This window comes from Somniosus microcephalus, chromosome 10, assembly GCF_052327205.1.
Source record: "Somniosus microcephalus isolate GS21.2 chromosome 10, FLI_Smic_1.0, whole genome shotgun sequence".
Classification (NCBI taxonomy): domain Eukaryota; kingdom Metazoa; phylum Chordata; class Chondrichthyes; order Squaliformes; family Somniosidae; genus Somniosus; species Somniosus microcephalus.
In genome coordinates, this window is record NC_140996.1 from 9,147,412 (window position 1) to 9,435,769 (window position 288,358).

Here is a 288,358-nt window from a genome sequence, read left to right on the forward strand (position 1 = left end):
AAGACTCGAGATGTTTGTTGTAAACACCGACAAGGCTTGCACAAACATTTACAGTTCACAGCTACCGAAATTCAGTTGTCGACACTCTGCCTTTGCCTAATCAGTACAGTTGTCCAAACAGTTTTACTTTTGCAGCTGCAAACCACACATTTTATCAGAGATGCCGATGATCACCGTTACAGCCCCCACTTCCCACTATTGGTTCTGCAGTCTTGTTTTCTCAAGCAATTAACACTAATGAATTGTACAAAATTGCATGGATCATATATGTCAAATCACAGTGCAATCGGCAGTGCTCACCTGGTTTTTTCGGAACTATTCTGTTGAGGTTCAAAGCATTTTTTTTTATATATGTGACCAGTTTTTAAAAAAAACTAGAAGAGTTTACTCCGGAAAGTGAATGACGAAGCATTTTCTCCCACAAAAATGTAAAGTCACTTCAAGAGGCACTTAATCCCATCATCTACACTGACAATTGCCTTGAAGCATCAATCAAACAGAATCAGAACCCAGATGAAGCACCGCTATGTCGTGTAATTAAAAGCAATTCAGGTAGTTGTGCCTTTGGGCACTTTTCACATACGAATACATACAGTAGCTCAACGGGGATCTTAAATACTGTAGTGTTAAAAAAAGAAGTCAGTGACAATATCTCTGAGCAAAGGGGAGGAATAAGAAAGGGGAGGAATAAACATGGCTTTGCATTATATGGATTGTAAAACAGCCAAAAGGGGAGGCGCATCTGCTCTCCAAGGACAAAACAAAAACCCTACAGCTACTGTATTGATCAGGAACAAAAACCAAAATCAGAAACAAGGGGAGGGGGAGGGGGAGAGAAACAGAGGTTGCAAATCTTGAGAATGCAAGTGAAAGGGTGGCGTGGGAGGTACAAAGTGCTCCATATTAACTATAAAGACAACGCCAATGCAAAAAGCAGAAATTAATGAAGTGTCGTTAGCCAGGAAGAGAGTTTAAAGGAGAGATGAAATCATTGAAATATTATTGGAACAAGCCGTTATCTATGCTTGTGTGGTGCAATGGCAGATGGTTACAAACAGTTCACTTAACACAGTACCATGCATTAACAGGTCTGAACAAAACACTGCACTCAATTTCTAGAAATTCAAAGAGAAAATCATAAAATACAGGGTTCTGCACAATAGATTTCTATATAGTGCTTCACCAGACTACCTTCAAGGAGATCCATGTGACCCAGTTCTTGTCTTCTGCAGAGTACAAAAAGACTTGCATTTCTATAGCGCCTTTCACAACCACAGGACGTCCCAAAGCATTTCACAGCCAATGAAGTACTTTCGATGTTGTAATGTAGGAAACGCGGTAGTCAATTTGCGCACAACAAGATCCCACTAACAGTAATGTGTTAAATGACCAGATAATCTGTTTATAGTGATGTTGGTTGAGGGATAAATATTGGCCCAGGACTTCAGGGAGAACTCCCCTGCTCTTCTTCCAATAGTGTCATGGGTTCTTTTACGTGTGTACTGCACAATGAAATGTTGAAAGCAAGCAAGAACTTTCATTTATTTAGCACCTCAGGACGTCCCAATGTGCTTCATAGCCAATGCAGTACTTTTTCCAATTCTGGTTACTGTTGTAAAGTAGGGAAATGCACACAGCAAGTTCTCACAAACAGCAGTGAGATGCACTCTCTCAGAATTGCACTGAAGCATCAGCTAGATTTTGTGCTCAAGTCTCTGGAGTGGGGCTTGAACGCATGACCTTGTAACTTAGAGGTGAGAGTGCTGCCCACCGAGACAGGGCTAAAGGTATAGTTTCAATTTCTGTTCATTTATACCCCATTTTTAAAAATCTCATTGTTGTTTGTGGGATCTTGCTGTGCGCAAATTGGCTGCCGCGTTTCCTACATTCCAACAATGATTACACTTCAAAAAGTACTTCATTGGCTATACAGGGCTTTGGGATGTCCTGAGGTCATGAAAGGTGCTTTAGAAATGCAAGTCCTTCCTGTCGATGTTAACTGCGTAGACGGGGATCCCTTTAAATAGCGCTTGTGTAGGCGGCCTCATGACCGCTCCTGCCGTGATTTACTAGGCGGGCTTAAGAGCTGACAAATCGGGGCTGGCACAAACCAATTTCCCAAACGGTGCAAGGGCCCACATTATAATATTTTAATTGGCTCCAGGCTTAATTTAGGCAGGTGCCTGGGATGCTGACATCAATATGGCATCCGCTGCATTCCCGGTGCGTTTCAGTTAGGCGCGATCTACCGTACAAACCTGTACCCTGGGGACCCGCTTTGCGCCCGGAAAATGGGCTAAGAGAGGTTGAATTTCATCCCGAATTAGCTACATTGCCTCCTTTTGTGCTGTCCACCTCTTTGGTTTGATTACAACAAAGGTTAGAAATATTACAAACGGCTGAACAGGCTGGAAAAGAGAAGGCTGAGGAGCGACATAAGTATAAGAGAGTCACCAAGAAATCCAATATGGCATTCAGGAGAAACTTCTTTACCCAGAGAGTGGTGAGAATGTGGAACTCAACAACAACAAGTAGTATTTATATAGCGCCTTTAACGTAGTAAAATGTCCGAAGGCGCTGCACAGGAGTATTAAAAGTCAAAAAAATTTAACACCGAGCCACATAAGGAGAAATTAGAGCAGGTGACCAAAAGCTTGGTCAAAGAGGTAGGTTTTAAGGAGCGTCTTAAAGGAGGAGAGAGAGGTAGCGAGGCGGAGAGGTTTAGGGAGGGAATTCCAGAGCTTAGGGCCTAGGCAACAGAAGGCACGGCCACCAATGGTGGAGCGATTATAATCAGGGATGCTCAAGAGGGCAGAATTAGAGGAGCGCAGATATCTTAGGGGTTGTAGAGCTGGAGGAGATTACAGAGATAGGGAGGGGCGATGCCATGGAGGGATTTGAAAACAAGGATGAGAATTTTGAAACTCGCTACCACAAGGAATGGCTGAAGCGAATAGCAGAGATGCATTTAAGGGGAAGCTAGCTAAGCATATGAGGGAGAAAGGAATAGAAGGATATGCTGATAGGGTGAGATGAAGAGGAGAGGGAGGAGGCTGGTGTGGAGCATAAACACTGAAATGGACCAGTCGGGCTGAATGGCCTGTTTCTGTGCTGTAGATTCTATGTAATTCTATGCAATGTGTGCAGTCGCCTTCTGTTATCTCACCCAAATGGCTATTAGTCATGTGTCAACCACGACAATAATTGTCAGCTGGCTATTTGACTGTTGAGGCATCACTACCAATGTTAATCCTGTCCTTAAACAACATGCACACACATACACTTCCAGCAGGGTTCACTGGACAGTGCTTTGGAGCAGGAACCCTCTCCAACTTTCACTGCCCTAAGCTACCGATCCCAAGGCTAACTATTGTATCTTGACTTGTGCCCAGTTGAGATTAGCTACTTAGCAAAGACTGGTGATGAAACCTGGGACTTCTCTGATCTGCATGGCTCACTGAGATATCGGGGAGGCTTTTCAATCTTTTCTATAATCGTACTTGAACTATTTTTGTAATCCTCACTTGTATTTAAGATTCCAAAACACTTTTCAAACCACCAAAAGTCAAACATGTTACTGCAGCTACTGAAATTTATTTTCCGTGATATATTTTCAGGTTACCTTACCATATGGTCTGGGTTATTGCCAGCTATCCGAGAGGATACAAAATTAGTTTGGATAAGAGTTCAGCATACAGGAAAACATTAAGGAAATGAGCTTGGGGAGGGGGGGCACTAATGGTTCATAAAATACAAAGCTTCATAAAGTCAAAGGTCAAATAATTACGTAGCAAAATACAGCATCCGTCTTTCGGGTGAGACGTTGAACCGAGGCCCCGTCTGCCCTCTCAGGTGGACTTAAAAGATTCCATGGCTACTATTTTGAAGAAGAGCAGGGGAGTTCTCCCCCGGTGTCCTGGGCCAACATTTATCCCTCGTTCAACATCACTAAAAAACAGATTATCTGGTCATGATCACACGACTGTTTGTGGGAGCTATCTGTGCGCAATTTGGCTGTCGCATTTACTACATTACAACGGTGACCAATATTCCCGATAAATTATTATTTTTTTTTTGCGCACGGTACCTTTAAATTTGCTGCGTGGTATCTTAGAGGGAACAGCTCGTGAGCGGCCTGTGCGGTAACTTTCCCGATTGCTGTGCGGCCACGCACATCTTAGAGGGAACACTGACAGTAACTACACTTCAAAAGTGTTTCATTGGCTGTAAAGCGCTTTGGGACGTCCTGAGGTCATGAAAGGTGCTATCTAAATGCAAGTTCTTTCTTTTTATTTATGAATAGAAACAGTAGTGTACATCATTTTGCCTCAAAGCATTTGGTTTCTAAAAATATTATCTGAAGAATGACGCTAAAATAATTATGTGATGAAATATGTCATTCATCAGACTCTGTATTTAACTACACATATTGTATTGCCTGCTCCGGTGTTTTACCTTGTATTGTATATAGTGCACCGCCCCCTTTCTCCCCATTGGATGTGTCGGCTCCGCCCATACCTGGCCCTACTTAAGACAAGCCCAGGCTTGCCTTACAGCAGAACGCTAGGTGAAGACACAGGCATCTTTCTTTGCTAATAAAAGCCTTGTTTTATTCAGTTAACTTTGAGTCTTGAAGTTATTGAGGCGCATCAAATTATGCAGACAATATGGAAAGACATAGGTTGCTGGAAATGAGTATTTCAGTCACTGACCCAAAAACATTGACTCTCCACTAGGACAATCATAAACGGTGGCAGAACAAAAGTGACTGTGCTATTTTTGTCAAATGGAAGAACAAAATGCTGATGGGTGTGTTGTGAAAGAATAGCTGCTCGAGAGAAAAACTAAACTCCTCTGCAAATTTCTAACAAGACAGAAAATGAAAAGGAGTATTCAAAGGGGAGGTTATCAGGCAGTGTATGGGAATCTTCCAATGTTGTAGTTATGCTTACGTTCAAATCCCTCCATGACTTACCTAGCTCAAATCCCTCTTGGCCTCGCCGCTTCCCTATCCCTGTAACCTCCTCCAGCCATACAACCAATGTCCCCTGCAAGCTGAGCAGCCACATAGCGCTCCAGGCAACCTGTGCAGCCAGCTTTTCAATGTAAAAACCACACATACGCGGTATGATGAATGGCCCGTGCTGCCCCTTCAAGGGGCCACGCAGGGCCCACAAAAATTACAGGGAACACTGCCTATAACCCCACCCGAGATCTTTGCGCTCCTCCAATTCTGGCTTTTTGCGCATTCCCTATTTTCATCGCTCCACCTTTGGCAGCCATGCCTTCAGCTACCTAGACCCTGAACACTGGAATTCCCTCCATAATCCTCTCTGTCTCCCTCACCTCCTTTAAAAGGTTCCTTAAAACCTACCTCTTTGGTCACCTGTCCTAATATCTCCTTATGTGGCATTGTCAAATTTTAGCCAGCTCAGTAGCAAAATGATGATAACTTGTTTCGGTGCCCTGAGCTGGGGCAAAGGAAGAAAATAATATCAGCCAAGGGTTCCTGCTCCCAGCTTCAGTCCACTGACAATGCTTGCTGGGAAGAACCTGCATGTGGATATGAAAAATTGCATTTATGAAGTTCTAGAAGTGTGTCAATGCTCATGGAACTAGAGCCCAACATCAATCACACTTTCAGGTAAGGAAAAAAAGTTAGACTTGCATTTATATAGCGCCTTTCACGACCTCAGGGCATCCCAAGCCAATTAAGTACTTTTTAGGTGTAGTCACTGTTTTAATGTAGGAAATTCGGCAGCTAATTTGTGCACAGCAAGCTCCCACACACAGCAATGTGATAATGACCAGATAATCTGTTTTAGTGATGTTGGTTGAGGGATAAATATTGGCCCCAGGACACCGGGGAGAACTCCCCTGCTCCTCTTTGAAATAGTGCCTTGGGATCCTTTATGTCCATCTGAGAGGGCAGACGGGGCCTCGGTTTAACATCTCATCCGAAAGACGGCACCTCTGACAGTGCAGCACTCCCTCAGTACTGAACTGGGAGTGCCAGCCTGGATTTTTGTGTCCAAGTCTCTGGAGTGGGGCTTGAACCTACAACCTTCTGACTCGGAGATGAGGGTGTGACCCACGAGCCACGGCTGACATACAGGAAGGACGAAAATAGAGTGAAAAGTTGGGGGCGAAGAGGAACAAACACTTAAAGCACGGTCTTGCTTTCCAAAACCAGAGACAGAACTACTATCAGAAATGTACAATAATTAACAATTTCAAAAAAAAATCTTTTATCTATCAAGTAAGACAGAGAGATGAAGTGACCCGTTGATACACATCTGTATCAATAAATGTATCATACTAACTGTGACTTGAGTACTGAAGATTATAATTTAATACTGTAATTGCACTACTGTAGGGGATTCTAAATGACTAAAATTATTGTGATGTGAATTAATTGCACAATTTGGATCAGAAGTTCATTATGATTATAAACCATAGCACTATAGAAATTATAACACTGCAAAACGTGTAGATTGTAAACTCGCAAAACAATTAACACAAAAATTGAAATGGTCTCAAAATAGTTTTTATGATTCAATTTTGAGTTGTTCTTTTAAGCGACTATGTATTTTAGGACATTTTGTTCGCGACACTCCCTAAAGCCCTAACTCAAGAGAGCAAACTAGTGCAATAAAAGTTAATACCCAGTGTGAAACAGCAAGTCATTAAAAGCAAAGAATCACCAAAGTAATGCATTCACAATGGAAGGACAGACCAAAAATTTACTGAAATTATCTGGAGCACAAAAGAATGGCGTAGGAACTAATCAAAGTGTTCTCCCCAACACAAGGCCCGATTCAATGTCCCTGTCTTCATTAAATGGGATAAACCAGTGGCAAGTGGTTTCAATAACCCATCTCAAGAGCTATCCAAGTGCCACTTGTGCCTGTTTATTCCTTATGACCTCATTAGCAAGGATTTTCTGTCTGAGTCCAAATAGTTAAGTGTTAGTTGTGTTAAGTACAACTTCTCTTAAGAGATGGACAATCTATAAACCAAACACAAGCAATCAGAGACAAAACAATTAAGGAAAAAATAACTTTCACCTGAAACATGACATATGGCCAAATGTGAGAAATCATTATAGATGGTAAACTAGGCAGGGGCTGTTAACTTAGCATTTTTATTGACTTTGAGATACAGAATAACCTGGCATATTATAGTGTGCATTCTGCAGCAGACATTCAGTCCCTTTGGTCCCTATTGTACTACTTTGAAGGGAATAAAAAGAAACCCCACTGTTTGAAATCCAGCAGAACATCCCCACAACACAGCACAACTGTTCCCTCATGCATGAATGGGAGAGAGATAAAAGAAAAAATGGACTTCTGAGGTACCGGAAAAAACAAAGGCAACAAAAGTGCTGATCATGAGGGAATGACACAACCCGTTGCTGGGGAAAGGGAGACAGAAAGAAGTTCAAACAATAGCACGGACAGCTAAGTGACATGTAGAAAAACTGTAAAAAAAAAATACACAGAAGAAATGCTTCTTTTATTGTGGTATAACTTAATGGGGAGCAATGCATGTCAAACGCCGTCAGTTTTGAAAAAAAAGTCAAATTTGTAACTACAGTACCGACATAATAGTGTGCGGACATGCCTACAGCAAGCACAGTTCAAAAAGCTCTAAGCAAATCTTGCTGTACTAATCTGCAATATTCCATGAACCCAATTTAGAATGATTCAACCACAAAACCAGTTCCCAATGGATGGTACGAGCTGCCCAACGGAGATCTCTTCGGCACGGAATACAGTAGTAAGCACTCAAGCTGCAAACACATTTTGCTCTTTCACTGCTTCTTAATCACTCGCTTCCATAAAAGGTAGTCTAATTAATGTTTATTCTAAAAACATAGGCGCATTAAAGCGTTGGTATGTTCATTCTGATGAAAGGTCATCGACCTGAAACGTTAACTCTGTTTCTCTCTCTCCGCAGATGCTGCCCGAGTGTTTCCAGCATATTTCAGATTTCCAGCATCCGCAGTATTTTGCTATTGTTACTGTATATCTTTAGATGGTCCATACAGACCAGAAGGTCCTCAACAATTCCTGGTATGTGTTGAGTTAGTTGATCTCAGCTGGGCTGGCAGTAAGAAAGACTTGCATTTACACAGCGCCTTTCACAACCTCAGAATATCCAAAGCACTCTACAGCCAATGAAGCACTTTTTAGTTGTAGTCACTGTTGTAATGTAGGAAACGCGGCAGCCAATTTGCACACAGAAAGCTCCCATAAACAGCAGTGTGATAATGGCCAGATAATCTGTTTTAGTGATTTTGATTGAGGGATAAATATTGGCCAGGTCACCGGAGCGAACACTCCTGCTCTTCGAAATAATGCCATGAGATCTTCTATGTCCATCTGAGAGGGCAGATTAACGTCAGTTTAACATCTCATCTGAAAGACTGCACCCTCTGACAGTGCAGCACTCCCTCAGTACTGGCACTGTGCTCAAATCTCTGGACTGGGACTTGAACCTATCTTTTCTTGTCTCCTATTGCCTTCTCTTTCTCATTCTTTTTCTGTTTTCAAAATTCTCATCCTTGTTTTCAAATCCCTCCATGGCCTCGCCCCTTCTTGTCTCTGTAATCTCCTTCAGCCCCACAACCCCCCAAGATATCTGCGCTCCTCTAATTCTGCCCTCTTGAGCATCCCTGATTATAATCGCTCAACCTTTGGTGGCCGTGCCTTCTGTTGCCTGGGCCCTAAGCTCTGGAATTCCCTGCCTAAACCTCTCCGCCTCACTACCTCTCTTTCCTCCTTTAAGACGCTCCTTAAAACCTACCTTTTGGACCAAGCTTTTGGTCACCTGCCCTAATTTATCCTTATGTGGCTCGGTGTCAAATTTTTAGTTTTGAAATACTCCTGTGCAGCGCCGTGGGATGTTTTACTATGTTAAAGGCGCTATATAAATACAAGTTGTTGTTCTATTTTTCTTGCTTCTGTAGAACTTTTCCTCTAAAACAATAACTCTAAAACCTTGTGTTCACCTTGCTTTTCCTTCTGACTGCCACCGTTCATTTCGGAGGTAGGAGTAGCTCCCAAAAACTGGGCGTTTGTTGACTGAATCTGCATGCAAAAGCCACTTAACCTCTACGATATAAGGACATTTCAGATCAGAAAGAGCTGCTGTATACTAATTGACCGTTCACTGAAGATTACAATCAGATAAATAAACAGAGGATTAAAATCAGAGTATGAATAGCTACCCAAAGGCATTCCGATGAGAAAATAACTGAGATATTATTTACTACTTTTGTAGGATTTTGCGTTTTCTTTTATTCACTCACGGTTCGTGGGTGTCACCGGCAAGGCCAGCATTTATTGCCTGTTCCTAATTGCCCTCAAGAAGGTGGTGGTGAGCCGCCGCCTTGAATAAGTGGCTTGTTAGGCCATTTCAGAGGGCAGTTAAAGAGTCAACCACTTTGCTGTGGGTCTGGAGTCACATATAGGCCAGGCTGGGTAAAGGCGGCAGATTTCCTTCCCTAAACGACATTAGTGAACCAGATGGGTTTTTACGACAATCCGGTAGTTTCATGGTCACCATCACTGACACTAGCTTTTTATTCCAGATTTATTTAATTAACTGGATTTAAATTCCCCAGCTACTGTGGTGGGATTTGAACTCATGTCTCTGGATCATTAGCCCAGGCCTCTGGATTACTAGTCCAGTAAAACAGGTTATTTTTTATAGTGGTTAGCACTGTTGACTCACAGCGCCAGGGACCCGGGTTCAAATCCGGCCTCGGGTGACTGTCTGTGTGGAGTTTGCACATTCTCCCCGTGTTTGCGTGGGTTTCCTCCGGGTGCTCCGGTTTCCTCTCACAGTCCAAAGATGTGCGGGTTAGGTTGATTGGCCATGATAAAAATTGGCCCTTAGTGTTAGGGGGGATTAAATATGTGGGGTTATGGGGATAGGGCTTGGGTGGGATGGCTGTCGGTGTAGGGACCGGGTGCTAGGGTTTGGATGATCAGCCATGATCTCGTTGAATGGCGGAGCAGGCTCGAAGGGCCGAATGGCCTACTCCTGCTCCTAGTTTCTATTTCACAACTTATTTCTCCCTCTATAGGCTCTCCCAATGCCATTCCCTGACTACAAGTAGGCAGCTGATCTGATCCCCGACCTCTAGCCATGTGTCATTCTGAACCACAGACTAAGGTTCACTCACCCTTCAACTCTCCTTGCTGCGATGACGCATCTCACCTTTCCCAGATGATCTGAGTTTTAGAACTATTTATGAGGAGTCACAGCTGTAAACCGACACAGAAATTACAGCAGAGAATCAGTTTGTTCAATTGTGCTAGTTGAAGGTTATCCTCCAAATGAACAGTAGTCCTAACCTCGCTTAGTTTCCAAATCCCTTTATTCCCCCATCCTTCAATCACTTATCCAACCTATTCTTAAATGTCGACATGGTCCTTCATCCCTGGTATCATCCTAGTAAATCTCCTCTGCACCCTCTCCAAGGAGTTAACATCCTTCCTAAAGTGTGGTGCCCAGAATTGGACACAATAGTCCAGCTGATGCCTAACCCAGTGATTTATAAAGGTTTCTCATAAACTACCTATCTAACCTATTCTTAAATGTTGAAACAGTCTCTGCCTCAACCACTAACCTATGTTCCCTGTCATTTTTTGGGGCTATCAAAATACCACGCATGCGTGGTTTTTACATTGAAATGCTGGCAAGCCGGCTGCGCGGGATCCCTGGAGCAGTGCGCGGCCACCTTACAGGGAACACTGCCACTAACTCTGGGAATGAATTCCACAGCCTCACAACTCTGTGTAAAAAAGGTTTCTCCTGCTCTCTGTCCTAAATCCCTTTAATCTTCTATCTATGTCCCCTTATTCTGTACCCCTCAATCACTGCGAGTCTTTTCAATCCACTCCGTCCCATCCGTTAAAGTCTTTCTTTGTAGTTGCGGAGCCCAAAACTGCACACAGTACTCCAACTGTGGTCGTACTAAGGTTTTATATACATTCACCATTATATCTCACCTTTAATATTCCATATCCGCTGTCATAAAACCAATTATTCCATTAGCTTTCTTCATGGCCTTATCGCACTTGATTTTAGAAACCCCAAATCCCTCTGCTCCTCCACTTCCCCTCATTCAAAGTAGAATTATTAATTTTTTTAATTTAATGACATCTGTCCTTTTCTTTGCCCATTTCAGCATCTTATCAATATCTCCTTGCAGCTTCTTTTCGTCCTATAAATTATTTACAATGCGTCCTGTTCTAGAACCATTTGGACACCAGTCCTTCTAGCCCTTTATCCAAATCATTGATGTACACAGTGGACAGAAGCGATCTCAGAGCAGAACCCCGTGGGACACCACTACCCACTTCCAACCACACTGCGAAACTACCCTTAACTCCTACTCTCTGTTTCCTCCCGTCTAAATAATGTTTAATCCAATTTTCCACCATCCCCCTAACTCCATGCCATTTAATCTTCTCCAATATTCTCCTGTATGGTGTCTTAGCGAAGGCTTTCTGAAAGACCACAGTGCCATATATCCTGCATTCCCCCCATTCACCATTCCTGTCACCTCCTCAAAGGTCTCGATCAGGTTTTTCAACAACACTCTTTCTCTCTAATATTTGTCTTTGCCGCTTCTATTTTTTTCTTTTCCTCTTTATATTTAGTCATTTCATCTTTAATTTAAGATTCCAATATTTTCCCCTACCACAGATGTTAAACTAACTGGCCTGCAGTTACCCGAGTTAGATCTGTCTCCCTTCTTACGCTGGCCACTCCCCAGTTCCCTGGTACATATCCACTCTCCTACCACTACATGGCACAAGGCTTTAATATATCAATGCACTTCATTACACAGCTGCCTATTGGAATTACGTGCTAGATATCGAGGCCCCGTCTACCCTCTAAGGTGCACATAAAAGATCCCACGGCACCATTTCAAAGAAGAGCAGGGCAGTTCTCGCCGGTGTTCTGGCCAATTCTTGTCTCTCCGCCAACACCTAAAAACAGATTTTCTGGTCATTATCACATTGCTGGCTTATAATATGGTCAGCCAAATCATCAATAGATTGTTCAGATATCCCCCCACCCCCCATTACCTCCCACATTTGTGGGAACTTGCTGTGCTCAAATTGGCAGTCGCGTTTCCTACATTACAACAGTGGCCACACTTCAAAAAGTACTTCATTGGCTGTGAAGTGCTTTGGGACGGCCTGAGGTCGTGAAAGGCGCAATAAAAATGCAAGTTTGTTCTCTTTTAGATGTAAGATTATGTTAATATATATGTAACATACACAACACATGCACACAAAACAGTGAATTATCCAGTAAGATCCATAATTGAACACACTTTCACCTATCAGAGGATCAACGTTCATGCATTTCTTTACATCACCAAGTGCTACAATAAAGACCCATCAGTGCTGCTCTACAGGGGAGGGAGCGAGAGAGGGAGGGAGAGTCGAGTCACGATGCTCCATCCATCATGAGGTATGGGGCAGGCTTGATGGACCAGCTGGTCTTTTCCTACCCCTCAATTTCATATGTTCAATGAGAAGTCACAAGAAAGATATTATATCAGCATGACCACATTCAGAGTGTGCCCATCAGTCCTGTGCTCGCTGACCTACATTGGCTCCCGGTCCGGCAACGCCTTAATTTAAAAATTCTGTGATCCTTGTTTTGAAATCCTTCCATGGCCTTGCCCCTCCCTATCTCTTTAACCTTCTCCAGCCCTACAACCCTCCGAGGTCTCTGCGCTCCTCCAATTCTGGCATCTTGCGTATTCCCATTTTAATCACTCCACCATTAGCGGCCGTGCCTTCAGCTGTCTTGGCCCTAAGCTCTGGAATTCCCTCGCTAAACTTCGCCGCCTCTCTACCGCTCTGTCCTCCTTTAAGATGCTGCTTAAAATCTACCTCTCTGTGTCCTGATAGCTCCTTCTGTGGCTCAATGTCAAATTTTGATTGATAGCGCTCGTGTGAAGGGCCTTGGGATGTTTTGGTACGTTAAAGGCGCTGTATAAATGCAAGTTGTTGTTGTAGATTCATGGGTGTCTCTTTCAAAGCATCCAGGAGATGGCCAAATATTAATCCCAGGGGAGCATCACCTGCCTATTAACCTTCGCACTAGCACTGCATAAAGACTACTTGTTGACTTTGAAGAGAATAAGAAATAGGAGCAGTAGTAGGCCGTATAGCTCCTCGAGACTGTTCCACCATTCAATAAGATTATGGCTGATAGAAACACAGAAACATAGAAACTAGGAGCAGGAGTAGGCCATTCGGCCCTTCGAGCCTGCTCCGCCATTCAACGAGATCATGGCTGATCATCCAAACCCTAGCACCCGGTCCCTACACCGACAGCCATCCCACCCAAGCCCTATCCCCGTAACCCCACATATTTAATCCCCCCTAACACTAAGGGCCAATTTTTATCATGGCCAATCAACCTAACCCGCACATCTTTGGACTGTGGGAGGAAAACGGAGCACTCGGAGGAAACCCACGCAAACACGGGGAGAATGTGCAAACTCCACACAGACAGTCACCCGAGGCCGGATTTGAACCCGGGTCCCTGGCGCTGTGAGGCAACAGTGCTAACCACTATGCCACCGTGCTGCCCGATCTTCTATCTCAACTCCACTTTCCCGCCCTATTCCCTCAGTGCCCAAAAATCCATCGATCTCAGTCTTGAATATACTCCATGACTGAGCCTCCACAGCCCTCTGGGGTAGAGAATTCCAAAGGTTCACCACCCTCCGAGTGAAGAAATTTCTCCTCATCTCAGTCCTAAATGGCCAAGCCCTTATCCTGAGACTGTGACCCCTGGTTCTAGGCTCCCCAGCCAGGGGAGAAACAGCCTCTCAGCATCTATCCTGTCAAGCCCTCTACGAATTTTATATGTTTCAATGAGATCACCACTCATTCCTCAAAACTTTAGAGAAGATAGGACCATTCTACTCAATTTTCAGCTATTCTTAAAAGAATGAACTTGCATTTCTACAGCGCCTTTCGCAACCTCAGGACGTCCCAAAGCGCTTTACAGCCAATGAAGTACTTTTTGAAGTGTAGTCACTGTTGTAATGTAGGAAACGCAGCAGCCAATTTGCGCACAGCAAGCTCCCACAAACAGCAATGTGATAATGACCAGATAATCTGTTTTAGTGATGCTGGTTGGGGGATAAATTTTGGCCCAGGACACCAACACATGTAACCACTATTGTAATGTAGGGCAGCAGGAAAAAATCCACAATTTCAACTGTTCTTCACTAGAAATGTCGAACAGACTCCAATCATGTGATGCCGTACCAATGCATCATTGCCACAAAGATGCCAACTTGTTTCCTATCACCACTACAATCCATGAAAAGTCACAGTTCTCCATAGCACACCCTCACTGTTAGAGGTCATTAACATTCTCATCCTCCATGGCCTCGCCCCTCCCTATCTCTGTAACCTTCTCCAGCCCTACAACCCTCCGAGATTTCTGCACTCCTCCAATTCTGGCCTCTTGTGCATCCCCGATTTTCATCGCTCCACCAGTGGCGGCCGTACCTTCAGCTGACTAGGTCCCAAGCTCTGTAATTCCCTCCCGAAACCTCTCCGCCCCTCTCTCCTCCTTTAAGCCGCTCCTTAAAACCTACCTCTTTGCCCAAGCATTAGGTCACCTGTCCGAATATCTCCTTCTGTGACTCGGTGTCAAATTTTGTCTGTTAACGCTCCTGCGGAGCGCCTTGGGATGTTTTGCTACGTTAAATAGCGCTAAATAAATTCAAGTTGTTGTTGAGTTCAACTCTAGAGGAAACCAGTGGATAGTGGTTGCATGGACCCACAGATTATGATGAATGAGTTCAAGAAATGCTGCACACCTAACGCCATCTATGGGATTGAAAATGGGAGAGATAGATGAGACACAGCTTGACCACATAGAAGATGATGATGATGGCAATCACTTATAATCCGAACACTGAGCACAACTTAGACAACACCAAATTACATGCTCTTCACAATTAATCAACTGATTCTGGATTTCTGGGTTTCCAAAACATAGTTCATTCCACCATTATTGTTACGTTTCCATCATTTTTTGCGTTTCCTTTTGTTGGTATACTGGTTTAATTCACGTATTGCACTTGAAGCAGTTCAGTAAAGGTTGGTTTTAACCATTCTTTAGTCTCTTGAAAATAGTTTTCATTTTAGGATCTGGGCATAGTATTCAACCCCTCCTAAATCTGGAGGGAGAGGAGAGAAAGTGGACAGTAGACACAAAGCTTTACAGTAAATGCATTATTAGGCAAATGACATTGCACTCAGGGTGATGCACTGAATCTGAAGAAAGCCACGCATATAAATGAAAGAGCTTGGTCACAACAGAAAGTTGGTCACAACAATAGAAATGAAGAGGGAAATCTGTACATAGATCACAATGGCTTTGGGGAGATTTAATTGAAGTGTATAAAATTATGCAGGGCCTAGATAAAGTGGATAGGAAGGACCTATTTCCCTTAGCAGAGAGGTCAATAACCAGGGGGCAGAGATTTAAAGTAATTGGTAGAAGGATTAGAGGGGAGTTGAGGAGAACTTTTTTCACCCAGAGGGTGGTGGGGGTCTGGAACTCACTGCCTGAAAGGGTGGTAGAGGCAGAAACCCTCATCGCACTTAAAAAGTACAGGTACTTGGATATGCATTTGAAGTGCGGTAACCTGCAGGGCTACGGACCAAGAACTGGAAAGTGGGCTTAGGCTGGAGAGCTCTTTGTCGGCCAACACAGACATGATGGGCCGAATGGCCTCCTTATGTGCTGTAAACTTCTATGATTCTTAAAAGGAGCTGGAAGAGAAATACTGAGTGATACTAATGAAAAGATGGTGAAACTTTTTGCAATGTCAGTAAATGGAGGTATATGAAGATTCCACTATCACACAACACAGTTACAAAATACTGTAAAATAAAGATGGATAGTTGCAATGTAATCAGGGAATCTAATAACATTTCAGTCTCCTGTTTACAAAGATCTAATGGTCAGAATCTGGAGACTGTAGAGTTTGTAATGTTACCAGACAACAGCTGCACAAAATATATCTATATACTTGAAAAGCTTGTGTGCAGTCAAAGGGCAAGTAGAAGCATCTGTTACACTTCAAAGTTTCTTTCTCATTTGCACTTGATTGGGTCAAATATTAAACAAAAGAAAGAACTTGCATTTACACAGCGCCTTTCATGACCTCAGGATGCCCCAAAGCGCTTTACAGCCAATGAAGTACTTTTGAAGTGTAGTCACTGCTGTAATGTAGGAAACGCGACAGTCAATTTGTGCACAGCAAGCTCCCACAATCAGCAATGTGATAATGACCAGATAATCTGTTTTAGTGATGTTGGTTGAGGGATAAATATTGGCCCCAGGACACCGGGGCGAACTCTCCTGCTATTCTTCAAAATAGTGCCCGTGGGACATTTTATGTCCATCTGAGAGCGCAGACGGGGCCTCGGTTTAACGTCTCATCTGAAAAACAAAGAACAAATTAACAACTTGCATTTAATGCAGCTCCTTTGATGCAGAAAAATGTCCCAAAGTGCTTCACAGAGGTGTAATCAAAAAAATGGATATTAGGGGGAAGGTGACCAAAGACTAGGGCAAAAAGGTAGATTTTAAGGAGGAACTTAAAGGAGGGAGAGGCAGGTGAAGGGGCGGAGCGGTTTAGGGAGGGACCTCCAGAGCTTGGGGCCTCGGTCGCTGAAGGCACGGCCGCCAATGCTGGGGAGAAGGGAAGGGGAATGCGCAAGAATCAGAATTTGGAGGGGATACAGAAATAGGGAGGGGTGAGGCAATGAAGGGATTTAAACACAAGGATGAGAATTTTAATTTTGAGACACTGGGAGACCGGGAACCAATGTAGGGCAGCAGGGGTGATGGAGAATTGGGGCTGTAACCATAACAACTTGCAAATAGAATCATAGAACCTTACAGCACAGAATCATAGAATGGTTACAGCATGGAGGAAGGCCATTCGGCCCTTGGGCCCGTGCCAGCTCTCTGCAAGAGCACCTCAGCTAGTCCCACTCCCCCGCCCTTTCCCCCCATCCCTGGCATTCAGTGAGCACTAGCAGCCCTCCAGCACTGTACTATTATCCATGTTTTCAGGCAGTAGCCTTAATTTAACTTGGGTGGCGGGGGGGGGGGGTACGGTGGTTAGGGGGGCTGGGGGAGACATAGAAAGTTACTATTGAATCTGCTTCCACCACCCTATCATGCAATGCATTCCAGAACGTAATAAATCATGATTGGGGAGGGGGAGGGAGACCTGATTGGGAGGGAAATCCCAGTGGGGTGGGTGGAATCTTGATTTGGGGGGAGGGAATTCTGGTGTGTTGGGGGGGGGGGGGGGGTAAATTTGGGGGGAATCCAGATTGGGGGTGGCGGGGGGGACCCTTCTCTGCTCTAAGGAGAAGAACCCCAGCTTCTCCAGTCTCTCCACATAACTGAAGTCCCCCATCCCTGGTACCATTCTAGTAAATCTCCTCTGCACCCTCTCCAAGACCTTGACATCCTTCCCGAGGTGTGGTGCCCAGAATTGAGCATAATATTCCAGCTGAGGCCTAGCCAGTGTTTTATAAAGGTTTAGAATAACTTGCAGGGCTGTTCGCTGCAGTGACAGTAAGATCTTTAATTACTGGAGACGCCAAGGCAATCCTGGAGTGTTGGTAACCTTATGTTCCCCACCACCTCCTACCAATTCTCTCTTCTAAATGCAATAACATAATGCTGGTGTATGACTACGCAGGCACAGGCAGCCCCAACCCCCCATTACCCTATACTCAGTATCTTTCATTCTTTGTGTGTGAGCCTAGGTGATAAGCATTGACAGGGAACTACAACAACATTTTGCATTTATATAGCGCCTTTAACATAGTAAAACGTCCCAGGGTGTTTCACAGGAGCGATTATCAGACAAAATTTGACAGCGAATCCCATAAGGAGATATTAGGACAGGTGGCCAAAAGCTTGGTCAAAGAGGTAGCTTTTAAGGAGCATCTTAAAGGAGGCGAGAGAGGCGGAGAGGTTTAGGGAGGGAATTTCAGAGCTAGGGGCCCAGGCAGCTGAAGGCACGGCCACCAATGGGGGAGCGATGAAAATCAGGAATACACAAGAGGCCAGAATTGGAGGAGTGCAGAAATCTCAGAGGCTTGTAGGGCTGGAGGAGGTTACAGAGATAGGGAGGGGGCGAGTCCATGGAGGGATTTGAAAACAAGGATTGAGAATTTTAAAATCGAGGCTTTGCCGGACTGGGAGCCAATGTATGTCAGCTATTGCAAACATGGCAGGCCGGGTTCTTATATTCACCACTTTTAAGGAAATTCTACAGATATTCTAAAAGGGCGTTAGAAAGAGTGGTCAGAGAACATCTTCACATCGGGTTTATGGTATTGCCAGTACACAAGGATCAGAGGGAATCTTGAGCCCAGCCAACCTGAAAAGAAAACTGCGGTTGAATATTACTTTCCCCAGCCCGGGGAATGAAAGAAAAAAAAGAATGAAGTTGCACTTTTATTGCTTTTAACTGCTCAAACCTGCGACTTTCTGATCGGTTTGTCTTAGTGCAGCACTGAACCATCGGGGGATGGTACCGCAACACACTGCAAACCAGCTAGTAGTGTAGTGCCCATCCATTTGATTTAAACCAGGTATTAATGGACCCTAAAGGTTTGGGCTTCTAATTAGTCTAACCAGAACGATTCCTAGTCTGTGCTGTGAGCTGATCTCAGCACAGCAACATCATTAAAATGACTTTTATTTACACAGCGCCTTTGACGACCTTAGGACGTCCCCCTGTGCTTTACAGCCAATGAAGTACTCTTTTAAAGTGTAGTCACTGTTGTGATGTACGAAACGAGGCAGCCAATTTAGGATCATAGGAACAGGAGTTGGCCATTCAGCCCCTCGAGCCTGTTCCTCCATTCAATGAGATCATGGCTGAGCTGCGACCTAACTCCACATACCCGCCTTTATGCCTTTGGTTAACAAAAATCTATCAATCTCAGATTTAACATTAACAACTGATCAATTACCATTTGCGGAAAAGAATTCCAAACTTCTACCACCCTTTGTGTGTAGAAGTGTTTCCTAATTTCACTCCTGAAAGGTCTGGCTCTAATTTTTAGACTCTGCCCCCTAGTCCTAGAATCCCCAACCAGCGGAAATAGTTTCTCTCTCTCTACCCTATCTGTTCCCCTTAATATCTTGAAAACTTTGAGCAAATCACCACTTAACCTTCTAAATTCTAGTGAATACAACCCTAATTTGTGTAATCTCTCCTTGTAACTTAACCCTTGGAGTCCGGGTATCATTCTGGTAAACCTACGCTGCCCTCCCTCCAAGGCCAATCTATCCTTCCTAAGGTGTGGTGCCCAGAACTGCTCCCAGTGCTCCAGGTGTGGTCTAACCAGGGTTTTGTACAGCTGCAGCATAACTTCTACCCCCTTGCATTCTAGTCCTCTAGATATAAAGGCCAGCATTCCATTAGCCTTTTTGATTATTTTCTGTACCTGTTCATGACATTTTAATGATCTACGTACATGGACCCCCAAGTCTCTTTGGACCTCCACTGTTTCTAGCTTTTCACCATTTAGAAAGTACCCTGTTCGATCCTTTTTAGGTCCAACGTGGATGACCTCACATTTGCTTACATTGAAATCCATGTGCCACAGTTTTGCCCATTCGCTTAATCTATCAATATCTCTTTGTAACTTTATGCTTCCATCTACACTGCTTACAATGCCACCTATCTTTGTTTTGTGTGGAGATGCCGGTGTTGGACTGGGGTGGACAAATGTAAGAAATCACACAACACCAGGTTATAGTCCAACAGCTTTATTTGAAATCACAAGCTTTCGGAGCGCTGCTCCTTCACCTGACGAAGGAGCAGTGCTCCGAAAGCTTGTGATTTCAAATAAAGCTGTTGGACTATAACCTGGTGTTGTGTGATTTCTTACACCTATCTTTGTGTCATGGGCAAATTTGGAAATGTGGCTTTTTATCCCATCATAAGTCGTTAGTAAATATGGTGAATAGTTGAGGCCCCAACACAGATCCTTGCGGGACCCCATTAGTCATATCCTGCTAATTTGAGTATCTGCCCATTATCCCTATGCTCTGTCTCCTGCCGCTCAGCCAATTTCTTAACCAGGTCAATAATTTGCCTTCAATTCAATTTTAGCCAACAATCTCTTTGGAGGGACGTTATCAAATGCACAGCAAGCTCCCACAAATAGTGATGTTGGTTGAGGGAAAATATTGATCAGGACACCGGGGAGAACTCACCTGCTCTTCTTCGAAGTAGTGCCATGGGATCTTTTACGTCCACCTGAGAAGGCAGACGGGGCCTCGGTTTAACGTCCCACCTGAAAGACGGCACCTCCGACAGTGCAGCGCTCCCTCAGTACTGCACTGGGAGTGCCAGTCTGGATTTTTTGCTCAAGTCTCTGGAGTGGGGCTTGAACCCACATCCTTCAAACTCATAGACGAGGGTGCTTCCCACTGAGCTAGATAAGTACATGTGGGAGAAAGGAATAGGAGGATAGTGAATTAGAGTGGTAGGAATCTCGTGTGCAGCATAAACACCGGTCCAGACCAGTTGGGCCAAATTAACTGTTTCTGTGCTGTAAAATTCGATGTAATTCCGTTCCCTCATACCTCCCGAGTTAAATTAAGGCTACTGTCTGAAAACATGGATAATGGGCCCTTTCGATTCAGTACTGGAGGGCTGCTAGTGCTCACGGAATGCTAGTGAGTCATCATCTTAGGAGATGATCAGAGGGGAAAAAAAATAACAAAAAAAAACAAGTGTTTACAAAAGAAAATGATGAACAGTAATTTCAAATTTCATATGGGATCCTGGGCTTTAAAATAGAGTACAAAAGCACAGAGGTTATGCCAAACCTTTATAAATCACTGGTTAGGCCTCAGCTGGAGTATTGTGTCCAATTCTGGGCACCGCACTTCGGGAAGGATGTCAAGGCCCTGCAGAGGGTGCAGAGGAGATTTACTGGAATGGTACAGGGCAGCACGGTGGCATAGTGGTTAGCACTGTTGCCTCACAGCGCCAGGGACCCGGGTTCGAATCCGGCCTCGGGTGACTGTCTGTGTGGAGTTTGCACATTCTCCCCGTGTTTGCGTGGGTTTTCTCCGGGTGCTCCGGTTTCCTCCCACAGTCCAAAGATGTGCAGGTTAGGATGATTGGCCATGATAAATTGACCCTTAGTGTTAGGGGGATTAAATACGTGGGGTTACGGGGATAGGGTGGGATATGTGTCGGTGCAGGCTCGATGGGCTGAAATGGCCTCTATCTGCACTGTGTGATTTCTGTGTACCAGGGATGAGGGACTTCAGTGACGTGGAGAGACTGGAGAAGCTGGGGTTGTTCTCCTCAGAGCAGAGAAGGTTAAGGGGAGATTTAAGAGAGATGCTCAAAATGATGGGTTTTGATGAGTAAAGAAGGAGAAATTGTTTCCACTGGCAGGAGGGTCGGTAACCAGAGGACACAGATTTAAGGTAATTGGCAAAAGAACCAGAGGGGAGATGAGGAGAATTTTTTTAACGCAGCGAGTTGTTGTGATCTGGAACGCGCTGCCTGAAAGGGCGGTGGAAGCAGATTCAATAGTAACTTTGAAAAAGGAATTGGATAAATACTTGAAAAGGAAACATTTGCAGGGCTATGGGGAAAGAGCAGAGGGAGGGGGACTAATTGGAGAGTTCGTTCAAAGAGCCGGCACAGGCTCGATGGGCTGTATCATTCTATAAAATTGCAGCAGAATACAATATATAGAACATGTGCTTACATGGCATAAAGTATGATAGCAAAATACTGCAGATGTTGGAAATCCGAAATAACAACAGAAAATGCTGGAAAAACTCAGCAGGTCAGGCAACATCCGTGGAGAGAAATGTCAACTCAAATTTCTCTCCACGGATGTTGCCTGACCTGCTGAGTTTTTCCAGCATTTTCTGTTGGCATAAAGTATACTAGGTTTAACTTTAAACAACTTCTTTAATGACATTTAATCCATTACATTTTATAGCAAAGTGCAATGATAATGTGTGGGTCAAGGGGGAAAAAAATGACACAACTTAGTACAGAAAGAAGTAAGAAATCTGCTGAAACTTTAATGCTTGTATTGCACCCTGCAATGGGTTGAGTCGTAACTAAAGAGCTATTATTAGGCTTATGAAAGCCTGCCACAAAGCCTGATTAATGGATAAATGCTGTAATTGATTAGCAGAGGAGTGGAAATTAAAACCGAGTTCAGCATCAATAATGATTGCTTGACAAAGGTAGGTGACATAAAATGTAAAATGATAGCCTGCAGCCATAATGCCATCAAAGACCAAAACAGTTCAAATAAGGAGACTGCCCGGTCTCCTGTGCTCTGCATTTCTTGTCTTTTATTTTGCTAATGTTGTGTGTTAAACTGACAGGAACCATTATGGAGGCTGCTCCTCAATTCACCTTCATACATCAAGTCGTAAAATTGCAACAGAAGAGAGCTAAATAGCTCCATTATATTCCATCCTCTTAATCAATGCAGAGGTGTTTTTTTTCTCCTCGTCATTTTAAACCTACCTTTCTCTTAGGGGGAAAAATTCGGTGTCGCCCCTTTTGGGGGCTAATTTTAGTGCTCCACCCCTGCCTGAAATTCAGTTGTAGCGCCCCAAGCAGGAGGCGGGAGCGCTACTGGAAGCACTCCACCACCTTCATGGGGCGCTACAACTAAAGATCGCGGCGCTACGTGCAACAGCGCCACGCCCGTCGTCACGTAGCGCCGTGTCATTGCAGGCCTCCTCCTCTGATTAAAGGGGAGGGGCCTAGCATTGCGCGCACCAGGGCCCTGCGAGGAAAAAAGGGGAAGGGGGCAGCTGCTGGCAGAGCGCCCCCCAAAAAAATGGCCGCCCAACACCTGCCCCTTTTACTACCGCCGCCGCAACTGCAAAAACGCCCCCGACCCTGTCGGACCTATTGTCCGGCGATAGGTCAGGGGGCGCAACCGAAGTTTGTGGCCGGGGCGCAAGTGGGACGCTGGACATGGCGATGATGTGATTGGCGGTGGCGCAGCGCCGCAGGGCGCTACCGGCTACCACCGCCGCTAACCTCCCGCTGAATTTTGCGGGAGGCATTAGTGGCGCCCGGGCGCTAGGGGATTTGTGTCCCGTTAGCGCCCCCCGGGGACACTAACGAGAGGCGTAAATCAACCCAAATTTTCCCCCTTAGTATCTTATATTGTTCCTAAATCAAAACCCTCTGGCTCACTATTAACTCTTTGAAATTAAATCTTTCAAAATACAAGATTCCTTCATCTGCAACCAGCACAGATTAATATTACAATGCGGTGTTAGAAAAAATAAATTAGGAAACTTTAAATAAGTTTATGTTTAAGCTTCCACCAAGAGTTGCATAATGACATTGAAGCTTAACAGTTTTTCTTTAACAAAATGAGGGTTTAATATTAATTGGTCTAAGATACATACATCACCAGTTAAGTTAGCGAGCCATTAAATTTTTCAAGAAATATGTCAATCATTTTCACAGCAATATTGGCACTCTTATAAAAATCATACAGCACAGAAAGGGGCCATCAAAATTAAGAGAGAGGAGGCGTTCCACTAATAAAAATGATTGTGTGGCTTTAAGTATAAACAGCAGAAAGGACAGCTGCTCTTTGTCTGGCTCTTTAATGTAAAATTTAAGCGATTTAATTCTGCAGTGGACAACAGTTAAAATGTCAATGTTACCCGAAGGAAAAAAAGATTACAATTTTTTCTCCAGTGACTTTTGGAATCATTTGGGGAAAAAAAAGTCAGGGATTTTCTCACAAGATAAACAGCGTTTCAGTTGCAGTGAGAAAGTCCGAATACTGTGTGGTGGGAAATTGCGAACACCTCACACGCTCAGACAGTGTCACCTCCCTGAAGCTAACTTAATGATATCTGTGGGTTAAAAATATCAACTTTAAGCCCAGATTTGTGTGACTGGCTGAAGCCTTAGAATCATAGAATGATACAGCACAGGAGGCCATTTGGCCCATCGTGCCTGTGCCGGCTCTTTGAAAGAGCTCTCCAATTAGTCCCACTCCCCCTGCCCTTTCCCCGTAGCCCCGCAACTTTTTCCTTTACAAGTATTTATCAAATTCCCTTTTGAAAGTTACTGTTGAATCTGCTTCCACCGCCCTTTCAGGCAGCGCATTCCAGATCACAACAACTTACTGCGTAAATTTTTTTTTTCTCATCTCCCCTCTGGTTCTTTTGCCAATTATCTTAAATCTGTGTCCTGTAAATAAAAGTATTTTGAGAAGTAATGTAATACAAGTACACTATCCCTTATCCGAAAGCCTTGGGACCAGCTGAGTTTCGGTTTTCGGATTTCAGAAGGTATTATTCTAAGACTGGGAAATTTGTATTTAATATAAATTTTAAAAGTTCAGGCTACCTCTTGCGACTGTTCCGTGTCTCATTCCCCTTCCTGCTTCTCTGGAAAGGCGGATATCGGCTGACTCCTACTAAGCTGGCCCGCAAATCAGGTCGAATGGGGGGGGGGGGGGGGGGAGAAAAGAATATCGGACGGGCCGCGGTTCAGGTTGGGGGGGCCGCGATTCAGGTCGGGGGGGGGGGGGCCGCGGTTCAGGTCGGGGGGGGGGGAGCCGTGGTTCAGGTCGGGGGGGGGCGCAGTTCAGGTCGGGGGGGGGGGCGCAGTTCAGGTCGGTGGGGGGGGCCGCGGTTCAGGTCGGGGGGGGTCCGGGGGTTGGGTCCGGGGGGGGGGGGGGGGGGGGGAAAGAATATTGGACGGGCCGCGGGTCGGGAGAAAAGAATATCGGACGGGCCGCGGTTCGGGAGAAAAGAATATCGGACGGGCCACGGTTCGGTTCGAGAAAAGAATATCGGACGGGCCGTTGCAGCTATCGGACCGGCCGCTGTATTGTTGGGTTCACTCTCCCGGTACCTCCTTCTCACTGCCCGGCTCGGCCTGCAATCTCCTACCCAGGAGGGAACTCTGTGACCCTCTGCCCTGCTCAGCGTAAGTCGTGTGCCACTCTGGTCATGTCGTGCGCACGACTTACGCTGAACGAAAAAACTTTCGGTTTTTAGAGGTTTTCGGAAGTTCGGATAAAGGATAGTCTACCTGTAGTAACAGTTTCAGGCAGAAGATCTTTCAGTCCATCTAGCCTACCTAACCACAGCTCCCTTGCTGCAGTTCTAAAAACCCTGAATCCCATTTAATTCCTTCTTGAAACCCATTAAGATTTCTTGTTCCACCACATGTACCAGCAGTCTGTTCTATATACTAACCCCCTTACAGCTCAGTGCGTAGCAGTCTCGGTTTAATGACACATCCAACAGACGGTGGTTTCTCTGACAGTGCAGCGCTCCCTCAGTACTGCACTGCAGTGTTAGCCTGGATTGTGTGCTCAAGTCCCTGGAGTGGGACTTGAACCCGCCACTTTCTGACTCAGAGGTGAAAGTGCTACCCACTGAGCCATGGCTGTGGCATGGGGCAAGCCCACAAGAAGGGGCCTCTTATCTCGTGGTATTTCTCCGATTCACTGTACAGCCCATAAATTAAACCACGCTGAGTAGCGTCTTCTTGATTCCAGGAATGATGTCTGTGTGAAATTCTGAGTGGTAGGGGTTCCTTGCCATGTGGTAGCAGCTCGAGGGTGCGTGGGCTCTAGTCCAGTGAGATGGTTCGCCTGCATTGCTCCGGTGGGCTTGAGAGTGGGACAAGACCAGAATGTGAGCTTGAGCGTACCCTTGTGGTTACAGTTCCATGAGCACTCATCTCCCCAGTGCCATGCCTTCCATTTTTGAGTAGTTGAAGCTATAGCTCTGTCTGGCATAGGGTTGCAAAGGGGTGGAAAGTTTCCGGTAAATTTCCGGAAATTTTCCACAGGAAGTTTAGCTTGGGAATTTTGCCCAAAAAAGCACATGCTAGCATAATATTGTTTTTTTTGTATTTCTTTCTTTTTTTTTTCCACAGGTCCTCTCTTAAAATTACTAACAGAGATGGAATCGTAATTATTAAGGAATTTCTTAATCAATATATGTTTATTATCTTACTTGGCTTGTTTTAATAATTACAAGTTTTGTGTGTGACTGTGAACAAATGTGTCCTGATTGGTTGGATGAGTGGATGAGCGATTAGCTCCCTCTATTTGTAATATTTGCATATCGAATTGTGATTGGCCTGCAGGCATCTGTAAGACTGCCATAGTTTTTTTAAGATCCAGGTTAGGGGTCCTGAGGAAAGTCATTCTGTTTTCTGCTGATGTTGTGATGATGCAGTAAGTAAATCAGACTTTATACCAAATAAACCAGTTACTTGTTGAACTCTGTTGTCCTTCAATTTAAAATATACAAAATAATACACTATTGGTGATGTAGCGTCGTGTGTGTACAGGTCATGCTTCCATCACATGGAGCATCAGCAAAAATGTACTCACCCTGTTGCAATCGTGCTGATCGACCGCAGTTCGACACAGAGATGAATGCCCTTTATTTCTCTGCATAGAACAATGCCACGTTTACCGTCGGATGTGTGGAAGCATTTTACCCCAGGCATTAAAGATGGAAAGACTGTGTACATGTGCAAACACTGTAGAAAGCCATATGTAAAGAATGCCACAAAGATGCAGCAGCATTTATCCAAATGCAACAACTTCACTCAAAGCTCACAGCAGTCAGCCCAGAGTTCCTCTGCTTCCATTCAAGAAGATGATGGTTCTCATTCAGCATCAGGCTCCTTATCATCAGCAACTCCTGGCCCACTTGGAAGGTTCTTTGATACAATGGATAACCATAGCCAGAAGAATGCAGATGAGTGCCTTGCTCGAGCTGTATATGCAACAGGCTCACCCCTCATGCTCACAGCCAATGTGTACTGGAAGAGATTTTTCAATGTTATTCGCCCTGCATACTGTCCTCCCACCAGACATGCTTTGTCTACTTATTTGCTGGAGGCTGAGTATAACAGAGTCCAAGGAAAGCTCAAAGAAACGATAGCGATGGCAGACTGTGTTGCAGTTATCTCAGATGGGTGGTCAAATTTACAAGGGGAGGGCATCATAAACTACATCGTCTCCACTCCTCTCCCAGTGTTCTTCAAGAGCACAGACACGAAGGAGAACAGACACACAGGCACATACGTTGCTGATGAGCTGAAAGCGGTCATCAACGATCTTGGATCACAAAAGGTCTTTGCAGTAGTTACTGACAATGCTACGAATATGAAGGCTGCTTGGGCTCAAGTGGAGGAGGCCTACCCTCATATTACGTCTATTGGGTGCGCAGCTCATGGGCTTAACCTGCTCCTCAAGGACATCATGGGTTTGAGAACCATGGAAGCACTGTACAAGAGAGCCAAGCAAGTTGTTAAGTATGTCAGGGGAAAACAGGTAGTTGCAGCAACCTACAACTCCAAGCAAATGACAAAGAACAAGAACACCACACTGAAGCTGCCCAACAACACTAGATGGGGTGGTGTTGTCATAATGTACAACAGCCTTCTGGAGGGTAAGGAGTCGCTGCAAGAAATGGCAATATCCCAGTCTGGGGATATGGAAACCACCATCAAGAAAATACTGCTGGATGATGTGTTTTGGGAGAGAGTGGTTAGCAGCCTTAAATTACTCTCACCAGTAGCATCTGCAATTGCTCAGATTGAAGGAGATGACGCTGTCTTGTCAGATGTTCTCAGGCTTTTTACTGATTTAAAAGAACAAATCAGCATTGCCCTACCCACATCCCTGCTGCTCAAAGCAGAGGAGAAGGCAATTGTTCAATTCATACAGACGCGTCAAGAATTTTGTGTCAAGCCGATTCATGCTGCAGCATACATGCTGGACCCAAAGCATGTTGGGAGACCAATACTTTCTGGAGAACAGATCAACAGCGCTTACAGTGTGATTTCTACCCTCTCACACCATCTCAATCTGGATGTGGGCAAAGTTCTGGGAAGTCTGGCAAAGTTCTCTACCAAGCAAGGTCTTTGGAATGGGGATGGGATATGGGAATCATGCAAGCATATCAGTGCACATACCTGGTGGAAGGGACTTTGTGCATCTGAGGCCCTGTCACCTATTGCATCGGTGATACTCCAAATCCCACCTTCATCAGCGGCCTCTGAACGAAACTGGTCACTTTTTGGGAATACGCATACAAAGGTGCACAACAGGCTGACTAACAAGAGAGTGGAGAAACTGGTGGCTATCCGGGCGAACCTACAACTTATTGAGCCAGATACAGAAGTGTCCACCACACAGCTAGACACTGACACAGAGGAGGAAATGGACACGTCAGAGCCAGAGTCAGAGAATCAGGAGGAGCAATGGGGAGTAGAAGACTCATGAGTAGAAGACGCAAAGGGACAAAATAAGGACAAATTACAGGCTAAATAAGCTGACGCTCTTTTTATTTTATTTTAGATGGGTCTTTTTTGTGGGGGTTCAATAAAGTTCAAAATTATAACCTAAATAAAGTTTTGAAAGCCTGTTTTTATTTGTATGGAACAGTATGTCTATTTTGACGACAAAGATAATATAAGGGTCAGAGACAAAAACCATCAGTGTGCAAAAAAACTCTAAATTCCCATAAATTCCCATGGAAAGTTTCCTCTTTTAAAAATTCCCAGAATTTTGCAACCCTAGTCTGGCAACACCTTGATTTAAAAATTCTCAATCCTTGTGTTCAAATCCCTCCCTATCTCTGTAACCTCCTCCAGCCCTCTGAGATCTCTGTGCTCTTCCAATTCTGGCCTCTTGCGCATCCCTGATTTCCTTCGCTCCACCATTGGCGGCCATGCTTTCAGCTGCCTGGGCCCTAACCTTTGGAATTCCCTCCCTAAACCTCTCCGCCTCTCTCTTATATTGAGTTTGAAAGTGACTTGGTTAAATCCAAAATGAGGGTCTTAAATCTAAACAAAGCAAACTACTGTACATGGGTATGAGGGGCGAGTTGGCTAAGGTAGATTGGGAAACTACATTAAAAGGTATTCCAGTGGACAAGCAATGGCTCGCATTTAAAGAATTAATGCATAATTTACAACAAATTTACATTCCTTTAAGACACAAAAAACCCACAGGAAAAGAGTTCCAACCGTGGGTAACAAGAGAATCAAAGGAAGAGGCTTATAATGCTGCCAAAAAGAGTAAACCTGAGGATTGGGAGGATTTTAGAATTCAACAAAGGAGGACCAAGAAATTGATAAAGACAGGGAAAATAGAATATGAGAGTAAACTAGCAAGAGACATAAAAACAGACTGTAAAAGCTTCTACAGGTATGTAAAAAGGAAAAGATTAGTGAAAGTAAATGTGGGTCCCTTACAGGCTGAGACAGGAGAAATTATAATGGGGAATAAGGAAATGGCAGAGAAATTAAACAAATACTTTGTGACTGTCTTCATGGAAGAAGACGCAAAAAACTTCCTGGGAATAGTGGACAACCAAGGGTCTAGCGAGAATGAGGAACTGAAAGATATTAGTGTTAGTAAAAAAGTAGTACTGGAGAAATTAATGGGACTGAAAGCCAATAAATCCCCTGGACCTGATGGCCTACATCCTAGGGTCTTGAAAGAGTTGGCTATAGAGATAGAGGATGCATTGGTTGTCATTTTACAAAATTCCATAGATTCTAGAACGGTTCCCGTGGATTGGAAGGTAGCAAATGTAACCCCACTATTCAAGAAAGGAGGGAAAGAGAAAACGGGGAACTACAGACCAGTTAGCCTGATATTAGTAGTAGGGAAAATGCTAGAATATATTATTAAAAACGTGGTAACAGGGCACTTAGAAAATAATAATAGGATTGGGCAGAGTCAATACGGATTTATGAAAGGGAAATCGTGTTTGATAAATCTGTTAAGAGTTTTTTGAGGTTGTAACTAGCAGAAAAGATAAGGGGGGACCAGTGGATGTGGTGTATTTGGATTTTCAGAAGGCATTCGATAAGGTGCCACACAAAAGGTTATTAAACAAAATTTGGGCTCATGGGATTGGGGGTAATATACTAGCATGGATTGAGGATTGGTTAATGGATAGAAAACAGAGAGTAGGAATGAACGGGTCATTTTCGGGTTGGCAGGCTGTAACTAGTGGGGTACCGCAAGGATCAGTGCTTGGGCCTCAGCTATTCCCAATCTACATCAATGATTTGGATGAGGGGACCAAATGTAATACAGTACAGTATATCCAAGTTTGCTAATGATACAAAGCGAATGCAAGTTGTGAGGAGGGTGCAAGGAGGCTTCAAGGGGATATAGATAGGCTAAGTGAGTGGGCAAGAACATGGCAAATGGATTATAATGTGGAGAAATATGAAGTTATCCACTTTGGCAGAAAAAACAGAAAAGCAGAGTATTTTTTAAATGGTGAGAGATTGGGAAATGTTGGTGTTCAGAGGGACCTGGGTGTCCTTGTACACGAATCACTGAAAGTTAATATGCAGGTACAGCAAGCAATTAGGAAAGCAAATGGTATGTTGGCCTTTATTACAAGTGGATTGGAGTATAAGAGTAAAGATGTCTTACTGCAATTATATAGGGCCCTGGTGAGACCACACCTGGAGTATTGTGCAGTTTTGGTCTCCTTACCTAAGGAAGGATATACTTGCCATAGAGGGAGTGCAACGAAGGTTCACCAGACTGGTTCCTGGGATGGGGGGATTGTCCTATGAGGACAGATTGAGTAGACTAGGCCTATATTCTCTAGAGTTTAGAAGAATGAGAGGTGATCTCATTGAAACATACAAAATTCTTACGGGGCTTGACAGGGTAGATGCAGGGAGGATGTTTCTCCTGGCTGGGGAGTCTAGAACCAGAGGTCACAGTCTCAGAATAAGGGGTCGGCCATTTAGGACTGAGATGAGGAGGAATTTCTTCACTCAGAGGGTGGTGAATCTTTGGAATTCTCTACCCCAGAGGGCTGTGGAGGCTCAGTCGTTGAGTATATTCAAGGCTGAGATCGATAGATTTTTGAATATTAAGGGAATCAAGGGATATGGGGATAGTGCAGGAAAGTGGAGATGAGGCAGATCAGCCATGATCGTATTGAATGGCGGAGCAGGCGCGAAGGGCCAAATGGCCGACTCCTGCTCCTATTTCTTATGTTCTTCCTTTAAGTTGCTCCTTAAAACCTCACCTCTCCCATTATCTCCTTATGTGGCTCAGTGTCAAATTTTGTTTGATAACACTCCTGCGAAGCGCCGCGGGACGTTTTACAATGTTTAAGGTGCTATATAAATGGAAGTTGTTCTTCTTGTTGTTGATGATCAGTGCAAAGAGAAATGGGATTGAAGATAACCTTGTCTGGTCCCTCAATGGAATGGGAATGCAGGTGAGGTGTAGCCATTAGCCTCTTATAATGAGGGGTGGGAGCAGAAGATTTAGATTTATCTTCTAGACATAATTTCAACGACCACTCGCTTAAGCAGGAGTAGGAATCTTCACTCAAACCTCTGGTGGGGGGTGTCCAGAACAAGGAAGCATAATCTTAAAATTAGAGCCAGGCCGTTCAGGGGTGATGTCAGGAAGCACTTCTTCACACAAAGGGGCAGCACGGTGGCATAGTGGTTAGCACTGTTGCCTCACAGCGCCAGGGACCCAGGTTCAAATCCGGCCTCGGGTGACTGTCTGTGTGGAGTTTGCACATTCTCCCCGTGTTTGCGTGGGTTTCCACCGGGTGCTCCGGTTTCCTCCCACAGTCCAAAGATGTGCGGGTTAGGTTGATTGGCCATGATAAAAAATTGGCCCTTAGTGTTAGGGGGGATTAAATACGTGGGGTTACAGGGATAGGGCTTGGGTGGGATGGCTGTCGGTGTAGGGGCCGGGTGCTAGGGTTTGGATGATCAGCCATGATCTCATTGAATGGCGGAGCAGGCTCGAAGGGCCGGATGGCCTACTCCTGCTCCTATCTTCTATGTTTCTATGTAATTCTGGAACTCTCCCCAAAAACCTGTTGAGGCTGGGGGGTCAATTGAAAATTTCAAACTGAGATTGATAGATTTTTGTTAGTTAAGGGTATTAAGGGTTACGGAACCAAGGCGGGTAGATGGAGTTAAGAAAGAGATCCACCATGATCCAATTGAAGGGTGGAACAGGCTTGAGGGGCTGAACGGCCTCCTCCTATTCCTAAACCGATGAAAGGTCTTATCTGCATCTAGGGATGGCAGCAGGGTGAGTATGTTTGTGCAGTTGCAGTGATGCAGAATATTTAACAATAAGAGATGAATTTAGTTTGGTCTTAGTGTACTTGTCCAGAGACTGTACAAAGAAGAATGATATCATGAATATTTCTTGAAACAATTAAAATTAAAGGAAAAATTAGGCGAGGGTAAGTGTCTGTCTTTAAACAGCTGTAGGTATGGGGGAGGCTCTCAATTGTTAAGTCCTGTAAATCATTAACCCTCCTTGCTAAGATAAGTTATTACGCTACGCTAGGTTCCCTACTTACGCTTATTTATATATTTTGCTTTTCCCACCAATATTCACACTCCTCCTTCTGCTCTCAAAATGTTGGCTCCATTCTCTGGTACAGTTCCAAGTGTCTCAGTTGCCCATTGGCATCTCACCCAAGTTGCCATTATTCATGACATTATTGAGGGCAAGTCTCACTAAAGAAAAGCAAAGGTTTTGCATTATATAGCACCTTTCACAACCACAGGACGTCCCAGAGCGCTTTACAGCCATTGAAGAACTTTTGAAGTGTGCTCACTGTTGTAGGAAAAGCGGCAGCCATCTTGCACACAGTAAGGTCCCAAAAACAGCAATAAGATACATAACCAGATAATCTGTCTTTTACTGATGGTGGTTGAAGGATAAATATTGGCCAGGATACTGGGAAGAACTCCCTTGCTCTTCTTTGACTAGTGCCATGGGATCTTTTATGTCCACCTGAGAGGGCAGAGGGGCATACATACAAATCAGGAGCATAACACTGGATCATTTCCCTAACCCAGTGAGTCCCTTCCATGACCTCCAGCATGATCCCACCACCAAACACATCCCCTCACCTTTCAGCATTCCGAAGGGACCGCACCCTCCGTGACACCCTGGTCCGCTCCTCAATCACCCCCAACACCGCATCCCCTTCCCACGGCACCTTCCCGTGCAAGCGCAGGAGATGCAACACCTGCCCTTTGTCCAGGGCTCCAAACACTCCTTTCCAGGTGAAACAGCAATTTACTTGTAGCTCTTACAATTTAGTATACTGTATTCGCTGCTCACGATGCGGTCTCCTCTACATTGGGGAGACCAAACGCAGATTGGGTGACCACTTTGTGGAACGCCTCCGTTCAGTCCGTAAGCGTGACCCCGAGCTTCCGGTCGCCTGTCACTTTAATTCTCCGCTCCACTCCCACTCTGACCTCGGCCTCTTACACTGTTCCAACGAAGTTCAACGTAAGCTCGAGGAACAGCACCTCATCTTTCGAATAGGCACTTCACAGCCTTCTGGACTGAACATCGAGTTCAGCAATTTCAGACCATACCCTCTGCCCCTATTTTTTCACATGGCAGCTGTTGATGATTCTGCCATTCCCATTTACACCTCCTCTAGACCCATCCTGTGTTTCTTTCCTTGTCCCATCACCATCTCCTTTTGCCTCGCATCATCTTACCTTTTGTCATTTAATCTCTCCTGCCTTCCACCCTATCACAGACCTTCCCTGTAGTTCTTTCCTCCCCTCCCCCCTTTCCCTGCCCCGCACTTGCTTAAAATCTGTTACATCTCTAACTTTTTCCAATTCTGACGATAGATCATCGACCTGAAATGTTAACTCTGTTTCTTTCTCCACAGATTCTGCCTGACCTGCTGAGTGTTTCCAGCATTTTCTGTTTTTATTTCAGAGTCCCTAATCCCATCTGGGTTTAGTTCAGATGACTCGGCACTGTACCAGGGATTGAGCCAAGGACTCTCCATCATCAGTATGACTTAGCCACTCACAGGATGAACATACTAAGTCATTGGGAGTGCTCCCAGGCTGCATACTCACAAAAGAGTTTGACTTACCACAAAGTAAGCTTTATAAAATGTAACTCCCCCCCACCCTTCCCTCACTGTACAGATTGGAGAGTGGAAGGTTAAAATGACAGCTATAAAGCAATACCGTAGGACATTTCAATAGCTTGTGTCAGCTGTGGCTCAGTGGGTAGCACCCTCGCTTCTGAGTCAGAAGGTTGTGGGTTCAAGTCCCACTCCAGAGACTTGAGCGTAAATTCTAGGTTGACACTCCCAGTGCAGTGCTGAGGGAGTGCTGCACTGTCGGATGTGCCATCTTTTGGATGAGAAGTTAAATTGAGGCCCCGTCTGCTCTCTCAGGTTGCCGTAAAAGATCCGATGGCACTATTTTGAAGAAGAGCAGGGGAGTTCTCCCCGGTGTCCTGGCCAATATTTATCCCTCAACTAATAACTAAAAACAGATTATCTGGTCATTATCACATTGCTGCTTGTGGGAGCTTGCTGTGCGCAATTTGGCTGCTAGATTTCCTACATTACAACAGTGACTATACTTCAAAAAGCACTTAATTGGCTTTGCGACGTCCTGAGGACGTGAAAGGCGCTATATAAATGCAAGTCTTTCTTATTCCCTCTCCTTTGAGATGGAAAAACTGAAATGACCATTTGCACCCTCAAGAAATGTTTAGTCCTGTTGACCATTCTTCAGAGCACAACTGTAGCTGTGGAATGATGTCAGCAGTCTTGGGCTAGGTGACATCAGTCAGAGATGGGTTTTGTTGCTATGGTGACTGGATGTAAACTTTTCCCCCACGTATTATTGTAAAGGGACAGAAGATTGCAGTTTCACATTCAGCTGAGGAGGCACGGGTGAATGTCAAAATATAAAGTTGAAAAAAAGTAAGCCTTTATAATTGAAGCACTTTGTTTATCCCAAAGTTAGTATAGTTCATAGGGGTAGTGCCCCGAAAAAGTTAGCGCCCCTGCAGCTGATTTTCCCAGGTAACGCCACGAGAGGGACACTGTGTGCCAATATTGCGGCGTTATGTGCGCACGTCGTGCTGCGGTAGTGCAGGCCTTCCTCCCCTTATTAAAGGGGAGGGGCCTGGCTCAGCGCATCCCGGCGCCCAGCTGGGCCACCAAGGATCGGGAGTGCCGGCAAACGAGCCCGACACTGAAGAGGAGTGTTGGGCTCACGGAGAGCAGCCAGCACCCCGCGGGGGGGCTTCACAGGGGCCGGGGACAGCAATGGGGGCAGGTGCTGGCAGGTAGCCAGCAACAAAAATGGCAGTCCGCCACCTCCACTTTAACTAGTGCCGCCCCGGCCACAGGTAGCCCCCCTGACCCCGGCGGACATAGCGTCCGGCATTAAGTTGGGGGGGGCGCCACCCAATATTACAGCCGGGGCGCTGCGCACGACGATGACGTCGGTGCAGTGCCACGCGCGCTAACGGTTAGCGCCGCCACTAACCTCCTGCTGAATTTCGCGGGAGGCGTTAGCAGTGCTGCGCCCAGGCGCTAGTTGATTTACGCCCTGTTAGCGCCCAAATCAACCAAATTTAGATCCCATAGTCTCCTTTAATTGTCCTCAATTCCTGTCAGGATGTGTTGAATCAACAGCACCTTGCAGTTATATAGCAGGTTAACGTAGTAAAGCATCCCAAGGCGCTTCACAGGAGTGTTGTCAAACAAAATTTGACACTGAGTCATATAAGAAAATATTAGGAAAATCGGAGATGTGCAAGAGGCCAGAATTGGAGGAGCGCAGAGACCTCGGAGGGATGTAGAACTGGAGGATGTCACAGAGATAAGGAGGGACGAGCCCCTGGAGGGGGATTTGAAAACAAGGAGGAGAATTTGAAAATTGAGGCGTTGCCGGACCAGGAGCCAATGTAGGTCAGCGAGCACAGGGGTGATGAGTGAACGGGACTTGGTACGAGTTAGGATACGGACAGCCGAGTTTTGGATGAGCTCCAGTTTATGGAGGGTGGAACATGGGAGGCCAGCCAGGAGTGCATTGAAACAGTCGAGTCTAGAGGTAACAAAGACATGGATAAGGGTTTCAGCAGCCGATGAGCTGAGGCAGGAGCGGAGACGGACAATGTTACTGAGGTGGAAGTAGGCGGTCTTGGAGATGGACTGAATATAGGTCAGATTCAATCCTATCTAGTCCTACACACCTCTCCTCAAAAAAACAACCTTTGATCCCTCCATCCTTGCAAACTACCATCCCATCTCCAACCTCCCGTTCCTCTCCAAAGTCCTTGAACGTGTTGTCGCCTCTCAAATCCATGCCCATCTTTCCCGCAATTCCATATTTGAATCCCTCCAATCAGGTTTCCGCCCTTGCCACAGTCCCGAAATGGCTCTCATCAAAGTCACAAATGACATCCTTTGTGACTGTGACAAAGGTAAACTATCCCTCCTCATCCTTCTTGACTTGTCTGCAGCCTTTGACAAGGTTGACCACTCCATCCTTCTCCAACGCCTCTCCACCGTCGTCCAGCTGGGTGGGACTGCACTGGCCTGGTTCCATTCTTATCTATCTAATCGTAACCAGAGAATCGCCTGCAATGGCTTCTCTTCCCACTCCCGCAAAATTACCTCTGGTGTCCACCAAGGATCTATCCTTGGCCCCCTCCTATTTCTCATCTACATGCTGCATCTTGGCGACATCATTGCTACCAGTGCCACGTGCTAGTCAGAGTAGAAATAGAAGGATATTTCAGATGAATACGTGGCTAGAGGAATGGTGCAAGGGGGAGGGATTCAAGTTCCTGGGACATTGGAACCGGTTCTGGGGGAGGTGGGACCAGTTCAAACCGGACGGTCTGGAACCGATGTCCTAGGGGGAGTGTTTGCTAGTGCTCTGTGGGGAGGGTTTAAACTAAAATGGCAGGGGGTTGGGAACCTGAGCAGGGAGACAGAGGAAAGGGAAACAAGGATAAAAGCAAAAGATAGGAAGGAGAAAAACAAAAGTGGCAGTCAGAGAAATCAGCGGTTTAAATCAAAAGTGGCCACAATAAACAATAATTCTAATAGGTCTAAGAGCGTTAAAAAACAAGCCTGAAGGCTTTGCGTCTTAATGCGAAGAGCATTCGTAATAAGGTGGATGAATTGGCTGCGCAAATGGAGGTAAACGAATATGATTTGGTTGGGATTACGGATACGTGGCTCAAGGATGGCCAAGGCTGGGAACTCAACATCCAGGGGTATTCGATATTCAGGAAAGATAGGCAAAAAGGAAAGGGAGGTGGGGTAGCATTACTGGTTAAAGGAGGGATTAACACAATTGTAATGAAGGATATTAGCTCTGATGATGTGGAGTCTGTATGGGTAGAATTTAGAAATACTAAGGGGAAGAAAACGTTAGTGGGAGTGGTAATATAGACCTCCAAACAGTAAGGCGGAGGTTGGGGATGGCATTAAAAGGGAAATTAAAGAAGCGTGCAATAAGGGCACAGCAGTCATCATGGGTGACTTTAATCTACATATAGATTGGGCTAACCAAATTAGTAACAATACTGTGGAGGAGGAATTCCTGGAGTGTTTACGGGATGGTTTCCTGGACCAATATGTCGAGGAACCAACCAGAGATCAGGCCATCTTAGACTGGGTATTATGTAACGAGAAAGGATTAATTAGCAATCTTGTTGTACGAGGCCCCTTGGGTTAGAGCGAACATAATATGATCGAATTCTTCATTAAGATGGAGAATGAAGTAGTTGACTCAGAGACTAGAGTCCTCAATTTAAATAAAGGAAACTACAATGGTCTGAGGAGCGAGTTGGGTAGGATTGATTGGGGAATGTCACTCAAAGGGTTGACAGTGGATAGGCAATGGCAAACATTCAAAGACCGAATGGATGAACTACAGGATTTGTTCATCCCAGTTTGGCATAAAAATAAAACAAAGAAGGTGACTCAACCGTGGCTAACAAGGGAAATTAGGGATAGCATAAGATCCAAGGAGAGGACATATAAATTGGCCAGAAAAAGCAATAATCCTGAGGATTGGGAGCAGTTTAGGATTCAAAGGAGGACAAAGGGATTAATTAAGAAAGGGAAAATAGAATATGAGAGTAAGCTTGCAGGGAACATAAAAACTGACTGTAAAAGCTTTTATAGATATGTGAAGAGAAGAAGATTGGTAAAGTCAAGCGTAGGTCCCTTGCAGTCAGAATCAGGGGAATTTATAATGGGAAACAAAGAAATGGCAAACCAACTAAATTCATACTTTGGTTCTGTCTTCACAAAGGAGGACACAAATAACGTCCCAGAAATACCGGGGAACATAGGGTCTGATGAAAGGGTGGAACTGAAAGAAATCAGTATTTGTAGGGAAATGGTGTTAGGAAAATTGATGGGACTGAGGGCCAATAAATCCCCAGGGCCTGATGGTCTACATCCTAGGGTACTTAAGGAAGTGGCCCTAGAAATAGTAGATGCATTGCTGGTCATCTTCCAGAACTCGACAGATTCTGGAACAGTACCCATGGATTGGAGGGTAGCTAATGTTACCCCACTATTCAAAAAAGGTGGTAGAGGAAAAAGCGGGGAATTATAGGCCGGTAAGCCTAACATCGGTAGTGGGGAAAATGCTAGAGTCCATTATAAAAGATGTAATAGCAGAGCACTTGGAAAGCAGTGACAGGATCGGACAAAGTCAACATGGATTTACAAAAGGTAAATCATGCTTGACTAATCTACTGGAATTTTTTGAGGATGTAACTGGTAAAATAGATAAGGGAGAACCAGTGGATGTGGTATATTTGGACTTTCAGAAGGCTTTCGATAAGGTCCCACATAAGAGATTAGCGTGCAAAGTTAAGGCACATGGTATTGGGGGCAAGGTATTGACTTGGATAGAGAACTGGTTGGCGGACAGAAAGCAAAGAGTTGGAATAAACGGGTCGTTTACCGAGTGGCAGGCAGTGACTCGTGGGGTACCGCAAGGATCGGTCCTAGGACCCCAGCTGTTCACAATATATATTAATGATCTGGACGAGGGAATTGGATGTAATATCTCCAAATTTGCAGACGACACAAAGCTGGGTGGGAGGGTATGTTGTGAGGAGGATGTCATGAAACTCCAGTACGATTTGGACAGGTTGGGTGATTGGGCAGAAACATGGCAAATGCACTATAATGTGGATAAATGCGAGGTTATCCACTTTGGTGGCAAAAACAGGAAGGCAGATTATTTTTTGAATGGCAATAGATTGGGAGAAGGGGAAGTGCAAAGAGACCTGGGTGTTCTTGTGCACCAGTCGCTGAAGGTAAGCATGCAGGTGCAGCAGGCGGTTAAGAAGGCAAATGGTATGTTGGCCTTCGTAGCAAGAGGGTTCGAGTGCAGGAACAAGGATGTCTTGCTGCAGTTGTACAGGGCCTTGGTGAGACCGCACCTTGAGTATTGTGTGCAGTTTTTGTCGCCTTATCTGAGGAAGGACGTTCTTGCCATGGAAGGAGTGCAGCGAAGATTCACCAGGCTGATACCTGGGATGGCAGGAATGACGTATGAGGAGAGATTGTGTCGATTGGGCTTATACTCACTGGAGTTTAGAAGATTGAGAGGGGATCTCATCGAAACCTATAAAATTCTGTCAGGCCTGGACAGACTAGATGCAGGAAGGATGTTTCTGATGGTCGGGGAGTCCAGAACCAGGGGTCATAGTCTAAGGATAAGGGGTAAGCCATTTAGGACTGAAATGAGGAGGAATTTCTTCACCCAGAGAGTGGTGAACCTGTGGAATTCTCGGCCACAGAGGGCGGTGGAGGCCAGTTCATTAAATATATTCAAGAAGGAGTTGGATATATTTCTTAAGGCTTTAGGGGTCAAGGGATATGGGGAGAAGGCAGGGACAGGGTACTGAATTTGGATGATCAGCCATGATCTCATTGAATGGCGGAGCAGGCTCGAGGGGCTGAATGGCCTACTCCTGCTCCTATCTTCTATGTTTCTATCCGAAAACACAGCATCACTTTCCACATGTACGCTTACGACACCCAGCTTTACCTCACTACCTCTTCTCTCGACCCCTCTATGGTCTCTAAATTGTCAGACTGCTTGTCCGACATACAGTTCTGGATAAGCAAAAATTTTCTCCAATTAAATATTGGGAAAACCGAAGCCACAAACTCCGTTCTCTAGCCACTGACTCCATCCCTCTCCCTAACATCTGTCTACGGCTGAACCACACTGTTCGCAACCTTGGTGTCGTATTTGACCCTGAAATGAGCTTCCGATCACAAGACCCCCTACTTCAACCTCCGTAACATCGCCCGTCTCCGCCCTTGCCTCAGCTCATCCGCTGCTGAAACCCTCATCCATGCCTTTGTTACCTCTAGACTTGACTATTCCAACGCACTCCTGGCTGGCCTCCCACATTCCACCCTACGTAAACTTGAGGTCATCCAAAACTCGGCTGCCCGTGTCCTAACTCGCACCAAGGCCCGTTCGCCCATCACCCCTGTGCTCGCTGACCTACATTGGCTCCAGGTTAAGCAGCGCCTCGATTTCAAAATTCTCATCCTTGTTTTCAAATCCCTCCATGGTCTCGCCCCTCCCTATCTCTGTAATCTCCTCCAGCCCCACAACCCACCCCCCCGCCCCCGAGATATCTGCGCTCCTCTAATTCTGCCCTCTTGAGGATCCCTGATTATAATCGCTCAATCTTTGGTGGCCGTGCCTTCTGTTGCCTGGGCCCTAAGCGCTGGAATTCCCTCCCTAAACCTCTCCACCTCCCTTTCCTCCTTTAAGACGCTCCTTAAAACCTACCTCTTTAACCAAGCTTTTTGGTCACCTGCACTAATTTATCCTTATGTGGATCAGTGTCAAATTTTTTGTCTTAAAATACTCCTGTGCAGCGCCTTGGGACGTTTTACTACATTAAAGGCGCTATATAAATAGAAATTGTTGCTGTTACACAGAGCCAACATGCCTCTGTACTAGAGTTTAAGGATTGACTGGTTCTATATCTTCCATGGGCTCTGTTGTCAAGGAAATCTTGGAAAGTAGAGTACCTGGCCTGTCTGGTTGCTGTTGGTCTGCATCTTCCTTAGCCTACGTACCAAACCATGACCTCCGCACCTCTGATTTGTTTCCCCATCTGCTGTCCTCCACCTTGGGAGGCTAATTTAAATATTGACTCCAGCAAGAGCTGGATCTGAAGTGCCAAACTTGAAGTCCCTGTCGTGTGCAGCCCACCAGAAACTGTTCTAACAGCAGAACCAATGGAACAGAATTTAGTTCTCTTTGCTGCCATGATGGTAAGCAGTAGCAAACACCCTGGAACCCTCAATGGACTTGGGTAACCTGTATAGATTGTCAGAGCTATCATTCGTACGATAGCAAAATACTGTAGATGCTGGAAATCCGAAATAACAACAGAAAATGCTGGAAAAACTCAGGCGGCCAGGCAACATCCGTGGAGAGAAATTAGAGTCAACGTTTTGGGTCAAAACCCTTTATCAAGACTAAAGAGGCACAGGGAATGAAATAGATTAAGAGGCCAGGCTGGGAGAGAACAAAAGAGAAGAGACATTAAGAGGTATTCAAAACCAGACGAGATGGTGATAGGACTAGTGGAAACAAAAGGCTCTAGATTAGGTGTGAAATGCGCTGGCAGAATGAGAGACAGCTGCCATGTGGGAGAGAAAAAAAAGGAAAGGGGGGTGGGAAAAACCAAAACAAAGGTGTGGATAAAACATATAAGTAAAAATGTAATAGGGGCCGAGGTTATGATCTGAAATTGTTGAACTCGATATTGAGTCCGGAAGGCTGTAAAGTGCCTAATCGGAAGATGAGGTGCTGTTCCTCATCCTATCATTTGTATCCTGGCTCCTAATATTCATCCATTAGGCTAAGTTGGACTGGTCGTCTCCCAGGATATGTTTGAAATATGATACACCTTATTCTGGAGATTGGACCACAGCTTCAAAGGCAAAGGGAAATTTCAGAAATAACACATTAGGAGCCAAAGGCTTTTTCATGGATAGCATTTTTTTTTGGCATCCTGGATGATGTTCCCCTTCTCTAGCCCAGCAGCACTAAGGTTAGTTGTAGCACATTTACTATTACACTACCAGAGTTATGATGATCTGGAATGCGCTGCCTGAAAGGGCGGTGAAAGCAGATTCAACAGTAACTTTCAAAAGGGAATTGGATAAATACTTGAAAAGGGAATATTTGCAGGGCAGGTGTGAGTGGGACTAATTGGACAGATCTTTCAAAGAGCCGGCACAGGCATGATGAGCCAAATGGCCTCCTTCTGCGCAGTATGGTTTTATACCCCAGCAAGAGTCAGTGCCTTCAAGAGAGAAGGACAGCAGTAAGTCAGTGATTGCGTATATACACATCTCGTATCAAAGCATAAAGCCACAAAGGGAGTTTAAGGAAAGTCTTACACTACAAGACAAATAGAAATTGTTTTTTGCCATTAATTCATTAAGCAGTCTTTAAAAGTGGCACCTGAACAATAGCACTCATACAAAGAGCAGCAGGGTTAGTCGCAGGATGGCACATTCCAAAGATTTAATCAGTGTTATGAATATACGTGTCGAGACACTGCATTCCAATGTTGTTAAATGTAAACCAGGTCAACAACAGTGAGAGACGGCAACACGATAGGGAAATAAGACTCTCGCATTTACGCTAACGCTTGGTCCAATCTTTGAAGCTGGCAGACTAAATTTCAATTTAATTAAGGAAAAAAATTTAGAATAGAGGGGAAAAAAAGGGTCCGTTAACTTGCTAAAATGAACTAATGTAATGGACACAGATAGGAAACCGAATTAAATTATTTAGTGCCTTGTACGAGGGTATGCTGCATACTTAAGTGTTTGACAATGTGTTACACGCACACACACATCTTGAAAGTTTTAGCAACAAGTGTTTATATATGTGCTTTATAATATAGTGCTTTACATTCAAGACCACACACATGTTGGCATACAGGTCCTAGTAGCTCTCCGCTAGATCTCCCACATGACCTTTCTGTGTCCATTATAGATTGCAAGCTTTGGTAGGTTACTCAACTTTGGGTGGGTGAAGAGATGACCTTAATTCTGTTCTGAACTGACATGCATGGATGCATATTTTCCAGCAGGGATCACTAGGTTAGAGAGGTGAGGAATGGGAAGCCTAGCTGATTTTGCTCCTGCCCAGTCCAGAGTACAGAGGAAAACGATAGCATCCCATCAACAACAACTTGCATTTATATAGCACCTTTTAATGTAGTAAAAATGTCCCAGGGTGCTTCACAGGAGCTTCATCAGACAACATTTGACACCATGCTTCATAAGGAGACATGAGGATAGGTGACCAAAAGCCTGGTCAAAGAGGTAGGTTTTGATGAGCGTCTTTACGGAGGGGAGAGAGGCGGAGAGGTTTAGGCAGGGAATTCCAGAGCTTGGGGCCTAGACAGCTGAAGGCACGGCCGCCAATGGTGGAGTGAAGGAAATCGGGAATGCGCAAGAGGCCAGAATTGGAGGAGTGCAGAGATCTCGGAGTGTTGTAGGGCTGGAGAAGGTTACAGCGATATGGAGGGGCAAGGCCATGAAGGGAATTGAAAACAAGGATGAGACCATCAATTTTAGAATAAAGGGTCGCCCTTTTAGAACTGAGATGAGGAGGAATTTCTTCTCTGAGGGTCGTAAATCTGTGCAATTCTCTGCCCCAGAGAGCTGTGGAGGCTGGGTCATTAAATACATTTAAGGTGGAGATAGACAGATTTTTGCAAGATAAGGGAGTGAAGGGTTATGGGGAGTGGGTGGGGAAGTGGCTCTGAGCCCAAGATCAGCCATGATCTTATTGAATGGCAGAGCAGGCTCGAGGGGCCAAGTGGCCTATTCCTGCTCCTATTTCTTATGTTCTTATGAATGTGCAGAAACCATGGAGCTAGTCAGTATAGGGAAAATGACCTACATTGGCTCCCGATCCAACAATACCTTGATTTTAAAATGCTCATCCTTGTTTTCAAATCCCTCCATGGCCTCAACCCTCCCTATCTCTGTAACCTTCTAGTCTAGTGAACCTTCATTGCACTCCCTCTAAGGGGCAAGTATATCCTTCCTTAGGTAAGACCAAAACTGTACACAGTACTAGAGGTGTGGTCTCACCAAGGCCCTATATAATAGCAGTAAGACGTCTTTACTCTTATACTCCAATCCTTTTGTAATAAAGGCCAACATACTATTTGCTTTCCTAATTGCTTGCTGTACCTGCATGTTAACTTTCAGTGATTCGTGTACAGGGACACCCAGGTCCCTCTGAATACCAACATTTCCCAATCTCTCACCATTTAAAAAATATTCTGCTTTTCTATTTTTCCTACCAAAGTGGGTAACTTCACACTTCTCCACATTATATTCCATTTGCCATGTTCTTGCCCACTCACTTAATCTGTCTATACCCCCTTGCAGCCTCTTTGCATCCTCCTCACAACTTACTTTCCCACCTAGCTTTGTACCATTAGCAAACTTGGATACATTACACTCGGTCCCCTCATCTAAGTTATTAATATAGATTGTAAATAGCTGAGGCCCCAGCACTGATCCTTGCGATACCCCACTAGTTACAGCCTGCCATCCCGAAAATGACCCGTTTATTCCTACTCTCTGTTTTCTGTCCGTTAACCAATCCTCAATCCATATTACCCACAATCCCATGAGCCCTAATTTTGTGTAATAACCTCGTGTGGCACCTTTCCGAATACTTTTTGAAAATCCAAATACACCACATACCCTGCTACTGTAGTTACAACCTCAAAAAACTCTAACAGGTTTGTCAAACACGATTTCCCTTTCATAAATCCGTGCTGACTCTGCCCAATCACATTATGATTTTCTAAGTGCCCTGTTACCACGACCCTAATAATAGATTCTAGCATTTCCCTACTAACTGGTCTATAGTTCCATGTTTTCTCTCTCTCTCCTTTCTTGAATAGCGGGGTTACATTTGCTATCTTCCAATCCCCGGGGACCGTTCTAGAATCTAAGGCATTCGGGAAGATCAAAATCAATGCATCCACCATCTCTGTAGCCTCCTCTTTTAGAATCCTAGGATGCAGGCCATCAGGTCCAGGTGATTTGTTGGCTTTTAGTCCAAGTAATTTCTCCAGTACTATTTCTTTACGAATACTAATTTCTTAAAGTTCCTCATTACATTAGACCATTGGTTCCCCACTATTTCAGGAATGTTTTTGTGTCTTCTTCCGTGAAGACAGATACAATGTATTTGTTTAATGTCGTTGCCATTTCCTTATTCCCCATTATAATTTCTCCTGTCTCTGCCTGTAAAGGACCCACGTTTACTTTTGTAATCTCTTCCTTTTTAAATACCTATAGAAACTTTTACAATATGTTTTCATGTCTCTTGCTAGTTTACTCTCATATTCTTTTCTCTCTCTTTATCAATATCCTTTGCTGAATTCTAAAATCCTCCCAATCCACAGGCTTACTACTCTTTTTGGCAACATTATAGGCCTCTTCCTTTGATCTCATACTATCTTTAACTCCTTAAGGGAATGTATATTCGTTGCAAATTATGAATTGTTTCTTTAAATGTTTGGCATTGCTTATGTACTATCATATCTTTTAATATAGTTTCTCAATCTGCTTTAACCAACTCGCCTCTCATACCTACATAGTTTGCTTTGTTCGGATTTAAGACCCTAGTTTTGGACTTAACTAAATCAGTCTCAAACTCAATATACAATTCTATCATATTATGATCACTCTTCCCCAGAGGCTCCTTTACAACAAGGTTCCTTTACAACCGGCACCCGGCTACCGACCATAGAACATATATATCAGAAACGCTGCCTACGGAGGGCACGGTCCATCATCAAAGACCCTACCCACCCCAGCCACAGTCTGTTCGCCCTCCTACCATCTGGAAGACGCTACAGGTGCATTCGCACCCGTACGACCAGATTTAGGAACAGCTTCTTTCCCAGGGCTGTCATCCTACTGAACTCCACAAATAAACACTAAAGCCTGCACACCTGCCGATGCACTTTATTATGGTCATATTTATGCTAATATATATGTACAAATGTATGTTGAAATGCTTAAGTGTCCTAATCCAAATTGTACACTCTCGGGAGCCGCAAGCCTACATTTCGTTGTACTGCACTTGTGCACTAACAATGACAATAAAAGTTGATTTGATTTGATTAATTACCGTCTCATTGCTCAATACTAGATCTGAAATAGCCTGTTGCCTAGTTGGTTCCTTGACATACCGATCTAGAAAACTATCTTGAATGCATTCCATGAACTCGTCCTCCGCACTATTACCACAAATTTGGTCTGCCCAGTTTATATGTAGATTAAAGACCCCATGATCACTGTATTACCCTTGTTACATGTACCTCTAATTTACTGATTTATACTGTGCCCAACACTACAACTACTGTTAGGGGGCCTATAAACTACTCCCACCAGTGTGTTCTGCCCTTGTTGTTTCTTAGCTCCACTCAAACTGATTCTACTTCTTGGTTTTCGGAGCTAAGATCCTTTCTCTCTACTGTCTTTATCCCATCCTTTATTATCAGGGCTACCCCCGCCCCTCCTTTTCCATTTTTCCCATCCCTTCTAAAAGTCAAGTATCCTGGAATATTTAGTTCCCAACCTTGGTCAACCACATCTCCATAATGGCTATTAGATCAAGCCCATTTACAGGAAACTTTGAGTTATCTGGAGGCGAACTATCTGGCAAGCTCGAGCCACCAGCAAAAATCGGGAGCCGTTTTTTATTGTTTTCATTTCTTTTCTTTTCCCAGTCAAGCACTGCAAGGTCTGTAGCTATAGCAACAGCTTCAGCTACAGATGCTTGCAGCTGCAGCCAAGTGTTTAGAAGCTGTTGCTAAGCAACAGTGTTTGTTGTCAGATACGGAGATGAAAATCTCCGTATCTTTCAACATTAACTCTGGAGTGTCCGGCAGTTTTGAGGGAACGGCAGCAGCTCGGTCCCGTCGGTGCCGGATAGCACAAAGTTTCCTGTATTTCTATCTGTGCTATTAATTCATCTATTTTGTTGCGAATGCTTTGCGCATTCAGATACAGTGCCTTTAGCTTTTATTTTTTTCCCTGATGTCACCTTAGTTACTAATGCCCTATTACCTTTGTCAAGCTCTCTGTCCCTTCCTGACCCACTCTGCTTATTTTTACCCAAATCACTACTCGAGCGGAACTAGCTGAGTTTGAAACATAGAATATACTGCAGAGTAAAATCCTCTCCACCTTGCTACCCAGTGTCATTATAGGACTGGACAAGGCTTAGTATAGAATATGACTGGGTTGATACCTTTTGATCTTTACGTGACATGCAATGTTTAACACTGATTTAGTACCTTCATGTAACATTACCCAAATGAACAGTCCATGAACTGGGAGTCAAGCAGGTTTCATTATACAGCGTGAGTCTTGGTAATACATCACCTGCTGAAGAAACTGCCCAAAATATCAGGAACAAGAGACATTTTCCATTTTCCTTTGCTAAACACGTGCTTTTCTTTCCTACGTGTAATACCTTTTGTCGCTGTGTAAGTGATACTTTCAATTCTATTTCCCACAGGTATTTAGAAAAGGTTCGGGAGTCCTGCTGAAAATGATACCAAAAATGGTGGCATGGATTTGAACTGGAAAAGCAAGATTTCAGAATCTAACTTGGCAAGGGTGCAACACTGACATATACAAGAGAACTCAGTTGGAAATGTCACTTCAAGAAACAAAGTATAGCACATTGTGCTCTTTAAACTCTTGGAAGGAAATTCTCATTGATTTTTAAATTCTCATCCGGTTTTCAAACCACTCCACGGCCGCGCCCCTCCCTATCTCTGTAATCTCCTCCAGCCCCACAACTCCCCCCCCGCCCCCAACCAAGATATCTGCACTCCTCCAATTCTGGCCTCTTGAGCATCCCCAATTTCAATCGCTCCACCACTGGCAGCCGTGCCTTCAGCTGTCCGGGCCCTAAGCCCCGGAATTCCCTCCCTAAACCTTTCCGCCTCTCTACCAACGTTCCCTATAAGGTGCGCTTCTCTACCGGTCCCATGCAGCCTGGGACCGGCTTTTTCAATTTAAAGTTTTGCGCATGTGTGAAATGGTGAATGATCTGCGCACCCAAAATAAATAAGAGGAACCTTGCTCTCTGCCTCTCTTTCCTCCTTTAAGACACTCCTTAAAACCTACCTCTTTGGCCAAGCTTTTGGTCATCTGTGCTACTATCTCCTTACGTAGCTCGGTGTCAAATTTTGTTTGATAACGTTCCCGTGAAGCGTCTTGGGACGTTTCACTACATTAAAGGCGCTATAAATGCAAGTTGTTGTTGCAATAAAAATATTATCTTTCTTACATACATGGGAAAAAGTCAAATTAAACGTGATGAAATTTTCTTGGAATATACCATTCAATGTTTGATGAGACTACCCTTTCCTTTACTACAAATTTATTAAGTAAATTTATCCCCTTAAATGTATTTGTCTACCAACATGCTTTTGAGTAGCCAAAGCAAACACTTCACTCACTGATTACACTGTGTCATGTAAGGTCACCTGAAGGATAAGGTGGATTATATATAGTCTGTGGAATTTGGTGGTTTGAATGGAGATTTCTTATAATATACACACCAGTCAATCTCCCAGTGCACTGCATACAGGGAGCCAATACCAAGTGTCGTTTTTGGAAGTGTAGGATTTAGAGAAAAGACTTACATTTCTATAGCGCCTTTCACGACCACTGGACGTCTCAAAGCGCTTTACAGCCAATGAAGTACTTTTTTTTGGAGAGCAGTCACTGTTGTAATGTGGGAAATGTGGCAGCCAATTTGCGCACAGCAAGCTCCCACAAACAGCAATGTGATAATGACCAGATAATCTGTTTTTGTTATGTTGATTGAGGAATAAATATTGGCCCAGGACACCGGGGAGAACTCCCCCTGCTCTTCTTCGAAATAGTGCCATGGGATCTTTTACATCCACCTGAGAGCACAGGCGGGGCCTCGGTTTAACGTCTCATCCGAAAGACGGCACCTCCGACAGTGCAGCACTCCCTCAGCACTGCACTGGAGCGTCAGCCTAGATTTGTGTGCTTGAGTCCCTGAGGGGGCTAACTGGAAGAGAGGGAGGAGGAGGAGGAGATGCTATTTTGTACCGGGAGTTGGAATAGCTCGAGACTGATTTCTGCAGCAGCAGGTAAGTTAAAATCGGGCCAAAGACACTTGTCACATTTAAATCTTGCTATTTTTAGCTCTACTTCTTCTGCTGAACTCTGACTGGCTCAAATGTATTTATAAACGTATAATAAACAATATATAAATGTGTCCAAACTTCTAGCAGTTGATTGGTCAATAACAAATTGTTTCTCACCTCAATCATAATTCCTTCCAACTAACCGATCAATTCATTCCACCTCCTGCAAATATCTTCTAACTAACTGGAGACAGAAAAATTTATTCATTGAGGTTCACTCATATTATTGGATGAGCAAAAAACTCATCAAACAAACCAATTAATAATTGCTCCAAAATTCCAACTCCTTTTGTCCGCCATTTTTCTCTCAGTAATCAGGAGTTGTAACATCTAAAATAAAGTTTTAAAACAAATGCATCTAAAAGTATAATTTCACAGAACGACTTATCCCTTAAATTGTTTTTTCTTAATACCTTCATTAACGTTTTTACTTCACTTGTTAGGCCCAGGCTGGAGTATTGCGTCCAATTCTGCGCACTTCAGGAAGGATGTCAAGACCCTGGAGAGGGTGCAAAGAAGGTTTACTAGAATGGTGCCAGGGACGAGGAACTTCAGTTATGTGGAGAGACTGGAGAAGCTGGGGTTGTTCTCCTTAGAGCAGAGAAGGTTATGGTGAGATTTAATAGAAGTGTTCAAAATCATAAAGGGTTTTGATAGAGTAAATAAGGAGAAACTGTTTCCACTGGCAAGAGGGTCAGTAACCAGAGGACACAGATTGAAGGTCATTGGCAGAAGAAGCTGAGGTGAGATGAGGAGAATTTTTAGTTGTTGTGATCTGGAATGCGCTACCTGAAAGGGCGGTGGAAGCAGATTCAATGGTAACTTTCAAAAGGGAATTGGATAAATACTTCAAGGAGTAAAATTTGCAGGGCTACGGGGAAAGAGCAGGGGGAGTGGGACTAATTGGAGAGCTCTTTCAAAGAGCCAGCACAGGCAAACGGGCCGAATGGCCTCTTTCTGCGTTGCATCATTTTATGATTCTAAGGCTTCACCCAGTTACAAAAACTTGGGCTTAAAGTTGATATAGATGTCCCACAGATATCATTAAGTTAGCTTCAGGGAGGTGACACAGTCTGAGCGTGTGAGGTGTTCGCAATTTCCCACCACGCATTATTAGGACTTTCTCACTGCAACTGAAACACTGTTTATCTTGTGAGAGAATCTCTGACTTTCTTTTCCAAATGATTCCAAAAAACACTGGAGAAAAAAATGCAATTAGTGGAAAGCCCCTCTCTCTTCATTATGAGTTCACATAAAAGAAAGATTTGCATTTATATAGCGCCTTTCACTACCTCAGGACGTCCCAAAGCGCTTTACAGCCAATGAAGTACTTTTGAAGTGCAGTCACTGTTGTAATGTAGGAAACGCGGCAGCCAATTTGTGCACAGCAAGCTCCCACAGACAGCATTGTGATAATAACCGGATAATCTGTTTTAGTGATGTTGGTTGAGGGATAAATATTGGCCCGGACACTGGGGAGAACTCCCCTGCTCTTCTTCGAAATAGTGCCATAGGATCTTTTACATCCACCTTAGAGGGCATACGGAGCCTCGGTTTAATGCCTCATCCGAAAGGCGGTACCTCCCACAGTGCAGCACTCCCTCATTAGTACTACACTGGGAAGGTCAGCCTAGATTTTGTGCTCAAGTCTCTGGAGTGGGGCTTGAACCCACAACCTTCTGACACTGAGGCAAGCGTGTGACCCACTGAGCGACGGCTGACACTTAACATGTGACACATATAGGAAATAATTTTTTCTTTTTCAGTCAAATAACTCACAGTTTTAGCAGTGTTGGAGTTGAGGCAAGGATGGAGGGATGAATGTTTTGAAGGTGGAGGTAGGGAATCCTCCTGATGCACCAGATGGTTTGAGTGGCCTTCCATCCTCCACCCTCTATAAACCAGCCCAAAACCCTATCCTGCAACAAGTCCCGTTCACACATCACCCCCTGTGCTCGCTGACCTACACTGGCTCCCAGTCCCCCCTTCTTGGCCTTGCCCCTCCCTATCTCTGTAACCTCCTCCAGCCTGACAACCTGCATTCCTCCAACTCTGGCCCCTGTACTTCCCCATCGTCTTTCGCCCCACCTTTGGCAGCTGCGCCTTCAGCTGCCTGGGCCCTAAGCTCTGGAATTCCCTCCCTAAACCTCTCCACCTCCTTTAAGATGCTCCTTAAAACCCACCTCTTTCACCAAGCTTTTAGTCACCCCTCCTAATATCTCCTTTATTATGTCCGTGTATAATTGAGACACGGACTGCAGGAGTTGATTATAACAAGTCTTTACTGAATGGAGACAACCTGGAAACTGAAACTACAGAAGCCTGCTAGGGCCTTTTATACAGGGGTGGTCACTGCCGGTACTGCAGTCTGAGACCAGTTATTCCCTTAAAGGGACATACACAACAATTCCTCCCCTTTTAGATAAACAGTACATAACATTCATTTAACAACTAAATAAAAACTAATTACAATTACAATTGCTAGATACATTGGTTGAAGTTAAGCAATTATAAGTTCAGTCTTTGAGGAGGCTTCCTGATTCTGTCTGGATAACGCCTCTTTGGGATATCAGGTTCTTCTGGCAAGGTTGAGTCGGGATCAATGTCGTTGTTTGGTTCGTCTGCTTCCAATATCACCGATTCTGCGGTAGATGCAATTGGTACTTCGGTTTCATCGCCAGGTATATCAGATCGTGGTGTGGAGTTGATGTTTTCCAGTGACTCTAGAATCTGGTCAGCATGGCATCTTACAATGCTCTCTCCAACGTCCACGGTATACATTAGAGGTCCTAGCCGTGTACAGATCGTTCCTGGCTGCCATTTCTCAGTGCGGTAGTCCCGGGCCAAAACTGGTTGACCTATCTTAAAACTCCTGGTCGGCCTTTCATTCATATTCTGAAACTGCCTGTTCTCCACATCTCTTCTGATGTTTGGCTTAACCAAATCCAAGCGGCATCGTAGTCTTCGATTGAAGAACATCATGGCTGGAGTTTGGTTGGTAACCGCATGTGTTATCCACCTTGTGTTGTAGGGGTATATCTTCATTACACATTGCCTTGATAGCCTTCTTGAATGTTTGAACAAACCTCTCGGCCAATCCATTAGTGGCTGGATGATATGGGGCGGATGTGTAATGCTCAACACCATTGTTCTTTAAGAACCTCCGGAACTCTTCAGACACAAACTGTGGTCCATTGTCAGAGCAAATCTGTTCAGGCAGCCCATTCCTGGCGAATATGGTTCGTAAGACTGTGATAGTTTTATCTGTGGTGGTTGAGGACATTTTTATTACCTCTGGCCACTTTGAATGCGCATCCACCGCAACTAAAAACATCGAGTCCATAAAGGGACCAGCAAAATCAATGTGCACCCTTTGCCATGGAGATGAGGGCCACTCCCATGGATGTAGAGGGGCTTGTGGTGGGGCGTTTTGGACCTTCTGGCATCCTGTACAGCTCTTGGTCATCACTTCGATTTCTCTATCGATTCCCGGCCACCACACAAACGCTCTGGCTAAGTTCTTCATTTTTACCCCTCCCAGATGACCCTCATGAAGCTCATTGAGCACTCTATCCTTCAATTTGGGTGGAATTACTACTCTGGATCCACACATCAAGGTTCCTCTGCACACTGACAGCTGTTCTCTTCTCGGCGAGAATGCTGGCAGCAGTGGTTCGCCATGTGCTGGCCATCCCTTCACCGTTAAATCATAGACCCAGGAGAGTGTCGGGTCATTTTGTGTTTCCTTTTCTATGTTTGCATTCGTCACAGGGAGACATTCGACAATAGTCCAGTGGAATAACTCCACTGGATCCACTGCCAGTTCTTCTTACACCGTCGGCAACGGTAGGCGCGACAATCCATCAGCATTCCCATGCTGTTTAGTTCCTTTGTACTCGATGTCATATTGGTGTGCCCCTAGGAAAAGGGACCACCTCTGTAGCCGTTGTGCCGTCATTATCGGTACGCCCTTCTGAGGGTTGAAAATGGAGACAAGAGGTTGATGATGTTAGTAGAGTAAATTTCTGACCGTGCAGGTAGTGATTGAACTTCTTCACCCCCCACACCAGGCTGAGGGCCTCTCTGTCAATCTGGGCGTAGTTACGCTCGGCTGAAATTAACGAGCGTGACGCAAAAGCTATTGGCCTCTCTGAACCATCAAGGAATTTATGTGACAGTACCGCCCCAATGCCGTAGGGAGACGCATCACACGCCAGTCTTATCGGTAGTGATGGGTTGTAGTGAGCCAATACTTCTCTTGAAGTGATTAGGTCCTTACTCTTCTGAAAGGCCCGCTTACATTCATCGCTCCATTTCCATGCTACTCCCGTTCGTAGTAGGGCGTTCAGTGGATGCAGAATTGTGGACAAATTCGGCAAAAGCTTATGGTAGTAATTCACCAATCCGAGGAATGACCTCAGTTGCGACACATTTTCAGGCGCTGGAGCCTTAACTACTGCTTCAATTTTGTCAGGGGACTTATGCAACCCCTCTTCATCAATCACGTGGCCACAATACGATATCTGTTTCTTAAAAAACTCGCACTTGGGGCGATTGGCTCGTAGCCCATGTCCACGTAGTCTAGTGAGCACCTGCTCTAGGTTGGCAAGGTGTTCACTGTCATCTTCACCTGTCACTAGGATGTCGTCCAAGTAACACTGAGTGCCCGGAATTCCTTGCAGGACTTGTTCCATCGCTCTTTGCCATATCGCCGGAGCTGATGCTACTCCGAATACCAGTCGATTATACTGGTAAAGACCTTTGTGAGTGTTTATCGTGAGATACTTCCTAGAGGATTCTTCAACCTCCATCTGCAAATATGCTTGTGCTAGGTCAATTTTTGTAAAACGCTTCCCTCCAGATAGTGAGGCGAAGATATCTTCTCTCCTTGGAAGAGGATATTGTACTGTGTGAAGGACTGGGTTCACCGTCACCTTGAAGTCCCCACAGATGCGAACCTTCCTTGGCTCCTCAGACTTATTGTTTAACGTTTTCTTCATGACAGGAACGATGGGTGTCGCCCACTCGCTCCAGTCTACCTTAGATAACACGCCTGCATTCTCCAGATTCTCCAGCTCTGCCTCGACGGCTGGGCAAATTGCATATGGTACCGGTCTTGCTTTGAAAAACTTGGGAATTGCATTCTCCTCTATTTTTATCGAGGCGGTTATGCCTTTAAGAGTGCCCAGTTCTTGTTGAAATACCTCTTTGGCGTCAGCTAAGATTGTTGACAATCGTCCAGGAGCGACGTCGTCATCCTTTTTACCAGCCAGAGTCAGTGCCTGAATGGAGTGCCAGTCTAAACTTATCTTTCTGATCCATTCACGTCCCAATAACGGTGGTCCACCATCTTGCAGAATGTAGAGATACAATTTCCGTATTTTCTTGCCGTTGTATTCGACAGGCACCCTTATTTTTCCTCTGGGGTATACTTTTTGCCCCGTATACGTCCTCAAGACAATGGATGTCTCTCTCAAGGGTATGTGTGAGAATAGCCGCTCGTAGTCTCGTCGATTCATGACGGTTAGAGCTGATCCTGTATCCAATTCCATTTTGACTTGGGACCCTGCTATCGTGAGGGTGACCCAAATGGTTCGGTGATCCTCTTTTGCGATTACGTTGTGAAGTTTGAGACAGCTTAGTCTCTTGTTCCCGGATTCACTATCGCTCATCTGGTCTTCGGAACTACTGTCCGTCATCTTTTGTACTTTCCTGTACGGTTCCTTAGTAGCCTTTTTGTTGTCGTTGGTCTTCTTCCCAGACCTGCAAACTCGTGCAATGTGTCCCATCTTTCCGCATTGCCTGCATATTTTGTCCTTGGACCAGCAGTCCTTCTGGTCATGGTTTGTTCTGCCGCAGTGATAACATTTTGCAAATCCCCGTGTCATTTCGTGGGTGCCGTATTCCTGTGGCTTTTGTTGTATTTCCGCAGCTCCCCTTGCTGCTGCTTCGTACGATACTGCCACGCTGAAAGCCTTATCTAGCGTCAGCTCTTTCTCTGAGAGTAACCTCTTCTGGGTTCCTTCACTCAGGAGTCCACAGACAAATTTGTCCCGTAAGGTATCTGCCAGTCCTGCTCCGAACTGGCAGTGCTTTGATAGCTTGCGTAGTTCCGTAAGGTAATCAGCATTGCTCTCATTTTTATGCTGATTTCTCCTGTGGAATTTAAATCTTTCTGCTATCAGCAGCGGTGTAGGATTTAGGTGTTCCTGTAGGATAGCAACAATTTCGTTAAAACTCTTCGCCTTCGGTTTGGCTGGAGTAATCAGATCCCGCAATAGGCCGTACGTTCTTGTGCCCATTAAATTTAGCAATACCGATGCCTTTTTCTCATCGGCTATTTCGTTTGCCTCGCAATATACCTCGACTCTTTCCACATACGTGGTCCAGTCTTCTATTGCATTATCGAAGGCAGTGATATCGCCAGTCTTTGGCACCTTGAAAATCTAAGATGGCGCCTCCCGCGCTTTGCCTTCGTCCCCGACGGATCAAAATGGTGCCTCCCGTGCTTTTCCTTCTTCCCCGCCGAGTTAAGATGGCGCCTCCCGCGCTTTCCCGCTGCTGCCGCCAACGCTGTTGCTGGCGATTATATTTATTTTACTATCCTGTAATGGCGACGCCCTATGGTCTTCGCGCCTCCCCGATCGCTGCTGCCAACGCCGCTCTCCGCGGTATTTTTATTTTTCTATCGCGCTTCAATATTTGCTCCGTTAATTGAAGAACCGTTCCCGTCGTGGAGCGGACCCTCTGGGACATTTCCCTCCCTCTTCTTAGGTCCGAACGCTGCCCGGCTTCGAAGCACTGGCCGCGCCCTGTGTGCTCCACCCTCTCTCTCTCTCTTTGCTTCCCGACTCGCTGCCCGGCCCCGTTGCAGAGCCACCCGATCGAGCTCTAGCCCGCCGCAGCCCAGGAAGGATCAGTGCACTACCTGCCACCAGCCCGATTAGCTGGGAAACCACAGACTGGAGAACCAAGCCTGGCTCTCGACAGTCTTTCCTGCACTTTTCAATTCGATGATTTGGAGGGCGGTTGCCCACGGTCGACGCCCGTTTCTCGAGTTTCTTTGGATTATTTTTTTTTTTTCTTCTGGCTTCGACCTTCAATAGCGTCGTCTGAGGTGCTGCCGAGTTGCAGGTAAGTTCGTTTCTTACTCATCGCCAGTATTATGTCCGTGTATAATTGGGACACGGACTGCAGGAGTTGATTATAACAAGTCTTTACTGAATGGAGACAACCTGGAAACTGAAACTACAGAAGCCTGCTAGGGCCTTTTATACAGGGGTGGTCACTGCCGGTACTGCAGTCTGAGACCAGTTATTCCCTTAAAGGTACATACACAACATCCTTCTTTGGCTTAGGATTGATTTCTGTCTGACTGAACTTCTGTGAAGCACTTTGGAACGTTGTTCAACAACAACAACTTACATTAAAACGTCCTACAGTAAAAATAACTATACTGTAGTAGAATAAATTGCAATTCAAATAATTACTTCTGGCTGATATATATTCCTCTTTTCTATAAATGGTTGTAATGTTACTGATGATCACTGATGCCATTTACTCACTCACTAATCACTCTTTTTTTCCAGTCCAGAGGAAGGAAGACATAAAACAAATTTCCAAAGAAGGAAAAAAAAAAGAATGGACTGATGTATGTATTTCAATGCGAACAGTAAAAGAAAAACACATTGGTCAAAGAAAAGGTAGGAAGTAGCTGTTTGAGATTTGCCAGACTAGATTTAGTTACTTGGCTTTCGGACTGTGGGAATGAAGGGAATACAACACCCCAGAGACCTGTCAACAAGTGGCTAGGTGGCAGTCTGATGCCTCCCCTCCCCTCCAGCCAGGAAAAAACCGGCGAGCCCCTCCTGCAGGATATGTCAAACAGGAAGGAAGAAGAAGGCAGAGACCGAACACTGTTTCATAAGCCCAGGCTGTTACTGATGAACGTCAAACTGTCAATTCAGCGCATACCAACAACATGTCGTTAAAGTTTTTTTTCTGTTCTCTCTCTTTCTCTTGGGGGGCGGGGGGGGGGGGAAGAGAAGTTACAGCTGTTTATTTTATTATTGAAGTAAAAAACAAATATACGTTTATTCCTTTTCTATATAGATGCAAGTCTTTTCTTTCTAATTTTCAACGGCCCCATTTCAAAAATACTTAAACGGCCATTTCAAGAGATCAAATGTCTGTAACAAGTAGGCTCCTTCTAGCTGTATAAGATGTACTGTATTTTCTAATTATCACCTTTTAAGGGTCCAGCTGGGCTCCATTGTTCACCAACAGGGGGCAATTCCATTTGCATTGCTCCTAGACTTAGTCATGATCAAGCAGTCTGGTGGTGAAGTTCATTAGACATAAGGGCCACACTATTACAGCTAACAACAATACTAATACAATATACACTGTATCTGCTACCCAGCTGCTAGCAGCGGAGCAGATAGGCAGGATATGTTCTCCTTCTCGCAGTCTTAAGCGACTTTTCAATTCCTACTTTATCCGAGTCCCCACCCCCCCAAAAAAATTAACTGATAAGAGTAAAAGAAAACCCACAATAAGGATTTGTGTCAACTGGGATCATTTGATTAGAAAGAGGCATTACAAAGTGTTAAAATCATTTGTTGCCCTCATCTCAGGAAAGTCAAATCAATGCATAATGAGTTGTTTACTGGTGCAAATTCGTCCACAACATCTAATAGGTGTTAATTACATTAGAAGTAAAATTCTTTCATCCTGGCCGTTTGATCTGATGTCATTTTCCCATGAGAACCCTACAGCTTCCTGTATTCATTAGAATTTGGCATTTGCAAGTCCAAATGCTTAAAGCAAGATGAAAATATTTATTACAGTCGGGTTTTCAATAAAATGGAAGCATCTAAAGGTCCGTTGGCTCTGAGAGTTCATTCCGGTGTCAACAATGCAATAGAAACAACAGCAACTTGCATTTATATAGCGCCTTTAACGTAGTAAAATGCCCCAAGGTGCTTCACAGGAGCGTTATGAAACAAAATTTGACATACATAAGGAGGTAGTAGGACAGGTGGCCAAAAGCTTGGTCAAAGAGGTAGGTTTTAAGGAGCGTCTTAAAGGAGGAGAGAGAGGCGGAGAGGTTTAGGGAGGGAATTCCAGAGCTTAGGGCCCAGGCAGCTGAAGGCACGGCCGCCAATGGTGGAGCAAAGAAAATCGGGGGACGCGCAAGAGGCCAGAATTGGAGGAGCGCAGAGATCTCAGAGGGTTGTAGGGCTGGAGGAGGTTACAGAGAATAGAGAGGGGTGAGGTTATGGAGGGATTTGAAATCAAGGATTGAGAATTTTAAAATCGAGGCGTTGCTGGACCGGGAGCCAGTGTAATCTGACAGCAGAGGCAGTCGAGGTATTGCGAGAGGTAGTGGAAAGGGAGATCTCAGTGTCGCTAGCACGTGTGGAAGCTAACTTCATGTTGTCACCAAGGGGCAGTGTACAGATGAAGAAAAGGAGTGGGCCAAGCACGGGTCCTTGGGGCGGGGGTGTGGGGACTTCCAAAGTGACGGTGCAAGGGGGGAAAGAAGGTGCTACTAATGTCCCCCTCCCAGTATGGAATCCACCTCAGGATTGAAGGCACTACCGATGGTAAACATGGCAACCGTTCTGTTTTGGCTGCCAGTGCTGATCTGCATGGACAGTCACCTGACACACAGGGGAGATTTACTAGAATGGTTCCTGCAATGAGGGATCTGAGTTACGTGGAGAGACTGGAGAAGTTGGGGTTGTTCCCCTTCGAGCAGAGAAGGTTACAGGGAGATTTCATGGAGGTGTCCAAAATTATGAAGGGTTTTGATAGAGTAAATAAGGAGAAACTGTTTCCACTGGCAGGAGGGTCAGTCACCAGAGGACACAGAATTAAGGTAATTGGCAAAAGAACCAGAGGGGAGATGAGGAGAATTTTTTTAATCAATGAGTTACTATGATCTGGAATGCGCTGCCTGAAAGGGCGGTGGAAGCAGATTGAATAGTAACTTTCAAAAGGGAATTGGATAAATACTTGAAAAGGAAAAATGTGCAGGGCTGTGGGGAAAGAGCAGGGGGAGTGGGACTAATTGAGAGCTCTTTCAAAGAGCCGGCACAGGCTCGATGGGCTGAATGGCCTCCTCCTGTGCTGTGAAATTCATGACATCAGGAAAAGTCTGTGACCAAAAACAAACAATTAGTTTTGATTCTGTTTAAGATGGTTGGCCAGAATAATTCAATTACCACACACAAAAAGCCTCTTCAGCCCCAAACAGTCTGTGTTAGTGTTTATCCTGTACCTCAGCTGTAGTCCTACTCATGTGTGCCCAGTCAGATCCCTTCAACTATAGAATCATACAGCAGAGAAGGAGCCCATTGTGCCTGTGCCGGCCCCTCCCAAACTCTTCCAGCCCTACAACCCTCCGAGTTCTCTGCGCTCCTCCAATTTGGCCTCTAGTGAATCCCCAATTTTCATCGTTCCACCACTGGTGGCCGTGAGCTGTCTAGACCCTAAGCTCTCTACTTCTCTCTCCTGCTTTAAGACACTCCATAAAACCTTGTGGACCAATGGTCACCTGTCCTAAACATACAATTACAGAATCATAGAATAGCACAGCACAGAAGGAGGCCGTGGGATCTCTTACCTCCACTCTACAGGGCAGACGTTGGTTTAACGCCTCATCTGAAAGACAGCATCTCCGACAGTGCAGCGCTCCCTCAGCACTGCACTGGAGTGTCAGCCTGGATTTGGTGCTCAAGTCTCTGGAGTGGGACTTGAACCCACAACCTTCTGACTCAGAGGCGAGAGTGCTGCCCACTGAGCCACGGATAGCACCATTATTATGTGATAAATTTGATTTTATGAATATAAATTGGGCAAGTGAGGAATTGTCACAGCAGCTCAAAAAGATTAATCTTTTTATTGATGGAGCTGACCGCTTGTTTTTACGGTAGCACTCTCGCCTTTGAGTCAGAAGGTCGTGGGTTCAAGCCCCACTCCAGAGATTTGACTGCATAATCTAGGCAATCGACATACTAAAACAGATTATCTACTCATTTATCTCATTGCTGATTGTGGGAACTTGCTGTGCAAAAATTAGCTGCTGCGTTTCCTACATTACAACAGTAACTACGCTTTGAAAGTACTTCATTGGCTGTAAAGCGCTTTGGGATGTCCTGAGGTCGTGAAAGGCGCTATAGAAATTAAAGCTCTTTATTTTTATATAATCAGAATAAGTTGAGCAATTGCAATATTTAAATGAATGCCAACTGAGACAGTAATTTCTGCAATCTACCATACTGTATCCTCCATATTGGGCAGACCAAACACAGATTAGGCAACAGCTTTTCCAAACAACTCCATTCTGTCCTCAAAAGTGGCCGCAAACTTGCTGTCGCTTGCCACTTCAATTCCATGTTCCACTCCCACTCTGACAAGTTTGAGGAATGGCGCCTTTTCTTACTAGTAGGCACTTTGTAGCCCTTTTGGTCTTCATACTGACTTTAATAACTTCAGACCTTAACTAAAGCTCCCACTTTCTCTATGGCAATAAGCAGTAGTGATGTGGGACAGATGTTCTAATATTTCCAGGGCGGAGAGAGGGGGGCCTGGGTGCGGGGTTGGGAGGCTGAGGGACAGGTTGGTGCTTGGGGTGGGAGCCCTCCATCGGAACATTATCCAATCGGGTTGGCCTTCACTCATGGTGGTGACCTGCTTTTTCCGTTCTCCCAGACTTCTGGATCACTGGAGTTTGCTGCACTTTGTCAGGTTTTCGTGCTTCCATTTCTGCCCACCTTATACCTCACCCTCCTCACCTATCCACACATTGTATAGGAAACTTTGTGATATCCGGCACCGACGGGACCGAGCTGTTGCCGTCCCATCAAAACTGCCGGACAAACCAGCGCTAATGTTAAAACACACAGAAGCTTTTGAGCTCCGTATCTAGCAATAAACCCTGTGCTTCTAAACAGTCGGCCATAGCTTGCAAGCGTCTCTGTAGCTAAGCAACAGCTTTAGCTAGACCTTGCAGAGCCTGACTGGTGAAAAAAAAGCAATGAAAAGAAAAAAAAACTTACTGAACCGACTCCTGAATTTTGCCGGTGGCTCCGGATAAACCAAAGTTTCCTGTATGTGTGTGTCTCGTAAATATCTTTCATTTCACTGATTTCTCATTGAATCATACAGCACAGAAAGAGGCCATTCGGCCCATCGTGCCTGTGCCTGCTCTTTGAAAGAGCTCTCCAATTTGTCCCACTCCGTCTGCTCTTTCCCCATAGCCCAGCAAACTTTTCCCTTTCAAATATATATGCAAGTCCCTTTTGAAAGGGAATTTCATATAATGCCCCTATTGTTGCACTAATATGACTTGTGCTGTTTAACCATCTCTTGTTTTCCACTTAAGTACTTCGAAGTTATTGTATTTATTCCCTTGTGTGTGTGTTTTTTCTCTTGTCTTGATCCCATTATTCTGTTCCCTTTTTTCCTGCTGTTTGCCTGCAATATCTTCCAGTTCTGATGTAGGATTACCGAAAGTATTAACTTGTCTGTTTCTCTCCACAGATGCTGACTCACCTGTGGAGTTTCCAGCATCTTCCAGAACCCCAGCTCATTTCTTTACCTCCCTAGCCCAAACATATTTAGGTCAATTGTAAAGCCCCTATCATCACAACAGCTGTGATCAGCTAACATGCATCAAACTTGGGATCGTCCTGATTTGTATGGCTCAGTTTGATATATGGCAGTGTATCTGCAAATCAGGGTAAGAAAGTCTTGTATTTATATAGCACCTTACATCACCTCAGGATGTCCCAAAGTGCTTTACAGCCAATGAAGTACTTTTGAAGTGTAGGAAACACGGCAACCAATTTGCGCACAGCAAGCTCCCACAAACAGCAATGTGGTAATGACCAGATCATCTGTTTTTTAGTGATGTTGGTTGAGGGATAAATATTGGTTCAGGACACCGGGAATAACTCCCCTGCTCTTCTTCGAAATAGTGGCCATGGGATCTTTTACATCCAACTGAGAGAGCAGACGGGGTCTTGGTTTAGCGTCTCATCCGAAAGACAGAACTGGTGCTAGATTTTTTTAAAATTACCGGCAAACTATGAAAGTTATTTTTTTTTAAATTACATTTCGAATCTTGAAATTGGGAATTTTCTGTATTTGTATTGTCCAAAAAGAAGAATATTTTCAATGATATTACTGCACAATAAAGCTAAGCCACACAGGATCGCATTACTCTCAACATACCAGATGGCACAATAATCACACTTTTGACATCTCAGCCCATTGGACAGATCCAGTTTCAAAAAGCACAACAATTGATATGACCGTAAACAGCTATTAATACATTGAAGGTACAGAAACCTGCTGGGAAAGAGGCAGAATGGTGCAGCAATAACATTTTCTGTTCGAAAACCAGGGCAACGAGCATAGAGATCGCTGTTCAATGCAGCCGAACCACAGCAATTTGTTGTAAAAAGTTCAGGATTCAACCGCTAATAAAAAAGATAACTTGTGTTGCAGCAGCAGGGGGGTTAACTGGAAATGTTCACAGTGGCGACACCAGAAATAACTGCCGTGTAGTTTGGTGTACCCATGGTAACAGGAAAACGTTCCCTTCACATTCAATACTGTGGCTGTAAAATAAGTCATACAGCTACAATTCTACTCAATTTCTGCATAATTTATATGTAGAAGCGTATCTTTCTCATGATTAAAAAGTCGTATATAATATATCATTAAAGCATCTGATTTTTTTTATATTATAGGACCACTTCTGAATTACTGGAAGGGCGGTGGAAGCAGATTCAATAGTGACTTTCAAAGGGGAATCAGGGAAATACTTCAAAAGACGAACTGGCTCGGCTACGGGGAAAGAGCATCTTTCGGCCGCGCTGTCTGACCTTGTAGACGTAACCCTCCCTTGCCGAGTGTGTTTTCAGGCCAAAGTCTTGATCCTGAGCCGGTCATATCCTTCTCGTATTTCCATCTTCCCTCTCTCCCTCCCACCCACTCCACTGGATCACTGCCATCTCCTTTCCGCGTCCTCCGCCTCTCTCCCCTCCCTCCCTCCCTTTACCCCAGCTCTCTCTCTTCTCCCTTTTGTCTCACCAGCTTCCTCTCTCCATCTCATGCCTTTTTTCTGCTCTCTACCTCTCTCTCCCCCTTCCTTCTTCTCCCCCCCCTCCCAACTGCCTCCTTCCCCTTGCCTTTTGTCTGCTTTCCCTCTCCTTATCCCTCTTCTCTCTCCCAACCGCCTCCTCCCGTGCCTCGGTCCAGTTAACCGCTGCCTTCTAACTCTGCTGGACCCAAATCCTACACTTGATCTTGAATATCACAGGAGATTGACGAGTAGATTTTAAAATGTAATTATATTTGAATTACCTGGGAAATATCAAAATCTGTTCTGTACTGAAATTATATTGATCAAACATTCCTTATTGTGCATGTATGAAACTGTTACCTGGCAAAAAATCAAGGCTGGGAGATGAGGAGAATGTTTTTTACGCAGCGAGTTGTTGTGATCTGGAATGCGCTGCCTGAAAGGGCGGTGGAAGCAGATTCAATAGTAACTTTCAAAAGGGAATTGGATAAATTCTTAAAGGGTAAAATGTCCATGGCTATGGGGAAAGAGCAAAGGGGAGCAGGACTAATTGGAGTTGGCACAGTCACGATGGGCCGAATGGCCTCCTTCTGCGCTGTGTGAGTCTACTTGATGTGGTTCAGGGCGGAGCAATCTGCCCAGTTTACATTGCAGGGTGAATTCCAGAGCACCCGTGTCAACAAGCAACTCTACACCTGCAATGAATTGCTTAAAAATTGTTCATGGACTTTGGAACTGTATCCACTCAGCTGCTGGGCAATTACTTGATCCTCAAAGCTCAGCTAGCTGAGATAGGGAAGCAACAAGTGCATACTTGGGTTAGGGAGGTGCAAATTGTCCAGGTTCCCACTCCCGCTGGAAGTACATGTAAGTCTATGTCAGGTTCAGGCATTATAGGTCTTGAGTGTGAACCCCCCTTGGAGTCAAATCGCTTGCCAATACTTGCTGTTGGGGTTATACATGGTCACTTGGGTGAGGTACCTACCAGAAAACACCCAGCACTCTGTGGAACTGTAACCCAGCAAGTAAGTTGATGCCTTCAGGAGAGGTGGAAAAGCAAGAATAGCTGCAAAAAAGGTGCAAATCACAGGTTTCATTTCTGGCTACTGAATCTTTCTCTGGTGGCTGGAGAAGACTTGTTTAGGCCAGTGATATGAAAACCTGCACTGAGAATAAGATGGCACCACCAAAGGCAACTGGTTACATCGACACTCCCACACTGCTGCCTGCAGAGCTACCTGGGAAAACCATTTCTTCTGGTGGGTCTTTTGCACCTCGTGAGAAAATGGCATTACTATATGTTAACCTTAGAGCTGACTGACTGAATGACTTGAGTGACAGACAGAAAGAAAGAGAAAGAAAATGAAAGACTTGCATTTATATAGCGCCTTTCAGTACGCCCCAAAGCACTGTACACCCAATTAAGTACTTTTGTGTAGTCACTGTTTTAACGTAGAAAACGTGGCAGCCAATTTGCGCACAGCAAGCTCACACAAACAGCAATGTGATAATGACCAGATAGTCTGTTTTAGTGATGTTGATTGAGGGATAAATATTGGCCCCAGGACACCGGGGAGAACTCCCCCTGCTCTTCTTCAAAATAGTGCTATGGGATCTTTTACGTCCAGCTGAGAGAGCAGACGGGCCCTCGGTTTAACTTCTCATCCGAAAGACGGCACCTCCGACAGTGCAGCACTCCCTCAGCACTGCACTGGGAGTGTCAGCCTAGATTTTTGTGCTCAAATCTCTGGAGTGGGACTTGAACCCACAACCTTCTGACTCAGAAGTGAGAGTGCTGCCCACTGAGCCACAGCTGACACCTAAATACTAACATCAGGGCTGCTACCCGTGGCAGGATAAATGCAATACCTGTACTGGAGAAACTGATATTTCACAATCAGTTTATTTTATTTACTGTTTACAAACTGTAACCGAATCATGTGTGTGGGGTATGGCCTCTCACCAATAGTGATCATTTATTGAGCTTGCATTCAGAAATATTTGAAAGACACTTAAAAAAAAACAATAATTTGCATTTATATAGCACCTTTAACATAGCAAAACGTCCCAAGGTGCTTAAACAGCACGGAAATCTAGGGGGAATGCTTTCAATTCAACGTATTCCCTTTATATAGAAGAAAATATTAACAGCAATAGAATTTCAACTGATCTTTCTATTTTGAAACATCAATTTTCTTCACAGAATCACACAGAAACCCCACAGTGCAGATAGAGGCCATTTCGGCCCATCGAGCCTGCACCGACACATCTCCCACCCGATCCCCGTAACCCCTACGCCAACACATATCCCACTCTATCCCCGTAACCCCACGTATTTAATCCCCTAACACTAAGGGTCAATTTATCATAGCCAATCAACCTAACCCGCACATCTTTGGACTGTGGGAGGAAACCGGAGCACCCGGAGAAAACCCACGCAAACACGGGGAGAATGTGCAAACTCCACACAGACAGTCACCCGAGGCCAGATTCGAACCCGGGTCCCTGGCGCTGTGAGGCAACAGTGCTAACCACTATGCCACCGTGCTGCCCTTGGCTTGGCCTGGAGCCCCTCAGACAATGTCTCTCTCCCTCTGCTGACGTCACCAATGAGGAGTGGCCTGATTTCCCATCCTTTCGTATGGTTTGCCAGTGTCAGACCTGCGTGAACCTCTGCTGGGATGATGCCCTCCAACAATGGTATAGTGTGAAGAGCAGGGAAGTTCTCCCCTGGGTCAATATTTATCCCTCAACCAACATCACTAAAAAAAAACAGATTATCTGGTCATTATCATAGTGCTGATTGTGGGAGCTTGCTGTGCACAAATTGGCTGCCGCGTTTCCTATGTTACAGAAGTGACTACACTCCAAAAAGTACTTCATTGGCTGTAAAGTACTTTGGGGCATCCTGAGGTTGTGAAAGGCGCTATAGAAATGCAAGTCAATCTTTCCTTTCTTTCAATATAAACAAGCAAGACCCTACTCAAGTCAAAGAAAGAGAGAAATGATATTTAGCACTTTGAAAAGTATTTGTTTTATCAAAAGTTACAGTGTATGACAATATTCGATGGTCTGAATGCTAATTGGGAAGCGGTAAAATATAGCCATTGCACAAGTGTATTTTTTTTAACCTGTCACTGTTGCTTATCATTTTGCCATGGAAATTTGCTACATAGAAACTGTAACAACCATCAATGTAAGTGTGCAACTAATTGGATATGAAAGAAATATATGCTGGTCCTAAACCTATACATGTGGCAGAAACGGTGCTGTATACAGTTGGTTAGCTAGCTTTCAATGACAGCTTTGCAATCCATCTGCTGCTAATAAGGTGACTGAGCTCGGACCTTCCTTTTTAATACCCAACTGCATAATTGTGTTGGGACAGCAAAACCTACGAGTAAAAATGAAAATTAAAACAGTACACCACGAGTGCTTTAAAAGTTTGTACATCAATGGAAAAACTTTGGACCGCAGCCGTAACCTAATAGGAAAACAATTCATCCATCAGATGGCGGAAGTTCCTGTATTACACCCTAAAGTCCAATTAAGCATGTCAAGAGATTTTTTTTTTGAAAATTAAAAATGTACACTGTTTTGCCCATATCATTGGAAAGAAATGTTCATGCAATAACACTGATGTTTTCCCACATTGTGGATGAATGCCAAGTGACTGCCTTTTAATATTTTTGTCAGCTATTTCGAAACTCGCAGGAAAATAACAGAAAAAATAATCAGTATGACTTTTATTGCTTTACCTACCCTCTTAACCCTCGAGTTTCCAGGAAATCCATTCTTAAAACTGGACCTAATGTTTGCTTGTAGTTCATTTACAAACGCGCCATCCAGATTTATAACAGATCATTAAGTAAAATGCTGATTCCATTTTAAAATGAAAATGTAATAATATGACAAACCACAAGATACTGAACCACTCTTAGTCTGCGGCTACAGTTCTGAGAAATTGGGAATAAAATGGGGCTCCCAAGGGATTGCACAGGGCAAGTTACAGTCAGTAAGTTACCAAGGGATGTTCTTTATACCTGAAATAAATATAGTTGGCTCACCAGATTAAGGCACAGGCACAAGGGGACGAATGGCCTCCTTCTGTGCTATATCATTCTATGATCTGTTCCATGAGTAACTGAGCCAGGCACAATGAGAAAGGCCCAAGTTCCATATCCAGACTCTGCTCAATGAGCAGGTCTCAGCTAGGAAGGGTAGGAGTGCTACAACTGGCCTCAGTCTCCCTGGGTTACGGAGGGAATCAAAAATACCGGCCAGAGTTCCTGCTCTTAGCTGGTACCCCGTAATAGGGGAGTCACTTGCCACAGAATACCCAGCATCTGACTAGCTCTTGTAGCTACATCACTGATCTGGCTGGTCCAGTTAAGTTCCTGGTCAATGGTGACGCCCAGGAAGTTGATGGTGGGTGATTCAACGATAGTAATGACATTGAATGACAAGAGGTGGTGATAGACTCACTCTTGTTGACAGTGATCATTGCATGGTACTAGTGTGGTGCGAATGTTACTTTCCACTCATTAGCACAAGCCTGGATGTCGTCCAGGTCTTGCTGCATGTGGCCGTGAACTGCTTCATTATCTGAGAAATTGAGAATGGTACTGAACACTGCAATCATCACTGAACATCCCCACTTCTGACCTTAAGATGGAGGGAAGGTCATTAATGAAGCAGCTGAGAAGGGAATCGAGGGTTATGCCGATAGAGTTAGATGAGGAAAGACGGGAGGAGGCTCGAGTGGAGCATAAACACCGGCATGGACTGGTTGGGCCGAGTGGTCTGTTTCTGTGCTGTATATCCTATGTAATAAAAGTGTGTGTGTATGTACGATGTCAGGGCTGGGCTTGGATTGCCATCCATGCAACTGCAGCTCCCCATCCTCCTGTCCACCATCCCTACCGCCCCCCAGTCTCCCATCAACTCTACCCAAGAAACACCACTCCTTTGCAATGTCTCACCCATCTCCCTGCCCCACCCAGCCCTCTCAAAGCTCAGCTTATCCATGAGACCCACCTCCTGCCACCTCGATCCCCTTCCCACTTCAATTCCTAACCACTCAACTTCCATTCCTGGCCCCATGCTAGCTGATGTCAATAGTTCCCTTCCCTCAGACCCCATCCCTCGTCCCTCCAAAACTACCATCATCACCCCCTCTTTAAAAAAACATTCTTTGCCCATCCATCCTCTCCAACTACTATTCCATTACCAAACTCCTTTTCAATTTACAATAGGCTGCTTCCTTTACTGCTGTTGATCACTTTGCAATTGACTGCAGTGAGGAAGCCCCTAGCTTTCAACAGTTTAACAGCGTTCAAGATCCTTAGTAACAGTGGTCGTCAGGGCCAAAGTTGCTCATGGTGTAAATGTAGGAATGGCAGCATACAGGGCATTACAGTGTCAGCCGTGGCTCAGTGGGTAGCGCTCTCGCCTCTGAGCCAGAAGGTCGTGGGTTCGATTCGAGTCCCACTCCAGAGAACGGAGCACAAAATCTAGGCTGACACTTCCAGCGCCAGTACTGAGGGAGTGCTGCACTGTCGGAGATGCCGTCTTTCAGATGAGACATTAAACCAACTCCCCGTCTTGTTGAGGTGCCTTTCATGACCTCAGGACGTCCCAAAGCGCTTTACAGCCACTGAAGTGCTTTTTAGGTGTAGTCACTGTTGTAATGTGGGAAACGCAGCAGCCACGTTGCGCACAGCAAGCTCCCACAAACAGCAATGTGATAATGGCCGGATAATCTGTTTTAGTGATGTTGGTTGAGGGATAAATATTGGCCATGACACCGGGGAGAACTCCCCTGCTCTTCTTCGAAATAGTGTCAGTGGGATTTTTTACATCCACCTGAGAGAGCAGACGGGGCCTCGGTTTAACGTCACATGCGAAAGATGGCACCTCCGACAGTGCAGCACTCCCTCAGTACTGCACTGGGAGTGTCAACCTAGATTTTTGCGCTCAAGTTTCTGGAGTGGGACTTGAACCCACAACCTTCTGACTCAGAGGCGAGGGTGCAGATTTTGATTTGACTAAGATAATTGTTGTTTGAACTTTTCAGAAACAAACAGATAAATTTCGTATCTCGTGCAGAGCTTTATGCTTAAAATGCACCAGTTTTGTATGAATTCCCATATTTAAGTGTCCCAAATCATTTATAATATAACTGTTAATGTCATTCAAATATATCATAAATATTCAGCAGGCCAGGCAGCATCCATGGAGAGAGAAACAGAGTTAACGTTTCAGGTCTGTGACCCTTTGTCTGTTTTTGTTTTGGATTCCAGCGCCCCCAGTACTTTGCTGTTGTACCATAAATATTACCCGTTTACAAATGAATGAGTTATTAATTACAGCCATGTCCACACAGTCATTGGTTAGCTCACCGTGAAAGACCACACCAATAACTTTCACAATTCACCACACATCTATCTAGATCACATCTCTGCAGTCAGCGTATACTGGTCTCACTCTTGGAACATGGTGGTTTTGCACGTGACCAACACGGGTTTGCTCTGGGTAAACGGGAGCTCAGTTGTAAATATTTTTGACAATGATGTAACATTTGAAAACATGGCTCTGTCCTTCACATCAAAAGTCTGTAACTTTCAGCTGCTGTGCTGAACCAGATTGCCCTATCATAATGGGCAACACAAATAAGAGCATTGCACTCACCCATGTTCAGAAATGCAGGGACACTGCACCAGGATTTGGACAACAGCCTTAATGAAATTCACCAATATGTAGAAATATAAGACAACAACTTGCATTTGTATGGTAGGTAAATGTCCCAAGGCGCTTCACAGGAGCGCTATCAAACAAAATTTGACATATTAGGACAACTTGGACAAAGAGGTCGGTTTTAAGGAGCGTCTTAAAGTAGGAGAGAGGCGGAGAGGTTTAGGGAGAGAATTCCAGAGCTTAGGGCCCAGGCAGCTGAAGGCACGGCCACTAATGATGGAGCGATGGAAATCAGGGATGTGCAAGAGGCCAGAATTGGAGTAGCGCAGGGTTGGAGGAGGTTATGTGGCTCAGTGTCGAATTTTGTTTGCGAACACTCTTGTGAAGTGCCTTGGGGCATTTTATTACGTTAGAGGTGCTGTATAAATGCAAATTGTTGTTGTTCAGCTAGGCAGCTTTTGGGGCTCTACAAATGACCCCTAGTCAGAAATCGACCAGTGTTCTATCCCGCTCTGGCTTGCTGTACGGTGACCCCGCTCTTGATAATTCGTGTGTGGATAATATAGGAGAACAGAACTAGGCTTGTCTATTTTGCGCTCCATGGTTCAAAACCCTACCAATTCTCACGGACTAGGTTCATTCATGAAGAAAGGACACTTGGGCAAGGTACCATAGAGCCACCGCCAACTGTGTGACTGTACCACAGTAAAAGAAAGAAAGGCTTGCATTTGTATAGCACCTTTCGCATCCTCAGGACGTCCCAAAGCACTTTACAGACAATGAAGCACTTTTTTTTTTTTAAGTGTGGTCACTGTTTTAATGTAGGAAACACGGCAGCCAATTTACGCACAGCAAGGTCCAACAAACAGCAATGTGATAATGACCAGATCATCTGTGTTTTTTTAATGTTGGTTGAGGGATAAATATCGGCCAAGACACTGGAGAGAACTCCTCTGCTCTTCTTCGGAATAGTGCCGTGGGATCTTTTACGTACATCTGAGAGGGTAGACGAGTTATGGGTTCCAGGTCCCACTCCAGAGACTTGAGCACACAATCTAGGCTGACACTCCCAGTGCCAGTGCTGGGGGAGTGCTGCACTGTCGGAGGTGCCGTCTTTCAGATGAGACGTTAAACCGAGGCCCCGTCTGCTCTCTCAGATGGTCCTTGCCAATATTTATCCCTCAACCAACATCACTAAAACAGATTATCTGGTCATTATCACATTGCTGTTTGTGGGACCTTGCTATGCGCAAAGTGGCTGCCGTGTTTCCTACATTACAACAGTGAGTCCACTTCAAAAAGTACTTCATTGGCTGTAAAACGCTTTGGAACATCCTGAGGTCGCAAAAAGTATTACAGAAATGCAAGTTCTTTCTTTATTTCTTTCCACATAAATATCTCCCTATTACTTGATTGTGCAGCAGCCACTCAGCCAAGACTGACCTGACCCAAGGCAAATTTAGCAATTTGTAGCACCACCTTCTGGCAAAGCTGGTTTTAGCAGGTCCGATTTGATTTCATTACAGTGAAACATCGCCATATTAATCTCCTGATGCAGCAAGCAAAATGAAATACACTCTAGAATCCCCTGGATAAATTTAAAACAAAATCACATTAGGTGTTGGAACAAACTCATATGCATCTATCACAAAAAAAAATAACTTCATCTTTATTGGTGAATATTGTTCTGCAGCAGATAAATATTGCTTCATTGAGCCTCATATGAAAAGGGGATTTATGCGCCAATGACACACTGCCTTATTTAAATGTTTTGTTCAAATGGACTAGCAACAACTTGCATTTATATAGCGCCTTTAATGTCGTAAAATGTCCCAAAGTGCTTCACGGGAGCGATTATCAAACACAATTTGACACCGAGCCACATAAGGAGATATTAGGACAGGTGTCCAAAAGCTTGTACAAAGAGGAAGATTTTAAGGAGCGTCTTCAAAGAGAGAGAGAGGCGGAGAGGTTTTGGGAGGGAATTCCAGAACTTAGCGTCTTAGCAGCTGAAGGCACGGCCGCCATAGGTGGAGCGATTAAAATCAGGAATGTGTAAGAGGCCAGAATTAGAGGAGCACAGATTGGGGGGGCGGGGGGGGGCGAGAGGTTGTAGGGCTGGAGGAGTTTACAGAGATAGGGAGGGGGCAAGGCCATGGAGGGATTTGAAAACACGGATAAGAATTTTAAAAACGAGGCATTGCCGGACCGGGAGCCAGTGTAGGTCAGCGAGCACAGGGGCAATGGTGAACAGGACTTGATGCAAGTTAGGACACGGGCAGCAGTCTTGGATGATCTCAAGTTTATGGAGGGTGGACGGTCGGTCAGGAGAGTTTTGGAATAGTCAGGTCTGGAGGTTAAAAAAAAGGCATGGATGAGTAGTTTGAAATGGTGGCTTGGTACAGCAAAGTGCTCACTTCTGTAAGGCAGAAGTTGACCTCCAGACAGAGGTGATACTGAGGAACAAAGTGAAAAATTGTCAGATACCAAGAGTCATAACACATGTAATGAAGGCCTGGAAGAAAGCTGCTGTTAAAACGGAAGCACCTTCCTAAACGGAGACAACAGCGGAAGAACAGCAAGAACTGACGAGAGCGTGAAGGAGAAGGTAAGCACCAGAAAGGATAATGCATGGAACCCAGATTGGAGCAACACCGCCAACCGCACTACCATTTTCAAAACAAAAAATCACCCTGATCAAACAGATGTCCTTTGAAACATTCAGCTCCTCCACCCCTATTTCTCCCTCACTACTGCTGAGATGCTAATCCACACCTTTATCCCTTTTGAAACTCAAATTTTTCAATGGTCTTCGTGCCAGCCTCCTGCTCTCTCTCTACCCTCCAACAACGACGACACAGAATTACATCGAATGTAAAAAGCACAGAAACAGGCCATTCGGCCCAACTGGTCCGTGCCGGTGTTTATGCTCCACACCAGCCTCCTCCCACTTTCTTCATCTGACCCAATCAGCATAACCTTCTATTCCTTTCTCCCTCATGTGTTTATCGAGCTTCCCCTTAAATGTATCTATACTATTCGCCTCAACCACTCCCTGTGGGAGCGAGTTCCACATTCTCACCACTCTCTGGGTAAAGAAGTTTCTTCTGAATTCCCTATTGGATTTATTAGTGACTATCTTATATTGATGGCCCCTAGTTTTGTTCTTCCTCACAAGTGGAAACATCTTCTCTACTTCCACCCTATCAGCTCCAGTTCAAATACAGCTCCTGGTAACTATGGAATGACCTGTGCTGGAACATGTGCAGGATTGTAGTCGGCTGTGATGCGCCGAGGGTCAAAGTGCGTGTCAACACTTATTACCAAGGCTGACAGATGGGAATGAATCTGCTTCCACTGTGGAACTATATCCCAGGCCGAGTCAGAATTTTAAAAGAGGATGTAACCTCAAGACACTTTCCCTTCTTATCTTTTGCCCGGAGAGCAGAGGTCAAGCCATATCCAATGCCACAATTTAATTCATCCAAAGACATCACTGTAGAAGAGATCAGTACAACGTCCCAGGAAGCAGACACTGGGTGAGTCAGGCCATGGCTCAGTGGGCAGCACTCTCACCTCAGAAGGTTGTGGGTTCAAGTCCCATTCCAGGGACTCGAGTATAAAATCTAGGCTAACACTCCTAGTGCAGCACTGCGGGAGTGCTGCACTGTCGGAGGTGCTGTCTTTCGAATGAGACATTAAACCGAGGCTCTGTCTGCCCTCTCAGGTGGACGTAAAAGATCCCATGGCACTACAGGAAACTTTGTGCTATCCGGCACCGACGGGACCGAGCTGTTGCCGTCCCATCAAAACTGCCGGACAAACCAGCGCTAATGTTGAAACATACGGAGATTTTGAGCTCCGTGTCTGGCAACAAACCCTGTTGCTTAGCAACAGCTTCTAAACAGTCGGCCGTACCTTGCAAGCGTCTCTGTAGCTTAGCAACAGCTTCAGCGAGACCTTGCAGAGCCTGACTGGTGAAAAAAAAGCAACGAAAAGAAAAAAAACCTAACGGAACAGCTCCTGATTTTTGCCGGTGGCTCGAGCATCGGACAGTTAACCTCTGGAGAAACCAAAGTTTCCTGTATTTTGAAGAAGAGCAGGGGAGTTCTTCCCTGGTGTCCTGGGCCAATATTTATCCCTCAATCAACACCTAAAAACAAATGATCTGGTCATTTATCTCATTGGTGTTTGTGGGAGCTTGTTGTGCGCAAATTGGCTGCTGTCTTTCCGGCATTACAACAGTGACTATACTTGGCTGTAAAACGCTTTGACATGTTCGGAGGGCGTGAAAGGTGCTATATAAATGCAAGTCTTTCTCTTTTGGAGTATTTCAAATCTCTCCTATACAACAGATTTATAAGTACTGTAATAGTGATATATTATTTTTAAGGATGTGCACATGAACTGCAGTTGAGGAATAGGTTGCTCTGAAATTGCCACTAGGAGGTGTACAACAGCAACCTAGGGAAGATTTTCTCCTGAATTTTCCTCTTCACCTAACCCTCTCTATGGCAAACTACCAGGTGTCCCCACAGCTATACAGGTGTGATTACAGGGTACAGGGGACAGACATACAATGAGACCTTTCCCAAACAGTGGGAACGGTAGCATAGTGGTTCTGACGAAAGGTCATCGACAAAAAACGTTAACTCTTTTCTCTCTCCACAGATGCTGCCTGACCTGCTGAGTATTTCCAGCATTTTCTGTTTTTATTTCAGATTTCCAGCATCCACAGTATTTTCTTTTTGCTTTATGTTTGTAGTAACATAGTGGTTATGTTACTAGACTAGTAATCCAGAGGCCTGGGCATGACCTGTCCCACCGGCAGGACAGGCCCACCAGAGGTGGTGACACAGTGGTATACAGTCAGGAGGGAGTGGCCCTGGGAGTCCTCAACATTGACTCCGGGCCCCATGAAGTCTCATGGCTTCAGGTCAAGCATGGGCAAGGAAACCTCCTGCTGATTACCACCTACTGCCCTCCCTCAGCATGTTGAACACCACTTGGAAGAAGCACTGGGGGTAGCAAGAGCACAGGATGTACTCTGGGGGACTTCAATGTCCATCACCAAGAGTGGCTCGGTAGCACCACTACTGACCGAGCTGGCCGAGTCCTGAAGGACATAACTGCCAGTCTGGGCCTGCGGCAGGTGGTGAGAGAACCAACATGAGGGAAAAACCTACTTGACCTCGTCCTCACCAATCGACTTGTCGCAGATGCATCTGTCCATGACAGTATTCGTAGCAGTGACCACTGCACAGTCCTTGTGGAGATGAAATCTCGTCTTCACACTGAGGACACCCTCCATCGTGCGATGTGGCACTACCACTGTGCTAAATGGAACAGATTCAGAACAGATCAAGCAGCTCAAAACTGGGCATCCATGAGGCGCCGTGGACCATCAGCAGCAGCAGAATTGTGTTCCACCACAATCTGTAACCTCATGGCCCAGCATATCGCTCACGCTGTCACAAATGACATCCTGTGTGACTGTGACAAAGGTAAACTATCCCTCCTTGTCCTTCTTGATTTATCTGCAGCCTTTGACACAGTTGACCACTCCATCCTTCTCCAACGTCTCTTCACTGTCGTCCAGCTGGGTGGGACTGCACTTGCCTGGTTCCATTCTTATCTATCTAATCGTAGCCAGAGAATCACCTGCAACGGCTTCTCTTCCCACTCCCACATCGTTACCTCTGGTGTCCTATTTCTCATCTACATGTTGCCCCTTGACGACATCATCTGAAAACACAGCGTCAGTTTCCATGTATGCTAACGACACTCAGCTCTACCTCACTATCACTTCCCTCGAACCCTCCACGGTCTCTAAATTGTCAGACTGCTTGTCCGACATCTAGTTCTGGATGAGCAGAAATTTTCTACAATTAAATATTGGGAAGACCAAAGCCATTGTTTTCGGTCTCCGCTACAAACTCCGTTCCCTAGCCACTGACTCCATCCCTCTCCCTAACATCTGTCTGAGGCTGAACCACACTGTTCCCAACCTTGGTGTCGTATTTGACCCTGAAACGAGCTTCTGACCACATATCCGCAGCATAACAAAGACCGCCTATTTCCACCTCCGTAACATCGCCCGTCTCCGCCCTTGCCTCAACTCATCCGCTGCTGAAACCCTCATCCATGCCTTTGTTACCTCTGGACTTGACTATTCCAACGCACTCCTGGCCGGCCTCCCACATTCCACCCTATGTAAACTTGAGGTTATCTAAAACTCAGCTGGCCGTGCCCTAACTCGCACCAAGTCCCGTTCGCCCATCATCCCTGTGCTCGCTGACCTACATTGGCTCCCGATTAAGCAACGCCTCGATTTTAAAATTCTCATCATTGTTTTCAAATCCCTCCATGGCCTCGCCCCTCCCTATCTCTGTAATCTCCTTCAGCCCCACAACACCCCGAGATATCTGCGCTCCTCCAATTCTGCCCTCTTGAGCATCCCTGATTATAATCACTCAACCATTGGTGGCCGTGCCTTCTGTTGCCTCGGCCTTAAGCTCTGGAATTGCCTGCCTAAACCTCTCTGCCCGTCTTTCCTCCTTTAAGACGCTCCTTAAAACCAAGCTTTTGGTCACCTGCCCTAATTTCTCCTTATGTGGCTCGGTGTCAAATTTTTTGTCTTATAATACTCCTGTGAAGCGCCTTGGGACTTTATACTACGTTAAAGGCACTATATAAATACAAGTTATTGTTACCATCAAGCCAGGGGCTCAACCCTGGTTCAATGAGGCGTGTAGAAGAGCATGCCAGGAGCAACACCAGGCGTACCTAAAAATGAGGTGCCAACCTGGGGAAGCTGCAACACAGAACTACATGCATGCTATAGACAGAGCTAAGCGATCTCACAATCAACGGATCAGATCAAAGCTCTGCAGTCCTGCCACATCCAATCGTGAATGGTGTTGGACAATTAAACAACTAATGGGAGGAGGAGGCTCCATGAATATCCCCATCCTCAATGATGACGGGAGCCCAGCACGCGAGTGCAAAAGGCAAGGTTGATGCATTTGCAACCATCTTCAGCCAGAAGTGCCGAGTGGATGATCCATCTTGGCCTCCTCCTGAAGTCCCCACCATCACAGAGACCAGTCTTCAGCCAATTCGATTCACTCCACGTGATATCAGGAAACGGCTGAGCGCACTGGATACAGCAAAGGCTATGGGCCCCGACAATATCCCAGCTGTCGTGCTGAAGACTTGTGCTCCAGAACTAGCTGTGCCTCTAGCCAAGCTGTTCCAGTACAGCTACAACACTGGCATCTACCCAGCAATGTGGAAAACTGCCCAGGTATGTCCTGTCCACAAAAAGCAGGACAAATCCAATCCGGCCAATTACCGCCCCATAAGTCTACTCTCAATCATCAGCAAAGTGATGGAAGGAGTCGTCGACAGTGCTATCAAGCAGCACTTACTTACCAATAACCTGCTCACTGATGGTCAGTTTGGGTTCCGCCAGGACCACTCGGCTCCAGACCTCATTTCAGCCTTGGACTAAACATGGACAAAAGAGCTGAATTCCAGAGGTGAAGTGAGAGTGACTGCCCTTGACATCAAGGCAGCATTTGACCGAGTGTGGCATCAAGGAGCCCTGTAAAATTGAAGTCAATGGGAATCAGGGGGGAAACTTTCCACTGGCTGGAGTCATACCTAGCACAAAGGAAGATAGTTGTAGTTGTTGGAGGACAATCATCTCAGCCCCAGGACATCACTGCAGGAGTTCCTCATGGCAGTGTCCTAGGCCCAACCATCTTCAGCTGCTTCATCAATGACCTTCCCTCCATAAGGTCAGAAGTGGGGATTTTCGCTGATGATTGCACAGTGTTCAGTTCCATTTGCAACTCCTCAGATAATGAAGCAGTCCATGCCCGAATGCAGTAAGACCAGGATGGCATTCAGGTTGATAAGTGGCAGGTAACATTCACGCCACACAAGTGCCAGGCAATGACTATCTCCAAAAAGCGAGAGTCTAACCACCGCCCCTTGACATTCAACGGTATTACCATCGCCGAATCCCCCACCATCAACATCCTGGGGGTCACCATTGACCAGAAACTTAACTGGACCAGCCACATAAATACTGTAGCTAGAAGAGCAGGTCAGAGGCTGGGTATTCTGCGGCGAGTGTCTCACCTCCTGACTCCCCAAAGCCTTTCCACCATCTACAAGGCACAAGTCAGGAGTGTGATGGAATACCCTCCACTTGCCTGGATGAGTGCAGCTCCAACAACACTCAAGAAGCTCGACACCATCCAGGACAAAGCAATCCGCTTGATTGTCACCCCATCCACCACTTTAAACACTCACTCCCTCCACCACCGGCGTACCGTGGCTGCAGTGTGTACCATCTACAAGATGCACTGTAGCAACTCGCCAAGGCTTCTTTAGCAGCACCTCCCAAACCCACGACCTCTTCCACCTAGAAGGACAAGGGCAGCAGGCGCATGGGAACACCACCACCTCCAAGTTCCCCTCCAAGTCACACACCATCCTGACTTGGAAATATATCGCTGTTCCTTCATCGTCACGGAGTCAAAATCCTGGAACTGCCTCCCTAACAGCACTGTGGGATAACCTTCACCACATGGACTGCAGCGGTTCAAGAAGGCGGCTCACCACCACCTTCTCAAGGGCAATTAGGGATGGGCAATAAATGCTGGTTTTGTCAGCTACGCACACATCCCAGGAACGAATAAAAAAACTTAAAATTTTGAACACCTCCCCTTAATCTTCTCTGTTTGAAGGAGAACAATCCCAGCTCCTCTAATCTCTCCACATAACTGAAGTCCCTCATCCCTGGTACAATATAACGTTTACATTAATGTTCCCATTAATTAGCATATAGTTAACGCTGCCAATACCAACAAACCTTCATGTTTTAATTTAAGGTTTATCTACTAATGGGACAACTTTCCTGAGACTCCATAATTCCAGGTGTCCAGGCCCACGTAATTCAAAAAGGATAAACCAGTGAATAAGAAACATAAGCATAAATAGAAATTAATTTGTCTGGACTTTGATGGGCTGAATTATCAGGGCTCAGGGCCCATAGTTTATACAACCCTGGTGTAATGGAAAGCAACATAAAAACATGCCATTCAAAATACAACCACTTGCATTTATATAGCGCCTTTAACGAAGTAAAACGTCCCAAGAGGCTTCAAAGGAACGTTGCCTGGATGAGTGCAGCTCCAACAACACTCAAGAAGCTCGACACCATCCAGGACAAAGCAGCTTGCTTGATTGACACCCCATCCACCACCTTAAACATTCACTCCCTCCACCACCGGCGCACCGTGGCTGCAGCGTGTACCATCTACAAGATGCACTGCAGCAACTCGCCAAGGCTTCTTCGGGAGCACCTCCCAAACCCGCGACCTCTACCACCTCAAAGGTCAAGGGCAGCAGGCGCCTGGGAACACCATCAGCTGCAAGTTCCCCATTAAGTTACACACCATCCTGACTTGGAAATATATCGCCGTTCCTTCATCGTTGCTGGGTCAAAATCCTGGAACTCCCTCCCTAACAGCACTGTGGGAGCACCTTCACCACACGGACTGCAGCGGTTCAAGAAGGCGGCTCACCACCACCTTCTCAAGGGCAATTAGGGATGGGCAATAAATGCTGGCCTTGTCAGCGACGCTCACATCCCAGGAACGAATAAAAAAAATACGACCCAACTCATACATGAAGCAAAGACAGAAATGACAGCACAAAAGGTACTATCTGGAAAATTACACTAACACCCATACAAATGGTATTTGCACAACTGACTGAACTAAGTTTGTCCACTGTTCGAAACAAATTAATTTTCATTCCCTGAACGTTACTTGAGTGGTCCACAATGTCAGCTGGCTAATTTACCAAGATTCACGTAGGAAAACAGTAAAATCCAGAATGAACACCCATTTCTAGTTCACAGCCCAATACAGAACACAGCCCAATATATAGGGCCAGACATTCCCTACCGTACCGCCACAAGTTAGCGCCACAACCCTGGTGAAAAATGGCAGCCGCCACTCTAATGCCTTTCTCTGGCTCGGGACTCAGCGGCCGCCATTTTGGTGAGGGCCTTAGCACTGCCAATAGCAGCTCAGGCCGTGGAGATGCAAATATGCAGAGCGTGACGTCAGTCGGCGTGCAACGCAAACTTGGCATCACGGTTTGCAAACTTGGACCTTAGCACTGAGTTTAGCGCTGGATCCTAAGCTTGTTCTGAAAAACGAGCGTGCAGCTGACAGAGACGCTGACAGCACTTCTTAAAGGGACACACACATCTTTCAGGTAAGTTTGCATTTAAGCTTTTGAACTGGATTTTTTTTTATTGAAGTAGTTGCTTGGTGCACTACAAGTTAAAAGATTTGGAAGTGTGCAGGGAGTGCTGCTGGATGTATGCAAGGCCTCAGATGGTAAAGGAAGGCCTCTGAGAAGACAGAAAATGCTGGAAATACTCAGCAGGTCAGGCAGCATCTGTGGAGAGAGAAACAGAGTTTACATCTCAGGTCGAGATGCTGCCTGACCTGCTGAGTATTTCCAGCATTTTCTGCTTTTATTTCAGATTTCCAGCATCTGCTCGCAGAGGAAAGAGGAAGGTGCAGAAGAGGAGGACGCAGAAGAGGAGGACACAGAAGGAAGAATGCAACCCAGACAGCCCCTTTCTGGTCGGGATATCCAGGATGGAATCATCTGCCTGCGGTACAAGTGACCACAACCCCAATTCCTCTTTCAACGTTTGTCTCACATCTTCCCTCTGTTACTGACCATCACAGCGTCCTCTTGGCCACGATGCTGAAATAAAAGCCACCACAAAGCAAACTTTCCAATCCAACTTTATACATCTATCCATCCAGTATGACATCAAGAAATCTACTTATCACCCTTCTGCATTCTCTTAGTGACTGTCTTGTGTGTGCCTTTGCCTATCCGACTGCTGTCATGCAGTTCTGCCCCAGTGCCTGCAGCATGGCTGGTGGAATTTCAGTGGGGGACGCTGCAAATGGCCTTGCAGGTCAACCTTGAGGAGCTGGTGGCTGGGAGTGTGAAATCGAGTGACGGTTTTCTTTTTCTTCTAAACTCTCCACTTCTTCTTCTTGGTCAACCACTGGCTGGGCAGGCTGCATTTCTCGGGTATGTGAAATGAGGAAGGCACAAGGGTGGTGTTGTGGTGACAGGAGGGCGGGAAAGCAGGGGGTGCTTGCAAGAAGGAGGATGACATATGAGGATACCAACATCTGGTATCCTTTCAGCCCCGCTGCTGACCAAGGGTTGAGTCATGCCCCTGCCAAGAATGGCCAGCACCGTCTCCTCCAAGGGGGTGAGGTGAAGCTAGGAATGGGAGGTGTGCCTCATGTTTGGTACAGATTGTTGGTAGGTGAGTGAATGGGGTGGTGGGGGGGGGAGTCGTGCATTGAGAAGTGTGCGAGGCTAGTGGTGCAGTTGGTAGGAGACGACTTTTGAAGATGCATCACTGACCTTGACCACTGGCTTGAGGTCATGAAACTTCTTTAGGCACTGGAGCCAGGTGGTGGGGGCGACACTGTTGACAGTAACAGCCTCAGTGATGTGGTCCCAGATTGTTCTTTCCGGAGGGCCTCCTGGCCCCTGTGGGTAGAGGACCTCTCTTGTAGTATTGACCCCTTGCACAAAGCTGGAGAGCTGCGTGTGAGAGCCTGGGTGCCCCTTCCCTGGCTTGCTGAGCCATTTGTATTAGTGCTGAAGCACTTTTCCCTTTTTTTTGTGTGCGGAAGGCAATTCAGCTTTAAGAGCTGAAGACTCCCATTAGGAAATTCTTTTTAATGTTCATTTTTTTTCTTTAGAAGGCAGTTGAGCCGTAAAGGCTAAACACTCTATTTTTACATGATTTTTATTTTTTTCATTTCAGAAGGCAGTTCCCCTTTAAGGGATCGCACTGCTTTCTTGCTGCAATGACACTACGGCCATGCTACATTGAGCTTCCTGCCAGGACTAACGCCACCAAAACGGCCGTGCATGGCAAGTTTAGCGCTGGGCTAATGTTAATTAGCAACCAGCGGCAATTTACTGGTCCTGCCAGTGGCATTAATTATGGCGGCCGTTAACTCAGGCCCGCGGTGGCACCGGCAGGTTTTTAGCGATGTCGAATTTCTAGGCCACAGTATTTGCTCGACAGAGATATGTCATGGACTACAAGCCTCCAAATACTTTGGATATATTAGTCAGAACTGATTTATGTATTGTGTTGATGACATACCACTGAAAGACGGAACTGCACATGAACTAATATATACCATTTTAAAACATCAATACTGTGAATCCTGACTGACAGTTGAGTCAGATTACACCAGGAAGTTGTACAACACAGTTAAATTCAGTTAATCTAATGCTCTAAATATGCCGTACCAAAGAGTGCAGGAACCAAGTATTTCTAAAAATAATGCGAGCAGGCATTCATGGCTGTAATGCCCATTTAGGGCAATCTTGAACCGAGCAAAACAAATCTCACTGCTGTGTACTTAAGCACATGGATGCAGCTCCACTCACCGGCCCCTAAGTGCCTACAGGACTTCTAACGCCAAAATAAACCCAACAAATGGTCGAGTTAGCTCTTTGCTTTCTCTCACCCCCTTCTCTCCTGAAAAGACTAAGGATTCATCCAGGGATAAAGTACCATTCTTGATACGATAGCAAAATACTGTGGATGCTGGAAATCCAAAATAACAACAGAAAATGCTGGAAAAACTCAGCAGGCCAGGCAACATCCGTGGAGAGAGAAACAGAGTTAATGCTTCAGGTCGAAGACCTTCGTCAGAACTGAGAGAAACGGCAGGGAATGAAACAGGTTAAAAGGTCAGTTTGGGGGCTGGGAAATGGGGATGAAAGAACAAAAGAGAAGTGAAGAGACATTAAGAGGTATTCAAAACCAGACGAGATGGTGATCGGACTAATGGAGACAAAAGACGGCTCTAGATTAGGTGTGAAATGCGCTGGCAGAATGGGAGACAGCTGCCATGTGGGAGAGAAAAAAAGGGGGAAGGGCCAAAACAAAGGTGTGGATAAAAAAATATATATAAAAATGTAATAGGGGCCGAGGTTATGATCTGAAATTGTTGAACTCGATCTTCAGTCCGGAAGGCTGTAGAATGCTTAATCGGAAGATGAGGTGCTGTTCCTCGAGCTTACGCTGGGTTTCCGTGGAACAATGCAAGAGCCCGAGTACAGTGAGGTCCGAGTGGGAACGGGGCAGTGAATTAAAATGACAGGTGACCGGAAGCTCGGGGTCCCCCTTACGGACTGAACGGAGGTGTTCCACAAAGCGGTCACCCAATCTGCATTTGGTCTCCCCAGTGTAGAGGAGACCACATCGTGAGCAGTGAATACAGTATACTAGATTGCAAGAAGTACAAGTAAATCGCTGTTTCACCTGGAGGGGGTGTTTGGGGCCCTGGACAGTGGGAAGGGGGGAGGTATAAGGGCAGGTGTTGCATCTCCTGCGCTTGCACGGGAAGGTGCCGGCCGAAGGGGAAGGGGTGCTGGGGGTGATAGAGGAGTGGACTAGGGTGTCTCTGGGGGAGCGGTCCCTACGGAATGCTGAAAGGGGAGGGGAGGGGAAGATGCGTTTGGTGGTGGGATCACATTGGAGGTGGCGGAAATGGCGAAGGATGATCTGTTGAATGTGGAGGCTGGTGGGGTGAAAGGTGAGGACAAGGGGAACCCTATTGTGGTTCTGGGAGGGAGGGGCAGGGTGAGGGCAGAAATGCGGGAAATAGAACGGACATGGTCGAGGGCCGTGTCAACCACGGTAGAGGGGTACTATTCTTGATACCTAGCCAAAGGGACTAATCTTCATTGAATCCTTATTCAATTGCTGCTCCGTGCTGAGTGTCAGCTTGAAGATGTTGGAAGTGGTTTAAGGATTCTTGGGCTGGTGAGTTGCAAACACTAAGCCAAGTTTCTTGATCCTGGTTGCCACCAAATAGCTTCTGTTGGAAGTGTCTAAATGTTTGTGTAATGCGCTTCATTGTGATTCTATCACACCCCACCACTGCCGCTCCCACGATTCAATAGCTGGCTGACATTTGCTGTCCAGGTTCATGAGAGAAGATTGGCCGCTAGGTAGTAGTATCAGAGGAAGGTCGGCCGGTGCTTGTGGAGTTTTCTGGATGTTTGGCTGAATTCCACAATGGCCAGTCCATTTCACCACTAAGGCAGCAGGGGAGCTTATTTTCAATTTAGGGTTTTATTAAACGGCTGGCCCCGTCTGCCCTCTCGGGTAGATGTCAAAGAAAAGCAGAGGAGTGCTCCCCGGTGCCCTGGCCAACATTTATCCCTCAAGCAACACCTACAGATGAGGTGGTCATTTATTTCATTGCTGTTTGTGGGAGCTTGCTGTGCGCAAATTGGCTACCGCGTTTTCGTACATTACAACAGTGCCCACACTTCAAAAGTACTTAATTGGCTGTAAAGCGCTTTGGGATGTCCTGAGTTTGTGAAAGGCGCTATATAAATGAAAGTCTTTCTTTTTTAATTGCAATAACACTTCAAGACATCACATAACTGCACTTCAAACATAATTCTTTGGTTGCAAAGAACCTCAGGACATACTGAGGATATGATGTGGCATTACATAAATACAAGTTCTTCCTTCTCTGTCTGATGCTCGTTTAGTTGTGGATTGTGGGACAGCAGCCTCTTACTAAACAACAACTTGCATTTATATAGTGCCTTTAACGTAGTAAAACATCCCAAGGCGCTTCACAGGAACGTTAAAAAAACAAAATTTGACACTGAGTCACACAAGGAGATATTAGGACAGGTGACCAACCTTTTTAAGGAGCATGTTAAAGGAGGAGAGAGAGGTAGCGAGGCGGAGAGGTTTAGGGAGGGAATTCCAGAGCTTAGGGCCTTAGCAGCTGAAGGCGCGGCCGCCAACGGTTGAGCGATTAAAATCATGGATATTCAAGAGGCCAGAATCAGAGAAGCGCAGATATCTTGGGGGCGGGGGTAGTGCACTGAAGGAGATTACAGAGATAGGGAGGGGCGAGGCCTTCGAGGGATTTGAAACAAGGATGAGAATTTTAAAACTGAGGCGTTGCTTAACCGGGAGCCAATGTAGGTCACTGAGCACAGGGGTGATGGGTGAAACCAGCTCCCTTATCCCAACAGAAGGATAACAGATCATGAAATTATTTTTTTCCCCTCGTAGGTTTGTGCTATAAACGTGGGAGATGAGAAATCATTCTCCTACTTCCTGACCCACCTCACTTTGATTCCAGTATCAAAATCTCTCAACTCTTTGTGTGAAAAAATGAAGAAAAACAAAATATGTACATAATTAAATTAAAGAATGTTGATAGACTAAAAGACACAGTATTGTTCCGACAATGTTGCCTATGTTTTGCGACCTAACGTCTCACTTAAAAGGGGGAAGAAACAGTGTTGGAGTTAATACTGAGAGGTGACCTGATTGAGGTCTTTAAAATTATGAAGGGGTTTGATAGAGAAGATGTTTCCACTTGTGGGGGAAACCAAAACTAGAGGCCATAAATATAAGATAGTCACTGATAAATCCAATAGGGAATTCAGGAGAAACCTCTTTACTCAGAGAGTGGAAAGAATGTGGAACTCGCTACCACAGGGAGTGGTTGAGGCAGCCTTTAAAGAGAAGCTAGATAAGTACATGAGGGAGAAAGGAATCGAAGGATATGCTGATGGGGTGAGATGAAGAGGGGTGGGAGGAGGTTCGTGTGGAGCATAAACACCGGCACGGACCAGTTGGGCCGAATGGCCTGTTTCGGTGCTGTACATTCGATGTAACATCTCAGAAATTCCTACTGTCCCTAATTTGAACCATAATGCCATTAAATAGTGAAAAGCTAAAAACAGTGAAGGTCCAAAGAGACTCGGGGGGTTCAGGTACGTAGATCATTAAAATGTCATGAACAGGTACAGAAAATAATCAGAAAGGCTAATGGAACACTGGCCTTTATATCGAGAGGACTAGAGTACAAGGGGGTAGAAGTTATGCTGCAGCTGTACAAAACCCTGGTTAGACCACACCTGGAGCACTGTGAGCAGTTCTGGGTGATATGCCTATCAATTAGTCCAATAAAAGGCGACGAGTTAAGAACGTAACTGAAGGTTTTTATTAGCTAAATAACAGAGCCCACCCTCGTGGGTGATCCGATCCAACAGGGAGGAATACTAGCCAGTCAGCTACCTTTATACCTGGGCAGGTAATGGGCGGAGTCGGAGGTGGTCAGCCCAGGTATAACAGTGCGACAAGAGGCGACCTCGTGTAGTGATGTGACAGTGAGAACAGTGAGAACAATATACAGTGATAACTATAACAGTGGTTTACCACATTCACCCCTTGTTTAGATTAGAGTCCGGCGGGGTGAAGTGTATTACCAGCTCTGGTATGTCAGTCTGTCCGGAGGCTTCGTTAGCCTCTCCGATCGTCGCAGCGGCGGTGTTACATTATCCGGTGTTAAAGCTGGTGTCTGCGTAGTCGGCAAAGGCTCGTGGGGTTCCGGCATGCCGTCTACCTCGGCTGGACTCGGGGGGTTGGGAGGGGGGGGTGAGGGTGCGAGGTCTCGTAAGGAGACAGTGTCCTCCCGTCCGTCTGGGTAAGCCACATAGGCGTACTGGGGGTTGGCGTGCAGGAGGTTCACCTTCTCGACCAGGGGGTCCGTTTTATGGGCCCTCACGTGCTTTCGCAGCAAGACGGGTCCCGGAGAGGTCAGCCAGGTTGGTAGGGTGGTTCCCGTAGTCGACTTCCTGGGGAAGACAAACATTCGGGCATGGGGGGTGGTGTTAATGGCAGTGCAAAGTAGTGACCGGATGGAGTGCAGCGCAATCGGGAGGACCTCTTGCCAGCGGGAGGTTGGGAGGCCCTTAGACTTTAAGGCTAAGAGGGTGGCCTTCCATACCGTCGCGTTCTCTCTTTCCACCTGGCCGTTCCCTCGGGGGTTGTAGCTGGTGGTCCTGCTTGCTGCAATACCCCTCTCCAATAGGAACTGACGGAGTTCCTCGCTCATGAAGGAGGCGCCCCGGTCACTATGTATATAGTTCGGGAACCCGAACAAGGCGAAGAGTTTGTTCAGGCATTTAATGACCGTGTTACTGGTCATGTCTGGGCAGGGGAAGGCAAAGGGGAAACGGGAGTACTCATCAACGATGTTGAGGAAGTACACATTACGGTCGGATGACGGTAGGGGCCCCTTGAAGTCGATGCTCAGACGCTCGAAGGGGCGGGTGGCCTTGATCAGGCTTGCTCTGTCCGGCTTATAGAAGTGCGGTTTGCACTCAGCACAGATCTGGCAGTTCCTGGTCATGGTCCTGACCTCCTCGATGGAGTATGGCAGGTTGCGGGCCTTAATGAAATGGTAGAGTCTGGTGACTCCGGGGTGGCAGAGGTCATTGTGGAGGGTCTGAAGTCTATCACTTTGCGCGCTGGCGCATGTAATGCGTGAAAGAGCATCAGGGGGGTCGTTCAGTTTACCGGGCCGGTACAAGATCTCATAATCATAGGTGGAAAGCTCGATTCTCCACCTCAAGATTTTGTCGTTCTTGATCTTGCCCCTCAGCTTGTTATTAAACATGAAGGCAACCGAGCGTTGGTCGGTGAGGAGGGTAAATCGTTTGCCTGCCAAGTAGTGCCTCCAGCGCCGTACTGCCTCCACAATTGCCTGGGCTTCCTTCTCGACCGACGAGTGTCGGGTCTCGGGGCCCTGTAGGGTCCTTGAGAAGAAGGCTACCGGCCTACCCTCCTGGTTAAGGGTAGCGGCTAGGGCGAAGTCGGATGCATCGCTCTCCACTTGGAAGGGGATTGACTCATCCACTGCGTGCATTGTGGCCTTGGCTATGTCTCCCTTAATGAGGGAGAAGGCCGCGCACGCCTCTTCCGTGAGGGGGAAGGATGTGGTTTTCAGGAGGGGTCTGGCTTTGTCCGCATAATTGGGTACCCATTGGGCATAGTAGGCGAAAAGCCCCAGGGTTCTCCTAAGTGCTTTTGGACAGTGGGGGAGGGGTAGCTCCATGAGGGGGCGCATTCTTTCGGGGTCGGGGCCGATGACTCCGTTCTCTACTACACAGCCAAGGATGGCAAGGCGCGCTGTGTTAAACACGCATTTCTCCTTATTGTAGGTGAGGTTCAGCCGTTGGGCCGTACGGAGGAATTTCTCCAGATTCACGTCGTGGTCCTGCCGGTCGCGGCCGCAGATGGTGACGTTATCTAGGTAGGGGAATGTGGCCTGCAGTCCGTTCTGGTCAACCATCCGGTCCATCTCCCTTTGGAAGACCGAGACCCCGTTGGTGACACCGAAGGGGACCCTAAGGAAGTGGTATAGGCGCCCATTCGCCTCGAAGGCGGTGTACTGGCGGTCCTCGGGGTGGATAGGGAGTTGGTGGTAGGCCGACTTAAGGTCGATGGTCGAGAATACGCGGTATTGTGCAATCTGATTGACCATGTCAGATATGCGGGGAAGGGGGTATGCGTCCAGCTGGGTGTATCTGTTTATGGTCTGGCTGTAGTCGATGACCAGGCGATTTTTATCGCCGGTCTTAACGACCACGACCTGGGCACGCCAGGGGCTGTTGCTCCCCTCGATGATGCCCTCCTTCAGGAGACGCTGCACCTCAGAGCTAATGAAAGCTCTGTCCCCAGCGCTGTACCGCCTGCTCTTGGTAGCGACGGGTTTGCAGTCGGGGGTGAGGTTAGCGAACAGGGAAGGTGGCGGCACCTTGAGGGTGGATAGGCTGCAGGTGTTACGCGGTGGGCGGTTTAACCTTCGCTGGTTGTCGACTGTGAGTGGGGGGAGGGGTCCACCGTATGCTAGGGTTACACTTTGGAGGTGGGATTGGAAGTCCAGCCCTAGTAGGACGGCAGCGCAGAGCTGGGGGAGGACGAGGAGTTTAAAGTTTTTATACTCTGTACCCTTAACCGACAAGGTCACAGCACAGTAGCCGCTAATGTCCGTGGCGTGGGACCTCGATGCCATCGAGATTCGGTTGCGCGTTGGCAGGACAGGGAGGGAGTAGTGGCTCACCGTGTCTGGGTGGATGAAGCTCTCCGTGCTTCCGCTGTCGAACAGGCAGGTCGTGGCGTGGCCGTTTACTTTGATGTCCATCATCGACTTGGACAGGTGGTGTGGGCGGGCGGAATACTAGCCAGTCAGCTACCTTTATACCTGGGCAGGTAATGGGCGGAGTCGGAGGTGGTCAGCCCAGGTATAACAGTGCGACAAGAGGCGACCTCGTGTAGTGATGTGACAGTGAGAACAGTGAGAACAATATACAGTGATAACTATAACAGTGGTTTACCACACTGGGCACCACACCTTAGGAAGGATATATTGGCCTTGGAGGGAGTGCAGCGTAGGTTTACCAGACTGATACCCGGACCAAGGGTTAAATTAGGGATATATTCCCTAGAAGTTAGAAGGTTAAGGGGTGATTTGATTGAAGTTTTCAAGATATTAAAGGGAACAGATAGGGTAGATAGAGAGAAACTCTTTCCGCTGGTTGGAGAGTCTAGGACTAGGGGCATAGTCTAAAAATTAGAGCCAGACCTTTCAGGGGTGAAATTAGGAAACACTTCTACACACAAAGGGTGGTAGAAGTTTGGAACTCTCTTCCACAAATGGAAATTGATGCTCGATCAACTGTTAATTTTAAATCAGAGATTGATAGCTTTCTGTTAACCAAAGGTATTAAGGGATATGGGCCAAAGGCGGGTACATGGAGTTAGGTCACAGATCAGCCACGATCTCATTGAATGGTGGAACAGGCTTGAGGGGCTGAATGGCCTCCTCCTGTTCCTATGTTCCTATACGGTTTACATTATTAACTATTACTTGATTGTTCCATTCCTTTAAAAGGTGGCTATAAAAATAATACTTGCTGGCTGGCCCAAATGTGTTGACAGTTTATAACTTGTCAGACTGCCTTCAACAACTGTGGAACACATTAGGGTTTTCAGACACCTATTACCAATGTAAATAAACACTATCCATATCTATGCGACCAAACAGTAATTTAACTCTACTGGAAATAAACAAAAAAGCCAATCCCGATTCAACTATAATCCTGCTTTTATCCTCTCGTGTGACCAACCTAAGTTTCTGTTTCACATTTTGGAATTCACTATTCCTTACAGTGCTGCACTTTGTATCATGCAGACACGAGGCAGTACAATAAAAAACCTCGGCACAGCTACAGGGATAGAACTGAAAAGCAGAGAAGTGATGTTAAACTTGTATAAAACTTTGGTTAGACCACACTTAGAGCACTGTACATAGTTCTGGTCTCCATATTATAAAAAGGGTACAGAGGCACTGGAGAGGGTGCAAAAAAAAGATTCACAAGGACGATACCAGAACTGAGAGGTTATCACCATCAGGAACAGCTGAACAGGCTTCCAGAAAAGAGAAGGCTGAGGGGTGACCTGATAGAGGTCTTTAAGAGTATTTAAGGGTAGACGTAGAGAAGATCAAAACTAGGGGCATTAAATATAAGATAGTCACCAATAAATCCAACAGTGAATTCAGGAGAAACTTCTTTACCCAGAGAGTGGTGAGAATGTGGAACTCGCTGCCACAGGGAGTGGTTGAGACGAATAGTATAGATACATTTAAGGGGAAGCTCGAAAAGTACATGAAGGAAAAAGGAATACTGTAGAAGGATGTGTTTATAGCGCGAGATGAAGTAAGCTGGGAGGAGGCTTGAGTGCAGCAGTTGGGCCGAATGGCCTGTTTCTATGCTGGAAATTCGATGTAAGTAATAACACTGATATTTCCCTCCCAATTCAAAAGTGTGCATTCCAATTTTGTCACTGCAACTAACAGCAGAAAAGTTATGTAGATTTTAAATTAACAAATTAAGTCCAGTTGCAATAAAAACCATTATTTAATTTCAAATACATTTCATATATTCTCGCTCTTCAAAATATTTATTTTCTTGCCCATTTTAGCTTTCTACTGTGTACTGTAATGTTCACTCAACAACAACAACTTGTATTTATATAGCGCCTTTAACGTAGTAAAACGTCCCAAGGCGCTGCACAGGAGTATTTTAAGACAAGAAAATTTGACACCGAGCCACATAAGGATAAATTAGGGCAGGTGACCAAAAGCTTGGTCAAAGAGGTGGGTTTTAAGGAATGTCTTAAGGGAGGAAAGAGAGGTAGAGAGGCAAAGAGGTTTAGGCAGGGAATTCCAGAGCTTAGGGCCCAGGCAACAGAAGGCACGGCCACCAATGGTTGAGCGATTATAATCAGGGGTGCTCAAGAGGGCAGAATTAGAGGAGCGCAGATATCTTGGGGGGTTGTGGGGCTGGAGGAGATTACAGAGATAGGAAGGGGCGAGGCCATGGAGGGATTTGAAAACAAGGATGAGAATTTTGAAATCGAGGCGCTGCTTAACCAGGAGCCAATGTAGGTCAGCGAGCACAGGGGTGATGGGCGAACGGGACTTGGTGCGAGTTAGGACACGGGCAGCCGAGTTTTGGATCATCTCAAGTTTACGTAGGGTGGAATGTGGGAGGCCGGCCAGGAGTGCGTTGGAATAGTCAAGTCTAGAGGTAACAAAGGCATGGATGAGGGTTTCAGCAGCGGATGAGCTGAAGCAAGGGCGGAGACGGGCGATGTTACGGAGGTGGAAGTAGGCGGTCTTAGTTATGCTAATCTTCTCTGTATCGTTCCAATTCGGAAGCTCAATTCAGGGTCAAATATGACACCAAGGTTGCAAAGTGTGGTTCAGCCTCAGACAGATGTTAGGGAGAGGGATGGAGTCAGTGGCTCAGGAACGGAGTTTGTGGCGGGGACCGAAAACAATGGCTTCGATCTTCCCAATATTTAATTGGAGAAAATGTCTGCTCATGTCGGACAAGCAGTCTGACAATTTAGAGATCGTGGAGGGGTCGAGAGAAGAGATAGTGAGGTAGAGCTGGGTGTCATCAGCGTACATGTGGATACTGATGCTGTGGTATCGGATGATGTCGTCAAGGGGCAACATGTAGATGAGAAATAGGAGGGGGCCAAGGATAGATCCTTGGGGGACACCAGAAGTAACGATGCGGGAGTGGGAAGAGAAGCCGTTGCAGGTGATTCTCTGGCTACGATTAGATAGATAAGAATGGAACCAGGCGAGTGCAGTCCCACCCAGCTGGACGACGGTGGAGAGGTGTTGGAGAAGGATGGAGTGGTCAACCGTGTCAAAAGCTGCAGGCAAGTCAAGAAGGACGAGGAGGGATAGTTTACCTTTGTCACAGTCACAAAGGATGTCATTTGTGACTTTGATGAGAGCATTTTCGGTACTGTGGCAAGGGCAGAAACCTGATTGGAGGGATTCAAACATGGAATTGCGGGAAAGATAGGCACGGATTAGGGAGGCGACAACACGTTCAAGGAATTGGAGAGGAACGGGAGGTTGGAGGTGTGGCGGTAGTTTGCAAGGACGGAGGGGGTCAAGGGTTGTTTTTTTGAGGAGAGGGGTGATGACGGCAGATTTGAGGGATAGGGGGACAGTACCTGAGGAGGGTGAACCGTTAACAATCTCAGCGAACATGGGAGGTAGAAAAGGAAGTTGGGCGGTCATTAAGAGAGTGAACAATTTGAAGCAACATGAGAGAAAGACTTGCATTTATATTGTACCTTACACCACTTCAGTATGTCTCAAAGCACTTTACAGCCAATGAAGTACTTTTGAAGTAATGTAGGAATTTGCGCACAGCAAGCTCCCATAAACAGTAATGTGATCATCTGTTTTTGTGATGTTGATTGAGGGATAAATATTGGCCAGGACACCAGAGACAACTCCCCTGCTCGTCTTCGAAATAGTGCAATGGGACATTTCACATAGAAACATAGAAGATAGGAGCAGGAGTAGGCCATTCGGCCCCTCGAGCCTGCTCCGCCATTTAATGCGATCATGGCTGATCATCCAAATTCAGTACCCTGTCCCTGCCTTCTCCCCATATCCCTTGATCCCTTTAGCCTCAAGAAAGATATCTAATTCCTTCTTGAATATATTTAATGAATTGGCCTCAACTGCCTTGTGTGGTAGAGAATTCCACAGGTTCACAACTCTCTGGGTGAAGAAATTCCTCCTCATCTCAGTCCTTACCCCTTATCCTTAGACTGTGACCCCTGGTTCTGGACTCCCCCGCCATCAGGAACATCCTTCCTGCATCTAGTCTGTCTCGTCCTGTCAGAATTTTATAAGTTTCAATGAGATCCCCTCTCATTCTTCTAAACTCCAGCGAGTATAAGCCCAATCGACCCAATCTCTTCTCATACGTCATTCCTGCCATCCCAGGTATCAGTCTGGTGAATCCACGTCCACCTGTGAGATTAGACGGGGCCTCGGTTTAACGACTCATCTGAAAGACAGCGCTTCCGACAGTGCAGCACTCCCTCAGCACTGCACTGGGAGTGTCAGCCTAGATTTTTGTGCTCAAGTCTCTGAAGTGGGACTTGAAACCACAGACTTCTGACTCGGCGGCGAGAGTGCAGCCCACTGAGGCACGGCTCACACTTGATTAGTGCCATGGGATCTGTTGCGCCAACCTGCGATGTTTATCTATGTTAAAGGCGCTACATAAATGCAAGATGTTGTCGTAGCTTAACTTCCACCCCTTTGTAGTAAAGACCCCACTGAGATAAATGCTAACATTGCATTGAAAGCTGCCTGCTCGCTCTGAGGCTCAGGTGTTCACTGAATAAATTCACCGAATGGTTGAGGGAATCCCAATTAGATGTAGTTGGTCTTTTGTCATCTAGCTGTGTGTTCTCAAAAGATTTATCTACATTTGTTATCAAGTCTTTGGAATATCAATTAGGTTAGAGTTTTCACAGCTGTTATATACGCAAAGCCAGGAAACAACCAGCAAATGTCTAGTACTAACAAAAGAGTGTTGATTAGTTTAGCACCTAGTATCGTTCATTTTTCAATACCATGTAAACAACTCAGTAGTCATCTCAAGTTGACAAACATTTAACAATTAAACTATCATATAATACTGTATCAACTAATTCAACAAACTAGTCATTAAAATGTTAAAACAGCTCAACAAGCCTCCAGGTACCATATTTATTGCTACATGGCTACTAGGGTCTATATCATAGAATCAGACCACACAGAAGGCGGCCACTCGGCCCATCGTGTCTATGCCGGCTCTTTGAAAGAGCTATCCACCCGCCCCCCTGCTCTTTCCCCATAGCCCTGTAAATTTCTCCTCTTCAAGTATTTATCCAATTCCCTTTTGAAAGTTACTATTGAATCTGCTTCCACCGCCCTTTCAGGCAGCGCGTTCCAGATCACAACAACTCGCTGCATAAAATTTATTTTCCTCATTTCCCCTCCTTGATTCTTTGCCAGGTAACAGTTTCAAAGATGCACAATAAGGAAAGTTTAATTAATACAATTTCAGTACAGATTTTGGTATTTCCCAGGATATTAAAATATAATCAAATTTTAAAATCTACTCGTCAATCTCCTGTGACATTCAAGACCAAGTGTAGGATATGGGTCCAGCAGAGTTAGAAGACAGCGGTTCATTTTTTTAATTCATTCTCGGGATGTGGGCGTCGCTGGCAGGCCCAGCATTTATTGCCTATCGCTAATTGCCCTCGACGGTGGTGGTGAGCCGCCTTCTTGAACCGCTGCAGTCCGTGTGGTGAAGGTGCTCCCACAGTGCTGTTAGGGAGGGAGTTCCAGGATTTTGACCCAACGACGATGAAGGATCGGCCGATATATTTCCAAGTCAGGATGGTGTGTGACTTGGAGGGGAACTTGGAGGTGGTGGTGTTCCCATGCGCCTGCTGCCCTTGTCCTTCTAGGTGGTAGAGGTCGCGGGTTTGGGAGGTGCTGCCGAAGAAGCCTTGGCGAGTTGCTGCAGTGCATTTTGTAGGTGGTACACACTGCAGCCACGGTGCGCCGGTGGTGGAGGGAGTGAATTGGACCAAGGCATGTAAGGCAGCAAGAGGGAGGAGGCAGTTAGGAGGAGGAAGAGGAAGGGGGGGTTGGAGGAAGAGGAAGAAAGGGGGGGAGAGAGTGAAGGGAATCAGAGAGCAGAAAAAACGCATGGGATGGAGGGAAGAAGCAGGTGAGACAAACGGGAGAGGAGAGAGAGGTTGGATAACGGAGGGAGGGGAGGACAGAAAGTGGGAAGAAGAGGAGAAGGGAGTGGGGAGAGGCAGAGGATGAGGAGAGATGGAAGTCATCCAGTGGGTGAGAGGGAGAGCGGGAAGCAGGGGGGTCGCAAATACAAAGAAGCTATGACTGGCTCAGGATCAGGGAACACACTCGGCAAGGGAGGGTTGCAAAGGATTGCCTAAATTATTGAAATGATTTCCTATTTCAGGCCGGCCTCCCTGTCAGGCCCAGATGGATATCTACCCCAATGAGTGTTGGGAGCTTATTTGACCATGTGGGGACAGCATCGCAGTCGGCCCAGATCACACTGGCATGCAAAAGTGGAAGGTAGGCACGCAAACACAGGTGCATGCACATACACACACCCACATATATGCACACACTCATGCCCACCCACACCCACGCCCGCGCACACACCCACGCACACACCCAGACACACACACCCATGCTCGCTCACACACCTACGCCCGCACACACACAGGTGACTGGATAGTGATTGGCAGCGGTAACCCTGCATGGGTTTCCCCTTCTCCCTAACCCAGAAGCACTGAAGCAAATGGCACTACCCCCAGCTGAGATGACTTCACTCAGCACAGACTAGGGTTGGAAAGGCGACAGTGTTAAAACACTAGTTTGGCCCCAGCTGGAGTATTGTCTCCAATTCTGGGCACCACACTTTAGGAAGGACATGAAGGCTTTGGAGAAGGTACAGAAGAGATTTATTAGAATGCTTCCAGGGATGAGGGAATACAGTTACATGGAGAAACTGGGGTTGTTCTCCTTGGAGCAGAGAAGGCTAAGAGGAGATTTGACAGAGGTGTTTAAAATCATGAAGGATATAGATAGAGTAAATAAAGAGAAACTGTTTCCAATGGCTGAAGGGTTGATAACAAGAAGGCACAGATTTATGGTGACTGGCAAAAGAACCAGAGGCGACATTGAGGAAAACCTTTTTTACGCAGGATTTGGAATGCACTGCCTGTTAGGGCGATGGATACAGATCAATAGTAGCCTTCAAAAGGGAATTGGATAAATACTGGAAGGATTGCAGGGATATGGGGAAAGAGCGGGGGGGTGGGACTAACTGGATTGCTCTTCGAAAGAGCCAGCACACACACGATGGGCCAAATGGCCTCCTCCTGTGCTGTTCTATTCTATGATTCGATGATATAAATGCAGGTGCAACTGCGTTCTTTCCAGAAAGCCTTCAATGAACTTATAAAGAAAGAACATGCGCCTTTTTTATACAGTGCCTTTCACAACCTCAGGACGTCCCAATGCGTTTTATAACCAATGATGTACATTTGAAGTGTAGTCACTGTTGTAATGTAGGAAACATGGTTGGCGAGCTCCCACAATGATAAATGACCAAATAATCTGTTTTTGTGATGTTGATTGAGGGATAAATATTTTCCAGGACACCGGGGAGAACTCTCCTGCTCTTCTTCGATATAGTGCCCGTGGGACCTTTTATGTCCACCTGAGAGAGCAGATGGGGCCTCGGTTTAACGCCTCATTCAAAAGACAGCACCTCCGACAGTGCAGCACCCCCTCAGCACTGCACTGGGAGTGTCAGCCTTTGGAGTGGGGCTTGAACCCACAACCTTCTGACTCAGACGGGATTGCTGCTCACCGAGCCACGGCTGACACACAGAACCAGGGAACCACAGTTGAAGTCCATTCAGCTCTCTGTGTCAGCTCTCTGCTAAAGCAATCCAAATTTCTGCATAAGTGTGGACATAAGCTTAAGGCAGTGGGTAACCTGGATAACATTTAAAGTTGGAAAAGGATCTACTTGAAAGAGAGAAAGCAGCAGGCACTAGTCAGTGACTTGATATGTGGCTGGGAAGAAGTACTGAGTGTAGTGCCCCATGGACTGGTGCTGGGAAACCTGTTGTTTCTCATCCACATAAATACTTTGGATTCAGCAATTCAATGCAAGCTGATAAAATTATACTAAATTGGGAAAGAAGGACAATCAAGCCTGATAACTTGGCTGAAGAACTACAAGAACTGCATAGGAACAGGAGGAGACCATTCAGCCCATCAAACCTGTTCCGCCATTCAGTTAGATCATAGCTGATCTGTATCTTAACTCCATCTCCCCGCCTTGGTTCCGTATCGCTTAATACTTTTGCCCAACAAAAATCTATCAATCTCAGTTTTGAAATTTTCAATTGACCCCCAGCCTCAACAGCTTTTTGGGGGAAGAGAGTTTCTACGTTCTGACTTCCATCATCATCTGTAAAAGGTAACGCAAAATATTTTATATATATCTGCCATACCTTCATTTTCCTCAACTAGATCCCCCTTCATCCCAGAGTGATTTCATTTTCTCTTTAATTATCTTTTACTTTCAAAATACTTATCAAATCCCTTATTATTTCCTAATATTGGTGATTGCCATTGACTGCAATGGTGGGTTAGCGACGAGAACAAACTCTCAAAATCTAGGCCGACATTCCTGTGCAGTACTGAGGGAGTGCTGCACTGTCAGGAGTGCCGTCATTCGGAGTCAACGTTCAACCGAGGCCCCGTCTGCCCTCTCAGGTGGACATAAAATATCCCACGGCACTATTTCGAAGAACAGCAGGGGAGTTCTCCCCGGTGTCCTGGTCAATATTTATCCCTCAACCAACATCACTAAAAACAGATTATCTGATTGTTTATCTCATTGCTGTTTGTGGGGCCTTGCTGTATGAAAATTGGCTGCCGTGTTTCCTACATTATAACAGTGACTACACTTCAAAAAATACTTCATTGGCTGTAAAGCGCTTTGGGACGGCCTGAGGACATGAAAGGCGCTAAATAAATGCAAGTCTGTCTTTCTTTCATGGCTTAGGTGAGGCTCTCGACGAAGCGGTTCAGTGTCCCAGCAAATGATGGCATAATTCACTCAACAACAACTTGCATTTATAGAGCGCCTTTAACGTAGTACAACGTCCCAAGGCGCATCACAGGCGCGTTATCAGACAAGATTTGACACCGAGCCACATAAGAAGATATTAGGTTAGGTGTTCCTGGGACTAGGGACAGGGTCACTGGCAAGGCTTGGAAGCTAAGCAGAGCCAGGCCTGGTTAGTACCTGGAGGGGTGACCATCAGGGAAGACCAGGTGCAGAAGGTCATGGAAGGAGCCCCGGGAGGGCGGCTGGTGAGCAGGCCCGGGCGTTGGGCTGAAAATTGTCGGACAGGAGGAATGGTGGAAATGGAATGGCAGCGCGCACAGACGCAGCGGCTTTGCTTCTCCCAGGACGGTGCTATTTACGTTTAATGTTAATGTTATTTGTACTGGACTCATGGGAGCTTGCAAGATCAAATCTTGTTGTTCATGTACTTGTACAATGACAATAAAGTTGAATTATTATTAAAAGCTTGGTCAAAGAAGTCGGTTTTAAGGAGCATCTTAAAGGAGGAGGGAGAGGTTTAGGGAGGGAATTCCAGAGCGAGGGCCCAGGCAGCTGAAGGCACGGCCGCCCATGGTGGAACGATTAAAATCGGGGATGCGCAAGAGGTCAGAATTGGAGGAGCGCAGAGATCTGGGAGGGTTGTAGGGCTGGAGGAGGTTAAAGATAGTGAGGAGTGAGGCCATGGAGGGATTTGAACACAAGGATGAGAATTTTAAAATCACTCCATTATTTCCTGGAACTTTTACATATTAATAATGGCGCATGTCGTTAATACGTCATTACTATGGTGCAAGTTTCCAGCAAAATCAGGCCCTATACAGGATATATCTGCAGCTTACATCGTGTCAAACACCAGTCAGACTTGTCCTTTTATTTCACAAGAGCTATAATCCAGGGACGCTTTTAAACTTTTTTTTGGAAGCTGTTGGTCAGTTTCTGCCACTTTTCTTGGTTGGCATGTTGGCTTTCTATGGAAGAGTAAGCTAAGGAGGTCACATCCGGCCTCTCGCATCCCTGCTCACTTTTGTGAAAAAAGATTGCTTTTGGCAAGAACTCGGGCGGCTAGTAGACTAGCAAAAGCCGCCACCTGCAGGAGAGGAGATGCAAAGAGAGTAAATTGGGTGCGGGGTGGTGTAGGGGGGGAAGCAAAAGGCTTCTCTGACGTATTCACTCAACCTCTGCCAACACTCGTCAGTCTTTCGAACCACAGACTATCATTAAACATTACTTCTGCTTTTCCTTTGCATACTGTGCATCTACTGTTACATGCCAGATACTTTCTCGAAAGATAAAAACATGATTGATACCCATTGCAAAGACAAAACATATCGACCTACAATTGCCCCTCAAGCCCCTCATTCAGTTCTATACCTTTCTGCTTGGCTTTGTTTATACAGGTGTAATCCACCACCTCCTCGTGTCCATCTCGATCAGATCTCTTCCGTACATCAAAGATTCTGCGCTGGTATTGAAGAAGTTGTCCCTCTGGAACTACCAGGACTTTCTACGGGACTCCGAGCCTAACTTTCCATCTGCTGTCCTTATGTATTCTGGGTTACCCGAAAGTCCAAGCTAGCAGCTCAAACGCCTTCTATATAACAGCTTAGTTTATTCAGCTGGTTAAAAGAAAAAACGTTTTGACAACTCTCTTTGTTCAAACTTTACATGAAGCAATAACAGACCATTTACTGTATTTGCAATGTAGCCAGACTGAGCCTTCGAGCTGTCACTCTGGCATATGGCTGTTCAGCTACTTGAAAGTGCAACAGTTTTGAGGATAACAAACACACGACAGATGGAAGCTAACTCTGTTGGACCCAATACAAGTGTGCACAGTATGTTGCTTCTAGGGGCTACTGCGAGCTTTCCTCAGAGTTGGGCATCAAGATGAATACAATCCAAACACCAACTGAGAACTTAAAGACATGTGGACCCACCACCTTCTATACAAGTCTGTTGGTGACACCATATTATATTTCACTGTTAAACTAGTCTGAGGGTGAAATGCTTTGTAAGACCCCTTATTGTACAGGAGGGAGGGGAGAAATTAAAGTGCAGCAAAAGTAGAAAGGTGAAGAGGAATTACAAAATTCCATCTTTCAAAACAGTGTCATAGAATCATACAGCACTGTCGGAGGTGCCGTCTTTCGGATGAGGCGTTAAACCGAGGCCCCGTCTGCTCTCTCAGGTGGACGTAAAAGATCCCATGGCACCATTTTGAAGAGGAGCAGGGGAGTTCTCCCTGGTGTCCTGGTCAATATTTATCCCTCAATCAACATAACAAAAACAGATTACCTGATCATCATCACTTTGCTGTTTGTGGGAGCTTGCTGTGCGCAAATTGGCTGCCAGATTTCCTACATTCCAACAGTGACCAAACTTCAAAAGTACTTAATTGGCTTTAAAGCACTTTGGGACGTCCTGAAGTTGTGAAATGCTCTTTATAAAAGTCTTTTTTTCTTTCTTTCTTTATTCGGCCCATCGTGCCTGTGCCGGCTCTTTGAAAGATCAATCCAATTAGTCCCACTCCTCTGCTCTTTCCCCGTAGCCCTGCAAATTTGTCCTTTTCACCCATTAATCCGATTCCCTTGTGAAAGTTACTAGTGAATCTGCTTCCACCGCCCTTTCAGGCAGCGCGTTCCAGGTGCAGAAGAGTTGGTAACCAGAAGACGCTGATTGGCAAACGAACCAGAGGCGAGATGAGGAGAAATGTTTTTTGACGCAGCAAGTTGTTATGATCTTCCTGCTCTCAATCCTTAAGTTTCCCTTTGTTTGGTTGACCTGGTGTTTCCTCTTACCACTCTCCCAAATTAATTTGCACCAATATTCCAGATTTTCTATTTCCCTTAACTATGCCTCTATCGGATCATCTCTCAGTGTTGACAGAGAAAAAGTGGTAACAACCATTCAAACCACAGCCCAAATATGACAAAAATACTGACATGAAGCAGTCATAATTCTCAATTTTTTGGTATGAAATGTAAACAGATGCTTTTATTTGAAGAATAAATGCAAAGCACACAGCGACGCCACAGCAGTAGGAGACACAAGTACAAACTTGCGTGATGCAGAGTTCCTGATCACAGAGGCGCTGTTGAGAACTGTGGCCAAAATCCTTCCACAACAGAGGGAGAGAAAAAATTATTTCAAACTGCATTTATATGCCTCCCAGCGATTAGCTCAAAGGAAGATTGTTGAATGTCTGGCAGCAGGTTGGATATAAGGCACAGTTCTTCCCGATCTGAGCCCATAATCCAGGCTGGGGGAGTGCTGCACTGTTGAAGGTGCCGTCTTTTGGATGCGACGTTAAACCTAGGCCCCATCTGCCCCCTCAGGTGGATGTAAAAGATCCCATGGCACTATGGGATGGGAGGCACGAGGCACGGACGCCATCTTTTTGATTTACAATGTCCACGCAGGGTCCCGTTTATTAATAACAGCCTTCGGGGAAATGCAGAAATTTTGCGAATCTTACACAATCCTCCCAGATCTCTGCGCTCCTCAAATTCTGGCCTCTTGCACATCCCTGATTTTCATCGCTTTATCATTGGCGGCTGTGCCTTCAGCTGCCTAGGCCTTATGCTCTGGAATTCCCATCCTAAATCTCTCCGCCCTCTCTACCTCTCTCCTCCTTTAAGACGCTCCTGAAGCATTGGAATAGTCGGGTCTAGAGGTAACAAAGGCATGGATGAGGGTTTCAGCAGCAGATGAGCTGAGGCAGGGGTGGAGGCGGGTGATGTTACGGAGGTGGAAGTAGACGGTCTTGATGATGGAGAGGATATGGGATATCCAACACACCACCGCCAGACCCTGAAAGCACCTATAGGGCCCCACTCTTCCCCAATACTCTCTGATGTAATGCTCCTCTGCTCCTCCCACACCCTACCACTTCCCTCCCATTGCTCCTGAACTCCTAGACTATCCTCCCAACAGTACTAAAACCACATCATCCTCAATAGTTCTACATACCTACCTGCAACCTGGCACATTCCTACCACCTTCCTCTGTATTCTGGACTTTCTTTTTAAAAAAAGGTAAGACATAAAATTAATTACATAGCTAAACAAACATAACATAATGAAGGCCACAGATTTTGAAAACATGGACATCATCACATAATTTGAACCCAACAATACTGCGAATACTAAGAAAACCAATTTTAATTAATCAGTCAGTCAGTCAGTGGCCCCAATAACCTGTTATACTAGTGGATTTTCCAAGGCATTGCTCAATGCAAGTCATATAATGGCCCGGAATTTGCAGTCAGAGGTGAAGCAAAGGCATTCGCTGCCGGCCCCGAAGAAAGCTGCCCACAAAGATCTCGCGATCTCTGTGGCGAGAAGTTTGCCTTTTTCGACGTGCAATTGAGATCAGTGCAGTGTCGTGGGAATCCCACAGAACGATCTGTTGTGAAGTCAACAAGCGCTCTAAGCAGCCAATCACATTGCAGAATTATCAGAGACAGGAAACCTTGAAGTGAAGAAGTTAATTTTATTCTGACTTTTAAAAAATGTTACAGAGAGCAAAACAAAGTTTGGGGCTCTCACATTGGGGAAAAGATAAACCTGAAATAAATATGAACAAACTTTAAAAAATATAATTTAAAACAAAAGTTTCTTAAAAATTGTAATTTTTATTATAATGGAGAAATTTGACACTCCACAAAATTAAAATGAGATTATCAGGATGTTTGTTTAGCAGTCAATACACGGTTAAAACCCCAGTTACACCTAACCCAACATTTAATGGGGTATTTAACAGCGGTATTACTGTGGAAAAGCCCAAGTTTTTGTCAGTTTCACTGATTCCTCGATTTCACTGATTGCCGGCTATGGTGGGGGTCACAGCGCAGCCAGAGTCGGAACAGTGAATGACTGACCGCAACTCCAGGATTTTCGCGTTAGAATGCGCATGCGCTACATCCTGAAGTTGTGGTCGGTTTCAAAGGGGTAATGACGGTGAAAGCTGTTCATTCGCTGTTATTACCCACCGCAAATTCTGGGCCAATATGTTTTCTCTCTTACCCGTGACGGTCATCTTCGTGCCCCTGCTTCTTTCTCTCCGTTTCTCTTTCGCTAACTCTCTCCTGCTTCTCTCTTTCCTTATTTTATCATCTGGTACTCTTATTAAACCGAGGCCCCGTCTGCTCTCTCAGGTGGATGTAAAAGATCCCATGGCACTATTTCGAAGAAGAGCAAGAGAGTTCTCCCCGGTGTCCTGGCCCAATATTTATCCCTCAATCAACATCACTAAAACAGATTATCTGGTCATTATCACATTTGCTGTTTGTGGGACCTTGCTGTGCGCAAAATTGGCTGCCGCGTTTCCTATAGTAAAATCAGTTTACACAGGTCCCTCTTAAAGTCCCTGCACAGTTAGCTGACAGAAACATGTCCCAAAAGCAGTGGAAATTAGTCGTTCACCTACTCAACCGATTGAGTGTAAGCAGCATCACAAGTAACTATAAATGGACTTCAAACATTGCTACTAAAGTTCCACTCCATGCTTGCCAAGCGTTGTAAAACCTTGTTGATCAAAGTGAAGTTTTGCCATGATTTCTTAATGCATTAAGGACATACTATCATGGAAAACATGTCAATATAAAGCACTGCAAGGTTACCTAAGATAGGTCAATCTTGTAAACTGAAGTCATCCTGTTAAATTTGATAGCAAACGGCCCATGTTAAGTATTTCTTCCACCTTTGTTTAATGCAAGTCCAGCCTGTTCTTAATTTACGGCTTAGTACAGAAACACAATAAAACTGGACATGTGCTTAGCCCAAGGAGGAATAGGGTAAATCTGCATAGATTACTGTGCGTCTTGACATAATTTTAGACTTTTATTTTGCCACAAACCAATATCATTCACTTGAATTCTGCACATTTTGCTTTGGCTCGTACAAGTACAATAGACTTCTCTGTTGCCAGCACAACTCTACTAGATGTTCACTGTGCCTTCTCACAAAATGCTATTGCTCCTGCTGTTTACCTTTCCCAAATAACTATCCTTTAAAATAAATTCCTGGGCACTGACATAGTTCAAAATCAGTACCAGATGTCTGTTTACCATTCCTGGTCCATTGCGCCGTCTTTATCCAGGTACTGTCCAGTACAGCTAACACTGATCACTTATTAAACGCACAGTGAGACAGATGGACAAAAAGTGGGATATGGATCTTTTTAGGAAAACAAATCTGACTCACTAGGTAAGTTTCAATGAGTGGTGCGATACTGAGCCATACAACAACTTGCACTTTTCGAGCACATTTAACATAATTAAGCACCTTACAAAAGTGAATAGAATAATCAGACACTGAGCAGTGTTGGGTTACAAAGGGGAGGAGTGAATTAAGTGGGTACAGTTAACCGAGTGGTTATGGTACTGGGCCAGCAACCCAGAGGTTGTCAGTTCAAATAGAATTCAAGAAATCTGGTAATTTGTGGGAACAAACGTGATCATGAAAACTGCCGGATTGTTGTAAAACTCAACTGGTTCACTAATGTCCTTCAGGGCAGGGAACCTGCCGTCCTTATCTGGTTTGGCTTCAATCGGACTGCATCATTCTGATGAGACTTTAAACCATGACAGAGCCCTGTCCTCTCAAGTGGATATAAAGATCCCATGGCACTAGTCAAAGAAGAGCAGGGGAGTTCTCCCTAGTGTCAGTCGGCGTGCAATGCCGACTTAACGCCACGCTCTGCGAACTTGGACCTCTGCGCTGAGTTTAGCCCTGGGTCCTAAACTCGCTCTGCAGCAGGCCGACAGAAACGCTGTCAGCACTTCTTAAAGGAACACACATATCTTTCAGGTAAGTTTGCATTTAAGCTTTTGGACTGATTTTTTAATATTTTATTCAAGCAGTGGGTTGGTGCAATAGATGGTAAAAGATTTTTAAAGTGTGTAGGGAGTGCTGCTGGATGCTTGCAAGGCCTCGGATGGTAAAGGAAGGCCCCTGAGAAGACACAAAATGCTGGAAATACTCAGCAGGTCAGGCAGCATCCGTGGAGAGAGAAACAGAGTTCACGTCTCAGGTCGAGCTACTGCCTGACCTGCTGAGCATTTCCAGCAATTTCTGCTTTTATTTCAGACTTACAGCATCTGCTTGCAGAGGGAAGAGGAAGACGCAGTAGAGGAGGAAATCCAGACAGCCCCTTTCTGGCCGGGATATTAGGGATGGAATCAACCACCTGTGGTAACGCAAACCCAAATTCCCTTTCAACATTTGTCCCACACCTTACCTTCCCTCTGTTACTGACCATCACAGCGTCCTCTTGGCCACGATGCTGAAATAAAAGCCACCACAAACCAAATTTTCCAATCCAACTTTATACATCTATCCATCCAATATGACATCAGGAAATCAACTCATCATCCCTATGCATTCCCTTAGTAACTGTCTCGTGTGTGCCTTTGCCTATCCTACTCATGTCACGCAGTGTGACCCCAGCAACTGCAGCACGGCTGGTGAAAGGCTGCTGACTTTCAGTGGGTCACTGCAAATCACCTTGCTGGTCGACCTTGAGGAGCTGGTGGCGGGGAGTGTGAAATCAAGTAACGGTGTTTCTTCTTCTTCACTCTCCTCTCCCTCTTCTTGGTCAATCACTGGCTGGGCAGGCTGCATTTCTTGGGTGTGTGAAATGAGGAAGGCACATGGATGGAGTTGTGGTGAGGGGAGGGCAGGAACACAAGAGGTACATGTGAGAAGGAGGATAACATATGAGGATACCAGCATCTTGTATCCTTTCAGCCCCGCCGCTGGCCAAGTGCTCAGCCATACCCCTGCCAAGACTGACCAGCACCGTCTCCTCCAAGGGGGTGAGATGAAGCTAGGAATGGGAGGTGTGCCTCATGTTTGGTACAGATTGTTGGTAGGTGAGTGAATTGGGGGGGGGGGGGGGGGGGGGGGAGTTGTGCATTGAGAAGTGTGCGAGGTGCAGTTGGTAGGAGACGGATTTTGAAGATGCATTCACTGACCTTGACCACTGGTCTGAGATCATGAAGCTTCTTTGGGCACTGGAGCCAGGTCGTGGGGGCGACACTGTTGGCAGTGACGGCCTCAGTGATGTGTTCCCACATCGTTCTTTCTGGAGCCTGGCCCCTGTGGGTAGAGGACCTCTCTTGCAGTGTCAACCCCCTGCACAAAGCTGGAGTGCTGCGTGCACGAGCCTGGGTGCCCCTTCCCTGGCTTGCTGAGCCATTTGTGTTAGTGCTGAAACACTTTTCCCATTTTTTTTTTTTTTAGGTGTGGAAGCCAATTCAGCTTTAAGAGCTAAAGGCTCCGATTTGGGAATTCTTTTTAACTTTTTTTTTCAGAAGTTAGTTGAGCTCTAAAGGCTAAAAACTGCCTATTTTTAAATTATTTTTATTTTTTTCATTTTAGAAGGCAGTTCCCCTTTAAAGGACTGCACTGCTTTCTGAAATGACAGCTGTGCTTTAAGAGCAGGCTGTTCTTGCTGCAATGATGTTATGGCCACACTACATTGGGCCTCCTGCTGAGACTATCTCCCGAAAACTGGCCTTGCACAGTATGTTTAGCACTGCACTAATGTTAATTAGCAAGCAGCACCAACATACCGGTGCTGCCAGCGTTATTCATTTCAGCGGCTGTTAACTGCAGCCCGCGGTGCCAGTGCTCTGGAATTTCTAGGCTTCTATCTTATCATTTATCTCATTGATGTTTGTGAGATCTTGCGGTGCCCAAATTGGCTGCTATGTTTGCCTACATTACAATAGTGATACATATTTCTCTCCACGGATGTTGCCTGACCTGCTGAGTTTTTCCAGCATTTTCTGTTGTTATTTTGGATTTCCAGCATCTGCAGTATTTTGCTATCGTTACAATAGCGATGACACTTTCAAAGTATTTAATTGGCCGTGACGTCCTGAGGTCATGCAAGGCATTATATAAATGCAAGTTGTTTTTTCTTGCGTGACTCCAGTGTCACTCTACGCGTTTGACTCCTAATGGCTACAGGTCAATCAATGCTGCCTTGCTGGTGTCATCCACATCCCAAGTACAAAGTAGAAAGAAAGCAAGGCAGAGGGGTTTAGGGAGAGCACTCCAGAGTCTGAGATGGCTGAAGGCTCAGTACCAAAGATCAACCAGAGGAGCAAAGGGTGCAAAGGTTATCAAAGTTGGAAAAGTGAAGGCTTTGACAAAAGTATTTATTGGATTCTTTCTTACTGGTCATAGCGCACATAAAAAGAAAGAAGGGACTTGCAATTATATAGCACCTGTCACGTCCTCTGGACGTTGCAAAGCACTTTACATCCAATTAAGTACATTGCGAAGCGTAGTCACTGTTGTAATGTAGGGAACACGACAGCCAATTTGTGCACAGCAAGCTCCCACAAACAGCAATGTGATAATGACCAGATAGTCTATTTCACTGATGTTGGTTGAGGGATCAATGTCAGCCAGGACACCGGGGAGAGCTCCCCTGCTCTTCTTCAAAATAGTGCAGTGGGATATTTTACATCCACCTGCGAGAGCAGATGGGGCCTCGGTTTAATGTCTCATCCAAAAGACGGCACCTCCGACAGTGCAACGCTCCCTCAGCACTGCACTGGGAGTGTCGGCCTAGGTTTTGTGCTCAAGTCTCTGGAGTGGAATTTGAACACATGACCTTCTGACTCGGAGGCGAGAGTGCTACCCACTGAGTTTGGAGATAGAACAGTGGGTTGGAAAGATCAAGAGTTTTTTTTATTTTTTATAAGAGTTGTGAGTGCCGTAGTCTTGAAGGGCATAGGCACAAAACCCGTGGAGAGTGAGTCACTGAATATGTCAATGAGCGTTGGTCCGAGGAGGGGCAATTATGTGATTGAAGAGTTGGATCGATATGGGCTCGATGGCCAAGAAGGTGGGTCTTATGGGGGGGCTCTATTCTTGCTTAGGGCTAGAGGGGGAGAAGATGGGACAGAAACTGCAGAGTGATATGAGGTCAGGGCAGGCAGACATGGCTGAGCCAGCCAACCAGAAGGATCTCAATTTCTGAAACAACTGAATCCATTAATACCTCATCATTTGATGTTGTCAGTGAAGATGGGTGGGGGGGGGGGTTGATGAGCAGAGCATGGGATCAGAGGAAGCAGTTTGTCATTGAAATGAGGAGCACAGGATTGGACTTTGTTTTCTGGGAGGATTTGGACATGAAGGCCCTGGTGTGTGCTGAGGTAGCTGATCTTGCCCATGGTGGCCATGAGGTTGCTGCCACTGTATTAATCATCCTCATGCCCAGACAGTACCTGGATGTGGTAAACCACTGTTATAACCTGCCTGTGTCTGTATGTGTATTCCACTAGGTACAGGTCTGGACATGCCTCGGCTGACTCCTCCCACTATTCCAGGTATATAAGTGACTACCTCCCAGTCCCTTAGTATTCTGGACGGGTCGACCACTCGAGACAAGACCTTCATTCTTTAGTTAATAAAAGCCTGATTGTTACTCGCTCAACCTCGGTCTTTTGAGTAATTGATGGCGCATCAATTTTATTAACTAAATTTTTTATAATGGAGAAGATCCTCACACCAGCATGCCTGGACCTGGACAGTCAGGAAGCGGACGCTTCCACCAAGTTTGCTCACTGGCTCACGTGCTTCGAGACATTCCTGACTGCCTCCACTGTAGTCGAAACGGATGCGGACAAACTGTCTGTCCTGTTCTCCAAGGTGAACCACCGAGTGTACTCAGTCATCCGGGACGCGACCTTGTACACAGCCGCCCTCCAGCTCCTCAAGACCCAGTACACGCGCCCTGTGAACGAAGTATACGCTAGGCACCTTCTGGGGAGTCGCAAGCAACAACCTGGGGAATCGACTGAGGAATACCTCCAAGCACTGTCCGTGCTTGGCCGGGCCTGTGGGTGTAAGGCGGTAACGCCCACTAAGTACACGGAGGAACTGATCCGGGATGCCTTCGTAGCGGGCCACAGGTCCAACCCGACCTCTGCGCTGCCGTTCTACTGGGGTTGGATTTCCAGTGCCACCTCAAAAGCGTTACGATGGCGTACGGTGGCCCCCTCCCCCCACTCACAGTCCGCAGCCAGCTGCCTCCAAATTGCCCGCCGCGCACCAGATGCAACCTCTCCACACTCAGAGTCCCACCCCCCCCACTGTTTGCTAACCTCACCCCCGACTGTAAGCCCATCGCCACAAAGAGCAGGCGATACAGTGCCGGGGACAGGGTTTTCATCAAAACCGAAGTGGAACGGCTCCTGAAGGAGGGGATTATTGAGGGCAGCTCCAGCCCCTGGCGAGCCCAGGTTGTAGTCGTTAAGACCAGCGAGAAACAACGCCTGGTCATCGACTACAGCCAAACAATAAACCGCTACACCCTGCTGGACGCCTACCCACTCCCCCGCATAGCTGACATGGTCAACCAGATCGCGCAGTACCGCGTCTTTTCGACCATTGACCTGAAATCAGCGTACCACCAGCTCCCCATCAGCCCTGAAGACCGCCAGTATACTGCTTTTGAGGCAAACGGCCGCCTCTATCACTTCCTTAGGGTTCCCTTCGGCGTTACTAACGGGGTCTCCGTCTTCCAAAGGGAGAGGGACCGGATGGTCGATCAAAACGAGCTGCAGGCCACTTTCCCTTACCTAGATAATGTGACCATCTGCGGCCATGACTTGCAGGACCATGACGCAAACCTCGAGAAATTCCTCCGCACCGCCCAACTCCTGAACCTGACATATAACAAGGAGAAGTGCATATTCCGCACAGACCGCCTCGCCATCCTTGGCTGTGTTGTGGAACACGGGGTCATCGGTCCCGACCCGGACGCGTCCCCTTATGGAACTCCCACTGCCTAAAAGCTCTGAAGAGGTGCCTAGGGTTTTTTTCCTACTGCGCTCAGTGGGTCCCCTACTATGCAGACAAAGCCCGTCCGCTGATCAAGTCCACCTCTTTTCCCGTGACGGCAGAGGCCCGCTTAGCCTTCCACCGTATCAAGGAAGACATTGCCAAAGCCACCATGCACGCAGTGGACGAATCCATCCCCTTCCAGGTGGAAAGCGATGCGTCCGACTTCGCTCTGGCCGCCACCCTTAATCAGGCGGGGGGACCTGTGGCATTCTTCTCACGAACCCTCCAGGGCCCGGAGACCAGACACTCCGCGGTCGAGAAGGAGGCCCAGGCTATCGTGGAGGCTGTGCGTCATTGGAGGCACTACCTGGCCGGAAAACGATTTACCCTGCTCACTGACCAGCGTTCAGTTGCTTTTATGTTCAACAACAAGCAGAGGGGCAAAATCAAAAATGACAAGATCTTGAGGTGGAGAATCGAACTTTCCACCTACAATTACGAGATCTTGTACCGGCCTGGGAAGCTCAATGAACCCCCAGATGCCCTATCGCGTGGCACCTGTGCCAGCGCGCAGATCGATAGGCTGTGGGCCCTCCACAATGACCTCTGCCACCCGGGGGTCACCAGGTTCTTCCACTTCATCAAGGCCCGCAACCTGCCTTACTCCATCGAGGAGGTCAGGACCATGACCAAGAACTGCCAAGTCTGCGCTGAGTGCAAACCGCACTTTTATAGACCAGACAGAGCCCACCTGATAAAAGCCACTCGCCCTTTCGAACGCCTGAGCGTCGATTTCAAAGGGCCTCTCCCCTCCTCCGACCGCAATGTGTACTTCCTCAACATCATTGACGAGTACTCCCGGTTCCCGTTCGCTATCCCCTGCCCGGACATGACCAGTGCCACGGTCATTAAATCTCTGAACAGCCTCTTCACCCTGTTCGGTTTCCCCAGCTATATCCATAGCGACCGGGGCTCATCGTTTATGAGCGACGAACTCCGCCAGTACCTGCTCGCTAGGGGTATAGCCACAAGCAGGACCACCAGTTACAACCCCCGGGGGAACGGACAGGTGGAAAGAGAGAATGCAACAGTTTGGAAGGCCGCCCTACTAGCCTTAAAGTCTAGGGGCCTTCCGACCTCCCGCTGGCAGGAGGTGCTTCCCGATGCGCTCCACTCGATTCGGTCACTGCTCTGCACTGCCACCAATGCCACCCCTCACGAGAAAATGTTTGTCTTCCCAAGGAAGTCCACATCGGGGACATCGTTACCGCCATGGCTGACGTCCCCAGGGCCGGTACTACTGAGAAGACACGTGAGGGCCAATAAAACGGACCCCCTGGTCGAGAGGGTCGACCTCCTCCACGCCAACCCCCAGTACGCTTACATTGCGTACCCGGACGGGCGGGAGGACACAGTCTCCATACGAGACCTTGCACCCTCGGGGACCGCTGTAACCCACTACCCATTACCACACCCCCCCACGACCCGATATCCAATCCCAGCAGCCGGCTCGCCTCGGACCGTCACCCACGAGGACTACACTCCAGGGCCCCAGCCTACACGGGACGCGACGCCGGAAGCTCCACCACCCCTGCCGTCGCCACGTCGATCACAGCGGCAGACAAGACCTCCGGAGAGACTCCAATACACGAACTTTTAAATACACTTCACCCCGCCGGACTCATTTTTAAACAAGGGGTGAATGTGGTAAACCACTGTTATAACCTGCCTGTGTCTGTATGTGTATTCCACTAGGTACAGGTCTGGACATGCCTCGGCTGACTCCTCCCACTATTCCAGGTATATAAGTGACTACCTCCCAGTCCCTTAGTATTCTGGACGGGTCGACCACTCGAGACAAGACCTTCATTCTTTAGTTAATAAAAGCCTGATTGTTACTCGCTCAACCTCAGTCTTTTGAGTAATTGATGGCGCATCACTGGACAGTGCTAACGCCTTGATTTTAAAATTCTCATCCCTGTTTTCAAATCCCTCCATGGCCTCGCCTCTCCCTATCTCTGTAACCTCGTCTAACCCTATAACCCTCCCAGATCTGTGTGCTCCACCAATTCTGGCCTCTTGCACATCCCCGCTTTTCATTAACCGACCATTGGTGGCCGTGCCTTCACCTGCCTGGGCCCTGAGCTCTGGAATTCCCTCCCTAAGCCACTCTGCCTCCTTTAAGACGCTCCTTAAAACCTACCTCTTTGACTAAGCTTTTTGATCACCTGTTCCAATATCTTATGTGGCTTGGTGTGATTCCGTTCCTACGAAGCGCCTTGGGACGTTTTACTACATTAAAGTCGCTATATAAATGCACGCTGTTGTTTTTGTTGGCGCTATATAAATGCAAGTCGTCGTTGTTGCTAGGGAGAGGGAAAAAATTGGTTCGGAGTCCCATTCGGTGCACCCAATGGTGCATTTACCTATTAAGCCACCTTGCAGCTCATGTTAACGTCGGGCATTATCCTCTTGGACAATATTATCTGTCCAGGTGCATCAAGCAACCAAGAAGAAAGAAAAAGTCAACAGTTAGCAGGCTTATGGTGATACAATCTTCCTGGCTGCAATGCTCCATCTCACCCTCAGTAAGCTCCCCGCTGGAGTGGAGCTAATCTACAGAACAAACGGGAAACTGTTCAACCTCCGTCGCCTCCAGTCCAGATCCAAGGTCGCCCCATCCTCTGTCATCGAATTACAGTATGCAGACACGCTTGCGTCTGCGCACACTCTGAGGCCGAACTCCAAACCATCTTCAACACCTTCACGGAAGTGTACGAGAGCATGGGCCTTACACTAAACAACTGTAAGACAAAAGTCCTCTGCCAAGCTGTCCCTGCCACACAGTACTGCTTCTCGATTATCAAAATCCAAGACGAGGCCTTGGACAACGTGGACCACTTTCCATACCTTGGGGGCCTACTGTCAATAAGGGCAGACGTCGATGACGAAGTCCAACACCGCCTTCAGTGTGCCAGTGCAGCCTTCGGTCACCTGAAGAAGAGCGTGTTTAAAGACCAAGACCTCAAACCCGGCAGTAAGCTCATGGTCTACAGGGCAGCAGTGATACCCTGCCCTCCTGTATGCCTCAGAGATATGGACCATGTACAGCAGGCACCTCAAAGCACTGGAGAGGTACCACCAACGCTGCCTCTGCAAGATCCTGCAAATCCATTGGCAGGATAGGCGCACCAACGTCAGTGTTCTCGCTCAGGCCAACATCCCCAGCATCGAAGCTTTGACCACGCTCGATCAACTCCGATGGACGGGCCACATTGTCTGCATGCCTGATACGAGACTCCCAAAAGAAGTGCTCTACTCGGAGCTCCGACACGGAAAGAGAGCCCCAGGTGGGCAGAGGAAACGCTTCGAGGACATCCTCAAAGCCTCCTTGAAAAAGTGTAACATCCCCACCGACACCTGGGAATCCCTGGCCCAAGACCGCACAAAGTGGAGGAGAAGCATCCGGGAAGGCGCCGAACACCTTGAGTCTCTTCGCCGGGAGCAAGCGCAAGCCAAGCGCAAACAGCGGAAGGAGCGCACGTCAACCCAAGCACGCCACCCACCCGCCCCTTCAACCACCGTCTGCCCCACCTGTGACAGAGACTGTAGGTCCCGCATTGGACTCATCAGTCACCTGAGAACTCATTTTTAGTGTGGAAGCAAGTCATCCGCAGTTCCGAGGGACTGCCTAAGAAAAGAGGTGATGCTGTTGAACATTCAGCATCAACGCAAAGTGGAGAAACAAGAAATTCACCTCACGCTTGCAAAGTGCTTAAAAGGTATAGTGGTTGGTATAATGATACACTTCATGCAGTTACTCAGTGAGGAAATCCTCACTGCAAGGTTAATTAATGTAATCATTGCAGTTGATTGTGGGAAATCACCACAGTTGTTAATTGGAAAACTACAACTTAAAACCTTACTTGAAACTGAATTTGTAGGAGAGACAGGGGTGGAGAGAATTAACCATGTAGCAACATTGAAGTCTCACAATAGCTTTATTCAATCCTATTTGCACATAAACAAAAGGAATTGACACCTTCAGGGAGCAGCTTTAATAACTTCTGCAAGTATTTAGGAAGAAATGATTGCGGAGAAGATTGACTGATAATTGGTTCAACTGAATAATAGCACTTCAATTCAATTCAATTTTATTTGCTATATGTAACCAGTACAAGTACAATTACAATGGAATGCTTACTCCCCGTCGGGACACGTCAGCTATTCTTACAGCGCCGTGTTCAGAAAGTCAATACAATGGCTTCCAGTGGCAGTGGGAGCACAATGTCCCTCAGCCGCTCCGTCCTCCTCGTCACCGCGGCCTCCTCCTCACTGTTGCCGGCTCCAAGTGGTGGCCTGCTTCTCCCGCTCACGATCCGACCTCTGGCCGCCATGCCCGGCTCCCCTCCTCCCAGTCGGACTGCGAGCTTCCCGCCATGGAGCTGCCGGCCGACGTGCTGCAGCGGGTCGTCGTGGCTGCTGCTCGTTGCGCTGCGCTGCCTCCGCCCGACTCGCCGAACACATCGTCGGGATGTGAATGATCCGGTCGCCGCGGCCTCCTCCTCACCGTCGCCGGCTCCACGGTCCAACGGCTGCTTCTCCCGCTCACGGTCCGGCCTCTGGCCGCCGTGCTCGGCTCCCCTCCTCCCAGTCGGAATGCCTTCCCGCCGAGGAGTTTTCAGGTGACTGGGTATTTTGGATAAACCACTTAACAAGATGATCAAGGATGCTTTAAATATATGAATTTTGTGTGAGAAGTGGGGCCTAATTTTGTAGAGATGATTTCCTTTTCCATAAAAGTATGGACAGTTACAATCTGTATCACAAACTTTTTGAACAATACTTGCACAGGCCAGATTTGAATCACTGACAGGACTTGCAAAAGCTTTTAAATGTTGTTTTTAAACTGCACAGTAAGAGTGTTGTAAAGTCTGATGCATTCAAAAAATGCAGCTTAAAGCAGTGCAATTTCAATATGAAACAAAATGAGTAAACTGACGATTGCTTTTGTTCACGTGAACATAGCACCGAATGGTGATGTAGGAATCTACCTGTGAGGAGTGCTGGGAGTAACTGACGCTGGACTGGAAACATTCTACAAAATAGTTCAAGCTCCATGCTGTTAGTTTTCACTGAAAAATTACTTGTTTCTTATGTCCTTCATTTTTTTCAAGTATTATCCAAAATCTCACTCTTGCTTTTTTTTTTAATATGCTGTCATTAAAAACACAGTTTATTAATAATAATCAACTTTATTGTCATTGTTAGTGCACAAGTGCAGTACAACGAAATGTAGGCTTGCGGCTCCCGAGAGTGTACATTTAGATTAAGACATTTAAACATTCAACATTCATTTGGCTTGTAATACATTAACATAAACATAATAAAGTGCATTGGCAGATGTGCAGGCTTTAGAGTTTATTTGTGGAGTTCAGTAGGATGGCAGCCCTGGGAAAGAAGCTGTTCCTAAATCTGGTCGTTCGGGTGCGAATGCATCTGTAGCGTCTCCCAGATGGTAGGAGGGCGAACAGACTGTGGCTGGGGGGGGGGGGGGGGGGGGGGGTAGGGTCTTTGGTGATGGACCGTGACCTCCGTAAACAGCGTTTCTGATATATGTGCTCTATGGTCAGTAGCCGGGTGCCGGTAATGCGTTGGGCAGTTTTGACTACCCGCTGCAGGGCTTTCCGGTCATAGTAGCTACAGCTGCCATACCATACTGTGATACAGTTCGTCAGGATGCTCTCTATTGTGCAGCGGTAAAAGTTAGAGAGGATCAGGGGTGACAGGTTACATCCCTTCAGCCTCCTTAGGAAATATAGGCGCTGCTGGGCCTTCTTCACCAGAGAGGAGGTATTGAGGGACCAGGAGAGGTCTTCCGTGATGTGGACTCCAAGGAACTTAAAGCTGTCCACCCTTTCCACCACAGCCCCATTGATGTGGATGGGGGTGTGACTTCCGCCTTTAGACTTCCTGAAGTCCACAATGATTTCTTTGGTTTTCTTGATGTTAAGGGCCAGGTTGTTATCGGCGCACCACTTCACGAGATGCTGGACCTCCTCCCTGTAGGCTGACTCATCGTTGTTGGTGATCTGGCCTACTACCGTGGTATCATCCGCAAACTTGGTGATGGTGTTGGAACCATGAACAGCCACACAGTCGTGGGTGAAGAGGGAGTAGAGGAGGGGGCTCAGCACACATCCTTGTGGGGCCTTCTCTATATTTTAAAAATCTGAACATGCTGCTCCCACCTTCCCTAAAACCCACATGTTCCATTTGTGCCCTGAAATAATTCTGTTGAGGGATTTAAGAGAAATACATTTGCCCTACACATATTCACACTGAAGGCGTGGGGTTCAAGTCCCATCCAGGACGAGAGCACATAAATCTAGACGGATACTGCAATGCAGTACAGAGGGAGTGCTGCACTGTCGGAAGTGCATCTGTTGTTTGTGTTAATTTAAATACCTGGCTGCCTGTACAGGTGGACGTAAAAGGCCCAATGGCAGCGTTTGAAGAGGCGCAGGGAATTCTCCCAGTGCCCTGCCCAACATTCCTCCTTTAATCACCACCAACATTAACTGCTCATTCATCTCAATTGCTGTTTGTGGGAGCTTGCTGTGTGAAAATTGGCTGCTGTGCTTGCCTATATACCAATGGTGACCACACTTCGAAAGTAATTCATCGAATGTGAAGCGCTTTGGGACATCCCAAAGATATAGTAAGAGATGATATAAAGGCAAGTGTTTTCTTTCTCTACTTTGACATAAATACTGTGACATACACACTCTCTTTCCTTAACTGTGTAACAAGGTTTTCTCTAATCTCAACCAAACTTCTGTCTTCCATATTTTTCTTTCCAATTTTTATCCAGTTTTGAAATGACCTAAGTAAAGAGCAAGAAAATTGCTGGGAATTTTTTTTTAATTAAGAAAAACTGAAAAATCAGGGCTGTAAGAATGGTTAAGATACAGATTCAATAATTCTACCTGATATCAAGTTTAAACACAGAGGCCTAGAAATTCAGTGGGCTGCGCCACCCGTTAGCGCCTTAAGAGGGCGCTAAGTGGGTCGGAAGCCACTGGCCACGCCTCCCGCTAAATTTAGCGGGACGCTAATGGTGGCGCTAGCCGTTAGCGCTGCGCCACTACCGATGACATCATCGGTGTGCACAGCACCCCGATCGCGATATTTAGATGCACCCCCTGATTTAACGCCGGACGCTATGTGCAACCGGTTCAGGGGGGCCTACATGCGGCGGTAGAGGCGCTAATTAAAGGAGAGGTGCAGGGCGGCCATTTCTGTTGCTGGCCGCCTGCCAGCACTTCTCCGCGCTGCCGTCCCCGGCCTCCTGAGCCCCCCCCCCACCCCCGGCGGAGTGCCGGCTACGTTCCAAGAGCCCAGCACTTCTCCTCGGTGCCGGGCTCTTTTGCTGGCACTCGCGATCCTCAGGGGCCCAGCTGGGCCCCAGATCGCGCTGCACAAGGCCCCTCCCCTTTAAGAAGGGGCGGAAGGCCTGCAGTACTGCAGCGCGACGTGCCGCAGTGTGTGGCGCTGCGGCACATTGCGCCGCGATATTCAGTTGCAGCGCCCCAAGAGGGATGCGGGGCGCCTCCAGTAGCGCCGCGCTTCCCATTGGGGCGCTCCAACTGAATTTCCGGCGGGCGGCCGCGACTGCTTCCGGGGCGCTACTTTTAGCGCCCTGGCGAGGCTGGCGCCCCAAACGGGGCTATAGTCAATTTCTAGGCCAAAATTGTTAAATATACATTTACAATTATTTCATGCTGCAGGCTGGGAATGTTCCTACAGGTTCCGATCCCATACCCTCTTCATCACCAAGACCATCTGCTTCCACCTCCGTACCATCGCCCGTCTCCGCCCCTTGCCTCAGCTCATCCGCTGCTGAAACCCTCATCCATGCCTTTGTTACCTCTAGACTTGACTATTCCAAAGCTCCCCTGGCCGGCCTCCCACCTTGCCCCGTGTAAACGTGCGCTCATCCAAAGGTCTGCCTCCTGTATCCTAACTCGCACCATTCACTCATCACCCCTGCGCTCGCTGACCTACACTGGCTCCCAGTCCAGCAACGCCTCGATTTTAAAATTTTCATCGTTATTTTCAAATTCCTCCACAGCCTCCCCGCTCCCTATCTCTGTAACCTCCTCCAGTCCTACAACCCTCTGGGATCTCTGCGCTCCTCCAATTCAGGCCTCTTGCACATCCCCCGATTTTTATCGCTCCACCATTGGCGGCCGTGCCTTCAGCTGCCTGGGCCCTAAGCTCTGGATATTCCTCCCTAAACCTCTCCGCCTCTCTCTCCTCCTTTAAGACGCTCCTTAATACCTACCTCTTTGACCACGCCTGTCCTAATATCTCCTTATGTGGTTCGGTGTCAAATTTTATTCGATAATGCTCCTGTAAAGCGCCTTGGGACGCTTTGCTACATTAAAGGCACTATATAAATGCATGCTGTTGTTGTTGTAGTAGATACAGGATTTTCCCACAATCTGATGTGGAAGGGAGGGAATACTGTGACCACTGGAGTTTTGTTACGTGGTTTAATGTGCCCGATGCCATAAGATTGGCAATAGCTTTTCTTTTGCATCACATGAAACTATTTTCATCTTCAAATTTCAATAGGAAGCCTCGGCATTAAAGAAACTGACCAATTCAATTCAGTGTTAGTGTCCAAACCTTTTGTGTTTGTGGCCATTTAGTTGCTTACCATGAAGCTTTCCGAAGCACATATAGGATGATACAGCGCAGGAGGCCATTCAGCCCATCGTGCGTGTGCTGACTCTCTGAAAGAGCTCGCCAATTAGCTCCACTCCCCCTGCTCTTTCACCATAGCCCTGTAAATTTTTCCTTTTCAAGTGTATATCCAATTCTCTTTTGAAAGTTACTATTGAATCTGCTTCCATCACCCTTTCCAGATCATAGCAACTCGGCGCGTAAAAAAAATTCTCCTCATCTCCCCCTGGTTCTTTGGCCAATTACCTTAGATCTCTGTCCTCTGGTTACCAGCCCTCCTGCCAGTGAAAACAGTTTCTTCCTATTTACTCTATCACATAAGTGCCAGGCAATGACTATCTCCAACAAGAGAGCGTCTAACCACTGGCCCTTGACATTCAATGGTATTACCATCACCGAATCACCGGGGCGGGGGGGGGGGGGGGGTCATCATTGACCAGAAACTTCACTGGACCAGCCACATAAATGCTGTGACTACAAGAGCAGGCCAGAGGCTGGGTATTCTGCAGCGAGTGACTTACCTCCTGTCCCCCCAAAGCCTTTCCACCATCTACAAGGCACAAGTCAGGAGTGTGATGGAATACTCTCCACTTGCCTGGATGAGTGCAGCTCCAACAACACTCAAGAAGCTCGACACCATCCAGGACAAAGCAGCCCGCTTGATTGTCACCCCATCCACCACTTTAAACACTCACTCCCTCCACCACCGGCGCACCGTGGCTGCAGTGTGTACTATCTACAAGATGCACTGTAGCAACTCGCCAAGGCTTCTTCGGCAGCACCTCCCAAACCCATGACCTCTTCCACCTAGAAGGACAAGGGCAGCAGGAGCATGGGAACACCACCACCTCTAAGTTCCCCTCCAAGTCACACACCATCCTGACTTGGAAGTAGATCGTCGTTCCTTCATCGTCGCCGAGTCAAAATCCTGGAACTCCCTCCCTAACAGCACTGTGGGAGCACCTTCACCACACGGACTGCAGCGGTTCAAGAAGGCGACTCACCACCACCTTCTCAAGGGCAATTAGGGATGGGCAATAAATGCTGGTTTTGTCAGCTACGCCCACATCCCAGGAGCGAATAAAAAAAACTTAAAATTTTGAACACCTCCCCTTAATCTTCTCTGCTCGAAGGAGAACAATCCCAGCTCCTCTAATCTCTCCACATAACTGAAGTCCCTCATCCCTGGTACAATATAACGTTTACATTAATGTTCCCATTAATTAGCATATAGTTAACGCTGCCAATACCAACAAATTTTCATGTTTTAATTTAAGGTTTATCTACTAATGGGACAACTTTCCTGAGACTCCATAATTCCAGATGTCCAGGCCCACGTAATTCAAAAAGGATAAACCAGTGAATAAGAAACATAAGCATAAATAGAAATTAATTTGTCTGGACTTTGATGGGCTGAATTATCAGGGCTCAGGGCCCATAGTTTATACAACCCTGGTGTAATGGAAAGCAACATAAAAACATGCCATTCAAAATACTATTGTATGTCATCAACAACCACTTGCATTTATATAGCGCCTTTAACGAAGTAAAACGTCCCAAGAGGCTTCAAAGGAGCGTTATCAAACAAAATCTGACACCGAGCCACCTATTAAGGACAGGTGACCCAAAAGCTTGGTCAAAGAGGTAGGTTTTAAGGAGTGTCTTAAAGGAGGAGAGAGAGGCGGAGAGGTTTAGGGAGGGAATTCCAGAACTTGGGGCCGAGGCAGCTGAAGGCACGGCCACCAATGGTGGAGCGATGGAAATCGGGGATGCTCAAGAGGCCAGAATTAGAGCAGCGCAGAGATCTCGGAGGGTTGTATGGCTGGAGGAGATTACAGAGATAGGGAGGGGAAAGGCTACCGAGAGATTTGAAAACAAGGATGAGAATTTTAAAATCGAGGCATTGCTTAACCGGGAGCCCATGTAGGTCAGCGAGCACAGGGGTGATGGACGAACGGGACTTGGTGCAAGTTAGGACACGGGCAGCAGAGTTTTGGATGACCTCAAGTTTACGTAGGGTAGAATGTGGGAGGCCAGCCAGGAGTGCGTTGGAATAGTCAAGTCTAGAGGTAACAAAGGCATGGATGAGGGTTTCAGCAGCAGATGAGCTGAGGCAGGGGCGGAGTCGGGCGACGTTACGGAGATGGAGATAGGCGGTATTTGTTATGCTGCGGATATGGGGTCGGAAGCTCAGCTCAGGGGCAAATATGACACCAAGGTTGCGAACAGTCTGGTTCAGCCTCAGACAGTTGCTAGGAAGAGGGATGGAATCGGTGGCTAGGGAACGGCGTTCGTGGCGGGAACCGAAGAGAATGGGTTTGGTTTTCCCAATATTTAGTTGGAGGAAGTTTCTGCTCATCCAGTACTAGATGTCAGACAAGCAGACAATTTAGAGACAGTGGAGGGGTCGAGAGAGTTGGTGGTGGTGAGGTAGAGCTGGGTATCGTCAGTGTATATGGGGAAACTAACGCTGTGTTTACGGAAGATGTCTCAGAGAAGCAGTTTGTAGATGAGAAATAGGAGGAGGCCAAGGATAGATCCTTGGGGGACACTAGAGGGAACGGTGCAGGAGCGGGAAGAGAAGCCATTGCAGGTGATTCTCTGGCTACGACTGGATAGAGCACAGGCAAAGGATACTTCATAAAGTTGTCTATTTAGCAATAACAAAAGATACGTCCAACTTTTTTGGCCTGTCAGTATGTATCATCATTGAAAGAGGTTAATACATTGAAAGTTTTACTGATTGTAATTTCAATTTCTCCACAGTTTGCCTTCTTTAGCAAATGCTGCCGAAACATAATTATATACATGTTCATCATGAAGAAAGGCCACAATGATAAAAGATTGAATATCTGGCAGGTATTCTAAATTATGAAGATGCATACAAGGAGGACTTAACGTGGTCTCATCACATCGACGTTGTAACCAAGAAGGCATGCCAACGCCTGTCCTTCCTCAGGAGACTGAAGAAATTTGGAATGGCCCCCCAGATACTCACCAACTTCTACCGGTGCACCATCGAGAGTATCCTGTCCAGCTGCATCACTACCTGGTATGGCAGCTGCACCGCCACAGACCGCAAGGCTCTACAGGTGGTGGTGAAAGCTGCACAACACACTATAGGAATTAAACTACCTGCTGTGCAGGATATCTACCCCGAGAGGTGCCGGGGGAAGGCCCTGAGAATCATTAAAGACGCGAGTCACCCCAGCCACAACCTCTTCGCCCTGCTCCCGTCCGGTAAGAGATACCGAAGCATATGGTCTCGTACCAACAGGTTTCGAAACAGCTTCTACCCCCAGGCCATAAGACTCATGAACGATTAATTTATTATTATTTGTTACTGTTGTTTTATTTATTATTACTGTCTTTCTATTAGTATTTTTATCATTGTTATGCCATATTTATTCCAATGTTGGGAGGACTCGTAAAAATCAACATTTCATTGTGCAGTACACACGTCTGCTGCATATATGACAAATAAAATTGAATTGAACAAGAAAGAAAGACTTGCATTTATATAGCACCTATCATGACCTCAGAATGTCCCAAAGCACTTTAGAACCAATGAAGTACTTTAAAAAGTGTAGTCACTGTTGTAATGTAGGAAACACGGCAGCCAATTTGCACACAGCAAGATCCCACAAACAGCAATGTGATAATGACCAGATAATCTGTTTTAGTGATGTTGGTTGAGGGATAAATAGTGGCCCCAGGACCCCGGGGAGAACTCCCCTGCTCTTCTTCCAATACTGTCACGGGATCTTTTATGCCATTGGAGTGGGACTTGAAATAAACGTGAGGGAATAATCCAGCATCACAACATGAAAGCACACAACTGACTTACTGCCATGTAGTTCACTTATACGTATCCATCATCCTCTATAAAAGTATTGCTGAGTAAATTCGCAGCCTTTAGTTGTTCATGTAACAGAGATCAGCATAATGTTTCATCTGTTAATTTTTCAAGAATTAGCGCAGTAAAGTTAAATCTGAAAAAAATGCAGCAACTCCCTGTTTTAAAAGTATTTATAATTTATTGGTGCGCCTAAACCAAGCAGCTACTGTGATAGATTTCCATTTTATACATAATTGACCTCCGTTGGATTACAATTTAACCTATTTATGTACAAGAAGCAGTTGCTCAAACTGTTCATGTTCTAAATTTGCAATGAACAAAACAAGTCATCCTCTGCTTTGCTAACTGAGTTGTACCACTGGCCAGGCAGGAAATTCAGCACTCCATCAGTTAATCCAAACTGAGAAGGAAAGAAAAGATCTGCAGGAGTCTAAGTGACTAGGCTTAATTGGATATGTTGTAGGAAATAGATTACACTTCTGATTTTTATAACCTGTACTTTAAAGCTTTTGCAGGCCAAAAAAAAAGGGGAAACTGCCCATTAACTTATCAGTTCCAGGCCTTGCCTTTTTAATTGACAACCTCAGGGCTACTTTCATCACTTGTCGACTTCATACTTGCAGTCAATTTTTTTTTTTCTCTTTGGGATATTACTTAATCTTTGGCATGATGGTGTTCCTGATACAATGCAGCCTGCGCTAGAAAGCAGGCAAGACATTCAAGCTTTGCAGAAAAAGAGAATACATGCTTTTGCTGAACATGCATGCAATTTGCTTGCCTACATAACCAAAGTCAGTGAACATCAAAGCAATTCCCTGGCGAAGCACTTTGAGACTTTTTGACATAAGGATCTATATAAATGCGAGCAAATACTGTTTAAAAAAATAATCAGTGCTAAAAACCCAAATGATTACCCTCTTCTTTCTTTTATAACCAGACGCTCACATTTTATGTCGCTGCCGAACTGCAGCAGCACTCTAAAGTTCACATTCCTCATCTGTCCAAGGCACTGATATCTTTGATGCTCAACTCCATTATCAATGTGACGTAAAGTTTATGTACAGTAATATCTTCTAGCACATGTCTCAATGCAGCCACAACATGGCGTGACAGATGCTCCGTGTGCTCTTGCACTCAGTTCTGTGTTGAGGATTAGCAGAGCCTCTGTAATTGGGTCTTTGGAATGTCATCTGCCATGAATTATATACACCTGGGAACATGGTTTGATGCCCAATATGGACAGATTACTGGAATTTTCAAACCGCGCTTTCTTTGTAATTGACATTTAAATTGTTTGAAGTTTCTCATTAACTTCTTTTACAAATTAAGTGCAGATGTATATAACTTAACAGTGTACAGTACAAGGAAAATTAATGGTTGAATCACAATTTTTTATAAAATCCCGCACCAGTGGATTTAACTCTTCTAATGCTGATGAGTCCTAAAATTCAGGAGCTCTGCATTCTTGCACGGATGTGCATTTTATCCGAGCTTAGGTAAATTCCCAACAGTTTGGCTCAGTGGGCAGCGCTCTCGCCTCCGAGTCAGAAGGTTGTGGGTTCAAGTCCCCGCTTCAGAGACTTGAGCACAAAATCTAGGCTGACACTCCCAGTGCAGTGCTGAGGGAGTGCTGCACTGTTGGAGGGGCCGTCTTTCGGATGAAACGTTAAACCGAGGCCCCGTCTGCTCTCTCAGGTGAACATAAAAATGATCCCATGCCACTATTTCGAAGAGGAGCTGGGGAGTTATCCCCGGTACCCTGGCCAATATTTATCCCTCAATCAACAGATTATCTGGTCATTATCACATTGTTTGTGGGAGCTTGCTGTGCGCATATTGGCTGCTGCATTTCCTACATTACAACAATGACTACACTTCTAAAGTACCTCATTGGCTGTAAAGCGCTTTGGGACGTCCTGAGGTTGTGAAAGGCACTATATAAATGCAAGTCTTTCTTTCTTTCTTTTCAAAGTAATCAACATTAAAAAATTCTCTTCATTATAACTGAACAATACTGTCTCTGTGCATCAGTTGCGAGATTCAGCCACGAAAGCCCCAGTTTCGATCTCCTGCCTGTGCTGAATTCGCTTTATTTTAGCCAGGCCAGCAGCGGGAGGGGCTCAGTCCCACTCAGCTGGAAAAAAAGGGGGAAAATCATCCAGAGTTCTCGCTCCCAGTCAAACGCCTACTGCAATGCGCACGTGAGAGAGAACAGGATTGATCTCAGCTACGATACCCTCTGTGATTAGATGAACTTCCGACACTCACTGTCTAGCTCAAACATGCAGAGCAACCTCTAGGTGATGTGTTTGAGTCCTCCTGCTAACTGGTGGCAGTGAAGCTGTATTCCAGCATGAGTCAGCACCTTCAGGAGAGGAGGAAATACAATGTGGGATTGGGGGGGGGGGGGGAAATCACTATCTCCATACAAATTTTCAACAGGTTTTGCTTAATCAACATACAGTAAACTGTCATTTTCTTCCCCCCCACTACCCAAACCCCACAAAAAGGAATCAGCTTGTCAAAAAACATTGTATCATGTTGTCACAAGAGACAGTATGAAGGAAATCTAACCCTGTTGTGTCTCCTTGTGTTCTTATTCTATATACATTACAGACACTTTTAGTTCATTTTTAGTTAGTGCTTTTACTTAGCTGTATTTGCTTTGTTACAGTGCTGCTGCATGGTGCGGAGTGATACAAAATGTCCGACGCTGCACTGTGCACTGCCCGTGCAGTGTGCCACATAGCAATATAACTACACCATACCAAAGTAGTTCCATACCAAAGTAGTTCCATTTAACGATGCGATACTATAACAATATAACAAACCCCATTCCCAATGTACGTGGAATTTTACAGCACAGAAGGCAGCCATTCGGCCCAGCGTGCCTGTGCCGGATCTTTGAAAGAGCTCTCCAATTAGTCCCACTCTCCCCAACTCTTTCCCCGTAGCCCTGCACATTTTCTCCCCTTCAGGTATTTATCCAATTGCCTTTTGAAAATTACCATTGAACCTGCTTCCACTGCCCTTTCAGACAGTGCACAGAAACTTGGTTGAGGGGTGATGACACCTTACCCTTAAATGAAGCCTCCCCGCCTGGCTATACCTACCACCACTTGCCCCGCTCAGACCGCCGTGGTGGCGGTGTGGCTCTCATCACCAAATCACACCTTGGTCTGTCCCCCTACTCCTCCGGCACTTACTTCTCCTTTGAGCATCTCACCTTATTCCACCCCTCTCACCTCTCATTTAAAATTCTTGTTCTCCACCGCCCACCCAAGTACCATAAAAGTTTTATTACCGAGATATCTTCACTGCTCTCCTCCCTCAGCCTCTACACCGAACAACTTCTCATCCTCGGTGATTTCAACCTCCATCTCAATTCATCATGCTCTCTCTCCTCGGAGTTCACTAGCCTCCTCTAATCTCTCCCTCCATGTAAACTCCCCAACCCATATTCATGGCCACCCCCTCGATCTTGCCATCACTCGTGGTCTCGCTACTCCCATCGTGTCAATCGCAGATAAGGCCATCTCTGACCACTTCCTCGTATCGCTCTCCACCCACATCCCCCTTCCCCCCCCCCCCCTCAAACCTACTTCCTCCTGTGTCCGCCCCCGGAAAAAACTCTCTCCCAACTCTCTTACAACTGCACTTATGAAATCCCAACAGTCCAGCCTCTGGCCCTCCATTCACCATGACATTTCTGCAGCTACCGATCTGCTCAACCACACCCTCAACACCACCTTCGATGCCCTAGTCCCTATTAAAACAATTACTCTCTCTCACCCTGGCCGTTCTCCCTGGTACGGCCCTTATCTTCACTCCCTTAAATTCAAGGGACGCAGACTTGAATGGATATGGCGGACAACTAGTTTAGCCATTCACTGCCCAATCTGGCTGGACCACATAAAGCATTTTGGATCCTGCTCTCGTCTGCCAAAACTGCTCACTATTTCAGAATCATTCTGGAATGCAAAAGGTAAACCCCGGCTCCTATTCTCTACTGCTAACCGTCTTCTTAAACTCCCCTCCCCTGTCTCCTCCACCCTCACCTCTGACAAGTGTGAGGAGCTCATGGACTTCTTTGTCTCGAAGATTGAGACCATCCGTTCACCTGCCTCTGCCACTTCCCTTCCTTCCCCTAGCCCACCGGGCCAAACTTCCTCTAAGGTTCACCCCTGCCCTAGCCCTGAACTGACATCTTTCTCCAGTTTCTCTCCGATCTCCCCTCATGTCCACTCCGCGCTCATCCTGTCCATGAGACCCACTTCCTGCTCCCTCAAACCTATTCCCAGCAAACTGCTGACCACCCAACTTCCTTTTCTGGCTCCCATGTTAGCTGACATTGTTAACGGTTCTCTCTCCTCAGGGATTGTCCCCCTCTCCCTCAAATCTGCTATCATCACCCCCCTCCTCAAAAAAAAACTCTTGACCCCTCCGTCCATGCAAACTACCACCCCATCTCCAACCTCCCTTTCCTCTCCAAAGTCTTTGAACGTGTTGTCGCCTCCCAAATCCGTCATCGTTGTGACTGTGACAAAGGTAAACTATCCCTCCTCGTCCTTCATTTAAGGAGTTATTTTACAGCTTCCAAAAAAAATATATTCCACTGAGAAGAAAAGGGTGTAAAAGAAAAGACAGCCATCCATGGCTAAGTAAAGAAATTAAGGATAGTATTCGACTAAAAACAAGGGCATATAAGGTAGCCAAATCTAGTGGGAGGATAGAGGATTGGGAAAACTTTAAAAGACAGCAAAAAATAACAAAAAGATTGATTAAGAAAGAGAAGATAGATTATGAAAGTAAATTAGCAAAAAATATAAAAACAGATAGTAAGAGTTTTTATAGTTATATAAAAAGAAAAAGGGTGGCTAAAGTAAATGTTGGTCCCTTAGAGGATGAGACCGGGAAATTAATGGTGGGAAATATGGAGATGGCAAAAACACTGAATGAATATTTTACATCAGTCTTTACAGTAGAAGACACTAAGAATATCCCAACACTGGACAAACAGGGGGCTAAAGGGGGGGAAGAGCTAAACACGATCAAAATCACTAAGGAAATGGTACTCGGTAAAATAATGGGACTCAAGGCGGATAAATCACCTGGACCTGATGGCTTACATCCTAGGGTCTTGAGGGAAGTGGCGGTAGGGATTGTGGATGCATTGGTAATAATTTTCCAAAACTCCCTGGACTCGGCAAAGGTCCCGGCAGACTGGAAAACTGCTAATGTAACACCCTTATTTAAAAAGGGCAGTAGGCAGAAGGCTGGAAACTATAGACCGGTTAGCCTAACATCTGTGGTAGGTAAAATTTTGGAGTCCATTATTAAGGAGACAGTAACAGGACATTTGGATAATCATAATTTAATAGGACAAAGTCAGCATGGTTTTATGAAGGGGAAGTCATGTTTGACAAATTTGTTGGAGTTCTTTGAGGAAGTAACGTATAGCGTGGATAAAGGGGAACCAGTGGACGTAGTGTATTTAGACTTCCAAAAGGCATTTGACAAGGTGCCACACAAAAGATTATTGCTTAAGATAAAAAATCACGGGATTGGGGGTAATATTCTGGCATGGGTAGAGGATTGGCTATCTAACAGAAGGCAGAGAGTTGGGATAAATGGTTCATTCTCAGACTGGCAATCAGTAACTAGTGGTGTTCCGCAGGGGTCAGTGCTGGGTCCCCAACTCTTTACAATCTATATTAACGATTTGGAGGAGGGGACCGAGTGTAACATATCAAAGTTTGCAGATGATACTAAGATGGGAGGGAAAGTAGTGAGTGAGGAGGACATAAAAAACCTGCAAGGGGACATCGACAGGCTAAGTAAGTGGGCAGAGATTTGGCAGATGGAATACAATACTGGAAAGTGTGAGGTTATGCACTTTGGCAGGAAAAATCGTAGAGCAAGTTATTATCTTAATGGCAAGAAACTGGAAAGTACTGAAGTACAAAGGGATCTGGGGGTCCTGGTGCACGAAACTCAAAAGATTAGTATGCAGGTGCAGCAAGTGATTAAGAAGGCCAATGGAATGTTGGCTTTCATTGCTAGGGGGATAGAATATAAAAATAAGAGGTATTGCTTCAGTTGTACAAGGTATTGGTGAGACCGCACCTGGAATACTGCGTACAGTTTTGGTGTCCATACTTAAGAAAGGACATACTTGCTCTCGAGTCAGTACAAAGAAGGTTCACTCGGTTAATCCCGGGGATGACGGGATGGACATATGAGGAGAGGTTGAGTAGATTGGGACTCTACTCATTGGAGTTCAGAAGAATGAGAGGCGATCTTATTGAAACATATAAGATTGTGAAGGGGTTGGATCGGGTGGATGCGGGGAAGATGTTCCCGATGATGGGTGAAACTAGAACTAGGGGGCATAGTCTTAGAATAAGGGGCTGTTCTTTCAAAACTGAGATGAGGAGGAACTACTTCACTCAGAGGGTGGTAGGTCCATGGAATATGCTGCCCCAAAAAGCTGTAGAAGCTACATCATTACATAAATTTAAAACAGAAATAGACAGTTTCCTAGAAGTAAAGGGAATTAAGGGTTACGGGGAGCGGGCAGGAATTTGGACATGAGTCTAGGTTCGGATCGGTCATGGCCCTGTGGGTAGCGGAGCGGGCCCAGGGGCCGTGTAGCCTGATCCTGCTCCTATTTCGTGTGTCTAATTCTGTTAGATTCAGGAAATGGTTCTGTGATAGTGGATTGGCGGTTAGGAGCAGATCAGCCATGATCTTATTGAATGGCGGAGCAGGCTCGAGGGGCCGATTGGCCTACTCCTGCTCCTATTTCTTATGTTCTTATGTTCTCGACCTGTCTGCAGCCTTTGACACGGTTGACCACTCCATCCTCCTCCAACGCCTCTCCACCATCGTCCAGCTGGGTGGGACTGCACTCGCCTGGTTCCATTCTTATCTATCTAATCGTAGCCAGAGAATCACCTGCAACGGCTTCTCTTCACGCTCCTGCATCGTTACCTCTGGTGTCCCCCAAGGATCTATCCTTGGCCCCCTCTTATTTCTCATCTACGTGTTGCCACTTGGTGACATCATCCGAAAACACAGCGTCAGTTTCCACATGTACGCTGTCGACACTCAGCTCCACCTCACTACAATGTCTCTCAACCTCTCCATGGTGTCTAAATTGTCAGACTGCTTGTCCGGATGAGCAGAAATTTTCTCCAATTAAATATTGAGAAGACCGAAGCCATTGTTTTCAGTCCCCGCCACAAACTCCATTTCCTAGCCACTGGCTCCATCCCTCTCCCTAACATCTGTCTGAGGCTGAACCACACTGTTCGCAACCTTGGTGTCATATCTGACCCTGAAATGAGCTTTCGGCCACATATCCGCAGCATAACTAAGACCGCCTATTTCCACCTCCGTAACATTGCCCGTCTCCGCCCTTGCCTCAGCTCATCCGCTGCTGAAACCCTCATCCATGCCTTTGTTACCTCTAGACTTGACTATTCCAGTGCACTCCTGGCTGGTCTCCCACATTCCACCCTACGTAAACTTGAGGTGATCCAAAACTCGGCTGCCCGTGTCCTAAATCCAACAAGTCCCATTCATCCATCACCCCTGTGCTCGCTGACCTACATTGGCTCCTGGTTAAGCAACGCCTCGATTTCAAAATTCTCATCCTTGTTTTCAAATCCCTCCATGGCCTCGCCCCTCCCTATCTCTGTAATCTCCTCCAGCCCCACAACCCCCCGAGATATCTGCACTCCTCTAATTCTGCCCTCGAGCATCCCTGATTATAATCGCTCCACCACTGGTGGCCGTGCCTTCTGTTGTCTAGGCCCTATGGTCTAGAATTCCCTGCCTAAACCTCTCCACCTCTCTTTCCTCCATTAAGACGCTCCTTAACACCTACCTCTTTGACCAAGCTTTTGGTCACCTGCCTTAATTTCTTCTTATGTGGCTCGGTGTCAACATTTTTTGTCTTTGAATACTCTGTGAAGCGCCTTGGGACGTTTTACTACGTTAAAGGCGCTATATAAATACAAGTTGTTGTTTGAAAGTTACTATTGAACCTGCTTCCACCACCCTTTCAGGCAGCGCATTCCAGATCATAACAACTTGCTACGTAAAACAAATTCTCCTCATGTCCCCTCTGGCTCGTTTGACAATTATCTTAAATCTGAATCCTAAGGTTACTGATCCTACTACCAGTGGAAACAGTTCTCCTTATTTACTCAATCAAAACCCTTCATGACTTTGAATGTCTCTATTAAATCTCCCCTTAACCTTCTCTGCTCTAAGGAGAACAATCCCAGATTCTCCAGTCTCTCCACGTAACTGAAGTCCCTCATCCCTGGTACCATTCTATTAAATCTCCCCGTAACCTTCTCTGCTCCAAGGAGAACTATCCCAGATTCTCTAGTCTCTCCACATAACTGAAGTCTCTCATCCCTGGTACCATTCTAGTAGTACTCACTTAAACCCATCCCCATAAAGGCACTAACATGGCTCTTCCAATGGTCTAACTAGCTGATGCAGTGAGTAGTTGAGCCAGAGAGACCAGGAACGCCTCAGCTTTGTGCGGGGTTCCCCTCCTCTTGGTGACAGCAGTGGTGGAGCGGAGCCGTTCCTGGCCTCTGCGCACTTGGGCTAAGGGGGGGGGGGGGACAAGTACGGCGGAGTTCCGGTTCCTGGTCACTATCCGGCGATCTCTGCCAGAAGCACACATGTGAACGCTGAGCAAGAGAAGGACCTGGCTTGGTTATAATTCCCCCCTCCGACCAAATAGTCTACTGGCACTCACCGTCATAGCTCACACAAGAAAGAATGGACTCTTGGCCAAAGTACATGAGGGCTACCAGCACCAACAAACCCAGTAAAGAATCTGGCGAGGTGGGAGAAAAATCACAGGAAAATTGGCAAAGCAAAATTGTTATAAGTTTCAACTGGTACTTGCCCCTTCACCACCCCCTTTTGCCTTGCACCATCATCCCTTTTGTCAATTAATCATTCCTGCCCTGCACCCTATCACAGATCGTCCCTTTTGTTCTTTCTAACCCGCCCACCTTTCCCTGGCTCTGTGCTTGCTTAAAAACTGTTAAAATCTCTAACTTCTTCCACTTCTGATGAAAGGTCATCGACCTGAAACATTAACTCTGTTTCTCTCTACAGAGGTTGACTGACCTGCTGAGTGTTGCCAGCATTTTCTGGTTTTATTTCGGATTTCCAGCATCCGGAGTATTTTGAGTTTGTCTGAGAAATCATCATCCTGTTTGTTAAATAAACTGTGGTGCATTTGGTAAACTAGAGAGAGACACCAGAAGAACCTGTATAACAAATGTTTCAGAACAAATTTGTTTCCTGCTACATGAACTGTAGATCATGTCAACTCATTTCTTACACTACAGGATTTCTTGGGGTCCTGAACTGATTAACTTCTACAGTATTCTTGGCACGGTTAACATAAAAGGGAATCCAAAAGTCTTCCATAGGCATATAAATAATAAACGGTTAGTAAGAGGAGGGGTGGGGCCGATTAGGGACCAAAAAGGAGACCTCCGCATGGAGGCAGAGGGCATGGCTGAGGTGCTAAATGAGTACTTTACATTTGTCTTCACCAAGCAAGATGATGTTGCCATAGACATAGTAAAGGAGGAGGTAGAGGAGATACTGGATATGATAAAAATTGATAAAGATGAGGTACTAGAAAGGCTGGCTGTACCTAAAGTAGATAAGTCACCAGGGCCAGATGGGATGCATCCTAGGACGCTGAGGGAAGTGAAGGAAGAAATCATGGAAGTACTGGCCATAATCTTCCAATCCTCCTTAGAAACAGGGGTGAGGCCAGAGGACTGAAGAATTGCAAATGTTACACCCTTGTTCAAAAAAGGGTGTAAAGATAAACCCAGCAACTACAGCCAGTCAGTTTAACCTCGGGAGTGGGGAAGCTTTAGAAACAATAATCAGGGACAAAATTAACAGTCACTTGGGCAAGTGTGGATTAATTAAGGAAAGCCAGCACGGATTTGTTAAAGGCAACAAGCCCAGTCAGGGGAAAGTCATGTCGGAGGCCGGGATGGAGCCAGCAGCAGGGCCGAGACTCGCCACCGACATCGCATTCTCCTTAGAGCAGAGAAGGTTGAGAGGAGATTTGATGGAGGTGTTCAAAATCATGAGGGGTCTGGACAGAGTAGATAGAGAGAAACTGTTCCCATTGGCAGAAGGGTCGAGAACCAGAGGACACAGATTTAAGGTGATTGGCAGAAGAACCAAATGCGACATGAGGAAAAACTTTTTTACTCAGCGAGTGGTTAGGATCTCAAATGCAATGCCTGAAAGGATGGTGGAGGCAGACTCAATCACGGCTTTCAAGAGGGAATTGGATAAGTACCTGAAGGAAAAAATTTGCAGGGCTATGGGGAAAGGGCGGGGAGTGGGACTAGCTGAAGTGCTCTTGCAGAGAGCCGGCACGGGCTCGACGGGCCGAATGGCCTCCGTATTGTAACCATTCTATGATTCTAAGGTGTGTAACAGATACTGATGACACTGTTAATAACACATTTACCTGGACACAATGGCCGCGATTTATCCTACCTCGGCGGGCGATGTCGGTGGCGAGTCTCGGCCCCGCTGCTGGCTCCATCCTGGCCTCCGACATGACTTTCCCCTGACTGGGCTTATTAAGCCCACCCAGCAAGTTTCCCGGCCAATTGAAGGAAGCAGGTCTGATGACGTAATTAGTTGACGCGTCATCAGCCGGTTTCCTTAAAAGGTCCATGCGCAAATTTACTTTGACATTTGTGCTGTCAGTGTTCTACAGCATTGAAGTGCTGCAAACACTGACTAGCACTGCACAAAGACACAGGACTGCACCCAGGCTCTCCCATGACTCCCTCCGTGTGCTTATGGAGGGAGTCACAGCACGCAGAGAGGTCCTCTTCCCTTCCGATGGGCGGAAGAGTCCTCCCCAGGAGACCAACGCAGCCTGGTCGCACATTGCACAGGAGGGCACAAGCAGGAATGTGGTCAGGAGGACCAGGCTGCAGTGACGCAAACCTTTCATTAATCTCAGTAGATCACAAAACGTTACAGCAAAGCCACACTCAACCTCATCCTGCTGTGCCACTCATTACTCTGCCTTCCCTACCGTACTCCTGCACATTCTTATTCACACCAACTTACCTTGCACCTCCACCCATCCCTCTCTATCTACATTCTCACTTCCTCACCTCAATAGCCACCCCTCATACTTACCCTCATCCTAGTCCAATCATACCAACTAACAACACACAAGGGTAGGCACTTGGGTGTTTTAGCCAATGTTCATGTGAAGTTTTAATGTGCTGTCAAACATTGAAATATTTATTTTCAACACTTTGCTTTCTTGGACAGGTTTCTGTGCACCTTTGGAAGTGGCTTAGTGAGTTGCAGTGAATGATGAGACATAACGGTACCCCCCGCAATGCTGATGAGTGTGAAAGGAATGGCTTGGGCATTGTAGGGATGCTTTATGTTGTTGGTGTGGGGTGGTGCCAACCTGGTGCATCATGTGGCAGCCAGGGTATGCAGTGACAAGTGAAGTAAATGTGGCCATTGTGAGGCCATCCCTGGCGTCCCGGGCAGCAATGTGGTCGGATGCTGACGCCCTCTGTCCTGTGCAGCATCAGGTGATTGAGGAGAAGGTTGGTGGTGTTGTTGGTGCTGCTGGTGTGCCTGGTGATGCTGGTATTGGGGCTGATCGTGGTCAGATTCTGAGGACCAAGGTGAGAGAGTATAAAGTGCACCCATGCTGATGGAATAGATGGCAGGTGAAGTAGAGATGACAGAAGCGATCGGTCAATGGTGGGAGAGGTAATGAGGTCAGATTGCATGGAGACTTGTGTAAAGACTTGCAGCATCCTGAATATGTAATAGAAATGCAGTTTAGAGATGCTAGTGCTTAAGGGAAGATATCTCAGTCAGCTGGGAGCTTTGAAGCTGTCAACTTATCAGCTGATTCAATGGCCACTGACCTCCTGCCTCAGCTTCACTGACTAGGTCTAGGCACAGCAGGAAACCCTTGGGAGACCTGTGAAAGTTAAAAAGCTGGGGGAAAAAAGCATTGTTAAGTGGCTGTAAACAAGCCACTAATGATTTGAATTGGGTCCCCCGCTGCTGCCTGTCGGGTCTGCTCAGCGCTGGCAGACCCGACATCAGGAAATGCAGGTGTGCGCATTTTGACAGCGGGTTCCCGACCCGGTCAATCATTTAAAATTTCACAGCTGACCCGCCACCCATCCCGTCTGCTGCGCGCTGGCAAAATCGTGGCCAATGTGGTTGTATCTCACTTTACATAGAAATAAAACTATCAAATGAATAGTCGTAACAAAACTTAAACATCTATTATACAGACAATTCCAGGAAGGAATCTTAATGACATAATTTAACCTCACACCGGGAAGATTAATTGTGACCAACGTTCCCGCTAGGCTGAGCAGCCGCACAGCGGTCTGGAGGTCCCGTGCAGGCTACGCACTGGCTTTTAAATAGGAGAAACCGTACATGCGCGGAAATTTGAATGGGCTGCACAGCCACTTAAAAAAGAGAGAACATTGATTATGACTGTTGTGAATTGTCTTTTAATTTATGCATTTACGTTTCCTGATATTCAGCCTGATATTATCTGGCCTTTTGCTCAATTTGAACTAATAAAACCAAATCATTCATAATTCTCTGTCAGTTATGGATTAAAAAAAATAACTTTACAGTTAAAATGAATCCCATTAGTATTCAGTTACGTGGATAGACTGGAGAAGCTGGGGTTGTTTTCCTTAGAGCAGAGAAGGTTGAGAGGAGATTTGATGGAGGTGTTCAAAATCATGAGGGGTCTGGACAGAGTAGATAGAGAGAAACTGTTCCCATTGGCAGAAGGGTCGCGAACCAGAGGACACAGATTTAAGGTGATTGGCAGAAGAACCAAAGGCGACATGAAGAAAATCTTTTTTAACGTAGCGAGTGATCAGGATCTGGAATGCACTGCCTGAAAGGGTGGTGGAGGCAGATTCAAAGGTGGCTTTCAACACAACAACAACTTATATTTACATAGCGCCTTTAACATAGTAAAACGTCCCAAGGCACTTCACAGGAGTTATAAAAGACAAAAAAAAGGAATTAGATAGGTACCTGAAGAAAAAAAAAATTGCAGGGCTACGGGAGAAACGGCGGGGGAGTGGGACTAGCTGAAGTGCTCTTGCAGCGAACCGGCACGGGGCTTGACGAGCCGAACGGCCTCATTCTGTGCTGTAACCAGTCTGTGATTCTATATTCACCCTTTTTTTCAGCTAATTCTGTTCCGTAACAATAATGCTAGTCAATTGGCAATTTGGACAGTTCTGCTACTGCAACTTACTGATTAACCTGTGGCACTTAGCAGAATACGTACAGGTTTCCCCAGAGAAAGCAGTGAAACAGAAGTGATTATTGTTTTTTTTCAACGAAACGAGCATCAAACATAAGAGAATATTTCTGAGATCACGGTGCAAACAAACTCAGCATATTGGGCTTTGAGCACTAAATCAAACACGGACATCAAACCAAGAGATGTCAGAAGTCCGTAACGCACAGCTCCCCTGACGGATCAGCGAGTTTTATCCAGTGAGGACAGGGTCGAGCTTGAATGCGACACTCACTAGGCTGCACGGCCTGCCGGCAAGGCTCACACATGTTCACTTGGAGAATCATCAATGTCCCGTGAAACCATACCCCAAGCAAAGAGAAGGATAAAAAAAATTGGGAGAAAGCTTGAGAGAAAAATTCAGTAGCATGAGAAATATAGCAAAAATCTGAGCGATATAGGGATTTTTGATATATCAAAAAGGAATTGGATAAATACTTGAGGGGGGGCGGGAACCTGCAGGTCAATGGGGAAAAAGCAGGGGGAGTGGGACTAATTGGTGTGTGATGGAATCCTCTCCACTTGCCTGGATGAGTGCAGCTCCAACAACACTCAAGAAACTCGACACCATCCGGGACAAAGCAGCCCGCTTGATTGGCACCCCATCCACCACCTTAAACATTCACTCCCTCCACCACCGGCGCACCGTGGCTGCAGTGTGTACCATCTACAAGATGCACTGCAGCAACTCGCCAAGGCTTCTTCGGCAGCACCTCCCAAACCCACAACCTCTTCCACCTAAAAGGACAAGGGCAGCAGGAGCATGGGAACACCACCACCTCCAAGTTCCCCTCCAAGTCACACACCATCCTGACTTAGAAGTATATCGCCGTTCCTTCGTCGTCGCTGGGTCAAAATCCTGGAACTCCCTCCCTAACAGCACTGTGGGAGCACCTTCACCACACGGACTGCAGCGGTTCAAGGCGGCGGCTCACCATCACCTGCTCAAAGGCAACTAGGGATGGGCAATAAATGCTGGCCTTGCCAGCGACGCCCACATCCCATAAACTAATTTTTTTTTAAATTGGATACCTTTCAAAGAGCCGGCACAGGCACAAAGGGCCGAATGGCCTCCTTCCGTTCTGTATGATTCTATGACAAAACCACAGGACTTTTACGAGCAGCTTTAGCGATGTTAATAGAAACTTGCGCTAACTGGCAGATAAAATGTAAAGAATACTTTTTATAATGTTCAATTTCAATAGTTTACTCACAAATACATTCCTCTGTCAGCTGTTCTGAAGCAGGTGTTGTGTCGTGGAGAAAACCATCTTGTTATGTTCCTGGAAATCCTGTAGGGAAGGTTACAGCATTAACTCCAAGCTTTTGGATCATGTTTAGCAGCCACCATCTTGAATTAAGGCAATCAAATGGGAGTAAAGCAATCTTACTAATATTTACATTTTTACAATAACGTAAGAACTGTCAGGAAAAGGAAAAGATTAGGCCAAATCGAATCCATCCCTTTCTCGCAGATCAACTCCACACCTACCCAAACACATTCAACTCAGGAAAAACATCCTGATTTAGTTTTGCTCTGTTTTTTTTGGGCGGGGGAGTCCCAAAATTAAAAAAGGTGGAATTGCGAGGAGTTCTCATCTGTTCATCACATGCACATCAATTTTTGAGTTAAACATTTAGTTTGTCACTAAATCTTGGCTTTGTAATCCACAGTAGATATCAAACATTCTTGACCGTTTAGCTTTAGAAATCAAGATATCAGCGATCTTAATTGGCCGTGGCTCAGGTGGTAGCACCCTCGCCTCTGAGCCAGAAGTTCATGACACTTGAGCAGAAAATATAGGCTGTCACTCCCAGTGCGGTATTGAGGGAGTGCTGCACTGTCAGAGGTGCCGTCTTTCGGATGCGACGTTAAACCGAGGCCCCGTCTGCTCTCTCAGGTGGATGTAAAAAATTCCACGGCACTATTTCGAAGAAGAGCAGGGGAGCTCTCCCCGGTGTCCTGGCCAATATTTATCCTTCAACCAACATCATTAAAACTGATTATCTGGTCATTATCACATTGCTGTGCGCAAATTGGCTGCCGCATTTCCTACAACAGTGACTACACTTCAAAAGTACTTCCTCAGGAGATTGAAGAAATTTGGAATGGCCCCCCAGATTCTCACCAACTTCTACCGGTGCACCATCGAGAGTATCCTGTCTGGCTGCATCACTACCTGGTATGGCAACTGCACCGCCACAGACCGCAAGGCTCTACAGATGGTAGTGAAAGCTGCACAACACACTATAGGAATTAAACTACCTGCTGTGCAGGATATCTACCCCGAGAGGTGCCGGGGGAAGGCCCTGAGAATCATTAAAGACGCGAGTCACCCCAGCCACAACCTCTTCGCCCTGCTCCCGTCCGGTAAGAGATACCGAAGCATACGGTCTCGTACCAACAGGTTTCGAAACAGCTTCTACCCCCAGGCCATAAGACTCATGAACGATTAATTTATTATTTATTACTGTTTTATTTATTATTACTGTCTTTCTATTAGTATTTCTATTAGTATTTTATCATTGTTATGCCATATTTATTCCAATGTTGGGAGGACTCGTAAAAATCAACATTTCATTGTGCAGTACACACGTCTGCTGCATATATGACAAATAAAATTGAATTGAAAAAAAAAGTACTTCATTGGTTGTAAAGCGCTCTGGGACGTCTGGTGGTCATGGAAGGCGCTAGTTAAATGCAAGTCTTTCTTTTCTTTCTTTAATCATTTGTCTGAGATGCTGCATTTATTGAAAATATGCAATACAACTGCCAAACATGTAATATAATTCACATGGTTAGAGGAATAGGTATAGTGTGGGTTGTAAAAGGCTTGTTGAGGTAAATGGGGTAAATTTTCACCAGGGGGAGGGGGGAGTAAATTTTTACCTTGGCTCAGTGGGCAGCACTCTCGCCTCCGAGTCAGAATGTCATGGGTTCAAGTCCCACTCCAGACACTTGAGCCCAATATCCAGGCCGGCACTCCCAGTGCAGTGCTGAGGGAGCGTCGCACTGTCGGAGGTGCTGTCCTTCGGATGATACAGTGCAAGCAAACTGCTTTTCGGGGGAGTGGGACTAACTGGATTGCTCTTCGAAAGAGCCGGTGCAGATTCGATGGGCCGAATGGCCTCCTTCTGTGCTGTTCTATTCTATGATTCTAAGAAATTTTAAATAAAATTACCATTCTTAGTAAGTCATTTATAATGATCACAAGTAGAGAGATATTTGTGAGTTTTCATTTTCTTCAAAGCATTTTTTTCTTGCCAATTTTCACCCTCCTGTCCTGAACATAAGAATTAAGAGCAGGAGTCGGCCATACGGCCCCTCGAGCCTGCTCGGCCACACGGCCCCTCGAGCCTGCTCGGCCACACGGCCCCTCGAGCCTGCTCGGCCACACGGCCTCTCGAGCCTGCTCCGCCACACGGCCCCTCGAGCCTGCTCGGCCACACGGCCCCTCGAGCCTGCTCCGCCACACGGCCCCTCGAGCCTGCTCGGCCACACGGCCCCTCGAGCCTGCTCGGCCACACGGCCCCTCGAGCCTGCTCGGCCACACGGCCCCTCGAGCCATCTCGGCCACACGAGCCTGCTCGGCCACACGGCCCCTCGAGCCTGCTCGGCCACACGGCCCCTCGAGCCTGCTCGGCCACACGGCCCCTCGAGCCTGCTCGGCCACACGGCCCCTCGAGCCTGCTCGGCCACACGGCCCCTCGAGCCTGCTCGGCCACACGGCCCCTCGAGCCTGCTCGGCCACACGGCCCCTCGAGCCTGCTCGGTCACACGGCCCCTCGAGCCTGCTCCGCCACACGGCCCCTGGAGCCTGCTCCGCCACACGGCCCCTGGAGCCTGCTCCGCCACACGGCCCCTCGAGCCTGCTCCGTCACACGGCCCCTGGAGCCTGCTCCGCCACACGGCCCCTGGAGCCTGCTCGGCCACACGGCCCCTCGAGCCTGCTCTGTCACACGGCCCCTCGAGCCTGCTCGGTCACACGGCCCCTCGAGCCTGCTCGGTCACACGGCCCCTCGAGCCTGCTCGGTCACACGGCCCCTCGAGCCTGCTCGGTCACACGGCCCCTCGAGCCTGCTCGGTCACACGGCCCCTCGAGCCTGCTCGGCCACACGGCCCCTCGAGCCTGCTCGGCCACACGGCCCCTCGAGCCTGCTCGGCCACACGGCCCCTCGAGCCAGCTCGGCCACACGGCCCCTCGAGCCTGCTCCGCCACACGGCCCCTCGAGCCTGCTCGGTCACACGGCCCCTCGAGCCTGCTCGGACACACGGCCCCTCGAGCCTGCTCCGCCACACGGCCCCTCGAGCCTGCTCGGCCACACGGCCCCTCGAGCCTGCTCGGCCACACGGCCCCCTCGAGCCTGCTCGGCCACACGGCCCCTCGAGCCTGCTCGGCCACACGGCCCCTCGAGCCTGCTCGGCCACACGGCCCCTCGAGCCTGCTCGGCCACACGGCCCCTCGAGCCTGCTCGGCCACACGGCCCCTCGAGCCTGCTCGGCCACACGGCCCCTCGAGCCTGCTCGGACACACGGCCCCTCGAGCCTGCTCCGCCACAAGGCCCCTCGAGCCTGCTCGGCCACACGGCCCCTGGAGCCTGCTCGGCCACACGGCCCCTGGAGCCTGCTCGGCCACACGGCCCCTCGCGCCTGCTCGGCCACACGGCCCCTCGAGCCTGCTCCGCCACAAGGCCCCTCGAGCCTGCTCGGCCACACGGCCCCTGGAGCCTGCTCGGCCACACGGCCCCTGGAGCCTGCTCGGCCACACGGCCCCTGGAGCCTGCTCGGCCAAACGGCCCCTGGAGCCTGCTCGGCCAAACGGCCCCTCGAGCCTGCTCCGCCACACGGCCCCTCGAGCCTGCTGCGCCACACGGCCCCTCGAGCCTGCTCGGCCACACGGCCCCTCGAGCCTGCTCGGCCACACGGCCCCTCGAGCCTGCTCGGCCACACGGCCCCTCGAGCCTGCTCGGCCACACGGCCCCTCGAGCCTGCTCGGCCACACGGCCCCTCGAGCCTGCTCGGCCACACGGCCCCTCGAGCCTGCTCGGTCACACGGCCCCTCGAGCCTGCTCCGCCACACGGCCCCTCGAGCCTGCTCCGTCACACGGCCCCTGGAGCCTGCTCCGCCACACGGCCCCTGGAGCCTGCTCGGCCACACGGCCCCTCGAGCCTGCTCTGTCACACGGCCCCTCGAGCCTGCTCGGTCACACGGCCCCTCGAGCCTGCTCGGTCACACGGCCCCTCGAGCCTGCTCGGCCACACGGCCCCTCGAGCCTGCTCGGCCACACGGCCCCTCGAGCCTGCTCGGCCACACGGCCCCTCGAGCCAGCTCGGCCACACGGCCCCTCGAGCCTGCTCCGCCACACGGCCCCTCGAGCCTGCTCGGTCACACGGCCCCTCGAGCCTGCTCGGACACACGGCCCCTCGAGCCTGCTCCGCCACACGGCCCCTCGAGCCTGCTCCGCCACACGGCCCCTCGAGCCTGCTCCGCCACACGGCCCCTCGAGCCTGCTCGGCCACACGGCCCCTCGAGCCTGCTCGGCCACACGGCCCCCTCGAGCCTGCTCGGCCACACGGCCCCTCGAGCCTGCTCGGCCACACGGCCCCTCGAGCCTGCTCCGCCACAAGGCCGCTCGAGCCTGCTCGGCCACACGGCCCCTGGAGCCTGCTCGGCCACACGGCCCCTGGAGCCTGCTCGGCCACACGGCCCCTGGAGCCTGCTCGGCCACACGGCCCCTCGCGCCTGCTCGGCCACACGGCCCCTCGAGCCTGCTCCGCCACAAGGCCCCTCGAGCCTGCTCGGCCACACGGCCCCTGGAGCCTGCTCGGCCACACGGCCCCTGGAGCCTGCTCGGCCACACGGCCACTGGAGCCTGCTCGGCCAAACGGCCCCTGGAGCCTGCTCGGCCAAACGGCCCCTCGAGCCTGCTCCGCCACACGGCCCCTCGAGACTGCTCCGCCACACGGCCCCTCGAGCCTGCTCCATCACACGGCCCCTCGAGCCTGCTCCGCCACACGGCCCCTCGAGCCTGCTCCGCCACACGGCCCCTCGAGCCTGCTCGGCCATACTGCCCCTCGAGCCTCCTCGGCCATACTGCCCCTCCAGCCTGCTCGGCCACACGGCCCCTCGAGCCTGCTTGGCCATACTGCCCCTCCAGCCTGCTCGGCCACACGGCCCCTCGAGCCTGCTCGGCCATACGGCCCCTCGAGCCTGCTCGGTCATTCAATATGATCACGGCTGATCATCGACCTCAACTCCACTTCCCTGCCCGATTTCCATGTCCCTCGATTCCCCTGAAGGCAGTGATTACTTGCTGGAGTGTGTCCTGATGGTACCACGCACATGTGGCTAATCTTCACATCTAAGGCTTCTTAGTGACTGTTGACAGCTGAGCCCCAACCAATCCTCAACTGACGTTCCCAATAGGAATTACTGGAAAGTGATCAGGAACGGGAATCCTGATTTCTCCTTCCTAATCATACAGCACAAAAGGAGGCCATTCGGCCCATCGTGCCTGCTCTTTGAAAGAGCTCTCCAATTAGTCCCACTCCCCTGCTCTTTCCCTGCAGCCCTGAATATTTTGCCCCTTCAAATATTTATCCAATTCCCCTTTGAAAGTTACTACTGAATCTGCTTCCAGCCCCCTTTCAGGCAGCGCATTCCAGGTCACAACAACTCGCTATAAAATGTTTTGTTCCTCATCTCCCCTCTGGTTCTTTTGCCAATTACCTTCAATCTGTGTCCTCTGGTTACCGACCCTCCTGCCACTGGAAACAGTTTCTCCTTATTTACTCTATCAAAACCCTTCATAATTTTGAACACCTCTATTGAATCTCCCCTTAACCTTCTCTGCTCAAAACAAAATAACCCCAGCCTCTCCATGTAACTGAAGTTCCTCATCCCTGGTACCATTCTAGTAAATCTCCTCTGCACCCTCTCCAAGGTCTTGACATCCTTCCTAAAGCATGGTGCCTAATGCAGGGCCTCTAGAGACCAACGGTAGTGTTTCAATCAGATAAAGAAACTTAGCAAAGACGGGTAATTGAACTTGGGACCATCCTGGTCCAGGACAAAATATATATCTACTCTGCATAAACAGAAGACAAAACAGACGATGAGAGAGAGAGACAAAAGATAAATATCAAAAATGATGATGGAAATACATTTTTCAGGGCTCTGGGGAAAAAGCAGGGCGGTGGGACTAATTGGAGAGCTCGTTCAAAGAGCCGGCACAGGCACGATGGGCCGAATGGCTGTATGATTCTATGAAAATGGGAAAGACAAACAAAAACACATGTATAAGTACAGAAAAAAACATTTACAGAACAAGAAAGAGTTTTGAATGGCAGTATCATTTAAAATAATCGAAACTGAAGAGAGAATTCAAAAAATGTATTTCCAACTAGAGGCATAATACATTGATGACAGCAATGGATGTTTGTCAGACGGGTACGGCAATCATCATGGGGATTTTAATTTGCATATAGACTGGAAAAATCAGATGGGCAAAGGTAGCATAGATGAGGAGTTCATGGAATGTTTTTGGGATAGTTTCTTTGAACAGCACGTTCTGGAGCCAACCAGAGAGCAGGCTATACTAGACCTGGTATTGTGCAGCGAGATAGGATTAATTAATGACCTCATAGTGAAGGCGCCCCTAGGTAGCAGCGATCATAATATGATTGAATTTTACATTCAGTTTGAGAGAGAGAAGAGTGGGTCCAAGACTAGTATTTTAAACTTAAATAAAGGCAATTATGAGGACATGAAAGCAGAGCTAGCTAAAGTGAACTGGCAAATTAGGCTAAGGATAGGTCAATAGAGTGGCAGTGGCAGACATTTAAGGGGATATTTCAGAATACACAGAATATATACATTCCAACAAGAAACAAAAATTCCAAGGGGAGGACCCACCATCCATGGTTAACTAAAAAAGTTAAAGATAGTATTAAACTTAAAGAAAAAGCATATCATTGTGCAAAGATGGGCGGCAGGTCAGAAGATTGGACAGAATATAAAAAACAGCAAAGAATGACTAAAAGATTAATAAGGAGAGAAAAATTAGAGTACGAGAGAAAGCTAGCTAGAAATATAAAAACAGATAGTAAGAGTTTTTATAGATATTTTAAAAAGAAAAGTTAACAAAGTGAGCGTTGGTCCTATAAAAAGTGAGTCTTTGCAATTAATAATGGAAAATAAGGAGCGGGCAGTTGAATTGAACAGGTATTTTGCATCAGTCCTCACTATAGAGGATACAAGTAACATCCCAGAAATAGCTGTAAATCAGGAAATGGAAGGGAGGGAGGAACTCAAGAAAATTATAATCACCAGGGAAGTGGTACTGAGCAAATTGTTGGAGCTGCGGGCTGACAAGTCCCCGGGTCCTGATGGACTTCATTCGAGGGTCTTAAAAGAAGTGGCTAGTGAGATAGTTGATGCGTTGGTTTTAATTTTCCAAAATTCCCTAGATTCAGGGAAGGTTCCATCAGATTGGAAAATAGCAAATGTAACTCCTTTATTCAAAAAGGGAGACAGAAAGCAGGAAACTACAGGCCAGTTAGCTTAACATCTGTCATAGGGAAGATGTTAGAAGCTATTATTAAAAGACATTATAGCAAAGCACTTAGAAAAGTTCAAAGTAATCAGGCAGACTCAACATGGTTTTGTGCAAGGGAAATCATGTTTAACCAATTTATTGGAGTTCTTTGAGGAAGTAACATGTGCTGTGGAAAAGGGGAACCGGTGGATGTACTGTACTTAGATTTCCAGAAGGCATTTGCCACATCAAAGGTTATTGTGGAAAATAAAATCTCATGGTGTAGGGGGTAATATATTGGCATGGATAGAAGATTGGCTAGCTAACTAGAAACAGAGAGTAGGCATAAATGGGTCATTTTCTGATTGGCAAGATGTAACGAGTGGTGTGCCACAGGGATCAGTGCTGAAGCCTCAACTTTTTACAATTTATATAAATGACTTGGATGATGGGACCGAAGGTATGGTTGCTAAATTTGCTGATGACACAAAGATAGGTAGGAAAGTAAATTGTGAAGAGGACATAAGGAGGCTACAAAGGGATATAGATAGGTTAAGTGAGTGGGCATAGAACTGGCAAATGGAGTATAATGTGGGAAAATGCGAAGTTGTCATGAAGAATAAAAAAGAAGCATATTATCTAAATGGTGAGAGATTGCAGAGCTCTGAGATGCAGAGGGATCTGGGTGTCCTAGTGCATGAATCGCAAAAGGTTAGTATGCAGGTACAGCAAGTAATTAGGAAAGCTAATAGAATGTTATCGTTTATTGAGAGGGGAATTGAATACAAAAGTAGGGAGGTTATGCTTCAGTTATACAGGGCATTGGTGAGACCACATCTGGAGTACTGTGTACAGTATTGGTCTCCTTATTTAAGGAAGGATGTAAATGCGTTGGAAGCAGTTCAGAGAAGGTTTACTAGACTAATACCTGGAATGGGTGGGTTGTCTTATGAGGAAAGGTTGGACAGGCTAGGCTTGTATCCGCTGGAGTTTAGAAGAGTAAGAAGTGACTTGATTGAAACATATTAAGATCCTGGGGGGTCTGGACAGGGTGGATGTGGAGAGGTCGCGGGCCCTGTCAACCACGGTGAAGGGGAATCCTCGGTTAAGGAAAAAGGAAGACGTAGTGGAGGGACTGGTATGGAAGGTGGCATCGTCAGAACAGATGCGACGGGGATGGAGAAATTGGGATAACGGAATAGAGTCCTTACAGGAAGCGGGGTGGGAGGAAGTGTAGCCCAGGTAGCTGTGGGAGTCAGTGGGCTTATAGTGGATTTTGGTCCATAGCCTATCCACAGAAATGGAGACAGAGAAGTCGAGGAAGGGAAGGGAAGAGTCAGAGATGGACCATATGAAGGCGAGTGAAGGGTGGAAATTGGAAGCAAATTGAATGAAATTTTCCAGTTCAGGGTGAGAGCAGGAAACGGCACCAACAGTCATCAATGTACTGGAAAAAGAGATGAGGGAGGCGACCTGATAGGACTGGAACAAACAATGTTCCACATATCCCACAAAAAGGCAAGCATAACTAGGACCCATGCAAGTTCCCGGAGCAAAGCCTTTTATTTGTTAATCTTTATTTAAAATGGAAACATTAACTAATATACAATAACTAATCTTGGCAAGCAATTAGAAAGTTAGAAATAGAAAAATAAAAGCTCCAAACAAGGGTTCCCGGTGTCTTACTGAACTTAATGCTCAGTCCATTTGACTCAGTTAGTCAATGAAGTGAGCTACATGGACCAAGCAGGCCCAGGTTTGATCCGAGGTCTGTTCCTAGTTAGTTGATCTCAGCAGTGAAGCTGGAATTGCCCGAAATTCCCAGGCTAGGGATGCAAAAACAAAAAGAAATCATCACTGACTCCTGGTGGAAAGTGCACATCGGGCAAAAAAATGGGGACCAGCTTGGCTGTGATGCCTTCCACAGTCAAACAGCCGGGTCTGTCGGCACTCATTGTTAGGGCACAAAATGGCAACATTTGGTGAGGGACCAGTGGCAGGCTGCTGGTACCCATGCAGCCGAACTCCAGCACAAGTCAACACCTTCAGAACAGGAGTACAGCAGAGGGAAAAATGCAAGCATATGTTTATTCCAATTTTGCGCTGTGTTCTTTATCTTCAATAGAGAGTTGTGGGGTGTGGGGGTGGTTGTGGGGCTGGAGGAGGTTATAGAGACAGAGAGGAGCAAGGTTATGAAAGGATTTACACAAGAGGATGAGAATTTTAAATTGGAAGTATTGGAGGACCGAGAGTCAGTGTAGGACAGCGAGCTCAGGAGTTGGTACAGGATAAGCAGTAGAGCTTTGGATGAGGCTTTCAGCAGCTGATGAGGCGAGGGAGGGGCGGAGGCGGGCAACATTAGAGGTGGAAGTAGGTAGTCTGTGTGATGGAGAGCATATGGGGGTCGGAAGCTCAGCTTGAGGTCAGGAAGCATGCCAAGATTATTAGCAAGCCGGTTAACCTGAGAGAGTGAGCAGGAAAGAGAATGGAATCAGTGGCTCGGGTGCGTTGGTTACGTTTGTAGCAGAGGTTGAAGATGATGGTTTCGGTTTTCCAAACGTTTAACTGGAAGAGATTGTGGTTCATCCAAGACAGGATGTCAGACAAGCACAGAGACAGTGGTGAGGTGGAGAGATAGAAAAAGAAAGACTTGCATTTAAATAGCGCCTTTCACAACCACCGGATGTCCCAAAGCGCTTCACAGCCAATGAAGTACTTTTGAAGTGTAGTCACTGTTGTAATGTGGGAAACGCAGCAGCCAATTTGCGCACAGCAAGCTCCCACAAACAGCAATGAGACAATGACCAGTTAATCTATTTGTGATGTTGACTGAGGGATAAATATTTGGCCACGACACCAGCGATAACTCGCCTGCTCTTCTTTGAAATAGTGCCCGTGGGATTTTTTACCTCCACCTGAGAGAGCAGACAGCGCCTCGGTTTAATGTCTCATCCGAAAGACGGCACCTCCGACAGTGCAGCACTCCCTCAGTACTGCACTGTGGGGGAGGGTTTAAACTAAAATGGAAGGGGGTTGGGAACCTGAGCAGGGAGACAGAGGAAAGGGAAACAAGGATAAAAGTGAAAGATAGGAAGGAGAGAAACAAAAGTGGCAGTCAGAGAAATCAACGGTTTAAATCAAACGTGGCCACAGTAAATAATAATTCTAATAGGTCTAAGAGCGTTAAAAAAACAAGCCTGAAGGCTTTGTGTCTTAATGCGAGGAGCATTTGTAACAAGGTGGATGAATTGGCTGCGCAAATAGAGGTAAACAAATATGATTTGGTTGGGATTACGGAAACGTGGCTCAAGGATGGCCAAGACTGGGAACTCAACATCCAGGGGTATTCGATAGTCAGGAAAGATAGGCAAAAAGGAAAGGGAGGTGGGGTAGCATTACTGGTTAAAGAAGGGATTAACACAATTGTAATGAAGGATATTAGCTCTTACAATGAAACTACAAGGAAACTACGATGGTCTGAGGAGCGAGTTGGGTAGGATTGATTGGAGAATGGCACTCAAAGGGTTGACGGTGGATAGGCAATGGCAAACATTCAAAGACCGAATGGATGAACTACAGAAGTTGTTCATCCCAGTTTGGCATAAAAATAAAACAAAAAAGGTGACTCAACTGTAGCTAACAAGGGAAATTAGGGATAGCATAAGGTCCAAGGAGAGGACATACAAATTGGCCAGAAAAAGCAATAATTCTGAGGATTGGGAGCAGTTTAGGATTCAACAAAGGAGGACAAAGGGATTAATTAAGAAAGGGAAAATAGAATATGAGAGTAAGCTTGCAGGGAACATAAACACTGACTGTAAAAGCTTTTATAGATATGTGAAGAGAAAAAAATTGGTGAAGTCAAGCGTAGGTCCCTTGCAGTCAGAATCGGGGGAATTTATAATGGGGAACAAAGAAATGGCAGACCAACTAAATACATATTTTGGTTCTGTCTTCACGAAGGAGGACACAAATAGCCTCCCAGAAATACCGGGGAACATAGGGTCTGATGAAAGGGTGGAACTGAAAGAAATCAGTATTTGTAGGGAAATGGTGTTAGGAAAATTGATGGGACTGAAGGCCGATAAATCCCCAGGGCCTGATAATCTACATCCCAGGGTACTTAAGGAAGTGGCCCTAGAAATAGTAGATGTATTGCTGGTCATCTTCCAGAACTCAATGGACTCTGGAACAGTACCCATGGATTGGAGGGTAGCTAATGTTACGTCACTATTCAAAAAAGGTGGCAGAGAAAAAGCGGGGAATTATAGACCGGTAAACCTGACATCGGTAGTGGGGAAAATGCTAGAGTCCATTATAAAAGATGTAATAGCAGAGCACTTGGAAAGCAGTGACAGGATCGGACAAAGTCAACATGGATTTACAAAAGGTAAATCATGCTTGACTAATCTACTGGAATTTTTTGAGGATGTAACTGGTAAAATAGATAAGGGAGAACCAGTGGATGTGGTGTATTTGGACTTTCAGAAGGCTTTCGATAAGGTCCCACATAAGAGATAAGCGTGCAAAATTAAGGCACATGGGATTGGGGGCAAGGTATTGACTTGGATAGAGAACTGGTTGGCGGACAGAAAGCAAAGAGTTGGAATAAACGGGTCGTTTTCCGAGTGGCAGGCAGTGACAAGTGGGGTACCGCAAGGATCGGTCCTAGGATCCCAGCTGTTCACAATATGTATTAATGATCTGGGCGAGGGAATTGGATGTAATATCTCCAAATTTGCAGACGACACAAAGCTGGGTGGGAGGGTATGCTGTGAGGAGGATATGCTGTGAGGAGGATGTCATGAAACTCCAGTACGATTTGGACAGGTTAGGTGATTGGGCAGAAACATGGCAAATGCACTATAATGTGGATAAATGTGAGGTTATCCACTTTGGTGGCAAAAACAGGAAGGCAGATTATTATTTGAATGGCAATAGATTGGGAGAAGAGGAAGTGCAGAGAGACCTGGGTGTTCTTGTACACCAGTCGCTGAAGGTAAGCATGCAGGTGCAGCAGGCGGTTAAGAAGGCAAATGGTATGTTAGCCTTCGTAGCAAGAGGGTTCGAGTACAGGAACAAGGATGTCTTGCTACAGTTGTACAGGACCTTGGTAAGACCGCTCCTTGAGTATTGTGTGCAGTTTTGGTCGCCTTATCTGAGGAAGGACGTTCTTGCCATGGAAGGAGTGCAGCGAAGATTCACCAGGCTGATACCTGGGATGGCAGGAATGACGTATGAGGAGAGATTGTGTCGATTGGGCTTATACTCACTGGAGTTTAGAAGATTGAGAGGGGATCTCATTGAAACTTATAAAATTCTGTCAGGCCTGGACAGACCAGATGCTGGAAGGATGTTCCCGATGGTCAGGGAGTCCAGAACCAGGGGTCATAGTCTAAGGATAAGGGGTAGGACATTTAGGACTGAAATGAGGAAGAATTTCTTCACCCAGAGAGTGGTGAACCTGTGGAATTCTCTACCACAGAGGGCGGTGGAGGCCAGTTCATTAAATATATTCAAGAAAGAGTTGGATATATTTCTTAAGGCTAAAGGGATCAAGGGATATGGGGAGAAGGCAGGGACAGGGTACTGAATTTGGATGATCAGCCATGATCTCATTGAATGGCGGAGCAGGCTCGAAGGGCCGAATGGCCTACTCCTGCTCCTATCTTCTATGTCAGCTGAGATTTCTGTGCTCAAGCCTCTGGAGTGGGACTTGAACTTACAACCTTCTGACTCAGAGGCGAGAGTGCTACCCACAGAGCCACGGCTGACACACAATAGAGCTGGATGTCATCAGTGTCCATGTGGAAGCTGACCCCATGTCAATGGATGATGTCTCCAAGGGGCAGCATTTAGATGACAAATCCTCGGTGGAAAGGTGCAGGGGCGAATAGTACCTTAGCTAACATAGTGGGGTGGACAACAAGTGTGGGTCTCATGCACAAAATCAGCTCAGAGAGGGCATGAGGGAAGTTAGGCGAGAAACCAGAGAAGGAAGTGTGATCCGGGGGGGGGGGGGGGGGGGGAAAGAGAGGTTTGACTTGGTTAGCAAGGGGAAGCAGCAGAAAAAGCTGAACATAGGAACAGGGGGAGGCCATTCAGCCCCTCCAGCCTGATCCTCCATTCAATGAGATCATGGCTGATTTGTATCTTAACTGCATCCACCCAACTTGGATCCATATCCCATAAACACCTTGGCTAGCAAAAATCTATCAATCTCGGATTTAAAATTATTAATTGAGCTAGCATCGACTGCTTATTGTGGGAGAGAGTTCTGCACTTCTACCACCCTTCGTGCGAAGAAATGTTTCCCAACTCCTCGCCTGAATGGTCTCAATCTTAGTGACTAATAAGTCACTGGCTCCTCGCACACAAGGGGGGAACAGAGAGGGGTTTAAGGAGTCCGTGGAAAAAGGAATCGCGGGGTTATCATTGCCCCCCAGGATTAAAAACAGAAGGGATGAGGGGGAGAAGGTTGAGGGGGAAAGAGGGATGGGGTTGAGGATTGAGGGGGATTTGCCGGTCGGGGCGGCGTTGACCTTGTCCCGGGCACCCGCCGAGCGCCAACTTACAGCAGCCACCGAGGCCCGAGCCGCCCACCGCACAGCGCCGCCATCGCACCGCGGAGAGACGCGCCCGTTGATTGGCTGGTGTGCGTGCGCTGATTGCCTGAGGTGCCAGTTGATTGGCGCGAAGAGACGCCCTTCCCGATTGGCGCGGACAGACAAGCCCCTGCTGATTGGTTAGTATATGGGCTGATTGCCTGATACGCCAGCTGATTGGTGCAGACGAACGCCGCTGCTGATTGGCTAATATGCTCGCCGTTTAGCTGACCCGCCAGCTGATTGGCGCGGAGATACCCGTTTGGCTAATGCACCAGCTGATTGGCGCGAACCGGCGCGCGAGCTGATTGGTTGGCGAGCCAGTTGATTGAGAGGGGCGCGATGTTCCCGCTGTCACTCAACCAAATTCCCACATTCCCTGCCGGAGATGCACTGCAGTTTTTGACATTGAGATATTTCTATTTTTTTTGCAAATGTACCACTGTCAAAATGTGCAGCATGATTTAATGCATCTCATTGGAAGACCCTTTGACACGCTTGCATGCACTGCAGAAACAATTCCGTCTTCTGCACACTGTGCTGCCAGTACTGGAAGGGATGGATGTGTACAAGCTCCTGCACAGTTTGTTCCAAAGCAATGCAATGCAAAAAAACCCACAATAAATTGATTTATAGTATATTCATGGCACATTGCATAAATGCACAATATAAATTACCTTAGCTAAGGAATGGAGAGGGTGCAAAAAAGATTTACAAGGATGATAACAGAACTGCAAATTATCACCTCTCAGGAAAAACTGAACAGGCTGAGAGGCTCTGAGAAGACTGAGAGTTGAACCGATAAAGGCCTTTAAAATTATGAAGGGGTGTTTCCAAAACTCGGGGCCATAAATATAAGATAGTCACCAATAAATCCAATAGGGAATTCAGGAGAAACTTCTTTACCCAGAGAGTGGTGAGAATGTGGAACTCGCTACCACAGGGAGTGGTTGGGGTGAATAGCACAGATGTATTTAATGGGAAGCTAGAAAAGCACATGAGGGAGAAAGGACTGTTGAGAGTGGGACAAGGGGAGACGATGACATCATCCGAAAACACAGAGTCAGTTTTCACATGTACGCTGACAACACCTAGCTCTACCTCACCACCACCTCTCTCGACCCCTCCACTGTCTCTAAATTGTCAGACTGCTTGTCCGGCATCCAGTACTGGATGAGCAGAAATTTCCTCCAACAAAATATTGGGAGGACCGAAGCCATTTTCTTTGGTCCCCACCACAAACTCCTTTCCCTAGCCACCAACTCCATCAATCTGCCTGGCAACTCTCAGAGGTAGAACCACACTGTTCGCAACCCTGGTGTCATATTTGACCCCCAGATGAGCTAGATATCCGCACCATCACTAAGACGCCTATTTCCACCTCCGTAACATCGTCCAACTCTGCCCCTGCCTCAACTCATCTGCTGTTGAAACCCGCATCCATGCCTTTGTTACCTCTAGACTTGATTGTTCCAATGCACTCCTGGCCGGCCTCCCACTTTCTACCCTCTGTAAAGTTGAGGTCATCCAAAGGTCAGCTGCCCATGTTCTAACTCGCACCAAGTCCTGTTCACCCATCACCCCTGGGCTCGCTGACCTACATTAGCTCCTGGTTAAGCAACGCCTCGCATTTAAAATTCTCATCCTTATTTTCAAATCCCTCCATAGCGTTGCCCCGCCCTATCTCTGTAATCTCCTCCAGCCCTACAATCCTCTAAGATCTCTGCGCTCCTCCAATTCTGGCCTCTTAAGCATCCCCGATTTTCATTGTTCCACCATTGGTGGCCATGCCTACATCTGCCTAGGATCTAAGCTCTGGAATTCCCTCCCTAAACCTCTCCGCCTCTCTTTCCTCCTTTAAGACACTACTTAAAACCTACCTCCTGGACCAAGCTTTTGGTCATCTGTCCTACTATCTCCTTATATGGCTTGGTGTCAAACTTTGTTTGATAATGCTCCTGTGAAGCACCTTGGGACGTTTTACTACATTAAAGGCACTATATAAATGCAAGTTGTTGTGGTCCAATCTGTGTAAAAAGTAAATTTAGGTCTGATATTAGGAAGCTCTTCACACAATGTGATCAACAATTGGAATTGAGTAGGGGAGGCAAACACACTGGAATCGCTTGGATGCAGCCAGTGGGGTGGCGGGTGTAATGATCAATAACATGTACCATTCTAGAATGACACTAGGTGGAGCTGTATGTTTACTGGTGGGCTACCCACAAGGCAGTAGTCAAGATGGATGCCTGTACACTAGTCCACATGGCTGAATAAATGACTAGCTCAAGCTAGCTGTTCGTAATGAAAACGTCTATTTATTTATGAACATAACATGGTACCAGGATTGGTAATATCTGCTGACTATTGTGAAATGCGACATGGAGAATTTGAAGCCACCAGAGGGTTTGAAACTCACGGGGAATGTCGACTGCAATTGGCGGACTTACAAACAACAATTCGAACTCTATATTGCCGCCATCGGGTTCGGTACGATGCCAGACGCAAGGAAAATAGCGTTACTGCTCATGGTTGCAGGTCCGCAGGTGATAGAGGTATTTAATACGTTTGCATTTGATCAAGAGGAGGACAGAGAAAAAATGGACGATGTGCTAAAGAAGTTTGATACACATTGTTCTCCCAAAAAGAACGAGACCTATGAGAGGTACGTGTTCCATTCACGGACACAGCAGCAAAATGAGACTTTTGATAGCTTTGTGACCGATCTGAAACTGAAAGCACAGACATGTAATTTCTCTGAACTAAAATCATCCATGATTTGTGACCAGATTGTGTTTGGTATTCATGATTAAAAAGGTCAGGGAACGTTTGTTGAGAGAAAATGAATTAACATTAGAGAAAGCTGTGAAAATATGCCATGCCAGTGAGCTAGCTCAACAGCACGCAAAGACTTTCAGTGAAATTAATAATAATGCGACTGTAGTAAGTGATAGTGCTGCTGTCGGTGTTGTGTCCTACAAGGGGAAGAAACATGGGCAGAACAGAAATGCAAAGCAATCGGAGGATGGAATTTTTAATTGAAAATGCTGTGGTTACCAGCACCAGTCAAGATAATGCCCAGCATTTGGAAAAATGTGCACAAAATGTAATGGAAAGAATCACTTTGCCAAACAATGCTTTTCAAAAGTAAAAACAAAGAAAGGGCAACAAGTCAATGTGATTGAGGACACTGATTTAAGTGAGACATTTTTTGTAGGAATGGTGTCATGTGACAATATAGAAAAGGATACAGAAAATGTGCAGCCCTCAGGAATGGACAATGCTGAACATAAAGTTAATGCAGTAAAAGAGGACAAATGGATGATGCCACTGCAGGTAAATGGAGCATTAGTTACATTGAAACTAGACACTGGGGCAAAAGCAAACTTAATCAGTATGAGTGACATTAAAAATATGAAAGAAAAGCCCAAAATACAGAAAAAGTCAGTACTACTGAAGAACTATAATGGACAGAAAATAGATAGCTTAGGTGTTTTCTGTTGTGGCTGAAGGACTTGATTCACTACTAGGTGACAAAGCTTGTGAGGACTTAGAACTGGTCAAGAGAGTCTACCGTATAAACTGTGCCATAAGCAGACCAGATGACTCAGTGGATTCTGTAGTGAGTAATTTCCAGGATGTGTTCAAAGGATTTGGAGTTCTACCATTCACTTACAAGATCCAGCTAAAGGAGGATGCTCAGCCAGTGGTACATGCTCCACGGAGAGTTCCAGCACCCCTGCGTGACCGGCTCAAGAAAGAACTGGACAGAATGACCACACTAGGAGTCATCAGGAAAGTCAAAGAGCCAACAGACTGGGTTAACTCCATGGTATGTGTAAAGAAAAAGAACAATGATCTAAGAGTATGCATGGATCCAAAAGGACTTAAATGCAAACATAAAACGTGAACACTACTAGATTCCCAAGCGAGAAGAAATCACCAGTGAAATGTCAGATACTTCACAAAGCTCGATGCCTCACAAGGATTTTGGCAACTAAAACTGGATGAAGAGAGTACCAAATACTGTACCTTCAACACACCATTTGGCAGGTATTGTTTCCTCAGAATGCCTTTCGGGATAATATCTGCATCTGAAATCTTTCATAGGGCGATGGAACACATAATTGAAGGTCTGGAAGGAGTTCGGGTCTATGTTGATGACATCATCATCTGGGGCTCCACACTGAAAGAACACAATGAGAGACTGACTAAAGTGCTACAGAGCATACGCCGGAATGGACTGAAGCTCAACAAAGCCAAGTGTCAGTTTGGCGTCCAGGAAGTCACTTTCCTAGGAGATAATCTATCTGGTAAAGGAATAGAGCCAGATATGGAAAAAGTAAACGCCATGCTCAACATGCCCCGACCCACTGACAAAAAAGGAGTGCTACGCATCATGGGGATGATAAACTTCATTGGAAAGTTCATTCCTAACTTGTCAGCCAAGACAGCCTGTCTGTGAGACCTGCTACATAAAACAAATGAGTTCGCATGGACAGAAAGACATGAACAAGAGTGGATGAACCTCAAAACAGTGCTGACAACCACACCTTGACCCAACAAAGAGAATCAAAGTGTCAATGGATGCATTAAAAGATGGCCTAGGCACGGTCTTGCTACAAGCAGAGGGTGAAGATTGGAAGCCTGTTGCCTATGCCTCCAGGTCTATGACTGATTCTGAGTGTCGATATGCCCAGATTGAAAAGGAATGTCTAGGCTTGGTAGTTGGACTAGAAAAGTTCCATGGCTACATATATGGACTTCCCACCTTCACAGTTGAGACAGATCACTGCCCACTGGTTGCCATCATAAAAAAAAACCTGAATGAGATGTCTCCAAGGATTCAACGACTCATGATGAAGCTGCAAAGATATGACTTTGAACTGATCTACACACCAGGCAAACACATAGTGTTAGCAGATGCACTAACCCGAGCACCCACAATGAGTCATGTGAGCTCTACTGAGGAAGATGTGGATGTTCATGTGAGTATGGTCACTGCTGCGCTGCCCGTGTCAGACACAAAATCAAAGCAAATAGCAGAAGAAACAGTAAAAGATACAGCGTTACAAACAGTAATAGAGAACATTCATCATGGTTGGCCAAAAGGTTCCTGTCCAAAGTACTATCACATCAGGTCAGAGTTGAGTGTCGCAAGTGGACTATTACTAAAACAGAACAGAATAGTCATTCCACAGGCTCTACGTCGAGACATGCTCAAAAGGATTCATGAGGGACACCTCGGAATTGAAAAATGCAAAAGGAGAGCAAGAGACACTGTTTATTGGCCTGGCATAAATAAGGACATTGAGAACATGATAGGCATATGTGAGACATGTCAGAAACACCAAAACAAACAAGCAAAGGAACCAATGATAGTAGCTGACTTACCAATAGCACCTTGGCAAAAGGTTGGTATGGACCTTTTTCATTTGAATGGTAAAGACTATCTATTAGTGATTGACTACTAGTCTAACTATCCTGAGATGGCGCTGCTCTCAAGCACATCAGCAAGCAGTGTCATAATGCATGTTAAATCCATCTTCGCCAGACATGGAATTCCCAGGATTGCCGTTAGCGACAATGGTCTGTGCTTCAACTGTAAGGAGTGGCAACAGTTTGCAGCACATTATGACTTTCAACACATCACATCCAGTCCCCTGTATGCTCAGTCGAATGGTAAGGCAGAGAAAGGTGTTCAAGTTCTCAAACAGCTACTGAAGAAAGCAACAGAAATCAAGTCTGATCCTTATCTCGCCCTGCTGAGCTACCGAGCCTCCCCTTTAGACTCTGGTTCTTCACCTGCTGAACTCCTAATGGATCGCAAGTTGCGCACCATGCTACCCTGCTGTGCAAAAGAAAAGCAGAGTAAGGAACTAAGACAGAGACTTCAACTGTTAAAGCTGAAACAGAAATCACACTATGACAAGTCATCCAAAACTCTGAAACCATTGACAAGGGATGATGTTGTCAGGATTGAGGATCCAAATGCATGGAACAGGAAAGCTAGTTCTTGAGGAAGTAGGACCAAGGTCATACACCGTTAGAACTGAGGAAGGACAGATTCTCAGGAGGAACCGCCGTTCCCTCCTGAAAACACAAGAAACTATCCAAGAGCAAATCGATGACAATGCTGAAGCTGAATCTTGTCACTCACCACCAGAACAATCTAACACAAACACACATACAGGCTCTCATGCAAACACATCAGACTTACCTGTGCGGAGAAGATCCACACGTGAAGTAAAAAAGCCTCATAGACTTAATCTTTGAGTACAAAGAAATCTATAATAAAAGAATGAAAAGCTTAGAGTTCATAAAGTAAAGCTTTAAAAATGTGTTGACTGTTGTGAAGATGTTTGCTGATGTGCTTGAGATGATAGAGGTTAAACAAAATCAATATCAAAGGAAGGGAGATGTAATGATCAGTAACATGTCATTCTAGAATGGTACACTAGGTGGAGCTGTATGTTTAGTAGTGGGCTACCCACAAGGCAGTAGTAAAGATGGATGCCTGTACACTAGTCCACATGGCTGAATAAATGACTCGCTCAAGCTAGCTGTTCCTAATGAAAACGTCTATTTATTTATGAACATAACAGCGGGGAGGGTCTTTCTGGTTAGATGGATGAATTACGACAGGGCCAACTATCCTCCCTCATCACTGAGGATCTATTGCAGTCCACTCATTCTTGGTATAGAAACATAGAAGATAGGTGCAGGAGTAGGCCATTCGGCCCCTCGAGCCTGCTCCGCCATTCAATGAGATCATGGCTGATCATCCAAATTCAGTACCCTGTTCCTGCCTTCTCTCCATATCCCTTGATCCCTTTAGCCTTAAGAAATATATCCAACTCCTTCTTGAATATATTTAATGAATTGGCCTCTGCTGCCTTCTTTGGTAGAGAATTCCACAGGTTCACCACTCTCTGGGTGAAGAAATTCCTCCTCATCTCTGTCCTAAATGGCTTACCCCTTATCCTTAGACTGTGACCCCTGATTCTGGACTCCCTGACCATCGGGAACATCCTTCCAGCATCTAGTCTGCCTAGTCCTGTTAGAATTTGATAAGTTTCGATGAGATCCCCTCTCATTCTTTTAAACTCCAGCAAGTACAAGCCCAATCGACCCAATCTCTCCTCATACATCATTCCTGCCATCCCAGGTATCAGCCTGGTGAATCTTCGCTGCACTCCTTCCATGGCAAGAACATCTTTCCTCAGATAAGGCGACCAAAACTGCACACAATACTCAAGATGTGGTCTCACCAAGGTCCTGTACAACTGCAGCAAGACATCCTTGTTCCTGTACTCAAACCCTCTCGCTACGAAGGCCAACATACCATTTGCCTTCTTAACCGCCTGCTGCACCTGCATGCTTACTTTCAGTGACTGGTGCACAAGGACGCCCAGGTCTCGTTGCACTTCCCCTTCTCCCAATCTATTGCCATTCAGATAATAATCTGCCTTCCTGTTTTTGACACCAAAGTGGATAACCTCGCATTTATCCACGTTATATTGCATCTGCCATGCTTCTGCCCAATCACCCAACCTATCCAAATCAGACTGGAGTTTCTCGGCATCCTCCTCACAGCACACACGCCCACCCAGCTTTGTGTCGTCTGCAAACTTGGAGATATTACATCTAGTTCCCTCGTCCAGATCATTAATATATATTGTGAATAGCTGGGGTCCAAGGACCGATCCCTGCGGTACCCTGCTAGTCACTGCCTGCCACTCGGAAAAAGACCTGTTTATTCCAACTCTTTGCTTTCTGTCTGCCAACCCGTTCTCTATCCAAGTCAATATCTTGCCCCCAATCCCATGTGCCTTAATTTTACACGCTAATCTCTTATGCGGGACCTTATCGAAAGCCTTTTGAAAGTCCAAATACACCACATCCACTGGTTCTCCCTTATCTATTTTACCATGATACCCCCACTCCCACCCACAACTTACAGCAGCTCTTAGATGGCCTTTCTGCACCTCACCCCGGTACCCACTTTCATCCCAATGGTTGTACTTGCATGCCCTGCGCTATAGAAAAGGTAAAAGAGCGTATCAGTTGGGACATATAGAAGAGCAAGCTGAGAAAAGAGACAAGAGGGAGTGAAAGAGAAGAGAGACCAATGGAGAGATGCAGACAACAAAGTGTAAGAGAGGTGTGGAGAGGGAAAGTACTTCCTGCAATTTAGTATACTGTATTCGCTGCTCACGATGTGGTCTCCTCTACATTGGGGAGATTGAAAGCAGATTGGGTGACCGCTTTGCGGAACACCTCTGTTCAGTCCGTAAGGGGGACCCCGAGTTTCCGGTCGCCTGTCACTTTAATTCACCGCCCCATTCCCAGTCAGACCTCACTGTCCTCGGCCTCTTGCATTGTTCCACGGAAGCTCAGCGTAAGCTCCAGGAACAGCACCTCATCTTTCGATTAGGCACTCTACAGCCCTCTGGACTCAACATAGAGTTCAACAATTTCAGATCATAACCTCGGCCCCTATCACATATATATATATATATTATATATTTTTTTTAATCCACACTTTCGTTTGGCCTTTTTTCTTCCCTCCCACATGGCAGCTGTCCTTCATTCTGCCAGCGCAATTCACACTTCATCTTGAGCCATCCTTTGTTCCTTTACCTGTCCCATCACCACCACCTCTGGCGTTCAATGTCTCTTAATCTCTCCTGCTTTCTATCCTATCACTGACCTTCCCTTTTGTTCTTTTATCCCCTCCCCCTTTTCCTAGCCCCCAACTTGCTTTAAAATCTATTCCCTATCCTGCTTTTTTCCAGACCTGAAACGTTAACTCTGTTTCTCTCTCCACGGATGCTGCCCTAGCCTGCTGAGTTTTTCCAGCATTTTCTGTTGTTATTTCGGATTTCCAGCATCCGCAGTATTTTACTATCAGACAAAAAAAGGCTGTTGGCGTACACAAGCAGCACATCTGCATATTACTTGTATCCCTTCATTCAACTCAGTACGGATGCAGCAAGCTTAGTAACTTCAAGACTGTCACCTGCTCACGTGCAGCTTCTATCTTCCATCCTAACTCGTCGCCCTTTCCTCTTCTAGAGCCTTCTCAAGAGCAAGAGTCTCCTGCTGAAAAACAGACCTCACTGCCAGAAGCGAAGCCTCCTCTTTCGCTGCTCCTCGGATAGGTCCAGGGAGGCACCTCTTAGACCCTGTGTGTTCAGTACCACCTCCTGCGCACAGCCCCGCTCACCACCTTCTTCTGCGAGGCCTATGCACAGGTGGTGGTTGCTAAGGCTACGGCTGTCCCATCTCCTTCAAGTCTCAGCCGTGGCTCAGTGGGCAGCACTCTCACCCAAGTCAGAAGGTTGTGGGTTTAAGCCCACTCCAGAGACTTGAGCACAAAATCTAGGCTGACACTCCTGTGTAGTACTGTGGGAGTGCTGCACTGTCGGAGGTGCAGTCTTTTGGGCGAGTCGTTAAACCAAGGCCCCAGCGTCTGCCCTCTCAGGTGGACGTAAAAGATCTCAGTCATTATTTTGAAGAGTTATATTTATCCCTCAACCAACATTGCTAAAAAACAGATTATCTGGTCATTATCTCATTGCTGTTTGTGGGACCTTATAGTCGCTATGTAAATGCAAGCCTTTCTATCCAGAAGAAAGGAAGAAAGTAAAAATGTCCCATATGGAATGACCAGTAGATGGAGTCTGTGCGTTCATTTTTGAAATTGCCAAAATTTTAATTTGGATGAGCCCAAGTTGACGGAGGATGCAAGTTGGGAGGCCGGCCAAGAGTGCGTTGGAATAGTCAAGTCTGGAGGTAACAAAGGCAAGGGTGAGGGTTTCAGCAGCATATGAGCTGAGGCAGATACTTTTTGACCAGATAGATACCATCCATTACATAAAGACCAGACATCAATGGTGTATGGAAAATACATCACCAGTGACGAGGAGCTTAATGTCATGAGTTAGTCATTCTGATGTCCCTAGTCTTTGTTCATTTCAGCAAAAAAGTAGATACAAGTAAAACGTGTATTAAAGTTAATCTCAAACGGAGTTATCCATAATTCCGTGTAGATATCACTAGTAGATAAAACTGGTTTGGGGACAGCTGCCTCACAGAGGCTGATACTACTTATTTGCATTAACTTTTAGCTACAATTAGCAAAGATAGGAAATTTCAGCCTCGTGTATTTTGCACACATTGTCATTATTCAACATGTATCCTTTATCGTATTGTTAAAAAAGAGGAAGCTTTCAAATATTCCTATCAATTTACAAAAATGTATATATGGGGAAGTTTTACTGGTATGGTATCTATTTGGTCAAAAGGTATCTGCCTCCGCTCATCTGCTGCTGAAACCCTCATCCATGCCTTTGTTACCTCTAGACTTGACTATTCCAATACTCTCCTGGCCGGCCTCCCCCCACCCTTGCACCCTCCGTGAACTTGAACTCATCCAAAACTCGGCTGCCCGTGTCCTAACTCGCACCAAGTCCCGTTCACCCATCACCCCCTGTGCTCACTGACCTACATTGGCTCCTGGTCTGGCAACCCCTCGATTTAAAATCCCTCCATAGCCTCGTCCCTCCCTATCTCTGTACTCTCCTCCAGCCCCCGCCCCCGCCCAAGATCTCTGCGCTCCTCCAATTCTGGCCACTTGCAGATCCCCGATTTTCATCGCCCCACCATTGGCGGCCGTGCCTTCAGCTGCCTCGGCCCCAAGCTCTGGAATTCCCTCCCTAAATATCTCCACCTCTCTTTCCTCCTTTAAGATGCTCCTTAAAACCTCCTCCTTCACCTGTCCAAATATCTCATGGGGCTTGGTGCCAATTTTTATTTGACAATGCACCTGTGGAGCACCTTGGAATGTTTTACTACATTAAAAGCGCTACATAAATGCTAGTTGTTGTTGTAAAGGGTAGTCTTTCGTCCAACATCAGTTGTGTGCAAACTTGTACAATCCAAACTTAGTTTGTAATAATGAAATAAAGGGGCTGAATGGTCTTGGGTGTCCAAATTTTAACTGGCACCAAACACCTGAACTTTGACTGACCATAGGAAAACGTGCAAGTAGATGAAATCTTTGTTGGAAATACACAGGGATTCTTTTGAACGGTTTCCATCCCATACTCAGTAGAACATACATTGCAGCGTAGGTGTGTGAAGCCTGGGGTGTTAACAGGGGGTTAAAAATTACACTTGTATCCAGATACGAAGGTAGACAGCTGCCCTTTGAAGGAGATTTGTCATCCTGCAGCAAGCTTAAGTGTGATTGTGGTAAGAATTTAGATCATTCGGAGCAGTTGCCATGGAAACATTTCATGGTACCACCGAGTCCCAAACTGTGACTGTAATGGAAGCTGTATCGAAAAACACCAAGGAACAATGCACATCTCGTGAAAACACACCGATGCCCAATCTGCAGAGCAAAATGTACTTACTTGGACCCTAGTAGCATGTCTTCAAGAGGCTGATAAAAGTATTCAATTAATTTACCAGTTTTTTTTACGCGAAAGAAAAATATGTGCAATTCCTTTTGGTTTTTGCCCCCTGGATCATGAGATTAATAACTATCCCAACTGCAATGAATAATTGCATATTGGAATTTACATAGGATTCCTAATATACTGTATGTGCATTTATTCAGATAAAAGGAAATACTACACATGAACCAGAGATTTAATGGGTACAAAATCACACCATGGGTAGCCTACATCGATTTCAAGGTAGTTTTGCGCTCAGTAGACAGGAACTCAATTTGGTTATTTCCAAAGCGAGTGGGTGCCCCAGATAAATTGGTCCGACTCTCAGACGAAGGTATAACCAGTTTCGTGTGTGTGTGTGTTTGTATCGGCAACGATACCACCAGCATAACCTTTCAAAACTGGGTCTGGAGTTCGATGAGGATGCCTCATGGGGCCATATCTGTTTCTGCTGCCCGTGCACTGGATCTTGGAGTTTGGCCAAAGCATGAACGGCGCTAAACTGGGTTTGGAAGCATTCAGCAACTTTGACTATGCGGACGACATTGCACTTCTTGCGGTCAGTCGAGGTAGTAAATCTAGCACTGAGCATCCTCAAAAGGTGAGGCTGAACCATTGGACAACTGGTAGAAAACTAAAAAACAGCAGTTTGGGACTTTCAAATCCTCTGATAGTATAGCACTTCCCCACTAATATTCTGAAGTGTCACTGGAGTGGATCTTGAAATCACCTTTTGGCTTTGAGGCAAGAGTGGTACCATTGAGCCATGGATGCCCCATTTGGCTCAGGGGCTTAAACTATTAATGAACAGTTTTGTGATATTCTTTACAGTTTAATTTCTGTTTATTAAATAATTTCTTAACTGTCCAACCTCCACACTTTTCACACACTGTTTTTTGAAGACCTGCAGCCAAAATACACTCTATTTTCCTTTAACCTTCTACACGTCGGGAAACCTTCCAATTTGGGTAAGGCGTAACTCAAATACTTTAATGACCGAGGAAATCCTAGAGGACATAGCCATGAATGACCAACCAAGATGATTAATTCGATCATGTGGATTGGGTTGCTTAAGATGGTCCTTAAATCATGAACCTTCGCCATCCACAGACTATTAATGGTATGTTGGCCTTCATTACAAGAGGAGTTCAGTATAAGAGTAAAGGGGGAAAAAACTTGCATTTATATAGCACCTTTCACGACCACCGCACATCTCAAGCGCTTTACAGCCAATGAAGTATTTTTGGAGTGGAGTCACTGTTGCAATGTGCCCACAGCAAGCTCCCACAAACAGCAATGTGATAATGACCAGATAATCTGTTTTTTTGTTATGTTGGTTGAGGGAGACATATTGGCCCCAGGACATCGGGGATAACTCCCTTGCTCTTCTTCGAAATAGTACCATGGGATCTTTTATGCCCACCTGAGAAAGCAGACAGGGTCTCATCCGAAAGGCGGCACCTCCGACAGTGCAGCACTCCCTCAGCACTGCATTGGAGTATCAGCCTAGCTTTATGTGCTCAAGTCCCTGGAGTGGGACTTGAACCCACAATCTTCTGACTCAGAGGCGAGTGTGCTACCAACTGAACCACAGCTGACACTTACTGCAATTATATAGGGCCCTGGTGAGACCACACCTGGAGTATTGTGTACAGTTTTGGTCTCCTTACCTAAGGAAGGATATACTTGCCATAGAGGGAGTGCAATGAAGGTTCACCAAACTGGTTCCTGGGATGAGAGGATTGTCCTATGAGGAGAGAGCGAGTAGACTAGGCCTATATTCTCTAGAGTTTAGAAGAATGAGAGGTGATCTCATTGAAACATACAAAATTCTTACAGTGCTTGACAGGGTAGATGCAGGGAGGATGTTTCCCCTGGCTGGGGAGTCTAGAGCCAGGGGTCACAGTCTCAGAACAAGGGGATCAGCCATTTAGGACTGAGATGAGGAGAAATTTCTTCACTCAGAGGGTGGTGAATCTTTGGAATTCTTTACCCCAGAGGGCTGAGTCGTTGAGTGTATTCAAGACAGAGATCGATAGATTTTTGAATATTAAGGGATCAAGGGATATGGGGATAGTGCAGGAAAAGTGGAGATGAGGTAGAAGATCAGCCACGATCTTATTAAATGGCAGAGCAGCCTCAAAGGGCCAAATGGCATACGCCTGCTCCTATTTGAACATAAGAACATAAGAAATAGGAGCAGGAGTAGGCCAATCGGCACCTCGAGCCTGCTCCACCATTCAATAAGATCATGGCTGATCTGATCCTAACCTCAAATCTACTTCCACTCTCCATCCCACCTGAACCCATGTGATCTCCCGGGAGAGGAGAAAAACCAGATAAAAAACCCAATGGCCAATTTGGGAGAAAAAATCTGGGAAATTTCTCTCCGACCCATCTAGGCGATCGAAACTCGTCCAGATCACTCTGTCCCTGTATTTCCTGCAGTACTTACCTTCTGTAAAAGGTGATCTCCACCCCAGCCAGGAACAGGCCCAATTTACTCTTGAAGGACTCCTAGCTGGCAGCCTGTTTCCAAGGTCTCCACTAATCCTTGAGAATAGAACCATCTCCTGAAATCTAACACAGAATTAGAACACAAGTAGGAGCAGGACCAGGCTACATGGCCCCTGGGCCCGCTCCGCCACCCACAGGGCCATGACCAATCCGAACCTAGACTCATGTCCAATTTCCTGCCCGCTCCCCGTAACCCCTAATTCCCTTTACTTCTAGGAAACTGTCTATTTCTGTTTTAAATTTATTTAACGATGTAGCTTCCACAGCTTTCTGGGGCAGCAAATTCCACAGACCTACTACCCTCTGAGTGAAGAAGTTTCTCCTCATCTCAGTTTTGAAAGAGCAGCCCCTTATTCTAAGATTATGCCCCCTAGTTCTAGTTTCACCCATCATTGGGAACATCCTCACCGCATCCACCCGATCCAACCCCTTCACAATCTTATATGTTTCAATAAGATCACCTCTCATTCTTCTGAACTCCAATGAGTAGAGTCCCAATCTACTCAACTTCTCCTCATATGTCCAGCCCCTCAGCCCCGGGATTAACCGAGTGAACCTTCTTTGTACTGCCTCGAGAGCAAGTATGTCTTTTCTTGAGTATGGACACCAAAACTGTATGCAGTATTCCAGGTGTGGTCTCACCAATACCTTGTATAACTGCAGCAATACCTCCCTGTTTTTATATTCTATCCCCCTAGCAATAAAAGCCAACATTCCATTGGCCTTCTTGATCACCTGCTGCATCTGCATACTAACTTTTTGAGTTTCGTGCACCAGGACCCCCAGATCCCTTTGTACTGCAGTACTTTCCAGTTTCTTGCTATTAAGATAATAACTTGCTCTATGATTTTTCCTGCCAAAGTGCATAACCTCACACTTTCCAGTATTGTATTCCATCTGCCAAATCTCTGCCCACTTACTTAGCCTGTCTATGTCCCCTTGAAGGTTTTTTATGTCCTCCTCTCACTACTTTCCCTCCCATCTTTGTATCATCTGCAAACTTTGATATGTTACACTCGGTCCCCTCCTCCAAATCGTTAATATAGATTGTAAAGAGTTGGGGACCCAGCACTGACCCCTGCGGAACACCACTAGTTACTGATTGCCAGTCTGAGAATGAACCATTTATCCCAACTCTCTGCTTTCTGTTAGATAACCAATCCTCCACCCACGCCAGAATATTACCCCCAATCCCATCATTTTTTATCTTGAGCAATAATCTTTTGTGTGGCACCTTGTCAAATGCCTTTTGGAAGTCTAAATACACTACGTCCACTGGTTCCCCTTTATCCACCCTGTATGTTACATCCTCAAAGAACTCAAGCAAATTTGTCAAACATGACTGCCCCTTCATAAAACCATGCTGACTTTGTCCTATTAAATTATGTTTAACCAAATGTCCCGTTACTGTCTCCTTAATAATGGACTCCAAAATTTTACCAAGCACAGAGGTTAGGCTAACTGGTCTATAGTTTCCAGCCTTCTGCCTACTACCCTTTTTAAATAAGGGTGTTACATTAGCAGTTTTCCAATCTGCCGGGACCTTTGCTGAGCCCAGAGAGTTTTGGAAAATTATTACCAATGCATCCACAATCCCTACCGCCACTTCCCTCAAGACCCTAGGATGTAAGCCATCAGGTCCAGGGGATTTATCCGCCTTGAGTCCCATTATTTTACCGAGTACCAATTCCTTAGTGATTTTAATCGTATTTAGCTCCTCCCCCCCTAGAGCCCCCTGTTTGTCCAGTGTTTGGATATTCTTAGTGTCCTCTACCGTAAAGACTGACACAAAATAATTGTTCAGCGTTTTTGCCATCTCCATGTTTCCCACCATTAATTTCCCGGTCTCATCCTCTAAGGGACCAGCATTTACTTTAGCCACCCTTTTTCTTTTTATATAACTACAGAAACTCTTGCTATGTTTTTATATTTTTTGCAAATTTACTTTCATAATCTATCTTCCCTTTCTTAACCAATCTTTTAGTTATTTTTTGCTGTCTTTTGAAGACTTCCCAATCTGCTATCCTCCCACTAGATTTGGCTACCTTATATGCCGTTGTTTTTAGTCGGATACTATCCTTAATTACTTTACTTAGCCACGGATGGCTGACATTTCTTTTACACACTTTTTTCCTCAGTGGAATATATATTTTTTGAAAGTTGTAAAATAACTCCTTAAATGTACACCACTGCTCATGTACCGTCTTACCCTTTAATCTATTTTCCCAGTCCACTCTAATCAATTCCGCTCTCATACCTTCATAGTCTCCTTTATTCAAGCTCAGCGCGCTTGTTTGAGATCCAACCTTCTCACCCTCTAATTGAATATGGAATTCAACCATGTTATGGTCACTCATTCCAAGGGGATCCTTTACTAGGACATTTTTAATTAATCCTGTCTCGTTACACAGGACCAGATCTAAGGTTGCTTGCCCCTGGTTGGTTCAGTTACATACTGCTCAAGAAACCCATCCCTAATACACTCAATGAACTCTTCCTCAAGGCTGCCCTGCCCAATTTGATTTGTCCAGTTAATGTGATAGTTAAAATCCCCCATAATGATAGCTGTTCCCTTATTACAAGCCCCAACTATTTCCTGATTAATACTCCGTCCAACAGAGTTGCAACTGTTAGGAGGCCTATAGACTACGCCCACTAGTGTTTTTTTCCCCTTATTATTACTTATCTCCACCCAAACTGTTTCACTATCCTGATCCTTTGACCCAATATCATTTCTCTGTATTACAGTGATTCCTTCCTTTATTAACATAACCACCCCACCTCCCCTTCCTTCCTGCCTGTCCTTCCTGATTGGGAATTAAACATACCAGGGTATTTAACAGTCATGGTCACCCTGCAGCCATGTTTCTGTAATGGCCACAAGATCATACCCATATGTAGTTATTTGTGCCGTTAACTCGTCCATTTTGTTACAAATGCTACGTGCATTCAGATAAAGAACTTTCAAATATGTTATGTGACACTTAGTTCCTGCTTTTTCCCCTTTTACTACTTTACCTTTTACTCCATACCTTCTGTCCCTTCATGACACGCTCTGGTTTTTAATTCCCCTACTGCTACCTAGGTCTATGACCTTCTCCGTTGTCATTTTTATTATTTGCTCTCTAGAAACCTCCCCCCCACTAACTAGTTTAAAGCCCTCTCTACAGCCCTAGTTATATGATTCGCCAGGATTCTAATCCCAGCACTGGCCAAGTGAAGTCCGTCCCAACGGAACAGCTCCCTCCTGTCCCAGTACTGATGCCAGTGTCCCAAGAAGCAAAACCCATTTCTCCCACACCAGTCTTTGAGCCACGCATTTAACTCTTTAATTTTATTTATCCTAGCCAAATTCGCTTGTGGCTCAGGTAATAATCCAGAGATTATTACCCTTGAGGTTCTGTTTTTTAATATGACCCCTAGCTGCTCAAACAGAACCTTCTTCCTTGTCCTATCTACGTCGTTTGTACCAACATGGACCATGACAACTGGATCCTCCCCCTCCAAGTTTCTTTCCAGCCCAGAAGAGATGTCCTTAACCCTGGCACCGGGCAGGCAACACAGCCTTCGGGACTCCCTCTCTCGACTGCAGAGAACCCTATCTATCCCCCTAATGATACTATCCCCTACCACAACATTTCTTTTTACTCCCCCCTCTAGAATGGTCCCCTGTTCCACGGTGCTGTGGCCAGGTTGCTCATCCCCCTGCAGTCCCCGCTCCCGCCCTCACAGGGAGTAAGAACCTCGAACCTGTTTGACAAGAGCAAGGGCTGCGGCTCCTCCAACACTACCTCCTGGATCCCTGTACCTACCTCACTCATAGTCACTACGCCTGCTCCTATTTCTTATGTTGTTAATCAGTCTTAATTAGAAACGCTGATCAATTCTAGCATGTTTGAACCCTTTATCTGTGTCTAGGATTTCCTCCAATGTATAGATTAACCTTTTTAGCCAAGCCAGATTGCCTGTACTGTATCCAGGATGACTAACCTTCCTACAAACATGTCCAAAATCCCCCGAGCTTTCCCACAGGAGTTGTATAGGTTTATTCACCAGTGTGAAAAATTCCATATTCTAATGGCTTGACATGGAGTATCTGTTTCTATAATAAAGATGATATAAACTAGGAAGAATCAATATCCTCATTCCCATAAAAGCTTTTTTTTTTTTTTTTTTTAAACTCAGCAAAATAACATTTAAACAGAAAATATTTGCAACTCACAAAGCCTACTTATATCAACTCTGAAAAGGGCTCTGATGAGAACATTCAAGAACAGGAAAGGTCACTTAACCAATTCCTGGAGTAGGGCTTCAAACCACAACCCTCTGACTCAGTAGTCTCGAGTGCTGCTAACTGAGCAAAACTGACACTTGAAGAGGAGTTTAAATGAAAACAAATTGATGTAGCTCTTACTTTAACAATATTTACCAAATATAATTCCAGATGGTCTTTATTTGTCCAAAAACAGGGACAAAATTTTGGGCAACAATTTGAGAATGTCATTAAAAAGCTTTATTAATAGGGACATACAGTACAAAAGGAAGTTATGATCAACCTTTATGAAACACTGGTTGGGCCTCAGCTGGAGTATTGTGTTCAATTGTTGGCACAGCAGTTTAGGAAGGATGTCAAGGCCTTGGAGAGGGCGCAGAGGAGATTTACTGGAATGGTACCAGGGATGAGCCACTTTGGTGATCTGTAGAAGCTGGGATTGTTCTCCTTAGAGCATAGAAGGTTAAGAGGAGATTTGATAGAGGTGTTCAACAGTTTTGCTAGAATAAATAAGGAGAAACTGTTTCCATTGGCAGGATGTTCAGTAACCAGAGGACATAAGTTTAAGGTGATAGGCAAAAGAACCAGAGGCGACAAAGATTTTTTTTTTTACGCAGCGAATTATGATCTGGAATGCATTCCCTGAAAGGGCGGTGGAAGCAGATTCAATAGTAACTTTCAAAAGGGAATTGGATAAATACTTGAAAGGAAAAATTTGCAGGGCTGTGGGGAAAGAGCCAAGGAGTGGGACTAATTGGAGAGCTCTTTCAAAGAGCCGGCACAGGAGCAATGGCCCGAATGGCCTTCTTCTATGCTGTATCATTCTACGATTCCAAGAAAGAATTTGCATTTGTATAGAGCCTTTCACAACCTCAAAGTGGTTGACGACAAGTACTTTTTAAGTGTCGTCACTGTTGTAATGTAGGAAACACGGCAGCCAACTCGCGCGCAGACAGTTCCGCCCAATCTCCCACTTCAGAGAGGTTGCTGACCTTCCCTATATTACCGTGGTTACAAATGGTGACGAGACCCTTCCTCACAGGGAGCGAGTGCTGCTTAAGTTGACCACTAGGAACATTTCACTTGCTTGTTCTCAGTGGCAAGCGATACATGACCTGTGGGGAGAAAGAAAATGGATAGCCAGAAAGGCAAAATTTATTGGGTATACAAAAAAATTACTATTTAAAAAAAATCAAATCATAGGGAATGGATCTTCTACTATATAAAATAAAAGTTTGCATCATGTCCTTGTGATATTTTACCAGTTAGAACTAAAAAAAAAGGGAAGTACTAATAGGATTATTTCAGGTTTTGAAAAGCTTGCCCAAATCAGTCATCAGATATATTGCCATAGGGACCAAAACTAGGGGCCATAAATATAAGATAGTCGCTAATAAATCTGAACAGAAATTCAGGAGAAACTTTTTTACCCAGATAGTGGTTAGAATGTGGAACTCGCTACCACATGGAGTAGTTGAGGTGAATAGCATAAATGTATTTCAGATGGCAATACAGCAATGCCCACATCCTGTGAATGAATACATTTTTTTTTTTAAAAAGGGGAAGCTAGATGAGTACACGAGGGCGAAAGGAATAGAAGGTTATGCTGATAGGATGAGATGAAGTAGCGTGGAAGGAGGCTTATGTGGAGCATAAACCAGTTGGACCGAATGGTCGGTTTCTCTGCTCTACATTGTATGTAATTCTATGAAAGGGAATGGAGTTTACTCCAATTTACCCATTCTTGTTGCTACTTCCCCTTCCCCCTTTGGCAAACTCAAAAAATACTTGTAAAATAGATAAGCGCACAACATATTCAATTAATTCACTTTCTGTAGTGTTCATTAATGCAGGTTTGTGAACATGTTCATTACATTACCAGTGTAAAGAGGACTACACCAGAGGGAGACACTAATAGAACTGATGCTAATATGGACACATCAAGCTTGTTAAACTGCAGGGAGCTGAATTGCAAAAGACTTGACATGAATCCTTCTTAAAACTGGATTAATTAAAAAAACACAGCAAAGCAACTTCAATCTGTGATATTATAATATTGCATAGACCATTAAAAGCAACCAATTTAATTTTCAGCAAAAATTAGTGCAGTGAAATCAAAAGTGACATGAAAGAGTCTATTATTAAGTGCAAGAAAATGTCCAGTCCAAGAACAAAAATAAGATTTGAAATCATTAGGAGATCAAGAATTAATGAAGCTCAGATGTAAAGAATTGGGACATTAGAAAAATGACTGGGGGAAATGCTAGCTAAGCAATATGCCAAAGCACATAAAAGAATTAAATGGCTCCAGAACACAAAATGAAAGAGGCAAAGGTGCTTACATAACTAGTACATCCAGGAATCGTGTGCATCAAATTATAATGCTTCATGGAATTTTTGTACTCTTTGTTGCAACTATTCTCTTTATTTTTAGGTAATGCTAAGTACATTAAAGTAAGCATTATGTAGTATTTACAGCACAGAAACAGGCTATTCCACCCAACTGGTCTGTGCCGGTCGGTGTTTATGCTCCACACGAAGCCGCCTCCTCCTACCCTACTTCATCTCACCCACACGTGTTTATTTAGCTTTAGCTTATGCTGTTCGCCTCAACCACCCCATGTGGTGGAGAGTTCCACATTCTAACCACTCTTTGGATAAAATCTTTACAAAATGTATTTTATAAAACACAAAAAACATACACTAGGTATTGGAATGGGAATGCAGCTTCTGTTATTGGCAAAGTCAAAATGGTCCTCATAATGGACAGAACGTTCATCAATTGATAGTGTTAAAAAACCTTACTCCAAGTTAGTAATATATTACAACCCCGGCACAAGGCAAGCAGAAACTAGTGTTCTACTCATGCAGTTGCGGAATCATTGATCACTCGCAATCTTGGATTATTGTAGGATTACCCGCAGTAATGCACATTAGATCCACCATTATTCTTCAAAGTGACACCATTCTAAATCATCAGTTCGGAACATAGGAACAGGAGGAGACCATTCAGCCCCTCGAGCCTGTTCCGCCATTCAATTAGATCATGGCTGATCTGTATCTTAACTACATCTACCCGCCTTGGTTCCGAAACCCTAAATACCCTTTACCTAACGAGGATTATTTGTGATCAAGAGAATTTAACAGTGAATTACATTTTTAAACAGTGGATGGAATTGAAGTGAGAACATGGGATATGTTTTGGAGCAAAGTCTGCCATTTTATACCAGAGTGAATGGTGGATATAGGGAACTCCAAAACAACAGTCTGACACAGAAACTATATTGGCCCAGTAATTCCGGTCCCAACGCGCGAGTACGGACAGGGTACTCACACGTGGGCCCGTTGGAAGTGCCGGATTTCAGCATGCGCGAGAAACCGGCATTTCCTCCAAGGGGTTCAGAGGTCCAACGCGTGCGCGCAGGACTCTGCGCGCACGCGTTGAACTTCCTGCTTTTTGACAGGTTTGCCCGTGTGTAAGGGCCTGAACTTTTTAGAAATGTAAAAAGGAGACGTAAGGACTTGATTCTTTAAGGTAAGTGGTCTATTATTTAAAATTATAACATTTTTTCCACAGCTTTATTGTTTTTAAGGACTTTACAGTAAGGTAAGTGTATTTTTAGACCAGAGTTCTTAAAAATTTATTTATTTTTAAAAATTTGATTAATTGTTTAAAATAGTTTTTTAAAAGTTATTTATCGTTAATTTAATTAGTGGGATGTTTTTTAAAATTTTATTTAAAGTTTAAGTTGTGTTTTGGGCGCCCGTAGTTTTCATGAGTTTGACAGTTCTTACTATCAAACTCATGAATGAAGTTTTCCCTCCCCTGATTGGCTGCCCAGTGCTCACCTGATCCCAGCCGGCACATCGAACTAACTACGCCGCTGGATCAGGTAAGCACAGCGCGCCGACAGCTGAACCGGGCCAGTGACAGGAATTCCAAGCAGGCCCAGGCTTCAGATGTCGGCGCGCCGGGTAAGTGCACATCGGGGGCTTGCACACGCGGCAAGCCCCCGAACCTAATTTCTGGGCCATTAATACTTCTTGTCAGAACTTTTTTTTAAACTTAAAAAAAAAATTAAGTAGATCTGAAAAATTGCAAGAATTACTTTTTGCCACTTAACAGACATGCAAATAAGAACATAAGAATTAGGAGGAGTCGGCCATACGGCCCTTCGAGCCTGCAACGCCATTCAATAAGATCATGGCTGATTTTTGACCTCAACTTCAGTTCCCCGCCCGATCCCCATATCCCTTGATTCGCCTATAATCCAAAAATCTATCGACCTCAGCCTTGAATATACTCAACGACTCAGCATCCACAGCCCTTTGGGGTGGAGAATTCCAAAGATTCACAACCCTGAGTGAAGAAATTCCTCCTCATCTCAGTCTTAAAAAGCCGACCCCTTATCCTGAGACTGTGCCCGCTAGTTCTGGACTCTCCAGCCAGGGGAAACATCCTCTCAGCATCTACCCTGTCAATCCCCCTCAGAATGTTGTATGTTTCAACGAGGTCACCTCTCATTCTTCTAAACTCGAGAGTATAGGGCCAATCTACTCATTCTCTCCTCTTAGGACAGCCCTCTCATCCCAGGCACCTTGACAAATTCTCATGCCCAGAAGCTCTGATTTAATCTTTTACCATCTTAAATTATTAGCTTTAGGATCACGATTTTTAAAAAGAGTTTTGATTAGCACCACATAGCATATTAAAAAAAACACAATTATTCCATCTTTATCTCTTACCAGGAATTTTCTAAATCAATAAGGCAATAGATTAAAAAAAAACTTTTTTTTTTTTTTTTTTTACACAAGGTTTTTATCCAAGAGATTGTACATTTTCAAATTGAATGATTCAGAGGCACAGTGTTAGCCAAGCAAAGGGTCATCCCAATTCATTAAAAAATATAAAGATACAGCATTCAACAATAACCAATCATCCCATTAAAAAGTGTCTACCTATTATAAACAAAAACAGCATAACATTCCTTCACAATCATAATGAATATTCAAGCTATTCTTCACAAATGAAATTAGCATTGCTTCCAGTCATAGAAAACATTATTTACATTAAAAAAATATTCCTAAGCAAATAAAGTAAAATCTTCAAATAACCTTCACAAACTGATCAAGAATCACCAAAATAGGCCTTCCCCGCCAAATATAGATCTCAAATCAACGCAAAGCAAAATTATTCCTTTAAATTTGTTAAAGTAGTATTAAGTATGTGGACCATGAAGGAAACAAACATGGAAAATGGTTCGGAGCGTGGCAGAAATATATTTTCAACTTTCCATTGTTCTTTTTCCCTCCTCTTTCCTCCTGGTCTTCTCCAGTGCCCACGAGCCTCCCGCCTTCTCCAGCGTGCTACTCTCCTTTACGCCTTACAGTCCGATTTCCTCCTTTGCCTTTGTAAAGCGTCACAGAGTGACACAGCAAGATTGGAATTGGAGAAAGATTGCTTCTCGGTGAAATCGGAGTTTACAAAGACCAAGTCGAGGTAGGGTGGAGGGGAAGCAGCTAAAGCGAAGTTAGGAAAATATGAAAAGGCAATTTTTGTTGTTGGGGTGGGGCAGCTAATAGCGCGGAAGAAGTAAAGCAGGAATAACGATCTTTTTCGGGTACTGATGAGAAAGTAGAGAAGTGCTGCAACCTATGAAGCCAGTCAGGAACTCCTGGGGTTTTACATTCTTTGATTCTAGGTTGCCTTTAAAAAAAATAGATCATTGGATGTCTATATATTGTTCATTCTGCCCCTATGTGATTGATCAACCATTCTCACGGTGACACAGTCAACTAGAAGGAGGTAGCATTGCCAGCATTACCACACCAATAAATTATATTACTTTCTGAAAACAATGGCCTTGAAATTATGCCCTGGGATACTAGTGTATGAATCGTTAACACGTTCATCTAAAGTGCCTTCCTCTGCTGCTGTAATAGGGGCATTAATAATGGGTCAATGCCCCATGCTAACAAGGCAAAAGGAATGTCACAAACGCCTTAACTGCCCGCACTCTTATTACATTATAACTTCAAGACCAATTAATAAACAATAAGGAAAGTAGAAAAGTGGAAAGAGTCACAAGTAACAAAATACATTTTCGGTTAAGCAATTAGAAAGTAGAGGTTGGGCTTTTTGTACTCAGTTTTTGCTATCTTGAATGTACAGGTATTTTGAATATTAACGATCTCTATTCCCAGTAGAAAGTGTACACCACAATTTACAAACGCATTATTGTGTCATACGCGCCTTTCTAAGCAATTGTGCAAAAAGTATAATATATAAACAAAGAGACAATGGAAATTAAAGACAAATCCCAAGCAAAACTGATTCAACATAAAAAGGTAAACTGGACAGATTTTCCTCCGAGCCAAACAAGTGTCCAATCATTCCAAAATGATTTATATATTCTAACACGTTTAGAATACAAAATATAAATGCTGTGCCAGTATTTTGTACAATAGTTCTTCTGATTCACCCAGATTCTTCCATGTGCTGGTTATCAAATCAATTCAGTAAACACAAGTTCTGTTAAACATACGTACATTTCCCCAAAAAGATAGTTCTTTTAATCCACCTTGACAACGCTGTAGATCTTGGACACAAACCAAAAACATGCGAAAAACCCAATAGTTCCTGAAAGAAAATGTAGAGCTTCTAAAATAAAATGTTTGCAGACATCAATAATATTCAGGTGCGCAAAAAAGGCAACAGCACTTAATTAAATTTTGTTATTAATTTTTTAGGCTTATTCAACAGTGACTCATGCTAAGAAACACAAATGATATCATAATTTTTCATGCTCGTCAAAACCACTGATGTTTTACCAGCTCATTGCCTATGATACCTTGCTACCAACCCAGCTGTGAATCAAAGAGATCTATCTTGCAGCTAGTGGCATTCTGCCTGCTGAGGCTGACCAATGACCTGGAATGTAACAGCAATGCCGGTGCCTACAGCAAGTAAATCACTGACTTAACAGCAGGGCACCACCAGAAACTACAGCACTGAACATCTTCTGAATCTGTCTTTTCCTCTTAGCTGAATAAACATATGTAGAGTATGTGTGACACGGGTTCGTGCACTATCAGCTACGACAAGAGTAGAATTACAGATTTATCCTTGTAGCTTTTCATATCCCCAAACCATTACCACAGGCAACGTGCTCAGTTCTGAATGGAAAGCCTTTCCTCCCATCTATTTGATCGCCAAACACATTTCATCAACAGTATGTTAAATAACAACAGGAAATGCTGGAAAAACTCAGCAGGCCAGGCAACATCCATGGAGAGAGAAACAGAGTTAACATTTCAGGTCGAAACCTGAAATGTTGACTATTTCTCTCTCCACGGATGTTGCCTGGCCTGCTGAGTTTTTCCAGCATTTTCTGTTGCTATTTCGGATTTCCAGCATCTGCAGTATTTTGCTATCATGTTAAATAAAGAGATTGCTTATAATTTAAGCCACAAGTAGAATAGGAAATGATTTTCTGGCCGCATTTACAAATTACATTTCTCTCCTTTAGAGATCATGTACTTCTGGAGGTGGCACTTGTGACTGGAATCAGAAGCTATAAATAAGAGGTCCTCCTTCGAGTTAACAGGATGCTCCCCTGAACAGGCGTTCTGTAGGGATGCTTCTGTAATGACAGCTGCAGAACCCTTGAACAAAAAAAAAGTGGTGTTCCCTCTTAAAAGGAAACCAACTAAATTTATTGATCTATCCAAATCTCAACACCCCAATAGTTTAGTTCTGCATCTTTGAAATCCAATTGGGGTCGTTAATACTACTTTTTTACCTCACATATTAAAACATTGTAATCAACCATCACTTTTCTCATTACTGCTGCATTCAGACAAATACACTGCAATTACAGCTGGCTGCAAGGAAGTAAAACAGCCTTTCTTCCCATATAACTGCCGACAGCAAATTTAACATTTCAATTCCGGTTTGTTTGGAGATGAAGCTAATGCAAGTCTCTCTATTTTTTTCTTAAATATTCACTCGAGATTCCACAAGTCATTTATAAATAGCAAAAATTTGGCCAAAATTGCCTAACCAAATAAATACTTCATCCAAAATCTTGTAATAATCTTAATAAAAAACAAAATTTTGCCTGCATATATACACAGGATACTGAATGCATGTCAGTTAGTTAAAAGGAGATCTAATCAAAGGGGCTGGGATAATGCCAAATTGAGAAAGTGAAGTTTAAAAACCGTAATGACTGAATTATCACCTTAAAATTCCAGTTAAAAAGAGGGGAAATTTTCTAACATTTAAAACCAAACTTTCCATGATACGCCAGTGCAAGGTTGCGATTTAGGACCTCACAAAACATGTGACCCTGGATGATAAAATTCCTGCGTTTCACTATTTGCCATAGAACAGAGTATTCAATGGTTGGAAGAGATTCAGATCTTATTTGCAAAACATTTTCAGAGCCTGCGAAAGCACGCCTCAGGAAAGGAGCCAATACTTCCAAGGAGGGGAGTAGAGGGGATGGGAAACACTGAAATAAAGACTACGACATTCAATAGAGGCAAGTACCAGTCTGCAAGGAATTGTTCGCAACAGCTTACCTGTGAAAAGGAAAAAGATCAACACCATTATCATTGTGTATCCAAAGTACAAAATGATGCTGGCAGTGCCAGTTATCTGGAGTTTGGAATAGAAGTAATGGACTGCGTACATTAAAAAATAGATTGCTGTAAACCCACTAGTTAGGAACGATCGCCACTGCCAGTGGTAGTCCTGAAATGATAAAGAACAAAATCTATTAAAAAAAAAGATATTTGAGGATAAGAGGATCACATACTTCCTTCACAGCCCCGCAATAATGGATTCAAATTCAAACGCTTGACTGGTCCGCAGATCCAGCAACAACACAGGAGATAAACACCATCTCCCAGGCAGCATTGAGATTATGGAATGGGGAGAATGGAGAAATAACTCACTTCCCAGGAAACAGGTCCCTTTAAAACACCACATTCCCTGGAATTTAGAAGGTTAAGGGGTGATTTGATCGAAGTTTTCAAGGGGAACTGATAGGGTAAGTAGAGAGAAATATTTCCGCCGGATGGGGAGTCTAGGACTAGGGTGCAAAGCCTAAAAGTTAGAGCCAGGCCTTTCAGGAGTGGAGTTAGGAAACACTTCTACACACAAAGGGTGGTAGAAGTTTGGAACTGTCTTCCACAAATGGCAGTTGATGCTAAGTCAATTGTTAATTTAAAATCTGAGATTGCTAGATTTTTGTTAACCAAAGGTATTAAGGGATATGGGCCAAAGGTGGGTATATGGAGTTAGGTCACAGATCAGCCATGATCGCACTGAATGGCAGAGCAGGCTTGAGGGGCTAAATGGCCTCCTCCAGTTCCTATGTGCACTGCTGAGTGATCAGAAATCTAAGTACAGGTAGACTACCCTTTATCCGGACTTCCGAAAACCGAAACCCTCTAAAAACCGAAGGTTTTTTCGTTCAGCGTAAGTCGTGCGTACGACTTACGCTGAACGAAAAAACCTTTGGTTTTTAGAGGGTTCCGGTTTCGGAAGTTCGGATAAAGGGTAAGTTGTGCGCACGACCCCCCGCCGACCCCGACCGACTTACGCTGAGCGTCAGCGTAAGTCGTGCGCACGACCCCCCGCCGACCCCCCCGGCCCTGACAACCGCCGAACCCCCCCGCGGACCCCGCCGGCCCCGACAACCGCCGATCCCCCCCGCCGACCCCGCCGGCCCCGACAACCGCCAATCCCCCCCGCGGACCCCGCCGGCCCCGACAACCGCCGACCCCCCCCCGACCCACCTTCCGAAATCCGAAATTCTCCTTTATCCGAAACTCGGCTGGTCCCGAGGTTTTCAGATAAAGGATAGTCTACCTGTATAACTTTATGTCTACATTTAGGATGTTATGACTAAGTTTTTCCCTCTACACTTATTGCCCAGCAATAGACAAACTGGAGTAAACTCTGTTCCCTTTCATAGAATTAGATAGGCTGTACGGCACAGAAACAGGCCAGTCGGCCCAGCAGGACTATGCTGGTGTTTCTGCTCCACACGAACCTCCTCCCACCCGTCTGAATCTCACCCCATCAGCATATCCTTCTATTCCTTTCTCCCTCATGGGTTGCTAATTTCTTTTACACCTGACTGCAGTTTTATGAAAGTGATTGGGAGTGTGTCTTGTTGAAATAAATGGTGTGTGTTATTCTGAACTCCACAATTATAGTTCCTACAGGTAGGATAAATATTTAGCACGTTACTGGATGGGGGGGTTTGGAGAATTAAAGAAAGAGTGCTTTAGTTCTCCCGCATGGCATGATTACCCCTTTGTACTTTAAACGGTTAATGAGATTACCTTAATCCCACACAAGTTTCAAAAAAACTACAACTGTGCATTATTTTGCATATTATTGGCAGCCAGCTGCAGAAATTAAAACCCGGCTTAGAAAGTTCAGAGATTTTTTTTTAAATGGACAAAAATTTCTCAACGGCATCAACTGTGTCACTTCATCACCTTCATAAATTTACATTTAAAATGGTACCGAGCTCCCAAGAAAGCCCTGTGTAACAAAACTTTATCAATTTTCTAAGTGTTTTCTAATTGTAGCACACAGGTTTTGTAACTTTTAAACAGAATTACAGAAATGCACAGAACCATCTCTTCAATTTTCTTCAATTAAATACAGTAATTTAATATTTGACTCGGTTGCGAAGAAAGCAGATCTCATGCAATAATGATGCAACCAAATGCCACGCTGACTAGAGTTCACTGCTGCTGTTGAATTATCTAGTATACAATTAGCAATATTTAACTTTTTGCCTTCTTCCTCAAATGCTTGCAACTCTTCACTTAAGGTTTAGTCAATCCACAACATGTCCTGATGCACTAGAATGAAATCCAAGATTATACAGGGCAGTTTGCTTTATCATTGAATTGCACATTAAAATTTATTCACTTCAAAGAGGTGTGTGTGTATACAGTAACTCTCTTATGCATACATCAATTCAGTACAAAACCGGTCTCAGATGTAAGCGCGGAGAATATTGAAGGAGTAAGTTTTAAAAATTGATTTTTTGTTGGGTTTAAAGTGTGACCTTATAGCAACTGACATCCTTTTGATGCATGCAGTGTTCAAATCGGAGTTAGGCCACGTGGAGAATTAACATGCACATACGTATTTTACATCAGATTGTTCACAAAGAAATATATACCATAAAATGTATTATTTCTAAAATACTAAATTTTACATTTCGTCGTAGAAGAGGAATATCAAAACAAAAATATCTTTCACAAAACCTTCAAGAACATAAGAATTAGAAGCAGGAGAAGGCCACACGGCCCCTCTGTTAAGCTAGGTGTTAATCCAATACTGCTGTACCAATGATTCGCAAGGCATGATGGACTACTTGACATGCAGTGAATAGTTTAAATGTAAAAAACTGATGCAGGACTGTGGGAATGCAGTAGATAAGAAAGAACAGGAGCAAAATGTTCTACTCCCTAACCACACATAAGATAACTGGTGGAGACAGTCTCATGGTCACTATTTGTTGAAAGTTAAATGTGAAACTTAAGCAAAACTCTGTATAAAAAAAAAAAAGTGACTTGTGGAGCGCGTGATTGCCTAACTTTCTGTTTTCCATGACTTGCAATTTATGAAAATGTATAAATATTGTAGCCCCGTGAGTCTAAGGGCTCACTCTTTGGGAGGCATACTTGTGTGTAGATCACAAAGGGTTTCTCAGAGTGAAGTCCAGGTACCTTAATAAAACTTTACTTATTTTACAGTTTCTGACTTTGTGTATTACTGAGAAAGTGACAATAGACTGACCGGCGTGTTGAGTCTCCTAAAGCAGCGAACCTTGATTCCCCAAGTTTGGGGTTGATCCTCCTCACAGAAGCGAGGGGTTAATACCTCAAGCCTGCTCTGCCATTCAATAAGATCATGGCTGATCTTCGACCTCAACTCCACTTTCCCACCCGATCCCCAAATCCCTTGATTCCCCTGGAGTCCAGAAATCTATCGATCTCAGACTTGAATATACTCAACGACTCGGCCTCCACAGCCCTCTGGGGTAGAGAATTCCAAAGGTTCACAACCCTCTGAGTGAAGAAATTCCGCCTCATCTCAGTCCTAAATGGCCGACCCCTTATCCTGAGACTGTGACCTCTAGTTCTGGACTCTCCAGCCAGGGGGAAACAACCTCTCAGCATCTACCCTGTCAATCCCCCTCAGAATCTTGTATGTTTCAATGAGATCACCTCAAATTCTTCTAAACTCCAGAGAGTATCGGCCCAATCTACTCAATCTCTCCTCATAGGACAGCCCTCTCATCCCAGGAATCAATCCAGTGATTTTTAAGTAACTACATAAATTACTATCTTATGAACATACCTCAGCACAAAGATGGAAATAGCAGAGAAGAACAGTCGCCTCCGAACAGGTGATGACGAGAATAATGAAGACCAGAAACAGGAAACCAAACATGTAGTACATCTGGTGAGACCTGCAATGGTAGTGAAATTAGCTGGAGATACAGAAGGTATACTTCATCAGAAAGCCAATTCCCATTAATTGAGCAACAAATAATTTAAGCTGCTGCATAGTTGTGGAAAAGATATATTCATTCTGTGATTAATATCGTAAAACACACAAAACTTTGAACTGCCCCATTCACATGTAGAGTACCAAAGCTGCTTTGTATTTTTCTTTTTAAAAAGTGAACATACAAACAGATGCACCTATTGCATGAATAAAACTGTGAATACAATTGTATTGCTGATTTCCCCCCCCCCCACAATAGGACTCACCATATGCTATTGAGAATGAAGAATAGCTGAATGAAGATACATCCAAATGGCAGTATACCGCCCATAATGATTCCAGACAGAGACTTTGTGTAAAACGACTGGTCAGGGATCTGGCGTGGGATCTGATTGATGCGAACGGGATGCTCTATTGCCTGCAAGAGGAATTGCATTCAATGCTACTGTTAATGTCACAGTGATGCGACACAAGACAGACTGCCCGACCCCCGACCCGATCAATCTGTTCCTTTTCAGTAAATTGATGTTTGATAATGCTCCTGTGAAGCGCCTTGGGACGTTTTACTATGTTAAAGGCGCTTTTTAAATGCAAGTTGTTGTCGCACAACGTTAGTACAGTGGCGGAGAGCACACTTGTGAGGCAATGACGCACAGATTGACGAGACTGCACCAAGTAGTCTACTACAGACTTAAAACCTTTACAAAAATGGTTAAGCAAATTTTGACTGAATACTGTCATAACAATCAGCTCTATTAAGTGAAGAATCTTCCCAAAAAAAGGATAAACCAACAAGGAAACTTACATGTTTCTTGAAGCCAAAATAGGCACCAATAAAGGTCAGAGGCACTGAAATGCCAAACCACAATGCCAGGACGGCAACCAGAGTACCAAAAGGAATCGCTGCTGAAGACCCTTCTCCCCACAGAATCAGGTTCATGAGAAAGAAATCAGCAAAAAGAATTCTGGGGAAAAGAAAAATACATATGCATGCCATCAAATAGCAATTTCGGTTGACAGATACTGCAAGCGGGAAATCCAGGTGTTTGTAGGCTGAAAGAATATTCAGATGCCAAGACATATACTTAAGGACATCTTTTATTAAGCACAAATTTGGGGAATTTCTGAATACAAGTTCAATACAGAAGTACCTCTCCCGTAAAAACCCAAATTATTGGTTCAAAGGTTGTTCCACCCCTCCAAACGTATTGGATTTAACGTGTTTATTGACAGTTTCTTTCCCCTCTCGCACACAAATTAAAGGCAGTTTGTAAGCCAGTTCAATGCACATTTCCAAGTATCAAATGTGAAAATGCAATGGCTTGTATAAAAGGATTTTACTTTAAGGTTTAAAACTTGTAAATAAACCTGGGACTAAGAAGACAACTGCCTAGATACGTTCTTATCAAAATACCTCCTGGCAGTCCAGTTTCATGTATACTTTCCTACTCCTCGTTCTACACAGAATCATACAGCACAGGAGGCGGCCATTTGGCCCATCGTGCCAGTGCTGGCTCTTTGAAAGAACTTTCCAATTACTCCCACTCCCCCTGCTCTTATAGAATCACAGAGTATAATCAAAGAATCACACATGCTCACTTTATCGTGAAAAATCCTGTGATGACCAGTTCTAATTCTAATGTCATCTGTTTTTTCTTTTGTTTGGACTGGAGTGTTGAGTTACAATGGTGTGGAGCTGCATTTTCCAATACACAGTGGCATTGTTACTGTGCTCTTTGGAGAAAAAGCACAAGAAAGAAAAAATCTGGAAAATTCACCAGTTCGCTGCCGAGTTAACAAGATAACCAACACTTATTAATGGAAATGTTCAAATATATTGGGTTTAATATTCAAAGTTGTTCTTCCGAACAATCCCACCTCAACCCACCCCTCACATGAAGCAAACAAAATGCTTGCTTGAGTAGTTTTGGGAAAATAAACATTTTCACACACAGACCCACCATCAAATAGTGATCTCAACCAATTAAATGGAATGCTACATATTTGGGGAAGGTACAAGAGCTTTTCAGACAATCAACCCCTAAAATATGTGCAATTGTTAAATTAAATTTGGTGACTGTTTTCATCTTGCTGCATTTCCCACTTTTCAAAGTCAAGAAACTCATTTTCAGGCATAATGCTGATTTCATCCTTACAAAAAGCTAGAAAGCAGCCAAAAAATATTTGTGCAGTTTGTTTTTATTTTTACCAAAAATAATTTAAACTGCAGAATGCCACTCCCAAAAATCATAAACACACCACAATGCGTCAGATGTAAATTATGCAGATACAGTTGCACAAAGAATGCATTCTACTGCTGAGTGCTAAAATATTGCTGATTAGGAGATAACAGAAGATACAGTATATGATCCATTTGTTAAAACAAACAGACATCAATGCATGTTCAAAGCCTCTATACCTCAATCAACAGGGTAGCTGTGCAACTGTATCAGTAGTTGCATTCAGTGAATAAATTTAGAAACCCGAGAAAGGTTACAATACATGAAAGACAGCTCCTTCGATGACTCAGCAAGGTAACCCACAGAGGGTATCCGAGTCATTCAGGTCAAAAAAGTCTCCGGTTTGAACCCCAATTGGTGCTGGGTCAGCTGACCTCAGCCTTAGCAGGGGTCGACAATTGGCCTCAGCAAACTACGTTAGGAAGGGAAAAGCCAGCCAGGATTCCCAATTCTGATCGCTATCCAACAAGCCTTGCTGGAAGAGCAGGTGGATGTTGGATCAACTTGGCTGTGGTGTTCCATCTGACGCTCACCGTCAAGGCTCCCATATGAATAATGGTAACTTGGGTGGCGTACTGGAGGTGAGTCTGTGGAACTGTACCACAGCCAGGAGTCAATGGGCCTGAATTTGCAGTCGGAGGCTTCCCGCGGGGAAATGCCTCCGAACGACAAAAAATCTACGAACCTATCTTCTGCCTCGGGATCCACGGAGACTCTATGCGTAGACATGCATAGAGGCCCACGTGTCCCAGGGGGCGCAGGCGGTTCGCTTGCGCCCAAGTTCATATGGGCTGGCCCAACCAATGAAAGTACTTACGGAATCCCCATAAGTGTGAATGGGGATCACATAAAAAGCATATTAACATAGCAAATAAATTTTAAAAAATTACATATTTAAAATTAATGAAAATACAATATAATTAAACATTTAAAACAAGAATTACATTTTTTGAAAAGTAAATTTAAGTGTTTTAAAGGGGCTAAAAATAACCGTACCTTATTTTACAGGTGTTTTAATGTTTAAATGATTGAAAAAATTTGTTTTTATATTCATTTAAACTCTTACACTGGTAAAAGCAGGCCCTACGCCTGCTTTTACCAGGCGTAAGAATTTCACAGGCATTCGCTGGGCAGAAGAAGATGCTTGACAGATCGCAAGTTCCGGGTTTTCGTGCATGCACTTCGCGTGCGAAAACCCAGAACTTGCGCGGCCCTTACGGGAGCATATACACCACGTATGGGCCGTAAAATACAGGCCCATGCCTTCAGGATAAGGGAGATAATTGGCGAGAGAAAAAAAACATGTTCATTGTCAACATCTGAAACTTTCAACCATTTTCCTGCACTTTACGCTCATACGTTTGCAAAAATTGCATTCTTTTAACAAAAAAGCATGGTTACAAAACTTAGATTCAACAAACAGACAAGTTGTATCACTTGTATGCTTTAGTCAAAACAGTTATAATTTTAAACTGTGAATATGCAGTTGCTTGTAATAGAAACATAGAAAAATAGGAGCAGGAGTAGGCCATTCAACCCCTCGAGCCTGCTCCGCCATTCAATATGATCATGGCTGATCCTCTATCTCAATACCATATTCCTGCTCTCTCCCCATACCCCTTGATGCCTATTGTGTCTAGAAATCTATCTATCTCCTTCTTAAATATATTCAGTGACTGGGCTTCCACAGCCTTCTGTGGTAGAGAATTCCACAGGTTCATCACCCTCTGAGTGAAGAAATTTCTCCTCATTTCAGTCCTAAATGTCCTATTCCGTATCCTGAGACTGTGACCCCTCATTATAGACCCCCCATCCAGGGGAAACATCCTCCCTGCATCCAGTCTGTCTAGCCCTGTCAGAATTTTATAGGTTTCAATGAGATCCCCTCACATTCTTCTAAACTCTAGTGAATACAGGCCTAGTCAACCCAATCTCTCCTCATACGACAGTCCTGCCATCCCAGGAATCAGTCTGGTGAACCTTCGCTGCACTCCCTCTATGGCAAGTATATTCTTTCTTAGGTAAGGAGACCAAAACTGTACATAGTACTCCAGGTGTGGTCTCACCAAGGCCCTGTATAACTGTAGTAAGACATCCTTGCTCCTGTACTCAAATCCTCTTGAAATGAAGGCCATCATACCATTTGCCTTCTTAACTGCTTGCTGCACCTGTATGTTTGCTTTCAGTGACTGGTGTACAAGGACACCCAGGTCCCTTTGTACATCAACATTTCCCAATCTATCGCCATTTAAATAATACTCTGCCTTTCTGTTTTTCCTACCGAAGTGGATAACGTCACATTTATCCACGTTATACTGCATCTGCCATGTATTTGCTCGCTCACTCAACTTGTCTAAATTGCCTTGAAGCCTCTTTGCATCCTTCTCACAACTCACAATCCCACCTAGTTTCGTGTCGTCAGCAAACTTGGAAATATTATATTTGGTTCCCTCATCCAAATCATTGATATATACAGTATTGTGAATAGCTGGGGCCCAAGCACTGATCCCTGCGGTACCCTACTAGTCACCGCCTGCCACCCCGAAAAAGACCCATTTATTCCTACTCTCTGTTCCCTGTCTGTTAACCAATTTTCAATTCATGCCAGTATATTACCCACAATCCCATGTGCTTTCATTTTGCACACTAACCTCTTATGTGGGACTTTATCAAAGGCCTTCTGAAAATCCAAATACACCACATCCACTGGTTCTCCCTTATCTATTCTACCAGTTACATGCTCAAAAAACTCCAGTAGGTTTGTCAAACATGATTTCCCTTTCATAAATCCATGTTGACTTTGTCTAATCCCGTTGATGTTTTCTAAGTGTCCTGTTATCACATCCTTTATAATAGACTCTAGCATTTTCCCTACTATTGATGTTAGACTAACCAGTCTGTAGTTCCCGGTTTTCTCTCTCCCTCCTTTTTTAAATAGTGGGGTTACATTTGCCACCCTCCAATGTGCAGGAACTGTTCCATAATCTATAGAATTTTGGAAGATGACAACCAATGCATCCACTATTTCCATAGCTACCTCTTAGTACTCTGGGATGCAGATTATCAGGCCCTGGGGATTTATCAGCTTTCAGTCCCATTAATTTCTCCAGCACTGTTTTTTTACTAATACTAATTTCCTTTAATTCCTCCTTCTCACTAGACCCTTGGTTCCCTAGCATTTCTGGGAAGTTATTTGTGTCCTCTACTGTGAAGACAGAACCAAAGTATTTGTTTAATTGCTCTGCCATTTCCTTGTTCCCCATTATAAATTCTCCCGCTTCTGACTGTAAGGGACCTACATTTGTCTTCACTAATCTTTTTCTTTTTACATACTTGTAGAAGCTTTTACAGTCCACGTTTATGTTCCGTGCAAGTTTACTCTCATACTCTATTTTCCCCCTCTTAATCAATCTCTTGGTCCTTTTTTGCTGAATTCTAAACTGCTCCCAAGCCTCAGACTTGCTACATTTTCTGGCAACTTTATATGACTCCTCTTTGGATCTAATACTATCCTTAATTTCTTTTGTTAGCCATGGTTAGCCGGCTACCGACCATTGAGAACATCTACCAGAAACGCTGTTTACGGAGGTCACTGACCATCATCAAAGACCCTACCCACCCCAGCCACAGTTTGTTCGCCCCCCTGCCATCTGGGAGACGCTACAGATGCATTCGCACCCGAACGACCAGATTTAGGAACAGCTTCTTTCCCAGGGCTGTCATCCTATTGAACTCTGCAAATAAACTCTAAAGCCTGCACATCTGCCAATGCACTTTATTATGCTTATGTTTTTGTATTACAAGCCAAATGAATGTTGAATGTTAAATGTCTTAATCAAAATGTACACTCTCAGGAGCCGCAAGCCTACATTTCGTTGTACTGCACTTGTGCACTAACAATGACAATAAAGTTGATTATTATTATTATTATGGTTGGGCCACTTTTCCTTGTGTTTTTGTGCCAGAAAGGAATGTGTAACTGTTGCAATTCATGCATTCGTTCCTTAAATGTTAGCCATTGCCTATCCACCATCATGCCTTTTAATGAAGCTCCCCAATCTATCATAGCCAACTCCCTCCTCATACCTTCGTAGTTTCCTTTGTTTAGATTTAGGACCCTAGTTTCGGATTGGACTACTTCACTTTCCATCTTAATAAAGAATTCTATCATGTTATGGTCACTCTTCCCTAAAGGACCCTGCACAACAAGATTATTAATTAACCCCATCTCATTGCAAATACCCAATCTAGAATAGCCTGTTCCCTAGTTGGCTCCTCAACGTACTGGTCTAAAAAACCATCTCGTACACACTCCAGGAATTCAGTCTCCACAGTATTATTGCTAATTTGGTTTGGCCAGTCTATATGTAGATTAAAGTCACCCATAATTACTGTAGTATCCTTGTTACATACATCTCTAATTTCCTGTTTGATGCCGTCCCCTACATTACCACTACTGTTTGGAGGCCTATATACAACTCCCACCAATGTTTTCCGTCTCCCTTCTTTTTGAAATAGTGGAGTTACATTTGCCACCCTCCAATCTGCAGGAACTGTTCCATAATCTATAGAATTTTGGAAGACGACAACCAATGCATCCACTATTTCCATGACTACCTCTTTCAGTACTCTGGGATGCAGACTATCAGACCCTGGGGATTTTAGAGACGGCAAGTCATTAAAACTGCTGTAAGTACATTAACCAATAGAGCATCAAATCAATGCCAGGCTCCTTAATTAAATAGACACTAGGCGACTAACACGTAGCTTCCACAACATCAGCTAACAAATGATATGTTGGCCATTATTGTAAGGGGGTTGGAATACAAGGCCTTGGTGAGACCACACCTGGAGTACTGTGCACTGTTTTGGTCTCCGTGCCTAAGGGAGGATATACTTGCCATAGAGGGAGTGCAATGAAGGTTCACTAGATTGATTACAGGGATGAGAGGGTTGTTCTACGAGGAGAGATTGAGTAGCTTGGGCTTATAATCTCTTGAGTTTAGATGAATGAGAGGTGAAATCATTGAAACATAAAGATTCTGAGAGGGCTTGACAGAGAAGTTACTGAGAGATCGTTTCCCCTTGCTGGAGAGTCTAGAACCAGAGGTCACAGTCTCAGGATAAGAGGCCGGCCATTTAGGACTGAGATGAGGAGAAATTTCTTCACTCAGAGGGTGGTGAATCCTAGGAATTCTCTACTCCAGTGGGCTGTGGATGCTCATTGAGTACAGGAAACTTTCTGGTATCCGGCACTGACGGGACCGAGCTGGTGCCGTTAGATCAAAACTGCCGTATAAACCAGCGGCAATGTTAAAACAGAGAGCTTTTCAGCTCCGTGTGAATCAACAAACCCTGTTGCTTAGCAACAGCTTCAAAACAGTCGGCTGCAGCTGCAAGCGTCTCTAGCTGAAGCTGCAAGCGTCTCTAGCTGAAGCTGTTGCTTAGCTACAGACCTTGCAGAGCCTGACTGGGGAAAAAAAAAAGCAACAAGAAGTAAAAAAACTTATAGAAAACGGCTCCTGAATTTTGCCGGTAGATAGAGCTTTCCGGACTTTTAACCTCCGGTTAAACGAAAGTTTCCTGTATATTCAAGAGAGAGATCGAGAAGATTTTTGGACGCTAATGGAATGAAGGGATTGATTTCAACACCCGTGTCCTGATTTATAAACTTCTCCGTAGCCCCATCGTACCTTTGTAATGTCTTCCAGTCCATGCTGTTTGCTCTCCAAGCTTTGCCCTACTACACGTTTCTCCTTCTTGCAACTCCATCTCTTCCCACCTTTACAAAAGCCTCCTGAAAACCTCTCCCCCACCATGTGTGTTCTCTTGTAACTGCTGCTTGGTGTCTGGTACCCTCCACCGCCCCCTTCCCCCCCACCCAGTCCCTCTACCTAGGGTCATATCATTACATTAAAAGTACTGAATAAGTCTTTATAAATTTGGATGAAATAATTGACTTACCCTGGGCACAGAATAGAAGTCAATAATACATTTGTTTTCCATTTCTCACCACCAAATGCTATTGAGAAACAAAAATAAGCAGAGCAATCAAAAGAAAAAAATACGCACAACTGAATAAGCACCCGCAATAATATGACGCTGCCTATTTTACAACTTTCACGGAGAAAAGCAGGTTGTAGAGACTTAATTAGATATTAACAGGCTATTCCATAACTGTTCAGTTGCTAAAGGGTGATGATAATTGAAACTAATGAATAGAAATCCTGTCAGTTTAAATTTCTTTTACTTACACTTGTAAAACCTGGCAGCTACATAGCCTGCTGGGGTCCCAAGCAGCACCCACAAGACAACAGCACAAGTCATCAAGGACCCCCGATTTGCAGGTGACAAAAATCCCAGGCACGCAAAAACTAGGGAATTAAAAAGACAAAAATCAGAAAGAATATCCTCTAATAAAAACACACACAAATACTGTAATGAGTGTAAAATGTACCTAGACATCCATAACTACTTTATTTTGGATAACCGAAATAGGCATAAAACTTTAAAATAAACACTGTTCATAATGATCTACAAATTCTATTGATTTGAGACACTGAAAGACAAACTCATTGGACATGATAATGAAAATCGATCAGTCTGAAATTCACTATTTTAAACTGCAATCTTTTCAACTTTCAATTCTGTTTTGGTTCATTTATAATTACAGGAAACTCTCGATTTACCGGCACCTAAATAACCGGAAAATCTCTGTTAACCGGCAAAATTCAGTAGGTTCAGGTAAGTTTTACTTCATATTAGTGGCCGTTCCTGGATCTGTGGTCGTGTAACCAGGGTTCCTGCACCTATTGCTAAGCAACAGGGGTGCCTGGATCTTGTGGCCAGGGTTCCTGTACCTGTTGCTAAGCAACAGGGATGCCTGGATCTTGTGGCCAGGGTTCCTGTACCTGTTGCTAAGCAACAGGGATGCCTGGATCTGTTGCTGTGTACAGGGCTCTCGTACCTTTTACCATACCTCTCTGTAATCCAGACTTTTTGATAAACCGGCACCACGCCGGTCCCGGATAAAAAAAAAAGTTTCCTGTATTTGGAAGTAATGATTGTAATTCAATTGGCTACTTTAAGTTTAAAAAAAATAAAATTGGATACCTACAGAGAGTGACAAATATCATGATAAAGATTTGGGCACCAGAGCCCAGGAAAACAGATAATAGCATTCCCTTCCGAGGTGGTCTAAAGACATCACCATGCACCAATTTCCACCCAAATTCCTCCTGAGCTTCTTCCTGGAAAAAAATTAAACAAGGTCTTAGGAGTTCATTATTCTTCACATAACATAACAATACCATTAGTTCAAAATAACTTTAGATAAAATATACCCATCAGTCAGATAATACATATTTAAGTTTGAAACAACAGCAGAAGGGTCCCAGACCTGAAACGTTAACTCTGTTTCTCTCTCCACGGATGCTGCCTGGCCTGCTGAGTATTTCCAGCATTTTCTGTTGTTATTTCAGATTTCCAGCATCCGCAGTATTTTGCAATTATTTAAGTTTGAAACGCAAGATCAATATTACGTTACAGAGCAGGAAGGAATAAATGTTCATTTATACTGGATGCTCCAGCTGTGGAACATCTGTGCAGAGACCCATGACTTCAGAAAGTTTCTTCTCTTTTCATGGCATCTCTTAGTCATCCAGAAGAGGCTTGTGTTTTCTACACCTCTGACCTCCACTCTCAAGACACAGTGGGCTGAAAATTCAGTAGGGTTAGCGCCCCATTTGAGGCACTAGAGGGCCTAGCGCCGGAGTTATGGCCGGTTTGTAAATTCAGTGGGGCCCTGCCATCGGCGTTAGACCGGTTGCGCTGCGCCGGCACCGATGACGTCATCGGTGTGCGCAGCGTCCCGGTTGCCGTGGTGACGGGCCCCAACGCCGAAATTGAGTTGTGGCAGCCGCAACTAACGATGTTTCAGCAGAGTCCTATGCGAGTTAGCGCCGGCGCATTAAGGTCGCGCGGCGGCCGGCCGCTTTCCCGCCGGCCGCCTGCCCGCACCTCCCTCCCCGGACTCCTCCACCCCACCCCCGCGGAACAGATGCGTCTGGCCTGCGAGCCCGGCACTTCTCCGAGGTGCCGGGCTCATTTTTTTCAAGATTTCAACGGCCAGCGGGCGGGTGCAGGCAGCTCCTCCTTAACTGAAGGAGGAGGCCTGCACTTCCCCAGCCTGCCGCACCGCATCGGGTGCCGCAGCGCCGGAATTGCGCCGCAATGCGGCAGTCAGCGCCCATTTCGAGGCGCTGACACCCTCCTGTAGCGCCGGCAGCCGTTTGGGCGCGGTGCTACTGAATTTTTGGCGCGCGCAGGGGGACTTAGCGCCGGCGCTAAATTTCCGGCGCTAAAGCCCTGGCGCGGCGCCAACTGAATTTCTAGGCCAAGAACTCAGATCCCATGCTGAGCTTATCTCATCTAAAAAGCACGACATCAGTGATGGGAGAGTGAGCCGGAGAGAGAGAGCAAGACAGATAATGAGAAAGAGAGAGAGAGAAAGAAAGGGCTTAAAGTGTTAAATGATAAGGGCAGATTGCATAAACCTGGTTTGTATTCCTTTGAGATTAGACGGTTGAGGGATGATCTAATCAAGATGTTTAAAACGATAAAGAGATTCGACAGGGTAGATACAGAAAAACTAAGCCCACTGGTGGGACACCAGAACATTGGGGAAGAATCTTAAAATTAAAGCTTGGCCATTTAGGAGTGAAATCAGGAAGCACTCTTTCACACAAAGGCTAGTGGAAGTCGGCAACTCTCTACCCTAAAAGGCAGTGGATTTTTATTTTATTTATTCATTCACGGGATGTCGGCGTCGCTGGCAAGGCTAGCATTTATTGCCCATCACTAATTGCCCTCGAGAAGGTGGCGGTAAGCCACCGTCTTGAACCACTGCAGTCCATGTGGCGAAGGTACTCCCACAGTGCTGCTAGATAGGGAGTTCCAGGATTTTGACCCAGTGACGATGAAGGAACGCGACATATTTCCAAGTCAGGATGGTGTGTGACTTGGAGGTGGTAGTGTTCCCATGCGTCTGCTGCCCTTGTCCTTCTAGGTAGTAGAAGTCACGAGTTTGGGAGGTGCTGTCGAACAAGCCTTGACGAGTTACTGCAGTGCATCTTGTAGATGGTACACACTGCAGCCACATTGCTCCAGTGGTGGAGGGAGTGAATGTTTAATGAGATGGATGGGGTGCTGGGTCAATTGAAATTTTTAAGACTCAGATCGATAGATTTTTGTTAAGCAAGGGTATCAAGTGATATGGAGCGATGGTGGGTAAATAGTGTTGAGATACAGATTAGTCATGATCTAACTGAATGCCAGAACAGGCTCAAGGGGCTGAATGGCCTACTCCTGTCCCTATGTAATATTGGCCAGGAAACTAGGAGTCCCTACTCTTCTTTGAATAGTGCCATGAGATCTTGATACACTAGGACAGGTAGCTCTCATTATAATTTAGTGTCAGTGGCTGGCTTTTTGCAATAAACACTAAAGCTGACCAAAATGCAGCAGCCCTGAAATGAATATTCCAAGCAACTTTAGGCAGGACTTCTTTTGCGCCTTTCTGGAAGTGCTGTAAAAAATTGTAAACATAATTTTTCAAATGCTGATGGGATCAATTTGATTTCTTTAAAACTAGATATGATGCATACTCTTTAAAAATACCATCCAGCAATCGGTGTGTTCCCATTTTCTTTATGACTTTGACTTCCCTCCCCCTTTAGGCACTGCAAACTATCAAGCAACAGCATCAAATGCAGCACTCACAGTTGAATCCATTTGATTGTATCTTGCTATGTCCTTATGCAAGGTTCGGATCATAATCATAGCAACCATACCAGAAAGGAATAGGACAATTACCAAGGAATTCATAATGCTGCAAAAAAGAGAGAAAGAATCATTAACAGTGCATAGAAAACAACATTAGAGTTTTTCCTCAAATGTCAATGTATAACATACAACACGCAATTATTCTTTGGATACTGTGATCAGATTTACACACCATTGTTTCTCCACAAACCTAAAAGGATTTACAATTTTTTAATCATTAGAAAATTCATAAAATACATGTCGGCAGATGAAGTCCAAACAAGAACAAGATGTACAGGAGGAAGCATAAAGAAAAGTTATTGATTCGAAGATCATACAGCAGAAGATCAATTAGTTGAAAACCTTTGTTACATTAAATTGTACGGATGAAATATTTAAGAGTTTGTGGGGTTTTTTTTGCTAAATTGTCAGACATGCCAAATTAACTTATTCACGAAGTGGCATTTTAAATTCACAAACTCGAAGTTCTCCTTAAGAAAATGACCTTTAGGGAATGCTCTGAAAGACAGCCCTCCTTTCAAGTACACACAGCTTCAAACTGCCCTTTCAATGAAAAGGCCAACAGCCTAAATGTATCAGCAGCACACAGTGCTCAGTAACTGTGATCTGAATGTCTGAATGTCATGCCAGTTAGGTTTACACAGATCTACTCATTCCCCCACACTCCTTCCACCTACCCCACACCATTCCTTGGCAGATTGGGCTTCGTGGACCAGAACTTCGGGTCCCCACAGGCGAGTACACGCTGGGTACTCACCCGTAGGCCCAACAAAAGTGCCAGTTTCGTGCATGCACTGCGCATGCGCGGGAAACCGGAACTTCCGTTCCCTTAAAGGTCGAACGCGCGCACCGGAGAGGCAGCGCGTACGCCTGGAACTTCCGTTTTTTTTGCAGGTTTCTCCAGGAGGGTAAGTCTCCAGGAGCTACGCTTGTAAAAAGCAGTCGCAAGGCCTGCTTTAAAATTGAAAGAACGAACTTCGATTTCTATAGTGCCTTTCATGACCTCAGGACATCTCAAAGTGCTTTACAGCCAATGAAGTACTTTTGAATTGTCGCAAGGCCTGCTTTTAACAAGGTAAGTGGTGAAGTAAGTTAAATTAAAACATTTTTTCCACAGGTTTATTATTTTTAAATACTTTAAAGAAAGGTAAGTTTATTTTTAGCCGTTAGAAACTGTAATTAATTTTTTCAAAAATTTAAATTATTGTTTAAAATAGTTATTTTATGTAATTTATAGTTATTTTAAAACTGTGATTAAAAAAAAATGTATTTGAAGTTTTAGTGATGTTTTGGGGCTGAATTGTATTCATAGATTTGACAGGTCTTCCTGTCAAATCTATGAATAGAGATTCCCTGCTACGATTGGCTCTCCATGGCCCACGTGATCCCAGGGGCCACTTCGAACTAACTGCACCCCTGGGATATGCAAGCACTGCGCGCCGGCAGTTGGAGGAGGCCCAGGATCAGAATCCCACGCGGGCCCACAGCACAACGGCCGGCGCGCTAAGTAGGTGCAGGTCGGAGGCTTACACCCGCGGGAAGCCTCCGACCCGAATTTCTGGGCCATTACCTCTTTCCAGACATGGGCTGTGCTGTAACCAGCTAAATAGTCCACCCTTTAATTTTTTATTTTTTTTCTCCCCACTTTCCCAGTGAAGATGGAGCCTACTTTCAAAACCTGGCCAAAAACAGGAATGTGGAGTGGTGCGGAGAAAGAGGGGGTGCCACTGCTTCTTGGTACAGTGAGTTTGTAAACTAACTCACTATATCACTGAATTTTGACAACCAAATCAGTCTGCTTTCTGTGAATCTCTGCAGTGCATTGCTAGCTAAATAATTTTGAAGTAGTCATTGAGACGTCAACAATAGAAGCGAAAGAAAAACTTCAAACCAGGGTACCCAATCCTGATGACTAACCACTAATGCCCGCTTGAAAACGTGCATCTGTGGACATCAGGTGAAAGCATTGGGCTGGACATTGCCGGAAAAATAACGGCTTGTTAACGGCACACGCCGTTATTAGTGCAAAAATCGGCCAGCGAGTTCAGGAGATGAAGAGATACACCAGGAGTTGCGAATCTCCAGAACTCGCTGGTGGATTTACGTCGCTCCGCTGTTTGATTCACACAAACGGCATCTCGCCCTCAGCCTCCCTGTTATTTTTAAGAACTTGCTGGATTTGCACATCAATTGCCCATTAAACTCGCCACAGCAAATTAAGTCTGGTAATGAACAGTGCAAGTACCTTTTTAACTGCGTGATAATTGTTAATTCAATGCCAATCAACCTCTCTGGCCCAGAATGCACATCAGGACAGGCACTGGAATTTTGGAGCACCGTGTTGACTCCAGTTATTACAATGGACACAACATGAACAGTAGGTTGCCATCTTTGGTGTGTTTTAATCAAGACAAATGAGCCGATGCAGACTGATACTAGATGGCTCCTTACTTTGAATTCGATGTTGCATTTCTGATATATATTTATATATAATGCTTTTTTTAAAAGTTACCTGGGTTTTTAGTGTAATATTTTGGAATGGTTTTGCAATGCCACAGCGTGGAAGCTGAAAACTTCAGCCAGCCCACCAAGCCGGGAACTTCTTGGAGCTTTTAACAGTTTAAGGGTTAATATCATTTAAGGGTTAATATAATTTAAGGTATCCACATGTACTGTCAATTTGATGTGCTAGTTGAGTAACATGGAAAACTCAGTGATTTCACATTCAGTGAGAACATGAGAGGGTATCCACACCCTGTTAAAAAGAAGGAATTGTGATTATCTCCAAACTCTCTCAGACAATGCAAAGGTAACAAGTGTTTCTTCAAAGGGACACAATAAGCCACAAAAGCACATGGAACTCTACTGCCAGGATGTCATTTCCCTCCTAAATATGATTTAACCAAACGCATAAAAACCTCAAAGCCTCCAGAGCAATGATTTGAAAAACCTTCGGACCCAAAAGCTATGAAATGCACTGGCCTAGAAATTGGCCTGAGGCGCCCAAGCAGCGCAAAGTTCGCTTGTGCGCTGGAATTTGCGCCGCGATCGCCGCATTAGCGATCGCCGCAAATTCAGTTGAAGTGCCCCTAGAGGGAGACGGGGCGCGGCTCAAGGCACTCCGCGTCCCTCTTAGGGCGCTGAAAGTGAATTTCGCAGCGCCACACGCTGCGGCACGGCACGCTGCAGTACTGCAGACCTTCCTCCCTCTGTTAAGGGGGAGGGGCCTGCAACAGCGCAAGCCCCGATCGCGAGTGCCGGGAAAAGAGCCCGGCATCAAGGAGAAGTGCCGGGCTCTCGGGAAACAGCTGGCAATGCTGCAGGGGGGGGGGGGGGGCGGAACCAGGAGGCCGGGGACGGAGGTGCTGGCAGGCGGCCGCCCCGCACCTCCACCTTAACTTGCGCCTCTGCCGGCGCAGCAAGGCCCCGTGAACCGGGCGCGGGTAGTGAACGGCGCTACAGCGGCGTTCGCTACCAAATATCGCGATCGGGGCGCTGCGCACACCGATGACGTCATCGGTGGCGGCGCAGCGCAAAAGGCTAACGCCACCATTAGCGCCCCTGCTGAATATCGCGGGAGGCGCAGCCAGTGGCGCTACAGCCACTGCCTGCCTCTTTAGGCGCTAACAGGTGGCGCTACTCACCCAATTTTTCCCCCACTGTGTTTTCCTATATTTAAATCCCAAAAAAACAGAATCACAGAAAAGACATTTGCCTAATCTTCCTCTCCTGTGCACATGCCAAGTGGCACTGCACACCTAAAAATGGTAAGTATGACAAGTCTTTCAATAACACCTACGCCCTACAGTATGGCACTACGCAAACTACACAAAAAAATTAACAGTGGTTCTGTTGTGAAAAACTAATCTCACAATGACGTGGCATGAAAAGCTTACCTCAACCACAACTGTCCTATAAACTTTCAGATATTCATTATTGACGGGGATAACTTTGTTTTTATGATGCGGGTTTCATGTATACTAATGCTTTGGCTGTGATTGAAGCTCATCTGGTTAATTGGCTGCACACATTTCACAAAGCCAGTAACAACAACAACTTGTATTTATATAGCGCCTTTAACGTAGTAAAACGTCCCCAGGCGCGCCACAGGAATAGTAGAAGACAAAAATTTGACACCGAGCCACATAAGGAGATAATAGGGCAGTATAATAAAGGGTTGAAATGATCCTTACCTGAACCACTGAATATTTGTGTGGTGCATAGATTCTAAAATGTAATCCCATCTTGATGCCCATTTAATGGGCGATTTCTGTAAATTTAAAAAAGGTTACGAGCTGTCAGAATCTCTGCCGATACTTTTGGATAACAGTTGCAATAGTTAACCGATAAGGAAATTAGAAATTATTTTCCAAAAAGTTTTGTGGTGCTAAAATTTGGCATCATTCCTTTGAAAGCCGCAGCTTTATGCCATGCCAGCATGTCAGTTCACACCATGTGTTCTCGACAAGGTTATTTCTGCAACATTAGGAAAGGAACACCTCCAAAAGGAGGAAAGCAAAACTGATGGGGAACTCGAGTCACCAGCCAATTTGAAACCCTGCAATTTTATATTCCTTTTCATTTGGCCGATTGTTTATTGAAGTTTGGTATTCACTGGAACAGATTCCCAGCAGGTGGCACCAGATGTGGTCGGAGGCTCCTCACCAACGCTCTGCAAGGAAATGATGCATGGTATGGAGGACCCATGACAAAGCCTCCAAAGTACTGTGAAGCGAATGGTACATTACAAGATCAGCAAAACCCCATCTCAATGACCTTTGCATATTTTTTTTGTTTCATAAATGATCCCCCCAAATGTTTTTGAAAATAAAGAGAGGAAAATACAAAAAAAAAACAAAATGTGGGAAAGAATTAGGTTCAAAAGGTTACAGCTCAAAATTAACAACAGTCAATCTTCAAGAGGCTAATGGGTTTTGTTGTCTACTAATCATCACATATGAAGTGCTGAATTTTTGGAATAAGTCTCATAGTCCAGTATCTTAGTACTGAACTGGGTCAGATGGAGCGAGAGTAAAGGAAGACAGCCATTTAGCACCACTGATGACATTCTACCGACTTCCCCATGGCCATTGCCACATGCAGCTGGTTCTTTTGGTCAGATACAAAATGGACAAACGCATGCTGCTGCCATAGTACTACATGCTGCTACTCCAACATGCTGGGCTGGACGTTAAAAATGCACTGCCTATACTTTTGGGCCTTCTTTTCCCCCCTCTCGTTACAAGCCAAAAAAGCTACCCTGTTGAACAAAACCCAACATTTTGCAATACCATCTGTTACAAAGACATTCATATTTTCACAGCCGAAGTCAGTGTCAGGAAAGCTCTGCACTCAATGCATCAATACACCTCCCTCCTGGGTTTGTGCAAAACCCAAGAGGTAGCATCAGGGCATTTTGTTCTTTAAAACGAGACTTTTCTTTTTAATCATTACCGCTCACTAATATAATTTTGCTCCCTAAATCTGATGAACATTTTTTTGGTCATTACTGTAGAAATCTCCAAAGCCTGACAGGACCTGATACCAGTTACTTCTAAAGAAGCTATCCTCATATAATCTCCTACCAAAGCTATGTTTACAGCTGTCGAGTTTCCTTGAAGTTCCTCCATCTGTGCTGGATTTGGTGGCTCTGTCACTGCTTCATTTTCCCATTAACCCAGGGGGCTAACCAGGGATCTGTCCCCTCTCCAATTATATTCCTTCTGCACATTAATAACCTCCTCCACATATCATCAAATCCCATCCACTATCCTGCTCATTCTCCTTCACACCCTCCAGGCACAAAATCTGCATTCCAGTGGTGTACCACAGGGATCGGTGCTGGGTCCTTTGCTGTTTGTAGTGTACATTCATGATTTAGATATGAATGTAGGAGGTCAGTAAGTTCGCAGATGACACGAAAATTGGTGGAGTGGTAAATAGTGAGGAGGCAAGCCTCAGGCTACAGGACGATATAGACGGGTTGGTCAGATGGGCAGAACAGTGGCAAATGGAAGCTAACCCTGAAAAGTGTGAGGTGATACATTTTGGGAGGACTAACAAGGCAAGGGAATACACAATGAATGGTAGGACCCTAGGAAGGACAGAGGATCAGAGGGACCTTGGTGTGCATGTACATAAATCCCTGAAGGCAGTAGGACAGGTAGATAAGGTGGTTAAAAAGGCATATGGGATACTTGCCTTCATTAGCCGAGGCATAGAATATAAGAGCAGGGAGGTTATGATGGAGCTGTACAAAACGCTAGTTAGGCCACAGCTGGAATACTGTGTGCAGTTCTGGTCGCCACACTATAGGAAGGATGTGATTGCATTAGAGAGGGTGCAGAGGAGATTCACCAGGATGTTACCTGGGCTGGAGCGTTTCAGCTGTGAAGAGAGACTGGACAGGCTGGGGTTGTTTTCCTTAGAGCAGAGAGGCTGAGGGGGGACCTGATTGAGGTGTACAAAATTATGAGGGGCATAGATAGGGTAGATAGAAAAGAACTTTTCCCCTTAGTAGAGGGGTCAATAACCAGGGGGCATAGTTTCAAGGTAAGGGGCAGGAGGTTTAGAGGGGATTTGAGGAAAAACCTTTTCACCCAGAGGGTGGTTGGAATCTGGAACTCACTGCCTGAAAGGGTGGTAGAGGCAGGAACCCTCACAACATTCAAGGAGCATTTAGATGAGCACTTGAAACGCCATAGCATACAAGGCTATGGACCAAGTGCTGGAAAATGGGATTAGAATAGACAGGGCTTGATGGCCGGCGTGGACACGATGGGCCAAAGGGCCTCTTTCTGTGCTGTATAACTCTATATGACTATAACTATATTTTGCAGAGCGATGGGGGGAAATCTCTCTTTCTTGCAAAATGTCTTGCCTCTTGTTCCACTGATAATACTATGGTTAGTGCTTCTCTGAACTTGCCTCTCTTGTTCCTTCAAACTGGAAATATGGCGTCCTACATGCTCTTCATTCCACCCCCACCCCCTTTAAGTTCAAATCAAAACTCTTGGTAATTTTCTGCTGTAACTTGTGTTTTCATGGGAGCGCAAAACAGTGGAACTCTAACTCCCTTGGTCTTTCCTTCCTTCTACAATCCACAGCCTTTCAAAACCCAAGTGAGGCATCATCTTATTTACTCTGAATTCTCATTTACTTTTTTAATCTCGAAGGTATCCCATACTGTGGACCCTGGCCCATCACCTTGGTTCACAATACAAGAAGTCAACAGCGTAAAAATATTACTTACAACAAATTTAATAGAGTAGGTATAGGCAATACTAAATTTCTCCTTAAATTCATTAGGGATACCCATAGGTGGTCCTGAACAGTCGGGTTTATCGATATGTGTATGCTTGAAGCTGTTGAGACATAAATTAAGGATCTATAATTAAGGATGGAAAGCAATTTATTGAAAGAAAGACTGACTTTATATAGCGCCTTTCACAACTACCAGATGTCCCAAAGCGCTTTACAGCCAATGAAGTACTTTTTGAAGTGTAGTCACTGTTGTAATGTAGGAAATGTTGTAATGTTATTCCCACTGATATTAAGACTAAAAGCTCAAAATGTCTACAAAACAAGTATATAGCAACTATAATTTATTATCAAGTTATTAACAAAAAAACTCTGATCAGCTTATGAGTGGAAAATGAAAATGACTGTAAATATTTAGATTGTATATGTATATTATATAATAGCCATGTGATTGTGACCAATGATCCACAATTGTCAGAAGAGAAGCTCAAAGTTTTGTGAAATTGAACTCCTATCACTACTTTGTTGGGGAGTGGGCCATACAATAGGTTAGCACACTATCATTTCACTTCTGAATCTGGCCTAAGCTGACAGAACGAAAACATTGGAGCAGGAGTCGGCCATTCAGCCCCTCGAGCCTGCTCCGCCATTCAATAAGATCATGGCTGATCATCGCCCTCAACTCCACTTTCCCGCCCGATCTCCAGATCCCTCGATTCCCCTAGTGCCCGAGAATCTATCGATCTCAGTCTTGAATATACTCCTCGACTGAGCCTCCACAGCCCTCTGGGGTAGAGAATTTCAAAGATTCACCGCCCTCCGAGTGAAGAAATTTCTCATCCCAGACCAAAATGGCCGACCCCTTATCCTGAGACGATGACCCCTAGTTCTAGACTCTCCAGCCAGGGGGAAACAGCCTCTCTCAGCATCTACCCTGTCAAGCCCTCTAAGAATTTTATACATTTCAATAAGATCACCTTTCAGACTTCTAAACTCCATCTACCATCTTGGCTCCCTTAATACCCTTGTCTAACAAAATTCTATCAATTTCAGTTTTGAAATTATCAGTTGAACCCCCCCAGCCTCAACAGCTTTTTTTTGGCAATCTCATGCACAGAGGCCATAAGAATAGCTGATATGGGAAATGGAGACATTTATACAGTGAAGGGTACCAAAAAGCAGTTCTCTAGCATAACATTTCACTCATTTTGAAACTGAAATGTTATTGCCTCAAGAATATGCATCAATATATTAAAAACATAAAGAACCACTCTCGTCCAAACCCATTCGCTGATGACAAAACTATTGATGCGATTAGTCACCAAATCACAAACGCAATGCTATAATGTTCCAACATAGACAGAGCTTACCATGCACTGCCAGATCCAAGCACAACACTGGGACAAAGAAGCTTGCAGAATATGTACCCCAGTACACCTACATAGTCTTTACTGAGGATTGCATTTCTGCCGAGGTCACGTCTGACCCGAGTCAAGAGCAATAAAACAAACTTACAGTGCAGCAGAATCAGGAACAGCACGCGCGCCAAAGAGTTTTAATTAAGAGTCTACTATGTGAAGAATGTTATGCATGCTTTAAGGAGGTATGCTTTAAAAATTGGAGTCAGGTATGTATGCACCAGGAGTATTCAGGTAAATTTACATTCAGATTTCATTCCAATCAAGAAATTAATTCAAAGTCTCGTATTCCAGCTTATCTGGCAGGAAGTGGGATGCGGATAAAAATAAAAACATACACCAATCTGTGCTACTCTTTGGTGCCTCTTTTGAACATCATGCAGTAGCTTTTCTGCCTATCTACCTTCTTATGGGAAAACCACATAGTGCAGTATCTATTTAAAAATGGGATGGGGAAGTAATGAAGGAGAATATAAGATAATTGTTCAACAATAGTTAAAAGGCCACCTCGTAAACCCAGTATCTTTTAAAGTAATAAATAAAAGATTACTAGCTGATCTCCTGCAGCGTTTCACATGGGTTTGATTTAATCGGGAGACGCGAGAGGGTTACCAGCGAGAGGCTGGGGAGTAGGGGGTATGAGATGGGGGACAGGGGGTATGAGATTAGGTATGGGATAGGGGAAAGGGGGTATGCGATATGGCACACGGGGCACGAGAATGGTGGATAGAGGGTATGGGATGGAGGTAGGGGACTGGGGGTATGGAGTTGGGGACCAAGGATATGGGACAAGTGGGTATTGGATAGGGAATAGTGGGTATGGGGGAGGGCTGTAGGGAAAGAGCAGGGGAGTGGGAATAATTGGATAGCTCTTTCAAAGAACCAACGCAGGCGAGAGAGGCCAAATGGCCTCCTTCTGTGCTGTATGATTCTATGGGGAGTTAAGATCAAGATAAATCTGCGGATGAAATGGGGTCAGTGAGTGGGGATAATTGGGCCAGGGCATTCAGACATAATTCAGTCCCCATTTTAAAATCTTACATTTTGTTCTTATATTTGTATTTCCACATTGAATTCCTAAGTCCACATTTATAACGAAACTCCCGTGTAAATTTATTGGGCCAGAATTTACTATGAAAATAACGATGTGGCTAACAGCGCTCACCGCTATTTTATGCGCAAAATGGACAGCAACTTCAGGGGAGGGCAGATGCGCGGCAAAACGCGACAATCCGAAAGCTGCTGTGCGAGATGCACCACTCCTCGGTTAGCTTCGCAAAAACATCATTGTGCTGTCTGGCTAACCATTCAAATACATTGAACGGCGTGAAGCATGGTAGATATGAACTAAACTCGCCACAGAATGCGCCCTTCTACCAGCACCTCCACTGAGCAGAGTCTAATTACAAGTTGACAAGTTTTACATAACCATTTTCCGTAACAAATATGGACATAGGAATTTATAATGGAAAAAGTTGACAGGAGGTGCATTCAGGGACATGATTTTTTATATATTCTCGATAGTTTGATAAAGAAGTGTGTAATATCCATTGACCACTTTTCTTTAGACATTATACTTATTCCATTTAACCATTTGCATACCTTTTTGGTTCTAACTTAGCAGCCACAAGTCTTGCACCAGCCTCCTGAACTTCACTGTGGAAATATATCGTGATATCCACATGATTGAAGACATAAAACGTGTCCTTCTCGTTGAAAGAAGACTATACAATGGAAGGGGGAAAATAAGTCACAAAAATAGTTATACTCAAAACCAAGAACTTTGCATGAAAGCAATTTATATGTTAAAATCAAGGTTTGCTTTAAGAAAATTAATTTACAAGCCCTCAGTAGTTAACCTCTATTAATTTGAATTGGTGACTATTGCCGTTAATCATTTTGCTTGTTATGAAGTTTACAATTAATCAGTGAAATGAGCAATTACAAGGAAAACTATCACAAATGTATTTCAAGATCTCACCGCACAATAATGGTTATACAAAAATATGTACCTCAAAGCAAAAATGTGTAGAGAAAAAACTTATTGTGCATTTCTTTTCAATATAAACTTTATGACCTATCCCTACATACAAAAAGCTGCCTTCCAATTGGACTGTCAGCTTTAAAGCACATTAACACAGGGATGCTGCAACTAGGCACCTCTGGCATGACCCAGATTTTCCCCCTAGAGTTTTACACAGTGGCAGACCCTCACATAAGAATTAGGAGCAGGAGTAGGCCATTCGGACCTGCTCCGCCATTCAATAAGATCATGGCTGATCTTCAACCACAATTCCGCTTTCCCGTACGATCCCCATACGGGCCAGGAGGGGAAAAACAACACTGGCCAAGATTCCCCACTCCTGATCATTAACCAGTAACCCACTGCTGGATAAATGTGTGCGCGCAGATGGAGGGCAAGATTGGACTCAGCTACGATCCCATCCATATTCCAATAGCCCTACAACAAATATGAAGGACAGCCAGTGGTGGGCATGGAACTGTGGAGAAAATTCCCACCAAAAGAGACAAATCTAGCACAAGTCAGTGAAGGAGTATAATCTACACTGATATAGCCAGGTTTGGGAAGTTCATCATACATGAAAGGAATATTTATAATTACACTCAGCCTCTTTTTTTTGATATCTAGGAAGTATCAGTAAGGATATTGATCAGTTCCAACCTTTACCATACATTTGTTCACCAAATGGCATTTTGTTCAAATCCTTGGTCAAGAAAGCTTTGTGCCTTTAATAATTAGTACTGGAGTGCTATAAGGGCTAGCATCTAAATATGTAAAAACGTGTACAAACTTACACTAATCACACAAGCATCTTTCGGACGACCGTTTTTTGTAATATAGCAACCAACGGGAAAACCTGGATTGCAGAATTTCTGTCCACCTTCCACGTCATAGCACCATGTGACAGGCATATTATCAATGATCCTGCAAGCAGTGAGGTTGAGTACGTTTAAAATCGTACAAATGCGTTCTCTCTCATAAAAAAGCAAAAAGCAGCCATTACAACAACAACTTGCATTTATATGGCACCTTTAACGTAGTAAAAAGTCCCACGGTGCTTTGCAGGAGTTTTATCAGACAAAATTTGACACCGAGCCACATAAGGAGATATTAGGTCAGGTGACCAAAAGCTTGGTTAAAGTAGTAGATTTTAAGAAGCGTCTTAAAGGAGGAGAGGTAGCGAGGCGGAGAGGTTTAGGGAGGGAATTCCAGAGCTTAGGGTCCAGGCAGCTGAAGGCACGGCCACCAATGGTGGAGCAATTATAATCAGGGTTGCGCCAGAATTGGAGGAGCGCAGAGATCTTGGAGGGTCGCAGGGCTGGAGGAGATTACAGAGATAGGCAGGGGCGAGGCCGTGGAGGGATTTGAAAACAAAAATGACCATTTTTAAAACTGAGGCGTTGCCAGACCAGAAGCCGACGTAGGTCAGCGAGCACAGGAGTGATGAGTGAGCAGGACTTGGTGCGAGTCAGGATTAGATTCGGAAAGCATTAGAACCTTCAATTTTATTGATCACACATCTTCAGGACCTCTCCACTCCCGTCAACATAAGTGTTCTATATAAGTGTTCCATTCTCCTGTGCTCACAAGAAAATGAGCGACTTTCTGAGGAACCAACTCAGAGCAGACAAGCGACATCTTGGGTGCTGCACAAAACTCTCTTGCAGCTAAAGTGCAATTTTTGTGGGCTCTTTGTTTGGCTGTGCTTGCCCACACACTCAATCCAAGCTAGAGACCAGCACGAGAGTAAACAGGAAATTACACTGTTGCTGCTGCCATAATCATAAACCCTCAGCATGCTAGTAGCCTCTACAGCAGAAAAGAAGCCAAATGGAGTGGGGGGCGACCCTGATAGCTTACTGCAAGATAACCCCTGATCACACTGGCCTGGAATGTGTCCTCAGCAGTGAAGCAAAGGCGCTCGCCGCTTGCCCTAAAGAAAGCTGCCCACAAAGATCTCCCGGTCTCTGCGGCGAGAAGTTTGCCTTTCTCGGCGTGCAAGTCAGATCAGTGCAATCTAGTGGGGAATCCCTAGTGCGAGCTGCTGCGACGTCAACAAGCTGTGTAAGCAGCCAATCACAATGCAGAATTCTCACAAACAGCGAACCAGGAAGTGAAGAAGCTTCTGTTATTCAGAATTCTAAAAAATGTTACAGAGAGCAAAACAAAGATTGGAGCTCTCACATGGGGAGCAGGTAAACCTGAAATAAATATGAACAAACTTTTAAAAATATATAAAATTTTATAAAGTTTCTTAATAATTGTAATTTTTTATTATAATGGAGAAATTTGACACTCCACAAAATTAAAATTAGTTTTTCAGGGCCAGAATGTTTGTTTAGCAGTCCATACGCTGTTAATGCCCCAGTTGCACCTAATCAAAGCCTAATTTTTTGAAAGGGTATTTAACAGTGATATTACTGTAGAAAAGCCGAAGGTGTTGTCAGTTTCACTGATTTCCGGCTATGGGAAAGGGGGGGGGGGGGGGGCACAGCGCAGAGCGCAGCCAGTATCAGAGCAGTGAATGACTGACCGCAACTTCAGGATTTCCGTGTTTGGATACGCATGCGCTACGTCCTGAAGTTGCAGTCTGTTTCAAAGGGGTAATTAACAACGAACGCTGTTAAGTTCGCCATTATTAACTACCGCAAATTCCGGGCCAATATGTTTCACAGAAACTACACACTTATTAAATTAAATGCTGAAGTGTAATGATGCCCAGCAGATCCTGAAGATCATATGCAAGCTGGTCCATAAAGTACAGATACTGATTGAGAAGTTACAAAAGTGAGGGAGAACACAAAGTCCACAAGCAGTCAGCTTTCCCTCAACAAGCTCAGTTAAGAATTTACTCCAGAGCACTGGGTCTTGTTCCACTGCACACAAACAAAAAACACTGATTCTAAAAAACAAGTAAGCATATTTTCTAATGTTCAATATCACATACGGAACAGAAAATGTAAGATGAAATGAAGCAATGAGAGAGGGAATGGCAGACAAGAGAGGGGGAATGAGACAAGGAGAGTGTAAACAGTACAGCAGTAAAGCAGGAGAGAACGCAAGAAAGGCATAAAGAAGGAACCAGGGATAAGAGGGGGAAAGGGGGGAAAAGAGAGCGAAGGAAGGAGTAGAGACAAGAAATGCAAGAAAGGCAGAGTGTGATAATACCGAGAGGTAAAGAGTAAAACAGTGGTGCAAAGAGAAACCATTTTGAAAGAGACAAGGAATGAGAGGAGGGAAGAAAGTGAAATACTGTAAGAGGGGAATAAGAGAATACAATTCAAATTTCAATTAAATAGCCGGTAACAAAGTATGCCAAAAGGCACATCAATGGGTTGGATTTCAAAATTCCTTGCACAGGATATTTTAGTTATAGTGACAACAGCCGTCAGCACTCTAATATGCAGTGACCTTTGAAAGGCTGACCAGTCATACTCTAACTTTTGCCATAAATGTTGATGAAATAAAGTGGTGCTTTTTGAGTCGTGTTACAATATAACCCCAACAATTTCCTGACAAAGATTAGCATGAAAGGTAGAATATGGTATTTACAGCACAAACGTGAAAGAGCAAGCACTATATTCCAATGTTCCTCTCAAATACATCCCTCTACATTATTAAGGCACTGACTTTGAGTTACCCTCTGGCTATCCTATTGCCTGGTCAATCTGTGCAACCTTTTTAAAATCTAATACAAAAAAATACTGCAGATGCTGGAAATCTGAAATAAAAACAGAAAATGCTGGAGACACTCAGCAGGTCAGGCAGCACCTGTGAAGAGAGAAACAGAGTTAATGTTTCAGGATGAAAGGTCATCGACCTGAAACGTTAACTCTGTTTCTCTCTTCACAGATGCTGCCTGACCTGCTGAGTGTCTCCAGCATTTTCTGTTTTTAAAGTCTGGTCTGTTTGTGGAAACAGCCACACTTCCATTATTCTTCCAGCAATTTGATTAGTTAATGAGAATCACAGGACCCACTTCTCCTTCGGTGATAACGATTGGCCTTTGGGAACCACATGATGGGTTCACTGAATTTCCTTCCTTCTAGTAATGTCGCAACTCTTCCCAGCCTTGCTCGTATTGGCGTGGGGGCCACGTGTTCTCTCCCAGTGGCGGGAGGCAAGGGGCCTCAAGCTACCCGTTTTACTCTCCTTGGCTTCTATACTAATGTAGCACTTGCATGTAGTCAAAACATCCTACACCAGCCAGGTAAGAATCTACTTCCAACAATTGTTAGTTACATTCCCCCCTCCACCACAGTAAATGTCAGAAGACAACATACACAAATAAAACTATAAAGTGCTGCAATTCTAAGACTCTTGAGCTGAAACTATTTTTGGAAAAGTAACTATTATCTTGCATATTAGAAAATAGTTCCACTATTATAGGAGCAGAAAAGTCAATTTCATTAGCTAGGAAGAGAAGATTTAGCTTCGCTGCTGTATCCAAATAGTTTAAGGGAATCTTCTCCATTAAGAACTTAATTGCTCAAGTTTGAAGAGTTTGGGGAATACTGAAACAGTAAGCTTTAACACTTTATTGGCATTCATTTCTTCTAACTGTCGGCCTGGCTCAGTTGGTAGACTCTTGCCTTTGAGTCACAAGGTTGAGGGTTCAAGCTCCACTCCCAGAATTTGTGCATATAATCTAGGCCGACACCAATGTTCCCTGTAATTTTTTTGGGCACCGCACGGCCCCTTTACAGGGCTGCGTGGACAATTCAAAATACCCCTGCATGCGTGGATTTTGCATTGAAAATCTGGCTGCGTGGGATCCCTGGAGAGCTGCTTGGCCGCGCAGCTTAAAGGGAACATTGGCTGACACCACAGTAGTGCTGAGGGAGTGATTCATTACCAGAGGCACGGTCTTTCAAATGAGACGTTAAACTGAAGTGCCAGATGTAAAGGATCTCATGGAGCTGTACAAAGAGCAGGGGAGTCTCCAGATATTCTGGCCAACATTTATCCCTCCACCAATGCCACTAAAACAGACTAACTAGTCATTTATCGCTGCTGCTTGTGGGACCTTGCTGTGTGAAATTGGCTACAACATTTGCTTATATGAGTGACCATACTTCAAAAGTAGTTCATTGGTTGGGAAGAGCATTGTGACATCCTGAGGTGGTAAAAGATGCTTTATAAATGCAAATCTCTTAATATTTAGGGTGTGCCCCCTCAATGCAGAAATCAAGAACAGGCCACGTATTTAAAGTGATTAACAGAACCATCGTGAGGCAAGCTTTTATGTAACCATTAAATACCAGTTACACAAGTATAACTGCTTTTTCTATGAATAATTATTTTGTGCTACAGACTATCTATATATTTTTTAATTTTTTTTAAATTCATTGATGGGATGTGGGCGTTGCTGGCTAGGCCTGCATTTAGTGCCCATCCCTAATTGCCCTTGAGAAGATGGTGGTGAGCCGCCTTCTTGAACCGCTGCAGTCCATATGGTGTAGGTACACCCACAATGCTGTTAGGGAGTTCCAGGATTTTGGCCCAGCGACAGTGAAGGAACGGCGATACAGGTCCAAGTCAGGATGGTGTGTGGCTTGGAGGGGAACTTGTAGGTGGTGATGTTCCCATGCGTCTGCTGCCCTTGTCCTTCTAAGTGGTAGAGGTCGCGGGTTTGGAAGGTGCTGTTGAAGGAGCTTTGGCGAGTTGCTGCAGTGCATCTTGTAGATGGTACACACTGCAGCCACAGTGCGCCGGTGGTGGAGGGAGTGAATGTTTAAGGTGGCGGATGGGGTGCCAATCAAGCGGGCTGCTTTGTCCTGGATGGTGTCGAGCTTCTTGAGTGTTGTTGGAGCTGCACTCATCCAGGCAAGTGGAGAGTATTCCATCACACTCCTGACTTGTGCCTTGTAGATGGTGGAAAGGCTTTGGGGAGTCAGGAGGTGAGACACTCACCGCAGAATTCCCAGCCTCTGGCCTGCTCTTGTAGCCACAGTATTTATATGGCTGGTCCAGTTCAGTTTCTGATCAATGGTAACCCCCAGGATGTTGATAGTGGGGGATTCAGCGATGGTAATGCCATTGAATGTCCAGGGGAGATGGTTAGAGTCTCGCTTGTTGGAGATGGTCATTGCCTGGCACTTGTGTGGTGCGAATGTTACTTGCCACTTGTCAGCCCAAGTCAGAATGTTGTCCAGGTCTTGCTGCATATGGACACGGACTGCGTCAGTATCTGACGAGTCTCGAATGGTGCTGAACAGTGTGCAATCATCAGCGAACATCCCCACTTCTGACCTTATGATGGAGGGAAGGTCATTGATGAAACAGCTGAAGATGGTTGGGCCTAGGACACTGCCCTGAGGAACTCCTGCAGTGATGTCATGTGATTGAGATGAATGACCTCCAACAACCACAGCCAACTTCCTTTGTGCTAGGTATGATTCCAACCAATGGAGAGTTTTCCCCTTGATTCCCATTGACTTCAGTTTTGCTAGGGCTCCTTGATGCCACACTCGATCAAATGCTGCCTTGATGTCAAGGGCAGTCACTCTCACCTCACCTCTTGAGTTCAGCTCTTTGTCCATGTTTGGACCAAGGCTGTAATGAGGTCAGGAGCTGAGTGGCCCTGGCGGAACCCAAACTGGGCGTCAGTTAGCAGGTTATTGCTGAGTAAGTGCCGCTTGATAGCACTGTCTAAATAGTGCTAGCTCTGAATCAGTGGTATAGGTTCTATTGCTACATTAATTCTCTCCAGAGGGCTGCTTCTTGGAGACGTACAAATTTGGATGATCAGCCATGATCTCATTGAATGGCGGAGCAGGCTCGAAGGGCCGAATGGCCTTCTCCTGCTTCTATCGTCTAATGCGTCATGTGTTTAAGAAGTTGTATATGATTTCTCCATTAGCTTTTCTTGAACAAGAGCACTGTACTGATTGCTATCGGGCACATCACTTCATCATTGAGACTGCAGTTATACTGCCGCTTTGCTTTTTAAGGGAAATTTGTATTGCTGACCAGTACAATCACCTTTGTGTATGCACCAGGAAGAAAGAAAAGCAGTGATATGCAAAGTAGACCAGTGTCATTTATAGCAGCAGTTGTGTGTACCCTTTTGTAAAAACAATACCTGGTCAATTACTGTATATGAAAGTACAGAACTATTCTCATGGAAACAATGACAAATATAGAACTGTAGCACTATAGTTTTTAGAAGGACATGTTAGTAACCAAAACAAGTGAAGTGTACAAATTTAACGAAAACAGCAGCACACTGTTTGTGATTAGCCACTCACCAATGATGTTGATAGTTTAAATGCATGGCATTCTTCAAAAACGCCAGCTTTGATTTGTCATCGTCTTTCCCTGTATTGTATTCTTTTGTACATACGTGCTTACATACTTCTTCCTTCTTGAAGTGGAACTGTAATTTAAAAAACAATTCTTCAGTCATTTTCATGCAATAACCCAGGGCTCCTGCTTCAACTGAACTAAAGTAGTTCACAATACAAGAAACTTTCTGGTATCCGGCACTGACGGGACCGAGCTGGTGCCGTACCAACAAAACTGCCGTACAAACCAGTGCTAATCAGCTCCGTATGAATCAACAAACCCTGTTGCTTAGCAACAGCTTCAAAACAGTCCGCGCAGCTTAAAAGCGTCTCTGTAGCTAAGCAACAGCTTCAGCCAGACACTTGCAGAGCCTGACTGGAAAAAAAAAGCAACGAGAAGTAAAAAAACTTATAGGAAACGGCTCCTGAATTTTGCCGGTAGGTAGAGCTTTCCGGACATTTAACCTCCGGTTAAACGAAAGTTTCCTGTATCATGTGAAAGTGCAACTGATTGTCAAGCCACATCACATTTCCTTCTCTCCCTTTACCCTCAACAATTCTTCAAGCCTTTCTGGGGTGCATTTTGTGGTGGTTAAGACTGCCCATTTCCATCTCCGGAACATCGCTCGACTCGGCCTCGGCCTCAGCTCATCTACTGCTGTAACCCTCATCCATGCCTTAAGTTACCTCTAGACTTGACTATTCCAACCCACTCCTGGCTGGCCTCCCACATTCTACCCCCCGTAAACTTGAGGTCATCCAAAGCTCGGCTGCCTGTGTCCTAACTCGCACCAAGTGCCGTTCACCCGTCACCCCTGTGCTCACTGAGCTACATTGGCTCCCGGTTATGCAACACCTCGATTTTAAAATTCTCATCCTTGTTTTCAAATCCCTCCATGGTCTCGCCCCTCCCTATCTCTGTAATCTCCTCCAGCCCTACAACCCTCCGACATGGTCTCCAATTCTGGCCTCTTGAGCATTGCTGATTTTAATCACTTCACCATTGGCGGCCGTGCCTTCAGCTGCCAAGGCCCTTATGCTCTGGAATTCCCTCCCTAAACCTCTCCGTCTCGCTTTCCTCCTTTAAGGCACTCCTTAAAACCTACCACTTTGATCAAGCTTTTGGTCATCTGCCCAACTATCTCACGTGGCTTGGTGGCAAATTTTGTTCTACAACGCTCCCGTGAAGCGCCTTGGGACGTTTTACTACGTTAAAGGCGCTATATAAATACAAGTTATTGTTGTTGTTGACATTGCGGGAGGGGAAGAAAACAACTTGGACATTCCTCGGATCCAATGTTGCAAGAGCAAAAATGTCGAATTTTACAATCTTAGTAATAACAGCTGATCGTTCCCATAATACAAAGCAGCACAGATAAAGCCTGCCCTTGAAAGCATGCCACTCCACATTAGAGGAAAACTATGATATATACACACGCCAGTTTACTACAATCCAACATAGGTGCCAACAAAATTAATTGTGTAAAAACAGAGTAATTGCTTTCAGTCACCCGTCCTACTATCTCCCTCTTTGGCTCGGTGTTAATTTTTGTCTCATTGCGCTCCTGTGACGTGCCTTGGAATGTTTTCCTATATTATTAAAGGCGCTATATAAATGCAAGTTGTTGTTATAATGCACGCTCCCAGGAAAGTATGAGGGAATGAACAGGAACAGAGGAGAATAGAGACTGAGGAAGAGAGAAAAACTGGAGAAATAAGAAAGAAAAATACAGATCAGCACAAAGTAGGAAAAAAACTGAATAAAGTTAAGAGCCCAGAAATAGTAAAGTGAGAGAAACCAATATACAATATATATATTCAATATCGAGTTCAACAATTTCAGATCATAACCTCGGCCCCTATTACATTTTTATATATATTTTTTATCCACACCTTTGTTTTGGCCCTTCCCCCTTTTTCTCTCTCCCACATGGCAGCTGTCTCTCATTCTGCCAGCACATTTCACACCTAATCTAGAGCCGTCTTTTGTCTCCACTAGTCCTATCACCATCTCGTCTCGTTTTGAATACCTCTTAATGTCTCTTCACTTCTCTTTTGTTCTCTCCCTGCCCCCAAACTGGCCTTTTAATCTGTTTCATTTCCTGTGTTTTTTCTCAGTCCTGACGAAGGGTTTCGGCCTGAAACGTTGACTCTATTTCTCTCTCCACGGATGTTGCCTGGCCTGCTGAGTTTTTCCAGCATTCTGTTGTTATTTACAACATATATATATATCTTGCTTTAATATTGCACCAAGTTGTTTCCTTGGACTCAACTGAACGAGAACACACTAATAGCTGTACAATACATACGATGAAAAGGACCGTAATTGTTCCATTATTTCCATATACACTTCCTGGTTGTGCTTGTACGTGCGACAGCCCACAGAAGTGAACTACAGAATTAATGGAAACTTTCACGGCCACGCTCCTATTTCCCGAGTTTTGAAAATCAGAGGTGATGAGTTTTAAATTCTTCGTATCGGATGACATGGCGTATTTTCTTTTCCTGGATGGCAGAAACAGGGAGTGGCAGCCTTTCTTAAACTGGTCTCCCAGTGCCCCAGACACCTAAATGCAACCCTGACCCCTTCCTTAAATTGGGAGTGACTTTCTTGAAGGGGACACTATGCAAACTGCAACAGGAAAGTGCATCAAAACAAGCAGTCTGATGAAAAGGGACTCAATCCTGCTAAACCTATTGGTGGTTTTTAAGGGAAACGTGTGTGAATGATCTAAGAAATGTAGTATGGCAGTAATTTTTTGGGGGGGGAAGGAAAGGAAAGAAAATATTTATCAATAAGCTTTCAAATGTTTTTGTATTCTTTATTATTTGGCATAATTTTCTCTCATTTTAATGCTATGACTTCTATCCAGTTGAACTGGTTTGGCAATGGGCAAAGCTCCTTGCACTCACCATCTAGACAAAGCTCGATGACAGCTTGATTCAAAAGCCATTCAATTTACAAAAAAACCACACAATTTGATGCTCTGCTCAGCACAATCCGTGGTAATCGTCGTCGATCCACCCCTCCCTAACCTGGAACCACTGTGAACTTTACAGCAACCTCAAATCAGCTAACTCGGTAGAGAACAGGGACTAAACTTGGGGCTTCCGTATAGCCGAGATAAACTCACTGAACAAATACGAGAAGCCTTTTTAACTATCCATTGCTTAGGTTGCTTCATACTGTAATATCCTAGAACAAGAAACATTTACTTCTATACATTAGAATAGTGTTCTTTTTGATATGAACCTCATTATTCCAGGAAGGCAAACCCATACCTTGTATGGAGATGGCTCAATCCTCTCACCAAAGAGTACTTGGCCCAGGTTTTCTGAGGGACGCTTTTCCTCTTCCAATTGACAGAAATCAAACCTTTATCAGGAAGAAACATTTTCAGGATCTTATCGACTGCAATTTTGCCAACTCAGCATATCTTTGATTACGATCCAATGTATTTATATTATTTGCACATGTAGACACAGCCAGAAAATATATCGTGATAAGTCTATAAATATAAGTATAAATACATTCCGAAGGCTTTAAATCAAAGGTAAATTTACTTACGCAGCATACTCATAAGGTAGAACAGATTCCACTGAGTCCAACCTGTTTACAAATAGTTCAATAGCACTCTGGATGGGGACAAAGGAGAAAAAAATAAGCAATGTTAAAAATCATCGCTACTTTTCCTACTTCAAGTGTTTGAATGTACTTTTGGGGTGGACGGGGGAAGCAAGATGCGAAGGCATCACCAAAACCTGTGTGTCGTACAAAATATGACACAGTAGGAGTTTAAACAGCTGAAGCATAGTGTAGAACTGTCGCAATTTTTTTAAATACACAATATTCACGTGTTCAGCATTACTGGTCACTCTTGTTCCTCCATGATTCGCAGTGCACTTTTTTCTGCCCAATATCAGTTAAACAATAGCATGACCCTGAGATCACATATCGGTACTGAAATATGACGGTACTGAAATATGACAAGTGCCAACACGTGAACTCTCCTCTTTCAGGAAGGATGATTGAAAAACACTCTATTGAGACAAGGCACATATAGATACCAAGAGGTGTTTCATTCACATAACAAATCTAAATGAGCTACATACAGCTTTTACATACACCGAATTTTTAGCACAGAAACAGGCCGTTCGGCCCAACAGGTCCACACAAGCCTCCTCCCACCCCTCTTTATTTCACCCCGTCAGCATATCCTTCTATTCCTTTCTCTCTCGTGTTTATTTAGCTTCCCCTTAAATACATCTATACTATTCGCCTCAACCACTCACCTCGAGTCAAACTGGTTCAGACATTTAAAATGCTGATAGCTTCAACTACAAACATTGCCACTTTGGAGGGGGGAGGGAATGAAGAGAGTCAGCGAGAGCGGACACGACATTCTCTGCACACTACCCCAGCCTTAAGTCGATGAGATGGGGGTTCTGTCTACTGAGCTGTCAGTCAGTTACTATTCTGTGGTGAACACCTGCCCAGGAGGCTCCATGAATTGGCCTTACCCAAGACACCTGCTGTGTGAATGGAACAGAACACCTGGCCCGCCCTAGCGTGTTGCAACAAGCCACCATCTAACAATGGGGTGCAATGCTGAAGATCACACATAACAAACCCTTTCTTTGCGTAACACTTCAAATTATCAGATAGCCAAAACAAACTTTCAGACTGCTGACTTATTGTTCAAAAATATGCTGAATCTAGCATTACAAAAATACTAAAACATTTTTTAAAAATCACAACCGACAAATTCAATTTGCCTCAAGAACCTTGAACCAGTGTCAAATTGTCCAGAAAAGACAACCATCTGCCTAAACATAGAAACATAGAAGATGGAGCAGGAGTAGGCCATTCGGCCCCTCGAGTCTGCTCCGCCATTCAATGAGATCATGGCTGATCATCCAAATTCAGCACCCTGTCCCTGCCTTCTCTCCATATCCATTGATCCCTTTAGCCTTAAGAAATATATCTAACTCCTTCTTGAATATATTTAATGAATTGGCCTCAACTGCCTTCTGTGGTAGAGAATTCCACAGGTTCACCACTCTTTGGGTGAAGAAATTCCTCCTCATCTCTGTCCTAAATGGCTTACCCCTTATCCCTAGAATGTGACCCCTGGTTCTGGACTCCCCGGCCATCGGGAACATCCTTCCTGCATCTAGTCTGCCTAGTCCTGTTAGAATTTTATAAGTTTCAATGAGATCCCCTCTCATTCTTCTAAACTCCAGCGAGTATAAGCCCAATCGACCCAATCTCTCCTCGTACGTCATTCCTGCCATCCCAGGTGTCAGCCTGGTGAATCTTCGCTGCACTCCCTCCATGGCAAGAACATCCTTCCTCAGATAAGGCGACCAAAACTGCACACAATACTCAAGGTGTGGTCTCACCAAGGCCCTGTACAACTGCAGCAAGACATCCTTGTTCCTGTACTCGAATCCTCTCGCTATGAAGGCCAACATACCATTTGCCTTCTTAACCGCCTGCTGCACCTGCATGCTAAAGCTGAACCTGTACCATTTACAGCCCTGCCCCACCTCCAGTTACTGCAACATGAACACACAGATTCAGGACTCCCTACGAAGCAAGTAAACCAAAGTCCCAAGTTTAAATCATAGTCTGCGTTGTTAGTTGATCACACCTGCCCTACACTATTGCAGCTACATTTGGTCCAAATGCCCCACCCTCCCACCGGGTTAGGAAAGAATTACCTGGGATGCATTCTATGGTTTGATAACTTGCTGGCACCCAGTCACACTCAAATATGAGTGGCAGTCATTTGGGTGAGGTTACAATGGAGAGTGTAGAATCAAATTCCAGCAAGGAATCAATGCTCAAGGAGGAAAAAAAATTGAATGTATCCCTTGAGCCCAATATGATATAAAGGATTACCACGAACATTTTCATTAATGGATTGAAAAATCCAAGTTCCTACATTTCAGGATCAGTTTCAAAAGATAGATTAGATTACAAACAATTGATTAACAACATTTAGTCTCTTCTTTTCTACTTTAAGCATTTAAAGGACTATTCCAAGACAGAATCCTGAAAAGGCTTTATCAAGTACTTGTAGAAAATAATTCTCCAAATATACCTAAATTAAAATTATTTTTGCAGTTAGACTCCCCCAACTGCCGCCGAAGAGAAGCACCCTACGTGGCTGCGCTCACAGAGTGGTTCACAGTGCTACAATGATATTCAAGACTAATACATTTGCAGCGTTATGCTGGGGGATTCATTTAATTTTTACCACAATGAGATTACGCTGCAATTTACTATAAAAAACACACAAAACTACTCTTTAGGTTTCAATTACTCATTCTAAAAGGCACTAGGATCACATGGAAGCATCCCACAAGGGGAAGCTCAGGGTAAACTCGGAGAGACTTTGAAAGGTATTCTCCCTTGGTTGGCCTGCGTATCCATTCAGTTCCTTGCACTCAATTCTTTCTAGGTCTTAAATTGCAAATGTCATGTTAGCTCGGCGGTTTCACTCGTGCCTCGGAGTCAGAAGGTTGTGGGTTGAAGGCCTACTTCGGGACTTGAGCACATAATTTAGGCTGACATGTCAGTGTAGTCCTGAGGGAGGGACTGCATTGGTGGAGATGCTGCTTTTCGGATGAAACATTACACCAAGGCCCTACTTGCCTGTTCAGGTTGTACGTAATAGATGGCAGAGCACTACTTAAGGAAGAGCAGGGATTTCTCCTGGTATCCTGGTCGCAATCTATCCTTCAACCACCACGAAGCAGATTAACTAGCTGGACATTTATCTCATTCCTGTTTGTGGGACCTTGCTGTGCACAAATTTCTTGCCGCATATAAAAAGATCACAGCACTTCAAAGGTAATTAATTGGTTTTGGGACATCCTAAGGATGTGAAAGGTTGTATATAAATGCAAGTTCCTTCTTTATTCCAGTCTTGTGCATGCAAGTGCAATTGTACGTCTCTTGCTACTGTACCCCTATATGCCAAGGTACCCACAGCATCCTGCAGGTAGATGTATACAAAATGAACACCATTGTTAATCAATGCTTGGTGCAGCTCCCACTGCAACTATGTTAAACCATACTAATTTCAACATTTTCTTAAATAACTAAAGCCTGTGCATAAACAAACAGAATTGGAATGTGCTAAAGTGAGCTGTATATGTTTTATGATTCACCAATGTTGTCATCGGATACGTAGGCGGAAGTCACACCCCCATCCACATCCATGGGGCTGTGGTGGAAAGGGTGGACAGCTTTAAGTTCCTTGGAGTCCACATCACGGAAGACCTCTCCTGGTCCCTCAATACCTCCTCTCTGGTGAAGAAGGCCCAGCAGCGCCTATATTTCCTAAGGAGGCTGAAGGGATGTAACCTGTCACCCCTGATCCTCTCTAACTTTTACCGCTGCACAATAGAGAGCATCCTGACGAACTGTATCACAGTATGGTATGGCAGCTGTAGCTACTATGACCGGAAAGCCCTGCAGCGGGTAGTCAAAACTGCCCAACGCATTACCGGCACCCGGCTACCGACCATAGAGCACATATACCAGAAACGCTGTTTACGGAGGTCACGGTCCATCATCAAAGACCCTACCCACCCCAGCCACAGTCTGTTCGCCCTCCTGCCATCTGGGAGACGCTACAGATGCATTCGCACCCGTACGACCAGATTTAGGAACAGCTTCTTTCCCAGGGCTGTCATCCTACTGAACTCCACAAATAAACTCTAAAGCCTGCACATCTGCCAACGCACTTTATTATGGTTATGTTAATGTATTACAAGCCAAATGTATGTTGAATGTTTAAATGTCTTAATCTAAATGTACACTCTCGGGAGCCGCAAGCCTACATTTCGTTGTACTGCACTTGTGCACTAACAATGACAATAAAGTTGATTATGATTATGATTATGTAGCATCGATTTTAAGCATGGGTGGCATAATTCAGAAAACATGAACCACAGCTGCAGGGAAATGGATCCCAAAGTGGAGGGAGTCAACAAGGGAAAACTGGGACATGTCAGGCGGTCAGTTTGGTTCAACTAGCATCAGCTGACGCGCTCTTTTTCCAGAGACGCTGCAAATTGACAACTCTGAAATTCATGGCCCAGATTTTACGGGGCCTATGACGGGAATGCAATGCGCATGCGCGAAAACCCAGAACTTGCGATCCGTCAAGTTAACCTCGACAGATCGTTCGCATTCGCTGTAAATTCACTTTTGCTATTTGCCCAACGAATACCCACCAAACCTTTATGCCTGGTAAAAGTAGGGGTACGGCCTTCTTTTACCAGCGTAAGGGTTAAAATAATTGTTTTTAATGATTTAAACATTCACTTACATATAATATTAGTTTAGGCTATTTTTGTCCTGTTTAAAAATGTTTACATTTATTTTTCAAAAAGTTACATTTTTATTTTAAATGTTTAATTAAAGGGTATTTTAATTCATTTTGAACCTGTGATCATTTATTTTTATTTCAGTGTTGTGAAATTTTATTTATTAGGGGATTTCTAATATGCTTATGGGGATTCTGTACGTAAATCACAGAATCATTGAATGGTTACAGCACAGGAGGAGGCCATTCGGCCCGTCGAGCCCGTGCCGGCTCTCTGCAAGAGCACTTCAGCTAGTCCCACTCCCCCGCAGCCCTGCAAATGTTTTCCCTTCAGATACTTCTCCAATTCCCTTTTGAAAGCCACGATTGAATCTGCCTCCACCACCCTTTCAGGCAGCGCATTCCAGATCTTAACCACTCGCTGAGTAAAAAAGTTTTTCCTCATATCGCGTTTGGATCTTCCGCCAATCACCTTAAATCTGTGTCCTCTGGTTCTTGACCCTTCCGCCAATGGGAACAGTTTCTCTCTATCTACTCTGTCTAGACCCTCATGATTTTGAGCACCTCTATCAAATCTCCTCTCAACCTTCTCTGCTCTAAGGAGAACAACCCCAGCTTCTCCCGTCTATCCACGTAACTGAAGTCCCTCATCCCTGGAATCATTCTCGTAAAACTTTTCTGCACCCTCTCTAAGGCTTTCAAATCCTTTGGACACAATTGGACAATACTCCAGTTGAGGCCGAACCAGTGTTTTATACAGGTCCATCATAACTTCCTTGCTTTTGTACTCTACATCTCTATTATGAAGCCCAGGATCCCGTATGCTTTTTTAACCGCTTTCTCAACCTGCCCTCCCCCCTGTAAATGGAATTCCCATAAGCATAATAGGAATCCCCCTTTGTCACTGGTTGACCTGGCCCATGTGATCCCAGGGACGCTTGCGAATCGCATGCGCTCCTGGGATCCGTGGGCCTTTACACGGCGTACGCCTGCAGGCCCAGGACCGCAAGAGTTCGAAGCTCTGGAGACACAAGGTAAGTACGTCATTTTCTTGCGGCTTGGAGGCCTATGTGGGCAGTAAGCTTCCGACCGCAATTTCCAGGCCAATAGCATTACATATACTAACAGAGTTCTTAAACAACTCCTTTTAAATGAACATTTAGTACCTTGCCCTGGTGGCCATTCTGCATGCAAGCCTGGACAGTAAATGTTCACAGGTCTTTGAATCATGGGGCGATCACCGATTATCCCGATTCTGTCCACATGCACCATCTAGCAGGGGTTGCTAGACAGTGATCAGGAGCTTTCTCTTTCCTCCTTAGCTGATTATAGCACCCCAATGTCACCCTGGCTGAAATGGTGGGAGATCAGTGAACTGAAACAGGTAAATGGAACCTGGAGCCACCTTGTCTGTATGGCTCAGCTACACGTTGTTTTAACCATCTGTCAGAACTATCAGAGCAGCTACACTGTACTACAATTACCATTTTGCTTGATTTTAAGAAACTCTTTCAGCTTCCTGCTCGTCACCTAGCCAATGGGACTAGCAAGCAACCTGTTCCTCAGCTTCTACCGATTGCTAGGGGGTGTACTAAAGCAGCACTCAGTGTCTTACTCACATTTTTCCTTTCTTCCCGAGATAGCACAGTATCCACCAAATGAATCCCCAAACAAAGCAACTGGCCTGGAGGTGAAATCAAGGATTTGACCCTCCATCCTACTGCTTCATGGTGCAGTGCATCGGAATGTCAATGGCAATTTTAGTAAGCAGCAAATAATTCCCCATTTCTCCAAAAAGTACTAAACTGTACACTTTCCTACAATTAGTCATACTTGCCCGTATGTCTAGTTTCATTAGGCACAACATGGGGTCTCTCAGAGCCAAGGACACAGGAACTTCCCGCACCCTTGTACGGCCTTGTTTGAAAGCGGGCGGGAGTCCTAATTTGTGACGCTTACAGCATACAGTTACACTGATTTAAGGAGTTACACACCAAACAGGTAGCACAAGGTCCTTTTAACTAAAGGTAACTAAATGGTTACCGATAGTAATTTCCAGCAAAACTATTTTAACACACTAGCTCTCGTTGCTCTCAACAAGTCAGAGGTTTTGTAAGTAGAAGGGGGTTCTGCCAATTAATTATCAGGGACACTTGATTTATTGGCATTGGGGGCAGCCTTCATATCTGGGCAAACTGGGAAGGGGGCCTGGCAGGACTGGGATAGAGTGTGAGGGTTGAGCAGTAATTTGAGAGATTGTAGGGTCTGGGAGCAATAGAGGAGCGTCCTGGGGTTTAAGGCGCACTGCTGACAGGGGTCACTGGAAATGGTGCTGGGATCATTGGGAAGTGGGGGGATCCTGGAATCTAGGAACACTGGCAAAGGGGTCCCAGCATCAGGAATCACTGGCAGGAGGCTTCCTGGGGTCTGGGTTCACGCTTCAGCAGCCATTTGAGGGAGAAGACCCCAAAGCAAATAGAACCCAATTGTTTGCAGCCTCAGATTCCTGCAACCAGTCACACTGCCAGGCTCTGTCCTGTATTCCTGTTCCCTGGAGACCCCATTCAAGAAAACCAAAGAAATCATTGTGGACTTCAGGAAGTCTAAAGGCGGAAGTCACACCCCCATCCACATCCATGGGGCTGTGGTGGAAAGGGTGGACAGCTTTAAGTTCCTTGGAGTCCACATCACGGAAGACCTCTCCTGGTCCCTCAATACCTCCTCTCTGGTAAAGAAGGCCCAACAGCGCCTATATTTCCTAAGGAGGCTGAAGGGATGTAACCTGTCACCCCTGATCCTCTCTAACTTTTACCGCTGCACAATAGAGAGCATCCTGACGAACTGTATCACAGTATGGTATGGCAGCTGTAGCTACTATGACCGGAAAGCCCTGCAGCGGGTAGTCAAAACTGCCCAACGCATTACCGGCACCCGGCTACCGACCATAGAGCACATATACCAGAAACGCTGTTTACGGAGGTCACGGACCATCATCAAAGACCCTACCCACCCCAGCCACAGTCTGTTCGCCCTCCTGCCATCTGGGAGATGCTACAGATGCATTCGCACCCGAACGACCAGATTTAGGAACAGCTTCTTTCCCAGGGCTGTCATCCTACTGAACTCCACAAATAAACTCTAAAGCCTGCACATCTGCCAATGCACTTTATTATGTTTATGTTAATGTATTACAAGCCAAATGAATGTTGAATGTTTAAATGTCTTAATCTAAACGTACACTCTCGGGAGCCGCAAGCCTACATTTCGTTGTACTGCACTTGTGCACTAACAATGACAATAAAGTTGATTATTATGATTATTATAGTGTATACAAACACCGAAATGATTTGCCAAATGCTCCCAGGCTCCTATACCATCCCCTATGCTCCTAGGCCCTAGGACTTCTCCTATCAGTGATTCCCCTCTCCAATGTTCCCAGATTGTTCCTGGAACTCCCTACCCCACAGCACTGTGGAAGTACCTGCACCACACGGACTGCAGTGGTCCATGAACGCAGCTCACCACCACCTTCTCAAGGGCAACTAGGAATGGGCAATAAATGCTGGTCTTGATGGCGACGCCAGTATCCCAAGAATTATTATTTTTATTTTTTTTAAATGCCCTGTTTGTTTCAAATTCTTATGCAAAAAGAGCAAAGTAACTTACAAATCCTCACAGGATGAGTGGAGACATAGTCTACTTCGACTCAGAAACTTACTGCTACATGCCAGGAAATTCTGCAAACAACCCATACTCAGACTGCAGAGATGTGGTTTGTAAACCTCCAACTGTTCTGGGGAAAATATGTCCAGTTGAAGCCTGGAGAACTCTCTCCTCAGTTTTAACATTCTGCTGTTTGAGCCCATCAACAAAACACAACAGCAAACGCGCGATGTTACAGTGGGACAAATAAAAAGAGCGCACTGCACGCAAGACTTCTGGGGAGGAAACCCACGGGATCGGATGTAATGCTGGCTTTACATCCCACCCAATACTACTCTCCACTGACTTCAAGAGTGTGCAATCGGGCTGGGTGTAAAACCAGCATTGCATCCAATCCCATCAGTTCCCTGACACGTGGGTTAGGCTAAAATTGACCCCTTAATGTTAGCAGATCTCTAATGGTGTTGCTCAGTGAGTCATGCTGTTTTATAACAATCGGAGCATTAGCAACAAAGTGTGATGGCAAGTGTTACAGTAAGAGTGACACTTACAGGAAGTGCGCACTATACACAAGACTTGTGTTCTTGTCCAGATGGACAAATCGCTCCACCATTGGCGGCCGTGCCTTCAGCTGCCTCGGCCCCAAGCTCTGAAATTCCCTCCCTAAACCGCTCCGCCTCTCTACCTCTCGCTCTTCTTGTAAGACGCTCCTTATAACCTCTACTGCCCCAACATCTCCTTATTTGGCTCGGTATCAAATTGTGTTTGATAATGCACTTGTGAAGGGCCTTGGGAAGTTTTACTACGTTAAAGGCGCTATATAAATACAAGTTGTTGTTGTACTTGATGATGCGCTATCAATTCTAATAAAAGGCTGAGTAGAGTTCAGAACAACAGGCTTTTATTAACTACTGAATGCAACTACAAACAGATCAGGACTATGCCTCTAGTGGACGACCGAATGCCAGAGAGCTGCCGTGCAGCCGTCCTTATACCAGGTAGCCAAGGGCGGAGTCAGCTGAGGCATAGTCAGGCATAACAATGAAACAAGAGTGAACGACAACAACAACAACAAGTGAACACAGTGAACGACAGTGGTTTACCACATTCACCCCTCGTTTAAAATTAAGTCCGGCGGGGTGAAGTGTATCAAAAGTTCGAGTAGGCGAGTCTGTCGGGCGGCCTCGTTTGCCGTCGAGATCTTCGTGGCGACGGTTGCGATGGTACAGCTTCCAACGACGCGTCTTGAACGGGGTCGAGCACCGGCGTATCATCCCCTTTGGTGTTGGGTGGGCGAGTGGACTCCGGCTGGTCCTGGGGTCGCGGCATGCCGTCTACTGGGGTGGAATGGACAGGGGTGAGGATTGGGTCTACTGAATTTTGGGCCGTGTCGAAGGGGGTCGTGGTGGAGGGCAATGGTGACGGGTCAGTGGACCCCGAGGGTGCCAGATCTCTAATGGAGGCTGTATCCTCCCGCCCGTCCGAGTATGCCACGTAGGCGTACTGGGGGTTGGCATGGAGGAGGTGAACCTTCTCTACCAGGGGAGCCGTTTTGTGGGACCTTACATGCTTCCTCAGCAGGACGGGCCCTGGGGACGTCAGCCAGTGTGGTAGTGAGGTACCGGATGTGGACCTCCAGGGAAAAACGAACATTCGCTCATGGGGGGTGGCGTTGGTGGCAGTACACAGCAGTGACCGGATGGAGTGGAGCGCATCAGGTAGGACATCCTGCCAACGGGAGGTCGGAAGGCCCCTAGATTTTAAGGCTAGGAGGGCCGCCTTCCAGACCGTCGCGTTCTCTCTTTCAACCTGTCCGTTCCCCCAGGGGTTGTAGCTGGTGGTCCGGCTTGAGGCAATACCTCTCATGAGCAGGTACTGACGGAGTTCGTCGCTCATGAAGGACGAGCCCCGGTCGCTATGAATATAGCTGGGAAAACCGAACAGAGCAAAGAGGTTGTGCAGGCATTTAATGACCGTAGCGGTGGTCATGTCCGGGCAGGGGATGGCGAAAGGGAAACGGGAGTACTCATCAACTATGTTGAGGAAGTACACATTACGGTCAGAGGAGGGGAGGGGCCCTTTAAAGTCGACACTCAGGCGCTCAAAAGGGCGGGTGGCCTTGATCAGGTTTGCTCTGTCAGGCATATAGAAGCGCGGCTTGCACTCTGCACAGACTGGGCAGCTCCTGGTCATGGTCCTGACCTCCTCGATGGAGTAAGGCAGGTTGCGGCCCTTAATGAAATGGAAGAACCTGGTGACCCCCGGGTGGCAGAGGTCGTTGTGGAGGCCCCGTAGTCTATCGATCTGCGCGGTGGCGCATGTGCCTCGCGATAGAGCATCTGAGGGTTCGTTGAGTTTCCCGGGCCGGTACAAGATGTCGTAATTGTAGATGGAAAGTTCAATTCTCCACCTCAAAATCTTGTCATTTTTGATTTTGCCCCTCTGCTTGTTGTTGAACATGAAAGCGACTGAACGTTGGTCAGTAAGCAGGGTAAATCGTTTTCCAGCCAGGTAGTGCCGCCAGTGGCGCACCGCCTCCACAATGGCCTGGGCCTCTTTTTCCACAGAGGAGTGTCTGAGTTCGGAGCCCTGGAGGGTTCGTGAAAAAAAGGCCACAGGTCTTCCCGCCTGGTTAAGGGTAGCGGCCAGGGCAAAGTCGGATGCATTGCTCTCCACCTGGAAGGGGATGGACTCGTCTACCGAGTGCATGGTGGCCTTGGCAATGTCATCTTTTATACGGTGAAAGGCTGAGCGGGCCTCCGCCGTCAGGGGGAAGGAAGTGGACTTGAAAAGTGGACGGGCTTTGTCCGCATAATGAGGGACCCACTGGGCGTAATAGGAAAAGAAGCCCATGCACCTTTTGAGGGCCTTGAGACAGTGGGGCAGGGGAAGTTCCATCAATGGGCGCATCCGGTCAGGGTCAGGACCGATGACTCCGTGTTCCACCACGCAACCAAGGATAGCGAGGCGGGCTGTGCGGAATATGCACTTTTCCTTGTTGTACGTGAGGTTTGGGAGTTGGGCCGTGCGAAGGAACTTATCAAGATTGGCGTCATGGTCCTGCAGGTCATGGCCGCAGATGGTCACGTTGTCCAGGTAGGGAAACGTGGCCTGTAACGCAATCTCGTCGACCATCCGGTCCATCTCCCTCTGGAAGACGGAGACACCGTTGGTGACGCCGAAAGGAACCCTGAGGAAGTGAAAAAGACGACCGTTTGCCTTGAAAGCTGTGTACTGGCGGTCCTCAGGGCGGATAGGGATTTGGTGGTTGTGGTAAACCACTGTAGTTCACTGTTGTTGTTGTTGTCGTTCACTCTTGTTTCACTGTTGTGCCTGACTATGCCTCAGCTGACTCCGCCCCTGGGCTACCGAGTATAAGAGCGGCCGCATGGCAGCTCCTGGCATTCGGTCGTCCACTAGAGGCATAGTCCTGATCTGTCTGAAGTGCAATTCAGTAGTTAATAAAAGCCTGTCGTTCTGAACTCTGCTCAGCCTTTTATTAGAATTGATAGCGCATCAGTGGTATGCTGCCTTGAGGTCAATGGTCGAGAAAACGCGATATTGCGCTATCTTATTAACCATGTCGGCTATGCGGGGGAGAGGGTATGCGTCCAACTGGGTGTACTTGTTGATAGTCTGGCTGTAGTCGATGACCAGGCGCTGCTTGTTGCCGGTCTTAACAACTACCACCTGAGCTCGCCAGGGGCTGGTACTATCCTCAATAATCCCCGCTTTCAGGAGCCGCGTCACCTCAGACCTTATGAAGGATCTGTCCCCGGTGCTGTATCGCCTGCTCTTTGTGGCGATAGGCTTGCAGTCGCGGGTGAGGTTAGCGAACGGGGGGGGGGGGGGGGGGTGATTTTGAGGGTGGAGAGACTACAGGTGGGGCGCAGCGGGCAATTTAAAAACTGCTGGTTGCAGACAGTGAGCGGGGGAAGAGGTCCACCGTATGTCAAGGTGACACTCTTAAAGTGACAATGAAAGTCCAACCCCAGCAGAACGGCAGCGCAGAGATGTGGCAGGACGAATAGCTTTACATTTTTATAAACAGAGCCCTTCACCAAGAGGGTCACTACGCAGTAGCCGCCGACGTCTGCTGAGTGAGATTTTGAGGCCATGGAGATCCGATGGCATGTTGGCCGGACCGAGAGGGAATAATGCCGTACTGTATCAGGGTGTATGAAGCTCTCAGTGCTCCCGGAATCAAAAAGGCAAGTTGTGGCGCGGCCATTTACCTGGATGTCCATCGTGGACCTGGCTAGCTGTTGGGGTCTGGATTGATCCAGCGTAATGGAGGCCGCTGTGGAGTCGGGAGCGTCGCTGTAGAACCCCGGTGAGGCGGTGGGTGAGTCGGGGGCCCGTTGGCAAAATGGCGGACAAAATGGCGGCGTCGGAGAAGAAAGACAAAATGGCGGCGCCCATGACGATCCCGATCCCCACGAGGCTGGAGGAAGGCAAGATGGCCGCTCCCACGAATCGCACGCGGCGCTGCTGGAGGTAGGGGTCTTCTGACTTCTGCAGACGCCAGCGTAGTGTCCCTTCTTACCGCAGGCAGAGCAGACCGCGTTTTTCGCCGGGCAGCGCGCCCTGGGGTGTTTGGTTTGGCCACAGAAATAACATTTCTGGCTCGGGCGGGACATCGCTGCAGCAGTTGGGGCCGGGGCCCGGGGCGGCGCCGCGTCCCAAGATGGCGGCGGCTGCGACATCCACGAGGCGGCCGCGCGGTCCGGGGAGTAGGCCTCCATGTTCCGATGGGCTACGTCCAACGAAAGGGTGAGTGAAATCGCCTTCTTCAGGTCGAGCTCGCTACTGTCCAGCAGTCGCTGCCGTGCATGAGTGGACCTGAGGCCCGCAACGAGGGCGTCCCGGATGAGCTCCTCCGTATGTTCCATGGCTGATACTTGCTTGCATTCGCAGGCTCGGCCGAGTTCCTTCAGCGCCCGTATGTATGCTTCTGTGGGTTCCCCGGGCTGTTGTTTGCGAGACCCCAGGAGATGTCTTGCGTAAACATAGTTGACCGGGCGTGCATATTGCTCCTTCAAAATGTCAATAGCCCCCTGGTAGCTCGTAGCGTCCCGGATAAGGGCAAAAGCTCGGTGGTTTACTTTAGAATTCAGCACCCTGAGCTTGGCGGCGTCGGTCTCGCCGGATGCAGCCAGAAAGGACTCAAAACAGTTCAACCAGTGTGAGAACTTAGCAGTCGAGTCCGGTTCTTGCGGGTCGAGTTCCAGGCACTTGATCTTAAGTATCTGCAGCATCGTCATTATTTTTTTTTTGTCAGTAGTTAATAAAATTGATGCGCTATCAATTCTAATAAAAGGCTGAGCAGAGTTCAGAACAACAGGCTTTTATTAACTACTGAATTGCACTTCAAACAGATCAGGACTATGCCTCTAGTGGACGACCGAATGCCAGAGAGCTGCCATGCGGCCGTCCTTATACCAGGTAGCCAAGGGCGGAGTCAGCTGAGGCATAACAGTGAAACAAGAGTGAACGACAACAACAACAATAGTGAACACAGTGAACGACAGTGGTTTACCACACTTGAGCAGTTTTATTCCTTTTGGGTCCTTCATATGGTACCTACATGTCCAAGGATTAACAACTGTGGAGTTCCTGGTAGTTAAATAAATGGTGATTCACTGTTGGTTTACAGTAAGTGTAAAGAAAAAAATATCTTCACTTACACCCTAATTCAACGATTACCGTCACTCAAGTTTCCCAATACCGAGCAACTGCAGCTGGGAGGGGGGAAAGAGGGGGGTGTTACAGTGGGGAATAGTTGCTTTAACCTATCCTCTTACCACTGGCGAGAATAATCTCATAATTGTGTGTTGAATTGTCTCAATTGGTAGCACTCTCGCCTCAGTCAGAAGGTTGTGGGTTCAAAGCCCCATTCCAGGACTCGAGCTTGAAACTTCAGTGTAGTAATGAGGAAGTGCAGCATTGTTGAATGAAGTGGATTTGTTGTCATAATTTTATCACAACAGACTACATACACAAAAAAAAGACTGATCTATCTTCCTCCTCAACATTATCTTAGTGTGTATTTTCAAAATGTTCTATTTTATTCTGACAATGACTTATTACATAGGATATACAGCACATAAACAGGCCATTCTGCCCAACCAGTCCATGCCGGCGTTTATGCTCCACTCGAGCCTCCTCCCCTCTTTCCTCATCTAACTCTATCAGCATAACCCTCTATTCCCTTCTCTCTCATAGGCTTATCCAGCCTCCCCTTAAACGTATCTATACTATTTGCTTCAACCACTCCCTGTGGCAGCGAGTTCCACATTCTCACCACTCTCTGGGTAAAGAATTTTTTCTGAATTCCCTATTGGATTTTTTTTTATTCGTTTATGGGATGTGGGCGTCGCTGGCAAGGCCAGCATTTATTGCCCATCCCTAATTGCCCCCGAGAAGGGGGTGGCGAGCCACCTTCTTGAACCGCTGCAGTCCGTGTGGCGAAGGTGCTCCTACAGTGCTGTTAGGGAGGGAGTTCCAGGATTTTGACCCAGCGACGATGAAGGATTGGCGATATACTTCTAAGTCAGGATGGTGTGTGACTTGGAGGGGAACTTGGAGGTGGTGGTGTTCCCATGCGCCTGCTGCCCTTGTCCTTCTAGGCGGAAGAGGTCGCGGGTTTGGGAGGTGCTGCCGAAGAAGCCTTGGCGAGTTGCTGCAGTGCATCTTGTAGATGGTACACACTGCAGCCACGATCCGCTGGTGGTGGAGGGAGTGAATGTTTATGGTGGTGGATGGGGTGCCAATCAAGCGGGCTGCTTTGTCCTGGATGGTGTCGAGCTTCTTGAGTGTTGTTGGAACTGCACTCATCCAGGCAAGTGGAGAGTATTCCATCCCACTCCTTACTTGTGCCTTGTAGATGGTGGAAAGGCTTTGGGGGGTCAGGAGGTGAGACACTCGCCGCAGAATATCTAACCTCTGACCTGCTCTTGTTGCCACAGTATTTACGTGGCTGGTCCAGTTAAGTTTCTGGTCAATGGTGACCCCCCAGGATGTTCATGGTGGAGGATTCGGCAATGGTAATACCGTTGAATGTCAAGGGAAGGTGGTTAGACTCTCGCTTGTTGGAGATAGTCATTGCCTGGCACTTCTGTGGCACGAATGTTGCTTGCCACTTATCAGCCCAAGCCTGAACGTTGTCCAGGTCTTGTTGCATGCGGGCATGGACTGCTTCATTACTTGAAGAATTGTGAATGGTGCTGAACATCAAGTGTGGTCTAACCAAGGTTCGATACAAGTTTAGCATAACTTCTCTACTTTTCAATTCTATCCCTCTAGAAATAAACCCTAGTGCTTGGTTTGCTTTTTGAAATAAAAAATACATTATTCCCTTCCAGGAAATACAGTTCAAAGAAAAACAAATCCCATATTCTCCAAGAGTTCTGGCATATTTCTAACACATCCACGCTCACCCCTACTGTTTAGGATTCCAATTAATCCAACTGAAATATCTAAGGGAAAAACACATTAATAATACCAGTGACAGAATTATTTCAAAAGAAACAAGACCTTGGTGAAAAGACAAATGAGAAAATGCTAAAAGATAAAGCTGTTAAATAGTTTACCTTCGTAATATGGATACAGTTTCATTAACTTGTAGTCTTAGTGATACCTGATTGACCAAAGCCATGAAATTAGCCCATGAACACTTTTATGCATGCGGCCCAGTGTTTACAAAGCTATAAAGTGGTTTGGGACATCCCGGGCTCGTGAAGGACGCTATATAAATGCAAGCCTTTCTTTCTATTCGTGTGACTTCTGAAAGCACTGCCTCCAAGGGTGGTGAACTCTTTTTGATGGGGTGGATAAACAAATTATCTGTAACTTAATAAAACTTTAAATAAAACTTAACAAATTAAATTAAAATTTGGATCCCGGTGGCGATAATGCACTCCAGTCCCCGCGGCGCCCATCGGTCGCGGAAGGACTCAAGCGTGCCGGCGGACACCGCGTGCTCCACCTCCAGGGCCACCCGGGCGCGAACATGGCCGCGGAAGAGAGACAGGCAATCGGGCCGAACTACCCCCTTGACCGCTCGCTGCCTGGACCAATTGATAGATTTTTTGGCCAGGCCCAGGAGCAGTCCTATGAGGAGGTCCTCCGATCTGCCCGCTCCCCTCCACACCGTGTGACCAAAGATCAGGAGCGTGGGACTGAAGTGCAGCCAAAAATCCAGGAGCAGCCCCTTCAAGTCCAAGGGTGGTGAAATGTCTATCTCTACCCTACTCCCCAATTTGTCATTTTGCTTTAACTTGTGTACCCTCTTCAAATGATCCTGTAACCAATCGCTTACAACGCAAGTTTTAATCTAGAATCCAACAACACAGAAAGCCATTCGGCCCATTGTTCCAGTGCCGGCGCATTGAAAGAACTATCCAATTAGACTCACCCCAGCATCCTGCTCTTTACCCACAGCCCTACAAATAATTCCTCTTCAAGTACGTATCCAATGCACTTTCAAAATACCTTGACTAATACTTATTTGAATTACGAGCATCTCCTGTCCAGTTAACAATGTTGACGAACTGGTAATTCAGGCAAAGACCGTCAGACCAGATCCTGATGTGTGAATATATTTTTTTTCTTCTTCACTTCCTCCTTCTCCCACCTGCCCTGTTCGCTTCGGACACCGAATTAAGCCCAATGCTTACACTCGAAGAAAGAAAGACTTGCATTTCTCCAGTGCCGTTCACGACTTCAGGACGCCCCAAAGTGCTTTACAGCCGATGAAGCACTTTTGAAGTGCAGTCACTGTTGTAATGTCAGAATCGTGGCAGCCAATTTGCACACAGCAAGCTCCCAAAACAGCAATCTGATAATGACCAGATAATCTGTTTTAGTGATGTTGGTCGAGGGATGAATATTGGCCCCATGACACCAGGGAGAACGCTTCTTCGAAATAGAGCCCATGGGATCTTTTACGCTCATCCGAGAGAGCAGACGGGGCCTCGGTTTAACATCTCATTCGAAAGACTGCACCTCCAACAGTGCAGCGCTCCCTCAGTACCGCCCCTCCGACAGTGCGGCACTCCCTCAGTACCGCCCCTCCGACAGTGCGGCGCTCCCTCAGTACCGCCCCTCCGACAGTGCGGCGCTCCCTCAGTACCGCCCCTCCGACAGTGCGGCGCTCCCTCAGTACTGACCCTCCGACAGTGCGGCGCTCCCTCAGTACTGACCCTCCGAGTGCGGCGCTCCCTCAGTACTGCCCCTCCGACAGGGAGGCGCTCCCTCAGTACCGCCCCTCCGACAGTGCGGTGCTCCCTCAGTACTGCCCCTCCGACAGTGAGGCGCTCCCTCAGTACTGCCCCTCCGACAGTGCGGCGCTCCCTCAGTACTGCCCCTCCGGCAGTGCGGCGCTCCCTCAGTACTACCCCTCCGACAGTGCGGCACTCCCTCAGCACTGCCCCTCCGACAGTGCGGCACTCCCTCTAACACCTCACAGTTGAAGACTTCATGTCCCCGGCCCGTTGCCCCGGGAGACCGCCTTCGGCCCGCTCACCTTGCACTCGGCGCCGTCCGTCTCGCAGAAGCTGACCGGGGCCAGGCCCGGCAGGTAGAAGCTCGAAGCGACTCCCAACGCCGTCACCGCCAGCACCGGGAAAGGAAAGTTCAGGCCCCAAGTCCCCATCGCCGTCCGCCGCCGCCGCTGCTCTTCGGATCCTCACCGGCCTGTCAGAAACTCGACACGTCACCGCCGCCCCACACAGCATTGTGGGATACTGGACGAGTCCTCCGGCCTGGGATTCTGCAAGAAGGGGAGGAGGAAAGAGTACGGCGCGACCTGAATTGCATCGCTCTGCCATCGAGCCATAACGGGCCGAAAGGCCTCCTCCTATCATTCTGTTCTAAATTGCACCCATTGCAAATAAATTGCATTGCAAAGAAACCTGCACTCATTGGAACAAAACTTGCAATCATTGCGAAGAAACCTGCACCCATTGGAAAGAAATTGCTAATTAAAACCATTATGTCTTATCTTCTCTTCCTTCTTAGGCACTCCCTCGGAACCGAGGATGACTTGCTTCCACATTAAAAATGAGTTCTCAGGTGACTGATGAGTCCAATGCGGGACCTACAGTCTCTGTCACAGGTGGGGCAGACGGTGGTTGAAGGGGCAGATGGGTGGGGTGCTTGGATGACGTGCACTCCTTGCGCTTGGCTTCCGCTTGCTCCCGGCGAAGAGACTCGAGGTGTTCGGCGCCTTCCCGGCTGCTTCTCCTCCACTTTGTGCGGTCTTGGGCTAGGGATTCCCAGGTGTCGGTGGGGATGTTACACTTTTTCAAGGAGGCTTTGAGGGTGTCCTTGAAGCGTTTCCTCTGCCCCACCTGGGGCTCTCTTGCCGTGCCGGAGCTCCGAGTAGAGCGTTTGTTTTGGGAGTCTCGTATCAGGCATGTGGACAATGTGACCTGTCCATCGGAGCTGATCGAGCGTGGTCAGAGCTTCGATGCTGGGGATGTTGGCCTGAGCAAGAACACTGACATTGGTGCGCCTATCCTGCCAGTGGATTTGCAGGATCTTGCGGAGGCAGCGTTGGTGGTACCTCTCCAGTGCTTTGAGGTGCCTGCTGTACATGTTTCCATGTCTATGAGGCATATAGCAGGGCAGGTATCACTGCTGCCCTGTAGACCATGAGCTTAGTGCCGGGTTTGAGGTCCTGGTCTTCAAACACTCTCTTCCTCAGGCAACCAAAGGCTGCACTGGCACACTGAAGGCGGTGTTGGACTTCGTCGTCGACGTCTGCCCTTGTTGACAGTAGGCTCCCGAGGTATGGAAAGTGGTCCATGTTGTCCAAGGCCTTGTGGTGGATTTTGATAATCGGGGGGGCAGCACTGTGTGGCGGGGGCAGGTTGGTAGAGGACCTTTGTCTTACGGATGTTTAGTGTAAGGCCCATGCTCTCGTATGCTTCGGTGAAGGTGTTTACGATGGTTTGGAGTTCGACCTCCGAGTGAGCGCAGACGCAAGCATCGTCTGCATACTGTAATTCGATGACAGAGGATGGGACGACCTTGGATCTGGACTGGAGGCGACGGAGGTTGAACAGTTTCCCGTTTGTTCTGTAAATTAGCCCCACTCCAACGGGGAGCTTACTGAGGGTGAGATGGAGCATTGCAGCAAGGAAGATTGAGAAGAGCGTTGGTGTGATGACACAGCCTTGCTTGACCCCGGTTCGTACATGAACTGGGTCTGGTGGAACCGTTGGTCAGGATCACAGCTTGCATGTCGTCGTGAAGTAGGCGGAGGATAGTGACAAACTTTTGAGGGCAGCCGAATTTGAGAAGGACACTCCATAATCCCTCATGGTTGACAGTGTCGAAGGCATTTGTGAGATCAAAGAAGGCCATGTACAGTGGTTGGTGCTGTTCCCTGCATTTCTCTTGTAATTGACGTGCGGTGAAGATCATGTCCATTGTGCCCCTTAGTGGGCGGAGTCCGCATTGCGACTTACATCAACAAAACACCCCCTTGCCACTCCTGGCTGGCCTCCCACGTTCTACCCTCCGTAAAAGTGAGGTCATCCAAAACCTGGCTGCCCGTGTCCTAACTCGCACCAAGTCCCGTTTGCCCATCACCCCTGTGCTCGCTGACCTACATTGGCTCCCAGTTAAGCAACACCTCGATTTCAAAACTCTCATCCTTGTTTTCAAATCCCTCCATGGCCTTGCCCCCTCCCTATCTCTGTAATCTGCTCCAGCCCTACAACCCTCCAAGACCGCTGCGCTCCTCCAATTCTGCCCTCTTGCCCATCCCTGATTATAATCGCTCCATCATTGGCGGCCGTGCCTTCAGCTGCCTGGGCTCTAAGCTCTGGAATTCCCTCCCTAACCCTCTCCGCTTCGCTACCTCTCTTTCCTCCTTTAAGACGCTTCTTAAAACCTACCTCTTCACCTGCCTTAATATCTCCTTATGTGGCTCGGTGTCAAATTTTGTCTGATAATCGCTCCTGTGAAGCGCCTTGGGATGTTTTACTACATTAAAGGCGCTATATAAATGCAAGATGTTGTTGAGCGTCAAGGTCATGTTGATTGCTCATTAAAAGAAAGACTTGGATTTCTACAGCACCTTCCATGTCCTCAGGACATTCCAAAGCACTTCACAGCCAATGAAGTACTGTTTTATTGATGTTGATGATTGAGAGATAATATTGTCCAGGACACCGCGAAGAACTCCCCTGCTCTTCTTCGAAATTGTGCCGTGGGATCTTTTATGTCCACCTGAGAGGGTGGACGGGGCCTCGGTTTAACGTCTGATCCAAAAGACGGCACCGCCGACAGTGCTGCACTCCCTCAGCACTGCACTGGGAGTGTCAGCCTAGATTAAGGCAATTCCTCGGGCAGCTCTCCTACAATTGTTAACCTCATAATGAAACTGGCTTTGAAAGAAAACGAGAAAAGCATTTTAATGAAACTACAAAATAGCAATGCTCAGGCCATCCCTAAGTGAAGTTCATTAGTAATAAGAAAGAAATAGTAGGCAAAGGCAATGCATTTGCAATTATGATTTTTTTCATACTTCTTAAGCAATCAATAATCCCTTTGACCACTATAAATTTTGATAAGTCTAAAGAATGCAGCTGTGCAATCTACAATTCCTCACAAAAATGTCTAAAGAGATGAATTGAAAAAGGGCGATCAAGCAGCGAGGTCCTAGAAATGCTGGTAATTGCAGTAATCTTCTTAGGCAGTCCCTCGGAACAGAGGATGACTTGCTTCCACATTAAAAAATGAGTTCTCAGGTGACTGATGAGTCCAATGCGGGACCTGCAGTCTCTGTCGCAGGTGGGGCAGAGGGTGGTTGAAGGGGCGGGTGGGTGGGGTGCTTGGGTTGACGTGCGCTCCTTGCACTGCCTGCGCTTGGCTTCCGCTTGCTCCCGGCGAAGAGATTCAAGGTGTTCGGCGCCCTCCCGGATGCTTCTCCTCCACTTTGTGCGGTCTTGGGCCAGGGATTCCCAGGTGTCGGTGGGGATGTTACACTTTTTCAAGGAAGCTTTGAGGCAGTTATAGAGTGATGTAAGCACACTGTGGGTGGTGGAAGCGAATCCTCTTGCATGCAAAGAAGGTGTGGCACTCAGTTACAGGTAATATCAATACTGTCTGCGGAGCACATTTGCAAGGCACCTGAAACAATGCATATCATGTAACAAAGAGCCTAAAGGCAAAGCTTGAGTATCAAAGTATGACATATGAAACTGACGGGCAGGAAAAGAGCAGCAGGTCCATCAAGCCTGCCCCACACCCATGACAGCCGGAGAATCGTGACTCGAACCTTCCTCCTGCAGCCCTGTAATCTCCTGGGAGAGACTAAAAATACAGAGAAAAAAAACACAGGGCCAATAAGAGAAAAAAATACTCTCGAAAATTCCTCTCTGACTCGCTCAGGTGAACAAAACCAGTCCAGGAGATCACACGGACCAAGTGTTATCTACAAATACATCTATAGCAATGCAGAATATGTACACACACTCAGGAAGGCCATAGTCATAAAATATAGGCAAACACACCTGCACTGAAATAAAACTATCACCAATATAGCAATTAAAATAGTCGGATTAAGAAAATCACCTTACACGTAGCATTATCTGAAGTGCTCAAGTGACTGGCGTGGGACTTGAACCCACAACCTTCTGACTCAACGGCAATAGTGTTCCCCACTGTGCCACAGCTGAAGGTAGTGGGGCTTCTGTTCTCCCTGCAGCTCCACAGTTGGCTCTGGTGTTATCCATCAGTGCAAGCCTTTCTACTTTACTCGCGCTTAGTAATTGGCCACATGCAGAACCAGAACCAGGATGGAGAGGTTCATAGAAACACAGAAACGAAGCAAATTAAACAGGCACACAGCGACCACTGCACAGCGTAATAAAATGTATTCATTTTTAATGCCTCTTGTACAAACAACTTGCATTTATATAGCACCTTTAACTGAGTAAAACATCCCAAGGTGCTTCATAGGAGCGAATATCAAACAATATTTGGCACCGAGACCCATACGGAGATATTAGGACAGGTGACCAAAAGCTCGGTCGAAGAGGTAGGTTTTAAGGAGCGTCTTAAAGGAGGAAAGAGAGGCGGAGAGGTTTAGGGAGGGAATTCCAGAGCTTAGGGCCTTGGCAGCTGAAGGCACGGCCACCAATGGTGGAGCGATTAAAATCAGGGATGCGCAAGAGGCCAGAATTAGAGGAGTGCAGAGATCTCAGAGGTTGTGGGGCTGGAGGATGTCACAGAGATAGGAAGGGGCAAGCGAGGTCATGAAGGGATTTGAACACAAGGATGAGAATTTTAAAATCGAGGCATTGCCGGACCAGGAGCCGATGTAGGTCAGCGAGCACAGGAGAGGTGATGGATGAACAGGACTTGGCACGAGTTAGGATACAGGCAGCAGGGCTTTGGATGAGCCAGCTCAAGTTTATGGAGGGTGGAAGATGGGGGGCCACCAGGAGAGTTTGTTATTCCTTCATTGCGCAGAGAAATAAAACATCAGCTGCCCAAAAAGCCAAACTGAATATATGCCATCCAGAGTAGAAAGTAAACAGCGGCGACAAAGAACGATTCCATGGTTGTAAATCTGTCCAATTGCAAAGTTCACTGGAAGAACTGAAAAGTGAGATCCTCACACATTTATCTTCCTGCTTACAGTGACTGGTTTGTTGCTGGTGTTTGCTAAACAATATCCTCCCCCTTGTACACCAAGACTTGTAGCTGTTCCTCATCCAGATCCACACTGAGACCTCACTTCAATGTTGTGCAACAGACAAATATACTGCTATAGTTTTCCAATTTTGATAGTGACATAATTAAAGCCCCTCCTTGACTCGTCAGTGCATGTAAATAAAAACATAAAAAGCTGGAAACACTCAGCGGGTCAGGCAGGATCTGCGGAGAGAGAAAAACAGAGTTAACGTTGTGATGAAATATGCCATTCATCAGGCACTCTGTATTCTCTGTGTTTGATTGTGCCTGTGACTGTGACAAGCAGGGGAGTTTAGTTTCAGTTTCATTTCCTTACCTGTATTGTATTGTGTGTAGGGCTCCGCCCATACCTGGCCCCTACTTAAGCAGGCCCCAGCGTGTCTCACAGGCAGTACAGCAGATCTCTGGATGAGAGACACTTCTTCACTGTGTATTCCTTTCTGAGTTAATAAAAGCCTTGCTTTGCTCCGTTAACGTTGAGTCTCGGATTCGTTGAGGCACATCAAACGTTTTAGGTCAATGACCTTTCGTCAGAACTGGAAAAAGTTAGAGATGTAACAGGTTTTAAGCAAGTGCAGAGGCAGGGAAGGGGGGGGGGAGGGGAGGGAAGGGGGGGAGGGGAGTGAAGGGGGGAGGGGAGGAAAGAACAAAATGGAAGATCTGTGATAGGGTGGAGCGATTAAATGACAAAACGGAGAATGGTGCGAGGCAAAAGGAGATGGTTCTTGGACAAGTAGAGAAACAAAAGATGGGTCTAGAGGAGGTGTAAATGGTTACAGCAGGACCATTACCAGCACTTGGTGTCCAAGAAAATGGGAGCAGAGGTTATGGTCTGAAATTGTTGAACTCAATGTTGAGGCCGCAAGCCTGTAAAGTGCCTAATCGAAAGATGAGGTGCTGTTCCTCGAGCTTCCGTTGAGCTTCATTAGAACAGTGTAGGAGGCCGAGGGCGGGGAGGTCGGAGCATGTAAATGTTGTTTTATTGTGCTCATTGTGTGCTCAATGAGAATTTTGGTTTGCCCAATTTCTTCAAGCGAGAGCTGGACCTGTTTGTGGCTGGGGCGGAGATCACCTCTTACAGAAGGGAGGTACTGCAGGGAATTCAGGGCCAGACTGATCTCCTGGACTAGTTTTGATTGCCGAGGGAGGGTCGGAGAGGAATTTCACAGATTTTTTCCCCCAAGATTGGCCTGGGCTTTTATCTGTTTGTCACCTCTCACAAGAGATCACATGGTGGAGGGTGGAGGGTGGGGTGGGGGTGGGAGGGGGGAGTGTATATATTGTAATACACAAGGTGCCACAATTGTGCGGGACTGGCTCGATGGACCAGAGGGTCTTTGTTCATATGTGTCCAATTCTGGGCACCAAAGTCAAGGCCTTGCAGAGGGTGCAGAGCACATTTACTGGAATTATACCAAGCCCCACTCCAGAATTTAAGCTCATAATCTAGGCTAAAACCGCAATGCAGTAACAAAAGAAAAACTCAGCAAGCCAGGCAGCATCCGTGGAGGGAGAAACAGAGTTAACGTTCCAGGTCGGTGACCCTTTGTCAGAACTGGTAAAAGTTGGAGGTGTAACAGGTTTTAAGCGGGTGCAGAGGCAGGGAAAGGGGGGGAGAGGAGGAAGGAACAGCACCTCATCTTTCGATTAGGCACTTTACAGCCTTCTGGACTCAACATTGAGTTCAACAATTTCAGACTGTAACCCCCCCATTTTTTCAGGCGGCAGCTGATGATGATTCTGCCATCTCCATTTGCAACATTTAATCTCTCCTGCCTTCAAGCCTAGCACAGACTGTGCCTTTAGTTCCTTCCTCCTCTCCGCCCCCCCCTTTCCCTGCTTAAAAGTGCTACCCACTGAGTCAAGGCGGACACAGGGGCTCAACGCTGATTCACCGGAATTATACCAGGGTTTAAAGGGTTAAAATCTGAGTACTGGTTACATAAACTTGGTTTGCATTGGCTTGAGTTTAGACCGTTGAGGGGTGATCTAATCGAGGTGTTTAAAATGATAAAGGGATTTGATAGGGTAAATACAGATGAACTATTTCCTCTGCTGGGGCGAGGCCAGAACAAGGGAGAATTATCTTAAAATTACAGCTAACTTTCATCCTTGAACCAGCAATGAAAAAAACAGATTAACTGGTCATTTATCATTTTATTGTGTGCTGTGCTCGCTGACCTACATTGGCTCCCAGTTAAGCAGCGCCTCGATTTCAAAATTCTCATCCTTGTTTTCAAATCCCTCCATGGCCCCCTCCCTTCTTATCTCTGTAATCTCCTTCAGCCCCACAACCCCCTCCCGAGATATCTGCGCTCCTCTAATTCTGCCCTCTTGAGCATCCCTGATTATAATCGCTCGACCATTGGTGGCCGTGCCTTCTGTTGCCTGGGCCCTAAGCTCTGGAATTCCCTCCCTAAACCTCCCCGCCTCGCTACCTCTCTTTCCTCCTTTAAGACGCTCGTTAAAACCTACCTCTTTGACCAAGCTTTTGGTCACCTGCCCTAATTTATCCTTATGTGGATCGGTGTCAAATTTTTTGTCTTAAAATACTCCAATGAGAGGGGATCTCATTGAAACTTATAAAATTCTAACAGGACTGGACAGACTAGATGCAGGAAGGATGTTCCCGATGGCCGGGGAGTCCAGAACCAGGGGTCACATTCTAGGGATAAGGGGTAAGCCATTTAGGACAGAGATGAGGAGGAATTTCTTCACCCAGAGAATGGTGAACCTGTGGAATTCTCTACCACAGAAGGCAGTGGAGGCCAATTCATTAAATATATTCAAGGAGTTAGATATATTTCTTAAGGCTAAAGGGATCAAGGGATATGGGGAGAAGGCAGGGACAGGGTACTGAATTTGGATGATCAGCCATGATCTCATTAATGGCGGAGCAGGCTCGAGGGGCCGAATGGCCTACTCCTGCTCCTATCTTCTATGTGTCTATGTTTCTGTGTTTCAATGTTTAATTGGGCGAGCTGCCGGTGCCTCTCGTGGTTCCACAGGCAGCTCAGAGATGAGTACCGGGCCACCTGTCTTGCCAGCACGGGGCTCGAAGGTATGTCTTGGGCTCCGATCTGCAACATCCCTCGGGGTGAGGATGGGGGCCAAAAACAGGCATCAGGCCGCTCATTTACAAAAGTAAGGCAGTGGGGCAGGGGGTGGGAGTGACGTCTATTTTACACGGCCGCCAGGAATGCCTGAAAAAATGGCCCGCCCCAATATCGGATCAAGACATCTTTCAGGCGTTCTTGGGATGTTGGCCACTGAAATTGTGCCCGTTCTATGCCTGTAACAGGAGCGTACCAAAGCCCAATGTCTACCCTCAATACTCTATGGGCTGGATTTTATCAATGGAAACATGTAGGAGGCGGGACTACAACTTTTGGGGTTGTAGTCCCGCCTCCATCAATTTGTGGCCAACCCACGCGATTTTCCCTTGATTGACCTTGTTGATTGTCAGCAGGCCAATTAAGGGCCACCCGGCAACAGGTGACGTCACAGATTGACATTTCATCTGTCAAGAGCTTTTGACAGATGAAATATCAGCGTTTAACAGCTCTTTGAAGCTGTCAAACACTGACAATCTGTACACTAAGTTAATTCCTTCCTCTCAGGCTGATTTAGAGATCTTTCCAGAACAGAAAGCAGAATGCTGCAGATTTTGACAACTCGCGGCCATTCTGCTTTCTGTGCCAGTGAGATGAGGGACTCCCGAGACCTGAAGGAAGGAAGGCTGCATTAGTAAGAAAAGGTAAGTAAAACTTATTTAAACACTTTACACACACCAAACACACTTACCTCTTCACTCATGCACCCATCACTCACCTGAACACCGGACATCTCGAACCCTCCAAGTCCTTCAGCCCGACGGTCCGCCTCACTAACTTGGCGTGGTTTGGAGCCCTCGGGAATCCCACACTTCAGGGATAAAAATAGGGATTAGGCTAAAAACTGCCTGTTAACTACCTGTTAACAGGCAGTTAATTGGCACTAATCCCCTTCCCGCCTTGGGGAGGCGGGTCCCAGCACAGGTCGGGTACCCACCTCCTGTGAAACTGGCATGGAGGTGGGTTGGGGACGGGGTGGGTTCGTGCCCCCCGATTTCATGATTTTAACCCCCCACACGCCTCCAATCCCGTCTCAATGGCCCGATGAAATTCGAGCCCTATGTGTGCAGTATGTTAGGGGTATCAGTACTCACTGGTAGAACTCTCGCTCGCCGCAGAATGAATGTGGTTTGTCCATCGCTGTAACAGGACAAATGTGTCACAGCAATAGGTGACGTGGCTGGAAGTAAAAACATTTCACACCTTAACCAATGCCGAAAGATACCGGCCTCACAGATCTAATCGCCGGGAATTTCCTCGGTAGTTCTCCTGATCTGCAACGCGTGTATCCCGGTTTTCCGTCAAGTTACAAATATTTACCCACCACTTTACAAATCTTGCTTAAGATGCAGGTGGCATCGTCCTCCCCTCTCCAAAACCACTTGTTTTTAGCTCTTTACATTATAATTTTTTTCTCTGTTCTACTTCCCTCTGTAGATTTGCAGCATTAGCTTGCGATGCAAGTGCTTTGCTCCTTTAGGCTTCCCTGTTTCTTCTCCCTTTACTTGCTAGAGTGGATCTGTAGTCCTTACTGAAGCTATCATTCTTGCGGCAGAACTAGTTTTCTCCACTATGGAGCGGCCGGCGGTCAGGCCACGACTTGGACCTAACTTTACCCACAATGTCTTGAGTTCAGCATCAAACAGCCCCCTCTGGTGTGGGCTAAAAATTCAACAGCCCCCCTGAAAACGGACACGGGGATCGCGATGCGCGATTAACCCGCACACGTTCGAAGTAATACAGTTAGCACACCAACTTGGTGCTGCTTGCTAATTTAAATGATAGTGGCGTGCAGCCCAGTGCCTAACGCGCCATAGAGTGGCAGCACGCTCAGCAGGGGGCCCAGGTTCATGCAAGGCCAGCACCAATTAAAGCTAGCCTGCACTTCTTAAAGCCAGCCTGCACCTCTTAAAGGGGAGGTGCAGTTTGACAAGACCAGGTGCTGGAAGTCATTCCGGAAAGCAGTTTCAACTGGGAGATATTCAGCAATGGCACAACAGGTCAGACAGAGGGCTTCAAGATTCTCAGACGCAGAACTGGAGGTCTTAGTGCAGGAGGTGGAGAGGAGGAGCGAGGTCCTGTATCCACAGGGGGCCCAGAAGCCCTCTACAGACACTGTGAGGGCAGTGGGAGCAGACAGCCATGGAGGTCAATGCCGACAGTGTTGCCCCGAGGACCTGGATGCAGCGTCAGAAGATGTTCAATGACCTCACACGAGTGGTCAAGGTCAGTGAATTCATCTTCAAAGGCCATATCCCACAAATATCCCCCAGTTTGTGAGGCAGGTGTGCCACCACACCCACATCCCCATTATTCACCTACCAACAATCTCTATCAATCATGACTCACACCTCACATTCATATGCTCCATCTCACCCTCACACACTTACCACTGGTGCATGCCTCACACCCACATCGCACAGCTTGCACACTGCCAGCTAGTCAACCATGACAGCCACGTCAGCCAAACACAGTGCACCACACTCACTGACACACTTGCAGGACAAGGTGGCACATGACCGTAGGCTGGGGCAGCTAACCGGAGGGGGACGGGCGCACCTCCATATCCTGGCCCTGTTCGAGGAGACGGTGACATAATAAAACTCACTACACACTTGGTTTGAGTATAAAGCAAGGCTTTAATCAACTTGTATCACAACATGGAGGTCTAGTTGTACTTCAGTAGTTCCTGTCTTACAAAATGTCCCTGGCAAGCTGGGCCCACGCCCGAGTATTTATACTTCTTGGACGGCGCCACCAGCTGGCCATCCAGCGTTATTTCACGAGTAGTTTCTTGATGAATGATGAGATTTATAACAGACGGTGCTCGGCATAATTGGAGTGGCTGTGACTGAAGCCGGGGCCAGTGGCGGCACTGAAATCATTGAACATGATGGTACGCTCATACCTAATCCTCCTGGCATGGGTGGAAGATTGGCTATCTAACAGAAAACAAAGAGTTGGGATAAATGGTTCATTCTCGGGCTGGCAATCAGTAACTAGTGGTGTTCCGCAGGGGTCAGTGCTGGGACACCAACTCTTTACAATCTATATTAACGATTTGGAGGAAGGGACCGAGTGCAACATATCCAAGTTTGCCGACAATACAAAGATGGGAGGGAAAGCAGTGAGTGAGGAGGACATAAAAAACCTGCAAAAGGACATAGACAGGCTAAGTGAGTGGGCAGAGATTTGGCAGATGCAATATAATGTTGGAAAGTGTGAGGTTATGCACTTTGGCAGAAAAAATCAAAGAGCAAGTTATTATCTAAATGGAGAGAAACTGCAAAGTGCTACAGTACAAAGGGATCTGGGGGTCCTGGTGCATGAAACACAAAAAGTTAGTATGCAGGTGCAGCAGGTGATCAGGAAGGCCAATGGAATCTTGGCTTTTATTGCAAGGGGGATGGAGTATAAAAACAGGGAAGTCTTGCTGCAGTTATACAGGGTATTGGTGAGGCCACACCTGGAATACTGCGTGCAGTTTTGGTTTCCATATTTAAGAAAAGATATACTTGCTCTCGAGGCGGTTCAGAGAAGGTTCACTCGGTTGATTCCGGAGATGAGGGGGTTGACGTATGAGGAAAGGTTGAGTAGGTTGGGACTCTACTCATTGGAGTTCAGAAGAATGAGAGGCGATCTTATCGAAACATATAAGATTGTGAGGGGGTTTGATCGGGTGGATGCGGTGAGGATGTTTCCACTGATGGGTGAGACTAGAACTAGGGGGCATAATCTAAGAATAAGGGGCTGCCCTTTCAAAACTGAGATGAGGAGAAACTTCTTCAGTCAGAGGGTAGTAAATCTATGGAATTTGCTACCCCAGAGAGCTGTGGAAGCTGCAACATTAAATAAATTTAAAATGGAGATAGACAGTTTCCTAGCAGATAAGGGAATTAGGGGTTACGGGGAGAGGGCAGGGAAGTGGACGTGAGTCTAGATTCGGATCAGCCATGATCCTATTGAATGGCGGAGCAGGCCCAAGGGGCCGTATGGCCTACTCCTGCTCCTACTTCTTATGTTCTTATGTTCTCACATCCCACTTCCCCCTCATCCCACAAACTCTTCTGACTTACAAGCTGCGCATGGTGTACACATGCAACTCTTGCTTTCCACCCCACTCCCCTCACCACAACCCTACCCTTGTGCCTTTCTCATTTCAGAGACTGAAGAACTCCAACCTGGGCAGGCAGTGGTGGAAGAGGAGGAGGAGGAGAGTGCTGAAGAATAAGAAACACCGTCACTCGATCTGACACTCACAGCCACCAGCCCAGATACTGGTAATGCGCGGACTTTAGAGGGTAGCTTAGAGGCGGGATCAGCACATGGTGAGTCACTGGGCACGAGTGGGCTACAGCCAGGGCAGGGGAAAAGGGTAGTGCAGGTGCCAGCGCACTGAGCGGGGGGGGGGGGGGGGGGGAGGGGGGGGGGGGGGGGGAGGGGGGGGGGGGGGAGAGGTCATACATGAGTTCTGCTGCAGAGGACTCAGATAAGGACTTCGATGGGGCGGCCGACAGAAGAACGCTGATGGGTGTGCACAACAAAATGCTTGGTGCATTGGCAGGCCTTCCAGGAAGCCTGAGTGCAAGGTCAAGGAGCATGGAGGAGTCCGGCTCCAACCTTGCACAGGGCTTTGCCCAGAGCTTAGAGCCCATGATTTCCAGCATGGAAGGTGTGGGCAGATCCATTAGCGCACTTGTGGAGCCAACTATCATACAGCGTCTGATGGCCGATGTCTCAGCTTCCATTACAGCACAAGCAGAAGCCACCCAACATCTAAGTGTTGCAATGGAAGCTCAGACTGAAGTCATGCAAGCTCAGACTGCTGTCATCATGGCTGCGGTTAGCAGTGTTGAAAGGGGCTTGCAGGGTATCACAGCAGTCCAGCTCTCTGTCCTCCAGCAGATTACTCGGATTGCTGAGACGCCACCCCGGGGAGTGGCAGTAGCTCCGTAGAGGACGTACCTGCTGTCCTCTCTCAGGATCACAGCATTCGACTTCCCACCACTGCCACTCCGCCAGTACCCTTGCTGTTGCCTGTCAGCCAGCCAGCCCAGACTGCTGCCGCTCATGTTGAGGTGGTGCAGTCCGAAGCCGGGCCTACTAGGCCCAGAGCTGTTCGAGGTCATCCTGCAAGGCCATCTGCAGTCTCCCCCACCGAAAATCAGCAGCCTTCCACCAGCCATGCTGCAGCCACTGGGGTAGCAATGCGTAGGAGCACTAGGACAGTCAAAAGCACATGGAAGACAGGCACTGAGGGAACGCACAAGGGTGATTAGTTGACTTTTGAATGAAATATTGTAAAGGTTTGATTCATAAAATTGGTTTGGAATGTTTGCTTTGTAGTGGCTTTTATTGCAGCACTGTGGCCTAGCGGACGCTGTGATGGTCAGTAACAGAGGGAAGGTAAGGTGTGAGACGATTGATGAATGGGGAATTGGGGTTACGTTCACTGGTATCGCAGTCAGATGAGTCGAGCCCGGGCAGAAAGGGGCTCCCTGGGTTGCTGCCTCCCCTACTCCTCCTCAGCTGGTCACTGTATGCCTGGTGGCAAGGGCTGTGCCCTCATGATGGTGAGGTTGTGGAGCATGCAGATGAATTTTGAGATGCGCTCTGATTCCGCCCAAGGCGGAAATTCTACCCCCATGCATTTGCAAATCCTGCATTTCTCTAAACACTTGTGTACTTTTACCTAACCTTGATCTTTGACTGTAATCTTCAAATGTGGCACTAACCCTGTGAATCTGGGCATTCAGATCCGTGATATTCAGGCCGGCTCTAAGTCGTGCTAGCCTCGCACGAACGTGGGCCCCCCTTGCTGAGGCGCTCATCCACTGAACAGCGCGTTTAGCGCTACCTCGATGCTGTAATCATGTAAACTACCAGGCAGCACTGCCTGCATCGGAAGCAACCGGCGCGGGTTAATCGCGCATCGTGATCCCCGCGCAGGTTTCCGGGGGCCTATCGAATTTAGCCCCCAATGTTTCTACTTGTGGGAGAGTCCAAAACTAGAGGTCATAAATATAAGATGGTCACTGACATAAGAAAACTACTAGGCACTTGGTCTAAGCGATAAACAAAGCTTTAATCAACTGTTTTACAACATGGAGGTCTAGTTGTGTCCTTCACTAGTTCCTGTTAAGAATGTCCTGCGCAAGCTGGGCCCGTGCCCAAGTATTTATACTCTTCCTGGATAGCGCCACCCGTAGGCCGCTCAGTATTATTTCATAAGTCTTTCTTTCACGAATGACTGATTTGTGTCAGTCGCTAATAAATCCAACAGAGAATTCAGGAGAAACTTCTTTACCCAGAGTGGTGAGAATGTGGAGCTCGCTGCCACAGGGAGTGGTTGAGACGAATCGCTCAGATGCATTTGCAGTGGGGAAAGAGTTAAAATGACGTCGCTGGCAGTTTCACTGAATGGTGTAAGAAAGACAGGTGCTAACATGAAAGGCCACATCTATAAAGATACGGTCAAGATAGCTGACCTTTGGAGAGATATAAAACAATTAAATGGAGACAGGATGTCCAGCATTTCAACTGCCCGTAAGAACTTTATTATCTAGGTCACATTCCAAGGTATCTTTTAATTAGCATTCAGCAGTTTGAGTGATTGATTGAGGAGGCAGCTTACACATGTTTACATTAAGATTTGTAACCAATCCGTGAAGGTGCATGCAGGCCAAGATCCAATCAGGTTGCAGGAATGAATGTAGCATGAGCCGGACATGCTTATTTTAATGTATAAAAATGTAGTGATTGCTGTAGCAATTTGGAGAAGTCTGGCTAAGACAGAGCGGACTGTCTCCCCACCGGTGTAATAAAGACAACTTGACTGTCGATCTGAAACCCTTGTGTCGAGTGTTGGTTTAAAATACTCCACAACACATTTAAAGGGACGCTAGATAAGCACATGAGGGAGAAAGGAATAGAAGGGTATGCTGATGGGGTGAGATGAAGAGGGGTGGGAGGAGGTTCGTGTGGAGCACAAACACCGGCACGGACCAGTTGGGCCAAATGGCCTGTTTCTGTGCTGTAGACTCGATGTTTATCTATCTATATAAAGAAAGAAAAAAGAAACACTTGCATTTATATAGCGCCTTTCATGACCACCGGTTGTCCCAAAGCACTTTGCAGCCAATGAAGTATGTTTTATGGGGGGCTATCAAATTTAGCACCCAATGTTTCTACTTGTGGGAGAGTCCAAAACTAGAGGTCATAAATATAAGATGGTCACCAATAAATCCAACAGGAAATTCAGGAGGAACTTCTTGAACCAGAGAGTGGGAAGAATGTAGAACTCGCTACTACTAGGCTATTTAAGACTGAGATGAGGAGGAATTCCTTCACTCAGAGGGTTGTGAATCTTTGGAATTCTCTGCCCCAGAGGGCTGTGAATGCTGAGTCTTTGAGTATATTCAAGACAGAGATCGATAGATTTTTGGACTCTTGGGGAATCAAGGGATATGGGGATCGGGCGGGAAAGTGGAGTTGAGGTCGATGATCAGCCATGATCTTATTAAATGGCAGAGCAGGCTCGAGGGGCCGTATGGCCGACTCCTGCTCCTATTTCTTATGTTCTAAGTACTTTTGAAGTGTAGTCACTGTTGTAATGTAGGAAATGCTCCTCTTAACAGCTGTCTCTCCTCCCATTACTCATTGCCATAAAGCATTTTCGCTGTAGGACGATTTTACAGGGGTATGGTTTTAATTTCCATTAAAAATAGATTACGAATTTTATGTGTTCTGATTGGCTGACCCAGCAAGCATTAATCCCCAATAAAGTCCTGTGTTCTAAGGGCGTTGTTCGAAAATAAAATTGCTACTGCATGCAGGCTGCTTGTGGCGCAAGTCTCCAGCAGCTGGTATTCTGCACTACAGGAGGAAGCCGCGAGCTGATCAAAACACTTACCTAGTGCTTCACGTTTTAATCAATTCTCTTCCCTATTTCCACACAGAGCTACTGCAATCTGCCATGTTACAAATTTTGGACAGCTTTAGTATTTTGAATTCATGTGGCTGTTACTTACAAATGGTATACTTACTGAAACGTATCATTATTTTGGTATCATCACTATCACTACATGTGGCTCTTTTGCTTGCATCCAAGTGGCAAATTTGCTTTGTAATAATTTCCTTGTCGGTGTGGGTAGGCGTTCTATTTAAAATGTTCCTATTTGTCTCTGTTATTCCCGATATTCATCACTCCACCATTGGCGGCCGTGCCTTCAGCTCCCTGGGCCCTAAGCTCCGGAATTCCCTCCCTAAACCTCTCTACCTCTGTTTCCTCCTTTAAGACGCTCCTTAAAACCTGCCTCTTTGACCAAGCTTTTGGTCACCTGTCCTAATATGGCTCGGTGTCAAATTTTGTCCGGTAACGCTCCTCGGGATGTTTTACTACGTTAAAGGTGCTATATAAATACAAGTTGTTGTTGTTGTCACTGATTGATCAGTTAAACTAATCTTTTCCCTTTCGTTTGAGTGTTTGGGCTGACCAAGATTGCATGTATTTGGGTAATAGATTCACATGCAGAATATAGTTCTTCAACTTTGTTCGGTGGTGAGTGACTTGCCTCCTGACTCCCCAGAGCCTTTCCACCATCTACAAGGCACAAGTCAGGAGTGTGATGGAATACCCTCCACTTGCCTGGATGAGTGCAGCTCCAACAACACTCAAGAAGCTCGACACCATCCAGGACAAAGCAATCCGCATGATCGGCGCCAATGTTCCCCCTGAGGAGCATGGCCACATGGCCACGCACCAATCGCGAGGTGCCGCTCCCGGCTCCTGCTGCTGGAAGAGATATTGCACAGCTAATTTAAAGGGACCGCACAGAAATTTTTTTTTAGAGGGAACATTGATTGGCACCCCATCCCCCACCTTAAACATTCACTCCCTCCACCACCGGCGCACCGTGGCTGCAGTGTGTACCATCTACAAGATGCACTGCAGCAACTCACCAAGGCTTCTTCGCCAGCACCTCCCAAACCCGCGAACTCTTCCACCTAGAAGGACAAGGGCAGCAGGCGCATGGGAACACCACCACCTCCAAGTTCCCCTCCAAGTTACACACCATCCTGGCTTGGAAATATATCGGCCATTCCTTCATCGTCGCTGGGTCAAAATCCTGGAACTCCCTCCCTAACAGCACTATGGGAGCACCTTCACCACACGGACTGCAGTGGTTCAAGAAGGCGGCTCACCACCACCTTCTCAAGGACAATTATGGATGGGCAATAAATGCTGGTCATGCCAGCGACGCTCACATCCCGTGAATGAATAAAATAAAAAATCTCTTCAAGGACGTTGAAACAGAAAAAGGAAGAATTACACAAGATTGACACTGTCCATGAAAATGAATCACTGCCCTGAATATGGACAGGCTGATCTCTGAGTGTTCAAGGTTGATGACTCTATTAGGACAGGAAAGATAAAAAGAAAAAAAGACTTGCATTGATATCACGCCTTTTACAGCCTCAGGGCAAAGGTTACAGAGATAGGGAAGGGCGAGGCTATGGAAGGATTTGAAAACTAGGATGTGAATTTTGAAATCAAGGCGTTGCTTACCTGGGAGCCAATGAAGGTCAGCAAACACAGGGGTGATGGGTAAATGGGACTTCGTGCAAGTTAAGAGTTTTGGATGAACTCAAGTTTATGAAGGATGGAAGTTGGGAGGCCGGCCAGGAGTGCGTTGGAATAGTCAAGTCTAGAGGTAACAAAAGCACGGAGGTGGGGTTTCATCGGGGATGGACTGAGGTAGGGACGGAGACGGGTGTTGTTACGGAGGTGGAAGTAGGCGGTCTTGGTAATAAAAGAAAGACTTGCATTTATATAGCGCCTTTATAAGTGCAGGCCGGGCCTCGGTTTAACGTCTCATCCAAAAGACGGCACCTCTGACAGTGCTGCACTCCCTCAGTACTGCCACTGGGAGTGTCAGCCTGGATTTTGTGCTCAAGTCTCTGGAGCGGGACTTGAACCCACGACCTTCTGAAATGAGAGTGCTGCCCACTGAGCCACGGCCGACATGGAGAGGATGTGTGGTCGGAAGCTCACCTCAGGGTCAAATAGGACGGGAGGTTTGCGAACAGTCTGGTTCAGCCTCAGACAGTGGCCAGGGAGAGGGATGGAGTCGCTGGCTCATACACGGAGTTCGCGGCGGGGACCGAAGACAATGGCTATTTAGTTGGAAGGAATTGCTGCTTATCCAACAGTGGATGTTGGACAAGCAGCGAGATAAATCAGAGGCAGTACATTTGAAAGTCATAAGTAATATCTTCTAACTTGGCAATTATTGAATTTTTGATATGAAAAGCTACAGGTAGCTTTAAAATCTTTTTTGAGGGGAATTAAAATAGTTAATAGTGCAATACAATTTATGGCCACCGGATGTCGCTAAAACTCCAAACGTGCTTCACGATTACTGACACTTTTTGCCACGAATCTGGAAATTGGCTCGGAGATATTAAAGAAAGACTCACATTTCTATAGCGCCTATCACGACCACAGGATGTCCCAAAGTGCTTTACAGCCAGTGAAGTACTGTCACTGTTGTAATGAAGGAAACACAGCAGCCAATTTGCAAACAGCAAGCTCCCACAAACAGCAAAGTGATAATGACCAGATAATGTTTTAGAGATGTTGGTTGAGGGATAAATATTGGCCCCAGGACACCGGGGAGAACTCCCCTGCTCGTCATCGAAATAATGTCATGGGATCTTTTACATCCACCTGAGAGGGCAGACGGGGCCTCGGTTTAACGTCTCATCCGAAAGACGGCACATTCAACAGTGCAGCACTCCCTCAGTACTGCCCCTCCGACAGTGTGGCACTCCCTCAGTACTGCCGCTCCGACAGTGTGGCGCTCCCTCAGCACTGCCCCTCCGACAGTGCGGCCCTCCCTCAGTACTGCCTCTCCGACAGTGCGGCGCTCCCTCAGCACTGCCCCTCCGACAGTGCGGCGCCCCCTCAGTACTGCCCCTCCGACAGTGCGGCGCCCCCTCAGTACTGCCCCTCCGACAGTGCAGCGCTCCCTCAGTACTGCCCCTCCGACAGTGCGGCGCTCCCTCAGTACTGCCCCTCCGACAGTGCGGCGCCCCCTCAGTACTGCCCCTCCGACAGTGCGGCGCTCCCTCAGTACTGCCCCTCCGACAGTGCGGCGCCCCCTCAGTACTGCCCCTCCGACAGTGCGGTGCTCCCTCAGTACTGTCCCTCCGACAGTGCGGCGCCCCCTCAGTACTGCCCCTCCGACAGTGCGGCGCTCCCTCAGTACTGCCCCTCCGAAAGTGCGGCGCCCCCTCAGTACTGCCCCTCCGACAGTGCGGCGCCCCCTCAGTACTGCCCCTCCGACAGTGCGGCGCTCCCTCAGTACTGTCCCTCCGACAGTGCGGCGCCCCCTCAGTACTGCCCCTCCGACAGTGCGGCGCTCCCTCAGTACTGCCCCTCCGACAGTGCGGCGCCCCCTCAGTACTGCCCCTCCGACAGTGCGGCGCTCCCTCAGTACTGCCCCTCCGACAGTGCGGCGCTCCCTCAGTACTGCCCCTCCGACAGTGCGGCGCTCCCTCAGTACTGCCCCTCCGACAGTGCGGCGCTCCCTCAGTACTGCCCCTCCGACAGTGCGGCGCTCCCTCAGTACTGTCCCTCCGACAGTGCGGCGCCCCCTCAGTACTGCCCCTCCGACAGTGCGGCGCTCCCTCAGTACTGCCCCTCCGACAGTGCGGCGCCCCCTCAGTACTGCCCCTCCGACAGTGCGGCGCTCCCTCAGTACTGCCCCTCCGACAGTGCGGCGCTCCCTCAGTACTGCCCCTCCGACAGTGCAGCGCTCCCTCAGTACTGCATTGGAGTGTCGACCTAGATTTATGCGCTCTGACCCAGAGGCGAGAGTGCTGAAAACTGAGCCACGGCTGCAGCTCTCTGGCAAAACCAGGCCCAATGGTGAAAGCCTTGGTAAATAGTGTGCCATTTATAGACGGTGAAAGTTTGATGATATCGTGAAGTGGAGTAGAGTCTAAGGCTGTTCATGAACAAAAACATATGAAACTGATGGGCAGGGAAAGACCAGCTGGTCCACCAAAGCTGCCCCACGCCTCGATGGCTGGAGCATCGTGACTGGACACTTCGTTCCCCCCCGCAGCCCCCCACCACAGTCATGTCATCCTCTGGGAGAGGCAAAAAAAGAGAAAAACACCAGGGCCAATAAGGGAAAAAATACGCTGGAAAATTCCTCTCCGACCCCCTCAGGTGATCGATACCAGTCCGTGCGATCACATGGACTAAGCGTCATCTGTGAAGACACTGACCTATATGATGCGATCTCTGCCCCAGTCAGGAACCGCTCCAGCTCCCTCTTTAACGTGCATTAGGTAAATTGAAAGTATGACACAGTCAACTTGGGTTGATTTGATGAGCCTTGGCCTACTCGAAGTTCCATCATTTAGAGTTCAGATCACTGAAGAAAAGATGGATCTGCCTCCCCTCGCTCCGCTCTCCTTCCCCACCCCTCCCTCCGCTCTCCTCCCCTACCCCTCCCTCCGCTCTCCCTTCCTACCCCTCCCTCCACTCTCCTCCCCCACCCCTCGCTCCGCTCTCTCCCCTGTACCCCTCCCTCTGCTCTCCTCCCTACCCCTCCCCCACCCCTCCCTCCGCTCTCCTCCTCCACCCCTCGCTCCGCTCTCTCCCCCACCCCTCGCTCTGCTCTCCTCCTCCACCCCTCCCTCCGCTCTCCTCCCCCACCCCTCGCTCCGCTCTCCTCCCCCACCCCTCGCTCCGCTCTCCTCCCCCACCCCTCCCTCCACTCTCCTCCTCCACCCCTCGCTCCGCTCTCTCCCCCACCCCTCGCTCCGCTCTCTCCCCCACCCCTCGCTCCGCTCTCCTCCCCCACCCCTCCCTCCGCTCTCTCCCCCACCCCTCGCTCTGCTCTCCTCCCCCACCCCTCCCTCTGCTCTCCTCCCCCACCCCTCGCTCCGCTCTCTCCTCCACCCCTCGCTCCGCTCTCTCCCCCACCCCTCGCTCTGCTCTCCTCCTCCACCCTTCCCTCCGCTCTCCTCCCCTACCCCTCCCTCCACTCTCCCTTCTACCCCTCCCTCCTCTCCCCTGTACCCCTCCCTCCGCTCTCCTCCCTACCCCTCCCTCCACTCTCCCTTCTACCCCTCCCTCCTCTCCCCTGTACCCCTCCCTCCGCTCTCCTCCCTACCCCTCCCCACCCCTCCCTCTGCTCTCCCCTGTACCCCTTCCTCCACTCTCCCCACCCCTCCCTCCGCTCTCCCTTCTACCCCTCCCTCCACTCTCCTCCTCCACCCTTCCCTCCGCTCGCCTCCCCTACCCCTCCCTCCACTCTCCCCTGTACCCCTCCCTCCACTCTCCCCTGTACCCCTCCCTCCACTCTCCCCTGTACCCCTCCCTCCGCTTTCCTCCCTACCCCTCCCTCCGCTCTCCTCCCTACCCCTCCCTCTGCTCTCCCCTGTACCCCTTCCTCCACTCTCCCCCACCCCTCCCTCCACCCCTCCCTCCGCTCTCCCCTGTACCCCTCCCTCCGCTTTCCTCCCTACCCCTCCACTCTACCCCTCCCTCCGCCCCTTCCACTCCCCACCTCTCCACTCCCAACTCACCTCCCCTCCCTTCCCAACCCCTCCATCCCCACCCCTCCCCATGTAAATGTGCCTCTCACATAGTGTGTGACCAGAACAATGACTAAAATATCAGAAATGAACCTTTTGTCGTAAATTCACAGAATAACTGGAAGTCAGGAGTTAATTATCGAAAGACATTTGCGTGCGGTCAGTAACTAAAGGCTCCAAGAAAAGTGGAAATTTCATAATTCTGGAACACAGAAGATCTCAATCAACAATTTATTTTGTCAATTTCCCCTTTCAAAAAAAATGTTATCTTTATTCTTATTTCTAGGAGCCATTCATCAAAAAAAAAGCACCAAAAATGTTTCTAAAGAGCTTACATTTGGTGTGTGTCTGACACAGGATGTTGTGGGATGAGGATCATGTGTGCGGCCTTTACTTTGCCCGTTATTTGATTGGAATGGTCGCAGGTCATTTTAATTGCAAAAATACTACAGGAGGAAGATTTAAAAAAAAAGCTAAGGTGCACGATCTGGCGAAACGTCATCGACCTGAAACGTTAACTCTGTTTCTCTCTCCACTGATGCTGCCTGACCTGCTGAGTGTTTCCAGCATTTTCTGTTTTTATTTTAGGTAAGATGCACATCTTCATCATACTGATGGTGTTCCACATCGCTGAGTTCGGAACATAAGAACATAAAAACATAAGAAATAGAAATAGGGATAGGCCATTCGTTTGTAGGAAGGTTACTCATCCTGGATACAGTATAGGCAATCTGGCTTAGCTAAAAAGGTTAATCTATACATTGGAAGAAATCCTAGACACAGATAAAGGGTTCAAACATGCTAGAATTAATCAGTGTTTCTAATTAAGGCTGATTAAGAACATAAGAAATAGGAGCAGGAGTAGGCCATTCGGCCCCTCGAGCCTGCTCCGCCATTCAATAAGATCATGGCTGATCTTCGACCTCAACTCCACTTTCCTGCACTATCCCCATATCCCTCGATTCCCTTAATATTCAAAAATCTATCGCTCTCTGTGTTGAATATACTCAACGACTGAGCCTCCACAGCCCTCTGGGGTAGAGAATTCCAAAGATTCACCACCCTCTGAGTGAAGAAATTTCTCCTCATCTCAGTCCTAAATGGCCGACCCCTTATCCTGAGACCCCTGGTTCTAGACTCCCCAGCCAGGGGAAACATCCTCCCTGCATCTACCCTGTCAAGCCCTGTAAGAACATAGGAACAGCAGGAGGAGGCCATTCAGCCCCTCCAACCTGTTCCGCCATTCAATTAGATCACGGGCTGATCTGTATCTTAACTCCATCTGCCCGCCTTGGTTCCGTAACCCTTAATACCCTTACCCAACAAAAATCTATCAATCTCACTTTTGAAATTTTCAATTGACCCCCCAGCCCCAATAGCTTTTTTGGGGGATTTCCACTGCCTTTTATGTGAAGAAGTGCTTCCTGACATCACCCCTGAACGGCCTGGCTCTAATTTTAAGGTTCTGCCCCCTTGTTCTGGACTCCCCCCACCAGAGGAAATAGTTTCTCTCGATCGACCTTAAAAAGACTAATCTCCAAGACACTGCTGTGCGCAAACCCAGGAGAAAAATCATAGGAACATTAAAAAAAACGGTGCTTTTACGAAAAAAATTATTTGGACACTTTTGTATATTAGTTATAAAAATATTGGCCAGTATTTATCCCTCAATCACTAAAACAGATGATCTGGTCATTATCACATTGCTGTTTGTGGGAGCTTGCTGTGCGCAAATTGGTTGCCGCGTTTCCTACATTACAACAGTGAATACACTTCAAAAAGTATTTCATTGGCTATAAAGCGCTTGTAAGATAGAACGTACCTGTAGGATTTAGTAAACATCATTAAGATTTTAAACCATTATTAAATAACTATAATGTGTGACAATGTGTGTTAAAAGCCTAAAGCCTGTATAAAAAGGCAATTGGCTAAGAAGCAAAGCATGATGGTAAATGATGCCAACTTGATGTAATTCTGTAAAATGGTCTGTTAAGTAAACAAGGAGATCGTGGGGAACAAGAAATTCAGCAACATTGCAAAAGTAGATAGGGGGCTGGAGACAGTCACCACTGCCTGTCTGCTCAAAAATGCAGAACCGGCTAAACAATGAGCTGATTAAAAAGCAAAAAGACATCTGTGAGAACTTAGTGTGAAGGTTGTTCTCAGATAAGGAGAGCTTGAGATGCAAGAAATGGGGAGTGAAAGGGTGACTGCAATAACAGATACCAGAAGCTTACTAACTGCCACGTAGGCAAAAGGGAGAAACAGGCTGTAACAATACAGCTATTGAACGCCAAAAGCAGCACAAAACCAGAGGACAAGAAGCTTCAGTCAACAGAACACAGCAAGAGTTAAAGAGACTGCGCCACAGTCACCCGGAGGGACGCTGGGGTTTCAAGGAACAGACTGTGACTATCATCTTGTTAAGTATTACTTTTTTGTACTGAATATTTGTAAAGTACTTAATAAACCTGTCTTACTTATACACAATATACCTGTACCCAGAGTGGTTTGTTATAGTCACGGAAAAATTAATCTAATGAGCTTAGAAGCTACGTGTTTTGGGACATCCTGAGGTGGTGAACGGCGTTGCAGAAACGCAAGTTCGTTCTTTCTTTTTCTTTATGGGGGCTGCTTGATTGACAGTCAAGAATCATCCAATGTGGAGACGAAGAGTCTATTCACCTTATGATTGGCTGTGGGGAAGGCAGGGGGCACCAAGAGGATGGACAAGTTGGGCGGCCAATGGTGGGAGCACGGTGGCTGGGTGCTAGGTGGCAAAAAAGGTCATGTGATAACACCTCCAGGAATATGTCCAACCCTATCAGTGAGGCATTTTGGATAAAAGAAAAAACCTTGCATTATTACATAGAATTAACAGCACAGAAACAGGCCATTCGGCCCAACCAGTCCATGCCGGTGTTTATGCTCCACTCGAGCCTCCTCCCGCCTTTCCTCATCTAAATCTATCAGCATAACCCTCTATTCCCTTCTCCCTCATATGCTTGTCCAGCCTCCCCTTAAATGCATCTATACTATTCACCTCAACCACTCCCTGTGGCAGCGAGTTCCACATTCTCACCACTCTCTGGGTAAAGAAGTTTCTCCTGAATTCCCTATTGGACTTCTTGGTGACTATCTTATATTGATGGCCTTTAGTTTTGCTCTTCCCCACAAGTGGAAACACTTTCTTCGGCCGGAATTTTGCCTACCTGTGCGGGCGGTGTCCGTGGCTGGTCCCGACCCCGCCGCTGGCTCCATCCTGCTGTAGAATATGAACTTACCTTAATGGGGCCTCTTAAGCCCCGCCCAGCGCATTACCCGGCCCAATCAGATGGAGCAGATCTGGTGACGTCACTCATGACGCGTTTTAAGCCGGGAAATTTAAAGGGACCCTGGCCACATTACATTTGAGGTTTAATCTAACGAAGTGGGTGTTGAATCTTTACTGTACAATAAAATAATAAAAGTTGTACATGAGTGACAAAGAAATATTTAAATTATATCATTAAGTAATATGATGACATCTACAAATACGATCAAGAACATAATTAAAGAAGTACATTAATTGGGAAGTGATTGGTGCTTTAGTCACAAATTTACAGACTTTTGTATCCGTAACTGGTACAAATAAAATATGTATTTTATTTGTTTATGGGATCAGGGCGTCGCTGGCAATGCCAGCATTTATTGCCCATCCCTAATTGCCCTTGAGAAGGTGGTGGTGAGCCGCCATCTTGAACCGTTGCAGTCCGTGTGGTGAAGGTGCTCCCACAGTGCTGTTAGGGAGGGAGTTCCAGGATTTTGACCCAGCGACGATGAAGGATCGGCTGATATACTTCCAAGTCAGGATGGTGTGTGACTTGGAGGGGAACTTGGAGGTGGTGGTGTTCTCACGCTCCTGCTGCCCTTGTCCTTCTAGGTGGAAGGTCGCGGGTTTGGGAGGTGCTGCCGAAGAAGCCTTGGTGAGTTTCTGCAGTGCATCTTGTAGATGGTGCACACTGCAGCCACGGGACGCCGGTGGTGGAGGGAGTGAATGTTTAAGGTGGTGGATGGGGTGCCAATCAAGCGGGCTACTTTGTCCTGGATGGTGTCGAGCTTCTTGAGTGTTGTTGGAGCTGCACTCATCCAGGCAAGTGGAGAGTATTCCATCACACTCCTTACTTGTGCCTTGTAGTTGGTGGAAAGGCATTGGGGAGTCAGGAGGTGAGACACTCGCCGCAGAATACCTAGCCTCTGACCTGCTCTTGTTGCCACAATATTTATGTGACTGGTCCAGTTAAGTTTCTGGTTAATGGTGACCCCCAGGATGTTGATAGTGGGGGATTCGGCGATGGTAATGCCATTGAATGTCAAGGGGAGGTGGTTAGACTCTCACTTGTTGGAGATAGTCATTGCCTGGCACTTCTGTGGTGCAAATGTTACCTGCCACTTATCAGCCCAAGCCTGAACGTCGTCCAGGTCTTGTTGCATGCAGGCATGGACTGCTTCATTATCTGTGGAGTTTCGAATGGCACTGAACACTGTGCGGTCATCAGCGAGCATCCCCATTTCTGATCTTATGTTGGAGGGAAGGTCAATGATGAAGCAGCTGAAGATGGTTGGGCCTAGGACACTGACCTGAGGAACTCCTGCAGCGATGTCCCGGGGCTGTGATGATTGATCTTCAACCACCACAACCATCTTCCTTTGTGCTAGGTATGACTCCAGCCAGTGGAGCGTTTTCTCCGATTCCCATTGACTTCAGTTTTACTAGGGCTCCTTGATGCCACACTCAGTCAAATGCTGCCTTGATGTCAAGGACAGTCACTCTCACCTCACCTCTGGAATTCAGCTCTTTTGTCCATGTTTGGACCAAGGCTGTAATGAGGTCGGGAGCGAAGTGGTCTTGGCGGAACCTCAATGGGGCATCAGTAAGCAGGTTATTGGGGAGTGAGTGCCATTTGATAGCACTGTCGATGACACCTTCCATCACTTTGCTGATGATTGAGAGTAGACTGATGGGGCGGTAATTGACCGCATTGGATTTGTCCTGCTTTTTGTGGACAGGACATACCTGGGCAGTTTTCCGCATTGTCGGATAGATGCCAGTGTTGTAGCTGTACTAGAACAGCTTGGCTAGAGGCGCGGCTAGTTCTGGAGCACAAGTCTTCAGCACGATAGCCGGGATGTTGTCACGGCCCATTACCTTTTCTGTATCCAGTGCGCTCAGCCGTTTCTTGATATCACGTGGAGTGAATGCATGTGCATAGGTAATACATAAAATTAAGCAGATTTTAAATGTAATTGTAAAGGGGTGGATTTACAGTCTTATGCAAACTCAGCGGAAGAGCTGCGGAATCCCTGACAAACAGTGTAAGTGGTGCTTACAATATGTTTCTGGGATTTCTGCAGCTCATCTGTTGAAGTTAACAATGGACAAGTGAGAGAACCTCTGCAGAAATTCACCCCCAAAGTCTCAGACTGAAAAATTACATTAGTCATATTTAGGGACTGACAGCAAATTGAACCAGTGGCATGAGTGATGAGAATGAAATTGTTACGGTTGACGACTTGATTTAATCTGTGACTGGACAATCACAGTATACTGTGAGAAAAACCTGACCAGAAACAGCACAAAAATTTATTTAAATGGTATATGTCATTTTTTATAGTGCAGATCAATTCACAATCAACTAGAGAATTTCATTCACTTCGCTTCCAATTTCCACCCTTCCCTCACCTTCACATGGTCCATCTCCGACTCTTCCCTTCCCTTCCTCGACTTCTCCATCTCCATCTCTGGGGATAGGTTATTGACAAACATTCACTACAAGCCCACTGACTCCCACAGCTACCAGGACTACACTTCCTCTCACCCCGCTTCCTGTAAGGACTCTATTCCATTCTCCCAGTTTCTCACTCTCCGCCACATCTGCTCCGACAATGCCACCTTCCATGCCAGTGCTTCCGACATGTCTTCCTTTTAACTCAACCGAGGATTCCCCTCTACTGTGGTTGACACGGCCCTTGACCGTGTCCGTTCTATCTCCCGCACCTCTGTCCTCACCCCTGCCCCTCCCTCCCAGAACCACGATAGAGTTCCCTTTGTCCTCACCTTTCACTCCACCAGCCTCCACATTCAACGGATCATCCTCCGCCATTTCCGCCACCTCCAGCGTGATCCCACCACCAAACACATCTTCCCCTCACCTCCCCTTTCAGCATTCCAAAGGGACCGCTCCCTCCGCGACACCCTGGTTCACTCCTCTATCACCCCCAGCACCCCTTCCCCTTTGCGGAACACCTCCGTTCAGTCCATAAGAGGGACCCCGAGCTTCCGGTGGCCTGTCACTTTAATTCACCGCCCCATTCCCACTCAGACCTCACCGTCCTCGGCCTCTTGCATTGTTCCACGGAAGCTCAGCGTAAGCTCGAGGAACAGCACCTCATCTTTCGATTAGGCACTTTACAGCCTTCCGGACTCAACATCGAATTCAACAATTTCAGATCATAACCTCGGCCCCTATCATATATATATTTTTTATCCACACTCTTTGTCTTTTTTCTTCTCTCCCACATGGCAGCTGTCCTTCATTCTGCCAGCGCAATTTACACTTCATCTAGAGCCATCCTTTGTTTCTTAACCTGTCCCATTACCATCTCCTCTCGCCTTGAATATCTCTTAATGTCTCTTAATCTCTCCTGCCTTCCATCCTATCACTGACCTTCCCTATTGTTCTTTCATCCCCTCCACCCTTTTCCCAGCTCCTACACTTGCTTAAAAATCTGTTCCTTTTCCTGCTTTTTTCCAGTTCTGACGAAAGGTCATCGACCTGAAACGTTAACTCTGTTTCTCTCTCCACAGATGCTGCCTGACCTGCTGAGTATCTCCAGCATTTTCTGTTTTTATTTCACTGCAATTACTGTTGTGTTGGAAGGCAACAGCCGAGAATGGCCAGTGAAAAATGTATTTCCCTCACCATCCAGGATGGATGGGAGCCTTCAGCACTCACATCTCTTCAGGAATTTCTGAATGAACATTTACCAGTAGCTTTCAAGTAGAACATAATCTCATCAATCTCTTAGCTGATGTAATCAACATGTTTTTATATATGTTAATGTTGCTGCCATCATCATTCAAACCTCATCTAGACCCATCCTTTGTTTCTTAACTTGTCCCATTACCTCTCCTTTTGCCTCGCACCATCATCCCTTTTGTCAGTCAATCTCTCCTGCCTTCCATCCTATCACAGACCTTCCCTTTGTTCTTTCCTTCCCTCCTCCCGGCCCCTGCTTAAAACTCTCTCTTCTCTAACCTTTTCCAGTTCTGACAAAGGATCCCCGACTCAAAACGTTGACTCTGTTTCTCACTCCCCGATGCTGCCGAGTGTTTCCAGCATTTTCTGTTGTTATTTCAGATTTCCAGCATCCGCAGTAGTTTGCGATTGTTTTTATTTTGGTTTGTTTTTCATGCTGTCAAGTAATCAGCTGGAGCAATGGCCACTGAACTCCTGGCCCAGATTGACAGATGTGGTTCCCGAGCTGTGTGAATCCCATGGCCATGCAGGGAAATTAAAAAAGTAAGTGAAGAAAGGCTTGTAAACTACCTGATAATTATCTCAATTGGGTCGCCCCGCCACTGCTGGTCGGGTCAGCGCCACGATGACAGACACGCCTGTGGGAAAGGAGCGTGGGAGCGAGATGACAGTGGGTTCCCGACCTGCTGTCAAAAGTAACAACTTTCCCACCCGACCTGCCACCGAGCTCACCCGTTACCACCCCAGAAAATTCAGCCCATCTGTATCCACTCTATCAAAACCTTGCATAATTTTATAGACCTCTATTAGGTCACCCCTCAGCCTTCTCTTTTCAAGAGAAAAGAGACCCAGCCTGTTCATCCTTTCCTGATGGGTATAACCTCACCTGTCAGGACCTCAGAACATCCTGAAGCGCTCTACAGCCAATGAAATACCTTTTGCAGAGTCGTCACTGATAGTAGTGTAGCAAACGCGGCAGACGAACACATTTCCAGGCCATTATCTTTTACTTCCTTTTCATTGGCATTGCTGATTACAATGTGGAAAATCTGGGGCAGACAGTAATTCTGCTGGTCCATGCTCAATTAACTCTTCTGTCTACGTAAGTGCCAGATTGTTACTGGCAGTCTGAGCACCGACTAGAAAATGGGTTTACCCGGCAGTGGCCTATCAGAGCCTTTTGAAAAACAGGTAACACCGAGTGGAAAATGAACACTTTAATCTTTAAGTTAAAACAGATTCTCTTGACGAGCTTCGCTCAGCCAATGATGCTCACTACAATTTTTTTTTGTATTTTGCATCGGCACTCGAGGATTAACTTCACATAAAAAAGTTAGATTTCTACTTCATGGGCCGGGAATGAAATTGTATTTGACACATCAAGTCTGAGACATGTAAAGAACAATATTTTACAAGCATGTGGGGACAATCGTACTGGTACTATTTCATCACTTAAGAAAACTTTGCAGTTAAACAATTTCAATAATATAGATAGGTCTTTTTAACCAATTATGCAATTTTCACTTTCCTTACAGGAAGTAAAATATTTGCCACATGATCTGATAAGAATCAGAGATGTTTTCCGCCCTCGTTCAATACCCGCATTTAAACACGAGTTTGAATGTTGCATAAATCACTTGGTTTGCAGTTCAAGTTTGAACTCTTTCAGTGACCTTTTGGGAACATGAACTTTTTGCTTTCTCTGGTCCCAGTTTATGTCCGAATTTCAGGCTCCACTTTCAAAAATTCTCAACACTCCCCAGTTAAGCTCTCGCAAAGAACAAGAGTGTCGGTGTCCTAACTCGCACCGAGTCCCGTTCGATCATCACCCCCTGTTGCTCGCTGACCTACATTGGCTCCCGGTCCGGCAACGCCTCGATTTCAAAATTCCCATCCTTGTTTTCAAATCCCACCATGGCCCTTGCCCCTCCCTATCTCTGTAAACTTCCTCCAGCCCCACAACCACCCCACCCACCCCCCCGAGATATCTGCGCTCCTCCAATTCTGCCCTCTTGAGCATCCCTGATTATAATCGCTCCACCATTGGCGGACGTGCCTTCTGTTGCCAAGGTCCTAAGCTCTGGAATTCCCTCCCTAAACCTCTCCGCCTCGCTACCTCTCTTTCCTCCTTTAAGACGCTCCTTGAAACCTACCTCTCACCTGTCCTAATATCTCCTTATGTGGCTCGGTGTCAGATTTTGATTGATAATCGCTCCTGTGAAGCGCCTCGGGACGTTTTACTGCGTTAAAGGCGCTGTATAAATACAAGTTGTTGTTAAAATAAACATGGTGTTAATGAGTGCCCTGAACCTAACCTCAGACATCCGATAAGCAACATGAACACTCACACCGCCAGCAGAGAGGAGGCGCTGGGTTAGAAATTTGTGTAGGCCTGATTTTCTGCCCAGCATTGGCGTGACATTGGCAACACACTGTTGTGTATGTACCTTTAAGAGAGAACTGCTTTTATACTGTAGTACCGGCAGTGACAGTATCACTGCTTTCGACAACGAAATAGAAGACTGGACCACGTATGTGGAAAGAATTGAAGTGTACTGCAAGGCAAATGAGGTGGCCGATGGAAAGAAGGCGTCGGTATTATTAAATATGATGGGCGCAAGAACGTACAGCCTATTGCGGAACTTAATTACCCCAGCTAAACCAATGGAGAAAAGCTTTGAAGAGATTGTCAATATCTTACAGGAACATCTAAACCCTACACCGCTGCTGATAGCAGAAAGATTCAAGTTCCATAAAAGAAACCAGCACAAAGATGAGAGCAATGCTGACTATCTTACGGAACTACGCAAGTTATCGAAGCACTGCCAGTTCGGAGCAGGACTGGCAGATACCTTAAGGGATAAGTTTGTCTGCGGGCTCCAGAGTGAAGGAACCCAGAAACGACTACTTTCGGAAAAGGACCTGACGCTAGAAAAGGCTTTCAGCGTGGCAGTATCCTACGAAGCAGCAGCACGGGGAGCTGCGGAAATACAACAGAAACCGCAAGAATATAGCACCAACGAAATGGCATATGGAGCAGAAAAGTGCTATTGCTGCGGCAGAACAACCCATGACCAGAAGGACTGCTGGTTTAAGGACAAAGTATGCAGGCAATGTGGAAAAGTGGGACACATAGCAAGAGTCTGCAGGTCGGGAAAGAAAACCAACACTAAAAGAACTACTAAGGAAAAGTACAAGAAAGTAAAAAAAATGACAGACAGTAGTTCAGAAGATCAGGAGAGTGATAAGGACTCCGGGAGCAGGAGACTAAGTTGTCTAAAGTTACGCAACGTGATTGCAAAGGAGGATCACCGAACCATTTGGGTCACCCTCATGATAGCAGGGTCCCAAGTAAAGATGAAATTGGACACAGGATCAGCCCTAACTGTCATGAATCGACGAGACTATGAGCGGCTATTCTCACACATACCCTTGAAGGACACGTCCATTGTATTGAAGACATATACGGGGCAAAAAGTCTACCCCAGAGGAAAAATAAGGGTGCCCGTTAAATACAACGGCAAGGAAACACAGAAACTGTATCTATATATACTACAAGATGGAGGACCACCATTATTGGGATGTGAATGGATCCGAAAAATACAATTGGATTGGCATTCCATTCAGGCGCTAACTGTGGCTGACAAAAAGGATGACGACGTCACACCTGGACGACTGTCAAAAATTCTAACTGACGCGAAAGAGGTGTTCCAACAAGGACTTGGGCCTCTAAAAGGAGTAACGGCAATGAAAAAATTGAAGATAACGCAAACCCAAAATTTTTTAAGGCCAGACCGGTACCGTACGCGATCCGCCCAGCCGTTGAAGCAGAGCTGGAGAGTCTGGAGCGTTCGGGTGTGCTGTCCAAGGTGGACTGGAGCGAGTGGGCCACACCCATCATTCCTGTAATGAAGAAATCATTGAGAAGCACGCCTGGGGAACCAAAGAAGGTTCGCATCTGTGGGGACTTTAAGGTAACTGTGAACCCAGTCCTGCACACAGTACAATATCCACTTCCACGGATAGAAGATATTTTCGCCTCACTATCTGGAGGGAAACGCTTTACGAAGATTGATCTGGCCCAAGCATATCTACAAATGGAGGTGGAAGAAGCATCTAGAAAATACCTCACGATAAGCACTCACAAAGGTCTTTACCAGTACAACCGACTGGTATTTGGGGTAGCATCAGCCCCGGCTATTTGGCAGAGGGCGATGGAACAAGTCCTGCAGGGGGTCCCGGGGACCCAGTGTTATTTGGACGACATCCTGGTTATGGGCGAAAATGACAGTGAACACCTTGCCAACCTGGAGCAGGTGCTCACTAGATTACAAGAATATGGGCTACGAGCCAACCGCCCCAAATGCGAGTTTTTCAGGAGACAAATCTCGTATTGTGGCCACATGATTGATGAGGAAGGGTTACATAAGTCCCCAGACAAGATTGAGGCAGTAGTCAAGGCTCCAGCACCGGAAAATGTGTTGCAACTGAGGTCGTTCCTCGGGTTGGTGAACTACTACCATAAGTTCTTGCCGAATTTATCTACAATTCTGCACCCACTGAACGCCCTGCTGCAAACTGGAGTAGCATGGAAATGGAGTGATGAGTGTAAGCGTGCTTTTCAGAAATGTAAATGCCTAATCACGTCAAAAGAAGTATTAGCCCACTACAATCCAACACTACCGATTCGGTTGGCATGTGATGCGTCTCCCTACGGCATTGGAGCGGTGCTGTCACACAAATTCCTTGACGGTTCAGAGAGGCCAATAGCCTTTGCGTCGCGCTCGTTAACCTCAGCCGAGCGTAACTACGCCCAGATTGACAGGGAGGCCCTCAGCCTGGTGTGGGGGGTGAAGAAGTTCAATCACTATCTGCACAGGCAGAAATTCACCCTACTGACTGATCATCAGCCTCTGGTCTCCATTTTTAACCCAAAGAAAGGCGTTCCGGTGATGACGGCGCAACGGCTGCAAAGATGGTCCCTTTTTCTAGGGGCACATCAATACGACATAGAGTACAAGGGTACGAAACAGCATGGAAACGCTGATGGGCTGTCGCGCCTACCGTTGCCTACGGTGGAGGAAGCACCTGCAGTGGACCCTGTTGAGATATTCCATTCGACCATAGTCGAATGTCTACCTGTTACAAACTCAAGTATAGAGAAGGAAACCTGAAATGACCCGACACTCTCTCGGGTCTATGATTTGACGGTGAAGTGATGGCCAGCACATGGCGACTCACTGTTGCCAGCATTCTTGCCAAGGAGAGAACAACTGTCAGTGTGCCGGGGGACCTTGATGTGTGGATCCCGAGTGGTAATTCCACCGAAGTTGAGAGATAGAGTGCTCAATGAGCTTCATGAGGGTCATCTGGGAGGGGTAAAAATGAAGAGCCTAGCCAGGGCGTTTGTGTGGTGGCCGGGAATCGATAAAGAAATCGAGGATATGACCAAGAGATGCACAGGATGCCAGAAAGTCCAAAACGCTCCACCACAGGCCCCGCTACACCCATGGGAGTGGCCCTCATCTCCATGGCAACGGGTACACATTGATTTTGCTGGTCCATTTATGGACTCAATGGCCTAGAAATTCACTGGCCTTAGCGCCGCTTTTGAGGCGCTAGAGGGCCTAGCGCCGAAGTTATGGCCAGTTTTGAAATTGACAGGGGCCCTAAATCGGCGTTAGGCCGGTAGCGCTGCGCCGGCACCGATGACGTCATCGGTGTGCGCAGCGTCCCGGTTGCCATGGTAACCCGCCCGAACTCGGAAATTGAGTTGCGGCCGCCTCGCCCGTGGCAGCCGCAAGCAACGTTCTGGCAGAGGTGCCTTACAGAACGTTGCGCCGGCGCATTAAAGGCCCCGCGGCGGCCGGCCGCTTTCCCGCCGCCCGCAGCTCCCTCCCCGGACTTCCCCCCCCCCCCCCGGAACAGAAGCAAGCCCGGCACTTGTCCGAGGTGCCGGGCTCATTTTTAAAAAGATTATCGCGGGCCGCGGCCGGGTGCAGGCAGCTCCTCCTTAAGGGAAGGAGGAGGCCTGCACTTCCCGAACCTGCCGCACCGCAGCGGGCGCCGCAGCGCCGGAATAGCGCCGAAATTCAGCGCATAGCGCCAGTTTTCAGGCGCTAACAGCTTTCAGCAGCGCCGGCAGCCGTTTGGGCGCAGAAGTAGTGAATTTTTGGCCCGCCCAGCGCGACTTAGCTCCGGCACTAACTTCCGGCGCTAAAGCCGTCGCTGCGCCAAAACCCAATTTCTAGGCCAATGTTTTTAATCGCCGTGGATGCACATTCGAAATGGCCAGAGGTCATCAAAATGTCCTCCACCACCACGGAGAAAACTACTGCAGTCCTACGGACCATCTTCGCCAGGAATGGCTTGCCAGAACAGATTTGCTCCGACAATGGACCACAGTTGGTGTCCGAGGATTTCCGGAGGTTTTTGAGGAATAATGGGGTAAAACATTACACATCTGCCCCATATCATCCAGCCACAAATGGATTGGCTGGCAGGTTTGTTCAGAACTTTAAAAAAGCAATAAAGGCGATGTATAACGATGACATACCACTACAACACAAGGTGGATAATTTCTTGTTTGCTTACCGGAATGCGACACATGCAGTCACCAACCAAGTTCCAGCCATAATGTTCTTTAACCGAAGGTTAAGATGTCGCCTGGATTTGCTCAAACCAAACATAAGACGAGATGTTGAGGATAAGCAATTCCAGCACATCAATGAGAAGCCAACCAGGAGCTTCAAGATAGGGCAACCAGTCTTGGCCCGCGACTACCGAACAGAAAAATGGCAGCCAGGAACGATATGCACACAGCAGGGACCACTAATGTACACAGTGGACGTTGGAGAGAGCATCGTGAGACGCCATGCTGACCAGATTCTAGAGTCACAGGAACAAGTCAAACCCATACCACGAGCATGCGCACCTGGTGATGAACCCGAAGTACAGATTGCGCCTACCTCAGAATCAGTGGTATTGGAAGCTGACGAACCAACCAATGACAATGAGCCAGGATCGACTCCGCCGCAAGAACCGGATACTCGAGAAAGGCGCTATCCAGTCAGGATCAGGAAGCCTCCTCAAAGACTGAATTTATAAATGATTACTTCAGTTGATGTATATAGTACAGAGAAAATTGTAATTAGTTATTACTTAATTGTTAAATGAATGTTATGTACTGTTTATCTAAAAGGGGAGGAATTGTTGTGTATGTACCTTTAAGAGAGAACTGCTTTTATACTGCAGTACCGGCAGTGACCACACCTGTATATAAAGCCGTAGCAGGCTTCTGTACTTTCATTTCCAGCATACCCTCTGTTCAGTAAACACCTGTTATTATCGTTCTCCTGCAGTCCGTGTGTTATTGATACGCGGACACTACACACACCTAATCACGTGGTTGGGGGGGGGGAAGCCTTGTTATAATCAAATTGGGGGGTGGGGGGGGGCTTCCAGCATTGCTATCTGTAAGGTTTTATGTTGGACCTGTCACTTAGTTTCAGTTCCAGTATGGGGAGTAACATTCGCGCCACACAAGTGCCAGGCAATGACTATCTCCAACAAGCGAGAGTCTAACCACCTCCCCTTGACATTCAACGGCATTACCATCGCTGAATGCCCCACCATCAACATCCTGGGTGTCACCATTGACAAGAAATTTAACTGGATCAGCCACATAAATACTGTGGCAACAAAAGCAGGTCAGAGGCTGGGTATTCTGCAGCGAGTGTCTCACCTCCTGACTCCCCAAATCCTTTCCACCATCTACAAGGCACAAGTCAGGAGTGTGATGGAATACTCTCCACTTGCCTGGATGAGTGCAGCTCCAACAACACTCAAGAAGCTCGACACCATCCAGGACAAAGCAGCCCTCTTGATTGGCACCCCATCCACCACCTTAAACATTCACTCCCTCCACCACCGGTGCACCGTGGCTGCAGTGTGTACCATCTACAAGATGCACTGCAGCAACTCGCCAAGGCTTCTTCGGCAGCACCTCCCAAACCTGCGACCTCTTCCACCTAGAAGGACAAGGGCAGCAGGCGCATGGGAACACCACCACCTCCAAGTCACACACCATCCTGACTTGGAAGTATATCGCCGATCCTTCATCGTCGTTGGGTCAAAATCCTGGAACTCCCTCCCTAACAGCACTGTGGGAGCACCTTCACCACACGGACTGCAGCGGTTCAAGAAGGCGGCTCACCACCACCTTCTCAAGGGCAACTAGGGATGGGCAATAAATGCTGGGCCTTGCCAGCGATGCCCACATCCCATAAAACGAATTTTAAAAATATGCAAATGGTATACAGAAGAAATTTGTGTGACTGTATTTGTAAAGTAATTTATGTGAAGTGTTCCAAACTCTCCTGCAATTAATAACCAATAAAAGATAAGTTCCGGGATGGGATTTGAACTGATAACCTTTCCACACAGAGATAATTGTGCCGCTAACTGAGCCAAGCTGACACTTAAGGACATAGTTGACAATGGAGGTACTTTTCTCTGATTCTCCTACTCCCCGACTGGAACTGAAAGCAAGTAACAGCTCCAACATAAAACTTTAAATTGTAAGTGGGCGCCATGCGACATGTGGGTAATTGATCAGCACCTTCCACCAGAGACTTTGGGCGTGATTTTCCCAATAGGGGTGGGTTTCGGTTTGGGTGCGTTCCAAACCCGCCTCCACTGTGAGGTGGGAAAAATTTGCGATTTTCCCCTAATTGGCCAGTTGATTTCAGAGGTGTGGGTTCCCCTGGGCCAATTAGTCTTTTGGGACTGAAACTCGCCTCTGCTGACGTCACTTATCCAGCTTGCTGCCTTGGCTCATTCCACTGGTTTTTGGTCGATGCTGCACCACCTCCAAGCTGTTAGCTCCTTGAAGAATAGCCAGCTCCAAGGCAAGGGCCTCCCCGAGGTTCTCCGATGAGGCACTGGGAATGCTGGTTGAGGGGGTGTGAGCCAGTAGGGAGGTGCTCTTCCCCTCATCTGGGAGGAAGAGGCCTCCCAAAGAAACCAAGGCTGTGTGGGACCAGGTGGCAAGGGATATAACCTCCAGATCTGTGTGCAGCAGAACATGGATGCAGTGCCGTAAAAGGCTCAATGACCTTGTAAGATCAGGCAAAGTGAGTCTACCATCAGCTTGACCCTCCTTCGGCTCCCCTTCTCCTCTCATCACCAGCACTCTGCATCGTCAACCTCCTCCTCCACATCCCACTTTACCCTTACAACCCTTGCACCCTTCACCATCCCTCTCACTCTATGAACCCAATCACTTGACTATTCGACTATGTTGCCCTCACACTCCCTTTCAATGTTATGCAATGACAACAACTAACAACGCACAGGGAGGGCCCTTGGACATGGAACCTCACTCCTTCTTTGTCTCCTTCTAAGCATCTATGCTCTGGACTCGCTACACTCACTCCATCATTCTCACTCCAACTCCACTTGTCTCCCTCACTGCAGGAAAAGAGAGCCCAACGATAGGAGGGAAAGGGCAGACAGGAGGAGGGCCACCTTCCCTCGCCCTCCTCACCCAGGATGAAGAGGTGGCCCTGGACATCGCCGGCGCAGAGGTGGAGGTGGAAGTGGGGGACGGACAGACGAGCGATGCAGAGCAAGCTGGTGACAGAATAGTTTTGCGTCTCTCTCATTTACACTGCTTGAGTGACTGAAATGGCTGCTGGTGTACATTATTAGAAGGCCACTTGAGCATCTGCATTATTGCATCTGCATACCACACTTCCGTCAAATGTCTAACCCATGCCTTTACTCCCCCACAGGACCATCCACAGACCCCCCCCCCACACTGTCGACGAGGAAGAGGTTGCGCAGCAATACTCCTCAGGGGAACCTGCAACCTCTGAGGACGCAGCGTCAGCAGATGTAAGCGCACCCAGCACCAGCGCAGATACGCACACCTCGGTGGGACCTTCGGGACATAGAGTAGTGTTGTCACCGTGTGTATCACAGCTCATAGGTGAGCATCAGCAGGTGGTGGAGACAGGGACAGCATTGGAGAGTCCTCGTCGGAGGCCGCAGGACTCTCCTAGCATTGCTCTGCTGCATGTGGACCCTGTGCCTCTGGGTCCATACAGAAGGAGAGCGGTGCTGGAACTCCAGGAGTCTCTGACAGGTCTTGTCTCCAGGTGTGGAGAGGATGGAGGAGTCCAACTCTAACATGAGCAGTGCCGTTGTGGAGGCAATGGCGCATAAATGCAACACCACGGAAAGGATGTCAACCTCCGTGGAAAGGCTGGCTATGGCCATGGAGGAAATAAGTTGCCAGAGTCAGGAAGACATGGTGATAGTTCAGAATAGACTGACATCTCTGGAGGAGTGATGGGCAGCTATTGAGCAGAGAAACCAGAGCTTCACTTTTGAGTAGGACTGCCATTGCAGATACGGGTCCCCATGGCCCTCCTGATGTGCAGCAAGGTGCTCTCAAGTCACTTGCAAGCGCTGAGGTGGACCTGACCCATGAGAGGGAGGTTGGTGGCAGAAAACAAGGAAGTGGGGGCTCCTCTCCAAGTGCTCACACTTCCTTGCCACTGCGTAGCCCTCGGTCAGAGCCCCACCAGAGTCCGCACCCAACTGAGATGGGCGTCTCAGCCCCTGCACTGCCGCAGGATGAGCAGACGTTTGGCGGGCCCTCACAGGCTCGGAAACCCAGAGGACGCCCGCCAAAGGTGTCAAAGCAGGAGCAGCATGAAAGTGAGCAAGGGGCCTCCACATCTGCTGAAGCCACAGGGGGAGCACCATGTAGGAGCACGCGTAAGAGAAAAATAAAGCACCATTAGTCACAGGGGTAGGCACTTGGGTGATTGTTTCTGTTTATTGATGAAATGCTATCCCTGTTTGAATGTATAAAAATGAGGTGATGGCAAACTGCTGGCGCGGTGGCATCTGTTATTTCGCCTTAGACAGCTCCACATTGCAGGCTCCGTGACACTTGCGTGGTCAGGTTGGTGGCCAGAGAGTTATGTCCATTGTCTATCATGTGTTAAGATGGAGCTAAGCACATGTGCCAAAATGAGCAACCTATGCAAATCTGGCCAGGATGAATGCATCACTTGCATCACGGGCAGCTTTGTGCTCGCGTTCTGCCGCTGCTGCTGGTCGATACACCACCGCTCGGTCCTCCTCCTCCTCATCTGAGGAGGCTATGAACTGAGCCACTTGTTCATCAGGAAGCTGAAAGCCACAACGCTATGCCATGTTGTGCAGTGCACAGCAGACCACGACCATTTTGGAGACCCTGGCTGCTGAATACTGATCTGTCAAGGCATTGGAATCGCATCTTCAGCAAGCCAATGGTTTGCTCGATGATGGACCTGGTTGAAATGTGGCTGGCATTGGAGCGCTCTTCAGCCTCATTAGCTGGCCTCCTGATCAGCATCATTAGCCACTTCTTCAGGGGGTAGTCCTTTTCACCAAGGAGCCATCCATTAAGTTGGTTTGGCGGATTGAAGAGCGGAGGAACACTAGAGTTCCGCAGGATGAAAGAGTCATGGCAACTACCACAGAACTTGGTGCAAACATGCAAAATCTCCTTCTTGTGGTTACACACCAGCTGTACGTTGAGGGAGTGGAAGCCCTTGCGTTTGACAAAGATAGCTAGGTTGTGATGGGGTGCCCTAAGAGCCACATGTGTGCAGTCTATGACTCCCTGCACCTTTGGCAAGCCTGCCATATTTGCAAAGCCAACTGAATGCGCGGTTATACTTGCTTGATCCCTTGAGAAGTGGATGTAATTGTGGGCCTTTGCGAAAAGGGCATCGGTAACCTGCGTGATACAACTGTGGGCGGCCAACTGGGAGATGCCGCTGATGTCTGCTGATGATCTCTGGAAGGAGCCTGAGGCAAAAATGTTGAGTGCGTTGGTGACTTTGACAGCCACTGGTAAGGGGTGTCCACCCGCTCCTCTGGGCTCCAGGTGTTGGTGCAGCAGTGCACAGATGTCTCCGACAACCTCTCGCGAAAGTCTCAGCCTCCTTTGGCACTGCAGCTCAGTCATGTTGAGGTAGCTCATCCTCTGTCTGTAAACCATGAGAGGGGGGTATCTCCTGTGGCGACGCGCTTCCCTGCGTTGGCGCCTTCTGCCCTGTACAGCATCAGGTGGCTGAGCAGGAGGTTGGGACTCCTGCTGCTGTTGCTGCTGAGCTGCCTGGTTCTGCTGCTGCCGTGGCTGCTTCTTATCCGAATCTGAGCTCTGTGGTGAAAGGAAATAAATGGTTCCCATGCTGTTGGCAGATACCTCCGTTGGGGAAGCGCTCAGTCCAAGCGGGGAGAGGGTTTTCCAAGGAGGTCCCACAGTTGAGAGATAGAAGCTGCAGCACCTCAGACTTCGGTAGGCCTGCTAAAAGTGCAGAAAGACCTTTGGAACAAAAGTTCTGCCACCTGCAACTGCTCCCTGATGAAAGCTCCGTTTTAATGGTGGAGCTGCAGCTGTGAGGAGGTCACCCACTTGTTAACCCGCCAGGATTTGCTGGCTTGGTTTAGGAGGGCCGTGCAACACGCACACAATGTGGCAAAATAACAAAGGCCTGTCAAAATAGGATTATAGATGCCCTTAACGACTATTTAAGGGTCTTAACTGCCTCTCCCGCCTGATGGAGGCGGGACCAAATCGCACCCATGAAACCCGCCTCTGGCAAAATTGTGCGGAGACGGGTTCCGAACCCGCCCTCAGTTTTTGCCATTTTGCCAACTGTCCCGCCTCCAAACCCGCCTCCTCGGGGCTGGGAAAATCACCCCCTTTGTTGCCGTAAGGGTCACACTTACATCTTCAATATTTAGTATTGTGAAGTTTAAAACTGAATAGAATCACACAGCACAAAAGGAGGCCATTGGGCCCATCGTGCCTGTGCCGGCTCTCTGAAAGAGCTCTCCAATTAGTCCCACTCCCCCTGCTCTTTCCCTATAGCCCTGAAATCATTTCCTTTTCAAGTATTTATCCAATTTTCCTTTGAAAGTTACTATTGAATCTGCTTCCACCACCCTTTCAGGCAGCGCGGTCCAGATCACAACTCGCTGCGTAAAAATAAATTCTACTCATCCCCTCCCTCTGTTTCTTTTGCCAATTATCTTAAATCTGTGTCTGCTGGTTACCAACCCTCTCAAAACCCCTTTCATAATTTTGAACACCTCTATTAAATCTCCGCTTAACCTTCTCTGCTCTAAGGAGAACAACCCCAGCTTCTCCAGTCTCTCCGTGTAACTGAAGTCCCTCATCCCTGGTACCGTTCTGGTAAATCTGCTCAAAAATGGCAGAATAGAGAAAGACAGAAGGTGAATCTTTAAAAAAAATTTCTTCACGTGATCTGGGTGTCGTTGGCAAGGCCGGCATTTATTGCCCATCCCTAATTGTGCTTGAGAAGGTGGTGGTGAGTCACCTTCTTGAATCGCTGCAGTCCGTGTGGTGAAGGTGCTCCCACAGTGCTGTTAGGGAGGGAGTTCCAGGATTTTGACCCAGCGACGATGAAGGATCGGCGATATATTTCCAAGTCAGGATGGTGTGTGACTTGGAGGGGAACTTGGAGGTGGTGGTGTTCCCATGCGCCTGCTGCCCTTGTCCTTCTAGGTGGAAGAGGTCGCGGGTTTGGGAGGTGCTGCCGAAGAAGCCTTGGTGAGTTGCTGCAGTGCATCTTGTAGATGGTACACACTGCAGCCACGGTACGCCGGTGGTGGAGGGAGTGAATGTTTAAGGTGGTGGATGGGGTGCCAATCAAGTGAGCTGCTTTGTCCTGGATGGTGTCGAGCTTCTTGAGTGTTGTTGGGAGCTGCACTCATCCAGGCAAGTGGAGAGTATTCCATCACACTCCTGACTTGTGCCTTGTGCATTCAATTCTGATATTCTGGTGAAAATGAATTAAAAATCAAATTAATCCATATAACTAATATTTCACATTATAAGAACAAAGAAGCAAATGGAAAAAAATGGCTTTTATTTATAAAAGCCCGAATCTTTTGATGTCCAATTCTGATTTTAGAAATTTCTGGGCGATCCATGCAAAAGTCTGACTGCACAATCCCAAACCAGACAGGTGGGAAGCCAACTGCGTCATCACTGGAGTGTAGAGAGCAGCTGTTGCTGCCGTAGTGCCGCCCCCCTGGGGTGAACAGCCACCTGATGGATTTCTTGAGCCTCCGCACAGCTTGTCTGAATAAGTTTCTTCATTGGTGGCTGGAATCCTTCCCAGACTGCGAGCAAAAACAGGCTGCTTCTTTCAACTTGCCAGCAAGTTTTTGTGAAAATCTGTCAGCCACCGTGTGTCTGTGTGTGAGTGTGTGTTTGTGTCTATGTGTGTGCGTGTGTGTGGGGGGGGGAGTGTGTGTATGTGTGTTATTCATGTCACCAGTTAGCCCTATCAACTAATTCGTTGCACACTGAGGCCCGGAATTTGCGGTTGGGATGACGGCGAACTGGCAGCATGCGGAAATCCTGAAGTTGCGGCCTGTCATTGACAGCTCCGAAACTGGCTGCGCTGTGCCCCCACCCCCTCCTCACAAAACCGGCAATCTGTGAAATCAGCCAAATAATTGAAACCGACGATAACTTGGTCTCTTGCGCGGTAATGCCGCTGTTAAATTCCCCACTAAAAGTTCGACCCGAAGGGACTCGGTGTAACTGGAGTTGTAACAGCGTATCGACTGCTGAACAAAGGTTATGGGCCTGGAAAACTACTTTTAATTTTGAGCAGTGTGAAATTTGTTCATTTTAATAAAATTTGAAATTTTAAAGAAACTTTTCTAATGTAATTTTTAAAGTTTGTCCATCTTCATTTCAGGTTTGCCTTTTCCCCGTGGGAGCGCCCCAATCTTTCTTTTGCTCCCTAACATTTTTAAAAAGTTAGAATTTTAGGAGCATAACCACTTCCTGGTTTGCTGACTTTGAGAATTCTGCGTTTTGATTGGCTGCTTAGAAAGCCTGTTGCTGTCACAGCGGCTCGCACTGGGGGATTCCCCGCTAACTTCAGTTAATTTGAATCGAAGGTCGGAAAACCCGAAGTTCTCGACACAGGGATCACGAGATCCTCGTGGGCTGTGCGGAGCGTAATCGGGGTCAGCGACGAGCGCCTTCGCTCTGCCGCTGACCGCAAATTCCGAGCCTTGGTATTTAAAGTTCAGGTGCTCCTAACTATGAATCCAAGGTTAGTAAATCATTGTTGGTTCATAATTTTGTCAGAGAAGAACTGCCTTTGGAACATAAGAACAGGAGGAGGCCATTCAGCCCCTTGAGCCTGTTCCGCCATTCAATGGCTGATCTGTAACTATGTAATTTACCCAGTCTCAGGCCATGACTCAGGCCCTCCACTCTGGGTATAAGAAGTTGGGGCAATATTCCAACTGAGATCTGACCAGTGCTCTGTATAATTGCAGCAGCACTTCCTTGTTTTTTATATTCTCAACCTGTCGAGGTGAAAGCCCAATGATCCCAATTACCTTTTTTGCACCTGCAGAACCAGCCTTTAATAACTTAACAAAGCGGGTGACCGCCTTGCGGAACACCTCCCTTCAGTCCGTAAAGGTGACCCCGAGCTTCCGGTCGCCTGTCATTTCAATTCACTGCTCCATTCCCACTCAGACCTCACCGTCTGCGACCTCTTGCATTGTTCCACGGAAGCTCAGCGTAAGCTCGAGGAACAGCACCTCATCTTCCGATTAGGCACTTTACAGCCTTCCGGACTCAATATCGAGTTCAACAATTTCAGATCATAACCTCGGCCCCTATTATATTTTTATATTTTTTATCCACACTTTTGGTTTGTGCCTTTTCCTTTTTTTTTCCTCTCTCCCACACGGCAGCTGTCTCTCACTCTGCCAGCGCATTTCACACTTCATCTCGAGCCATTGTCTGTTTCTTTATCTGTCCTATTACCATCTCGTCTCACCTTGAATATCTCTTAATGTCTCTTCTTTCATCCCCTCCCCCATTTCCCAGCCCCCAAACTGCCTTTTAATCTGTTTCATTACCTGCCTTTTTTTCCTCAGTTCTGACGAAGGGTTTCAACCTGAAACGTTGACTCTATTTCTCTCTCCACGGATGTTGCCTGGCCTGCTGAGTTTTTCCAGCGTCTTCTGTTGTTATTTTTAATAACTTACCTGTCGTTTTCCTTCTGTCTTCTTTTCCTCACCATTTCATCTTCCTTCCTTGTCGATCTCATCAGACGTTTTTCCTTCTTTTTGATTTGACTGGTGGATTTTTTTTTCAACCCATTCTTCTTGCAAGTTCCTTCCCATCTGTTTCAGTCTTTCCTACTTTTGTTTAAATTTCCATCCAGTATACCCGCTGCCCTCGATTCATACTCTCAACAGTTCCAATGGGTTTTCATGAGTCAAGTGAAATGTTTCAGAATTTGGAACGTTTGATAAACAAAATAGACTTTTTGAAGTAAACGTGCAAAGCTATTTGCAAAAATACCAAGAAATTTCACCCATTTTCTTAGGCTTTGAGCCATAGATTATTGTCTTTTTCCTTCACACACTTCTTCCGTCATGACTTAATTTTCTCCTCACATTAAAGAGAGTTTTAGTAATGACTCATTAATGGTACACAGCTTCTCTAATCAGATGCAAAGGGTTCTCTTCATTGTTACTGTAGACCAGTCTGGTTCTATGTTGTACCCACTGGAAAGTGTGCAGTGCAGACATTGCATGAGGACAGGGTCAGACTTGGCTATAATAACTTCCACAATTAAATAATCTGCCAAGACTTACTGTCTAGACTCAAAGATTGGCCTCTGGGCACAGCTATATAGACCAGCTAGTACTCTTGAAGCTGTCAGGAATCAGTGCCTTCAGGAGAGCAGAGATTGACAGAAAACAATAAAGACAACAACAACAACTTGTATTTATACAGCGCCTTTAATGTAGTAAAACATCCCAAGGCGCTTCACAAGAGCGATTATCCAACATAATTTGACACAGAGTCACATATGGAGACATTAGGACAGGCGACCAAAAGCTTGGTCAAAGAGGTAGGTTTTAAGGAGCGTCTGGAATGAGTGCAGAGATCTCGGAGGGTTGTGGAGCTGAAGAAAGTTGCAGAGATAGGGAGGGGCGAGGCCATGAAGGGATTTGAAAACAAGGATGAGACTTTTAAAATTGAGGCGTTGGCGGACCGGGAGCCAGTGTAAGTCAGCGAGCACAGGGGGGTGCAGGAATTCTGAAGAGTTTGCAGGAGATACAGGGGCTGAATTTGCCTGGGCCTTTCTGGCTGTGTTTGGGCATAACATAATTTGACACCGAGTCACATACGGAGACATTAGGACAGGCGACCAAAAGCTTGGTCAAAGAGGTAGGTTTTGAGGAGTGTCTTAAAGGAGGAGAGAGAGATAGAGAGGTGGAGCGGTTTAGGGAGGGAATTCCAGAGCTTAGGGTCTCGGCAGCTGAAGGCACGGCCACCAATGGTGGAGCGATTAAAATCGGGGACGCGCGAGACGCCAGAACAGGTGAAGGTGGAAATTGGGGCTGGTGCTGATTGTGCCCCTTCTCCGCCCGTCAAAATTTCTGGACCGGGGCAGATTACGTCCACCCACGAATGGGTGGGTTCATGCGCATAGGGGAATAACATCACACCACGTCCTTCCCGCGTTCGCACTCTTAGCAACACTGGACGCAGGACATTCTTGTGCATCCAACGCTGCTACTGCCTCAGAGGTTGCTACTTTGTTGAAAGCCAGACGTAGTCAATCCATTGCAATATCTAGGACAATCCATTGCAATATCTAGGACCATCCATTGCAATATCTAGGACCATCCATTGCAATATCTAGGACCATCCATTGCAATATCTAGGACCATCCATTGCAATATCTAGGACAATCCATTGCAGTATCTAGGACCATCCATTGCAATATCTAGGACCATCCATTGCAATATCTAGGGCCATCCATTGCAATATCTAGGACCATCCATTGCAATATCTAGGACCATCCATTGCAATATCTAGGACAATCCATTGCAATATCTAGGACCAGCCATTGCACTATCTAGGACCATCCATTGCAATATCTAGGACCAGCCATTGCAATATCTAGGACAATCCATTGCAATATCTAGGATGATCCACTGCAGTGATGCAAACCGACCATTGGAGAAAAGCTTGCACCTTTTATTTCAGGCCACTTCTTCAGACCTGCCCGGTTTCCTCTCTCTAATTTCCCCCTGCAGGAGTCCCAGTTGCTCTGATACTGGTGCCGGTATCTTCCCAGTTTATGTAAATGCCCTGACCCCAGGAATTCTGATGCGGGGGAGAGGGGGTGGGTGGGGGCGGCCAGGGGCACCTGGGGCCCAAGGATGGAAGTCCCATCCCGCCATGGGTACGGTAGCCCTGGAGGCCCATGAAAATTCAGAGCCACCATTGCAACTCAATCACAAAAGTAGGCAGAGATCTCCCTTTAATTGCTAAATCACAGTTCTCTGAATTATATTGGTTCAAAGCTTAGTTCAGTGTTACAACAAGAACGAGTACAGCCTTGCTAGATTGGAAATGCTTACAATATCAGAAATGTAACACTGCAAAGGGTTACGAGAACATGTTAAGTGTACGGTAGCATAGATATGGGAACGGTAGCATAGTGGTTATGTTACTGGACTAATAATCCAGAGACATGGACTACTAATCCAGAGCAGCGCAGAGTCTGAACCAGGAAGCGTAAGTTAGGACACTGAATTCAATGTCAAATCAGGTGAAGCAAAGAGAGGGAAAGAAAGACTGGATTAAGAGAGAGAGAAAAAAAAAGACAGAAAGAATTTAAAAAAAATTAAATCTCCAACAGTAACTAAAACTGAAGGAATGAGATTCCGCCCTTGTACTAGTTAATTTTCATGCCAGAGAGGTTCTTTGGCAGTAATTAACAGTTAACATGCCATTAATGGGGTACTTAAGACTGGCATGGACAAGCCCTAACTTTCTGTGGCGGGTTCAGTCCGTATCTACGACATCAGTACAGGAACTTCACGCCATTCAATGCATCTGAATGGCGAGTCAGACGGCAAGATGCCGTTTTAGTTTGCAAAGCTAATAGCGGAGCGGCACATCTTAGACAGCAGTTCCCAGATTTCCCTGTTCGACGGCGCACCTGGCCTCGCCTGAAGTTGCTATCCGATTTGCGCGTAAATAACGGTGAGAGCCATTAACCTCACTGTTAATTTTACAGTAAGTTCTGGGTCTTTCTTTCTCTCTCCAACTGCCCCCCCCCCCCGCCCACGCACCCTCGGTCCTCTCTCATCTCTCTCAATGCATGTGTAGTGCTCGAAGGTGCAGTCATGTGTAACTCTTAACAACACTTCATTTCCAGTTGGTAATAAAAAGGGATTAGGCTGTCAATCAGGTGGCACCAAGAGAGAGGCAGGCTGTCACTCCATGGGGTTCCTTTACATAATGAACACTGACTCAGATAATTTATTTTTTCACCACCGCATATTTCCTCAGCTGACACATTGAGGCCAATGTGGAAGAGAAGGTGGCTGAGAGGGTGACCTAATAAAGGTCTTTAAAATTCTGAAGGGGTTCAATAGGGTAGACATAAAGAAGATGTTTCCACTTGTGGGGGAGACCAAAAATAGGGATCATCAACATAAGATGGTCACTAATAAATCCAGTAGGGAATTCAGGGGAAACCTCTTTACCCAGAGAGTGATGAGAATGTGGAACTCGCTACCACAGGGAGTGGTTGAGGCGAATAGCAGAGATACATTCAAGGAGAATCATAGAAAAGTTACAGCACGGAAGGAGGCCATTTCGGCCCATCGTGTCCGCGCTGGCCAACAAAGAGCTATTCAGTCTAATCCCACTTCCCAGCTCTTGGTCCGTAGCCCTGCAGGTTACAGCATCCCAAGTGCACATCCAAGTACTTTTTAAATGTGGTTAGGGTTCCTGCCTCTACCACCCTTTCAGGCAGTGAGTTCCAGATCCCACAACCCTCTGGGTGAAGAAATTTCCCCTCAAATCCCCTTTAAACCTTCCACCAATTACTTTAAATCTGTGCCCCCTGGTTTTTGACCCCTCTGCTAAGGGAAATAGGTCCTTTTTATCCACTTTATCTAGGCCCCTCATAATTTTATGCACCTCAATAAGGTCTCCCCTCAGCCTCCTCTGTTCCAAGGAAAACAGACCCAGCCTATCCAGTCTTTCCTCATAGCTAAGATTCTCTACTCCCGGCAACATCCTTGTAAATCACCTCTGTTGAATCCGTGATTCTTAAAGTATGATGTTTTCCAATAACTAGACGGAGGCTGTAAATTAACAATCAACAGGTGTTTACTGGAGGAGGGTAGTCTAAAGACTAACAGTACAGAGGCATGCTCAAGGCTTATATACAGGTGTGGTCACTGCCGGTACTACAGTATACAGGAGCTGTAAAAGTAGTTCTCTCTTAAAGGTACATACACTACAACCTCTGTACCCTCTCTAGTGCAATCACATCTTTCCTGTAATGTGGTGACCAGAACTGTAGTGTCCGTGTGTAGATAAAGACACTGAAGACAGGAGTTGGTTCATAGGTATTTACAAAGCAAGTCTGGGGGGGGTTCTAAAGGATATACACAATACACAGGCTTATATAGCCCAAGTGGCAATTACCGGCATTACGCACACCTGGGGCTCTTAAAGGCACATACAACACAATTGCACTTAAAAGGCACATACACCACAATTCCTCCCCTTCTAGCTAACTAGTACATCATATTTTAAGTAATTATTAATTACATGTTATATGCAAAATAATATACATTGCTGTATTAATTAATTATAAGTTAGTCTCTCAGGAGGCTTCCTGACTCGGTCCGGATAACGCCTCGGGGGTGTAGTAGTTTCTGGTGGTGTAGCAGGTTCTTCTGGCAAGGCTGATTCGGCTTGAAGGCCAGTGTCGGGTTCATCGCGTTCCAGTATCACCGGATCGGAGGTAGATATGGGTATCTCTACTTCATCGTTAGATGTATAGCGTGGTGGTGTAGGTTGTCCCTTTTCGGATGACTTGATGATTTGGTCAGCATGGCGCCTTATTATGCTTTCTCCGATGTCCACGGTATACATCAGTGGTCCTAGTCGTGTGCAGATAGTTCCAGGCTGCCATTTCTCGGTACGGTAGTCCCGGGCCAAAACCGGTTGGCCTATCTGGAAGGCCCTAGTTGGCCTTTCATTCATGCCCTGAAACTGCCGGTTCTCCACGTCCCTTCGGATGTTGGGCTTGACCAAATCCAGCCGGCATCTTAGGTTTCTATTGTAGAACATCATGGCGGGAGTTTGGTTTGTAACCATATGTGTTGCATTCCTATATGCAAATAAGAAGTTATCCACCTTGTGCTGAAGTTTTATGTCTTCATTACCCATGGCCTTTATGGCCTTCTTAAAGGTCTGGACAAACCTTTCAGCCAATCCATTGGTGGCGGGATGGTATGGGGCGGACGTGTAGTGCTTTACCCCATTGTTCTTTAAGAACTTTCTGAATTCTTCGGACACAAATTGCGGTCCATTATCAGAACATATCTGTTCCGGCAGCCCATTCCTGGCAAATATGGTCCTTAATACTGTGGTAAACCACTTTTATCGTTCACTATCGTTACACTATAGTTATCACTGTTGTATTGTTATCACTGTTCTCACTGTTGTATCACTATACGAGGTCGCCTCTTGTCGCGCTGTTATACCTGGGCTGACCACCTCCGACTCCGCCCATGGCTCCACCTACCTGCCCAGGTATAAAGGTAGTCGACTGGCTGGTATTCCTCCCTGTTGGACCCGATCACCCACGAGGGTGGGCTCTGTTATTTAGTCAATAAAAACCTTTAGTTACGTTCCTAACTCGTCGCTTTTTATTGGACGAATTGATAGGTATATCAATTTTATTGACTAAATTTTAAAGATGTCTACTACTGGCCAGCCAGAAGCCCTCCCAGAAGCACAGCCACAGCAGCTTTCAGACACCGGGCTACACCAGCCACACCAGCCGGCTTGGCTGCAAGCCCTCAAACCACCGTACCTGGATCTAAACCCACAGGCAGCAAACTCAGCCCTCGACTTCAAACACTGGCTGGGCTGCTTCGAATCCTACCTGGAAGAATCCGGCGTCCCTCAGAGATCCAAACTAAGAGTTCTGAACGCCCAAGCGAGCCCGAGAGTATACGCACTCATCCAGGACACGACTACATACGAGGCCGCTATCAACCTACTGAAACAGCAGTACCGGAGCCCGGTAAATTACATGTACACCAGGCACCTCCTAAGATCCCGCCCGCAACAGCCAGGAGAGTCTGTAGCTGAATTTTTACGGGCGCTAAGAGCACTCGGCAGGAACTGTGACTTTAAAGCGGTGACGGCTGTTGAAAATACGGAAGATAATATCCGCGATGCCTTTGTGAAAGGCCTACGGTCCGACCACTCACGGCAAAGACTGCTTGAAGCTAAAGACCTCGACCTGGACAAAGCTGAAGCCCTCGCTCTCTCCCTAGAGGTGGCCCATCAGGACCAGGAGGCGTTTTCCAGGTACTGCTCGCGACCCTGGGACTCGGGCCCGACCCCTACCGCAATACCCTTCGCAGCGCCGCCCCCGGGACCTACCTCGGCCAGGAGAAGCACCCGAGGTCGCGCTGCCCAGCCAGGAACTCTGCCTGCTCAACCTGCAGGAAGAAAGGCCACTTCTCTAAGGCCTGCAGGAGCGGATCTTCAGAGGCCAGCAGTGCCTCATGCGAACTGTGGGGGCGGCCATCTTCTTTCAAGGCAACTGAGGCCAGCATCCCCACACGTGAGTCATGGGGGTGGCCATCTTTGATCAAGGCAACCGACCCCAATAGTGCCTCATGTGAGTTATGGGAGCAGCCATCTTCTCCGCCATTTTGTCCTACCTCGTGGGAGACGCCATTTTACCCACCACGCCCGACTGCCACCGGGCCTCCGGACCCGACGACCGCCTCGCCCGCAGACGACAACGACTCGCTTACCTACACACTAGCCTCCCCGTCACTCTGGATCAAGCCCGCCCACACCACCTGTCCAAGTCGATGATGGACATCAAAGTAAACGGCCACGCCACGACCTGCCTGTTCGACAGCGGAAGCACGGAGAGCTTCATCCACCCAGACACGGTGAGCCACTACTCCCTCCCTGTCCTGCCAACGCGCAACCGAATCTCGATGGCATCGAGGTCCCACGCCACGGACATTAGCGGCTACTGTGTTGTGACCTTGTCGGTTAAGGGTACGGAGTATAAAAATTTTAAACTCCTCGTCCTCCCCCAGCTCTGCGCTGCCGTCCTACTAGGGCTGGACTTCCAATCCCACCTCCAAAGTGTAACCCTAGCATACGGTGGACCCCTCCCCCCACTCACAGTCGACAACCAGCGAATGTTAAACCGCCCACCGCGTAACACCTGCAGCCTATCCACCCTCAAGGTGCCGCCACCTTCCCTGTTCGCTAACCTCACCCCCGACTGCAAACCCGTCGCTACCAAGAGCAGGCGGTACAGCGCTGGGGACAGAGCCTTCATTAGCTCTGAGGTGCGGCGCCTCCTGAAAGAGGGCATTATCGAGGGGAGCAACAGCCCCTGGCGTGCCCAGGTCGTGGTCGTTAAGACCGGCGATAAAAATCGCCTGGTCATCGACTACAGCCAGACCATAAACAGATACACCCAGCTGGACGCATACCCCCTTCCCCGCATATCTGACATGGTCAATCAGATTGCACAATACCGCGTATTCTCGACCATCGACCTTAAGTCGGCCTACCACCAACTCCCTATCCACCCCGAGGACCGCCAGTACACCGCCTTCGAGGCGAATGGGCGCCTATACCACTTCCTTAGGGTCCCCTTCGGTGTCACCAACGGGGTCTCGGTCTTCCAAAGGGAGATGGACCGGATGGTTGACCAGAACGGACTGCAGGCCACATTCCCCTATCTAGATAACGTCACCATCTGCGGCCGCGACCGGCAGGACCATGACGTGAATCTGGAGAAATTCCTCCGTACGGCCCAACGGCTGAACCTCACCTACAATAAGGAGAAATGTGTGTTTAACACCTCGCGCCTTGCCATCCTTGGCTGTGTAGTAGAGAACGGACTCATCGGCCCCGACCCCGAAAGAATGCGCCCCCTCATGGAGCTACCCCTCCCCCACTGCCCTAAGGCACTTAAGAGAACCCTGGGGCTCTTCGCCTACTATGCCCAATGGGTGCCCAATTATGCGGACAAAGCCAGACCCCTCATGAAGTCCACATCCTTCCCCCTCACGGAGGAAGCGTGCGCGGCCTTCTCCCTCATCAAGGGAGACATAGCCAAGGCCACAATGCACGCAGTGGATGAGTCCATCCCCTTCCAAGTGGAGAGCGATGCATCCGACTTCGCCCTAGCCGCTACCCTTAACCAGGAGGGGAGGCCGGTGGCCTTCTTCTCAAGGACCCTACAGGGCCCCGAGACCCGACACTCGTCGGTCGAGAAGGAAGCCCAGGCAATTGTGGAGGCGGTACGGCGCTGGAGGCATTACCTGGCAGGCAAACGATTTACCCTCCTCACCGACCAACGTTCGGTTGCTTTCATGTTTAATAACAAGCTGAGGGGCAAAATCAAGAATGACAAGATCTTGAGGTGGAGAATCGAGCTATCCACCTACGATTATGATATCTTGTACCGGCCAGGTAAGCTGAACGAACCCCCTGATGCTCTTTCACGAATTACATGCGCCAGCGCGCATATTGATAGACTTCAGACCCTCCACAACGACCTCTGCCACCCCGGGGTCACCAGACTTTACCATTTCATTAAGGCCCGCAACCTGACCTACTCCATCGAGGAGGTCAGGACCATGACCAGGAACTGCCAGACCTGCGCCGAGTGCAAACCGCACTTCTATAGGCCGGACAGAGCAAGCCTGATCAAGGCCACCCGCCCCTTCGAGCGCCTGAGCATCGACTTTAAGGGGCCTCTACCGTCATCTGACCGCAATGTGTACTTCCTCAACATCGTTGATGAGTACTCCCGTTTCCCTTTTGCCTTCCCCTGCCCAGACATGACCAGTACCACGGTCATCAAGTGCCTGAACGACCTCTTCGCCTTGTTCGGGTTCCCGAACTATATACATAGTGACCGGGGCTCCTCCTTCATGAGCGAGGAACTCCGTCAGTTCCTACTAGCGAGAGGTATTGCAGCAAGTAGGACCACCAGCTACAACCCCCGAGGGAACGGCCAGGTGGGAAGAGAGAACGCGACGGTGTGGAAGGCCGTCCTCTTAGCCTTAAAGTCTAAGGGCCTCCCAACCTCCCGCTGGCAGGAAGTCCTCCCGACAGCGCTGCACTCCATCCGGTCACTACTTTGCACTGCCGTTAACGCCACCCCCCATGAACGAATGTTTGTTTTCCCCAGGAAGTCGACTACGGGAACCACTCTACCAACCTGGCTGACCTCTCCGGGGCCCGTCTTGCTGCGAAAGCACGTGAGGGCCCATAAAACGGACCCACTGGTCGAGAGGGTGAACCTCCTGCACGCCAACCCCCAGTACGCCTACGTGGCTTACCCAGACGGGCGGGAGGACACTGTCTCCTTACGAGACCTCGCACCCTCGGGCACTCCGGAGACACCACCTTTACCCCCCCCCACCACCCCCCCAATTCCAGCCCAGGTAGACGGCATGCCGGAACCCCACGAGCCTTCGCCGACCACGCAGACACCAGCATTAACACCGGATAATGCAGCACCGCCGCTGCGACGATCGGAGAGGCTTACGAGGCCTCCGGACAGACTGACATACCAGAACTGGTAGTACACTTCACCCCGCCGGACTCAAATCTAAACAAGGGGTGAATGTGGTAAACCACTTTTATCGTTCACTATCGTTACACTATAGTTATCACTGTTGTATTGTTATCACTGTTCTCACTGTTGTATCACTATACGAGGTCGCCTCTTGTCGCGCTGTTATACCTGGGCTGACCACCTCCGACT

General features: G+C 46.4%; 1 protein-coding gene and 1 long non-coding RNA gene across 6 annotated transcripts; both read right to left on the bottom strand.

The window, feature by feature from the left end:
- Positions 1-13,623: 13,623 nt before the first annotated feature.
- On the bottom strand, positions 13,624-151,372 carry LOC147111430 (uncharacterized). The gene is made up of 3 exons (XR_015079833.1): positions 151,042-151,372; positions 137,143-137,220; positions 13,624-16,512 (listed from the first exon to the last, which is right to left on the bottom strand). It is a non-coding gene; the product is annotated as an uncharacterized LOC147111430 (long non-coding RNA).
- Positions 151,373-157,292: 5,920 nt separating this feature from the next.
- tm9sf2 (transmembrane 9 superfamily member 2) lies at positions 157,293-233,738 on the bottom strand. Of its 5 annotated transcripts, none has more exons than XM_085998414.1 (18): positions 233,478-233,732; positions 215,515-215,582; positions 215,229-215,322; positions 211,911-212,038; positions 205,455-205,584; positions 204,240-204,361; positions 201,212-201,323; positions 198,153-198,229; positions 193,897-194,005; positions 191,234-191,366; positions 190,371-190,490; positions 190,081-190,138; positions 182,682-182,841; positions 182,143-182,294; positions 181,727-181,838; positions 177,913-178,084; positions 175,876-175,966; positions 157,293-157,359 (listed from the first exon to the last, which is right to left on the bottom strand). In XM_085998414.1, exons 1-17 carry the CDS (start codon positions 233,604-233,606, stop codon positions 175,899-175,901), a joined length of 1,944 nt encoding a protein of 647 aa, XP_085854540.1. In that variant the 5' UTR covers positions 233,607-233,732; the 3' UTR covers positions 157,293-157,359; positions 175,876-175,898. The 5 variants fall into 5 exon arrangements, with proteins under 5 accessions (XP_085854540.1, XP_085854539.1, XP_085854538.1 ...); XM_085998413.1 differs by lacking the exon at positions 157,293-157,359 and adding an exon at positions 169,544-169,826; XM_085998412.1 differs by lacking the exon at positions 157,293-157,359 and adding an exon at positions 169,544-170,441.
- Positions 233,739-288,358: the final 54,620 nt, after the last annotated feature.

Bases quoted from the DNA above. Each gene is read 5' to 3' on its own strand.
- tm9sf2 (XM_085998415.1), bottom strand. From the start codon at position 233,606: ATGGGGACTTGGGGCCTGAACTTTCCTTTCCCGGTGCTGGCGGTGACG. The intron at 204,362-205,454 runs GTAAGTTTGTAC...TCCATTGTATAG, and splicing joins AAGATGCTTGTGTGATTAGT to TCTTCTTTCAACGAGAAGGA. The intron at 181,839-182,142 runs GTGAGTCCTATT...CTACCATTGCAG, and splicing joins TTCATTCTCAATAGCATATG to GTCTCACCAGATGTACTACA.